Below are 288,358 nucleotides of genomic sequence, written 5' to 3' on the forward strand. Positions count from 1 at the left end.
GCTTATCCCTCATTTCATGGAGATGGTGAAACACAAGGGACTGAGTAACGGCATCAAAGCAACACAATCTAGAGGCACAAACACCAAAATGAAGTTCTTCTATTTCACGTCACTTCTCTGAATGTTTCTCCTTCATGTCTCTCCCTCTGGGTTTACATCTGTGATACAAACTAAACTCTTCTGCTCCAGTCAAAGAGCTTCATTGTGCTGCCTGCCAGAGTCCACACACACACACTAAGCTCACTGTGCCCGCTGCTAGTTTACTCTGCCCGTAATGAGAAATCTGAGCATGGACACACATTAACCCACCCCCAAACCCCCACTTCCCAAACACACACTTTTCCAATTATAAGAATTCAAAGATACATAGATAACACAGATGCACTATATGTACTTTATTATGCCTGTAATGAGAAATCCAAGTATGGAGAAACACATATATACACACACACACACCTACCAGGGAGTTCAGTCTCAGTAATTTATGGCAGGATATAAAAGATGGTATGAGTGGCTGGTTGCAGCCACCTATAGCAGTGAAACCGCTGTGCTTTTTCTTGGCCCTGCCCAACGTTCCCTCCTCAAGTCCAAACCCATTCCAGCCCGTGGTCCTCTCTAATTTCACCCATAGCAGCAGAAGCTTGAGCTGAAAAAGAGGAATCTGGCCCCCAAGTCCAGCAAACTATTCCCTTTTCCTGTCTCCCTCCTCTTCCAGCGACCACAGATCGACAGCTCTACGGCCAGCACTGGCCCAAAACTATGAGGGGTATTTTCAGCACTGTAATTTGAAGCACACATGGTATACACAGAGACACACACTCATACACAGAAACACACACTCAGCAAATACACTGACATTGGGGATAGATCAAAAGATACAATAAGACAGGAGAGAGGAGAGGAGACACAAATGCCCACAAAGGCACGTGTCCTCACATCCATAAAACATCTCGGCCCACCGGGACCAGGTCAGTAAATGTGCCTCCTCTCCTTGTGTGCTGGGTCTGAGGAGTCGTATAGCACAGTGCAGGAAAGCAGGGTGGAGGCCCAACTACATAGAGATGTGAAAGGAACTCATCTGAAAACAAGAGGCCAGTGTAGGGATGTTATGGCAGGGAGGGCAGAGCCCAGTATAGCAAAGAGAGGGGGAAAAAACAGCTTTAATGCTACGTATGATGTTTATCTTTGGTACTGGATGGTTCACCATTTTGTTATCCTTACACAGTGTGTAATTTATATCTGGAAAAAAAATCCAAGGTTTTAATTATTTAAAGACAGCTTAATAACACTATATTAACTACAGTTTCACTCACTGGGCCTTTAATGAGTGCTTTTTCACTTTTCATTTTTTCAGTCACAGAAGCGGCCGTGTCCTTCAGAGTGATTGATTTAATATCTATTTGTAACAAGCCGTAAACTTAGGTAATACTTAAGTTAGATTCTTAGATGTGGAGTGGGGAGCAAACAGAGAATCGGGCCAAATAGAGACAACAACAAAAAAAAATTCAAATCTGAAATTCACCCCGCTCTTCAGCGTTGGGACAGGAAGCAAAAAGATGCCACATGTACGGACACGCACTCTCCCCAAATGTGCCAACTACCTAAATACAACCGTCTCTGTGCTTGTGCGCACGCACACATACACACACACACACACACACATACACACAGTGATTACAGATGCAGTATATACTGCGCCTCCTGTCCAAGACCTTAATTACCCTGCACAGTCTTATTTCCCATAAATACAGCAAAAGCAGGGCTGTAATTAGGGCCTATATTTACCCCACCTGGCTAGAGGAGAACCCAGTTCACTGCTGGCCACAGGGATGAGCCAGCCCCACTCGACTACGCTGCCATGGGTGGAAGCAGGATACCAGTAGAACACAGGAGCCGTGGGATGGGGGGCATATAGGTACACCTCCTCCCCACATAAGATTAGTAAAAAAAAATGTTATCAACAGGTAGCTGTTCTAAAACATTCAACAAACTCTAAATGCCTGTGGTAGAATGGGACAGAACTCATAATAACCAATTGAAAGTACAAGTTCTGATGTTTCATTCCAATGAATAATGAGGTACTGGCAAACTAATTTTTACTTTATCTGGTATTGAATGACAAAACGTCCACTGTTCAAATGCAATATCTACCAGTGATTGATAACCAGCTAAATGCAAATACGTGATAAATAGAATGTGGTTACATGGTACTTCCAGGCTTCAAGGGTGAAAGAGCTCCGCCACAACAACCAGACAACTGATTTTGATTAGGGCAACAAATGATACACTAGTTGTGTTCCGCAAGGTCGGACATAAGAGAGCCGCTGTCTTGACTGCATCCAACTACTTTTGTAACTTTCCAAAACTTACAATCCGATGTTCGCACAATCACGCGGTCATTGGTCAGCTCCTCTTGAGCTTGCCTTTTTTTTTTTTTTTTTTTAATATTTGTCACGCAACTATTTGAGGCACTTTTCATGTGTTCAGCTGACAGCAACACTATGATTGTCTTGCTGTGGAGAAAATATGCGCCATAATCACCATTTGTAAACAACATCACGTCACTCCCCTCTCTATGACAGCCGACTTTTCACTCCACCTTCCAGTGTGGCCGTCTGCATCACTCATAAACACTTTTGATGTCCAACATGACAGAGTTGGCAGAACTAGTTCCTACTACAGGCTGTCTGACCAATGACTAACAAAAGCGGATGTGTGCCTGTGTCCTGAGAGACCATTTGTAGAGTTGGGTAGCAGCAAAAAATAAACCGATTAAAAAACTGGTGATACTAAATCATTACCTTTTGTCTTAGATTTTTTTTTTCTTTACGATGTACACATTTGTCTCTGTTACTGTACTACAAGTCAAACTCTTCCCACCTCAGCATAAGAGAAAATTATGCTTCACTCTGACGCTCCACAGCGTTCGTGAGATACCGTTCCCCAGAAATCTTTTCAGAGAAGAGCTGTGGTTTCTCTTGATGAGGACAACTGACTGGCTCTCATGCAAGACGCCAAACAGACCTCCCAGTGAGGTTACAAATTCAAATAGTTGGGACACTTCTCTGTTTACTTTGTGGCCACACTGGCCTTTCCCTGGCATCACATCACATCTACAACAACAAACTGATCACAATGAAAAGGGGAGAAAGTGCTTGAATATGCCCTCACGTCGGGCACAAACAATGTGGAATCTGCTTTAAACCACTGACACAATGTGAAATGTTCTGTTATGTTACGTTTTATGGTGATGAATATTGCTTTGCGGGTCTATGTAGAAATCAGAGCTTCACATTCTACTATGCATCCAAATTACTGCCCTCATCACGTTTGAGTGTGTTTAAGATTCATCGCCCGCATGTAAGCCCTGCTTACAGCAGATGGGGTGTTAATAGGAGTGGTGGTGGCTCTCCCATTCTCCAGAGAGAGAGAGAGAGCCACACATCTGAAAGCTGTCAGGGTGAGGCTCTGCCCACTCTGCTCTCCAAACTGAAGCCTCCCACAGCAGAACCGAGTGTATTTGAGAGAGATAGGAAGGGAGAACAAGAAAGAAAGGCAACACAAACCCAAAAAGGGAAGAGCAACCCTCTAATAACTTTGATCTGGGTCCTAACTCTTCTTTAGTTTGAGGTGGTGAAGCCATGTGGGGAGGGCAGTGTGCTGACTCAGGCTTTTGGTTCTCCTCTCCGTGGCACTGAGGATTAATGAGAGAGTGGGGAAGTAAGAGAAAGAGAGGAAAAGAAAAACACTCAGAGAGCCAAGAGACTAGTAGACTTGATCCCTGAGTGTCCTGGTGGCCCAGAAGTCGGAGGCAACCTTTTTTTACACCGCAGACCATTTATAAATTTGTAATTTCGTTGCAGAGCAGCCACGGGGGACAGAGAGGTCTCCCATTCTTACAGGCTTTTTCTTGATACTGAGTTTACAAATCGCACAGAAAGAGAAACGAGACAGAGAAAGCCAAGGAAAGACAAAGAAATGAGAGTCCGCAAAAGGGATAGTGGGCGAGCATAAAACCCAAACTAAACAAAAACTGGAACAACTTTATTTGGCCTGTCTTTCATTGTGGCTACTTGCTAAATTTAAAAAAAAAAAAAAGTACAGAGATCTGTCAGTGAGACACTCAGGTAGTGGTCACACAGATTTCACGTACAGCTGAATGCTGAAAAGTGGTGATGACGGACTGGTTACCTCTTGTACCAGTGACCTGCTTTAATTAAAAATCTGTCAAGTGTTGATGGAGGAGTGATGAGGAAAAATGCAGCACATATGAAACTTGTTTATAGAACTTATATGTTGGTCAAATCTTATCATTGCCTGTAGTGGTGGAACAACTATTCAGATCATTTACTTTAGTAAAAATAGCAATAAAACTGTGTAAAAATACAAGTCCAACTTCTGCATTAACCAAGGCCATGTAACAGCACAATGTACTTTGAGTATCAGAATCATAAAATCCTAAAATTACTCATTACACAAACACATTACACTCTAATTCTTTTATTATTAAAACAGTATTATATTATATTATAATTCAGCTGTACTTTAATTTTGTAACCGGTAAATGTACTGCTATTATTAGCTACTTCATATACTATTGGATGGTTTAATCTATACCAATGCACGATATATCATAAACTAATCACATGTTTTCTATGTAAAGTTGGAGTTTGCAAAGTAACTATAGCTGCCAAATAAATGTAGTGGAGAGAAAAGTGCAATATTTCCCACTGAAATGTAGTTAAGTGAAAGTATAAAGTATAAAGTTGCAGTACAAGTACAAGTACCTTGTGGCCCCAGGGATTAGGAACCACTGCTGTAAAGCACAAACCAAAAAAGCTAAAATCTAAAACACATTCCTGGTTTCAATTCTGCCTTAAGACCTTTCACATCTATTTTCCCCTTTTTCCCACATAAGGCCTGCTGCACACCACCGTCAACTATCTAATGAAGTCAATAATAACATAGACTTGGCTGGTATCTCCCAGCAGCAGTACATCCCCGCCACCAGTAACCACTGGGCTCTTACTGGAGACGCCGTTTCAGACATAGAGATAACCAAATACTGATTCAGTATAAACTAATGAGTCCTTCTGGCTGCACAAAGTGATTTAACTGCAATTTTATTTGAATTACTTCAAGTCATTTGTTACACAGAGCGCACGCAGCGACCCTGGACCTGGAATAGTATTTATTCAGGCAATCTGGGGCACTGTTGAAAAGCGCTGCTTGATGTCTGTATTGCGTGAGCAGTGAGAAAGAGACGGAGAGATTCCTTGCACTGCAGAAAAATATAACAGGCTGCTGAAAAGCGGTGCGTTAAAACGACTTCAACACTGATACACCTGATGTAAACATCCGCGTTCAAACACTGAAGAGGAGCCAGCCGACTCGGCTCATGTTACTAAAGCAAACACAGAGGCACATGCACTGTACTCACACACTGTTTAGTAAAAGGCGTACAGTTGTACGTGTGCCGCAAAGAAAATAATCCACATGTACCTGTTTCACTGTTGGCTCCCTGCCTGTCAGAGTCAATGACATCACATCACCTCTGAAACAGTGCGCCGTTCACGAAGGTGTCAAAAGTTTAAAAGCACACACGGAACGACACATGGGGGAACATACACGCAGACATAGCGCATGTACACAGATATTTCCATACAGATGTGCCTTCCAGGTATTTCTGCGGTCTAATGTGTAATCTGCTCCAGCATGTAGTGTTTTTGCAGGATTCCTTGTATTTACAAATGAGAGAGCCTGAGGCAGTGCCAAGCATCTCAGTAATTAAAACACCCTGGGAGGTCCGCCGTTGAAATGTGTGAGAATATTTGCTCTACACTGACCAGTCTCTCACAACACTCACCCTCCCTTCTTCATTTTAATCTTCACTCAACTCACAAACGCTCTACCTCTCTACTTTCTCATCGCTGCTGGTTGTGACCGAGGCCGTCGCGGCTCTGGCCTGGTTGTCGTTGATGAAAGATTTCAAATGAGGGAAAAAAAGAAAAAAGAAAAAAGAAGAAGAGTGGTGTGAGTGGAGAGGTTTGGTGCGGGATGGGCACCCGTGGGAAGAGGAGAGCAGCAACTTCATCCATAAATCAACAGTAGATGAATCACAAAGTGGCCCGTGGCGAGCTCTCTGGGTTGACATCAACATGTTTACCACTAGATGTAGTGTGGAGAAAAAAAAAAAAAAAAACTGCCTACAGTAAGTGGCAGTGGAGTGACAGGGACCAAACCTATTTCATTCTACCTTTTGTGTTTTGTTTAAATAGATCTACATCAAATTCTCAAAGGATTTTCTAAAGCTTTATAAGAGGACTTACCTGAACAGGTGTCAACTGGGCCCTGGGGTCAAACACTCGCAACATCTTGTCCTACACAGACGAGGAGAGAGAAGAAACTTTACTGAACTGAAGGAAGCTGGAAATGATTCATATTATGAATTAGGATAAATGATACAGTGTTATAAATCAGCTCAGCGCTGTCTGAGCTCAAAAACCTTTGGTTTTAAATCACATTTATGGCGGTTAGTTGGCAACTTGGTTCCCTCTCATTCTCAATGCTTCACTATATGGGCAGAAAGTGAAGTAAAGTAATAATAACATGTGAGGGCTGTGAGGCTAGTCTGTGGTTTACTGTGAATTCTGCCTTTGTGAGGAGTGTGAATGTGATGTGCAAGGGAGGTCCAACAGCAAATACGAGCTCAGGATTTAAGGTTCCAGCAAAGACAGGGGGGAAAGAATTGGGCCTCCTCAATCAGCTGTAATTATTTCATAGAAACTGAAATATGAAAGCTAAATATTGAAAACATTAGCCGTCTCTCCACCTCAGTGTAATTCGGAAAAAGAACAACACAAGCTCTCTGAAGTTTCCTCGTATATCAGTGTGATCTCACTGATTCATCGTGACCCCTCCACGGCCTTGTGCGCCTTGACCCCGACCAGCCTGAGCACGCATTCGGCATCAATCACAGCAGCCAATCAGAGAAGTTCCTTCATGATTGAGAGGAAATGGGGCCTAATGGGATCAGGCTGTGACCGGGACATGCGTGTCTGCAGCCGTGTCACTCAATACCACTGTGTGACTGTGATCACAGCAGCAGACTGACATATGGAGCTGATAGCAGGTAATAAGTAAAAGGGCTTAGACTAAACCACGCACACACTTAACAAACATATGTCAAAGGGAATCAGGAGGCACACAGTGACACAGTCAAGTACACACACTCACACACAGGGGGGCACTATGCACCATTCGGCCATACACAACATAAATACAGCATTTTATTCCATTATAGTTGAAGTGTTGAAGCCGATGATCAGTGTGGGTTTCAGCTTCTCTTTGATCTACTCCTCTCAGCAATCCAAAGGGGCATTTATTTGCTGTTTGTTAGCTTGAATAGCAAACATGGCTTTTATCTGGTGTGCCGTTTCTTTCTCTGCCTCTCTCTATCTGTGTATGTGTATGTCTATGTGTGTGTGTGTGTGTGTGTGTGTAGCCCACCCACGAATACGATGCCCCAAGGCTATGTCTTCAGGCCGCTGTGACCCGGGCCTAAGCCAAAGACTCGGAGAACAGTGTGGGAACACGCACACAAATCGGTTTTCCCAGCACATGACCTATGCATAAGATCCCACCTGTTGTAAAAATGCCAAATTCTGGCTAAATCCACCTCTGACCTATCAGCATTCTCTAAGTGTGCCAACACAGGACAACCACACGCACGGGTTCTGGTAAATGTTGGTTGATAAACTACGGTTGCTGCTAACAATTATTTTCATTATCAATTAATCACTCGTCTATAAAAAAAATCAGAAAATAGGTCAAAATGACCATCGTAATTTCCCATAGTCCAAGCTGACGTCGTCAAATGCCTTGTTTTGTACTAGCAGCAGTTTCAAACACAAAGATATTCAGTTTACTATCATACATAACAAAGAAGAAATTCTCACATTACAGCAGCTGGAACCAGCACATTTTTGCCATGTCTGGTTAAAATTACTCAAACTATTTGATTTATTTGATTTGATCATCAAAATAGTTGCAGATTAGTTTTCTGTTGATAGATGAGTTGATTAATCTACTAATTGTTGCTGCTCTATAGCAACCACACAAACACACTCAAACAAGCAAACACACTCTCCAAAGCCTATGACAATAATGCATATAATCTCATACACACACCACCTAACTACACTCATAAATGACAGAGGGCCAGGAGAGCAGTGTGTGCATTTGTGTTTGTGTGTCTGTGCTGAGACAGCAGCTGTTTAATCAAAGCGGCGGAGCCTCATTCTCAAGCTGCTGTTAATGAGTTTTCACTGCTGGTCTGCTGCACACAACTTTCTCATGTATTTAAACACACGGTCGCTGAAATCTTCAGCCAGGGGTGCTCTCCTCACTCATCAAACACATGGCGCTGCCATCCTACCGTTCCTAATCTCCCATGGTTACCAGTGTCAAAGCCTGCTGTGACTGTCGATTTGAGAATGCAGGACGTCTTCATCAATAAATGTGCCTCACTCTTCACTGAGAAATATTGTGCGGAGCCCAGTTTGAATGTGACTTTTAAAATTCAAGGTGAACCGTGGACCATAAATCTAGTGACACCTCATTTCCAAACTGCACACCGCCCAGGCCTGTCCATCATTCGGATAAACACAGACTTTCCTCCATCCCTGCTCACACTACCTGTGGATTTCCCTTTCCAAAACTGAATGGCGCCTTTCTCCCTCCAAGTGCGTCATAAATATACATCTCTCTAAGTCCAAACGAAGCCTGTCATGATTCCTGCTCTTTGGGGTGGTGGTCTCCCCTTCATCTTCCCCGACCTCAGCCCTGTGCCCCAATGTTTACCCTATGGGAGGGCCGGGGGATTGGACCCACATGTTGGCAGGCCTTATTTGCTTTAATAAGCTGGATTGGAGAGATTGAAAGGGGTCTTTTGGGTTAAATGACACCAGAGCCCAACAGGAGGCCCCCAGCTCTGATCTTGGCTCACATTTCCCCAAGCTCCCTTTCTTTTCAGGTGCCTTGTTCTTTCAGACTGCACTGAGGCCGATGGTAGCTCTGCTCAGGATGATTATCCTGTCAAAGTAAATGCCATCATTTGGATGTAGCCCGTGATGGGTGGAGTAATTTGTTACTTGTCAGAGCAAAGATAAACAAGGGGGATTGGCCTGACAATCATACCTGTTCAGTATGCACATGTTGTAGATTATTGTGTCAAAGTTTATTTGGTCTCTAACACAAGTTAGTTCATCATGCATTGTCTAAAGTATACACCAGGGGCTTCTGGCTCATTTTCACATCAATCAGTCAATGCCTGGTTTCAAAAAGGATGCAAATGCATACAGACATTCACTCTAGTGCACAATCTGAGAGTTAAGAAAATGCCACTGGCTTTTCCCATAAACCAAATATATTCATGAAACAATCCCACCTAAACTCATAAATCCCTTCTTTCTCTGCCCCCTACTCTTAAACCCATACCACCCCCTCCTTCCTCCTCCGACACAAAAATATTAACAACCTAATGGAAAGCCCCTCAAGCTCTGTGATTGTTTCCTGATGACAAAGATGAGAACGGTGCCATATGGATGCATAAAAATCCATAGACTTTCTCTTTTTTCTTAGCTTCCCCCTGTGCCACATAACTACTGTACATGTCAAAGGAATTACAGTCTTCAGTTCCTGATTAGACTTAAACTTGCATCAGGGGACGATGGGGTTCGAAGGGGCTTACAGGGCTGTGCTCTGGGGATAGGAGGTTAGGGGTCAGTTTGGGTCAAGACAAAACAAAAGCCATGATAGATTTATCCTTCACATGCAGGCGTGTGCCCTTATTAGTGCCTTAATTGCCAAGTTACTACAGTTTCCAATCTGATGAGGAAAATTTCCACAGGCCCATTATCATCTGTGGCCAAGATTTCTTTAACTGCTTTGTCATCACTACTACCATACTAAGACAAATTGGCTATTATGTCTTTTACGTCATAGGGCTCTCCAAGTTTATTCTTTTTTTCCTGTAAAGAACTGCTCTTTAATTCCTAATCCAATGTGTGATGTGATCCCCACCCTTTTTATGAGCATCACCCCTGTTGACATTTTGATGAAATAAACCCCATATAAGCAGATAAGGAGCTGCGGTGTCCAATGTGAGGCACGCTGCACTGAATGTGAGCCACTGGCTGCATCTAGTGGTCACACAATGCAACTACAGCAAACCAACCCCCGAACCATACACAGACAAAGTTGGTGAGGGAATAAAACAAAATACAACTTTTACTTTACAAAAGGTGAAGTGATGAAGGTCATTGCAATATATCTGGAGCAGCGTGAGCCATCCTCACCTTGCAGGAGGAAGCCAGCAGGGAGCCGTCCTGTTTCCAGCTCAGACTCTGCAGCTGGTCGCTGTGCTGCTCCAGAACTGCAGACACACATATCAACATAGAGAGAGATGAGAGGAGGAAAGGACTAGAGACACAATGTTGATGTGAGACATGGACAAAAATGATAAAAAAAAAAAAAAAACATCGTTGATAATGCAAACAGTGAACACAGAATGACTGCACACACACAAACAAGACAAAGAACATGGATATCTAACATCTGAGAGGTCACTGCAGGAAAAACGCAGGGAAGACATGAAGCCATAAATCAAGCACACAAAATTCAGAAAACACACAATTACACACCAAAATGGGGATGATTTACACCAAAGATCATATGTCCTTACAGTTTAGACATATGAGAGAAATTATGAGCATGACACATGTATTAGCTTGCGGTGCCATAAGTGAGCACAGCGCAGCTTGTGTGAATTGTTCAGTTTCACCATGACAACAAACAGATGAAAAGAGATGAGAAGTGCACTTGTTAAGACAGCTACACACAAAGTGCGACATGAACTTAGATAGTCGAGGAAAAAAAAATAGAACTCAAACACACACTCATTCAAATATAGATTTCTATCGCTCAGAACTTGTTCCTCAGCTACATGTGAATGAGGAATGACGGTGATGAAAGAGAGTGTGGGGGGGTACAGCTCATGAAAAGTTGGATCAGCAGTGAGCAGCAGCAGCCAGGCCAGCTGTCAGGGGATGGAATGGGGGGGAGGGGGCAGTGTTTGTAGGGGTGGGGTGAGGCCAGAGGATAGTGACAATATCCTGAGGCCAGTCTGGGGAGACTGGGACCAGGACTGCAAAACCAAAAAAAAATTACCTCTGCTGCTCCAGCACTTAGACAGAGCCACAGGGCTGTAAAACGTAGGCAGTCAGTCAGACAGTCCCCAACGAAAGAAAAGAAAGCAACCACTTCACTCCACTTCAGATATATATTTATGTTACACACAGAAACAAAACAGACCACAACAAAACTTGAAGACTAACTGACAGAGACTGAAATGTTAAATGTAACAGACAGTGCAGGATGTACGACAAAGACTTTGACAAAGTCATTTTCTCGTGATGTGTGCTCTTTAATTCAAATAAAACTGTGCGCACAAACAATTGTTTGTACATGCACACCTCATGAGTCCAGCTGTAGCTACCTGCTAATGGTGCATCCTGGCGACTGGTGTCCCAAATCAGGGGAGACTTAACAGTGCCGACAGCCAGCAACCCAGAGGAGGTGGGGTGGAAGTGCACCAGCTCCAGCCTGCCCTGAGCTGGACGCAGGGTCAGCTCTGGACTGCTGGGCTGCTCCAGCTCTGGATCACACAAACGCCACAGCTTCACCTGCACACACAGAGAGGGGAATCAATAAAATAATATAAAATGATGGATCTATTTTGATGGATGTAGTCTTCACACCTCAGTGAATTCCTGCTGTTTTGAACACGAAATTAAATGCTCATGATTGTATGCTGAGACCGGTGTCTTTAAAGCAACATCAGACAAAACAGACTTATATAACCAACTGTATGACCATCTGCTGATTGTGGTAATTTCTGCTGAAGTTATTAAGTCTTCCAGATGGAGCAGGCCGGGGTTGGAGAGGATCGCTACAGAAAGCAGCTAAAATTTCAGGATGCAGCATCGCAGCCAGAGATCAGGAGATCCTTCAAGGAAAACATAGTTTTTACATAGATCCTCCCAAACTCTTGTTTCTGAGTCTGCATATGGATCTTATGAAGTGAAACTGCTTGATAATGAGTTTAAGTTAGCAAAATACACCCCTGAGATGTAATTCACAAGGGGATACTCTCTCAGTTTCACTCTAATTTCACCTGCTCAGCACCTGGTGAAGCAATACGCCCTGTTGGCAAAAGATAAGCAGAGTGAAAGTGAGCTGCAGATGCTGGGCACTGCAGACCACTCCATTTATATGTATGTGTGTGTGTGTGTGTGTGTGTGTGTGTGCTATAGGTCTATGTGTGGCAATAGTTGTGTGTGTTTACACAGGGCTCTGAGGTAAACCAAGCTGCTGCGTCTGAAGATGCAGGACCACACTCAGCAGATTCCAGTAAGCCAGGGCACCTGTGGCTGAGGATAATGTGCTGAGAGGAGAGAGCCTTCAAAAGGTTTAAATAACAAAAACCGAAGCGGTTCATATTGCAGTCAAAGTCCAGCCAGGAACAACAAAGCCTGAGAGGATGGAAAATGCACTTCAGTGTAAGTATACCTCAGCAAAATAAAGCAAGATCAATACAGAGAAAGAAAGTGAGAAACAAATAAAAGACAAAAAGAAAGACAGCACTGAAGAGCTCACCGTCTCATCTCCAGAGCATGTTGCCAGGAGACTCTCATCAAAAGGAGAAAAGTCCATATCAGTCACTAGATCTGGCAGAGAGGAGGGAAAACAAATGTAAAATAAAAATTAGATCTGGGTCACAGCTGTCTAGATTGATTTCATTTCTGAGCCAATACATTTGCATTTCTCATGTGATTTGAAAAAGAGAAAAAAAAAGTGTCCTCTAGGGTTGGAGTGATGATATTTATGCAGACAGAACATAGAAGAGACAGCAAAGGACTGCAAGAAAATATTGTGCTGATAAAAGTATGAAGAAAAACTACCAGAATGGCAAGAGATCTGGGTGACTGTCCATTGTCCATCTGAGCCTGGTTTGACTGAAGACAGGCCCAGCATACCTCCACCTGTAGACACAGGAAACATCACACACACACAGACAATGACATCCATCATACTTTAACCAAGCACTCCCCGGTTTATGGTGCCAACTACTGCCTCAAAATCCCAAATTTCCTCCCAGCTCTCTGTGGATTATTGCTCACTGTAACTAAATAATATATATTTTATATTTTTCTTCAATAAAGAAAATGTTCTGTCTCTCTTCTTGGGAAATCTTCTGTTTTTGGCTGTGCTTTGTGTTTGATTTTAATTTGATTCAGCCTTCTCCACATTCTCATCTGATAAAATGTGGACATTTGATGAAACAAAAGCAAATGTGTGTTTAAACTGTAGACAGTGAATCCTTCTGTTTCCATGAAGCAAACTGATGACCACACTTTTATAGCCTTACCAGCCTGCTCGGTGTTGAAGGCCACCAGCTTGGAGCTCGCTTTGATGTGGTTCCCCTGGCAGGAGAAGGAACCAGCACGGAGGTTGTTGATCCATCCCTGGATTTAAAGACACAGAGAGCACAAGTAAGAGTTCATAGTAGATGAAACAAGGGTAACATAATGCACATCAATAACTGGGATCACACAACATAACAGAGAAAAGTATCATTCCGACTAAGTGTTTCATCAGACCACAGTGTAATGGAATTTGAAAATTAAGAGAATCATAAGTGTTCACTTGACATGTGCAAACAAGAGCATACCAGCAAGCTGCACTGAAGAATCCAATAGAAAAACACTGCTCATGTGTTTCATTATTCTAAAAAGCACACGCAACTGAGTTGCTTTCACAACCAGACTAAGAGAAAGACATAAACAGGAAGAATCTGGCTGAGAGCACGCACGCACACACACACACACACACACACACAAGTGCCTCTGAATGAGCAAAGTGTTGAGGAAGTGGAAGGGCTCCCTGCATTGCACAGCACAAAAAACTCTTAAAACCTCTTTCATAACATTAACAAGGCAAGAGCGCCAAGAGGACAGAGTGTCTGCACAACACTCTCCAACAACTACTGCTTCATTGCTCCTCCGAAAATTGTTAGACCAACCATGACAGGCATTTGGCCCACAGAGGGCACTTAATAGCTGAAACAGCTTGGTGAGGAAAGATGTATTACTGCTCTGTTTATGTACACATGCGTTTAAAAGCCCAATTGTGAGTGAAGTGTGCATCTATTTTAACTTGATTACATAATTTTGTATGCGTGTCTGTCGAATGACAAGTAAACAATGAATACAAATATTGCTGATGTATCACAAGCTTACACTCACACTGTGCAGTAGCAGTTTCATTTGGAAGAAAGATTCAATAAATGAATTGTGATCTAGCCATACATGAAGTGCTTATTATTATTCTCATGATTATTACTCAATTCCTCTGCCACTGGCTACCTGCATAAGAGTTTCGTCAATGTAATTTTATTTTCTCCCAAAACAAATCTTGGTTAGATTTCAAGCAGGTACAATTATTCCACTCTATCACCTGCGTTTTAAGCCTCTAGCTACAGAGATAGAAGGGCTGTATCAGGAGCATCCTAACCTGCATGGATAATATCAAGGACACATGTATAATATATATGCTATGCATTTTCTGCATTTAAGAGTTGAACTGAACACCTTCTGTTGTGAATCCATCTGCAGGCCTTTGATTAGAATGAACTAAGGCACCAGAGACTGTGTTCAGTGAGTTCAAATGAGTTACCAAAGTTCATTCTTAGACTACGTTTTGACTACTCTCTCTCTCTTATTATGTAGAAAATTCAAGCTGTTCTGGATCATCTGAAGAGAAAATGCCCTACTTATCTTTGCTTGCATGTCTCCCAATCCCCCCAATCCCTCCAACCTGCGTCTCTCCTCACTTGCCCCATTTTCTTTCTTGTACAGTGTTTAACGTGACAGCTCCTGTCACATGACTTCATGATTGGAATAGCCACACATATTCACTTGTCTGCTGTATAAAGGGGTAGTTGAACATTCACAGCTACAAAGCACCACCTGCTGTCTCAGATCCTGTGCAGAGATTGGAGAGATACCAAGAACATCCTCTGCCTCTGTACATACCAAGCATTTCACTGCCTCAGTAAAAACAAGGCAGGGGATTACATAATACACCTGAGCCAGGAAAGCTGCAGGGGTTGCAACTTGACAAAAATGGGTCCACAGGGTCTCAAAGAATGGCAATGTGCATATTTGTATGTAAGGCACTCCAGTCCAGTCCAGACAAGCCGCCTCTTGCAGCCTCCAGGACAGCCATCATTGAAAGAGAGGCATCTTGATAGCAATATCACTTATCACATTTGCCTTTCAAATGTATATCTTTCCCTTTGGCTGAAACAGAAAATCTGTGCAGACAGAAAGAACTCCAAGTGTGTAATCAAAAACTGTTGATTACTGAAAATCAATGAGAAAACTCAGTTAGCTATAGTATAATGGCATTATAATGGACGTCACTGCAACATCAGATGTAGGCTAGCAGCTCTATGCAACCACATGGCTCGTAGTTTTCACTAGTTGCCTTTAATTTGTATGAATACAAGTGTGTGGATTCAAATTTTCGTGTACTTCTCTCAGTACTATGCAGCCTTCCAGATGCAGGAAGTTCAATATCCCTAGCAGGCAGGCAGGCGTTCCCCAAAACACCACTTAAGTAGCACGGCTATTAACCAGTGCTAATGTTAGCTAGGAAATTTGGCTCTACCCAGACGCTCGCGAGCTACTCACATCTTTCTTGGCAATTTTCGGAGTGGTGTTTTTGAATTTGGAGGTCTTAAAGCGATTCATGCTGCCCCTCTCAAATTGACTTTCGTGCCTTCCGGGTGTCTCTGTCGAGCTGGTTGGTACTCTGCAGAGGGCTTCTGCTACAGCTGACAGCTCAGATTCTCCGAGCGGTGTATGCTCGCTTTGCTCCTCAGAGTTGTCCGATTGGGCGGACTTTTCCTTTTCACACACAAGAGAACACCCCCCCCACCCGAGCTGCCACGTGCTACCCTGGGTCTTAAAACATGTGCATCCTTTTTTTTTAACTTGACACTTGTGATGCTCACTTGCAAAATGAAACTGGTAATGTTTGAATAATTTTGGTCAGTCGTAACTTATACCTGCTGTAGCCTTTCACGTGGAGTTTATAAAAAGGAGGAGTACAATTTAACAAAAACTATTACAACTCGTTTTTCTTGAGAGAGCATCATCTTGAATCATACTGAATATCTTTGCGCTGTCAGTGACGCCCACTCCGTCCCGGACATGCGCAGTGTGTTCGCAGCGGCGACTAGTGAAAGAATGATGGCGTCCTCGGCTGCTCGCTGCTCCTCACGCTGGATTACAGTCATCGCGTCCTCTGGACATCGCCGGGCCGCCGGAGCTGTTGTCTGCACCAGCCATGGAGGGGTCCGCAGTATTTCTACAGTGGGAGCGGAAAAACTGTGGCGAGGAGGGAGCCTTGTGTGCGGAGGGGCAGGGAAGGCGTTGACATTGAGAGGGCTGTCAGGTGAGTGCTGTATTAGCCATATGGTATTGGCCTGGGCTAGGCTAGGCTAATTTTTTGGAGTAATTTCTGGTGTTCTCGTGTGACGCAGGGTCAGACAAATGACTTAACATAGCCAGATAACGGCTCAAGCGAACGTTTAAGATAAGATGCGCTTATAACACAAACGCATTTGCTTGCATACGCGAGGAGATAGTTGATCTAACGTGATGTGATCAGTCTTGCTAACTTTGGTTTACAGTCATCAAGTTGAAGATGCAAGGTGATGCCGGTGGCACATTGTATTCTATGACCGGTTAGACTCTGTGACCTGTTTAGTCAGTTGTTTCTTAAATTTGTCTTTGTTATTGCTAATGGCGGAGTCACTAGCATACTGTTTACCCGCAAATAAATCATCTCCGGCTTTACAAGCGTTTGTGTTTCTAGAATGTTCTTACTATAGAGCTGATTAACGTAACCTGTCCAACTTTTGCAAATAAGTGTTTACTACATTTATTAACTTCACCAACGGTGATTAGCTATGATAACATGCAAAACAAGCTAATTCAACTGTCACGCAGTGACAAATCTGTATAGTCAATTACCAATTGACACCTGCAACCTGCATGTAGCTATAATGCTGCTCTTCTAAACGGAATTATTTACCCTTTTACCCTGTTTTGACACATGCACAGGTCTCAAATCGCCCCATGTTGTCTGCACACTGTCATTTCATACAAGTGCCCCTGCTAGCAGCAAGCAGGACTTCTACCAGGTCCTTGGGGTACCTCGCACCGCAACCCAGAAAGAGATCAAGAAAGCCTACTACCAGGTCTGTTCCTCCCTGACACATGTTTACAGTTTGTATTGGTTCTCAGCCAATCATCACAGTAGTTGACAGTGTGTTTGTTCTCCCTCAGATGGCCAAAAAGTACCACCCTGACACCAACAAAGATGACCCACAAGCCAAGGAAAAATTTGCTCAACTGGCTGAAGCTTACGAGGTTTGGTGTCTCGTCTTTCTTCAAGCTTTCACTTGACATATCTACTCTATATTTGTTCCCACAGTTATGGTGTATTTGCTTTGAAATCTATGAATAATCATTTCTTCCACCTCAAACTATCACATCAGAAATACAAATTAACCTTGCTCGATGTCTCTCTCAGGTCCTCAGTGATGAAACCAAGAGGAAACAGTATGACACGTATGGCTCAGCGGGCTTCGACGCTGGTCAGGCTGGTGGAGGGCAGCACTACTGGACTGGACAGGCCAGCAGCGTGGACCCAGAGGAGCTCTTCCGCAAGATCTTTGGGGAATTCTCAGGAGGACGTGGGTTTGGAGACTTCAACGCCATGTTTGAACAGCCACAGGAGGTTGGTGGGATAGAGTGCCCTTGATTATGCTTTTGGTTTGATTTGGTCATTTTTATCGGTGCATATTCAGAGTGATGAGTTTCTGGCTCCCTCTTTTTGTGGCACAGTACATCCTGGAGCTGACGTTCACCCAGGCAGCAAAGGGGGTCAACAAAGAGATTTCTGTTCAAATAGACGCATCCTGCCAGCGCTGCGATGGTAAGGGCCATGAGCCAGGCACTAAGGTCCAGCACTGTCACTACTGCAACGGCTCTGGCATGGTAAGGGCTCTGACACCCTCTTCTATTGTTCTTTTAAAGTGTGTGTATTGTATCACTAAACAAATGTATCATCCCCACCTGTAGGAGACAGTGAATACGGGGCCATTTGTGATGCGCTCCACATGCCGTCGCTGTGGCGGCAAAGGCACAGTCATTTCCACCCCCTGTCACTCCTGCCGTGGGACAGGACAGACCAAGCAGAGGCAGACTGTGATGGTTCCTGTGCCAGCAGGTCGGTCACACTCAACTCCCTGTCCCACTCAATACTGTTAACATACTATAAGTACTTCAGGGTTGTTTTTTTACTTATCACTATTAATGAACATGAAAAGTCACCCAGCAGTCACGAGCAACTTCTGTTTGCTTTCCTGCAGATTTTCCTAACCTCCTAGATGTTGCAGGCTTTTATTGTTTTAAAAACCGCATACACTGCATGATAATACCATGATAGAATAAATGAAATAGTTTGAGCCTTGACTGAAATTAAATCTGTAGGTTAATGCTGTTCGTCACAAATCATAATGAAAATTAAAGTATAACTTATCCTTTAAGTTAAAGTCCAACAGAGCCCGACCATGATTCTATCCACCTTTCAAGCCTAATTTGAGGCTTTTCATACCCAAAACAGATTTCTACATTTAACTGTAATATAGATGATGTAACCATCTAAATGGATTGTTTTTGCTTTAAGGAGTGGAGGATGGTCAGACAGTCAGAATGCCAGTTGGTAAGAAGGAGATCTTCATCACATTCAGGGTGAGTATCTGTATCATCATCATCATCATCATCACCACAACAACAGTGTAACAAACCCAGGCCAAAAATAAATGAGCTCTCCAGGAAGTGCTTGTTCACCTCCTTAATGAGATTGTCTCGTATGTCTGTGTGTGGACGAGTGAGAGGCACTGAGCTGTCTGAGCTCTTTGATTTCAAATTAACATACCACAGATAAACTGAGGTGCACTGTTTTTTAATACCGTGTGTGATTGATTGAGATGTGTTCGGGTTCTGGATCCAGGTCCAGAAAAGTCCATTGTTCAGGAGGGACGGCGCAGACATCCACTCTGACCTTCATGTCTCCGTGGCACAAGCCATTTTGGGCGGCACGGCCAGAGCACAGGGCCTTTATGAAGCACTCAACTTATCAGTAAGTAGACACGGACATTCTCAGGGGAAACATTTCAAACACATAATAACACACTAATAGAATATAAAGAGGCAGCTTGATAGTTTTTATTTCATTGGTGGGTTTTTTTTTTCCCCCGTCTTCAGATCCCTGCAGGCATCCAGACAGACCAGAGGATCCGACTTGCGGGGAAGGGAATCGCTCGTGTCACTGGCTATGGCTTTGGAGACCACTACGTCCATGTCAAAATAAAAGTACCCAAGTAAGACTCCACAGACAAACACACATATTGTTCATTTTGCTCTTTTTATTCCCTGGAGACACAAAAGGACCTTGTGATTAAAAGAAATAAATAGCAAAATAGCAAATAAAAGCAAAACAGCACACAAAAAAAATCCAAATCACAAGGAATATGAATAAGATGTTTAGATGACAGAAGTCGTTTTCCTCTGCAGGACACTGACAGACAGACAGAGAGCTCTGCTAATGAGCTATGCTGAGGACGAGACGGAGGTGGAGGGGACGGTGAACGGTGTCACTGCCACCACCACAGGTAAGAGAAAAACTCTCCATGTTCCTACTTTCCTTTACTGACATGGGGTTGTTAGGGAAAGGACGGTGCAGTTTCAATCTCTATCCAGGTGGGGGCAGCAGAGGCAAGCAGTCTGAGGCAGGGCAAAGCAAGACAAGGCATGACGAGCGGGAAGCAGAGTTGAAACGGGGGGGGGGTTAAGTGATACACCACAAAGAGTCCTTCCTACAACCATTTTGTTTTTACTTCTTCTTTAAGGTAAAAGATCCTGGAACTGAGAGGCTCCATCAGCGTCAGAGGGCAGAGAGGTGGACAGCGTACAGCAAAAACGGCCCCATTATAGAGAACAAGACAGAGGTGTGAGAAGTACTTGGTGGTGGTTGAGGACCTACAAGGGACCTTGATGGATCAGTACAGGTCTACCTACCATTCCCTGCAGTGGATAAAGAAGAGGATTACCTGCTCTGTTCCTCTGCCCAAGTGGATCCACACACAAGAGGATGTTCCAGTGCACCAATCACCTCTCTGTAAAAGGTCCATGGAAACATGATGATAACAAAATCCATGCGAACAAAATAAATTATTGTATTGACAAGGACTACAAATACAGTCAAAACTTTTATTCAGGATTAAATGACCCTCCTGTATTTAATCCTTTTGTTCTGTTCTCTTTGGTTTTGTTTTCACAAATGCTTGAATTTCTCCTAAAACTCTCTCAGCACTGTCAGTCCTTACAGGTTGAACATTGTCAGACTACATGTTTACTTTTGAGTTTTAATTGTTGGACAGTGTAGAAATGTGTCTCCAGTGGTTATTTTGCGCTTCTCTCTCTGATGGAGGATTACACTGTGAAAGTTTTAGGCTTTCCTGAACTATGAACCCTGATAAACATGATACGTCCCTCTTTTAACCCTTTGCATTGTGAGAGAGAAATCACTTGGGAGTTCTGAACCATAATTACATTTGTACATAGACAGTGGTAGATTATACATGCAACAATGTGTCATAGAAGAAATATACTGTACAGCTATAATAAAGCTATGGTCTGGGAAAAGCCTCTGTTTTATATAAATTAGAAAGGAAGTATAAAAAAACAACTGATTGCTTGGATATAAAAATTTGCACATATGCAGTTCACCCCATTTAGATACAATAAAATGCATTACAAAACACTACTAAACTGCCCCCAACACAGTCTTAACATTATGAACACCACATAGAACTGTTTTTTGCAGGGTTATTGTATTAGAGTACATTGAATTGCACAGGTGTACCTAATAAACTATCCTGTATTTTCACTAATGAATAAATCTAGTAGCATCATTCTCAGTGATCCTGTGTGGACATTCTTTCTACAACAATTTTAAGATAATGAGCTGACTTCCAATATGATGATATTGTCTTTTTATATAATATGCTCCATAATGTCAGAATAACTGGCCACTTACCACTCAGAAGTCAAAAGCAGCAACCTAAAGTGACGGGTACATGTAACTTGATTCTGTTGATATTTCTGTACAATTACTGAGCAAAGCACTCATTACAATAATAGTCTAAAGCCACGTTAGCAGTCCTGAGAGCAAAGAGGTGCTTTGAGTTGCATTAGTTGTGTTATTCTTTTTTTTGTCATGAAAGAAGTTACTGGACAAACTGAAATTTCATACTTATGACACTAGATGAAAAGTCAGGGATCACCACTTATTACAATTTACCCTAGGATGAGCATGAATGTCTGTAACAGTCTATGGTCTGTACAGCAATCCATCCAGTAGACGTCTACATATTTCTTCCAAACCCTACATATGTTAACCTCACAGTGATGACAGAGGAAAAGTTAGGGGCTCACCAAAGCCAGCATGACTCATGTCTGAGTACCATTAATGTCTGCAGATAATGTCATACTAATCAGTCTAACAGCTGAAATATTTTCAGTCGATTTCATGTCAACCAGTGAATGATATTGTTATTAATATTAATCGGTGATGTACATATGTCTTGGCAAATGTGTGGAGGCTTTATGAGTGAATCTGAAATCTTTTTGTTTGAACAATTTTCAAGACTCCCTCTGCCAGAGGCTTTGTGCCAAGCAACTAATGAAGTATGCATTGAAAATGATTTTAATGTGATTAAAAACACCAGTCCAAATAAATCAGCTTCATTTCAGCATGAACAGGATAACATTTTATTTCACTATAGACAGCACAACATACTCCTGGGTTTTCATTCTCATTCAATGAGAGTACTCTAGTCACTGATAAAGCTTTGTTCAGATAGATACACAAACGGATCAAGAGCAGGGGTTAAATGAAAATACAAGAGAATTCAAAATCAACGTGAATTAGTCAAGCATTCCTCTTCACGTTAATCTATAGTGTAATCAATGGCCAGAACTACCTGTGCTCCTGAGATTCAGTATGTCTAAAAATACTGACACATCACACTGTCATCATAAAAATGAAATAAAACATGGACACTACAGGGGTGTATCAGGCAGTCTGTGTGTTATTCCTCCATATGCAACGTATTGTATTGCCATCTTACCGCAACATGAACCTGAGACTCTCAAATACAAAACATATCATCACTTAGGTTGTCATCATGGCTGTGATCAAACAGCTGCACGACAGCTGTTGTCCTGAATGAGCTTCGCTAATAAAGGAATACTGCAAATTCCTATACAGTATGTGTGAATGTGTTGTGCAATACACAGCACAGGAACCTGGTTGAAATGTCATTATCAGCAGGTTTCCTTTGGTACTCCAACAAGTCCAAGGAAAAAAAAAAAAAAAAGACACCACTTGGATAAAGCAAAGTTAATAAAATGTAATTACTGCGTCAAGATAAATATTAAACTTAAATTGCAAAACAGTGCAATTAGACTGCATACACACAGCACAAAGTATTTCTTCATATCGATGTTGAAAAAACAGAGTTTGCACTACTGGGAGAAAATTTTCCAGCATACTGTATGAGCAACATACGGTATGGATAATGAGTACACAGCTTTAGTGATGGTGCATAATGTTATATCCACAATAAATGGATACATAAACAAGAGCTGAGCTGCTGAAGGACCTGCCTATCACATATTTTGCCTTCTTATAGATGAACTACATTTGTCTAGTACAAAGAATGTAGATAAACCATAAATCTTATTAAAAAAACAGACAATTTCCTTTTAAAACAGCTGCAAATCACCTCTGTCCTCATATAGGCTCCTGTGGCAGGTAAAACTGAATCATCAATGAGTCATTCATCATGGATAGTTGAGCTATGCATGTAAATTGACAACAGGTATTTTCTAAGCAGTGCAAGATGCCCAACCGCATAATTTTGAAACAGAGAAATAATACATTTCAACATGCATCAGCAGACATTCAAATATCTGAAATATGCTTTTTTATATTAATCATACACTTGTCAAAGTGTAGGTGTGCTATATCTTGGAAAAAAGCTTTTGATTCCAATCACCTGTCTCAGAGTACAAATGTACAAACTTTCTTGAGGCCATGTATGAATCATGAAATGTGATAATGGATTTAAAAAAATAACATAACCGCAGTGTACTGTCTTTTCACATTATGTTTGGAACTGCAATCAATGTGTACAGGAAAAAATACAGTATATGGGGACGCTTTCTAAGTTTACAGTTTCAGTGTTGTATTATTAACTCATACCAAACTTTCACTCCCTGATCAAATTCAGATCTTTCAATTCAAAAACAGAAAGGCCTCATTAAAAATCAACACAGCAGTCTGCTCAGCAAAAAACCTGCTGTGCTCTTCTATTCATGCACAGCCTCTGCATAGTGTGTTTTAACATGTTTTTACTAAACTAACCATTAATAAACTTTGATAGTACATGTATCATTATTAACTAATGTGTCACTGTAAAGCCAATTACAGTTTACAGATAGGCTGCATTGTTGTGCTGCTGTGTTGCTGTGTCAATCTCCCAGTTTCATTTCAAGTTGGGAGAAAATGTCATTTCACACATTGTTGAGGTATGACCAAACATACTGGAGGGACAGAGAATGGAGGGATACTGCAAAGGAGGTAGAGAAATAAAACAAACTGGAGGAGAAATTGTAACAAGGTGTACCTTGATGAATGGATGGTTGACATGGTAATGGTTCCATAGATCACCTTGTTGGATTTCCATTGATAAAATCCAGGTTTATTTCCTGTCTGTTTCCATCATTACCAAATGAGCAACATTAAATAAAATTAGACCCATAAAGAAAGCTTGTATGAAACTATGAAATGGTCTTCATCTTGTGGAAATTTTCTAGTCTCCTTACTGTCCTTCCGTCTTAATTTTTCCTCCCTCACTCCGACAGCAGCAAAGTGAAAGGCTGAGGGCTGGCTCACATCAGATACCATGCAGCCAATCCAGCCAGAGCAGCAAACCAAGTCGCAAACAGAACCTGTCCTGTTGGGTGTCGGAGTATGGCCATGGCGAGTTGACAGGCGTATGCTGTTCCACCCGATGCCGCTGGGGGCACAGAGAAAACAAACTTACACAACATCCTCAGAACAATGCCATTTACATGTTATTTACAATCAAATATAACAACATACCCATTTTGGCAGCATAGTAGGGACATTTGCTGATATCGCCACCCATTGCTCCATGGACAGGCATGCCAGCATCTAAAACATCCTCCTGGATGGTTTTACCGATCTCTTCCAACTCCTCAAACACCTGCCAGCACAAATATATGTAAGGTTACATATACGCTACATTCTAGAAATTGTTCATGGCTAAAATAATCAGACAAGAATGGCTGCTGTTGGCTAATCCAGCAAAGTAACATCATCATCAAAGTATCATAATCATTTATCACACTGATATAAAAATCCATTACTGCCACAAAACAGTTGTGCTAAATGATGTACAACACTTGCCTTAAGTTCTCAAGTTCTGAACAAGATATAATAGATATTAGAGATATTAGTTACCACGGTATTAGAGGTATAGACAATTTCAGTAAATGATCAAAACAGGCACACCAGGCACAAAAGACACACAGAATGAAAATCCCCATTTAACCTCCTCATCATCACCACCTGGGAACAGATCGCCCCCTAGTGTTTCCAAAACATAGCTTCTATTTCTTATTTTCTCAACCTCTCTACCTTCCTGTCTGCCTCCAATGCTTCTCACCTCCATGTTGAACTGGAAGGCCTTGACAGCCTCATCCACCAGCCTCTTCTTTGTTTCCATGTCTAGATCCAGTTCGTTCATCCGACTGCGGTACAGCTGCTTGAAAGCTTTGGCACTATGGATGGCATCAAACTGATAGAACTCCAGGCCCTCTCCTGTGGGAGGAAGCTTCAAGGCTCTCTGCGCCACCTTCTTCAGCACCTGGCCCCCAGACAGGTCCCCCATGTAACGGGTGTAGGCGTGGGCCACTAGCAGCACTGGGTCGTCCTGCCCTACTTGGTGGATACGGTCCACATATTGCTGGGTGGCCTGGGAGCAGCTGACCTGGCTCTGCCAATCTGGACCATAAAAATACTCGAGGTCACGGGCCAGAGCTTCGTGACGGTGCAGCTCTGCGGGAAAATAAAGAGGGGCAAAGTGGGGATGGTCCTTGTTCCTTTCAATCTCCTCCTCCATGGCTGTGTAAGTGTAGTAGAGTGCCACAGCACCCAGCTGGAGAAGCAAGAAAGAAAAGTTAGAAATTTTGCTTGTCTCGTTTTCCAGATTTCTTTGCTTCTTTTTTACCCACATGTATATTTCATTTATCTACTCACCTTATTTGTTTAGCAAAGCACTCTATAACGTTAAATTGTGAAAATTCTCTCCCTGAGATTCTCCAGACTGACCTTGAAGAGCTCTTTGCGGATGCGTCCCCTGAGGAAATCCTTAACAAACTGGGTGCTCTCAGCCTTTTCATGAACCTCTTTGGTCCCTGCTGCCAGCATCTCGGACAGATCCTCAGGACTGTGGAAAGAAAAGAGGAAAACAGGATGTATAAAATGTGTTTGACAGAACCACAGCGACATGATTATTTTGTAATGTTCTTCCACATTGTCCACTGTTTGACGGTAACATGGGATTTACCTGAGGTTGTCCTCTTTTTTGTCTTCATACACAGGCCCCGCTCCATTGGACACACTTGTTGTCTCCATCTTCTCTCCTGACATTTGTGGAGTGTTCCTGTCTGCCAATTAATTCACCGTAAAAATCAGACAGCAAAGTATTATATCACATTAAATCATATGGCATCAGTCATATTTAAGTTTATTTAAGTTAAGTTTTATTGCACATATGCTACTGAATCTTTAAAAAAAATATGGATTACATTGGCATAGTTTGGCTCAAGGTATATACAACAGTATCTTGTGTAAGATTGTATAATGTATCCTGGCTGTTACCTATATTGGTTTCCTTTGGTTTACATCTGTCTAAAATTGTCAACCTACCACAACTGTGTAACTGTTTTTCAGAATACACAATGGAACAGCCTGCAATGTTCCCTGTGGTTCTAGAGGTATGTACAAGTGCATAGGAGTTGTACATCAAAACATCATACAGGAGCAACTGATACAGTACGCTTTACATCACATTGCTATATGAACCTTGTCCAGAGCCATGGAGAAAGTACACTCAAGAACATAATGTAGATCAAACACAATAACATTAAATTGCCCATTAGGTCCTTAATATTTAAATTCAAGGCTGTTGACAATGTTCCACTTACTTTCCCTGCATAATTACTCAAAGAAAACACCAGAATCCTTCAAAATTCCCTTCTGATTGTCAGATAACTTAATGCTTATAGCCACAAGTAACAGACAGACAAAAAGCTATTATTCAATTACAGTATGTATTAAATCTCACCCAAGTTGCAGCAGTGACCTAATGAGGAAAAGGGGGAGCTGAGACAACCCCACTCCTATTCAATGAAGATGTCCCGGAGATGGTGGTGATGGAAGTGATGATGATGATGATGATGATGATGATGATGATGATGGTCAAAGGAAAAATGCCTTCTGCCAGTTGATTCAGCTGTTTTAAGACGTTGACCTTATTTACTCTGAAAGGGAGATAAGGCAATGCGAGAGTGACAGCTGATACAGTCTGGCAGGGGCTGGCATGGTTTACATAGGCTGTAAACAACATCCAGGCTTGAACTACAGGAACACAGCCAAACAAAAGACATCTAACACAACACAACACAGGCCCTCTGGTGTTTACCAGGAGTCTTACAGAATAACACAGCTAGTTAAACATATAGCTAGCTAAAGATGTATGATGTATGATTATTTAAGTGACTAAATTCAGGTCAGCTCCATGCTCACGTTCCCTTTTATCGAGATACGAAATAAACGTCTTGCTTTTTTCACCGGACGCTAACGTCCTCTAACTTGCTAGGAGCATCATTTTGACAACAGCTAACTTTACTAGCTAAGTTAGCTAATGGCTACCTAGCATTTCAACAAGCTAACAAACTCGTTTAAGAGTTGACGAGCAGCGTTACAGTGCATTACAGCGTCGACTCGTTTATTCACCTATCAAATTTGGTTTAATATTGCTGGATTAAAAGGCTTTGGTATTGTATTGATATTACGCACAACCAACCTTCACCCCACCACTCTGGTGTGCGCTTCGTGGAACTACAACTCAAGCTGAAGGTCCAGGACGGAACTGCACGTCCAACTCCGCCCCCAGCCGGCTGCTCGCGGTCAGGTGCTTCTCTACAGAAAGTGCTGAGGACACAAATTCACAACACAAAAGTTTGTACTTCTCACGACACAAGGAACAATATGGAAGCACGTTGCATTTACAAACGCAACTGCATCAAAATTTCACTATTTCACAGTGATTTTACAGAAATATGCAGACAAATCTCATCCTACTTCTATATACAGTTAATATTTTTAAACGAATTATTTTTACACAGTGTAAAAGTACAGTAAACCTACATTTGGAGAAATGTTTATTAATGCATTGGATTTTTTAAAAATACCGATTACTTTTGCTTTGGTGTTTTATGTGTGAATGGTCTTAGATTTATGATATTACAATAGAAGGCTAACTATCGGTATAAGCTTATCATTTTGGAAAGATTTGCTAATTATTCAGTTTTTTTAAAAAGAGGAGTACGACTATTCTAACAGTCAAACATCAAATGTTTAAAGTAAGATATATCATGGAATTATAAGGAGACGCATTAAATTTTAGTAATAGATGTTTAGCATTATAAAGATAATTACGGTAGTGTAATTTTTAATTGTCATATACTCAGCAAGATATTGAGACAATATGGAGATAATCCTCTAGAGTAAAAAGAATTTTCCTCTGGAATAATATTTTAATAATAATATAATGAATTTGAAGTAAAAATTACATAAAATGGAAACACTCAAGTAGCTACCTCCAAAAATGTACTTGAGTAAATGTACTTTGTTATATTCCACCACTGGCCAGTTTAATTTTTTGTTTTTTTGTGGAAAATCCACATGGTAATGAATAGGCTACCAAGCATATAGTTTACTGGTAATAATCCATCAGGGCACTGTTGTATCTTATTGCATCATATGTCACACAACAAGTAAGAAACTACAAAATTATCCCAAGACAAAGAAATAAGACCATACCAACAGGTTAGAAGAGAATAACCACCAGATGGCATTCGCACCAAGCAAATGTAATGGTCTGGCAGATTTCACATTTTACTTACAAGTTGAATACAGATGAAAAAGCCCAATCAAATCTTTTTTGATCTTATTTATAGCCTTGTTCGTAGTTTAACTAATGTTTTACTCAACTATGTTCTTGTTTATAATATGCATGAGCATTTTCTATTCATTCCAAATTGGTGGATGCATAATTTTTTGGCTTTATAACTGGTATTATTACTACAGTTAAGTTAAGTAGTTAAGTATTACTACTAGTCAATATCAGTTGTACCCAGTTGTACCCAGCATTCCTAATGTCTTCCCCATGATATGCATCTTAATCTTTGTTATCCAACAAATTACTTTTTGGCAACACCCTCTATTGCTCTCTAAGGCCATATACTGAAATGATTACAAAGTTGCAGTTCCTACATAACCACAGCATCAGTGTTATCATGCAATTATCTCTATTATCATAGTATCCATTGTTGTGTAGTTAAATCAGCTCATCTGTTCTTATTTAATAAAGCGTCAATACAACGCAACCATTTTTTGTACTCTTTCCTTCTTTTCAAAGTAATATCTGAGCACAACATTAACAAAAAGGAGACTGGAACAGATTAATTGTCTTGTGTCAACACAAGACTTACACCTGGATTTTTCTGAATAAAAGACTGGCTCCCTATACACTCACAAGATATTTATACAGTTCTTCAGAAACTGTAGGAGACACCACTACGGAGCCAACATGTAAGGCTCAGTCTCAGTCATACTGTATGTTCGCCTACATATATTAGGCTTGAACACTTGCATTTTCTACATGAGTGCTTTACCAGACTTATTATTTATTACAGAGGAATAAGATAAGATAAAGATCAGGAAAGGATCAATTTATCTAATCCTAAGAATTGGAGCATTAAACTGAGGAGTTTGGCATTTTAGGCCTACAGCAAAACTCAATCACAAATGTTCATTGTTCAGTAAAACACATGTGAAGAATTAAAGAAACAAGTAAATTATAGGTGTGAGATTTAAAGAGATGAAAGGGAGCGGAGCTGGAGCAGGGCACATAATTGTAATGAATAGTCCACTATCTTCACAGAGTGTGCCATGAACACAATGCACAATGTACTGTGAACATAATGCACAGAATGCATGCACTGTGTAATTACAAAGAATGCTTCCAGATTAACAGGTGTTTGTCCAGAGTGAGCCCCAAACACAGAGGCAACCACAATCTTACCTTTCTCTCCACAGTTGAACCGTAACATGTTGGTGTGGCCCTCGTGGACAATCAAAACAAGTTTCCCTCATGTTGTCTTGTTTACAACATGCTGTTGGAGCTCTCTGCCAATCACAGATCATAGTTTAATAATCATTTTGCAGGTGGTTTTGTGTACATATGATTCATACATGCTGTTCATGAATTATGTATACATAATTTAGGTTAATTGTTTGTGTTGCTGAGTAAATTTTTCCATTAGTGTATGACTGAATGTAATGTGTGTTTTATATATGAGTATATTGATTGTGCCGAAGTGTGTGTGTGTGTGTGTGTGTGTGTGTGTGTGTGTGTGTGTGTGTGTGTGTGTGTCCGATATTAGTCTGGCAGCAGGCAGCAGTGTCAGATGCCTGGTTGGCGGGGCAGCTGAGTGCCCTCCCTACCCCCAACCGCCATCACTCTGCTACTAAGGCCAGGAGGCTGGTGGGGGGGGGGTGAGCTAACAAGATGATTCACTGCCATCCAATGGGGATGGCAAGCTGTTGCAATTACATTAAATTGCTTTGGGAAGTGCCACTGTGCAACTGATGCAGTTCAATAAGGGAGGAGGGGGATTTTGGTCTAAAGACTCTCATGGGGGAAGGATTGAAAAAATTCATAGCCTCTTAGATGGTAATTTGTCCAAGACAATTTATTTATTGCCCATTTATACATGAGAGCCATAAAACAAACCATGTTCACTCTCATGAATGATTTTTTTACTTCTTTTTTTTTTTTATGCCACTTTGTCTGGTCTGCTGAGGACTCCACACATGGTTTCAGTGTGCTGATGACTTTCAAATGCTACATCAAAAACACATAACATATCTCATAGGAAATGCAGGTGATCGCTCATTGACATAGCAACAGGGATCTAGATCTTTGGCTCTTTTTATAATGTTAATTAAAGCAGCAAATCAACAACAGATTGGCCAAAAGTTAGTCATATCCTGTCTCTGTTTCCTCTTGCAAAATTTTAATAACTGTCACTATAGGGGCAACAGTTTTACAAAACTATAAATGTAAAAAGGCTACTTGGGAACGTAATTATAAATTTAATGAACCTTGTTGTTGAAATAATAAACAGCACTCATTAAAGTCATCATTTGCAGTTGGTAATTGAGATAATTTAGGGCCTACTATTACACATTTATGAGTCAAGTTAATGAGGAGGATTTGAAAATGGGTGCAAGTAGAGTCTTCACAGTGGTTTCTTTTTTCTCATCCTTCTCTCTGATGGTAGGTCACTGAATTTGAACATGCAATGTTTATTAAGCCTAAAAAGTGAAATAAATAAAGTCTCTCTTTAAAGCCTTGTTGTGGCAACATGAAGGAACAACGTCCTCGTATCTTCGTAGCTATGCCATTTCTCGCGAGAACTGACAACTTCGTTGTGGCGACTAAGCCATAAAGTTTTAACTGTCTTTGTTATTGTACGTAGCAAGTTGAAAACAAATACGTCATTTAATTTGTTCGCACAAGTTAGATGGGTGTTATTGTGATAATTAGCTTCTTGAACATTTGCACACTGCTTTACGTTGACTCTGCTGGCACTAAGAAAGAAATGTGACTTCCGCATCCGTTAAATTCGATTTCGCGGGTCAGCACGAAATAGCTCGCGTTAAACTGTTCGTATGGAAATACATGAAACAATGATATATTCCACACACTTTTGAGCGATTTGGTGTTAATTCAGTGTTTCAATCGATAGTTTAACAGTTAATCATTTCTTGCGTGTTTTCACGGCAGACAAATAAAGTCAAAGTAGAGACAATCCAGACACAAGCATGTCAGTGCTGTCCGTGGTTGAGCAAGCTATCAAGTCATGTAAAGCTGAACAAGAGAAGATCAATGACAGTATTCAGCTCTACAGAGAAATATTACAGACCTTGTAAGTACTGTACATCTCATTAACCCCTCCGTTTTATCACAGCTTTCACTCGTGAAACTAGTGTCTCTTTTGCGTAGGAACATAAACTCATTTTAACTTTACAATTACCAAACAATGTTCTTATCAAAGAAGACTTATTCATGTAAGTTAATGTATTTATATGTGCATGCAAAATATGTAATCGGTGTTGATATTTGATCTTATGTCTTCTTAGACCCAGTCTGTGCCTCTTGTACCTTTCATGCAAACTGGGGCTAATATACTCTGAAACAGGCACTGAAGTCAAGGCGATCAAAAGTAATGTTGATCGTATGCGGGTCCTTGTCAAATCATTGAAAGTATTCGTAACTCTCACCAAGAAAATAATAACTTGAACATCTGCGTGTAAGGGCACCCATCCGGCGCTGTGGCTTAGTTGGTTAAAGCGCCTGTCTAGTAAACAGGAGATCCTGGGTTCGAATCCCAGCAGTGCCTTTTCCACCACTAACTCGTTTCACTTTCGTCACTGAAAACCACAGGGACAAATGCAGTGATAGCTGTGGACATGTGCAAGATGAATAAACAAAAAGACAAATTTGTCTAGAACCACATCTAAAATGAAGTTTTTGGCAAGGCCCATTGTACTGTCCAATATTTTTCTGCAGTACTGTGCAAAAGTTTTAGGCACTAAAAGTAAACTAGGGTGCTTTCAAAAATGATTCCATTCTGATTATTATTATCAGCAAATTTGCCAGTTATTTTCTCAATTAATAGATTAATTGTTTGGTCTATAAAACATCAGAAAACTCAAAAAATATCATGTTGTCCTGGAGTACTTTATGATTTGATTTGAAATATCTTGTTTTGTCTGACCAACAGTCCTCAGCCCAAAAATATTCGATTTACTATATTGTAAGATTGAGAAAAGCAGCAAGCCTGGAACCACCATATTTTGGGCATTTCTGTTGACAAAAGACTTTTAACAATTTATCAATTATCAAAATAGCTGCTGATGTTTCCAATGACTAACCAATAAATCATTGTAGCTCTAAGTTTGTGTCACCATCAAGTAGCTATATCCACCAGAGATCGCTGATAAGATTATTTTGTCAACTTAATTTTTAATTTTTCATCTTTTTTGTTTATATTAAAAAATATGTATCAATTTATATATTGTAACATTGGATTTTTAAGCTCTCACATATTGATATCAGTATTGGCATCAAAAACCCACAATGAACACCTAGGCTGTGCATATGTTACTTTCTATTATACATTATATACTGCTGTTGCTCAAAGTTGCTTAATTATGCTCCTCTTGGTTAATTTGAGTCTGTAGTCACATGGAGGTTTTTTTTTCCACAGAACACCACAACCCAAGAAGGACTCTGAGGAATCTGAAGGTGCAGATGCTGCTGCTACAGGTAATTTTTAAAAAAAAAAAAGAAAAAATAACATGTATCAAGAAAAATCATTTTCACATCTTTGGTTAATGTAGTCAATTAGAGGGAGATGAGAGCAGTCATGTATAATGTTATGACTGTACCTGTTTTAAATAGTAACACTTCTCTCTTTCATGCCTTGGGTCCTATTTAATAGTTCTATTCATGAAGGTTATAAATTAACAATGCATGTTCTTAAATTACTATATATTAACTATCCATCCTTCCAATTATGGCCAGGTCTCTCTTGTAAAAGAGATAATAAATATAAAGATACTTTCTGGTTAAACATAGGTTAAATAACTAAACTGTAACCACTTGTTTCTATGCTGCTATCTTCAGACACAAATACCTTACCAGGGGAGAAGGAAGATATAGAATTGCTGGAGCGAGTACTGGAGAAAGCCCTGTGGGTCCGCACTGGCTCGGGAGCATCTAAAAAAGACCCAGACAGAAACAAGCAATCTGGACCTCGAAAGGAACCAGGCACTTCAGTTGTCACATCAAAAGGTGTAACACAGTCATCTGCACCATCTAAAGGAAGTGATTTGACCATCAGATCAACCTCTAAATCTGCCAGTCTTGACAGAAAAGAGCACAAAAAACCTGGATCTTCACTATCCTCCTCACTAGGCGCAAGACCTTCAACTAGCAACAATCCTAGACAGTCCAAAACCACAAATAATAGAGGCACAATCCAGAAACATCCTGTCTCATCAGCTGCGGCTGTGCATCACCAGGCAACTAGGAAATTGCAGCAGGCTGGTTCAGCATCTGGCTCTCCTGATCGCTCTAAAAAAAAGACTGTTAAGAGCAGCATGCTGAGTGTTGAAAACCTGGGAGAGGCTGCAGCTATCCCAACACCTTCTTCAAATAACGCAGTGCCTTTCTCACACACAGATGAGTCTGGAGCTTATAGTTTGCTTCAACACACCAGGTATGTTTTTACATAAGTGGACAACCATGCTTTGTCGGTCTCAGTTGGAAGAGGTGAGTTAATTCAGTTTGCCTTTGTTTTATGGCAGGATACCTTCAGAGCAGACAACAAAGTGGAGATCTGTAAGAAACAAACAAAACAGGTAACCAAAATCAGTCTGTTCATTTTGTGAAAATACTACACTTTAATCCACTGTTTTGCTTTTGTACTAAGTTTCTTTCTCCACATTTTCTTTAGGTTGTGGGACAAAGTTATGGCTCTGCAAAGGAAACCTGTGGCAGGGAGGAGTCACTTCATGGAGAGAATGAGAGCAACGGTATCCTTCCTTTTCCTAGTGGAGCCCATGAAAATGGGCTGGAAAGCCTCAGACATGTTTTCCATGCTGTAATGTTGAGCTTGAGAATATAATTGGTTTGAATTCCATGCTTAGTGATACCCAGCTATAGCAATTTAGCATGTCTCTGAACAAATCTGAGTGATATACTTTTATTTCTCTAAACGGCTTGGGTATCCAGTTTTTTGTCCTTGACCATGTCCCTCTGATCCCTCTAGTTCCCCAAGGATTGGCCGTGTGGCAGCCCAGATCAGACCAGGGCTCTGGTCGACAGGCTGACTCACCAAGGGTATGACCTCATCCAGCACTGTCAGACAATGGAGCTTCTGGCCAAGGTGACTCCAGAAACAGCCACAGAGCAGGGTGAATAACACATGCAAACACACACAGTTGGGAGCAGAGGAATGTGGAGAAATTAAATAGATCGATGACACAATTGTGTGGGTGAGAAGATGATAATTTGGGAAGAAACTGCACAGGGAGTTGGCAGGAAGTGACTGTGAGACCCCCCCACTGAGCATTTGAAGATTTTCTCTAATTGTAAAAATAACAGTTACTGCAAACATGAAACTAATTAACATAGTGAAATTAAAGAAAAGAAATCCAGTTGCCTCTGCTGTAACAGTGCTTGTTAGTTTAACTGAAGGTTTTGTTTTTTTTTTAAATGATCATTTCTGTCTATGCAGGTGGTAAGAAAAACAAGCATGACTCCTACCCGACACTTGAAAGGTTGCAAATGACTGCAGCAGAGCTCCAGAACTTTGCAGACCAAGTGAAACAAGGTAGGAATCCCGTTTCACCATCACATAATCTACCTTTTCAAACTATGCATTTCCTCCTAAACAAATTACATGTCAGCGTGTCTTCATGAGCAGGAAAAAAAACATTACTTAAAAGATTTATTCCACCTCACAGAATTGCATAATAAAGAGGACATTGGTGGAGATATCATGACCCTGTGTTTGAATGACCATGTCTGGGTGTCAGGGTATCACTCACTCAGTACCTACAGTACGTTAGAATGTTAGAATTCCCATCACCTCCAATGATACAATTATAATGAAGCTGAATGCCCAGAGAATTTCCATTTGCATTACTCAAATGACCGTGTCACCTTCAGCAGGGAGTTTTGTTTATGTTTACCAGTCATAGCTCCAGTGCAGCAAAAGTATGTTGCTAAAGCCAGTGTGAGAGACATTTTCCAGTCATTTGTAACTCCTTGCTTAGTCCACACACCTCTGATGTTTTGACTATATGCATCCAATCTAGCATCTCACATCCAATATTCAGTAAGTATTTTATTTCCGAGCGCTTTATTTTCCAGAGAGGGATTTATCGTTTATTGAATTTTAACAGCATTTGAAAAATGATTGAGATGAACGTAGCGTGCTAACGAGCTAATGCGGCCTCTCCATCTTGGCATATGGAAAATGAAAACAGAGCTGCAGTGAAACCTCAGTGCCAGATCAGTACTTTCCTTGGCCTCGACAGATCCCCTTCCCTGTGACGGTGGGGTTTTAAAGCTGTCTATCCTGACGTGGCTAGGCAAGGGCCTAGCTATTTAAAGCTGAAGCAGCGGAGCAGAAAAACGTTTTAGGGTACGGTTGCTCACGCTCACAGTCTAAAAATAACTGTATTTTCCGTTAGAGTGGGAAGCATGGGATCGATGGAGGCCAGAGGGAGGTTGTCTTTGCCCAACTGGGGCAAATGGTGTGTGGGAAGATGGGATGATCGCACCCCTGCCCCTCACTGTAACCTACACAACAGAGGCAGACCTCCGAGAGCTGGAGAGGCTGAGGATGCAGGTGGCACTGCTGCACCAGGAGATTAACCTCGAGCAGGTACGGGCTATATTCTTCAACCAGCTGATAAATTATAAGTACATCACACACTTGATGGTGCAAATCTGTGGAGTAGTACTCATTAACTACTAAGAAATAATGTGCTGACAGTCTTTTCTTCTATGTGACAGGCTCTGTTGGACACTCTGTCCCCTCAGCTCTCATCTATAGCACCTGGGCCTGGACATCCCAACGCCAGTGTGCTGAGAGACATGTACTCTCTGCTGGGTGAAGGAGGGGAGCGTTTCCCTGCCATTGTCCAGGACTCTGAGCCTGATTGAACACAGAACATACAGTATTACACTGAATTACCAGTTTATGAGGTACTCCATCCTACACCATTTGCATACATAAGAGAAATGAAACACCTCTCAGTATAATCCAGTCCAGTGCAATACCAGTTGGATCATACCACTCTGACACTATCAATTAAAGAAGAAGAAGTTCACAAAAATAATATTAATTGCAGGACCATTACATTGGATTGCTTAAGACTAAAGAGGTGTTCTTAATAAAGTGGTAACTCAAGATTATATTGTCCGTGAATCAAAATCCCAGTCATTATTGTGAAGAATCCGTTTTTTGTGTGCTGTGATAGTAATAACTTGAAAGTCTGACTGAAAGAAACCTAAGATTGTGATTGTTTATCATCTTTGTTAATGTTGTTTCTGACTGTGAAGTGCTGTACTTACAATTTTGTCACTGTCCTATGAAAATGTTTTCAGGTTTGTGACAAAGCATTTTTCAGACAATCTAGTGGGTTTTAAAATGGTTTATTTATCTTTGTGAGCAAGAAAATTTCAACTCGTAAAGAAACACGTAACCCTTCTATTTATCTGAAATATTCAAAGTCGCCAATGTTGGAGAGACGTGGTTTTCATCGGAGAGCATCGAATTAAAAATGTTGACATAAATCTGTATGGCAACACATTTGCATGTGTTTTACGGTCTGTAATTTCAGTTGGTCTTCTCATAAATATTTTAAACATCATAGGTTTTTTTCTAATGCTATTATTATGTTTTAATGATATTTCATTTTATATTTCTACTACATAACAAGTAATACTTAGAGTAATATGTAATGGAAAAGCTTGCCCAGGAGTCACTAATGGAGTCTTCCAGCAGGTGGCACCCAACTCACAAAAGAAGTGACGACAGAACTCACTAGCAGATGACTAATTCTTAACCACTTGTTGAGTTATTACTATTGCATCAAAATGAGTCAGTTTTTTTATTTTTCTCACTATAGTATTTCTCCATATGATGTGTTTGTATCTATGCTGGGCTTTTATAATCTGGCATACAGTGAATGATAGATAACACATATGGGGCCAATACTGCGTCTCCGTGATCTGTGAAAATTGGTAATCACGTTTTTGCGCATCCCAAATGTAATGTGAGGGTGTATGTGAGATGCAGGAGGGCTTGGAGAGGCCAAAAAGGTTCGTGCCCACAGATGACGTGTGGATGGCACGGCCTGTGCCAGACTGGGCGACAGGTGGCGCTGGGTTCACACAGCAGGACGTGGGTGTTTGAGCCCTGCTGCACCAACCCTCATGTACACACAAACCACGGGGACTTGCACACCCAAAGCTGGCTGAGTCACAGAGACAATGCACTTGGGGGCCCGGCTCCCTGTATGCTGCAAGCTGGAAATGGATTGGTTCCCTGAATAGAAGAAGAATAAAAAGAAGAGTATAAAAGGGAGAGGACTATTTCAACCTCAGATTGTCTGTTACCTGTATCTCAAACAACAGGAGCGCATTCATTCAAACCACTGCTCCTGACTTAACTGAGACATATGAAAGCATGTTCACAAAGCTTCCTCTGTTCCAACACCATCAGTTTCTCACCACTCATGGACTTAAGCCAAGTCATCTGTATGGGACTGTAGCAACGTGCTGCAGGCTTCTGGTCTGCCCATACAGTCTTGGATCAGTCTGTGTGAAAGGAGTAAAGGAGGAGGCAAGGATGCATCTTTGAGATAACGTCAACACTACACAAAGGGCCCAGTGGGAGTGGCGCCTACGCAACTCAGCCTTCCTCTGACCTGCATACATCAGCTGCTGCCTGGTTCTGGCTGTCACCAATGGACCTTTTCCACTCCCACCAGCATGGCCCGGCCCTGCCCAGGTTACCCATGTCTCACGCCTTTGTCCCATATTTCTCACGCCTCTTTTTGTCACATAATGGAAGATCCAAAGAAATTTTACTTTCCACGGAAGAAGCTTCATTCTCTTTCCCATGTCAGCACTGCTGTATGTCACACACACATTCTCACACAGAGAGCGACAGTGTTGAATAGCCTCTTCTTTGTCATACACATTCCTTCCTACTTGTTCACTTTTTTCACCCTTTTCATTTACACTCTTTGTCTTTAGCCTTAGTTCACTCGAACACTGGAGTCCAAGTACAAATCCACAGAAACCGAACAGTGCTACCAAGAATCCACTTCTCTCCTTCAAATGCTTATTGCTCTTGAGCATCTCTTTTCTCTTGCACCCAAGCCCTCGCAAACACATTCCTCCCTTTCCCTCTTTCACTCCTCTTTTATTCATCTACAGTTCTGTTACCGATTGAGCTACAGCAGAGATTCTTAAATCAGTATGATCATCAGTTAGGCTACAGTAGGGTTTATTGTTTGATTTTTCTCCACCATTCATCCGGTCTAAAGACAACTCCCTCTATCCAGTTGTCTTTTCTGTAAAGGCAAAGAATACAGTTGTCCTCTGCAGACAGAGGCATGTTAAGCATTTATATGAGAGCATTAGTTATCTCATAATCTGATAATGTGTGCCTTGTGGGCTTTAAAGAGCAACAGTCCTTTCATTTAATTATGAGGGAAAAACCTGTTGCTAAGCTGAAGTCATGCAGGTGTTTTATAAATACATAGAAATGCTTTTAAAACCCATAATCAAAACTTACTGGTTGCTGTGTTGTCCATCACCTACATCTTTGCTCTTTTGACACCCAATATGTCATGGACCATGGTCTAAATCTTTTCAGGGGCTAAAACTTTCATGTGTATCAAAGAGGCCTGTTGTCTCATTACACATGTTCAACCTTAAATACGCTTGTAACCTCAGTTTGCTTTCCCTACAATTGTACGTAATGTCACATTGAAACTCCAAAATTTCTACTATAAATATTAAGTTCACAGCTTTCAATTTTCAAAAAAGCGTGGAAAGAAGAAAAAGAAAATAATATGTTGCCATAGTAAATTCAGTAATGCCTGAAAATAAAAAAACATAGACATTCAGCTGTGCACACACTTTTATCCTTCCTAACATGGCTTTTCCGATCTGGGGGAGTAAGATTAGCGAGCTTAGGAGAGAGAGCTTTCTTGATTGATTTTCTTCGATCATACAGGGGGATTAATTACTACTAGGTTGCTTTTCATTCAGAAAGGACTGGCAGCAGCAGTGTATGTGGGTGGGAAATGAGTGGGGGCTGTTTGAGTGTCACATGTGGACATGCTCATTAGTGTACTTACACTTTCATTATAGAATGAATGTCGTCCTACAAATCAGTGTCTTCAGGTGTCTACATGCGCTGTGTGGGTGGCCGTAGGGTCTCTGTTTTATGTTGATGTCCACGCAATATCTGTTGAGATGCAATGGTAGCACTATTACTGTGTAATAGCCGTATGGAGGCAACACATCTGCTGTTGCCGTGTGGGATGAGTATGGAGAAAGAAGCTTTCCAATCTGATATACTGAGGGATTCCCTTCTCTCCTCTGATTTCTAGACAGCAGCAGGTTCGTTGATTATCCAGGGGGGGGCTTTTATATTGCAGGAAAACAAAAAAACAACAGCAACCATGACAAAAAAGACTGCAATTGGGAGGCAGTGATGGGGAGATGAAGGCAAGAGGGAGCAGTTAACTCTGCTCCCCTCCCCCTTCCTGTGCTACATCAACCCCTATTCTCCCAGTTTCAATGTTTGACGTCACACAAAATGAGACCAATCAGAGCACTTGGACTTCCCCATTTTTCCTCCCTTGCTCCTCCCCTTCTGGTCCTTTATATATCCCCCATCACTACGTTCAGCAGAGTGTACAATGTGCTGCCAGAGAGCCAGCAGACAGTGTACAGAGAAACAGCCAGAGAGGGAGGGAGAGAAGGGGAAAGTGTGAGTGGATTTCAGCGCTGACTTAGAAGCCTTCATCTGACACACTCCAGCCATTCCTGCTCCAGTCATTTCTCCGGTCTCATATAGACCTCCTTCTCCTTTCTCTCTTTCTCTGCCTTTGTCTGTCTCTCTCTGTTTCTCTAGGCCAGAGCTGACTACGAACGTGATCCAAGAGGCCAGCGGTGCAGCCTGGGTTCGGGATCCATCAGCCCACACCATCAGGATGGGCTGCACAACAGGCCACCTGGCATGCCAACCTCAGCCCCAGACCAGCTCGGGGCAGGAGGGTCAGGCCCTGGAGGCTGGTGGCCCCAAAGTCCCTGACGTGCTCTCCTCTCTGGAGCGTCTGTCCCAGGCCACTGGAGGCATGGAGAAGTCCTGGTACCGCTGCATTTTTCCCTTTGGAATCATCTCTTTGGTCATTGGTGTAGCAGGAACGGGGGTGACATACACCTACAATGACCTGCCTCAGACTAAAGTGGTGTCAGTGGTGTTACTTGTCATGGGTCTTTTGCTGTTGCTGATGGCCACTGCCTGTTGGACTGTCCATAAGAAGAAGAGAAGGAAAAAGAAAGAGGGAGGTTCATTTACCTCTGAGCAGTGTCCCCTGTGAAGCACATGGGGAAAACAGTTAACTCGAAAGTAGAGACATACCCAGGGCCGGGAGCTCAAGGGTTGGCTAAAGAAGCCACCACTTCTCCTCCTCCCTGTGCCAAATCCCCTCTATTCTTTATCACAAACTTTGGCTCAGCTCATACTGAAGAGGGCTGAGAAATCGTAGAGAATGGAAGGACAGATAGACAGGACGCTGAGGATCTGTTTAGTCTGTAAGGTTTGGACCATTTTGGATTGGCACGGAGGGATCACCAATGCCTCACACGCTCTTTTATCATCAGACAGCAGGTGTCCAGTGTCAAAACAACCTCAGAGGAGACACACACAAATATGCACTGCACACTGCATGCATATTTACACGCACGGATACATAGCCCCTTGCAATCCTCACTCACATATGCACAAGCAGTCCCAGTGTGAGCTTGCGCAGACACCTAACACGCTATGCAGAGCTGCTGCTGGAGTCAATGCTGGCGTCACTAGGCACGTCAGTCACAGCATTCCTTCTGCCAGGACAGGTGACTCTCCAAGAGGCCAGAAGTGGGCCAAAGATGGCAACCCGATACCCAGCCGAAAGAGCAGCGCACTCGCGTCAGCGGCCAGCGTCATTCACTCGTCCTGTGACACCGCAGCAATGTGTTGGGGGCTTTTTTTACGCAATGGGAGAGTGGAACTTGAGTCCAGCAGGATCTTACTGGCATCTGTGTGGACGGTGAGCTGGAGAGGGCAGAGGACCTGCAGGGGAAGTGGAAGTTTTTTGTCTGTGCTGAAATAAAGATTCTGGTGAACTACAAAGGAAACAAAGATTTGCACATATGGCCATGTCCATGCCAAGAAAGAGAATCTTTTATTTACGTAACATACTCTTCAGGGCCTTTTGTAGCTTCAGTTCCATGTTACAAAGGAGTGTGGCATTGACTTTCTGACTGACTGATTGCCCCCCTGTCAATGTGCGAGCATTTACGCCCCGGCCTTGTGTCTACGTGGGGCACCCCAACTCCACACAGGGCAGGCCAGGATTATTGAAGGACACTGCCCGAGGGGACATGCCACTGCAGGGGACACTTTGACTGATCCTGCTCCCCTGTGGCCCCTCCCGCTTAGTGCCTTGAGCAAGCACTCATGGAAAAAGGCTCTGTCGCATTCCCCCGTTTCCATCTGAACTCCTGACAATTCCCCCCCCTGCTCTCTTTTTCTTTCTCTCTTTATCCCAACAACACTCTCCTCATCCATCCCATATTCCATCCTACATCCCTGGGTTTTGACTTAATCCACCTCATTTCCCCCCTGTGATATAGCCCAGGAGTTAGCGTCTACAGCCACTCTTAAACTTAAATGTAACCCCACTCCACAGACATTTAATTTGCTCTCTGTACCAAAGAAAGTGGATCATTCTTAATAGTAGAAAGCATATTTACTGAGAGTGAGTGTGTCAGTCTGAAAATATGGTACAAGGCTGTGCTCTTTTGAATACTGATTACTGTTTTTGCTCTAAGTGACGCTGGGGTTTCCCTTTCATATGCTTTTTCTTTCTGAGAGAGCTGGTGAATGTAGCTGCACTCCGCTCCACAGCTGTGAATAGGTGCTTTCTGTGGGCGTGTGGTCTCACAGGATGAGATACACAATGGCATTTTATTCTTGTCTTAAACATTCTTTTTTCCGTCACTGAATGTAATGTGAGATGGAAAACCATGGAAGGAGAAAGCGCAATGTATAGAATGTATAGAAACTGAAAGGAGTCTAGACTGGTAGTCTCAATGTGAAGGACTGTGGACTAGCACTCCTTCCTGGCTACCAGACTAGTGACGCTTGTTGCAGAGTAAAATGTGTCTATGCATTCAGAGGTAGCAGTTAACACACAATGCCAAAGACTGTCCTGAAGGCCAGCTTGCCAATTACAAGGCTGCAATTGCCTGCCTGTTTCAATAGACATCCAGCGGATCAGTCCATTCTCCCACCTTTTTGCAGCTCAGTGTGCACTTAGATGTTCTGTTGCATACTGATTGTCAGCCAATCTCTGTTAGTTTAAAGGGGAAGGAAGGGAAGACGGATGAAATAAGGAGGTAATGGTGGAAGACAAGAGCAGAACCCGCAAAGTCATTCCTTTCACTTTTATGTAGAAGGAGGGAGCCATCCCTGTGGTTAGATTGGAGTCAACCATCATGAACAGAGCAGTACTATTCTTAGGGGATATGATGCATTACTGGCAATAGCAGTGAAAATGCAGAGTTGATGTGGAGGCTTTTGTGAGCCTTTTTCTACTGTCAAAACAGACATAACATACAGTAGATCTGTCTGGATTTGTAAACACTTGCATACTGTATGGCCACATCAGTTTGTTTCAAAGTAGACATCAAAGAAAATACTCATAAAGAGTATTCATGAGCATGTTTTTGTTTTTTTAGCTCAGTGCAGTGGTATCCTCTGAATGGTGAGATGAGAAAGAAGCCCTAGGATTATGTTACATTACATTATTGCAATGAAAACATAGCAGGCTGTCTCAATTCTCTATCCGTCTATCTATCTAACTGTCCGTCTGTCTCTGCTATCTTCAGACCTGTTCACTTGGGTTATCTTTTGCTGTAGTCAGAGGGCTGTACATGGTTGTAGATGTAGATGGAACATTGACAAGATCATCAAGTGGGCAGTGTTTAAGAATCTATGACAGAAAAGCTGTTGATGCAAATAATCTTCTGTCTGTGGTTGATATTTCCTCTGTTAGTGCTGCCTAGCCACATATGTGATGTTTTTTTTCTCAGAGAAAGGTTTTGTGGCACAGTCATCCAAAGGCCGAGAGAAAGAAAGAGAGTAGGAGGGTGAGAAACAGAGTGAGCAAAAAAGCTCATGAAGTGAAGTACACACACTTTTACTCTGCCCTGAACTTTGGCTTGTGTATCAATGCAATTTTCACATGTATAGTACACATTTTACTATGTAGTACATTGTAGTTGCATAGTTGTACTTGCTAATTTTCAAACTATATTGTGTCAGTGTATTGTCACTCAAAAATTGATGGCAGGTGACCAGAATAAGTTTGTTAGAGATGTGAAGTGATTTCCCTTCTGCCTTCTCAAAAATAAAAGGGAAAATCTACCTCTCTGCTGTGGGGGAAATATGTCCCTCACCCAGTAGACAGCCACACTGTCTGCCAATGCTGTTCGTCACTCCAGTGAGTGACACAAATTATGTTTGTTTGCGTGCCCTCTAATATTTGGTGCTGTATATATGACTATTTTATATTTGTACTGTATATTTCTACGTATATGTAAATTTTAAATTCTGTATTAAATAAATGTAATGTAAACACCTTGGTCTGTGATTTTCTAGTTTATAACTTGGGGAGAAACTTTGTATTAAACTACTTTACTCACTTACTAGATTATTCAGAATGGTGTATGAGCAGTATGCTTTATCCTGATAGACCTGGATGAACCTCCAGACAGGGCTGAAAATACAGAAGATAGATGGGAAGTGGATAGTGAGAAGACAATAGACTGACACAGTTGTGACTCTTTTGAATGGTGTGCACATTAGATTATAATTGTCACTGCACCACCATTAACTTTGAACATAAAAAACCCATTTGCTTGACGAGAGCACCTGAGCTTCCCCTGTGCTTGAAATTTTGATGCTGTATATAGACCCATTGCCATGTGCTGCCCTGCCAGCTTGGATAACTTGGTCAGGTACCCAGTGACATGCGGGATGCTTTGGTTGTTATGAAAACAGACTGTCCAGTACCGAGCAGAATGAATGACACCCCCTACTGGCAAAATTATAAAAGAGGCAAACTACCCTCATAATGACAAAAGATATTCTGTGTGTTATTAACCTAAAAGACTGTGAGTAAGACGGGTAAAACCGCTCAGTTCACTGGGAGCTTATTTTTTTTATTTGTTAAGCATGAAAACATTTTATCATTCACTGGTAACTATGCTGGGAATCGGCTGTGGGTGTGGAGGGAACTGTGTTTATGTCTGGATAAAGGGTGGGGAGGCCAGCAGGGGCAAAGTGCAGATGGGGTGGAAGTGGTCAGTTGGATTTCTAGGGTCAGCAGAGATTACAGGAAACCAGATGGGAGCAACTCATCCGCCTCCCAATCTCCAGGACTTGGCTTCAGGCCCAAGAGCTATTTGGCGTTTATCATACTTTGCATTATACAAAACTGACATCAGTTTAATTTGCAGCAGCCAGCAAAACATGACACTATGAAATCTGGATTTGAGCCATACTGGGGCCTGATGACTCTATTTATGTTTTATTCAAATTCCTGACTAACAGCATCTGCGTATCTAATGAGTCGCTGCCTGCTGTTGGCTCCAAATCATACCTTTGTAGTAGGATGGAGTTACATTTCAATTCCTCCTTAACTACTAAAACAGCTGGAGACAGGTGTAAATGGAAATCACACATGCTTGGCTAGACAGTCAAATTAAATCACAAACAAAATTAAATTAAAATGCAGTCTGAATGTAGGTATTGTAATAAAATCAAATGTGATGAGAAGCTATTGGATATCTGGATGAGTAAGAATAGGAGACATTGCAAACTGCCAATGGACAAAAAATAATTGCAAAGTTTGCTCTATTCCCACATGAATCACCTCTTTTATTTCCAATCTCCTCTTAATTTGTCATCTGCTGTGTCACTCTGTCTCTCTCTATCTTAAATGTCAGTGTGTCAGTCCGCAAAAGCTTTTTCAAAAAACTATTTTCTGCTGTGTGTTTCATTAATTAATACCTTACTGCATGAGGGGCAGCTCTTATGAATAAACTGCTCAGGCGTAAAGTTGTCACTCTTGCATCTACTTCTCAGATCAAACTCAATGACTTCCTGTGGGAGGCAGCATCTTTATAACAACACATCTTTTCAGTGAAATTATGCTGAGAAATAATGGATGCATGGGGAAAAAAATTATAGACTTGGACTTCATAATTTTGTGAGCGCATGGAGTATGGTTTTATTGCTATAATTATTTTCAATTTAGGTTAAACGCACCAAGCAATTTCTTTTCCCTATAGACATTGCTGGTCACTTTGTGTTTTACTGAGAAACTGGTTGTGATGGGTCGGAGTTTCTATGGAAACAGTGACTGCATCCAATCGAGGATGTCACAGCCTCTGCCCTGTTTGAGGTCACCCTGTTACGAGATAATTTGATCATACAACACTTCCAGGATCTCATGCTTCAACTGCCACAGAGAAAAATAGCTGAATTGTATTTTCTTAATCTCATTCACACATCTAAGTTCATATTTATAGAAGAAGAAGCCAAGAAGTTCTCAATTGACTTGCCTTATTGTAATAAGTTTTGGGTATTTAAAAATTATATTAGATGTTTTTAGATTCACCCTTAAAAAATTTTCTTCTATTCTTCTCAAGGGCAACTATTGTGTGGTAGAGGTAATGTTGAACACTAGCACGTATAGGTGATAATGAGATCGGATGAGCTGGTGATCAATAAACAGTCTGAAAGGAACAAATGATTACTTGTGGTAGTGTACTCTCTTTCTTTATGACCCTCCTGTAAAGACCAGCAATTAAGTGGACACTATTCAGCCAAGGGAGCAGTCTACTTATTCCCAATGGGGATCCAACACAATGGCCTTAATCATCATGTAATTTCCTCAAAGGCAGCTGCGTCACAGGTTGAAACCAATTTGTTGCTTTATTCGTTTACATCTCTGCGTGGTCACACAAATATTGATGAATTAAACTGCTTTATGTGTGTGTGTGTGTGTGTGTGTGTGTGTTTCTGTGTGAGAGAGAGAGAGAGAGAGAGAGCGAGAGAAAGAGAGGGAGAGAGGTGGGCAAAAGGACACAGCCCCCAACATAATGATTTCTTATTCTTCTCCTTTACATGGAACACATCAATAATCTTGTTTGCTGAACCAGGGTTTTCATTCTTTTTGCATAACCTTTGTTCATACTTACTTAGGTTTACTTTGGGCTTCTCTTTATTCCCCTATAACCCTTCCAGGACCTTTGCAATGTAATGTGTGCTTCCTTGCTTTTATATCTTGTGTCTGTGGCACAGTCTGCAAAAATGTTAATGTGCCTTCAGGCCTTTAGCAGAATATTTCAATTTTCTTTCCTACTCTTCATCATACTTTGGTACATTGGTACAATTTCTCTACCTGAGAGGTTGATGTGTTACAAATGTGGGTGACATACATTTTAAAATGTAGCCTACATTTGTTTTGTCAGATTTTAGAGACACAACACAATAATGTGGGCCGAGTGGGCAATTAGTGGGGGTTTCATTGACAAGATTTTATACAGATGATTAACCAAAGAATCGTTGAGGCAGCAGTTTCAATCTCACATAGAGCTAATGAAATAAGATTAGGGCTAGATAAGCCAAATTGTTTATTTGTTTATTTGTATGACTATCTGGTATAAATGTTAAAGTGTAAATAAATAAACAAACACAAAACATCTTAAAATTAGCTCTTTAGGCCTGAACAGAGAAAAATCCATTGATACATGCTTTAAGAGCAAACAGTTTATTGCTTTTTCAGCCAACATTTGCTCTGTCTGTGTGTGCTAAGGACAGACACAAGCTAGATCACTTTTAATCATATTGTGGCACAAGGACCCAGTGTTCAAAGCACTTTCTCAGCTAGTTGAGTGGGAGTTCAACTGGTGGAATCTGACTGTGCGCCTGTCTCTTTAAACAGGGTACCTTTAAACTTTATTTTCTGTTCAACTACATGTCCCACAATCCACAGTAAATAGGTGGTTCTGTGGACGTGCTTCATAATCAGGTCAACCAATCATAAACATTCACTGGCGAGCGCGTACTTCGAAATTGCGTTACGTTGTCCAATGATCTTCTGATGTTTTGCAGTTTATAAACTGTGACCAATCAGTGCCACCGATGCTCACGCTGACCAATCAAAAGACCATTATGGGATAGATGGGCGTCAACATGCGTAACCAATAAGATTGAATGTGGAGTTTAAACGGTGAGCGCGGGCGGTCCTAGAGTAGCTGTGGGGCGGGTCGACCAAGTGGGGACGCGTGCTTGAATTTGAATTCAAGTTAGAACTAACAACTTGTTAAGTTATTAGTCAACTACTACAGCACAACACAGGCAGTGGGCTATATTGTAACACTATCTATCTTGATACCTGGTGAAATAGTACGCAAGTTTGTATGCGTGTAATAGTATCGTTAGTATCGCCTCAACGTTTAAATCACTGCTCGCTGTTGTAGCTAACGTAACAGGCATCGCTGGTTGAGGAGAGATCCCTTCACTTGCAATGAAAGCGGGCGGTAAGTAACTTAAACTGACCTTTTTTCTACCATAAATATAGTAATCATATAATGTAAAACGAGTGTTTGTGAGCCTGAATTACTTTTTTGCAATTTGACAGAGTTAGCACTGGTAACTAGCTACTAGCCAGCAGAAACGTTAACCGGGGTAGCCATGGATTCCTCCTGTAAGTTACTGTAGTTTCAAATGGGTTAATGTTGGCAGTATTTATATAAAACGTGTCTCATTTAGGCATTTTAAGCGTTTGTGGTGATTAAAGACTAAAGAATAATGTTAAACTTCATGAAACCTGGTCGTAACGTAACGTTAGTTGTATTTGAACCACAGGAGGGAAATTTGGGCGCTCACTTGGTTTGACTTCCCAGTCAGATATGCTCAGCTCACCGTCGTTAGAAAGCTGTCAGTGCTTACAAGAATTTATTATACGATGTTGTATGCTTATTTTTATACGTCTGGGGTAATCATCTCTCCATGAAATTAGATATTTTCGAATTCAAACAGAGGTTTGTCTAGACCACACGGAGATAACTTAATGTACGTTAGTCGTTTTGAATGTGGAGCCATAATCTTCATCTTGGTGTGGTTTACTATCAGCTAACATACTAACAGGCTACTGGCCTGCTTTAAATGAACTGCAAATATTGGTTTGACATTAATGTGAGAATTAGTTTGCCAGCTTTGCACAAAGATGTGAAATGCTTTTGTGTGTGTCTGTAGGTCTGTATCTGCTGTTTCCTGCTCTGAATGTGAGAATAATGCTGAAGGATGGAAAACTGCTTGTTGAAAATATATGAATTGTCTAACTTTTAATTCCATCTTCTTTCAGTAGTCCACTGCCGTTGTTCAAAATGCTACTCGGTTCCAGTACGGAAACGGGTCCGTAAGCGATCTCCAGCCCTAACTTTGCTATCTCTACCTGAGGAGGTCCTCCTCTGTGTGATCCAGTGCCTCTCTGCTGAGGACCTGCTGTCAGTCAGAGCAGTGAGTTAACATACTGTACACACTGTCATACTCCTCCACAACCTCTAGCATGTATGTGCCATGCCATCCCAGATTTCTTCTGGTTCGACATCTTATGACCACTTGATGCAATGGATCAGATGGCTCCTTTGTTTTAGGACTAATTGTCTTAATGTCTGTTACAGGTTCACTCCCAGCTGCGGGACATTGTTGACAACCACTCCAGTGTATGGGCCAGGGTCAGTTTCAGGGACACATGGCCATCCCCCAACACCTTATGGCTATTTGAGAGGTATGGCCATTTCTGTCATTCAAAACAAACAAAAAAATTGTCTATTGTTTTTCTTCTGTATGGGTTTTTTTACTTGAAATCTCTCTCCTCCTTCAGAGCTGCGGAAAAAGGGAATTTTGAAGCTGCTGTGAAGCTCGGCATTGCTTATTTGTACAATGAAGGACGTAAGTTAAACATTCCACAACTTCCTAATTCAACCATTTACCCCCTTTAATTATGTGGGTTGATTTTCTTTTAGTACATTTAACATCTATTTTACAAAATGATTCTGGTTAAATTAAGGTCAAATAAAAATAGGAGACATAAAACAGTCTTGATGAATGCTGTAAGTGATTACAGCTCTTGACTTGTACCTTCTTTCTCTCCATTAGCGTTGTTGAGTGATGAGGGACGAGCAGATGTATGTGGTCGTAAAGCCTCCCATTTCTTCAGCCTGGCAGAGAGCCTGCGCTCTCCCACAGCAGATCCCTTCATCTGGGTGTTCATCCGTCCACCGTGGTCACCCACTGGCAGCTGCTGCAAGGCCGTGGTGTTTGACCGTCTCAAGGCTGAATGTGACAGCAACATGGTATGTTTTGCTACTGCCAGTTTAGAGGACAGGCAGATGTCCTTTTTTTTTTTTTCTTTTTTGAAGCAACCTTGATGGAACATTGAGCATTTAATTTTAGCTTGTGTCAACAATTGATAAGCTCCAATAATATTCCTGAAGCTTTCCTTTTCTGTTTTTGTTAATGCAAGTTTGAGGTCAATGGCAGTGAGTATATAATAAATATAAATGCTTTAGGAAAATTAAGCAGATTACTACTTTTCTCTGACCATTGAATATTTCAAGTGTTCATCAGTGTTTTTTTCTTTTCTTGCTTCTATAGGAGAAGAGGGGGCCCCTATTGCACTGTTTGGCCAGAGTTTTGCATCTGTTTGAAGTGAGTATGAAAAGGACACTGAATCTGACTGTCTGGGTGTGGTTAGCTCAGTTTTTATTTGCCTGTAATCAAAAGTGTACAGCTTTATGCTGCTGTCACAGAGGGCCATCCGACTAGTCATGAGGAGCACAGATTCTTCTGTCTTCATATAACACAGCTGTGGTTTTACGTTCCCTGTTGAATGTCCTCATTCACAGCTCTGTTGTGCTTTATTATTTAATAGTATGACAAATGATTTAATGCAGCTTAAACAGATTTGGTTTCCAGGATCTTGACACACAAGCCTTTATGTATAGATGAGGAAATGTGAGACAATGACAGTTTTCCTAGTGTGCAGGGAAAAAATATTTTGTCAGTTTATTGTGTAAGATCTGTCTTTCACATCTGTAATCCTGTTACCTTTTTCCAGGAGGATGAAAGACGCTCAGATGCCATATCTATGCTGGAAGAGTCTTCGAAGGCTGGCTGTCTACAGAGCTCCTACCTGTTGTGGGAACACAACCGTAAAACAGCTGTGAGTCTGAATTTCCCATTTTGTGTCCTTCTCAGAGATACTCCTGGAAACATTGACTGTAATGATGAAGACCACTGTCCTCATTTCAAAATCAAACGCACACACATTTGTCTATGGTATTTGAAACTAAAATTGATTAATGTTTTATTGAATGTGTAAAAAGCTTTTATGAGAATGTCAATTGACAAATGAGCCCAAACAAGATTTTCTTTTTTTTGTATTTGAATTTCAGATGGCCGATCCAGGCAGGTACCTCCAGTGTGTCCGAACCCTCAGGGACTATGCTGGTAAAGGATGCTGGGAGGCACAGGTGTGTGACTGAAGACAAATTATCATCTTGATGTGTTCTTGTGCATATTCAGTCTTGAGATGGCCCTCTGTGTCAGTCTGCAGCTTTATTCTCCCTTGGTTATTCACAAACAAATTTTATAATAATACAAAAGACAGAAGTGTTTGTCTTTTGACAGCTTTTCATGTGTTTGTTTCATTTCTTTTTTTTTAATTTCCCACTCCTCCATTTGTCCACAGTTGGAAGTTGTTCTTAATGAGGCGTTATGAGACAGTGCCAAGAGGTCTTGACAGTTGTTGACACCCTTTTTTTCCCCTCCTCATTGACTTTTAAAGCCCAAGATGCACCACAGAATCACAAAAAATATGACTCATCTGAGTCACACGATCTGTAATTACAGCAGCAACTCATGCAAAACTCAACCGTATTGTTGTTATTTTGTGTGTGTGTGTGATTCAATTCAACAAGCTGTCAAACCATTTTAAGCTTTTTTGAAACACTTATTTAACAGTTTGTCTTTTTCTTTCCCCAGCTCTCTTTGGCCAAAGTGTGCAGCAGTGGGAATCCACTGGGTTTAGAGGCAAAGGCCTGCTCTGACTTAGTGGCCCAACTCTTCAATTCCTCTAACCCGGCATCACGACACTGCTCTCAGGGCATCCTCAGACGAGGCATCAAGGACACCATGAGGTAGACAGGAACAGAAACTCTACCATGATTAGTCTGTTGGTGCATAATATCTTTGTAGACAATTCAATGTTGTAATTAGAGTCATTGTGATGACTCACTGTGTTTTGATCATCTTAGCTTTCTTTAATGACATTACTAAAGAGGGGATGAAACAGAACAGAGAAAGTGTGCCAGTCACAGGTTTCTCAGAGAATAAAATTAAACCTTTTCTCTGTTAAGCAGGGAACATACCACGTAGCCTTCAGGCTGATTTCAAGTAATGATTTGGCCAGCATGAATGATTTTTAAGATCAGATACTGTCTTGCTTGTCCAAGGTGGTTGCAGTTAACTTTTACCCTAGATAAACTTAAACATGAGTGCTGAGGACTTAAATGTTTTGGCTCTTATTTCAGTGTAATTAACCACATTTATATTACTTCAAAAATATTTTTTCAGCATTTTTTAGACTACAATCTTGTCAAATACCAATTTCAATGCACCTGATCTTTGATTTCAACTTGTCTCCCTCTCTTTCTGCCGCTGTAGGTACATCTTGGTGGACTGGCTTGTGGAGGTGACCACCATGAAGGACTTCTCCAGCCTGACGCTCCATGTGACAGTGGGTTGCGTGGACCGCTACCTGTCTCTTCGCTCTGTTCCAAAGGCTCGCCTTCAGTTATTGGGCATCGCCTGCATGGTAGTTTGCACACGGTGAGAATGTGTATTCTCTGAAATGTCCATGTCATAATATGGTTGAATACTGATTTAGGGATTATGCAAGGACACCAACTTTGATGCAGGAGGAAGTTGAGGCTTTTGGGACGGATAACTAAGTTAATAAACGAAAAAGATGCCAATTGAAATGATTTCTATATGTGCTTTATGACAATGTTTCGTTCTGTTCTTTTTTTTTTCAGATATATTAGTAAAGAAATCCTGACCATACGGGAAGCTGTTTGGCTCACTGACAACACCTACAAATATGAAGACCTGGTTCGAATGATGGGAGAGGTCGTCTCTGTGCTGGAGGGAAAGATCAGGGTGAGTAGAGCAAATTTCCCTCTTATTTCCCTCCATTCTCTTGAATGTATGTGCTTAAAGGTATATTTCCCTGCCAAATCTTTTTGGGAATTCAAGCACTGAATTTGAACATTGCAAATGTGAAGAAATGATAATTTCATGCTCTTCCCTTTTAGAGCCCCACACTGCTGGACTATGGGGAGGTGCTACTATCTCTGCTCCCTCTAGAGAGGCGGACCACTCACCTATTTAGTTACATCTGTGAGCTGTCACTGCTCTACTCTGCTCTCTCTACGCCACCACCTGCCAAACTGGCCTGTGCTGCACTACTCCTTACACGAGCACTACATCACTATGGTAATAACACACTGACACACACACGTACGATGTACGACACGTCCGTTGAAAGGACACCTCATGTCCTCCTTTTAACATTGACATAACACAAATCTTTTCAAACACATAGAATTTTCACCTTAAGTTGAGTGGAAAGTTTATGTTCACTTTGACTTATGTCTGTGGTCTCCCTTTCTGCAGCCCCCATATGGCCCAGCCAGTTAGCTGACTACACAGGCTTCTCCAAGCAAGACCTTGTCTCCCTTTCTGTGCTGCTCTATGTCAAGTGGTAAGTTTCTCACAGTGTGTTTTGACTGGATTGGTAGCCAAGCAATTTATTTTCCCCATCCTCCTCATCAGCCAGTCTGTAGGGTCAAGGTCGTGGATCTACACAGAGAGAGCATTCAAACCTTTTTCATTGATTCACTTCAAGTGAAGTGATCAGCCATGATGAGATCAGTTATAATGAGATGATTATGTGTTACCATGACCTATTGACTTGTGTTTATTCTGTAAATTAAAGGTCCATTAGCTGCATTTTGAGGAAGTATAATTTGTACTGAAGTGGAGATTATTGTAAAACACTGGAAGATTAAAAGTTGGCTCTAATTATCATCCATACAGTCCACACAAAAGCTAGTAGCCATTTTTGCCAAGGGAAGTTGTATTGATTCCTATATGTAATTTCTTCCTTTCACAGTAGGAAAAGGAGGGTGATTTTCAACTACAAGTATTTAACAAAACAACTGAATAAGCGTCCTTATGACTGCACATGTTGTAAACTTGGTTAAATACTTTGTTTTTAGTCAACTCACAACCCTTCACCAAAGGCTACATATTTCATATATCTGTGGTGTCCACTGTGGAAACAATATAAGAACAGAAACAAATACTCAGACTTGTTTAAATAAGTACGGAGTATTAGTTTCATTTATTCAACCAATACAAATGTATTGTTACTCTAAGCTACAGAAAATGCCACTGAAAATATTGGACTCCACTGATTTGTAACTCTACCTTTGCTCAAAAAGTACCTTTGCTCACACAGTACTTCACGGTGCTTTCCTCCATGAAAAGAGATGGCACGAATTGACTGATGTGTCTGGCTGTTTTCAGCATGCTCATATTAGATATAAGATTGTTTATAATGTCTGATGACCAAGAAAATGGATGGCCATTAAGGTTTTAAAGTCCAGAGAGCTACAGGGTCATAAAAGACAGTAAGAGGCATTTGTGTGTGTAACCATCAGTGAATCACCAACTGACTCACAGAAACGTGCCTCAGGTTAAGTCACTTTGATAGGTGAGCGTCGTATTGACAAACTGTAATTCTCAAATGGACAAGTAACAAGATTTGTCCCCAAGAGGTGATTATAGCGATGCAGCAAGCAAAGTGGATCAAACTCAGTAATTTTTTCTTCCCAACCCCCCCCCCCCCCACTGCCCCACCCCTGCACCCACTCCCTCCCTTCTCTTTCTCTCTTCAGTTTCAGTCAAGATGTTCCCAAAGATTACAGGCACGTGTCTCTGACTGGAGTTAAGCAACGGTTTGAAGATGACGTCTACCAGAACATCAGTAAAGAAAAGGTACTTGATTTTTTTTTTTTTTTGGTTCCATTGCAGGTAATAGGAAAGGTCTTCTCTCATTGTGGACATTGATTTAAAAAAAAAAAAAAAACATTTCTAAATTGTAGCACAGAAAGTCTCAGATTGGTTATGTGAATCTAACTGGTCACTGATTTTATTTCATGGCATCCACAAGGTGATGGATTTTAAAGAACTGTGTCAGATCTTGGAGATTCCTGAGGTGGAACCTCAGATGGAGCCTCCCAGCCCCACTGGACAACCAGCAGACATCCACACCTTCCTCGCCTCTCCATCCAGCACCAACAAGAGGTAAGCCAGTTACTACACAGGTTCCATATTACGACACATTAGAGCTAGGTCGTATTAAAAAAAAAAATACAGTAATGGCTTTTAAACATAAACCAAATGTTGCTGTGAAGAACTAGCTATACTATGAGCTATGAACACTGTGCATAATTGAACACAAGCTGCTGGCCCCTAAAAAACTTTACCGGTCCCATTAAATATTTAATCATCATTATTATTTTTTAATTATGTAGTTCGCTGTGAGCTCTCAAGCTTACTTGGGCCATTGAATAGCTGCTACTTTCTAATATGGTGTAGTATTAAACATTATGTTCATTATTTTTTAATTTAGCCATAGTTTGCTAATTCTTTTGCAATAAGGGCCTGGACAAGTTGGAGGGATGCAATATTAACATTTATTTATTGTGGGGTTAATGTGCATGGATTGAGTTTGATTTTACAAATGTTAATATTTTGTGTCCACCCCATGTAATACCAATGTAACCATATTTTTGTGTCACTTGATAATGTGAGTGTGATAAAGTCGCGTTATATCCATGGAGGTCAATATTGTGATGTTTATTTTTCATTTGAATTACTCTTCAGAATTCAATCTAACTTAGATGCTTGTGACACAGTTTGACAAAAAAATCAGTAAGAATTGGCCAAGCAGACATTCACTGCTTATTGCACCTACCACCAAAGGTCAAATGATATGGAAACTGTATCAGTTGACTATTAGGCAGCATGTAAGACCAGAAAAGGATATCCCAGTTGAAAAAATTTTATTTATTATATTCATATACTATAGCTTCCAGCTTTGCAAAATGTACTGTGCATAAAATCGATAGAACCTTAGTATTTAAGACGGGACTTGAAAGACATGGAAAGAATTCAGTTATGAGAAACAATTAATTAACAGCAAAGTGACCCCTCCCCCCACTGCTACTCTTGCACATTTAGCAGTTCTTATCCTTGCCCAGTCTCCTGTGCTCCATGACAAACATATTTGTGAACTGTGTTGTCCAGAAGGAGTTTTTGTTTGTGCCATCTGTGAGATGCTCCAATGACTCACTGTCACCCACTGCTTGTCCACTTTCTCCCAAGGAGACGTGATGACAGTATGCAGGCCCACAGAGCCAGCTTTGTGGCAACTCCCACAGCAGAGCTGTCCAATCAGGAGGAGACACTGGTAGGCGACATCCTGGATTGGAGCTTGGACACTTCCTGTTCAGGTTATGAGGGAGACCAGGAGGAAGAGAGCGAGGGAGAGAAAGATGGTGATTGTGAGTGGCTGACCACATTTTTTTCCAGTATGACTACTAGCATATAAATTAGCTAATCCATATATGGATCAAATGCATGTATCAGTCTTCCAGTAGGACATTATGTGATTAGAGATGACTCGGCAGTTGCAATGTCCAGCATAGTAAAAGCGCACATAAATTTAGGCCTTATTATTATGCAGGCATTGTCATGGACAAATGTGGATGGATGAAAGCAGCTGTACAGACTGTTACAGCCTGTAGTTTGTATAAAATTTGATCACTGACTCTCTAACATCTCTTGTCTTTCAATAGCATCGATGATATCTGTCAAACTGCAACCGCTGACTGATGCAGACAGAACACTGGAGCACTGCAGAGCCCTGTCCAGTGATGAAGACAGCTTCTGTGAAGCGGAAAGGGAGGTGAACAAGGATTGCCAAGGCCAGGAACCCCTTTCCTTCTCCACAGACCTTCACAGCTCAGGATACTCCTCTGTCCTCTGTGTTAGCCCCTCATCTACATGCTCTTCATCCTCCCTCATGCCTTGCACGTTCAAGACCTTTACCACTTCTTTGGGTGCGGCTTCTGCTGATGCCCAGCCAGGCTTCCGCCTTTTGGTGCCCATGCAGAGGCCCCGGGGCACCTCCAGCAAACAAGTGAAGAGGAAGAACTCAGCGGCTCATAGTGGAGGTGAGGTGGAAAGGGAAAAAGAAGATGACGGGGAAGAGGACAAGTATTCTACCAATGTGGGGTTTCTGAGCCTATAGACAGTGGTTATTTTAACGGCCCCAGGCTGTTCACAGGCCACCTGCTCAGTCATTATCCTCCAGCACTTTCCTTTAGTTCTCGACGCCGTTCCTCACCCCTGTCAGTCTGGATTGGTCCGTCAATTGACAGAAGATCAAGATGCTTTGAGGTTTCAGACAAGTAAGGGAAAATAAATACCTAAAGATGAAATATCTAGAAACTTGCCTTTCTATTACATTGCATTTCATTTACATGTTTACAGATATGGCGCAATAAAATACCTCCCATGAACCTAGACTCACAGTCAGCTCTCAAACCACTGGAACATAACTTGACTTTCCTCAGGACCCTGGTACAATGGGTGCCATTTCTGTTGTTTTACAGGCTTCTACAACAACCTATCTCAGATCATGTTAGATAGTTGGGAAAGAACCTCACGGACTTGTTTGGGGGGCAAAAAGTTCATTGTTATGACCATATTTTGAAAAACATAGCTACCATGTTATTGTGACCATGTTATTGTGATTGTTTTGGTTATCTTAGTCTCTGATATGCACTGTCTATACAAGGATCTATATTGTATTTGGTGAATGTCATTAATAAGCGACTACTCTGTCATAGTTGATGAAAATGTGTATCTGAAGCCTAAAAAAATGTATGATTTCTTGTTCAGTTTTGTCCTAAGTTCTACATGTGTTTGCCAAAGGTACTGTGGTGTCATTTGTGTTTTCAGGGCATCTACTTCAAAAGAAACAGAGCTGTGAAATGAGTCTTTTAGTAGTCTGCATCTTCTGCAGTCTTGTACATATACACCACTTGTGCTGTTAAGTATTCTAATCCCATCAGGAACACCAGCTGGATATTAAGATGTTACCTGTTGAGATATTGACACTATTTTCAGTAAGGTGTGCTTCTAATGGGACTAGTCAAGAATCACCAGCAGGTTGACTATTGTACCAACCTCAGCTTTATCATCCAAGTGTTTGGTGCTTCACACTCATTAAATTATGAGCTCAGAAGCAATGAGCCACCTGATGCAACAGGAAATTCTTAACATGCTGACAAGTTGTACCCAGTTTTCTTCCCATCTGAATTAGGTCTAGCACTTTTATCGTCACAGGAGGAGCACAATTCAATGAAATGTGACCATTTTTATGCTTGAACAATCAATACTAAAGTATTTTTGAATGGATTTGTTTTGCCTCCTTGGAGAGAAGTGGAAGCTCAGACACTAAAGGAAAATTATTACTTGATGGGATTTTGAAAGTACTTTATTCCTACTCCAGGACACAGAGTATACAATATCTAAATGCTTGTGACTGACTGTAAATACATTTTTAAACTGTTACTTCAGACTGGTTATCGCCTGTGTTTTATAAATGTACATAGTACTATATGTATAAATGGAAAAAAGAAAAAGAACATGCCACTACTACTTGAAATTGTATTTGCTTCATTCCAAAAAGGCAGTGTTTGTTGTGAAATGTCTGTTTTTATACAGTACAGTGTTTCCTCATTAGACATGTGATGTGAATATGTAATTTTTGTATTGAGTTCAAATAAAACAAGCCATCATGCACATTTCCTTGTGATGTTACTTTTCATGCCACCACTCACATGGAGTTTAATTTGTAATAGATTTACACCAAATTATTCCCTGGTTAGTTTCAAGCAAGACTGAGTTTAGAGATAAGAATCTCATGAACTTATTTCATTATTTTTTTTTATCTCTCTCCTTGCAGTGTGGAAAGGGCTTTAAAACAGCATTTAGACTTTGAAAAACTAGGACTCTTTTTTTCCTACAGAATTTATACTGAATCCTGGTTGACAAGCACTTTGTCTAAAAGTAGTAAAATAGGCCTTAAATATATGCAAGAGTAGTGAGACTTCAAATTTATTACAGTTTAGTAATTAATTTAAAACAGAAAGGCTTTGTTACAAACTGGAGCTGTGGAATTTGAAAGATGTTGGTGTTCTGTTTCAGTGGTAGAGGAAGTAAAACTTGTACTTAGGTACAGTACTTGAGTAAATGTACAGTTACATTCCACCACTGCACTACTGGGATGCATTATGGGGATTGTAGGACCCAGCCAATTTGAAGCGTCAGTCAGTTAAGTCACAAGAGTACTCATTCGATGAATAACCTAAGTAGTGTAGAAAGGGAGCATTTTCAAGCGTTAACCTGTTACTTCAACGTAGAAAAAAGGTAAATATTCATGAGAGCAAAAATAAAAAAGTGAACAATCTACAAGGACCACAATACTACTAGTAGAAATTACAATAATAAATAAATACGTTAAAATAATAAATAAATATGAGGCACAACGTGTAAATAATGCAATATATATTGTAGTTTTCATGTACATGTGGTCATAACGTCCAGGTGTTGAGATCACGTGACACTCTAGTTCCAGTGAGATCACGTGACGTGTTTGTTGACGGTTGTCCCTACATTTTGCGATGAATTCACGGGCTTATCCCGCAGCTGGTGCAATGTCATCTCGCTAGCAGGCACCAAACTGGACTGTAGGAGAAAAACCAGGACCGGGCTACAGACGTCCTTGCCTTGACTAATGCCTAGCTGAGCATCGGTGGTGTTGGTAAAGGAAGAAGCCCCGCAGTGATGGTTTTCTTATCGGTTTAAGACAAAAAGGAGGAACTGTTTTCACCTCGACAGGAAAAAGGGATCGCAGCTTGTGAAATTCATGTGCCGAAAACAGCTTTTTTGAGGTAATTTGACATAGTTATGTGACAAAACATTATTGGGTCGCTTCGTTGAAGACATTTGAAGATTAGACTGTGAGTCAGCATATTATATTTCGGGAAAAAAAACCTAGCTTTGTCCTGCAGCTCCATTATTAGCATTCATCAGAATCCATAGGGATTGACGAGCAGATTGATTGTCCAATCAGGAGGGCCAGAAGCCTGCGTTGGCCCAATTAAAGATGAGAAAGGCGGGTTCGAGTTTATAAGGAAAACATTCACGTCTATTACGGCATATTTTTTAATGTATTTTGTTTGCAACAACGGGCTAATAGAGAAGTGGTGGCTTTAAATATGTAGCCAGTGGCCTTTTGAATTCAATTACACTGATAATATTAACATAAAATGACCCCTGATATATCATGAACGGGACGTAGCCACTTAGAGATGAATGACGCTAGTGTGAAATTAAGACAGACTCAACATAACCAGTTTCGTTGCATTCATGAACCTGTGTGCTTTTCTGTGAAACAGTCCACTGAGGCCGAAGTGTTGGTGCTATGACTCTCCCATGAGGTAAATCTGGTTGCTGTAGCTTTAAAAGTTTCTATGCATTGATTGCCCTCTGTGCTCTGTATCTATGTGACTATCAGTATTAGCAAAAGTTCAATATTCTGTCAGCATGTGTTTATTAGCTGTTGTAAATAGTTCTTTGTTTTTCTCTGTGACCATCATATAGCCCTGTTTCAACTAAAAAGATAATATCCTTTTGCTTGTCGAACTGGTTCAGCATGAAGATGTCAAAGGCCTGTTTTTATCTTTGGCTAATTTGCCTTTGTTTCCTTTTTTCTATCTGAACTCATTTCCAGGTTGATATCACCTCTTTGTTTTTATGGTAGTTGTTAGACATCTCTTCTGTCTCTGGTTTTGAAAATAACTGGAACATTTTTCTAATTGTGATGCTGCTGATTGCTCAATATCACTTCTCTTTTTTTCTCTTTTGCTTTCTTGATGTTTATTTTTGTTAAATGGAAACTGAGATCAGAAACCTTTACAACCAGCGCAGTTGGTCAGAGCTTTTTTTTTTTTCGAAAACTCAACACTAACATTTAAGAAACCTTCATAAACATTGCAAAGGATGTATATTAGGGGCTTTACCTGAAACTGAAAATGTCATTCTCGTTCTGTCTCCAGCCACTGTAGAAGGCTGACTGGACTGTGTCCTGTGTACTGATCAAAATGGCTATCATGAGACAATTTGGGCTGTTGGTGTGGAAAAACTATCTTCAGCAGGTAAGTTTCAAGAAGGTGACCCTACACTCAGCCTGTATATGTCTTTATTGGGTGGTGACATTGTTTGCAACTGTGAATTATCAGGCATAGCTGTGTTTGCAGAGCAGAGGCCCTTATTGCAGTGTTTATTTAGTTATTAGCTCATGTGACATCATAGATACAGTAAACTGATTAACACTTTGTTTTTCTACAACTTTATGATGTTATCCAGCCACTTGGAGACTGTTTGACTGTGTGCCTGCACTTTGTTGTTGTATCACAGACTCTAGCTTGGTCATTGCAGTGGTGGCTGTCACATGCTTTTCCTAGCCTTATATGGCTGTCTTTTCTGGAAATCAGTATTTATAACTTCAGAAATTCGGTTGCTTTAAATTTTGTTGCGACATACTGTATATCATGAGACTTGATCATGAGACAGGTATCATCATAACAAACAGATTTTTCTATTGCGCAACTATAGATTCATGTGTCTATATTGTGTGTTTAGCTTTTCATTTGTTGGCTAACATGTTAGGCAGGTTACACACACCAGATCACATCTCAAATCTCCAAGTTAGACCAGGTGTCCTGCAGTAACAGATTACTTGCTGCTTGCATAAGATATGTATTTCATGGAACATAATATCATCAGACTCAGACTCTGTCCTCAGTTTACAGAAGATAGGAAAAAAAATGTTACACTAAAAAGTGTCTGATTTCCACTAGCATAGCATATTGGCACATTTCTGGCTGTGCATTGCTCTGAATGGCTGCCTGCATAGTATTAATATCAGTTAATGGTTTCACAATGCTGCAACTATTCAGAAATGGAATTGGCCATTTGCTGCATAGCATGCTGGTGTGAGGCTGTTGCTCCATCACTCTTTGTCCACCCACTGCTGCTCCTGTTGTGGTTATCTAGAGACTACAGACTCCATTAGGTCCAGGCAGGAAAGAAACATAGGCTGCAGAGCACAGACACAGAGTACATAATCGCATAATCTGTATTAAAAAATATAATGGGTCATCATATTTTACCTCACAAGGAAATTGTGAACATTGTAAATGATTGTTTATAAAGCAAAGACTGGCAAAGACCTTATCTTCCCGGGCTATCTTGTTTTCTGGTGGTGTCCTGCCACATTTAGAAAACTTTGACTTTGACATATTTCCAGCTCATCTACAGCTACTCTACTTATGAATGGTATCATTGAGCTTGTTCTTTGTTCTGCAACATTTAGCCTAACATGAGAAAAAAGAATGCGTGTGAATTAATAAAAGTAACTATATTGTATATTACCCACCCCCAAAATAAGAGCCTATCACTGGAATTCATACATGATCTATTTTAAACCTGTTTCCTCAATAAAAGCAGCCACGTCCAAGAAACTGATGAGATTAATGATTTCTTGGCTGTTTATACTTGAGACAATTACCCCAGTGTTATTTTGTTCCTCATTCAAGTTTTGTATTTACGTGCCAGTGCACCATTACCTGTATGTCAGAGTCCACATGGACACTGTCCCACTGGCACCCGCAGCACCATGACTGCCCTTAGTCTCCTGGATATCAAGTCTGCAACAAAACACACACACACGCACACGCACACACACACACACACACACACACACACACACACACACACACACACACACACACACACACACATTCGTTTTTACTATGTAAAAATTGGAAAAAAAAACTCTTAAATACATCAGTGATCAGTGTTGGTTGAACTCAAACAGCTATTCAAAAGCTTCAACTACATTGTCTGCATTAAATAAAGCATTAATCTAACAACACTGTTATTCAAATCAGTTAATACATGATGAAGTAAAGTATACTGACCATGCATTCATAACCAACTTCACAGGTTTTGACATGGAGTGCTACGCACATAATTTGGTCAGTAACTGAAAAGGTTAAAGAGGAAACCTTGCATAAAAACAGTATTGCTCAAATGTGTATACTATAATATGAAATATATTTATTCCTTAAAACACTTTTTATTATCAATGTGCACAAGCAGGGAACGTGTACGTTCTTGGGTTTTATATATTCCTCTAAGTAATAACTGATTTAGTGCTGAAAGTGGAAGGTCTCTCTCTCTCTGAGATTGACTGTGTAATGTCCTGAAACTGTCCAAATCACTTTGTAGTCCCATCATTCAACAGGAAGAAGTTGTCATATAAATTATGCTTCAATTAAACTCTCTGTGAAATTGTCTAGGTTTAATTCTGAAGAGTGTGAAAAGAATATATTGATGCCCAGTCTCCACCTTGCATGAATTTATTTGTAGTTAGCACTTTCAGAGAACATGTTTACTTTTGACATATCACCGTGTTTTGCCTTTTACCATTTTTATTCTCACTTTATACATCCCCACCAAACGGATGACTGATAATCTCTCTTATTTCTGCGCTCCAGAAACGTCAGATCCTGGTAACACTGGTGGAGATACTCCTGCCCTTGCTCTTCTCATGCATCCTCATCGTGCTGCGTCAGAAGGTGCCTTTTAAGGACTACCCGAATGCCACGATCTATGAGAGCTACGCTGTCGACATACTACCGAAGAGGTTCTTGCAGCACTTACAGCTGGCCTATGTGCCCGGTAACTCCAGTGTTGTGCGTCAGGTGGCAGAGGATGTGCGAGGCAGCCTGTCCCTCTCCTCAGGTGGGTGATAGTTTGGCAGGAAGTGGGTTGCAGGTTCAGTAAAATGCTGTTAGCTGTCAGTCCACATACCAATCTTTGAAAAGCAGGGCATCTGTTGCATAAAATAATTTGTATCTTCCATTGACCAGTCAACAGCTGACACTGACTGGCACCAAAGATTAGTCAGTGGCAGATTGCCAATAACATACTTTGAACTGTCAAGTGTTTCACTGTATGTTTTGTTAAAGGGATAGTTTGATGTTTTTGTTTTCCTGTTGAGAGTGAAACGAGCAGATCAATACCTCTCTCATATCTGTGTGGTAAACATAAAGCCACAGCCGGAAGCCTGTTAGCCTAGGCTTGCATAAAGACTGGAAGCTGGGCAACAGCTAGCCTGGCGTCATCCAAAGATATCAAAGTCTGCCTAATGACACATCTAAGGCTCACAAATGAACACGTTATATCTTGTTCCTTTAATCTGTTCAAAAACTGAAATGTAGAAATGAAAAGTTGTGGTTTTGTGTGGGGTTATTTGCTGGACTATTTCCCCCTGTCTTTATGCTAAGATAAGCCAACAGGCTGTAGCCTTATATTTACAGGATAAGTCATGGGAGTGATATTGATCTTCTCTTCTAACTTTCAGCATTAAAGCAAATAATGTAAAAATGTCAAACTATTCCTTTAATATGACAATTCTCTGAATGTAACACTAAATGAAAATGTTTGAAATTCAATGTCAGTTTTATTCCCTAAATTCTAAAGTAATGCGGAACTGTAAAGTGTAACAGTATTGATCCTTCAAAGGCAATGATTTGCTTCTGTTGGTTCAATATACATATTTTTGAACAATAATATCAACAGCCTTAGAGATCAGAAAGGTATTATAGAGTAGTAAACCATAACAACATTTAAATAGTCACACGTATAAAATAGTTTATCACCAATTGCGTTTACTGTCGATAGAGTTTACTGTCAGTTTGCTGGTTATTATTGAGAGGAAGTGTCACATCATGTTCTGCAAACATTTCAGAAAACAGTCAAATATTGAATTGTTGCTTTAAAAAAATTCATGGTTCTGTTGCAGCAAAACCTAAGTGTTGCATAACCAACTCGAGCTGTTAGGACCACCATTATAAGCAGTGAAACAAACACCTCAGCCTTAACACCGCTTGTAATTCAGGGCAGACCTGGGAATACTGGTTCCTCTAGAAACAATCCTCAGGAGAGCAAGTATACACACCCTTCTCTTGTGTCAGACTGTATCAGATGGTTTAGACAGGGAAAGACAGGAAGCTCACATACTGTAGCATGTTCCTCTCCTCCCTCAGTGACACCTACACTCCATCTCTCTCTCTAATTGACAGAATCACACACACCTTCTCTGCATGACCAGCTGCCCAGATAAATAAATGCAGACGGTCTGACTGACAGTTGTGCAAACTGGCTGTTTACATATTTCTTGCCACATTGTCAGACAACGAGAAAGATGGATATATATAGGTGCAGTGTGAGGTGAAGTAGACTGATATTAGGCAGCTGGTGGATGGATCTGCGTGACTGCAGGTTGTCCCATACATAGCTGTGTGAGATCCCAGCTCAGCCATTAATGAATAATTTAGCTGGTCTCAGCCTTCAGAGGGAAAGGTGGAATGGAATTAAGGCTGAGTTTTAGTTTGCACACACAGAGGACCACTAAAATATGTCCACAGTTGTCTGACTAAAATAAGGGCTTCTCTAGAATACATTACGATAGTTAAAACAGGCCTATGATGTTTCAAATGCCGGAGTTTTACATAGTTTTGCAATAGTGAAATAATTATTGAAGTGGGAGCACTGAAAAAGGGAACAGTTTTTTGTTGTTGTTGTTGTAAAAATATTAGGTATTGAAATGGTTTGTTAATGTTTTCATGGTGTATTGTGAAATAGTGAATTGTGAAATGAGATCCTGTATTGTGTAATGTCTAATTTTTGATGTTAAAAAGGTGGATTGACATCTCTTGTTGAGGTTTCTTGTACCATCATGAATACGGCTGCAGCTAACATTTTTTCATTGTCCATATATCTATTTTTTTTAAATATTATATTATTATATAAAAAAGATGTACAAATTCCCATCATAGGTCACTAGACCTTAACGAGAAAGTCTGAAAATGAAATTAGTTTGACCTCAGTTTTGAAGAGCTTTAACCAGTCAATTTTTATTCATAAATGATCAAACTCTTATCAGTTAAACTAGTGGTTCCCAAAAATTTTGTTCAGGTGAGCTCAAGTGCTCCTTCCTCAAAACCACCTAAAATACATGTGTAGATGCCACATCCGGCTTGTGAGATGCAGTTGTAACTGTGACAGTAAATTTACTAAAGACCAGCATCACACTAATTTGTAATTCTGTTTGGGTGTCATGCCTTTTTCAAAACCCAAACACATGGATATATATTCCTTTTGAGCAAATGAAATTTAAAATTTTTAAAAAATAAGCTGAACTACTCCACAGTCTTTCCATTGAGCCCTGCTTAAAACTGCAAGGTACAGCTGCTGAGTTATACTACAAACTACTCAATTCAGCAGTATTCATGAAGAGCAACTGAAGTTAAGAGCAGTGTGTTGAGGGCATGTTTGAATTGGTGTGTTTGACTGCTGTTTGTTCTTGACCTGTTTCCCTCTGAGCACCTTATGTGTCTCCATGCAAGTGTTTATTTTATGAGACTGACCTAGATTTAACCCTGAGACCAATGTGTAACACTGCCGTGCTTTGCTAAACTCAGAATACCTTCATGTTTGCTTGATAAGTGGAATAGAAAAAATGCCATTGAGAAATCCAGTTCTGTAAAATAAAGACATTGTGAAAAGGGAAAGTGAAAAGGATATCAAATCGGTTTTTATCTTTTATTGTCCTGCTCTCTGTTTTCATTCAGTCTTGTTTGGACTGTTCAGGGACTTTTCAAGCTGTTCATGGTATTGGTGATGTTATGATGTCTTCTTCACTTTAGTGGTATCTCTTCCCTTTTTGTGTGATCTAGCATCTGTGTCAAAGAAAGCATGTATGTGGGCATATTCTAGAGCACTTTTCTCTTCAACATTTGACCTGTTGTATTGATAATATTGGCCATAGAATTCAGTATGCTGACTGCGTCTTGACCGACTCCCTGGCTGTTGGTGAGAACAGTGCACCAAGGTCATGCAATGAGATGCGATTGAAAACAGACATACGTGAGATAAATACCATATAACAATTTATTTTTTTTTCCATCTGTGTGTGTGTGTGTTTCTTTCCAGTGCGTGGTTTTGAAACAGAGGAGCAGTTTGAGGAATATGTGAGAAATGACCCTCTTTCAGGAAAACTGTTGGCTGCTGTGGTGTTTGAGCACCCTTTCAGCCATGATGATGAACCTCTGCCCCTAAAGGTAACAGGCAGGACACACACACACACACACACACACACACAACTTAAAGACAGAAGCTACGTCAGGTTTATTTCAAAGCACAGCAGTGCATGCTAACTATGCGACATAATTATAACTATCAGATTGTTGTCTGCACTGAATGAATGTGAAGTAGAATAAAAGTAGAATTGAAACCTATCCTCCTGTGTGTCAAGAAACCCTGACAGAGGATAGATGAATTCACAGGTTCATGCAGTGTGATCCCATATGGGAAAAGCTTTATCTCGGTGTGATGGAAAAATCTGACAGACTTAATAGGATTGAAGGCTACAGACAGCGAAAGCTCACAGCAGCACCGGGGAGACAGAGGTACTCCCACATTTAAGGGTGAATCATCCTCCCATATTTATAGTCGGTCTCATCCTGTGTGCCTCGCTTCCTCTGTTGCTTTCATATCGGTTCAATTCAGCTTTATCGCCCTTGTTGAGCTGAAGCTGAGGGATTGCATACAGCTAGACAACATGGATACACAAATGGTGATAAAACAAAGCGTAATACAAAAACAAATCTTTATTCCAGCTTTTTATGTTTTTATTTCTTCCCTCTGCTTGTCTCAGTCCTATAGATCAGTCTTTCTCAGCCTTTTTGGCACATGACGTGTTAGAATACAGGTGTCCAAAGTCTTCCACCACACCAATATCATATCAATCATTCCATCAGCCTTCTGTGTAGTTCAAAACAGTAACAGTTATACACGTCTAGTAAATTTGGATGTACATAAACAACAGAGAAATTATGTAAACTCTCCTATTTAATTGTTTATCCTATTGTTCCTGTCTTATTGTTTTTGTTGTGCTCATCTTTTCAGCTTATCTTTTCATGAACTCTAACTGGATTGTGTATGAATTTTTACTTTGAACAATGGAAAACAATAAACAAAGGAACATTAATACACAAATGAAAATACTGGAGGTTTTGTCTAAATAACAGGAACATATATTGTGGTATATACTGTACATGGATCAACTGTGAACAGAATCAAAAGAGGCCTATGATATTTAATATGGATTGCTTAAAATGGACAATGATGTATTTGTTTTTCCAAAAACACACTCTAATTCTTTTCATTCACTGCATAGTGTTGGCTTATTTATTGCTTAGTTGATTTATTCACTCTACAAAAAAACTGACTAAGTGAGAGGCACGAAGCCAAGATGATTGCGAGACCTGATGTGTCTTAAACTCACACTTCTCCTCTCCTCTCATCTTTGTTGGAGTCTCCTAACTCTGTTCTCTTTTTGCTCTCATGCACACAGGTGAGCTCAAGTGCTTCTTCCTCAAAACCACCTAAAATACATGTGTAGATGCCACATCCGGCTTGTGAGATGCAGTTGTAACTGTGACAGTAAATTTACTAAAGACCAGCATCACACTAATTTGTAATTCTGTTTGGGTGTCATGCCTTTTTTAAAACCCAAACACATGGATATATATTCCTTTTGAGCAAATGAAATTTAAAATTTTTAAAAAATAAGCTGAACTACTCCACAGTCTTTCCATTGAGCCCCGCTTACAACTGCAAGGTACAGCTGCTGAGTTATACTACAAACTACTCAATTCAGCAGTATTCATGAAGAGCAACTGAAGTTAAGAGCAGTGTGTTGAGGGCATGTTTACTATTCTCTTTTTGCTCTCATGCACACAGGTGAGCTACCACCTGCGATTCTCCTTCACCCCGCGCAACGCCCCACCCAAGGAGAAGTTGGAGCTGAACCCGAACAGTGACCTGGACTGGCACACGCTCAGTCTCTATCCCCTTTTTCAACTGCCAGGGCCAAGAGAGCAGTATGACAAGGAGGGGGGCACTCCAGGTGAGACCGCCCCCCCTTCCCCATCTCCTTCTGTTAGACCTTCCTTGTCTTCGTTTCTCTTTATCTGTGTCTCTCACTTTATCTTTCTTCCTTTTCTTTCTCCTTTTTTGTCTTGTAAGGCAAACCATCGTGTCTGCTTTGATGATACCTGAAACCTACCAAATTGAATATTTTTAAAAACCTCACATTTCTTTGAGGCGTGATTCAAATAAGCATCAGTCCCTCCACAAAACAATGCCAAATAGGTCTTTACTTAGGGATTATTGTTGATGAAAAGGCTCTTAATTTCTATAGCAAGCTCTCTTCAGGCTGTGTTTCCATGGCAACCATGTCTCTGCACATCTTCGGCACGATTGGTTTTATCCACTTTTGGCACTATCAGGATACAGTGCGCCCTTGCATCGTTGGGACATTTGTTAGGTGTCGGGCACCGTTCAGGAGGCATCAGATGCTCTTAACGTAATCTTCACATTTGTCCCTCAGGTTGTTTGATTTGTTGGGTTTAAATGATTTGATTAAGGTGAATTGAGGGTTGGAGGAGACACTGTTCTGCTGTCACCTCATCAGGCCCAGACCTTTTTTCATAATGAAGTTCCACAGTTGAATGTTACTATAATGGGATGAAGAGGCATACTCCAAAAGATGAAGTCATCCTAACAGCATAATTTACGCTGACAAGCTTTCAGAATCTCATGAATATGGATTTCCAACCTCCATATGCATAATAACTCACTTTTGTTCCTCATGGCCTTTTGCCCATTTTCATGTTAACTTCTGCAGAGAAGCTAGGACTTTGCCTTTCAGAACCAGTCACTTTGAAAGCGTGGTTGCGCCATGAGAAAATCCTTGGACCCAGATTAACTCATTAATTAAGATTAATTAACCCAGATACAATGGTGGCATTAATATATTTTCTTCATTATTAATATTTATTTTCGATTTTAAGGTTATTACCGAGAGGGCTTTCTGGCGGTGCAGCATGCAGTGGACCGAGCCATCATGCACTCTCACAACAGAACAGCTGCTGCCTCCCTGCTGCGACAGATCAGAGTGGTCCTGTCACGGTTTCCTTATCCTCCCTTTATATATGATGTCTTCATCCTGGCCATTCAGAACCAACTGCCCCTAGTTCTGGTGCTCAGCTTCACTTACACTTCCCTCAACATAGTACGAGCCGTGGTGCAGGAAAAGGAAAGGAAGCTCAAGGTGTGTTTGTGTGTCTCTAAACAGGCTCTTATTCTGTTGCTTTAAATAGGTAATAAAACTGTCAGACTGATCCTTTACCTCTGCCTTTTCTTAGGAGTACATGAGGATGATGGGTCTCAGCAATTGGCTCCACTGGAGCGCCTGGTTCCTCATGTTCTTCCTCTTCCTCTCCATTTCAGTCTTTTTTGTTACTCTGCTGCTCTGTATCCAGGTGAGTTTGTGTTACACATCATTGTGTATCATTACTTAATCCACATTCCAACACTTATTACCTTTGCAACATGTTTAAGCAAGGAAAAGCTAATACAATATTATTATCAATAGTACAGTATGTGCAATATGTACTTGCACAAATGTTCAACCAAGCAGTAGCAATATTTCATACAATATATCCTGAGAGGCTGGGCTGGTTTTGAAAAAGCTAAAACCAAGTGAAAAAGAGGGAACGAGAAAATTGTCTTAAACCAAATCTTCAGATATGAAGTAACACTCCTATTTTATCATATTGGCCAGTTCATGATAATCATATATTTGTTTCAAGCAGTGTAGTTATTGAGAAATGATGATTGAAACATTAGGTGCAGGATTTTTTTGTACAGAGTTGTACATGCTTCAGCAAGACATAACTGGGCACTGGAACTGAATGTGTTGTTTCAGGTGAGCCCTAACGGAGCAGTGCTGACCTACAGTGACCCCACGCTGGTCTTTATCTTCCTGCTCCTCTTCACTGTGGCCACCATCAACTTCAGCTTCATGATCAGTGCCTTCTTCTCACGAGGTGTGTGTGTCTCCTGTGTCTGTCCACTCTTTTCTGGAAGATAATTATGTCTGTTTTTGACCACCAGTCTCTTTCTTTGTACTGCATGGGTGGTCAAATGCCTTTTTTTTTTTTTTTTTTAACTACACTCTCCTGCTTCATTTTGCTGAAAAGTACAGTGTGTGCAACAGTGTGTGGTCCCTCAGATGTAGGTCAAAGTGTTTGCTGTTTTCTTTTCTCCCTCCTCAAAGCATAAAAGCAGCAATAAAAGGCTCTGGAGCTATAAAAAAAACTTTAAACCACACAAAGATCTGAACAGAGAGGAGTTATGCTCCAACTTGCACACTATAATTACACGTATTGATCATCTGTGGAAGTGTAAATATTATTGTTAACTAATCCCTAATATAGTTATCATATTTTGTATGGTGCCATTTCTTGGTGGAAAGAAATGTTTGGTTCACTTTAAAATTTAGCTAGCTACTTGTTGATCTGAGCTTTTTCCATCTTCAGCCACCGGGAATTAAAACCGTCTGTCTGGCCCTGAACAGCATTGGCAATAAAGAAAACCATTTACATCTTATCTCCCTCCTTTGTCACATCTCTCTTCCCTCTCCCTCTTTGCACTTTCCCCCATTCAGAGCTTCTCATTCAAACCCGCATCCATCCCCTTCCAACTTTCTCAGCAGAGCAGCTCAGATTGCGAGTGCTTGTCAGCCTCCGTTTTACTTTGCCTTTTGCAAAGCAGTCGCACACATGTCCTTATTTAGCAGCCATATGTGCAAGTTTATTTTGTTGTTGGCTTCTACAATTATGATCAAGAAACCCAAACTTGATTATGATGAAGCTTTAAAAGCCTTTCGTCCACAGGGGCGCAGGAGAAAAGAGACTGGAAAAGCTTCAGTTTTGTTGGTTCACAATGAGGTGTTGAATTTCTCTCTCCATTAATAATATTGTATTTCTGCACTCTGAGCAATGTAATGTGCTCTGTCACCTGCCCAGACAGTTTTCCTTTATTGCTTTGACATAATGAGACTCTCTACCTTAGGTGTAATTTTTTAATCTTGACCTGCTCTTCCTCTCTTCCTCCTGCTGTCTCTGCCCAGCTGCATTCTTTTAGGTCCATGAATAATTGTCCAACTGTAATATTTGACAGCCTGAAATAAAATAGTGCTGCTTAACGTAGTGGACAAAATAATTCAAAGAAACCACATAATCATGTTGTTTTCCCTGTGACACTGTAATCCCTGAAATCCCAACTGACCAAGCGTTTTCCTTCTAAATCATGATTTTTGGACAGAAGAAGAAAGAGGATGAAATGAGGGGCTTTTACTGAAAATAGGCCAGGCCAACAGAAAGGATCCTTCAGTGCCCTTCTTGGCCGTTTTTGAACAAAGAGGGACTTCTTTTTTCTTCTCCTGGCTGTGTGCAGCTGTCTGGATACTTCTCCCGACCCACCATGCTTTTTATGCCTCTAGGCTGGTGACAGCCACAGCCTGAGGCATTATGTTTTTTGGGTTCTCCATACATCCATACATCCATACGTCCATACATCTATACGTTCATACATCCGTACGTCCGTACGTCCTGTGCTTGTGAATGCAATATCTCAGGTACACCTTGAGGGAATTTCTTCACATATGGTACAAACATTCACTTGCACTCAAGGATGAACTGATTAGATTTTGATGGTCACAGGTTAAAGGTCAAGGTCACTGTGACTTCACAAAACATGCTTTTGGCCATAACTCACAAATTAATTTGTAACCAGATAAAATGATAAAGTGATGACATTTTGTATCCAAATGGTCAAAGGTCAACTTCATTGTGACATCATAATGTTCTACAAAAACACTTCTGGACATTATTCAGTGCTGTAACTTTGGAACAGAGGGGAAGATTGTGACCATATTTCCTGGCACTTGGCTGGTTAGCAGAGGCATACAACTGCGAGGCAGTAATTCTAGTTAGGAATAGATAATGGCACTTAATCAATGCATGTTCCTCACAGGCTCCAAATGTCACGCTGTCTGCCACAAGTGCTCTTTTGAGAGATCTTGTCAGGCTGTTCGGGAATGGAAATAAAAACGGCTGTGAAAGTGTTTCATTCTCCTCATCCAGAGTACTCAACTACAATGCGAAACGGAAATGTTCTACATCTGTAGTTGTAACAACAAACAAGAGTGACAAGAGCTTCAGTTGCTCTGTTCAGTTTAGTTTTTTCTTTGTCAAACCTTATATTGTTTAAGGCTACATGAATATTGCTATCATTCAGCATCCCGTCAACCACTGATTCTTTCTTTCATGTCTTGCTACAGCGAATGTGGCGGCAGCAGCGGGAGGCTTTATTTATTTCCTGAGTTACCTGCCTTATTTGTTCCTGTGGCCACGCTACGACTTACTCAGCCATGTCCAGAAGGTGTCAGCCTGCCTTATCTCCAACGTGGCCATGGCCATGGGTGCTCAGCTCATAGGAATGTTTGAAGGCAAAGGTGAGACCTGATGTTGTGTTCAAAGTAAATTATGTCAAACTGCAGTCCATGAATGTGGTACTATTCTTTGTTTCTGTATGTCATTTAAAACATTGTTTTTTTTTTGTTTTGTTTTTTTTGTCCGTTTTTCTCTGTAGGTACGGGAATCCAATGGTCTAACATATTTGACTCTGTGACGGTGGATGATGACTTCTCCCTGGCCCAGGTTCTGGCCTTGCTGCTGTTTGACTCTGTGCTTTATGGGCTGGTGGCCTGGTACATGGAGGCAGTTTTTCCTGGGGAATACGGAGTGCCTCTACCATCATACTTCTTTGTTCTGGTATGATGCACAATAAGCCGCTCACACATGCATGCAAATATACATTCACTAAGGATGTAACCAAATACAGATACATTAGTGGGACGAACAGATAATTCAGTTAAAACAGATATTGATGTTTCAGATAATTGCAAGCAGCAAACAATTAAACTGAAGTTGCATTTAGCTCTTTTTGTCCCTCCTCACTGTGGCTTTAGTCTCTACAGCAGCATCAGTTACTAATTCAAACATGACAGAAGTGTACCAAAAAAGGGGAAGTCATGCATAAGCAAAAAAGCACCTAATCATTTACATGGTTATTGTAATTGCCTTTCTCAGTAACAGTGTAATGTGGTTTCTGTGATAATCTACAGTAACATATATTGTCAAAGTTCAACATATTTTTTGATGAATTTGTATTTATTGATTACTTCATATTGTTTTAAGTGCATAAACTAGAAATATACTCTCATTTAGTTGAAAAGCGGTTTACTTTTGGCTTCCCAATGAGTTCTCACAGGCATTTATATTCATGTTGTAATCAAACAATGAAATTGGAAATCAGATAAAATCATTCATGGATTTTTTTTTTGTGTTAACATTTGTCCAACTGTCCACAATCTGTTTGAAAAACTACTAAAGGTTCATACAAAGTGTGTGGCAATAGCAAATAATTCGATTTTTTTTAATTTAATAGATAAGGATACGAAATGAGACAATAACTTTGAAAAGCTAGAAAAAAGGTAGACAACCGAAATTCACTCATTCAAGGGATATGAAACTTGTGTTACCAGTGCAGCAATATTCGTGCACATTGTGCTCAAATGCTGCAAATGGGTGGTGTTCAGCATTCAGAACATCATCGGGTTGTTGCAGGGTCAAGGTAGAGATCTCTCCTGAGAGAAATTGTCTTAAGATTAAAGAAATTCCTGCACTCAGTGAAAGTGGGTCAGATATAGTGACAGCGGAGGGGATTGAAAACGAGAGGTCACAACATATCGGCCAGAGGAAGTCTTTGTGTTCAACTAGCTAGAATAACAGGAAATGTCTGAGTCTGTTCAGCCAACACAAATAAGGTTTATCTTTCTAACAACTGTGGACAATAAAGAAATGACGTGCCTTTACACATAAAAATAAACTCATGCTAGCCCATTTCCCAGTAATCAGGAATTCAAGAGACTGCCAGCAGGGTGTGGATTAGATGTTGACGCACTTTATTCTATGTCCATTGTGTGCGTGGGTGTGAGATGCTGCCTCTACAGTGTAGAGTGGAGGCTTAACTCTGGATTTTAGGAAGGGAGGTTTGCTTGGGGAAACGATCCCCTCTAATGTGGAGTGCCCATTAGCCCATTATCTCTTTCTCGTGTCTTTATGAATGATTGTGTTCCTCAACCTACCTTGTTGCATCCTGTAATTACCTTACTTCATTGATAAAAGTTGTGAGAAATATATAGAGGAGATATGTTAGAAATGAATACTGAAATTGTAAAGTACTATTTTATACAGGTTTTCTTGTTAACTAAGGCCATTTTCATCTCACTCATCTTACTCTCAATATCCACATCTGCAGCCTTCATACTGGTGCAGCAGCCCTCGCATGGCTTTGGTGAATGAGAAGGAGGAAGAGGAGGATGCAGAAAAGGCTCTGAAAGGAGAGTTTATTGAGGAGGAGCCAGCTGGTCTAGTCTCTGGGATCAAGATCAAACATCTTGTTAAGGTGAGTATGATGACCCAGAGGGTCAGCATGTCCCCTTACAGTAAATTAGTGCAGATGGTACAGACAGTCATTAAACATCTACTGCAGTAGTCAGATGGTAGATAAGTAACTTTTTTTCCTAAGGTAGTGCACATAAATGTTTTGGATTGAACCCCTCAACAGGAATTCAGAGTGGGAAACAAGACACGGAAGGCAGTGCGAGATCTTACACTGAACATGTTTGAAGGACAGATCACAGTGCTGCTGGGACACAATGGTGCTGGGAAGACCACAACGCTGTCCATGCTGACAGGTGAACAGGACACAGACCAAGAAAATACTCCCACACACAATCATAGATGCCACCTAAATGATATTAACCCAGTTGCCCTCATCCTTGTGCTTGCAGGTCTCTTTCCTCCCACCAGTGGCAGGGCTTATATCAATGGTAATGACATCTGTCAGGACATGGCTCTGATTCGCCGCAGCCTGGGTCTCTGTCCCCAGCATGACGTACTGTTTGACAACCTTACAGTCAGAGAGCACCTGCTCTTCTACGCACAGGTACTCGCACTATCACGCTCATATGTACAAAAACTCAAACATGCGCACCATATATATATATATACACACATTCTCTTCAGCTGAATCTTTCTACTTATTGTCATGCACTCACTCAATGTTATTGTGTCATGGTTACATTGTTTCCATATTGTACATTTATTTAATGTTTAATTATGAAAATAAAATAAATAGACAATAAATAGAAACTAGAACACAAGAAAATACACACAAAACGGCAAAAAACACTTTTTCATAATTATTACAATACATTTCCATAACTATTGTCAGTTTTCCTTTACCAGTAAATGCAGCTTTAGTTTAGCATTTATTTGTCCACGAGTGTCATTACGAGCAATCTTTTCCTTGGCTTTCCTTTTCCGTGTCCTTCCACAAAAGCACTTTATGATACCAGTTTCTTTCCCAGTTCCTATAAACACTAAATGTGAAATAGATGCTGGTAGTTTAGTCTCTTTGTAATCTGTATCATTTTCTGCCTCATATCCAGTTGAAAGGCTACTCCAAAGAAAAGATTCCAGATGAGGTGGACAGAATCATCCGTATCCTGAGCCTTGAGGACAAGCGGCAGGCTCGCTCCAAGACCCTCTCTGGTGGCATGAAGAGAAAACTCTCTATTGGCATCGCTCTCATTGGAGACTCCAAGGTAAAGTAGTTCACAACCATTATTCACCCTCATTCCTTTTGTCCTATCTTTCCAGCTCCTTAACGTGTCTTTTTCTTTTCCTCACTCTACCCATCTCCAGGTTGTAATGTTGGATGAGCCCACATCGGGTATGGACCCATCAGCTCGACGCGCCACCTGGGACCTCCTGCAAGGGGAGAAACGTGGTCGCACCATTCTGCTCACCACACATTTTATGGACGAGGCCGACCTGCTCGGTGACCGTATCGCCATCATGGCAGGAGGAGAGCTGCAGTGCTGTGGGTCACCACTATTCCTTAAGAACAAATACGGTAGGTGAAGGGTGGAGTGGGAATGGCTTCTGCAGGCTCAGAAAATGGCGCTAACCAGATGTCGTCTTTTTCTAGAACTGCACAGATATAGTAATGTTTTTGTCTTTGTGTAAAAATAAACACAAAGCGCATTTATACTTTACAACTTTTCATATAAATTATATTATAAATTATAAATTTCAGAGAGAATATTTCTGTTCTATTATACTTTGGTAGAAACGCTTTTCTCTTGAGAACTCAGGCTTACACACTGCACATTATTAGATATAGATGGCCATTCATAATAGAAGTACTTTGTACAACATACCTAGACATTCAGAAGAATTGAAAATCTAGTAATTGAGCTCCATCATTATTAAGTGGGAACGCACTTGATTGCTCCCATTTATTATAAAGGCCTATTCCTTTTTCTTTGCTCACCAGGTGCTGGCTACCACATGGTGATAGTTAAGGATGCTCTTTGTAACGTGTCCGAGATCACCCGCCTTGTCCACATGTACGTTCCTAATGCCACAATGGAGAGCAGCGCCGGAGCCGAGCTCTCCTACATTTTGCCCAAGGAAAGTACGAGCAGGTGAGTCAGTCTGATCTTTGTTCATACGTAGAATACTTACAGTAGCACAGTGGACAGCGTGAAAGTGGCCTAATGGTTAGAAATTACCTCTGCTGAACTGAATGACTAAATGATAATGACTCTGGCCTCTTTGAAAGGAGGCAGCGGACTGGACACAATGTCCCAGAATAGATCAGAAAATTCATAAAAGAATTCAAACTCACATCTTTACATTGTCTAACCTACACTGGATTTGCATCAAACCTTTTCTCCTGTTTGTTAGTTTGGTAATATATAATTTAATTCCAAAACACAGTGATACACAGTGAAATTTGGCAGCTTTACATTCATGAAGAGCTCATACTGAATGAGTGCATTTATCCCACTGAAGTTGTGCGTAATGTTTTTCCCTGAATTACGCTATTTGTGGTTCCTTTTAGGTTTGAGCTGCTGTTTGCTGAGCTGGAGATGAACAGAGAGGAACTGGGCATCGCCAGCTATGGTGCTTCTGTGACCACTATGGAAGAGGTTTTCCTCAGGTAGGAAAAACATCACATGTTAGAACATGATGGTTTTTTTAATTTCCTATATCAGCAGGATCTGACTCTTGCAGTAACTCTCCTGCTGCTAGGCACATTTTCAATTAAACAGCAATTTCACCTCTGGACTGATAGAGATCAGTGTAATGTACAAAGGAAGACATTTTATAGCATATTAGGCAATAGAAAGTGGGTTAAATATATATGAAATTTAAAAACCCATGTTATCATAAATCTGCAATCATACATCTATTTTTGAAGCTTAATAACCCTCTGGAGTCCATGTTGATTTTGGTTCTTTAAAACGTTCTTATCCCACATTCATGAAATCCTTTTTTTCTGAGCACAAACTCGGCTATGAGTCTGATTTCACATTTCGTCAATATGACAAAGTAATAAACATGAATCCAAAATCTGAGAAAAACAATACAGGCACTAACATGAAATATTCTTTCCCTATTTGCACACACAAATACTGCAACTGCACCACAACTTGGTCCAAAAAGAAACAATTTTAAGTTTTTTTTTTATGCAGCTGATAAGTTTGTCTTCTCTCCTTTGCTCACACATCTCAGTCCCAGCCGCCTGCTGCTTACTGAGCAGTTATTTTTTGCTTCCCTGTGGACTTGATCTGTGTATCTGTGGCAACGAGCACTAGAGCACTGCCACAGCGAAGCTAACACTGCACGCTTCTTCATCTAGCACGAGTGAATGGCATTGTAATTGGCGTTACCGAGAATGTTTGTTTCACAGCAGGCATCCGTATTTACAGATCATACCGAGGGTCCACCCTCGTGTTGTGGCCATATATGCTACACACCAAGCATCAAACACGTCACTAAGAAAAGCTGCTGTTTGAACATTTGGCCAGCTTCCTTCTGGCGTCCATTATTTTTGAAGCCAAGTAAAATGACTTGTTAGTGTCTGTTAGATGGTAACACTGCTACTGTTAAGGCTGTTTTATTTCATTCTTGATTACATTCTTGTAATCATTAATACCAAATTAAATACTTAAATAACAACATCTGATGACCAACAGTATTATACTAAATGATGTTGCAAATTCTGATGTCATTAGTTCAGACATATTTTTTTTTTGATTTTATTTTCTTAGTTTTGTTCATATTTTTGTCATTTAATTCCACAGAAAAAAAGGTTTAGAACAGACTTGTAGGTATATGAAACTAGGCTAGGATCATTGCATTGGATTATTTCTCTAGTTTGTTGCTGTCAAAACTTTTGATGCTGTGGTCAGTACATCGGTGGATAATCACGGTATAAATTTTGTGTTTTCAGAGTGGGTAAGTTGGTAGATTCTAGTTTGGACATCCAGGCTATCCAGCTACCCGCTCTGCAGTACCAACATGAGAGACGGTCCCATGACTGGACCACAGATGATGCCAGCAGCATCAGCGGCATGACTGATATCACCGACTTCACAGACAGTGGCACACTCATCTCTGAGGACTGCTCCAACATCAAACTGAACACGGGGGTGAGATAAGAGGAAGGAAACTGATGCTTCTCATGTATTTTGCATATCATTCATACTGCTCACATTTCAGTTCCCCTTTCTTCCTCCTACAGGTCAGACTGCACCTGCAACAATTCTATGCCATGTTCCTGAAGAGGGCGTTGTACAGCTGGAGAAACTGGAAGGTAATGGTGGCGCAGTTCCTGGTTCCTTTGGTCTTCACTGTCGTGGCCTTAGTTGTGGCACGCACCTTTCCCAATCACCAGGATGCTCCTCAGCTGAGGCTGGCGCTCAGTCGCTACGGCCCCACCAGGGTCCCTTTGGCTCTGCAGCCTGGGGCAGGTCCCCTGGCCTCTGCCCTAGCAAATGCATACAGTTCACAGCTCTCTGCCCAGCTAGGCCAACTCATCAACATCACTGGTAAGCACAGTGAGACAGGGACTTGGTTTGACTGCTTAGCTGAGTATTTACTGACCATAGGTCCTCTTCCTCTTGCTCCCCTCAGACTTTACTGATTACATCCTGACTCAGGCAGAGGAAGAGGGCGGCAGCTTTAATGAGCGCTGTGTCGTGGGTGCTGCTTTCCGTGGCAGCCAGTATGCTGAAGCAACAGCCTACTTCAACAATGAGGGCTACCATACACCTGCTACAGCTCTCACGATGGTGGACAATGCTCTGTTCAAACTTCTAGCGGGGCCGAATGCTTCCATCCAGACGGGCAATTACCCCATGCCACGCAACCTGTCTGAGGTCGCCCAGAGCCAGCTCACAGAGTGAGTAAAGGGGGTGAAGAGCTATTTGTTTCATATCAAGAACTTAAAACATGGTAAATTAAGTGATTTGAAAAGAGCAGGGAGAGATATGTGAAGAGAGATGAGTTCTAACATGATTTACAAACAAACTCACTTCCATCATGTAAAAATGATGTAGATTTCCAAGGGATGACTGTCCATGTGATATGACAAGAAAGGTTAGATCCACTTTATGAATATGAGTCATTCTGATGCACTGGTTTAAGCATGAATTTGAAATTCATCCATTAAAAGAAACTTCCAAAAGGACTTTGATAGATTTAACCTCCAAGTAATTTTGTGTAGCCATCATACTGACAAAAACAAGTCCAACTGATTTATTAAAGTGGTTACAATCAAAATTTTTCTAAATAACAGATGACGATGTCTAATGTGAAAGGGGTCACTGGTAGTGATGAACCTACAGAGAGTTATCACCTGAATCTGCAGCTCCCCTCAGCTTGATGGAGCTTTATAGTTTCAGCTCACTGTTCACTCTCACTGCTCCCATTGTTAGTCCGCTTTCATCAAAAAAACTCTAAGAATTGACCTTACACTTTCTCCTCAGCAGCAAAGAACAATTCTACCAGACACAGTTAGTGACTAGCTGGTGAATATAGGAGAACATTTAGAAGCAAAGGAGTGAGAGATTTCCTCCAACAGGTGGTAGACACCAAAAACGGAGCAAAAATAACTGTGAATGTTGGACTATGTTGCCAGACACACAACCCCAAATGAACTCAGTCATTCTTTCCTAGGGGTAAGATGGGTTTTGCCATCGCCATCAACCTGATGTATGGTATGGCCTCCCTGTCCAGCACCTTTGCCCTGCTGCTCGTTACAGAGTCGTCCATTAAGTCCAAGCATGTGCAGCAGGTCAGCGGCGTCTACCTTTCAAACTTCTGGTTCTCAGCCCTGCTGTGGGACCTGGTCAACTTCCTGCTGCCCTGTCTCCTCATGTTGGTGAGTATGACATCTGATATTACTTATGGGGATTAGGATACTGACATGACAAGAGTGGTCAGGATAAAAATATAGTATGCATGGAAGTGATGTAAATGGTACACTCTCATGTCTTAATGTGTGTTTTGGTCTCAGGTGGTATTCCAGGCGTTTGGAGTCAAGGCTTTCGTAGAGGATAACCACCTGGTAGATGTGTTGCTCTTACTGCTGCTCTATGGCTGGGCTGTTGTTCCTCTTATGTACCTACTCAGCTTTTTCTTCTCCACTGCTGCTACCGCCTACACTCGTCTCACCATCTTCAACATGATCTCTGGCACGGCCACCTTTCTGGCTGTCACCATCATGACCATCCCAGGTGAGAGGAGACACTGGCTTCCAGCTCTGGTAAACATCGGTAAAGTGTCTCAAATTACCATGCTGGGCAGAATATAAGGTGTTGCTGATTATAAGACAACCCTACCTTTTCTTCACACAGCCGACTAATCCTGTTGAGCATGTTTCCCTGAGATACTGATCAACATGTAGCTTGTCCAAATATCTTTGCTGGTTCAGCTAGTTCTTCTGTTCTTCTATCTGTCAGTCCCATACTCACTCAGTCAAACACCTGAAGTAGTCTGAATGAATTTCTTTGGCTGGTACCATTTTCTAGACTTCCTATTTGAGTGCCTCATTATGAGATTCTGTGATACCGGTAATCTCTGGCTGTTTGAAAGATTATTTTGCCCCTAGTCCTTTTCTGCAGTGAAGACATTGGGAGATGCTTTCAAGTTATTTTTAGTCATCAGGAATTTATTTCCTTTGTGGCCGCAAAACATGTTACATGGATCATCAGAAACTTTAGTTAAACCAGGCTGACTAAGCACTTTTTGGGCTGAATAGGTGACTAGCTCAAAAAGTAAAAAGACACTCACTCTAGAAGACACACTATAAACAGACTTGGACTAACAAGCTAGCCTAGCAACTATAGACAACCAGTAACAAAATATGGGTCAAATGCATAAAAAGAAAAGAAAAAAAATGTTTCCTTATCATTCCTTTTGACTGCTTCCTTTCTCCAGAGTTGAACCTGCAGGACATGTCGCATTTACTCGATAAGGTGTTCCTGATCTTCCCAAACTACTGCCTTGGCATGTCCTTCAGCCAGTTCTACCAGAACTACGAATTAATCTCGTTTTGTACCTCCACTCCTATCAGCCAGGCAGTCTGCAAAATCCTAAGTAAGTACTAACAAAATGTAGCCTCAGAGAATAATTAAGTCATTGCTTTTGCCATAGAGATGGTACAGTGTATGCTTTTAGTTACAATACAATGAAGATGTGATGTACTAGCAGTGTGATATACAGTATGCGATATAGAAGACATAATTATAATGATGAGTCATAATGTGGGTGGCAGTATTACACATGTATTAAAATGGCGATGTTGGTTCATTTTTATAGTGGCAGTGATTATATGAATAATGATATACCCTTTAAATAAGGAATATTGCTTTTGCTTTTTACCGGTTTTCAGCAAAGAACACACAGTAACACATTTTTCACTTGGATTTGATTTCACCACTCAAAATATATTGTGTGGTCCGCTGCAGGTTCTCTGTCGTTTATAGTAAACAATGTGTTTTGACCCTGACTACAAAAAAAAAAAAAAAAAAAATTTCTCTGGTTTCAGACATCACATACCAGTCAAACTACTTCTCAATGTCGGAGCCTGGTGTTGGGCGCTTCCTTGTGGCCTTTTCAGTTCAGGGAGTGGTCTTCATTATTCTGCTGTTTGTCATCGAGCTGCAGTGCGTCCGCACTCTCTGGCGACTCCTCTCCTCCCTGGGCAGAAGACGTAAACAGGTAGATGCATTATGGGAGCAGTAAACAGTTTTTGTCTTTGTCTGTGAGTTTTTTGTTTCTCTTTTCTAATGTCCTAGCAACCACAGCTCACACTGCTTAGGAGGTCTCTCGAGGAAACTCTTCAAAGCATGCTTAAATATATTCAAACTGAGCAAAGCAAAAACCCTGAAGACAACTTGAGTAGTGGTTGTAGAAGCACAAAGATAATGGTCTGGTCTGATTATGTAGATTTGTTTAAATGTGCTGGGAATAGACAAAACACTTCATGAAAAAGAAACTTTCACTCTTAAGTAATTTGGCCACAGGTATAAACACTGCTACTAGGGTGGTTCATATTAGGTTGATTGCCAGTTGGCAACATTTGTCAGTCATGAAAGAAGTCTGGCAATTAAAACTTTGATTTGAGTTTTCAAATCAGCATGAGACTAATACCAAAACTGAAAAGAAGCCTAATTATCTGCCCCTTCAGTGCAAGTGCATTTGTCAATAAACCTGCAAACTGGTTTATTATGTCAATTGAATATTGGTAAATATGTTCATCTGTTTTTCCAAGATGGATACAGCATTTCATATATCATCATTTATATGCACTATAATCCTTTGTTAAATATTAGGAGACCTGTGGTTATGGGGTAGGTTACTTGTGGTATGTTAATGCTGCTATGAGATGTGACATCATCTGAAAGCCCTTTTTACCATGAGGTGGGGGCAATGTCTTATTTTTTTATGTTTTTTAATGTACATTTTCACTGGTGTGTGTGTGTGTGTGTGTGTGTGTGTGTGTGTGTGTGTGTGTGTGTGTGTGTGTGTGTGTGTGTGTGTGTGTGTGTGTGTGTGTGTGTGTGTGTGTGTGTCAGTTACCTCTAATAGAGGATGCAGCACTCCTTCCAGAGGACAGAGACGTGGCTGAAGAGAGGAAGAGGGTCCTGGAGTGCCAGCCGATAGTAGAGTCTATGATTGGTAGCCCCCTCATACTGCAGGAGATCAGCAAGGTATGTAGCATGGGAGATTGTATATTTATTGTATGCACAGGTCTAAATGTCTTTTGAAAAGGTGAGACAGGGTGCCTCAGTGTTGAAATAAGGGTGTTTCTAGAGGTGTGTGTCTCGGTGAGATATTACAAGGTGATACAGACTCACTGTTATCTCTCCTTCCCAGGTGTACAGCAGTGGAGCGAATCTTCTAGCTGTGGACAGGCTGTCTCTAGCTGTTGGAAAAGGGGAGTGTTTTGGCCTCCTGGGCTTCAATGGAGCAGGGAAGACCACCACCTTTAAGATGCTGACAGGTGATGAGAGTGTGACCTCCGGGGATGCTTACATTGATGGATACAGCATCTTGAGGGACATTAAGAAGGTAGGAGGAGAGGGGTAGAAATTCAAAGAAAAATTGTCTTCAGTAATACAGCGTTTTGATTTAAATGGACTAAATCTTCAGTGTAGCATCACACTGCTTTCAAAACACAGAAATTTGAAAGGGAACTTGTATCTCTGCATTGCAGGTGCAGCAGCGCATTGGTTACTGTCCTCAGTTTGACGCCGTATTGGATCATATGACAGGAAGAGAAACTCTGAGTATGTATGCCAGGCTCAGAGGAATACCAGAGAAATATGTGTCCGGCTGCGTGGAGAATGTCCTGAGGTCACTGCTGCTCGAGCCTCATGCCGATAAACTGGTCCGCAGCTACAGGTAGGTAAACAGAGAGAAAGATCTGAGCCATTTTTCTCATCTGTTTAGTACATATATTAGCCTGGATAAAGCAAGTGTGTGCAAATAATATGTCACCATCAACATATACAGCGGTGGTAACAAGCGGAAGCTGAGTGCAGGCATGGCTCTGATTGGTGGGCCTCCGGTCATCTTCCTGGATGAACCTTCCACTGGGATGGACCCTGTGGCCAGGAGGCTGCTGTGGGATGCTGTTACACGCACACGGGAGTCTGGCAAGGCCATAATCATCACTTCTCATAGGTGAGACTTGTAGTGTGTATTGGGTATCAGCAGTGGTAGAATGTAACTAAATACATGTAGTCAAGTACTGCGTTTAAGTACAAATTTGATGTACTTGTATGTTGATTTTCTTCATTTTTTTACTTCCACTTCCTATAAAATTGTTTTTCTAACCCCATTCCATTTAGCTAGTTACTAGTTACTGTATGAATTAATATTTTACATACAGAACATATGATGAGCTTACAAAATATGATGGATTATTATAGATGGAACTACCCAACAGTATATAAAGTAAAATGCTATTTGCAAAAGAATGCACCGTTATTAATAATCCAGTAATATAATATGACATTATAATTTCTCATCCACCTCTGGATATAAGTTAAAAGAACATCATCATGTTGTCATGTTGCTACATCTTGATATATGAAAACTAAAAGAAGTGAAGATGCTTACACCTGTACCTGTGCCCTTGATCTGTTCCCTTACCAGTATGGAGGAGTGTGAGGCCCTGTGCACCAGGCTGGCAGTGATGGTCAACGGTCAGTTCAAATGCCTCGGGAGTCCCCAACACCTGAAGAGCAAGTTTGGCAGCGGCTACACCCTGCTGGCTAAAGTACACATAGAGACTGAGTTGGAGGACAGTGACCTGCAGCTATTTAAAGACTTTATTGAAAGCACTTTTCCAGGTCAGAGGCACAGAGTTAATGTTCATTTTAATATTTACATATATGATAAAGATAACTAATTCAGTCAGAGTAAGTGTGTGTTTATTACCACAATAACTATTAAAAAATAAATTTTATAGCTTATGTTTTAGGTGTCAGAGTGCTGCATTATGGCAAACAATAGAATCAAATGTAATGGCATCAAAATTTCAAATGTAAAGTCATCATTCTGTACTTAAAATGTCAAATAACCATTCAAATTGCTTGTATTTCTTAGTGGGATTTGGTATTTTTCTTGCACTACATTAACCAGTTGAAGGTCTTCTGCTGCTGAATTGATCTGTCACTGTGAAAGAATAGCAAAGTGGATCTAACCATGTGAAATTCCTCCCTCCACAGGAAGTCAGCTAAAGGATGAACACCAGGGAATGGTGCACTATCATTTGACTGACAAAACACTGACCTGGGCTCAGGTACTGTAACAGATCTGCACATTTAAAACGTTTAGAAGATTAGAATCAGATAAATCCATCCCTGCACACTGCTGTGTTCGAGCTCCCTCTAGTGGATAAAATAATACGCAGCAACTTTCAAGTGCCTGAGTTATTATTTTTAAAGCTTCAACAAAAAGTTACTTAGCCAGGAAGTGCTCTTTAGTCTCCTTCTCCTGCTTATTTAGTCATGTTTCCACCTCAGCATGTTTTTTTTTTTTTTTTATCTTGATGAGCTCAGAGTGAGGATTTGTAAAACTACTACAGATGTTTAACATGAATGGCAAATCTCGAAATGTTGTGAATCAGTGTTGTTCATTTGACATGCTGTGACAGTACTGGTATGGTAGTATAATCATGTCATGTACTCCAAAATGCCCCAAACAACACCGAATAGGTAGAAATGTTCATGGAATAAAAGATATACCGTTGTTATTTGCACACAGGGGCAGGTGTAAGTATTTGTATTTTCATTGTTCAGAAGATGCTTATTGTAGCTTGAAATTGTGATCTTGGCAGAAAGCCATGGGTAACACGCATTCTCACTCCCTGTTCTCCACTCCCACCCAGGTGTTTGGTACTTTGGAGGCAGCCAAAGAGAAATACCGCATTGAAGACTACTGTGTGAGCCAGATATCACTGGAGCAGGTGTTCCTCAGCTTTGCCCAGTTCCAGCACTGCACAGAGAGCGGTAGGAAATAGGTGGCGTGACGAGTCCGTCCATCCCTTGTCCATTAACTACAGTGCGTGTGTGTTTGTGTATAGGACCTGTGTACATGGACCTGTCTCGGTTACACAGCAGTTGCGTACACAGGCTGGAGCAGAGCGCCGTTTATCTCCAGGTCCATTTTTACCGTGACCAACAACACACACACACACACACACACACACACACACACACGCACACACACGCACACACTCACGCACACACACACAGAAACACACACATTGGGCCAGTCCCCAAACATCAACTTCAGCATTTCTACTACTGTATCCTGTTGATGTGTCTTTGTCGGGTCATTCATGCCGTCATTATTGTTGTTGTGTAATGAGAAAGTAGGAAAATTGGGATAATGACATGAGGGTATGTCATTTATACCAAGTAATGAACTCTGCACCTTTTTAGTGAGGTCAAAGACAATGACACCAATCATTAGATACTACCACTACTCTGAATTGTATGTGACAGGGTCATTTGTGTGTGTGCACTTAGCTGTGTACAGTTTGTCTTTTTGTTATTTATGATTTTATTTTATGACTTGATTTTGGTTCCAGGAATTTGAGCTTTGTTTTGGTGATCATCAATCATCACAAGAGAATGAACCACTCTGTTTGATACATTATGAAATTGTTGCACACCTTTGCGCCTTATCTAACCAATGAGGGTTATTTTTTTTCTTTATATTACCCTATACAAAATGTTGTTGCCAGATGTAAATAATGTGGCGTGTTCATGACGCTAAAACCACTTACTCATTCAGACCAGAGCAGAGCTTTTACTCTTTTTAAAGGCTGTATTTGGCTCATTAATCGATGCATGCAGAAAATACGACTTACCAATTAAGCGCATGATTCTGGGAACGCTGGAAGACCGTCCTTTCTGCTGAGGATTAACCCTCAGAGTACATTTAGTCCAGTCTGAGTAAATTTAATATACCTCCATTGTTGAGCTCTTATGAACAAATGATTCTTTTTTTTCTTTTTTCTTTTTTTTGCTGCCAAACAAGTTACGGCAACAGATCAAAATCCGGCCATTACAGTTTACGTGGAAGCTATTTAGAAAGAGTCATTGTGTGATACAGAAGATTATTTTCAAATGGTGCTGTTGCAGTAAAAACAGGAGGTCTTGACTTCAAATAGTATCAGACTGCATGTGATTGATTTAGACCTAGAATAGCAAGACTACAGTGACTTTTGAGGTGTTTTTGAACAAATGTTTTCTTTTTTTCCTGCAGCTATGCACCTCATATGGTACATCTGTGTGTGTGTGTGTGTGTGTGTGTGTGTGTGTGTGTGTGAGAGAGAGAGAGAGGATGACAACACATTATTCCTGAATCCATCCAGACTATACAAAAACAGTGCTATGATAGTTCTTAAACAAATGAAAACCAATAGATTGTCATTTTGTAATGGGTGAACATTAACATCTTTAACGTAGAGCTGCTCCTGCTTTAGGGAACGTCAGGAAGTGCAATAAAAAGGCCCAGCAGTGGTACAGATGATAAAACTAAACACAGTCCTCTGCACACAAATAGATGCCTTGTTTTGAGGAAGAATGATCAGCGCAGTGTTTGTTCCTCTTTCATTGAACTCAGAACGTGCCCATTTATCACATTCCCAAAGCCTTTTTTTTTTGTACTTTAAAGAACATGTAAAAAGATGTGTGTATTCTGTAGGAATATTATGAGTGACATGAAGTTTCCCCTCCAAAAATATCCTACACATATTGATGAGAAATAAATTCTCATTTCCTGCCTGTCGTCTGTGTTAAAGATCAATGTTATAACCTGGGATGAATAAGCAATCAGACTTAACTCTTGTGATCAGACTCCTACTCTCGAGAAATCACTCTGGCTTCACAGAAGTGAGATGAATGTATTTAATGTCTTACACAAAAGCAAAAAGCACTCACTTTAATCAACTTTGTTAACAGCTTGATATGATTTACAGCGTTTTCTTCATGTCACCTGATGTTTGTGGAAAAAAAAAAAAATGTAGAGACTGACATTCCATGAAGACACTGATATGTGGCCTATTGGTCTTTAGGTGATTTAACCTCTTAATTTTGACTTTTGTTATGTTTTTTTGTGTAGTTGCACAATTAATGTCTCATTACATGTTATGACTTGAATCAAATGCAATGTTGGATATGTAGTTAGAGAAAAATGTAAAGGTTTGCACTGCTGATATTGAAGGATTGAGTTATGCTGAAATACAGTGTATCATATTTAAAAAGGGAATTTACATCATTGTAACTGTGTACTGTACTGTACCATGGAAATGAACTTGTCAACTGTATATGTATCGCTATTCTTTTTAAATTAAATAATGCTCTATGCAAATGGAAGCAAACACCAGCTTCAGGTCTCATTTTTCCAGTAACAAAGACTTCACACTTTTCCTGCCCATGTTTCCATGCAGAGATGCCACCAGGGGTAAGTGGAAAAACTTGTTTGTTTGTTTGTTTGTTTGGTGAGCCCACAATTTTACATACACTATGAATAACAACAGTTTATGTTAAGCATATGTTTTGATAGTCTTAGCTATCAAAATCTTTGATAGGTAAGATTATCAAAACATTTTGCAGCCACAAATGCGCCACACTGAGCTATTTCTACAGCACTGGCACAAACATTGAGAAATGCTTTTTTTCTCTAAACTTGATGCCTGGTTCAACTACAAGATGCCATGTTTGCTGTAATTTAAACCTGTGGACTGTAGCACCGTGGAGCCAACTATCCCTGGGAACAAAATAAAATAAAAATAATTAATAACTGAACACTACAGGATCTACAACAAATATATTCTGCAACTTGCATAACCGACTTGTGTGTCAAACTAAATGATGAAATTAAGCATTTTTGAAAAATCTTTTCACTCCATGTTTTAAAAAAGCCAGTCTGGTCGTGGAGTGTTTGCCCTGGTGCAGCCGCAATGCAGTGTATTGATGGTATTTGCAGTGTACATTACTGAGTTGTCTAGACCAATAGCTATCAAGCTGAATGTTGAAACTCCCTCAGGGAGCTCACAAGATCAATACTAGGTGTAGGAAAAAAGCAAAAACTAAATTCTTCCACACAAAATCAGACTTACTTGTTTTAGTTGAATTTCTCACAGCTCACAAACACAAAGGTTGCAAGCAGATATTCATTGTATTACCAAGCCAAAAAGGTTAGACACTGTCAGGTCTACATATGTGCAGCCTTGAAGATACCTAAAACACTGTGCACCAGTCCGCAGCAGAACTGTCATAAAATCTGTAACCTACAATACAGTTCACCCACATTTTAATCTGTGATTAGATGTACCTGGAATCAGAGATGCCATGATGTAATTACCCTGCTCTTCTATGAACCTGCCTACCTGCCAAAATGTTGCATTAAAACCCTGGCCAAACTGCCCTTGTGTTTTAGCTGTCATATTTGCCGCTCTTTTGAGATGTGTGTCTCAGTTGTGTGCAAACAGAGCCCAGAGGGGCGGGGAGTAACACTACACCTGACCGGACATTCCAGTTGTTCGCGTGATCTTAAAGGGCGGTGTGTTAAATGTAGGTCAGTCAGAGGAGAAGATCAACAACAGCACAACAAATGGCTCTTTTGGATGATTTAGTTTTCTTCCTCTTCTCCAGTCCCACCACCCTGTTGGGGGCCGTTGCTGTCCTGCTTGTCCTTTACCTTGTGTCCTGTAGCTTCACCTCGGAGAAAATGGGAAAAGAGCCTCCAGGGCCGCCGCCTCTGCCTCTGCTTGGTAACCTGCTACAGCTTGATCTCAAGAGACCGTACAAAACCCTCTGTGAAGTAAGTTTAGCACTCCTAATCCAAAACAAAGCCATTTTGTGTAACACGTCACAACTTATTTAAATCTCCTTTAATTTACACATTTTTACAAGAGTAAATGTTTTTACAAGATTTCTGACTTATGTGACTGCATTTTCCGTTTTTTTGCAGCTTTCAAAGAAATATGGGTCTGTATTTACGGTTTACTTTGGTACCAATAAAGTGGTGGTCCTGGCTGGATACAAGGCGGTCAAAGAGGCTCTGGTCAGCTATGCAGAAGAGTTTGGAGACCGAAACATTTCCCCTATATTTTATGAAACCAATCAAGGTCATGGTATGACTTTCCTTTACTTTGCCTTTATATTTTTATCTATACAAAAGCAAAATCACTTAGGTCACTGTATTTGTCATTTTTTAATTTGTCTCACTGTTCAGTCTATTAATTTATGGTTTGTTTAGTATAGGAGAGTCACTGATGAGTAGTGCATGTCGTAATATATACATGATATAGTACAGATTTCTTTTAACTTGCATGTTTAATAGGAATTCTGTTTGCAAATGGAGAATCGTGGAAAGAGCTGAGACGTTTCGCCCTCACCACCCTCAGAGATTTTGGGATGGGTAAAAGAGTGGCTGAGGAGAAGATCCTGGAGGAATGTCGGTATCTGATCCAAATGTTTGAGGAGCACAAAGGTATGGGGTTAATGCACAAAAAATAACAAATCAGGTGGGTGTAAGGAACTTGTAATCAGTGACCAGGAAGTGTTGACCATAACTGAGCTGTCAAGAGCAGCCATGTATCCTTTTGATATAACTCTCAACATTTTTCCTGTGGTACTTCAGCTTGATCAATTTAATTGTTTCTTGTGTCTTTTAAAGGGAAACCATTTGACACAACTTGTCCGGTGAATTACGCAACATCCAATATCATCTCCTCTATCGTGTACGGAAGCAGATTTGAATACGATGACCCTCGATTCAAAAACTTGGTGAGAAGAGCAAACGAGACAATACGCATTGTAGGTTCTGCATCAATCCAGGTAAGCCTTGTGTTTGCTGTTTCAAGGGGGTGGCATGAAAACTGACTTAACTAAGCAATGATAGCTGGCAAATTTGATCTACTTCATGCAGACTCAAATACAGAAATATTTATAATAAGGTAAACTAGGACATAATTACATATTTTGTCTTTGGGGCAAATTTCAAATGACAAAACAATACAGGATACAATCAAAAAATATATATGTCATAATAAAAATGGATGGAAACTGTATAGATTTGGTGATGGAAAATATTATTTAACTGGAAAATAACTGATGGAAAGTGCTGGATATATGTGAGCATATATACTGCATGGAATGAGCTCTCTCTATCTCTCTCCTTCATGTAATATGAGCTTTTACACTCCCATGGCACATAGAACAAGTCTCAATGTTTAATTAGTTAAAAAAGACAAACAAAAAACAAACACACTTTTTTCCTATAATCCTTGGAAATCTATCTACGTGGGTTGTTGTTTGGTTCACACCGTAAATAATATCTGCTCTTTCCATTGTTGTGTCACAGCTTTACAACATGTTTCCCAGGCTGGTCAGTTGGATAAAAAACCGGCAGCTGATATTAAAAAATTTGGAAATGAGTGTCAGAGACGTCAAAGATTTGATCAAGCAACTGAAAGAGACACTGAACCCTGACACATGCAGGGGGCTCGTGGACTGTTTTCTCATTCGGAAGCAGAAAGAAGAGGTGAGACAACATCAAAGTCACGTTCTTCATCTGACACAAAGAATAGCAATGTTGCACACGGCTATTTTGTAATGATATGTGGGTTCTTTCTCTTAGGACTCCTGTGTTATGGACACGCATTACAATGAGAAAAACTTAATATTCACAGTCACAAACTTGTTTGCTGCTGGTACTGACACCACAGCCACTACACTGAGATGGGGTTTGCTGCTTATGGCCAAATATCCACATATACAAGGTAAGGTCAGAGATGAGGCTTGTGAGTCTTTCCTCGTAGGTTTTCACCCCTGGGTGCCTTTTAACACTTGACAAAGAAAAAGGATAAAAGAAACTTTTGGTGCAGCTTTCCATTTGTAAAGTAAACATAAGAATTCAAGGTTTTCAGATCTGTCCTTGTAATCTTGTTCTAATTTGATCTGAATTAAGCTTTTGATTATGTGTTAAGAGCAGATAGTAAGGGGAAAAAAATGACATGACACAGTATAAATAAATAAATGCTGAAATAATAATTAAATACATAAATAAATGCAAAATAAATTAAATGCTATTTCTGTATTTGTACATCATTTCTACATGTACAAATGTAGAAATACAAAAATAAATGTAGAAACAAATAAATAAATGTAGACATACAGGAATAAATCTTGGAATGCATAAATGAATAAATGGATGAATGAATGAATGAATATAAATACACATAGAAAAGCATAAATAAATACATGTAAAAATACAGAAATAGCATTTATTTATGTATTCATTTATTTATTTATGTATTCATTTATTTATAGTACTTTATAGTATTTATATACTTAAGTTACATACAGCTCGTTGATAACATTTCATAACTGCAGACAAAAAATATGAATTTCTTATTTTGTGGCCCTAGACCAGGTCCAGGATGAGCTGAGCAGGGTGCTAGGAAGCCGTCAGGTCCAGGTAGAAGACCGGAAAAACATGCCCTACACTGATGCTGTCATCCATGAGACACAGAGACTGGCCAACATTGTCCCCATGTCTATTCCTCACAAAACCAGCCGAGACGTCACCTTCCAGGGCTACTTCATCAAAGAGGTCAGTTCTTCACATCTGTGTCAATGCTCATCACAAATTTGTTTTTGTTGGTTCTACCACCTCTGAAAATGTGACAGTGCTCTTATTCTGAGACTTGATACTCTTCTCTTTTGCCTCCAGGGAACTACTGTGTTTCCTCTCCTTACTTCTGTCCTGTATGATGAGAGTGAGTGGGAGAGCCCACACACTTTCAACCCTTCCCACTTCCTGGATGGGGAGGGTAACTTTATCAGGAGAGATGCCTTCATGCCCTTTTCTGCAGGTATGACAAACTTGTTGTTTGTTCTTTGGAGATTACAGATATTTTATGGTTCAGCAGGGTTAACAGCTTGGTCAGGTTTTTGTACTTCACAGATAAGAGCTAATTTACACTTGAACAGACATCATACTTGCTACTCTTGCTTCTTGCAGGTCGCAGGGTGTGTCTCGGAGAGGGTCTGGCAAAGATGGAGCTCTTCCTCTTCTTCACCTCCCTCCTCCAGCGCTTTCGCTTCACTCCTCCACCCGGAGTTACAGAGGATGAACTGGATCTGACAGCGGCTGTGGGCTTCACTCTCCCTCCTTCCCCTCATAAGCTGTGTGCTGTGAGCCGCCAGTGAGGAAGACAGCCAGAGCATGGCATTACACCCGCCTGTGTCAATGGCACGAATATTGCAGTACTCACTCTCGCTCTCCTTTACAATGCACCACTGCGTTGTGTGCTGAGCGGCCACCAGATGTCCCCATCCTCAGGACCATGATTGGTGAAAAATAAGGGAGTATATCATCAGGAGACAGAAGAGCCATGTGACAGTTCAAGTGTCTGAAGAGAGCACCTTGCCTGAGATGGTAATGGAAAAAAGAAAATGATGGTGGCAACACTAGACTACACGCTGTTTGTAAATCTGTAGACATTAGTTTACTCAGACTGATACAATTTGGATGTATGTACATTTTTATAGTAAGAGATGCTGTTATAGTAAATTCCTGCTTCTCAGCCACTGTGGATTTTTTTTGTTCACAAACTGATGAGCTTTGGTTTTGTCAAAGACAGTTTGCCAGCAAATGACATTTTAAAATCATGGCAGATCATGACATTTATTTACTGTAAAGTACATGTGATCTTTTATTTTCATCCCTGTATGTTTTTTCTTCTGGATAATTTATTAAAAAATACTGTATACATTCTTCTCAACCTTTTCTGTTGAAAACAGACAAAAAGTTAAAGTAATACAAAGGATTTCATGAAGGGAAAGGGAATATTTAAACTGTTTTTACATTTTTTCTCAACAGCTGAATGCTCCTTTATTCATGGTACTCAGCTGCATAACAGTGGAGTGAATAAGTAACATTAAACCTGCGTCTGACCTGGTCTGGCTTAAAACCTAATGTAGCAGAGCTGTAAAAGAGTAGATTCAAGAGATGACGTTTAGCTGATAAACTAGCAGTGGCTAACTGAAACTTTCTACAATCATAGCTGCAGTTTAATACCAACAGCCTCCAGGTTAGTGTTCAATCATTGCAGGTTGCAGCTCTTGCCAAGAAATGAAGGAACAACCATTCTATTTACATTAACAAGAGACGTGTTGGTACTTGTCAGTGAGCGAGGGAGTAGGGTATGGAATTTAATCTGATATAGAAAAGCTGCTTGGCCAGTTTCTTTGATATATCTCTTCACCTAAATGCAGGCAAGGCAGATTAAAAGTTTCTGTTGTCATGCTGTTGAGAAGGCGGCGACAAGGGGAGTGGCTGTTAATCGAGAACTCTAGGTCTTTAACTTCCACACAGGCCCTCAGCACAGATTCAGCTCTCATCGTTCAAGCTCTAAGCGTCAAAATCTGGAGGTGGCTCTCTGCCTAAAAGGTGGATTAGGAAATAAAAACCCTGTGGGTTCAGTTTGAAAGATTCTCAGAAGAAACTACCATTACAACTTGCAACAATACAAAAAGAAAACAATGAAACAACACCTTCAAACAGCAGTGAAGGTTTTCTATTCTCCCACAATTAAAGACACACGATGCAAGTTCCAGTGTGAGAGGACTAGTGACACGACAAGACACATTTGAAAGACCTACTATGATGTTTGTCTGATCCAGGTCTCGAGTGGCATAAAGCTAGTCATTGAAAAACAAACCTCATAAACCTTCATAAGAATGATTTGAGGAATGATGGGTGCAACACTCTGCTTATTGTGACCACATAATAATAATAATGGTAACAACAACAACAATAATAATAATAATAATAATAATAATAATAGTGATATAAACTGGCGATATATATTTATGTGATACTTTTTTTAAGTATGTATTCATTTTAAACAGAGCTTATCTTTGTCTTATGTTCTCATGTTTGATTAGGCTACTGTGCTGCTTTCTTCTGTGGACAGAGCAGTAAAACAGGTGTGCTCATGTAAAATGCACTGTATCCCCTCACTTCTCAAAGACATTTACATGTTCACTGTTTAATTCTCACGCTCTCCTTGGAACTTCATGCCTGTAATTTTCCAGATTTTGTGTTTTACCTGCTTAATCCTGATTGACTGTTTAAGTAGACGTTTGACTGACTGGTTGATCTGCTCCTTCACACGCACTGAGGAGGTGACAATTGGTGGTATTGGATTCACGGTGCGTTCATGTTGAGGCCTTTAGGAAAGGAGGAGGGAACCCTTGGTTTGTAGTTCCACCCAGATAGGTGGGGGCTAAGGGCTTGGTCATATTAGGTTTCTCTTATAAAAAACAATACTCGATGCGTCTCCTGTTCGCTTCTGTGGAAGCCTTTAACTGCTGCTCCGGAATATTTACAGGTCAGAGTTCAGCTTGGATGTGCTTCTTTGAGCTACAGAGACACTGCCGCGCTTTTTTTTGGAAATGGACAAGTTATTATTCTAGCATGTTTCATCACCACATGGTTAGGCCTGCGGGAGCCCTATTCCAAATTTCACATTGTTTAGAGCGCCATTACTCCGCGAGCGTTTGAGCGAGAGACACCTCTGAAGAATCTGAGCTTTCTAACGAGCCCATGTTCGTCTGACCTCGATCGATACACTAACATGACAAGTTAGGAAAGATCTAGAGTTGTCTTGCCTTCTGTCTGCCGCACTGCTGCTTTCTCCGGTTCTCTCCTTTGCCAGTGAGGTCTAGAGTAACATCACTCAATTTGACATTATTATTGGCTTCAGTTCTGTCACAGCCAATCATAGCGTCTGATTCAGAGTCTTGGCCTACAGACAGAGGGATGTGACCAGTCAGATATTTAGTACAGCAGAAGCTTTGGAGTGGATTTTTTATTGGAGCAGACAAAAGACGCCCACAAATACTGCTCCAAAGAATCAGCATAACTCATGAAACTTCAAATCACCTTTAGCACAAATCAAATTAATGTGTGCTACTTTCTGTATTGGAATTATCTTTCTTTATTATGGTTCACAATGTTTTTATCTATAAAATAAAGGAAAATTCAAGGTCAGTTTTTTTTGTTTTGTTTTATGGGTTATTAATCCCTGTTATACTGTAAAAAGTCTTTTTGAGTGAAATATATAATTACTTGATGTTGCGCAGATTCTGAACATGTGTAGCACTTGGTTAAACTCTTAAAAATGACAACTTTATTAGAAATAACAAAAAAAATCTTGTGGGTGGGCTCAGATGGTTAAAACACTTCCCGACATCAAACTGTAGCTCTCATGCTTAATTTTTAGTTTGTCATTTCTCTGAGTGACCAGTTTTTATTTACTTTTTCATTGAACAGAGATGTAATGTGACCGAGCCGGAATTCAGTTTCAAACAGAACACAACAAGCTAGTAGTGACAACCCAGTTTCTTTTGTCCCCTATCCCTTCAGTCCACAGAGGAACACTTTGAACTCTTTGTGAGGACATTACAAGGTCTGTGTTGGAGGAGTCAGGGAATTTTCCAGTTGACTATAGAATCATGTTGGACAGTCTTCTTCAGTCCTCCACTTCAGTCTCCCTGCTGGGGGCCACTGTGGTCCTGCTGGTCCTCCACCTTCTTTACTCCACCTTCAGCTCCCAGGAAAATGGGACTGAGCCTCCAGGACCTAAACGTCTTCCCCTGCTTGGTAACCTGCTTCAGGTGGATCTGAAGAGACTCGACAGCGCTCTTTTTGATGTGAGAAATGTCTTGTGTATCTGAAACAATGTAATTTACTCCATTGCTATGATAGGAGACTGATTTGCATTCATAAATATGTTTTCTTTAAAAGTCAGTAAATTCAATTTCTTCTTATTATTGTGAGTCTCACTTTTACTTGTGTTGATGTTTTTAGCTGTCCAAAAAATATGGACCGGTGTTCACAGTCTACTTTGGACTTAAGAAGGTGGTGGTCCTGGCAGGATACAGGACAGTCAAACAGGCTCTGGTCAACCATGCTGAGGAGTTTGGAGACAGAGAGGTCACTCCCATATTCTACGATTTCAACAAAGGACACGGTAAGAAAATGTTTTGAGAGGTTTTTTTTGCTACTTGTTTGTGTTGGTGTTAAAACTAGTCAACCATTTGTTTTCAGGCATACTATTTTCCAATGGCGACTCGTGGAAAGAAATGAGACGTTTTGCTCTGACTACACTGAGAGATTTTGGGATGGGCAAGAGGATTAGTGAAGGAAAAATCATTGAGGAATGTAATTACCTGACTGAAGAATTTGAACAACATGAGGGTAACAGTATCTCCTCTAAAGCACTGCATGGATTTATATACACACTGAAAAAATCACTGTGTCCCACTGTACCTGTTGGGTAGAAACCAGTCACGAAGGGAATGTTTTAATCCAGTGTTAATGTTGTTGTTTTTTTTTAATATTTCTGTTGGGTTGTTTTTTACCCAAATTAAACAGTATATGGTAAAATAATGATAAAGAATCTATTCTAGCTCTTTTTAATTTATATGCAACTATTCATTACTGATGGTTGATAATATGCGTAGCATTTATCATTACCTCCACCAAGGATATTATGTTTCACCCGTGTCTGTTTGTTGGTTGGTTTGTTTGTTTGTCAGCAAAAACTACCAAAGTGATTTGCACCAAACTTGGTGGAGGGATGGGGCATGGGCCAGGGAAGAACACATTAACTTTTGGTGCTGATCTGGTTAAAGGGGTGGATCCAGCAATTTTTTTAATCACTTTCCTTAATATTGTGAGATAGAGCATTTTGGCGACAGTTTCATCAATTCCTCACAGGAAGTAATGTATAATAATGGCTCTTGATGTAAAAAAAAAATCAGACATATTTATGGTGTTAAGATCTATGACCATGTACAGTTTGTTGCTCATCCAGATAAGCTGTACCTGACAGACATGTAGGATTGTTTGGCCTTGGCAGAGGTATGTGCTGAACTGTGCCATTCTAGTTTTGAATATCATATGCACTTTTTGTACAACTAACAATACATTTGTGAAAGTTTTAAGTCCAACACTGGGTCAAAAATAATCATAGTTTTACCAATGGTATTAGGTGAAGTTAGACTTGTATTGTGTCAGTCATGTATTTTCCCTTGAATAATTTACATGTTCTTTCTGACTCTCATCTGTGACCTTTTTTCTCTCAGGTAAAGCCTTCAACAACACCCGGGCAATTAATTATGCATCTTCAAATATTATATCAGCTCTCATGTTTGGGAAGAGGTTTGAATACAAAGACCCTGACCTCCAGACTATGGTGGAAAGAGATCATGAGACCATCCATCTGACGGGATCAGTTTCCATCCTGGTACTGCAGAGTGACTTAATGATCACTGCTTTTTTATGTATATGTATATATTTATATATGTACTGTATATAAAACTGCATATAGACTTCTTAAACAAAATGAAGTGGAATTTGTGACCTGTAAAACACCACCAAATCTTTTCCAAATCCATATAAAAACCAAATGAAAAACCAAACAAAGACATTGATTAAATGAGACCAGTAGAGGTTTAAGATCATTTAAGAGTTTAATCTTACAATAATTAGATTGTTTTTATCGTTCACTTTTAAAGATCTACAACATATTCCCTTGGCTGGGCCCTTGTCTTAAAAACTGGAGGGATTTGATGAGGAATGTGGAAGACGGTATTGCGGACGCAAAAAGGATTATAGCAGATCTGAAGGAGACTCTGAACCCTGAGATGTGCAGATGCTTTGTTGATGCTTTCCTGACCCGTAAGCAAAGTCTGGAGGTGAGGCGTCCGACTCCACTGAATCCACTCCTAGACTGATAATACTGATCAAATACTGGTCGTCCGTACATCCCATTCTCGTGAACACGATATATCAGGAACGCCCAGAGGGAATTTCATTACATCTGGCACAGACATTCACTTGGGCTCAAGGATGAATGATAAGAATTTGGTAGTTAAAGGTCAAAGTTCAAGGTCTCTGTGACATCACAAAACATGTTTTTGGCAAAAACCCAGGAATTCATGTGCTAATGTGGAGGATATATTGATGAAGTGATGACATTTTATATCCAAATGGTGAAAGGTTAACTTCACTGTGACATCATAACGTTCTACAAAAATATTTCTGGCCATTATTCAATGCTGTAACTCATAAAGGGGAGATTGTGACTATATTTCCTGCAACTTGACTGGTTGGCAGAGGCATTCAACCATGAGGCATTAATTCTAGTGTAATTATTTTTTATGCTAGGAGTCTGGAATTAAGGATTCACACTACCATGATGACAACCTGATGTACAGTGTGATGAATTTGTTTGCAGCTGGGACGGACACCACAGGAAATTCTCTTCAGTGGTGTCTACTTTTCATGGCCAAGTACCCTCATATTCAAGGTGCAAAAATACATCCACAGGCTTCTCTCAGTTTACAGTGCTCACATAAGATTAGGGTTAAAGTGTCATTATATATTTCTCAGATTTCATCTCAGTTTCATGTCCTTCCAGACCAGGTTCAAGAGGAGCTGAGCAGGGTGGTTGGAAGCCGTCAGGTCCGAGTAGAAGACAGGAAGAATTTGCCGTACACAGACGCTGTCATCCATGAGTCACAGAGACTGGCCAACATTGTTCCCATGGCCATTCCTCACAAAACCAGCCAGGACATCACCTTCCAGGGCTACTTCATCAAAGAGGTCACCTTCTCCCATCAGTTCAAATCCACACTAATTTGGATTTGTTGGATAATTTCTTCCATCTGTGAAAACTCTGAAAATGGTGCTTTTTTTCTTTTGCCTCCAGGGAACTACCGTGTTTCCTCTTCTTACTTCTGTCCTGTATGATGAGAGCGAGTGGGAGAGTCCACACACTTTCAACCCTTCCCACTTCCTGGATGGGGAGGGTAACTTTATCAGGAGAGATGCCTTCATGCCCTTTTCTGCAGGTATGACAAACTTGTTGGCTTTTGTTCCTCTGAGATTACAGATATTTTATGGTTGCACACATGTGATCACATTCAACTCATCTGCTACTCTTTTTTCTCGCAGGTCGCAGGGCGTGCCCTGGAGAGAGTCTGGCCAGAATGGAGCTCTTTCTCTTCTTCACCTCCCTCCTCCAGCGCTTTCGCTTCACTCCTCCACCCGGAGTTACAGAGGATGAACTGGATCTTACACCAGTTGTGGGCTTCAGCCTGACCCCTTCACCTCATGAGCTGTGCGCTGTCAGTTGCCAGTGAAGAAGATGGCTGGAACTTCTTGATTATTGTGTTATTTTATGCCATCACAGGATGGGAACTGTTGCTGTGGTAATTGTCTTCACCCATGATGTGAGAGGGGACGTTTTGTGAGAATTTTGTGTAGAGATCTAAGTCAGCAACTGATAAAAATTAAAATGCATATTGATGGTAACAAGTGGGAGAAGATTTGTCCTATCAAATAAAGTGACAAGAATGCATCTATGAAAGAAGGTCCTGTAAATATGACTTCTCCCAAAAAAGTGTTACTGTGGTTTAACTTGCCCCAGGTTAGGGATAAGTTGATCTGAGTTTATAGACAAGTTGAGCCATCTCAGAGTAAATTAACCACTTGACTATTTATGTTTAAACCTGGGCATCATTTTGTAAACAAACAGTTTCACAGTTTTGAACTTGTGAGAGCAAACCCCCGGTTAGAGTTTCAAGACCCCTGAACAATCAAAAAGGATTGTTCAACAATCCATTCATCAAGGTTGTTGTAGGGAAATATCAATTGTTGCTCCCTCCTTGTAGTTCCTCCAATCTTTTGAGGTTGAGGTATCTTCTACAGAACATCAGTCAGCGGGAAAGGTGCCTTGTCATTATCCTTGAATGAAAAGGCAGGTTTCTCACTGCCAGTGATCCCCAGGCGTCTTCTGGAAACGCTTGCACCCGCTTTGTTGTCCTCAAGGTCCTAAACCAAGCCAATGTAACGGTAGCTCCTGCATTTGGATGTAGTTTTTTCTTAGATATTCCGTGGTGTCATTGCTGCCTTGAAGGCGCCATTCACAAATCCAGTGATTTTGCGTATGTTGGCTGTTTTGCCTGGATTGGATCTCATCCAACCATCACAAGCTCTGTTGTAATAGAACTTAAATGTATTGTAAACACATGTCCAGAAGCGTCAGGTGATTTGACGTATGGGGTGGAATTGTGAGCATAACAATACCTTTCCTTTTTGCTATATCCAATAACATTAGTGAAACGTGGGACTTGTGGTTATTGAGGATTAGCAGCATGGGCTGGTCAGAGAAGATAAACATGGGAGGGACTAAATTCTGAGTAGCATTGACTGCATAGACCACAGTCACAGGCTTGATGATGCCCACTTGCTCCTTTCCATTTTCTGCCAATACCTGCTTTACTGTGCCAATAATATAAATCATATTTGGAGCAAATTTATGCCTGTAAAACACAGACTAGGTACAAAAGAGCAATGGTGAGAATCAGAATAATTTAAGTTTATAAGCCCTTATAATCAGAAAAAAAGCAATACAAAACAAAAAAAAACCCAGAATTTGAAAATACATCCACCTTCCTGCAGCTCTCCCCTCACAGGCAAATGCACATGCTTCATACACGCATGCAACACAAGCAACACAGGTACAAGTTCTCTCCATGAAATGCTTGACATGCTTCACCAGTACTGACACATATCCATCTAAAGGGAAGTGCAGACGCATTTTCAACATTTGTAGAACAGCCAATGGGAATGCTCTCTCACTCTGAAAATACCATAGTCTCCTGTCACAGGCTAGATTTTCTAAAGTCTGAAAACAGAGTCAAGGGGAGGTGCGGATGTCTAGTTTACTCTCAGAGCAATTACCATTACAATATGCTGAAGTGTCATTATGGAATTTTTGCCCATTGATAACAAACATTGAAAACACTATTGCCTACCCCAGCTTTAAGAGATACCTTGTTAATGTAGTTGTTTTTTAAACCTGTGCCAGTTTGTTGTAAATGTACTTAACAAATGTAGCTGTCATAGATATTTATTAATGTAGTCAAACACATAACTAATGTCACCTGTTCATCACTTTAATTAGAGTGCCAAATTTATTACTAATCTTACTACTACTACTGCTAATATATTAAGGAATGATCATTTAGAAAAGAAATTAAGTATCAGTTGCAACTAGTAGAAAGCTTTTGGCTCTTTAAAAGAAGGCGGGACCCTGCAGTCCCACCCAGAAAGTCTTTGAAAAGATGTTAACACACCAGGAAGTTGAACTTATCAGCTATCCTTTCAGTTGACTGAGGAACACTTTGAACTCTCTGTGAGGACATTACAAGATTTTTGCACCTAAAAAGAGTCAAAGGAAAGCTTCCAGGTGACTATAGGATCATGTTGGACGGTCTTCTTCAGTCCTCCACTTCAGTCTCCCTGCTGGGGGCCACTGTGGTCCTGCTGGTCCTCCACCTTCTTTACTCCACCTTCAGCTCCCAGGAAAATCGGACTCAGCCTCCAGGACCTAAACATCTTCCCCTGCTTGGTAACCTGCTTCAGGTGGATCTGAAGAGACTCGACAGCGCTCTTTTTGATGTGAGAAATGTCTTGTGTATCTGAAACAATGTAATTTACTCCATTGCTATGATAGGAGACTGATTTGCATTCATAAATATGTTTTCTTTAAAAGTCAGTAAATTCAATTTCTTCTTATTATTGTGAGTCTCACTTTTACTTGTGTTGATGTTTTTAGCTGTCCAAAAAATATGGACCGGTGTTCACAGTCTACTTTGGACTTAAGAAGGTGGTGGTCCTGGCAGGATACAGGACAGTCAAACAGGCTCTGGTCAACCATGCTGAGGAGTTTGGAGACAGAGAGGTCACTCCCATATTTTACGATTTCAACAAAGGACACGGTAAGAAAATGTTTTGAGAGGTTTTTTTTGCTACTTGTTTGTGTTGGTGTTAAAACTAGTCAACCATTTGTTTTCAGGCATACTATTTTCCAATGGCGACTCGTGGAAAGAAATGAGACGTTTTGCTCTGACTACACTGAGAGATTTTGGGATGGGCAAGAGGATTAGTGAAGGAAAAATCATTGAGGAATGTAATTACCTGACTGAAGAATTTGAACAACATGAAGGTAACAGTATCTCCTCTAAAGCACTGCATGGATTTATATACACACTGAAAAAATCACTGTGTCCCACTGTACCTGTTGGGTAGAAACCAGTCACGAAGGGAATGTTTTAATCCAGTGTTAATGTTGTTGTTTTTTTTTAATATTTCTGTTGGGTTGTTTTTTACCCAAATTAAACAGTATATGGTAAAATAATGATAAAGAATCTATTCTAGCTCTTTTTAATTTATATGCAACTATTCATTACTGATGGTTGATAATATGCGTAGCATTTATCATTACCTCCACCAAGGATATTATGTTTCACCCGTGTCTGTTTGTTGGTTGGTTTGTTTGTTTGTCAGCAAAAACTACCAAAGTGATTTGCACCAAACTTGGTGGAGGGATGGGGCATGGGCCAGGGAAGAACACATTAACTTTTGGTGCTGATCTGGTTAAAGGGGTGGATCCAGCAATTTTTTTAATCACTTTCCTTAATATTGTGAGATAGAGCATTTTGGCGACAGTTTCATCAATTCCTCACAGGAAGTAATGTATAATAATGGCTCTTGATGTAAAAAAAAAATCAGACATATTTATGGTGTTAAGATCTATGACCATGTACAGTTTGTTGCTCATCCAGATAAGCTGTACCTGACAGACATGTAGGATTGTTTGGCCTTGGCAGAGGTATGTGCTGAACTGTGCCATTCTAGTTTTGAATATCATATGCACTTCATTTTGTACAACTAACAATACATTTGTGAAAGTTTTAAGTCCAACACTGGGTCAAAAATAATCATAGTTTTACCAATGGTATTAGGTGAAGTTAGACTTGTATTGTGTCAGTCATGTATTTTCCCTTGAATAATTTACATGTTCTTTCTGACTCTCATCTGTGACCTTTTTTCTCTCAGGTAAAGCCTTCAACAACACCCGGGCAATTAATTATGCATCTTCAAATATTATATCAGCTCTCATGTTTGGGAAGAGGTTTGAATACAAAGACCCTGACCTCCAGACTATGGTGGAAAGAGATCATGAGACCATCCATCTGACGGGATCAGTTTCCATCCTGGTACTGCAGAGTGACTTAATGATCACTGCTTTTTTATGTATATGTATATATTTATATATGTACTGTATATAAAACTGCATATAGACTTCTTAAACAAAATGAAGTGGAATTTGTGACCTGTAAAACACCACCAAATCTTTTCCAAATCCATATAAAAACCAAATGAAAAACCAAACAAAGACATTGATTAAATGAGACCAGTAGAGGTTTAAGATCATTTAAGAGTTTAATCTTACAATAATTAGATTGTTTTTATCGTTCACTTTTAAAGATCTACAACATATTCCCTTGGCTGGGCCCTTGTCTTAAAAACTGGAGGGATTTGATGAGGAATGTGGAAGACGGTATTGCGGACGCAAAAAGGATTATAGCAGATCTGAAGGAGACTCTGAACCCTGAGATGTGCAGATGCTTTGTTGATGCTTTCCTGACCCGTAAGCAAAGTCTGGAGGTGAGGCGTCTGACTCCACTGAATCCACTCCTAGACTGATAATACTGATCAAATACTGGTCGTCCGTACATCCCATTCTCGTGAACACGATATATCAGGAACGCCCAGAGGGAATTTCATTACATCTGGCACAGACATTCACTTGGGCTCAAGGATGAATGATAAGAATTTGGTAGTTAAAGGTCAAAGTTCAAGGTCTCTGTGACATCACAAAACATGTTTTTGGCAAAAACCCAGGAATTCATGTGCTAATGTGGAGGATATATTGATGAAGTGATGACATTTTATATCCAAATGGTGAAAGGTTAACTTCACTGTGACATCATAACGTTCTACAAAAATATTTCTGGCCATTATTCAATGCTGTAACTCATAAAGGGGAGATTGTGACTATATTTCCTGCAACTTGACTGGTTGGCAGAGGCATTCAACCATGAGGCATTAATTCTAGTGTAATTATTTTTTATGCTAGGAGTCTGGAATTAAGGATTCACACTACCATGATGACAACCTGATGTACAGTGTGATGAATTTGTTTGCAGCTGGGACGGACACCACAGGAAATTCTCTTCAGTGGTGTCTACTTTTCATGGCCAAGTACCCTCATATTCAAGGTGCAAAAATACATCCACAGGCTTCTCTCAGTTTACAGTGCTCACATAAGATTAGGGTTAAAGTGTCATTATATATTTCTCAGATTTCATCTCAGTTTCATGTCCTTCCAGACCAGGTTCAAGAGGAGCTGAGCAGGGTGGTTGGAAGCCGTCAGGTCCGAGTAGAAGACAGGAAGAATTTGCCGTACACAGACGCTGTCATCCATGAGTCACAGAGACTGGCCAACATTGTTCCCATGGCCATTCCTCACAAAACCAGCCAGGACATCACCTTCCAGGGCTACTTCATCAAAGAGGTCACCTTCTCCCATCAGTTCAAATCCACACTAATTTGGATTTGTTGGATAATTTCTTCCATCTGTGAAAACTCTGAAAATGGTGCTTTTTTTCTTTTGCCTCCAGGGAACTACCGTGTTTCCTCTTCTTACTTCTGTCCTGTATGATGAGAGCGAGTGGGAGAGTCCACACACTTTCAACCCTTCCCACTTCCTGGATGGGGAGGGTAACTTTATCAGGAGAGATGCCTTCATGCCCTTTTCTGCAGGTATGACAAACTTGTTGGCTTTTGTTCCTCTGAGATTACAGATATTTTATGGTTGCACACATGTGATCACATTCAACTCATCTGCTACTCTTTTTTCTCGCAGGTCGCAGGGCGTGCCCCGGAGAGAGTCTGGCCAGAATGGAGCTCTTTCTCTTCTTCACCTCCCTCCTCCAGCGCTTTCGCTTCACTCCTCCACCCGGAGTTACAGAGGATGAACTGGATCTTACACCAGTTGTGGGCTTCACCCTGACCCCTTCACCTCATGAGCTGTGTGCTGTCAGTCGCCAGTGAAGAAGAATTGCCTATGGAAAGGAAAGCAACAGTGTTGACATCACTTTTGCCAAATTGTTCATATATATACATATATATGTATTGTTTCTATATATATATTCACTTCTAATCTCTGCTGTGGACTGATTATTACTTGTATGATTCAGCTGCAGCATCTGAATCTCTACAGTTCTTAATTTACTATAGTACTACGTCAGTGGTAGTAGTTTTGAAATGTTTTCTTATAAAGATGAAAAATGCATCTTTTTTGTGTGAGTGTACACTCTTCTGTTAAACAGCACTACAGGACCTCTGTTCCCGATGGACCCAAATGCACCACAGGTTTTCATTACACCAGGGTCAGCCTCTTTCAGTTGCCCAAGAACTATTTCTGGTTCTATCTCACTATTGGTTTTATCTGGGCACAACCCAAACCCCCTGAAATAACTTCACACGCACGCACGCACGCACGCACGCACACACGCACGCACGAACACACACACCACAATCTTTTCATCTGAATGTATCACCCAACCAGTGACATCAATATTTAATAAATTTCAATTGTATAAGCTTAAGCCACTTTCGATCGAAGCATGCCATAGTTGACTTGATTTCTCCTGGTTCACTTCAGACTTTTTAACAATTTTGGTTGACCTGCCGTACTCACAGCACTGCTGACTTTCCACAGTCACTGATCCCTCAGTTCTAAGCCTTAGATGTTCACAGCCAATTTGCAGGACTTTCACACCGTTTCTTTGTGATCTTGCTAAACACGGACATGGTAAGGCCAAAGCAAAGAAAAGCTTTAAATGTGCACTTACCATATTCTTTTGTTGAGATCTTATTCATGAGGCCAATTCATGGTGGAAATTCTTGTGAGCTAAGGGAAGGTGATCACCAGATTTCAGATGTCAGATATTGTTGGCATAAATATTTATTGAAAGCTTGACAGGCCAAACAATGAGCAGTACAATGTCAGCAAGCGAACCAAAGTCATGTCCTTTCCAACAAGGCGTATGTAACCCAGGTTAAATCACATTTTGTACCATACCCAAAAAATGTGTGTCTGAATGTTTTTATTTGCTTGTAAATGCATGTCCTTGTGTGTCTTGAAAGTCTTGAAACCAGTATTTGGAACTGGAACTGTCTGGATCTGGCAGTCCTGTGTAAGTTAGTGATTTACCCTACATCCTTGTCTATCCTTGTCAGTTACTGAGGATAGGAATGGGGCCTTCTGGACAGAATTGGTCATAATAGAAGTTAAATAGTGAACCATTGTCTAGCAATATGAGATCTTTGTGACCTGCATTTCTCAGACTGTGAGTGAGAGCCCCAGACTAAACAAGAACACAGAGAGCAGTAGTTGACATGATTACAAAACAGTTATTGCACATTATCACTGCATCTCCAATGTTTTTATTTGTCTTTCACTCATGTTGACACATGAGCTGTGCAAACAATGGTCACAGACTTACAGAAGTGTATGCTTGCCACAGTCATTAACCAACATACACCAGTCTATGATCTTTGAAACCACTCTTCAGAAACCTATGGGTGACATCATAGAGGCCACGTCCATCCTTACATATAGCCTATGGTGCTAAAGGGCTATCTATCAGACCTGACATTAACGTAACATTAGGAGAAAGGAGCTGTTCTAGCCAATGTACACGTCTCTCAAACACAAGCCATCATAATAGTATAGTGCCTACAGACAAAAGTCAATATCAGTTGAAATGTATGTTATATATATATATATATATATGTGTGTGTGTGTGTGTGTCTATATATATATATATATTTCTATACATACACACATAGGCTATATACATATAAATGAATGTTAAATGAACAAGTAAAACTGTTTGTGCATTTTTACAATTAAATGAAGAGGAGGGAGAAAGGTAGAAGTTAAACAACAACAAAAAAATAGTCCAAAGTCCAAGGTCTGAAGTCGTAGTTCAAGTTGTACATCATCCACAATATTCATTTGGTGCACAGACACAAAGGAGTAAGACCTCGGCCAAGACTTGTTCCAGACTAGTGTATCACAAGTAAAAGAATGGCTGCTGTGGAAGATATTTTGCTGCAGTCCACCAATACAACCATTCTACTTGGCACATTTGCGATCCTGTTTATTCTCTATCTATTCTCCCCCAGCTTTGGCCCTCAGAGAAAGGAGCCTCCAGGACCCTGGCCATTGCCTCTGCTGGGTAATTTGCTACAGTTGGATCCTAAGTCACCTCACAGCACGCTGTATGAGGTAAGTAAAAGGCATATAAAGTGTGGTTGCCCAAGAAAACTAAGAAACTATGAAGACCTATAATGGAAGGACATTATATGAATATTCTGGCAAAGTTTACAAACAAAATCCAGCGACAGCTGCAGAATACATTTACAGTAAAAAAGACACACTTTTGACTTTGTATAATTTTGAAAGGTTGTATATATATATATAACGCTATATATCTATATAATGATATGTGCGTGTTGTGTGTGGGTGCTGTGTCGTGTGTGTGTGTGTGTGTGCTTTTAAGCTCTACAAGAAGTACGGACCAGTATTCACCGTCCACCTTGGAGCCAAAAAAGTGGTGATGCTGGCTGGACACAGGACGATCAAGCAGGCTCTGGTCAACAATGACGCATTTACTGACAAAGAAAATTTACCAATTATCAATGACCTGAAATTAGAACATGGTTAGGAACAACAAAATTCATACTATATCATTTTATACTTAAATAAAAAAAAATTTATATGTTTTTTTTATTTCATTGTATATTTATTTTTCTTAAATTTTCTTAAATATATTTTTCTTAAAAATATTTATTGTCTTGTGCTACTTGAAAACCCTACTCCTCCACCAACAATATATTCAAAGGTAAAACCCTGTCATCTCCAGGAATTGTTTTTGCCAGTGGAGACTCATGGAAAGAGATGAGGCAGTTTGCATTGACTAACCTAAAACAATCTGGAATGGGAAAGAGAGAAAATGAAGAGAGAATTATAGAGGAGAGTCAATACCTGATTGATGTGTTGAGACAAAAAGACGGTAATAATGCATTGATACAAAGACAAAAATAAAAGTTCTTTTTATGACAAAACCCTGAATTAACAAGTTTTGAATTAAGTATATTGTATATTCAAATCTTATCTTATGATATTTTTAAATATGGGGTAATTATTTCAAAACATAACAAACAAACTTTTTTTCAGGTAAGGCCTTTGACACCACCCAGCCAGTGAGCTACGCTGTCTCCAATATTATCTGCTCATTTGTCTATGGGAACAGATTTGATTATGATGACCAGAACTTCAGATCTGCTGTGGACCAAGCTAAAAAGAACACCCAACTCATGGGCTCCCCTTCATTACACGTATTGCAATGCTCTATATTGTAATAATCTGTACAATTATCTCTCTTGCATGTGTGTGTGTGTGTGTGTGTGTGTGTGTCTGCTCATCTCTTTTGCTGTCTGTTTAGATATAACTGACAAATATGTGAAAAAAGTAGTAACTTAACTTGTGTGACATCATGTATGAAACTGCCAATCAGACTTCTTTACTTCACAGGGGTTGCATCAATTAACCACTTTAACCCCTGTGTAAAACTATTTGGAAAGAGTCCCATCCCACTTATTTTCTTCCTTACACTGTGATGGGAGAAATTAGTTATAGCATAACATAACCCTTATATTATAGTTACATATGTACATGATATGTTATTTATAGGTTTCGCCTCTGCCATCTGTTTATGTACCAGTCTAGAAAAACATTTCCTCACTCGCCAAGAGCTGTTTCCAGAAGTGGAAAGTAACTCCAATGTTAACTCTTGCCTCTATTGCCTCTTTTCTTCTACTGAAGTTGTATTATAATGACAACAATGGTCGAAGCACTAGTCAAGGAAATAGATTACTTCCTAGACTGAAGGGAAGCTTTTCAACTATGGGACGAACACCTCTTGGAGGGTACGTAAGAATTATCCTGACTTATCTGCTTCTATTTCCACTTAGAATACAAAATTTACAATTCACCTTGACTAGTTTTACCTGCTGAGACACAGCTGAAGCACAGCTGCAGAAGTCACAGAAATAGAAGCAAAACAAAAGGGTTACACTGCTGGACACAGCTCTTGGCAAGTAAAGGAATGACGGTTGATGCTGAACTCACAATGTTTCTTTTAGACTCGTAAGTAAACAGCAGTTAATTCTTATGTTGGCTATATAGCAATAGCAAAACTTACAAATACCTCTTTAAAGTAAGCAGATAGTGTGATTTGTTTCTTTTGTTTGTTTGTTTAACAGTTATACAACATCTTTCCAAGGCTGTTCAGATGGCTTGGAGCCCGAAAGCAACTGATGAAGGGTTCATTTGCAAATAGGAAAAAGATGACAGAGTTGATCAAGGGTTTACAGGAGACCCTTAATCCACAAATGTGCAGAGGTTTTGTGGATTGTTTTCTCGTCCGCAAGACACAGCTTGAGGTATGAATTTAATTGTTTCCTGGAATATGGGAAAATAACTATTTGTACTGTGTTGCCCATTGATTTATTTGTCTCTTTTTAGATTTCTTCTTGTATTAAAGTGTCATGTATGTAAATCGGGGAACAACAGATGTAAACACTGCCTGAAATAAACAAATCAGTTGTAGTTTTCTTTTAGGATACCAAGGCAGGTTTGAAAGGAGAGGAAAGATTGTACATACAGTTATTATCATTGACTATAATGACTGACTCTCTAATAACTAACCTAAAAGGGCTATGAGATTAAAATATTACATACATCGTGTTACAGATTTTAAAGATTATGATGATGAGGAAATTGTTGAATGAACCAAGAGAACGTGGAGCTGCCTTTTTAGTGGCTCACACAACGTTAACAGTGCTGTCTATGGTTGTTGAATATAAAACTACTCCTTTCAAAAGTAATTTTATCACTGACACTTATTTTCAATACTTGTAAGGCATCTGGGAATATGAATTCTCATTATTACGAAGACAACCTTTTGGTGTCTGTTGTCAACCTGTTTACTGCTGGCACTGACACTACATCATCTACTCTAAGATATGGCTTACTGCTCATGGCCAAGTACCCAGAAATACAAGGTAAGAAATGACACATGCTTAATAACTGAGGGCTATGTAATGGAGGGCTTACCATATGAAAGTCTTGTTTGAATAGGCTTGGTGTGACTCCATCTCTCACCCTTCATTAGGTTTAGGCCCAACAGTTCACAGTAAGGTAGCCATCCCCACAAACCTACACCAACCAAAATTTTCAGTTCACTGCTTTAAGCTATAGCAGTGGCGTGCGGTGACTTTAACAAATAGGCAGCAGAGCGGAGGCCCCCCCTGACTGGCACATACCTTTTCATGACAGTAGTAGTAGCAAATCTCTCTTAAATTCAGGGGCTTTCCTTTCACATGATTTTGTGCTGCCTGTCTTTCCTGTGCTGAAAGTCTCTCTCCTGCATCTTGCTGCTCTGCCCAGACATCTTCATATTTCACCTTCCTGGCTGAACAAATGTCAGGATTATTCTTCTGAATTGACACTAAACATATCAAATGTGCAGTATGGAGGAAAAATATCAAAAAATCACTTCTATCAAAAATATTTACCATTAATTGACAATGACACACTCCAGCAACAATGCAGAACCCTGCATTTTCCAGCCTCACTCTTGTTAATCTTTCTTGGCTCATAGTCTGGACTATAGGAAGCACAAGGGAGAGGCGGGAACTTCGGTCTTGAGGAGTTGTAGCTGTTGTTGTAGTTGTAGCAGAAACAGGTTAAAGTGCACATATATCCTACTGTACGTTCACAGCTATACTCTTAACTGCTAACTAACTAGCTAACTCTCTGCTTCAGTCACCAGCCTCACCGCGCGATCTCTCTCTCTCTCTCTCTCTCTCTCTCACTACATACACACACACACTGAGCTATTCCTGAAAGGAGCTGCACTACTTGTGTAAAAATATTGTGTCTCAAACTTACTGCAGATCTTACACAGAGATGATATGTCAGTGTAACTACCCTCACTGCATTGTGATAATTTGCTATTATTACATAACAATTTGCTATTAGCTCAACCAGTGCAATGTTGTGCAAAAGACACAGGGAGACAGCAGACAAATAGATATTTATGTCCCTGATGGCAGGGCACTGAGATATAGAGTATATGCAGTGTGCAACTACTTTATTTTAAAATGTTAAGATATTTTCTTTGATCACAGAAAAACCTAGCCTCACAGATTTATCCTTCTTTAATGAAGTCAGAAGATTCAAAACAAGAGGATACATATTTCACTGGTGTTCCACTGTAATCAGCCACCACTGTTGTCTCATTTAACAATTTTAATCAACCTTTACTTAATGTTCATCTCCCAGATCAGGTCCAGGTGGAGTTGGCCAGCGTGGTAGGAAGCCGTCAGGTCAGAGTAGAGGACAGAAAGAACCTGCCGTACACTGATGCTGTCATCCATGAAATACAGAGATTTGCAAATGTTACGCCTGTACTTGTACATTGTGCCTCCCGAGATGTCACCTTCCAGGGCTACTTCATCAAGAAGGTAGCTGTTAATAGATTCTCTCCATTTCTTTCTGATGGATTGCCATAAACTTTGGTGCACATTCATGTTCCTCAGTGGTTGAATTGTCACTTTGTTAATCTGGACTTTTCAGCTAGCGCTAATATCATGTCATTTTCAATGTATATTGTCAGTTGCATATGCTAGTGCTGATATACTGTTTATATATAAATATATATATATTGTTTTCATTTTATTATTCAAAGTTGCTTGGACAAACCAGTTGAACATGAACTAAAAATGTATTGACTGAATTTAAAAATGATATAAATTTCAATGTTAGGTATTGGTTTGATATGTTTTAAGTTATTCTGGAACCATGACAAACATTTTACAATAAAACCTAAAATGTGCCACCATCCCCTACATATTTTAGGGGACTCCAGTGGCTATTCTCCTGTCATCTGCTCTTCAGGATGAAGATGAGTGGGAAAAGGCTTACACTTTTAACCCAGGCCATTTTCTGGATAAGGAAGGGAATTTTAGAAAGAGGGATGCTTTCCTACCATTCTCTACAGGTATCTATGAGTTTGTTTATTATCACCAAGAAATCTGACAAATAAAAGGTACTCGAAAATATGACACTCCTTTATTTGTTTCAGGTTCAAGGTCTTGTGTTGGAGAGGGTCTGGCCAAGATGGAACTTTTCCTCTTCTTCACCTCTCTCCTCCAGCACTTTTGTTTCACTCCACCACCTGGAGTTACAGAGGATGAACTGGACCTGACAGCAGTTGTGGGATTTGCCCTCAGTCCTTCACCTCATGAGCTCTGTGCTATCAGCAGGTCTGACAAAGATTAACAATGTTGAACAGACACTGCTATCTCCCACTGAGATGTTTGACAGTGATTGGTCACGAAAAAGGAAGCAGGAAATAAGATGAACTGCATGTTTAGTAAGCTTCAGCTGTAGACTGTCAATATGTTAATCTCACTGTTTAAGTTAAATACACAACTTTATCGCATTTAAATCAAAACTATGACAAGGTATCATGGAACATGTTTTAGTGGAAAACTTCTCAATATGTTAACTTCTCCCTCACCACCATACACATTGAAATGGGAATGTGCATAACCAACTCTTTATTATTATTTTTTCAGTTAGCATAGAGGTATGAAAAGTAACAGTTCGTAATGCCAGTCCTAGTGATACAAAATAGGTTGATACAAAATAAACAAGAACGGTTTTCACAAAAAAAATGACAAAGTACCTGCACATAATTTATCATTTTATCTAAGATCACTGCCAAATCATGACATTTTTACCAAAGTCTTGTAATCCCTTTATGCTATTGCTGTTTGTATTCTCTTAAAATGTAATTTGGAAATAAATTAATTTAAAAAATGCTACAGCATATGTTAATTGTAAAAACACGAGTCTTAAATAAGTATACTACTGAGGCTCTAAAAAAAGAATATCCAAGCCCTTATAGTCCCAAAACACTGAAGTCCTCTATGGTGCTTCCACTTTGATAATATTAATCTGTTGATCCTGGTCAGAATTGGAGTTCATCAGCAGTTCAGAGGAAACACTGCAGTCCTGGAGAGTCCTTGCTGAACAGCTGCTTGGGAAATCAGATGATTTGCTCTCTGATATTCTGAAACTCTGAGAATGTGACTGGCTGTATGTAGAATTGTAGGATTGTGTGTAAGGTGGCATGAGTGTTTGATTGCTCTGCTGTGTGTATGCAGCTGCATATGGCTGTGTTTGAGGGGGAGTGTGAGTAAGTGGGAGGTTCTCAGCATTGCTACATGGTGGAAACCCATTCATGCTTGTAGGGCTCAGTCCCGGCAGTTTAAAGGCCTCTACATTTTCTAAACTCTCTAAAGAGTTGTAGCTTGGTTGGGTTTGGCTGCACTGCGTGTATGTGCCTTGACTAAAGCTGAAGGTGTCTTGGCTGAAGGAGGTAGATGCAGAAGGTGTTGGCAAAGCAGAGGGGGATGGAGTTTTGTTTTGCTGCTGTTGAGAACTGCTACAGTGTCCAAGTTTGGAGGCGAAGCTCTGTAGAGTGCTGAGGATCTGCTTCTGAATGTGTGTCTGCTGCGACTGCTCCCTCTCCAGGCGGCACTGCTGCTCCACCAGCATCTTCACTGCCAGGCCCAAGCTGCGCACCTCAGAACCCAAGGTGTAAATCTGCTCCTGCAGGCCACTTCTCCCTCCGGCGTCCTGGACTCCCAGCTGAGGGCTTGGGTTCCCCTCACTACGAGTAGCCGCCTGACCTCCAGGAGTCTGAAGGCGAATGACGGCACCCCCAGGAGCTGAGGCTGTTAAAGGAGCTGGTGGCCGATTAGGAAGACGAATGCCAACCCGAGGAGGAGGGTGAGGGGAATGGACAGACAGACCTGGTCTCTGTGTCAGAAAACGCCTGGGGGCACTGCCTCCTCCTGGCTGACCGTCCAAAACAGTCTGCACAACATTCAGAAGATGTCATGAGAGTTATAATGCAATTTTACATAAACACAAAACTTGGATTGAATGTTAAATTGATAAGGCTCCCATTGTCAGGTGAAGACATACACTATGGAAGACCTGTGCTGGAATACAACCTGGAACCAGTTACTGGTGTAAACGCAGTAAGACACATATAAATGTAACCCAACACCTAAGTATTGTGAGCTGGTCTAAAGAAGTGACAGTCTATCTTTAATAAAGTGCTGCAACACACTTTAGTCAATCCTGAGATCAGTTATGACATTTAAGGTTTGCTCTTTTCTCACCTTTTCAGTGGTCAGATCATAAGTTTCAGGCTGCTGAGGCATTACACTTCTCAAATCAGAACCCTGGACACTTGGGTGATCTCTCCTCAACAACGACGCCATTTGATGGTATGACTGTTAAAAAACAATGTATGGAAGTTAAGACTGAAAAAACAATTTGATGCTTATAGTATTTGGCATGGCTTTTGTGCAACTGTTTACAATAATGACAAATATAACAATTAAGATCATGGCAGGAGGGAATGTAAGGTAGGTACCTTCACCCTGTGTGACAGCGCTTTATCCAAAAGTCTCTTCCGAGCTGCCAACATTGAATTGGTGGCTGGAGAAGGTGTGACTCTCCTCCTCATGAAGGCTCCAGTACCTGTTAGTGTGGAAGACACAGCGCCTGTCTCTGCCCTTGTTACAGTGGATTGGGGACCTCTTTGTTGACTGTTTTGTGCAAGGGAGGTGACGCTAACAATCTGGATGTCATTTTCTTCCTTATCTCCCTCGTGTTGCTGTTCTGGCCTGCTGCCTCCACTGGTCTCCCCATACCCAGATGGCTTCACACTAGCCTCTGGATTTGTGGACGCTTGCTTGGCAAAGTCTGCAGCAGCTGTAAAGCCAGCATGGTGAGATGCCTCCCGTATTAGGTTTTGGAGATGAATGTTACTCCAGTTCTCTTGTATTGCCCCGCCTCGAGCTTGCACCTGTGCTGTTGTTTTGCTGCTTCCAGCCTCCACAGGTCTGACCCTCCCTGGCGGCCTCCCTTGGAACTCCCTCAGGAACAGGTAGATGGCTTGTGCAGACACCTTGATGTTCTCCAGCTCCAGCACAGCTTTGATCTTGCGGAAACTCAGACCAGCTTTCCGCAGCTCCACCACTTTGTGTTTGGCGGCATCATCCAGCCGGCCCATGGCCTCTCAAACCACAGCAGCTCTGTGAGTTAGGCTGTTAATCTCTAGAAGATTCATACAAAAAAAAAATGCAACTGACACTTGTTGTATGTTTACTAATGATAGATAAAAAGAGATGACTAATTTTTATTCTTGTATGTGAAAATACCAGCAATACATTGCTGGAATCATTAACAAAATCTGCTTAGTTTCTTAAGAGACCCTTTTAAGGTTTTAACATTTTTTCCATGATACAAGGATGGATTTTATTTTATTTTATTTTATTTTTCTGGCGCCTAGTTTAAATTTCCTGTCATCATTTGAGGCTTTTATGGTTGGGATGAGACAGGTATTATAATATAAGAATAAAATCTAGAGACCCACACATGAAAAAAAAAAAAGATATCAACGACTTCTTGTTTTATCTGTCACAGCACATTTTACTTTATAAATCAGTAACAAAGCGAGGTAGTTATTATAAATATATTTGTTGTAGAATAAAAACTAGTTTTAGATTTACGTGGACCAACCAGGAGTACCCAGCGTCTTTAAATAAATCCATATGTAAATATGCCATAAACTAACGTTAGTCTGTCCTAGCTATAGATTAAAGTACATTGGAAATTGCTGCAAATACTTTTCATTGAAGTGGCAAGAATACATCGGTATTAAGTTCACCTATCGTAAAGTCAGAGATGTTGCTGGCTAACGACAACAGCTAGCACTAGAACCATTAATAAAGTGAAGGGCTCACCTTGTCAAACCTCGTCGACAAGAGGGATGATAGATTATTGTTTCCTATTCAGTTAAATCAATTAACGTACCATGATGATGCATTTCGTCTTTGCATAGCTACGATCTAATCATATGCACACAAACACGCATTTCTTTTTTTATTATCGACAACGAAAACAAACAAATGAGTTGTAAGTGGCGCTCAGGTTCATACGTAACATCCGCTTTGTCGTCATCACCAAGGGACTTTTTGTCAGGCCGCAAGTGTTCGAAGCGAAATCACCTCGTTTGAAAGAAATGTAAGTTTAGCCCTTTATTGGACCACTCTTAAGCTCGTTTCAATTGCATTATGAGGGTTATCACATACGAAAAAATGCGTCACGTTTTTTGACCGTGTATGCACTTCACAAAGAGAGCATTTATCGATAAACAGTTGCCCCATTTAACGGCTTGTTTAGATTGAAAATCAATGGCGGCGGATTTCTGCTGTTGGCCGTAAAGTTAAGAGGGTTGAGATATTTCAATGATAACAGCATTTGGTCAGTATCGTTTCGTATTACGGTCTGTTTCCACCTTAAACACGAACTTTACACTTTCTTCGGCCGCTTACTCTTCATGCGTTGAAGAAACAGTTGTACTTAGTTAAGATCTGAAACAGTACTTGCATGGTTGACAGAAAATTGATGGCTGACCACTTTTTAATCGATTAATCTTTTCAGTCACTCATCAGCCAAAAATTCCATTTATTGTTGGTTCTCAAAGTTTGAATTTGCTTGATACGTATCACTGTAGTTTTAATATCTTTGGGTTTTGGAAAGTTTGTCAGACAAAATGGCAATTTGAAGATATGTTTGTCACTGCTTTCTGATTTTACAGACTAACCAAATAGTCAGAAAAGTCATAATCTTGTAAATGGTCTCAAAGTAACAGCACTTTGCCTCCGACTGTAGGGCACCATCACCCACAAAGCGGAAGGAGGAAGAAAAAACAAAAGATAGAGGCAAAGAAAAAAGTGGTACTAAGGATGGAGACAAGGAAAGAGGACGAGAGAAAGTAAGGAAACGCCGCAGTGCTTCCACTGGCAGCAGCAGCAGCAGGTTTGTTACACTAAATCACCTCTTTATTTGTATTTATTTTAGAAACCTTATCATTCTTAATGTTATACATTTCGTAATAAAACATGTTTTTCTTTGTTTTTGAAAATTACCAGATCCAGATCTAGCTCTACCTCAAGCAGCAGCTCTGGTTCCAGCTCCGGGTCATCAAGTGGATCCAGCTCATCCGGTTCCAGTCGCTCTGGTTCCTCCAGCTCGCGTTCCTCCTCCTCTTCCAGCTCCTCGGGTTCCCCAAGCCCCAGCCGCCGACGCCATGACAACCGCCGCCGCTCACGCTCAGCGTAAATCACTTTTTCTAATGCATTGACATTTTTGCCTGTTTAAATCAGGATGAAGTTAATCTATGTTTTGTTTGTGACTCTATAGGTCCAAAACACAGAAGAGGGGAGATGATAAGGAACGAAGGAAAAGAAGTCCAAGCCCCAAGCCAACTAAAGTTCACCTGGGGCGGCTGACCAGGAATGTCACCAAGGTCAGCAGTGAAATGGTTACACATTTTATAGCTGAGGAAAGATAAGAGTCCACTCAGCTGCCTTCAAGCTGCTAGTCTTGATTTGAAGGTTCACAGGTGTAATCATAATTTAATATAATGACACTACAACAGAAACACCATGCTAGGTAGAAAATAACATTTGGCATTGTAGAATCAGAATGATAAAATATATAAAAGTAGAACAATAAGATAATTTTTGACATGTTGCCATTGTGATCTAATAAATGGATTTTGATGGCCACAGATAATCATGGATTTTGTTTCCACATTTCTCAAAAGTGTACTCTGTCTTATTTGCACAGGACCACATCCAGGAGATCTTTTCCACTTATGGGAAAATAAAAATGGTTGAAATGCCAATGGACAGGCTCCACCCACACATGTCCAGAGGTTACGCTTACGTAGAGTTTGAGACTCCAGAGGAGGCCCAGAAGGCCCTCAAACACATGGATGGAGGTAGGCCCGAGTGTATGTTTCAGTGTCTCTGTCTCACAGGATTACTCTGGGCATTCGTGTTTATTAACTTTCTGTGACACCTTTATTAATAGGTCAGATTGACGGACAGGAAATTTCTGCATCTGCTGTGCTGACTCAGCGAGTCCGTCCTCCACCTCGTAGACCTTCTCCACCTCGCCGAATGCCCCCACCACCACCTATGTGGCGTCGCAGCCCACCGCGCATGAGGAGAAGGTCAGTCTTGCAACTTAATTTTCCAAATATATTTGACTTTGAATGACTTTGAGTCAGGGACAATGTCTATCTATACCTGATTTTTACTATTGTGGTGTGAATATATCTTTTATGATCTTTTGTTAAGACCTTTAAGGCTGTCCCAAACGATTATTCTTTAAACGATTAATCTAGCAATTATTTTTTCGATTATTCGACTAATCTAGCCATTATTATTTTTTATTAACCTAACAGTAATTTGCGAGTAGTGTGCGAGCCTTTTTTGCCGCGTGTTGCTCCACATGCTCCGTCGTACTGCTGGTAGACGCCGCAATGTTGTTCAAATAGATTACACAGACGCAAATCATTCACGTAGTCAATGACTTCAATTATGTCACCGCGTTGTCCCAGCCCTTGCGCTGCGCTTGTATCCATGTAAACCAAAGACGATGTAATATAAACGGTCCCATTAGAAAGTTCCGGTTTTGTTCTATGAACATTTACCCTGTGTGGTTTTACACGACGTGTCGACACTAAAATTCCACGTCGAATAATTTTTATAATCGACAACGTCGATTACGTCGGATAATCGTCCCAGCCCTAAAGACCTTTAAGTATGCTCAGTCTTTCTGCTTCCAAACCACAAGTGTTTTCTTTTCATGTCCTCGCAGGTCCCGCTCCCCAAGGAGACGGTCCCCAGCACGGCGCCGCTCTCGCTCCAGATCTCCTGGTCGCAGGCGTCACCGCTCTCGTTCCAGCTCCAACTCCTCCAGATAGATGGGTTTCCTGCCTCCGGATGCCAAGTGATCATTTAGGTTCTCTGACACCAGATCACCCGGATACCTGCTCTGACAGACCTTATGGACTCACCAGAAATAAAATCATCTGATTTGTAGCCAACATAAACATCTGCCTGCATGTAGGAAGTGGACATGTTTTTTTTTTTTGTTTGTTTTTGGCAAGTGTGAGTTTCTTTTTATATTTTGTGTTAATCCTACAAAGCTGGGTCAGTTTTGTTTTAGGCTGAGTTTAGGTTCTACTGAGATCTACAAATATTTCTTTTTAAGTGTATCTTCTTTTTACCATGTACTGAATTTTTAGACATTTTGACAAATAAATGTGCTGAAACATCAGAGTTCAGTTTGTAAAAGTCATGTTGAGAATCTGAAGGGTCTTTGCTGTTAACCTTCTTGGCACAGTGCCTGCCTGATCTGTTTTCTTAACATAACCTTACACAATACTTGGATAACATGTTAATGTTCATTCTTTCTGCCATATGTTCAAATGAATATGGAGAGCCAAAAATAAACAGCAGTGTGCCCACAGCTCAGCAACAACCCCTGGTACATTTACTCATTAGGCTTTTGATGTGCATTAATGTGTGTGCTTTTATAGAGAGTAACACTAGAGTGCTGCAGATTGCTGCCTCGCTGCAGCTCTAACAGCACATTCCTCATCCTAAGCCTCATTTACTGGGAATAGAAATAGATTCAGAGAAATGGTATAAATCATTATTTTTTTAACTAACTTCTAGGAACATGTTTTGGACAGGCAGGACTATATGAACATTTAGCGCAAAATATAAGGGAGCTGGAAAGCTATAATTACTGAAGATACATGGTTATAAATTCGCTGAAGAAACGCACTGTAAATGATGTTCATACTGACAGGAACACAACATAGAAAATAATTCTCAAACCCTTTAAATAATAAGGATTGTTAGACTCAGCTGTGGTTATTTACACACAGACGTGTTCACCCCTGAGCCACACAGATACATCTTAGTTCTCCGGGGTCATGTCCTCTGTAGTATTGATGAAAATCATTTTGACTGATTAGAGAGCTTCTTACGGTTTGTGTGGGCATGGTCTCCCGTACTCCCCTGTTGTCTTTGTTGCACCTGTTAGGACGGGGCAAATTCTGCCCTTCTAAATGGCTGCAGCCTAGTAACCTCGGTAACCTCACGTAAATGACAACATAGCCTCGCCAACCTTCAACCTGAGCACGGGGGCTAATCAACCACAACTGAAAACACCTGTGTGAAATTTCTGTCTTTCTTTTTTGTTTAAGTGAATTGGATTACTGTTTCAGGCAAAAATGAATGGAATTTAGTAACAATGTTCACCACAGTTACTTAACCGGCACCAGACCACAAAGGATAGAGTTATAATTATTATTTTTTAATTTAAGATTTTTCGGGGGTTTGGTTTGTGGCTCGTTGAATTTCATAGGTCGCACTATTTGTAAATTTTCGACTAGGGCTCAGAGTATGTCAAGGGAAAAGTATACATGATATAAGTAGGCCTATACTTTGCTGTAAACAGGGCTTGCCTTATAGCTTATAATATATATTTTATATATCTATTCCAGCCGCGTCTAATTCTATATTTCCAGACACAGAATTGGTGAAAGAGGGCATATGTTTGGGTGTATTCGCTGTCTGGGAGTGTCGTGAGCGCGTTTTCATTCCACCATAATGACCGCTGGGGGTCTCACTCCAGAGGAAGACGGAGAGACGAGTTACATGCATTTATGTTTGTGTAGCATCAACATTAAGCTGACCATGCCTCACTGTTCAGTCACCCTCCATCTAAAATTACAGCCCTCTCATTAGTAGTTTAGGCTCGTTACGACGCACTTTTCTACACCCAGAATCCAGTGTGTCCGACGGCAATTTTTACTTTCGATGGGATGAGAGTTTGAGGTTTACAGCCGCTGAGAAGGCATCCGAGCAGATTCACCATTGACATTATGGCTTCGGATCAAGAAAAGAACAGGCGGCTTATGAAACAGCTTTCGGGGAAACCTGGAAATGGAAACTGTGCCGACTGTGGGGCTGCAGGTAGGCTGGAGGGGAGTCACTGACAGATGCTGGACACGTTTTAGTGACCTCACTTCTTACAACTTATATCAGTTTGTTTATATATTATATGACTAACCTACTCTACTATTTGTTATTCCTGCAAGTAATTAACCATACACTACTTTGCAATTTCACAGTGTGCCCCAAGTTCTTTTTGCGCAAGTCGTTTAGTTTCTCTTCTCAGACAGTCACGATGTGGTCTAGGCATGGTCATGAAATATAACGGTTGACATAATGAAGATCCTTAGACAGGAGGAGTCAGTATTTTTTTTTATAAAAGAGCAACTAAGTAATGAATAAGCCCCTTTAAACCAGCTGTATTTCCAGGCTTCTATCACTTGTCACTTAAATAAGCAACATTTGTAGACCTAGTGTTTATTTCAACTTCGAACTCAGTTGTAGTTAAAAAAAAAAAAAGCTTTACAAAATGATGCCAAAGATGATTCATCTTGTGGTTGATTTCATTCAACATACACATACCCTATGTATGCTCACACACCCTCCTTGTCACACCTAGTTGGTTTGCACTTATCAAATCTGCAGTTCAGTACAGGGCCATGTGCAAACAGGTGTGGTTTGTAAAATAAGGCTCATCTATCCTGAGTGAAGGTCAGAGAGGTCTAGAATAAGGTGTTGAATGTATTTTGCCTTATTTGGCATATGTGCAAGGTTTTCTTAATATTCAAGAAGAATTGGGGTTCCAGTGTGAAATATGATGAGCCCATAAATACATGAGTTTCCTATCAAATGCCAATAAAATAAACATCAGCTCTCAGTTCCATTCATTCAGGTCTTTCAAAGGATTCCCGTACACATATCTTGATGAGAAATGCTGACCCTGTTCAATTTGTCCTCCTTGTTAAATGTGTATTCACCCTCTATCTGCTTGGCTGTCTGTTTATTTGGATCCTACATTCAACACTGGCTTCATAATACAGAGGGAATGGGAGTGGTTAACTACACATCATACTCTTGTCTCTTTTGTACAGATGCACAGTGTTACTTGTGTGCAGCTTTTAGATTATGTACAAGGAAGTAATTTTTTTTTCTCCTAATGCTATTTTTACTTTGTGTTTGTGTGAGGAGGGACCATTTTCCCCTTAGTTGTTATTAGCAGTGGTTGAAGGACTGAAGCTCACTAATACAGTCTACTTCACTCTGCTCTAGTTCTTTGGTTCACCTACAAAATAACCACCATATCAGCTGTGATCTCACCATGCATCAGAGTAATGATTCTGAAAATGAGATTTTTAATTTTGTGTGTGTGTGTGTGTGTGTGTGTGTGCGCGCCTGTGCCTGCACAGCTATTCACACCATTGCTGTTCTGTGTTTTTTCACAGACCTGAATTTGAATGGATTAGTTTACAGTATCTTGTCATGACAAATTTTTTTTTTATTTACTCCTTGGCTTTAAAAAAAGAAACAAAATTGTGAAATTCTATGAAATTGATACTCTTTCCATGCTTGTCTCCTTCAAAGTAATGTTTCAACTTTAATGTTCTGAGCTTGTCACAGCAAAAGGTCATGAGCACTGAAACACTAACTGGGTGATGCATAACGAAAGTGGGGTTTTTTTCAGTTTATGGTCTTGAACATGTGTTTTGTTGGAGCACAGAGGTGTTGGAAGTAGTAGTAACTCTTGTTGAATGCAAAAAAAATGCTACTCAGGCTGTTAACTGTACAGACACATAATATGCAGCAGATGTATGTGTGAATTTACAATATTAATAGAAATGTTCATTCAAAACCTAAATGTAATTGTATGTACTTACAATATAGGTACAATAATGTGTCTGCCTCTGATAAAAGATAAAACTCGACCTTTATTCAACCCAAAATGAATTTGAAGACAGTTCACTATTTCTTAATCTTTATTGCAGTAAGTAAGTTAAATAAATGTGGCCTGTTTTGTAAATGAGCAGCACTACTCTGCTGTGGGTGATTCAAGGTGAGCCATCTGTGCTGCCGAGTCTAGTCCCTCACTACTGCCACCCCACTGAGACACCCAGGTCATGCTCACAAGAACATAAATTCATTGCTAGGGTTTTATTATCATTCTTTTTGGACTGTTTTTAAATATAGATCCTGGAGATGAGTTCACTGCACCTACTTCCTGTGTGCATTAATGTGAGCATACATGTGACGTGAAACTCATTTCCCCAGTGCAATGGCTGTCTGCTCCTCACTCTGGTCAATCTGCTTCAAATACAGCTGAGCCCTCAGTGTCTGTTGCAAGGAAGTTGAGAAATGTTACAGTGTGTTCAGTTATTTAGACCATAAAGTGGTTTTTGTGTGTATTTGTATATGTGTTGCGATATCTATACATGAGTCTGTTTGTTGCATTGCAGACCCGGAGTGGGCATCCTATACCCTGGGTGTGTTTGTGTGTCACAGCTGCTCTGGCCTCCATAGAAACATTGCACAGATCAGCAAGGTGAAGTCTGTCCTGCTGGATCCCTGGAGCTCCTCTGAAGTGGAGGTGAGAACTACTGTCTGAAGGATTTTATTCATACACACCCTGAACAGAAAGCCCTGTCTTTTGTAAGAGAAGATCATTGATTATGATCTAAGACTTGGCTTGAAGTAATGTCTGCAGCCTCTGGCCTCACCCAGCCCACCCTGCTCCACTGTGAGCATCACTATCTGCCTGTCGCTGAGCCCCTGCCTCCCTGCTTGGAAGAATAAGACAAGTCATCAGTCTCAATTCACCATGGCCTGAAAGACATGAGCCAGCAGCTGGCAGATACAAACAATATCTTTGTATATGTGTGTATGTGTGTTTGTGGGTGCTTGCTGAATCCTGGGGCATTCAGACTTTCACAGTGCAAAATGAAATGTTTTCACACATCCATATCAGTCAATGTATGTCCGCTTTGGTTTGCTTGTGTTAATATGCACAACAAAATGGTTTGTGGTGGGTGTCTTGCATCGCCTTTTTTTTCTTTTTCTTTCTTTGCGTGTCTGCATGTGTGATCTATAGTTTCTCAGTTATATGTTGATGCATGCTCAGTAGTATCCTCTGCGTTAAATACAGAAACCCAAAAGAAGCAGCTTTCTGTGGCAGCAGTATTGTCTCCCTCTGGGCAAGGAATCAGCCCCATAAACACTGAGCTGCAAGCACTTCATTTTATTTAAGCGTGTATGTCAAGCCAATACATTCATGCACTCATAGCCATTAAGCTACTGGTTGCACATAGATATCACTTACAAACATCAAATGTGTTTCTTTTTTACCTTTGCAGTTTATGGATTCTGTAGGTAATTATGCTGCCAAGGCCAAATACGAACAGATAGTTCCTACCTTCTATTACCATCCCACATACAAAGACTGCACGTAAGTATTGTTGTCCTCCACCCTTACTAATATCTGATCAAGGTGTTAGTGCCTCTTTTGTTCAGGTGTACACCTCTAAATGTAAGATGGATGGGTGAGTGCAAATGTGTAGCACAGATGGATACTGTAGAAAATTTTTCTGTCATGTTGTTTTTGTCTTGATTTTGAACAGGCATGGAAATGAAGGTTATCATACTAATGGGTAGTTCAGGATGAAATAATGAGAACCAGATTTGTTCAAATGGTAAAGGTGTCAGTGTTAGGTGACTTAATTGCCTGTTAGTTCATTTATGAAGTAGTTACTTCATACATTTCAAAGAAAATTCACTCCGCATCAGTACTGCAGTTTGTATGTCATCAAGCAACATTGCCAACCTCAACGGATGTTTTGTGGTTATTTCTTTGCAAAAAGATAACATAATACTGATAGCATCTTTAAAATTGAAATTATTGTTCCATAAATGGATGTATTAACAAGAGGCAACAACAGGTTTTGGTAGTCATGCTGGCATGTGGAAACTCCTCTGTTATGAGATTGCCAAGTTCCTGTAGTTCGAACAGGAAGCAACAGTTCAGTAGGAGGGGTTCTCCTTAACCGTCTGGCAACATAAATAACAGGCAATGACAAAACACTAAGCTGTGAAGTTATTCTTCAAATGGACCTGCATTGTGTTTATAAGGGGTGATTTGTCAAGAGGGAAAATAAAGAGAGAAAAAGACAAATCCATTAAGCATGAAGGGCTTGGCGCACTTGGAAGAGATGTGCAAAGCGATGACTTTAAGGACTGCTGCTGATTTGTTGAAAGTGACATTTGAAAAAGCATGTTGAAATGAGCCACCTTGGTGGGAATCACGCTGAAGATGCACAAACATGCAAGGCGCAAGTTTATGAGCAATGCTTTGTGAATGTTAAGGATAATTATCAAGCGAACAGGGAGAGTCCAGCGAAATTTACTTGATAAAGATGGATGAGAGATAAAACGGCAGCATGAGCTGTATAATCAGTATCATGAACATGAAAGATGGAGGATAAGGGAGACACAAGTGATAATTATGAGATGATGAGCCAAGTAATATTTGATTGCTTCTGTTCAGAGTTTGCATGAAAAGTAGCCCGCAGTCTGTAAGTTAATGAGAGGTTTTCCAACAAATCAGCTCAAGCATGAAGTAAACATCAAACCCAGGCAAATCTAACTCCGACTGTTCTGCAGGCTCCTGCGGGAACAATGGATCCGAGCCAAGTATGAGAGGGAGGAGTTTCTGTGTGTGGAGAAGCAGGAGCCCTACTCGGCAGGTAAGAATTAAATGTGTCTCTATACAGTTACATAACACATTATACTTCTTACTTACTTGGGGAAACAAGTAATTGTCTGTGTCTTACACAGCACCTCCTGTGCAGCATTGAATGAACAGTCAGCAGGAAAACAGAATCATCCATTTATCATTACCAGCATTCTTGAGTGAAGCAGCTGACCACATCCAAGATAGGGAGTCATAGAGGAAGGTTAAGGAGGCCTCATCTCACAGTCTACTTTGCAGCCTCCAAGGAATAGTTCCAACATTTTGGGAAATAAGCAAATAGAGCATTTAACTACTCCTACATTTCTGTTTATGTTTGAGCTAAACAACAGCACCATTACTATTGACATTACCACCACCATTGTCCAGCCCAATTATCCAGCAAGTCAGATTGTACGACTCCTCATTAGGTAGCTTGGCAGATAGATGGTATGTCAGAATAGCTGTTCATCAAGGGAGGAAAACTGTCCTTTGCTGTCGTCCTTCAGCTCCTTGTGTGTCCTCATTTCTTTCTGCCCTACCGTCGGACTTTTGTCATAATGTACGCCTACCTCTGTTTCTGCCTAACTACAGTATGTGTCACTCTTTTGTTATGGTTGACTGTGTGAAATCATTTTGTCATTGGCCGAAGTTCACTTCCTCTCTAAGTGTATATTACATAACCCATATTTGTCTTTTGTGCTGAATAATGTGCCTGTGAATATGTGTGTCACAAATGTTTCCTGGCCAACTGCCCGTTGCAGTCGCAACTTGACCGCTAATCAGGCTCAGCTAATCAATAATGAGAGCCCCCAAAATGAGTGGCAATGAGCGCACAGATGTTAAGATGGGACTATTATGTCTTAAGATTGTAGAATAATTTCTATTATGCATAGATGCCAAGATTGGGCCATTACAGTTTATGATTTTAATAGAACTGGAACTGTATCCAGAGTGAAGGCAAGACATTGATCACTGACTTCAATCCATGTAAATTAAGTTAAAGTAGTTGATATATTACCCAGCTGAAAGAAACCATTACTTTTTTTTCTCTTTTCTGTAAAAATCCTCCTCCAGTGGTTTGACCACTAGTGCAAAACAGGTTTACACTTTACTAACAAACATTTTGAACAATTGACAACACTTTACTTTAACCCCTGTCTATTTAGCATTTATAAGAAAATATGAACATTTAATAAATGCTTACTCACTGGCATGGCTTACTGCGACAACCAAATTTGAAGGAGCCATGAATAAAAGGATGGGCCCACTGTTTTTCAACCTACACCTTTTTAACATATAATACCTTATTTTTCGGTTATTTTTCGGTCTACAGACCACAACTTCACAGATTTAGTTTTGAGTTAATTCATTTGCAATTCATTGTTCAGCTGCAACTTATGAGACTTAAGTACAGTTAGGGGAAATGGGAAGCTGTCAGTATAGTCAGACATGTCATGTTCCATATGTTCAGCTGATAAAACATTATGGTCACCAACTATGCTTTCTATCAGGTTTCATTGACAGTTTCCTTTGGTAACATCTGTGCCAGAAACAGGAAGTTGTGCAAAAATAAAGTCAGTTTAACCTGATAGAAAACATAGTTTGTGACCATTTTTGGTAGAATGTCTTACTCCACATCACTCTTGTGTAAGTAATGGGTGGGACTCTCTTGCTAAATTTGTAGTAAAGTGATGTCATTGCTTGAACCACTGGCAGGCTCACATACTATGCAGTATTACATGATGAGTAAAGGGATTGTGACATCTGAAATCAACACTGTTTACTAAATTCTTACAACAAACTTTTGTATTTGCTGTTTAAAACATTATTAGTGACATTGAGAAGTGTATTTAAGGCTAAACTTTCAAACACATTAGATGCTGTTTGATAGAATAGTAAGCTATTTTTTTTTTTTTTCAAATTTTACATAAAAATGAACTGGATTTTAAAAGTTTAAAACAACAGCATGACAAATGGGAAAGTTGGAATCAAATACTTTCATCTTTTTCAGAGAAAAAGAAAGCATCTGTGTTTCTCTGCAGGGACTGAATGTGTCAAAAAGGTAAAATGCAGAATTGCTTTTTGGACTAAAAACATGGAATAAATGAGTGCATGCAAAAAGAAAAACAAGTAAAATCTCACTTTAGGTAGAGAAGATAAAGCACTATTATCCGAGTCTCATGACTGTAAACTCTTCCTCTGTGTCTCTATTCCTCTCTGTCAATGGCCTCTTGTGTTGTACTGTGCAGAGGTTTACGAGCATGTGGCTGTGTGTCTCTGCTGTGGCGGAAGAATGGCCTCCTTTGTGTACAAATATTCTATATAACATTGCTCATAGACTTCAGTCCAGGAGGAAAAAAAGATGGATGCTGTGGTCCAAAACATGCTTTGCTTTCCCAAGTGTTTGCAAATATTTGACACCCTGTTGTTACAGTGAATGACTCCTCTTCTTCTCCTCTGCTGTGTCATGTTGTTGTGGACGGTCTGGTCTGACCTCCTCCTTCCCAGTGGTGGAACAAAACATCCTGACTGATGAATAATTGATGAAGCCATTGCGCAACCAAAAGTTTACTGTGGTCTGTGTCCCACAGCATGATAACTTTATTACTATACAAAGAAGCAGGAAACTATAGAAAAAGGAGGGACAAAGGTAAAGGTGGACAAGCAGACAGAAATTTAAGTATCTAATTTCAGCTCCATTTCCTTGACGAAAGTGGCAGCTGAAATGTCATTTGCCGTTTTCTCCCTTCTCTGTTTTTTATGACATTGCACCTAAGCTTTTACTATACCAGCATTTGACAGAGATACTGAAATGTGTGTGATGTACAGTTACTTGGAGGGGAAGTGGTTTATTGGTTGTTTCTAATGTAGTCTATTTGCAGATTCTTAGACTAAAGATTAAAACTAATTGCAACAGTTGCAATTTGTGGATTTTGCAGTGTCAAAGTGCTGCTGGAATGGTAACAGCTAAGGAAACCGAAAAGAAGACGAGTGTTCTCACTTAGGGTTAGGTCAATTTTGGACCTCAAACTGAAGATGGATTCAATCTCAGATATTTGGAAAATTATAAGGTGTGTGTGTGTGTGTGTGTGTGTGTGTGTGTGTGTGTTCGTGCTCACACTGAAAATAGGCAAAGAGGTGTGTGTGTGTGACAGAGAGGAGGCCAGAAGGGGTGGGTAAGTGAAAGGTATTTTTGATAACACACATTAAACATTAAAATAGAAGATATTAAAAATGACCAGACTTATTCATCTGCACTAATTACATTGTTGGAAAAATACAAGTTATGAAGTGAAGATTCTTTGCTGGTTGTTGACTGTTGTTGATTCATATGTTTGTGTTAGAAAATGAGAGAATGTACTTCAATGATATTCAAGCTTGTACAGGAAGCCATCAGTTGAAGGTGAATTATTTATATATAGTAAAGCGGAGGTGCTTCCTTCCACCGCTGCTGAGCTGCCTAAAATGGTGACCACATAAGCTAAAAGTGTGCACGTACACTTATACTTACACACAGACACAAACATTTCAGTGGCCTCTAACACCACCTTTTCTGGGTACCTTTGGTTAGCTTTAAGATCTCTTAGACTCTTGGTAACCACTGTTGCACAATGTAAGATTGCTGTTGCAGTGCACTCACAATATACTGGCATTAGGTTTGGTCTCAACATTAAAGAGGACCTTTTATGGCCATTTTAAGTGTTAATCATTTCATTCTTGGTGTCGACTAAAAAAGATTTACATGCTTTAATGTTCTGAAAAGACATTAGTTTTCTTCTGCTGTACATTTTATACTGTACTCTCTTCACCTTAGGCAGGAGATTTAACCACTGTGCCACAATGACTTAACCCCTGTTGATGTGGTGTAGGACAAAAAGCAAAAAAAACATCATAGTATAGTAAGGCATAAAAATGTAAAAAAAATGTCATAATGAGGCATAAAAAATGGCAAAAAACGTCATAGTAAAGTAAGGCATAAAAATGGCAATGGTCACTAACGGGAGTTTGAACCTGTGATCTGCTGAGTGTAAGACAGGAGATTTATCCACTGCGCCACCATGACTTAACCCCTGTTGATGTGGAATAGGACAAAAACAAGCAAAGTATGGTAAACGATATAAAACCCATAGAAGACGTCATAGTATAATAATGCATAAAACATCATACTATAATAAGGCATAAAAATGTCAAAAATCTTCATAGGAAAGCAAGACATGAAACATCATACTACAATAATGCATAAAACTTCACAGTATAGTAAGGCATAACAATTCCAAAAAAACTTCACCATATAGTAAAGCATAAAAACGCCAAAAAACGTTATAGTATAGTAAGGCATAGAAATGTCAAAAAAACGCCATAGTATAGTAAGGCATAAAAAAGTTAAAAAATGTCATCATATACTAAGGCATAAAAATGCCAAAAAACGTCATAGGATAGTAAGGCATGAAACGTCAGCATATACTAAGGCATAAAAACTCCATAAAACGTCATAATATAATAAGGCATGAAAATGTCAAATGGCATAAGTGTCATAAGGCAAAAACAAGATCAAGATTCCACAGAAAGGTCACTAACTGGGGCTTGAACCTGTGATCTTCTGAGTTCAAGGCAGGAGATTTTACCACTGCGCCACCATGAATTAGCCATGCTTGATGTGGAGTAGGACAAAAATGATCAAAGTATGGTAAACGATATAAAACCCCTAGAAGACGTCATAGTATAATAAGGCATAAAACATCATACTATAATAAGGCATAAAAATGTGAAAAAACTTCATAGTATAGTAAGGCATAAAAACTTTAAAAAATGTCATAGGATATTAAGGCATGAAACATCATACTACAATAAGGCATAAAACTTCACAGTATAGTAAGGCATATAAATTCCAAGAAACGTCACCCTATAGAAAAGCATAAAAATGTCAAAAAATGTCATAGTATAATAAGGCATAAAAATGTCAAAAAACGTCATAGTATAGTAAAGCACAAAATGCCAAAAAACGTCATAGGATAGTAAGGCATGAAACGTCACCATATACTAAGGCATAAAAACTCCATAAAACGTCATAATATATTAAGGCATAAAAATGTCAAATGGAATAAGTCATAAACAAATTACACAGAAAGGTCACTAACTGGGGCTTGAACCTATGATCTTCTGAGTTTAAAGCAGGAGATTTTACCACTGCGCCACCATGAATTAGCCATGCTTGATGTGGAGTAGGACAAAAATGAGCAAAGTATGGTAAACGATATAAAACCCCTAGAAGACGTCATAGTATAATAAGGCATAAAACATCAAACTATAATAAGGCATAAAAATGTGAAAAAACTTCATAGTATAGTAAGGCATAAAAACTTTAAAAAAATGTCATAGGATATTAAGGCATGAAACATCATACTACAATAAGGCATAATATAGTAAAGCATGAAAACGTCAAAAAACGTCATAGTATAATAAGGCATAAAACATTATACTATAATAAGGCATAAAAATGTCAAAAAACGTCATAGGATAGCAAGGCATGAAACGTCATACTACAATAAGGCATAAAACTTCACAGTATAGTAAGGCATAAAAATGTCAAAAAATGTCACAGTATAGTAAGGCATAAAAATGTCAAAAAACGTCATACTATACTCAAGTATAAAATCGTCAAAAAACATCACAGTACAGTAAGGCATAAAAAGTCAAAATAAGGCATAAACTTATAAGGATTAAAAATGTCCCAGCATAATGAGGCATAAAAAGTCATAGTATATTGATGCATAACAATGTCATAGTATAGTAAGGCATAAAAAAGTTAAAAAAAAAAAAAAGTTATAGTAAGGCATGAAAATGCCAAAAAATGTCATAGTATATATAGTAAGGCATAAAAATGCCAAAAAACGTCGCAGTATAGTAAGGCATAAAAATGTCAAAAAACGTCATAGTATATATAATAAGGCATAAAAATGTCAAAAAACATAATACTATAATAAGGCATAAAAATGTGAAAAAACGTCATAGTATAGTAAGGCATAAAAACTTAAAAAAATGTCATAGGATATTAAGGCATGAAACATCATACTACAATAAGGCATAAAACTTCACAGTATAGTAAGGCATATAAATTCCAAAAAACGTCACCATATAGTAAAGCATAAAAATGTCAAAAAACGTCATAATATAGTAAGGCATAAAAATGCCAAAAAACATCACAATATAGTAAAGCACAAAATGCCAAAAAACATCATAGGATAGTAAGGCATGAAACGTCACCATATACTAAGGCATAAAAACTCCATAAAACGTCATAATATATTAAGGCATAAAAATGTCAAATGGCATAAGTCATAAACAAATTCCACAGGAGAGTCATTAACTGGGGCTTGAACATGTGACCTTCTGAGTGTAAGGCAAGATATTTTACCACTGTGCCACTATGACTTAATCCCTGTCAATGTTGCGTAGGACAAACATCAGCAAAGTATGGTAAACGATATAAAACCCATAGAAGACGTCATAGTATAATAAGGCATAAGACACTACACTATAATAAGGCATAAAAATGTCAAAAAACGTCATAGGATAGCAAGGCATGAAACGTCATACTACAATAAGGCATAAAACTTCACAGTATAGTAAAGCATAAAAATGTCAAAAAACGTCACAGTATAGTAAGGCATAAAAATGTTAAAAAACGTCATAATATACTCAAGTATAAAATCATCAAAAAACATCACAGTACAGTAAGGCATGAAAATGTCAAAGTAAGTCATAAAATAATAAGGATTAAAAATGTCCCAACATAATAAGGCATAAAAAGTCATAGTATATTTATGCATAAAAATGTTATAGTATAGTAAGGCATAATAACGTCAAAAAACGTCACAATATAGTAAAGCATAAAAATGTCAAAAAACGTCATAGGATAGTAAGGCATGAAACGTCATCATATACTAAGGCATAAAAACTCCATAAAACGTCATAATATAATAAGGCATGAAAATGTCAAATGGCATAAGTCATAAACAAATTCCACAGGAGAGTCACTAACTGAGGCTTGAACATGTGACCTTCTGAGTGTAAGGCAGGAGATTTAACCACTGTGCCACCATGACTTAATCCCTGTTGATGTGGCATAGGACAAAAATCAGCAAAGTATGGTAAACGATCTAAAACCCATAGAAGTCGTCATAGTATAATAAGGCATAAAACATTATACTTTAATAAGGCATAAAAATGTCAAAAAACATCATAGGATAGCAAGGCATGAAACGTCATACTACAATAAGGCATAAAACTTCATAGTATAGTAAGGCATAATAACGTAAAAAAATGTCACAATATAGTAAAGCATAAAAACGTCAAAAAACGTCATAGGATAGTAAGGCATGAAAATGCCAAAAAATGTCATAGTATACATAGTAAGGCATAAAAATGCCAAAAAATGTCATAGGATAGTAAGGCATGAAACGTCATCATATACTAAGGCATAAAAACTCCATAAAACGTCATAATATATTAGGGCATAAAAATGTCAAATGGCATAAGTCATAAACAAATTCCACAGGAGAGTCAGTAACTGGGGCTTGAACATGTGATCTTCTGAGTGTAAGGCAGGAGATTTAACCACTGTGCCACCATGACTTAATCCCTGTTGATGTGGTGTAGGACAAACATCAGCAAAGTATGGTAAACGATATAAAACCCATAGAAGACGTCATAGTATAATAAGGCATAAAACATTATAGTATAATAAGGCATAAAAATGTCAAAAAACGTCATAGGATAGCAAGGCATGAAACGTCATACTACAATAAGGCATAAAACTTCACAATATAGTAAGGCATAAAAATGTCAAAAAACGTCACAGTATAGTAAGGCATAAAAATGTCAAAAAACGTCATAGTATATATAATAAGGCATAAAAATGCCAAAAAACATCATAGTATAATAAGGCATAAAAATGTCAAAAAACGCCATAGCATATTAAGGCATGAAACGTCATCATATACTAAGGCATAAAAACTCCATAAAACGTCATAATATAATAAGGCATAAAAACGTGAAATGGCATAAGTGTCATAAGGCATAAACAAGTTCAAAATTCCACAGAAAGGTCCCTAATTGGGGCTTGAACCTGTGACCTTCGGAGTGCTAGTTAGGGGATTTAACCACTGCTGATGTGGAGTAGGAGAAAGTTTAGCAAAATATGGTAAACGATCTAAAACCCATAGAAGGCGTCATAGTATAATAAGGCATAAAACATTATACTATAATAAGGCATAAAAATGTCAAAAAACATCATAGGATAGCAAGGCATGAAACGTCATACTACAATAAGGCATAAAACTTCATAGTATAGTAAGGCATAATAACGTAAAAAAATGTCACAATATAGTAAAGCATAAAAACGTCAAAAAACGTCATAGGATAGTAAGGCATGAAAATGCCAAAAAATGTCATAGTATACATAGTAAGGCATAAAAATGCCAAAAAATGTCATAGGATAGTAAGGCATGAAACGTCATCATATACTAAGGCATAAAAACTCCATAAAACGTCATAATATATTAGGGCATAAAAATGTCAAATGGCATAAGTCATAAACAAATTCCACAGGAGAGTCATGCCAAAAAACATCATAGGATAGTAAGGCATGAAACGTCATCATATACTAAGGCATAAAAACTCCATAAAACGTCATAATATATTAAGGCATAAAAATGTCAAAAAACGCCATAGCATATTAAGGCATGAAACGTCATCATATACTAAGGCATAAAAACTCCATAAAACGTCATAATATAATAAGGCATAAAAACGTGAAATGGCATAAGTGTCATAAGGCATAAACAAGTTCAAAATTCCACAGAAAGGTCCCTAATTGGGGCTTGAACCTGTGACCTTCGGAGTGCTAGTTAGGGGATTTAACCACTGCTGATGTGGAGTAGGACAAAGTTTAGCAAAATATGGTAAACGATCTAAAACCCATAGAAGGCGTCATAGTATAATAAGGCATAAAACTTCATAGTATAGTAAGGCATAATAACGTAAAAAAATGTCACAATATAGTAAAGCATAAAAACGTCAAAAAACGTCATAGTATAATAAGGCATAAAAATGTCAAAAAACGTCATAGGATAGCAAGGCATGAAACGTCATACTACAATAAGGCATAAAACTTCACAATATAGTAAGGCATAAAAATGTCAAAAAACGTCACAGTATAGTAAGGCATAAAAATGTCAAAAAACGTCATAGTATATATAATAAGGCATAAAAATGCCAAAAAACATCATAGTATAATAAGGCATAAAAATGTCAAAAAACGCCATAGCATATTAAGGCATGAAACGTCATCATATACTAAGGCATAAAAACTCCATAAAACGTCATAATATAATAAGGCATAAAAACGTGAAATGGCATAAGTGTCATAAGGCATAAACAAGTTCAAAATTCCACAGAAAGGTCCCTAATTGGGGCTTGAACCTGTGACCTTCGGAGTGCTAGTTAGGGGATTTAACCACTGCTGATGTGGAGTAGGACAAAGTTTAGCAAAATATGGTAAACGATCTAAAACCCATAGAAGGCGTCATAGTATAATTAGGCATAAAACTTCATAGTATAGTAAGGCATAATAACGTTAAAAAAATGTCACAATATAGTAAAGCATAAAAATGTCAAAAAACGTCATAGTATAATAAGGCATAAAAATGTCAAAAAACGTCATAGTATAGTAAGGCATGAAACGTCATCATATACTAAGGCATAAAAACTCCATAAAACGTCATAATATATTAAGGCATAAAAATATCAAATGGCATAAGTCATAAACAAATTCCACAGGAGAGTCATTAACTGGGACTTGAACATGTGACCTTCTGAGTGTAAGGCAGGAGATTTAACCACTGTGCCACCATGACTTAATCCCCGTTGATGTTGCGTAGGACAAACATCAGCAAAGTATGGTAAACGATATAAAACCCATAGAAGACGTCATAGTATAATAAGGCATAAAAATGTCAAAAAACGTCATAGGATAGCAAGGCATGAAACGTCATACTACAATAAGGCATAAAACTTCACAATATAGTAAGGCATAAAAATGTCAAAAAACGTCACAGTATAGTAAGGCATAAAAATGTCAAAAAACGTCATAGTATATATAATAAGGCATAAAAATGCCAAAAAACATCATAGTATAATAAGGCATAAAAATGTCAAAAAACGCCATAGCATAGTAAGGCATGAAACGTCATCATATACTAAGGCATAAAAACTCCATAAAACGTCATAATATAATAAGGCATAAAAACGTGAAATGGCATAAGTGTCATAAGGCATAAACAAGTTCAAAATTCCACAGAAAGGTCCCTAATTGGGGCTTGAACCTGTGACCTTCGGAGTGCTAGTTAGGGGATTTAACCACTGCTGATGTGGAGTAGGACAAAGTTTAGCAAAATATGGTAAACGATCTAAAACCCATAGAAGGCGTCATAGTATAATAAGGCATAAAACTTCATAGTATAGTAAGGCATAATAACGTAAAAAAATGTCACAATATAGTAAAGCATAAAAACGTCAAAAAACGTCATAGTATAGTAAGGCATGAAACGTCATCATATACTAAGGCATAAAAACTCCATAAAACGTCATAATATATTAAGGCATAAAAATATCAAATGGCATAAGTCTTAAAGAAAATCCACAGGAGAGTCACTAACTGGGACTTGAACATGTGACCTTCTGAGTGTAAGGCAGGAGATTTAACCACTGTGCCACCATGACTTAATCCCCGTTGATGTTGCGTAGGACAAACATCAGCAAAGTATGGTAAACGATATAAAACCCATAGAAGACGTCATAGTATAATAAGGCATAAAACATTATACTATAATAAGGCATAAAAATGTCAAAAAACGTCATAGGATATCAAGGCATGAAACGTCATACTACAATAAGGCATAAAACTTCACAGTATAGTAAGGAATAAAAATGTCAAAAAATGTCACAGTATAGTAAGGTAAAAAAATGTCAAAAAACGTCATAGTATAGTAAGGCATAAAAATGCTAAAAAACATCACAATATAGTAAAGCACAAAATGCCAAAAAACATCATAGGATAGTAAGGCATGAAACGTCATCATATACTAAGGCATAAAAACTCCATAAAACGTCATAATATATTAAGGCATAAAAATGTCAAATGGCATAAGTCATAATCAAATTCCACAGGAGAGTCATTAACTGGGACTTGAACATGTGACCTTCTGAGTGTAAGGCAGGAGATTTAACCACTGTGCCACCATGACTTAATCCCCGTTGATGTTGCGTAGGACAAACATCAGCAAAGTATGGTAAACGATATAAAACCCATAGAAGACGTCATAGTATAATAAGGCATAAAAATGTCAAAAAACGTCATAGGATAGCAAGGCATGAAACGTCATACTACAATAAGGCATAAAACTTCACAATATAGTAAGGCATAAAAATGTCAAAAAACGTCACAGTATAGTAAGGCATAAAAATGTCAAAAAACGTCATAGTATATATAATAAGGCATAAAAATGCCAAAAAACATCATAGTATAATAAGGCATAAAAATGTCAAAAAACGCCATAGCATATTAAGGCATGAAACGTCATCATATACTAAGGCATAAAAACTCCATAAAACGTCATAATATAATAAGGCATAAAAACGTGAAATGGCATAAGTGTCATAAGGCATAAACAAGTTCAAAATTCCACAGAAAGGTCCCTAATTGGGGCTTGAACCTGTGACCTTCGGAGTGCTAGTTAGGGGATTTAACCACTGCTGATGTGGAGTAGGACAAAGTTTAGCAAAATATGGTAAACGATCTAAAACCCATAGAAGGCGTCATAGTATAATAAGGCATAAAACTTCATAGTATAGTAAGGCATAATAACGTAAAAAAATGTCACAATATAGTAAAGCATAAAAACGTCAAAAAACGTCATAGTATAATAAGGCATAAAAATGTCAAAAAACGTCATAGTATAGTAAGGCATGAAACGTCATCATATACTAAGGCATAAAAACTCCATAAAACGTCATAATATATTAAGGCATAAAAATATCAAATGGCATAAGTCTTAAAGAAAATCCACAGGAGAGTCACTAACTGGGACTTGAACATGTGACCTTCTGAGTGTAAGGCAGGAGATTTAACCACTGTGCCACCATGACTTAATCCCCGTTGATGTTGCGTAGGACAAACATCAGCAAAGTATGGTAAACGATATAAAACCCATAGAAGACGTCATAGTATAATAAGGCATAAAACATTATACTATAATAAGGCATAAAAATGTCAAAAAACGTCATAGGATATCAAGGCATGAAACGTCATACTACAATAAGGCATAAAACTTCACAGTATAGTAAGGAATAAAAATGTCAAAAAATGTCACAGTATAGTAAGGTATAAAAATGTCAAAAAACGTCATAGTATAGTAAGGCATAAAAATGCTAAAAAACATCACAATATAGTAAAGCACAAAATGCCAAAAAACATCATAGGATAGTAAGGCATGAAACGTCATCATATACTAAGGCATAAAAACTCCATAAAACGTCATAATATATTAAGGCATAAAAATGTCAAATGGCATAAGTCATAATCAAATTCCACAGGAGAGTCATTAACTGGGACTTGAACATGTGACCTTCTGAGTGTAAGGCAGGAGATTTAACCACTGTGCCACCATGACTTAATCCCCGTTGATGTTGCGTAGGACAAACATCAGCAAAGTATGGTAAACGATATAAAACCCATAGAAGACGTCATAGTATAATAAGGCATAAAAATGTCAAAAAACGTCATAGGATAGCAAGGCATGAAACGTCATACTACAATAAGGCATAAAACTTCACAATATAGTAAGGCATAAAAATGTCAAAAAACGTCACAGTATAGTAAGGCATAAAAATGTCAAAAAACGTCATAGTATATATAATAAGGCATAAAAATGCCAAAAAACATCATAGTATAATAAGGCATAAAAATGTCAAAAAACGCCATAGCATATTAAGGCATGAAACGTCATCATATACTAAGGCATAAAAACTCCATAAAACGTCATAATATAATAAGGCATAAAAACGTGAAATGGCATAAGTGTCATAAGGCATAAACAAGTTCAAAATTCCACAGAAAGGTCCCTAATTGGGGCTTGAACCTGTGACCTTCGGAGTGCTAGTTAGGGGATTTAACCACTGCTGATGTGGAGTAGGACAAAGTTTAGCAAAATATGGTAAACGATCTAAAACCCATAGAAGGCGTCATAGTATAATAAGGCATAAAACTTCATAGTATAGTAAGGCATAATAACGTAAAAAAATGTCACAATATAGTAAAGCATAAAAACGTCAAAAAACGTCATAGTATAATAAGGCATAAAAATGTCAAAAAACGTCATAGTATAGTAAGGCATGAAACGTCATCATATACTAAGGCATAAAAACTCCATAAAACGTCATAATATATTAAGGCATAAAAATATCAAATGGCATAAGTCTTAAAGAAAATCCACAGGAGAGTCACTAACTGGGACTTGAACATGTGACCTTCTGAGTGTAAGGCAGGAGATTTAACCACTGTGCCACCATGACTTAATCCCCGTTGATGTTGCGTAGGACAAACATCAGCAAAGTATGGTAAACGATATAAAACCCATAGAAGACGTCATAGTATAATAAGGCATAAAACATTATACTATAATAAGGCATAAAAATGTCAAAAAACGTCATAGGATATCAAGGCATGAAACGTCATACTACAATAAGGCATAAAACTTCACAGTATAGTAAGGAATAAAAATGTCAAAAAATGTCACAGTATAGTAAGGTATAAAAATGTCAAAAAACGTCATAGTATAGTAAGGCATAAAAATGCTAAAAAACATCACAATATAGTAAAGCACAAAATGCCAAAAAACATCATAGGATAGTAAGGCATGAAACGTCATCATATACTAAGGCATAAAAACTCCATAAAACGTCATAATATATTAAGGCATAAAAATGTCAAATGGCATAAGTCATAATCAAATTCCACAGGAGAGTCATTAACTGGGACTTGAACATGTGACCTTCTGAGTGTAAGGCAGGAGATTTAACCACTGTGCCACCATGACTTAACCCCCGTTGATGTTGCGTAGGACAAACATCAGCAAAGTATGGTAAACGATATAAAACCCATAGAAGACGTCATAGTATAATAAGGCATAAAACATTATACTATAATAAGGCATAAAAATGTCAAAAAACGTCATAGGATAGCAAGGCATGAAACGTCATACTACAATAAGGCATAAAACTTCACAATATAGTAAGGCATAAAAATGTCAAAAAACGTCACAGTATAGTAAGGCATAAAAATGTCAAAAAACGTCATAGTATATATAATAAGGCATAAAAATGCCAAAAAACATCATAGTATAATAAGGCATAAAAATGTCAAAAAACGCCATAGCATATTAAGGCATGAAACGTCATCATATACTAAGGCATAAAAACTCCATAAAACGTCATAATATAATAAGGCATAAAAACGTGAAATGGCATAAGTGTCATAAGGCATAAACAAGTTCAAAATTCCACAGAAAGGTCCCTAATTGGGGCTTGAACCTGTGACCTTCGGAGTGCTAGTTAGGGGATTTAACCACTGCTGATGTGGAGTAGGACAAAGTTTAGCAAAATATGGTAAACGATATAAAACCCATAGAAGATGTCATAGGCATAAAATGTATAATATAGTAGGGCATAAAATGTGAAAAAATGTAATAGTACAGTAAGACATAAAATTTTAAAAAATGTCATGGTCTAGTAAGGCATAGAAATAACAAAAAACTTCTTCATATAGTAAGGCATAAAACTGTAAAAAACTTCATAGTCTAGTAAGTCATAAAAATATAAAAAAACGTCATAGTATAGTGTAACATAAAAATGTCAAAGTAAGTCATAAAATTATACGGATTAAAAATGTCCCAGCATAATAAGGCATAAAAAGAAATAGTATATTGATGCATAAAAATGTCATAGTATAATAGTAAAGCATAATAATTCATAGTATTCATGGTTACATTTTAATCGGATTTGTCAACAGAAATTAAACACTACTTTGATATATCCACCACATTATGCTGCTAGAAACCTGACTGCAAGCCCACAGAAGACAGAATTAACACTATCCTAAATGGTTAAATAACATCAGTTAACATTTTTCTGGTGACATTAGGCCTCACTGTGATATTCTCCCATGATGTCAGCTTTCAGATAGCCCCTTCAGGTTGGTGGATGGGTAAAAAAGCAACTGTTACACCACATTAATTTTTATAAGGTGAGAATATGTCAGTGTTGTGTTTAGATTGCTCTGCTGGATCCAAATGGCCCAAAAACCATTTGCGCCATTACATCCACATAAATTGTCTTAACATAATAATCAAGTTCTTCAGTTAGGGTTAGGGTTAGGGTTAGGGTTGGTCATTTGTGACTTTTTACTCTGTATTAATGTTTGCCTTATGTTTTGAGGTATTATAGTTTTGGCAAATGTCTGCTCTGTCTTCTCTGTATTCTCGCTCCATGTTAATGGAACGGGACCATTGTGGCTCCCTTTCTGGCAGGCTACAGAGAGGGGTTTCTATGGAAACGAGGCAGAGACAATGGACAGTACCTTAGCCGAAAATTTATTCTGTCCGAACGGGAGGGTGTTCTGAAGTACTTCAATAAGCATGACGTGAGTGCTTTCTTTCTCTTTCTGCTTCTCATCTGTATTTCAGCTACTGTTAAACTGCCTTTGTTAAATATTGCTCTGTCTAGAAATGTTTAGATTTCCTTTTTTTTTCTTGAGACCAACTCCCGTTTCAAATTGTTATTCATTACTCTCTGCTTAAATACAAGCTTTACATATTTTTCCAAATGCGGCTTTCTCCCATTTAAACACCATAAAGGGAAGGAGGACATTAGGAGATAAGACTTTATCATTCACTATTTTGCTTCTCTTTCTGCAGGCCAGAGAGCCCAAAGCGATAATGAAGATCAATAGTGTGAATGCCACTTTCCAGCCAACTAAAATTGGCACTGCCCATGGCCTGCAGATAACCTATCTGAAGGACAACAGCACTAGGAATATCTTTGTTTACCATGAGGATGGAAAGGTGAGGTACAGTGCCTCTCTTGTCTGGTGGTTTAAGTGGGAGAAGTGAGTCTGAGGAGGCAGCAGAAGGCATGTGTTTCCATCTGGTGGAAATGGTTTGTTGTTACAAGTCAGTTTGTAACTGATGTCTATTTGTACAGAGGCTTAACAAAACCCATGACAATCATCCCATGGCTTATGATATAATGGTAAATGACATGTAGAAAATCCACTTTGACTCATAATGAGTGTTGTGTGTAGTGCTGGGACTGATGATGCGTATGAGTCAGTCATTGTACTTCCTGATGTCCTGTCCTGAAGGAAATGGTGGACTGGTTCAATGCCATCAGAGCGGCCAGGTTTCACTACCTGCAGGTGGCTTTTCCTGGGGCTTCCAACTCTGATGTGAGTACTTACACAAATACATGCATACACATACACGCTGTAGCTACCACTGAGGACACCAACGTCACATTCTGCAAAAAATATATCAAGTGGTTGTTTAATTTGCTCTGTCAATTGTTTGAACAGTAAAAAAATAATCTAATTTAGCATAATTTAGCATTCTGCATACATGTGTACTTACATACAGAGTTTAATTCAGAGTTTATCAGTGAGGTATTTGTTCTTTGTTTGCTTAGTTGTTGCCAAAGCTAACCAGGAACTACATAAAGGAGGGTTACATGGAGAAGACTGGTCCAAAGGTGAGGGATTTTTCTGTTTATATATATACATATATATATATAATTTTATTTTAGTTTTACTTGAGTAGACTGAATACCACCACAACATGGTCCATTAAGGTAGAGAAATATGCAGAGCTCATAACGATGTCTAACGGCTTAAGCATGAAAGCCAAGGAATTTATACTTGTAAGTCGCTGAACTGAGCCTCTGTTTCTGTCCCACAGCACACAGAGGGCTTCAAGAAGAGGTGGTTTACGATGGATGACAGGAGGCTCATGTACTTCAAAGATCCACTGGTATTAAAACTGCACGTCATGACGACACTGCTGTAGTTACACACTGTGACCAGCAGATGCCGCTGTGCCTTTTTGTCTGTATTAATCTCTGTTTATTTTTGGAGGCAGTTCACCCAAAAACTCAACAAAAATATGCAATTTATGCAACTTTAGAAATATTAAATATGACTACACAGTGCAGTAAAGCGGTTTGCGGTGCACAACATGCCAAAACTATTTCACTCAATAACACAGCGTGGTTTATATCAAGAGGATTAACTGTTTCTCCTTCTGCTTTTAGGATGCCTATGCACGAGGTGAGGTGTTCATTGGTGGTAAGGAAAACAGCTACACCGTGCTTGCTGGCCTCCCTCCCAACATTCAGGGCTACCACTGGCAGTTTGGAATTACCATAGTGACACCAGACAGGAAGTTTCTTTTTGCATGTGAGACAGAAGAGGATCAGAAAAATTGGATGGCTGCATTTCAGACTGTTGTCAACAGACCAATGCTGCCTCAGGAGTATGCAGGTAAATTGAGCACCCAACTAAATCTAGTCATTATTTAGCCTTTTCTTCTTAATTGTTAAGTCTGATATCTATATTTTTTCATTCTCTCTGCAGTGGAGGCCTATTTTAAGCATAAACCATGACCGGCTTAGTGTTTGAAGAACTATTAGTACAGGATGAGGGGAATGAAGTGGAGGTAGAAGAAGAAAAGGATGCGAGATATGTACTTTACATTACATAACTGAAGCTCTTGTAAAATGAAGGGTAACAGAGAAAAGGACCTAAAGGTGAGACAGCTTTGACTGCAATTAACATTCTCACAATTACTTATTTTACTCTACCTGCTGTCCTGCTCAACTTCACTTACATTATGTCCCAGACCCATTTTTCAGAATTACTTCTGTGCTCATGAATGTTAGCCTTAATGCACTCATCTGTCATGTGATGTGACTTACATACTTGAAGAGTTATGTATGTGTGCCTTTTTGTGTAGAAATCAGAACTGTTGCTGCTCTCACATGAAGACATTTAAATGTGGTTTTCTCTGTTCTCAAAGTATTTTCCTTCAATTTCAAGTGTACAAACTGTGGTCAGTTTTAGGTAAACTGAAAACATAATCTGATGCAGGACTGTCATATGTCAGTAAGACATAATACACAGTCTACAGATTTATTTTCATTGACTAAAAAAATATTTATTTCTTGATTTATTTATTTATTTTTAAACTGTCTCTAATTTGCTATCTGCAGCTTTCAATATTACGCTGCCAAGCACTGCAGGTACAATAAGCAACTTTTGCTTTTTGTACATACTCAAACAGCTGAATGTTAACTGCTTTGTGTGCGTTATTATCAGCATGCATTCCTGTCTCATTTTTGGAAAACTATACTAAAAACTATATAAATTGGATCAAAATTAGCATTTGTTTCATGTCATATGATTACTTATCCACTAGAGGGAGACAAAGGAAAGGTTTCAAACTTGTTATGACACCCCCGCCCCCATTTGTCAACCTCATTTACCAGTGACTTAAGATGTACATATTAAATAATTTGTGCAAGTGCATCAGAGAAGGGCATGGAGATGTTCTTGAGCAGTATTGAGTAGCCATTAATTCATTCAAATGTAAAGAGCTGGGTTCAAGCAAACAATGTGAGCATGCGTCCGTCCCACTAAAGTGTCACCTGAGATACAAGACATTAAATCTCCACTTGACACATTGTTTTGTAACTCATGCTCTGGGAGGAGAATTTGTGTAAGTGAATCTGAAATGAGCCAATATGCCATGTTTCCTTCTGTTTTTTATTGTGGTTAACTTTCACTTACAAGAAAGAAGTTGCACATTGAAAAGTAGTAAAACCAAAAACTAATACATTACTGAGTACATCAAGATTGGAGACTGTACAGTAAATTTTATACAGATAGATATTCAGTTTTCATGGTTTTTATGTGTAGGATGGAATCTACCAAAGCAACTGTCATATAAAAAGACGCCTATGCTTCTTTTTTGAAGAATAGGTTAAATACTGTTAACAGACTATAAGAAACATACTGGTCAAATGTTTTTAAAAGACCATGGCACTATATACCCCATTTATATATTCATGAATGGAAAACAAAAGCAGGAATCAAAGCAGTCTAGTCAAGTTTGCACTGGCTTCAAATAAAACAGTAAAATAAAAACAGAAATATACATACATTTTTTTCGTATACAATACTTTAGGTAACATTGTGAACATACTGTAGGTCTTAATTCCTGAAACCCCACCCACACTCATTTACCATCTAAAGTGCTATTCTCCTCTATTGAAACTTTTTTACATGCAGAAAAGAAATTGTTAAGTATTTACACTATCAAAACCCCAATGTATATAGATTATACAGTATGATTGACCATCTGTTTGTAAATCATTTCAAAACAAATGAATATATGTTATCAAGAAGAGAGGTTGCATTAATACTCTCCAAAACTCAAAACTGATCCTCTATAATAGAAAAAAGCCGAATAATGTGTCTGAAAACAAGGTTCTGTAACCCATGCACTGTCATGTTTCTGTAGATTTGTTTAAACTACTATTTTTGCATTTAGCATGAATTCAAATCTAAAACAATGTTTTAATGTTGTTAATGATGCTGTTCTGTACTCAATATTTTTGTATACAAAAGAGCAACATTCATTTACTTTTACATTATGTTGAACTAATACGCATTACCAAATATCCACAGCTGAATCATGGAAATGCTTAGATTGAGTTTATGCTGGTGAGCTAAATTGGCTCCAGGGAGCCTGAATTACTGATGTGAACACTGAACCATGGAGAGAAGACACATCACTATACATCTAGTATATGAACATTCATCCGTACGTTGAACAAGGAGAGAACATTCAAACAAATTTCATTGACATTTTAAGTGGATGCAAGAAATAAATGGCTTTAAAAGATGTGTGCCTTGTCTCTGCAAAAAAGATTAAATCCCCTCACAATAAAATCACCACACAATGTAATACAAAGGTATTTGCTTGGTGTCACATTCTACGCCCGGGGTCCAAAAGATAATCGTGCAGATAAATGGAAGAAAATGTGCATTAATAGGTTAATAACTGAGGTGTGCAGCACCTACGTTTGTGTCTTACAAACCATAACCTAGGGCTACAATCACAGCTGCAGAGGGAGGCGGGTGAGGAAAAGCAGGACACACAAGATAGAGGAGGGCAGAGAGATGGGTGCATGGCAACAGACTGAGGTTGTGAGGACTGAGACAAAGCGGTGGAGAAAAAGAAAGACAAAAGGGTTTATACCTCGCTGGAGCTGACTCCTCATCTCTGATCAGACCAGATATGAACACACGCTGTATGATAATGAATGAGACGTGCGCGTGCGCATGCGCACACACACACACACACACACAGACACACACAGATCCAGAGAGTGACTGGAGCAGGCTTTAAGACCGGCAGCATCCAGTGCCCTTCATCTCCTTGTTTACATACTCCTGCAGCTTAAACTTCTCACTGGGATCCTTCATGGACCTGTGCTTCAGCTCCCTGACACAAAGGAAGAGAATAAGATGAGGTCACATATAATGGAGTCACTCACCATAAACAAAACCAATGATCAGTTTATGGCTTAAGTTGCTCCAAAAACAAAGACTGATTATTGGTTATCAGAAATGTATATAATTCAAGTCTAGTTCCCCTCCACTCATTATTGTTACTTCACCTGGATGTTTGACCTTCACTGACGAATGAAGTTAGTGCAGAGTTTGACACTAGAAGGCTGTTTTTCACATTCATCTGCTGGTGGAGGAACGTTTCTGTGTGCTCACCTTGAATATCAGTTTACGATGTGTATGCATGAGTAGCACTTTTTTGACATCGCAACTAGTTTGGAGGCCATCCTTGAAGTGTGATGTGGAATCTGAAGGCCTCCAGTGCACATATACTCAAAAATCACCCTGAAGTGGGAGACATCTTGTGCCAGGGAAGTGAACAACAAAGATATCTTTTTTCTTTTGTAAATTTAAGATTGAAATGCAACTGATATTTTTGTTTTTCCAATGTCAAAAATGAACTTTGACGTTTAAAGATTTTTAAATTAAGTTAATTTAAAATGACAAAACTAATCTTAATTACACCATCCCGCAACACTTGCAGAAAGAACGATACTTACTTGGCCACAGCAGTGAAAGCCAGCTCAACATTGAGACCTGACCTGGCGCTGGTCTCCATGAATGGAACTCCAAACTCCTGCAGTGTGAAATCAATGACAGTTTTTGTTGGAGATCTTTACCATTTCACCCAAAGCACACACAAACATATGAGAATGTAACACTTCATAAGACGGTTTACAGCTAAATCAAAGATAAAATCAGGTATGATTATCGGGTAAAAATTCTACAAAGGCTTACTGCAGAATTTCACAGCGCAGTAGTTGTGCTCAGAACTTGTTTATGTTGGATAACTTCAGCTCTGAAGTGATAAATTTGTCTCGCAGCGTTTTCTCCGCAGAGGAATTAATCTCAGCCCTCAGTGATAGTAACTGATGTGCTTTTTTTTCCCCTCACAGCCTGAGCCTCAAGTTACTTAGTGGCACTTTATTGCTCCCACTTCAGGAGAGAGTCGCTTGGATGTTTGCTTTATGTGCCATGCTGTGAAGCAACAGTCAGGGAAATTGATAAGAAATAAATGTTTTCTCCCGTTTAGTGTTTGTATTTGTAGCTGTGGAGTTTATCACCAAACCAAGGTTTTGAAACTGATTCTAACTGACATGATGCTTTGCAGCAGCTAGTAAAACTTTTAATAGATGATGACCCATAAGGCAAGAACTTATAAAATAAATATTCATGATCAAATGTTCACTATCTGCACAATACATCTGATGTATGTGACATTTCTTTGTCTTGTCTATCTTTTTGGTTTGCAGGTATTATATTTTCCCCAGAGCTGGAAAATCTGAGATTAAGAGCAAGAGTGAAAATGAAAATTGATCCCTAGATAATCCAAACCATTAAAATATTTATAATCTTCTCATCTGCCTTAGAAATCCAATCAGTTACTAGTCCCATACAGACGTCTTGATTTCACTACAATTAAAAGATATGCTGAAAAATATCTGGGTGCAGATTCTCATCGTAACAGCGGTGGTATCAAGGCAGGGAAAACTGTATTTGCTCCTTTCAAATCTTCACCTTAGCAAGCCTCTCTCCGTCCTCTCTCTTCACCACTCTGTCATGAGTGGCATCAGCCTGGTGAGACAGGAAGAAGGGGGTCACAAACAACAGTGCTAAAACCACAATATACATAAATCAACTGTGGAGATCTGGTTGCTATTTGTCCACGGTTTGCATACAAGCCTCTCTTGGTGTTCAGGTCTGATGGCAGCTAATGAGTAAAGATTGACTCTCATGTTGCTAATCAAGGGCTTGTATGGAGTGTGGGGGACTGAATCTAGACAGAGCTCTGAGCCAGAGACATCTGTTCTCTGTGCAGAGGGAGGGATGTGAATGGCAGTTACAGAAAAAAAAAGTGACGTTTGCAAATTTGATTGACGATTAAAGTCAGATGTTATATATATATATATATATATATATATATATATATATGTATTTTCAATATTTTCGACTGGTAATATCCCACTTTTTTTGTTATGGGCAACAGATCCAGTGAAAACCAAAAGACTGTTAGTCTATTTCTGAGTACTTTACAACCCAACCTTATCTGTGGCTCTCCCAGGCCCATTCGTTCTTACTGAAAATGTAAATCTTTCACAATGTCTGTGTGTGTATGTGTATCATATATCATATATGTGTAGATCAGTTTTAGTGTAAATTTAGAGTTAATTTTGCATTTGTCAGGGACAATTTTTAGCCATGGATTTAGTGTGGAAGTGAATATTTACTCTAGCAAGATAAAATAATGAAGCAACATGTCACTTAGTGCAACTGTGTGAGTCAAGTTTTAGCTACATAGGCAATACATCAATCAGTCAAATGATCAATTCATTGTTAGTTTCATGGTATTTGCTAACAATGAGAAAAACATAGTATAGTGCAAGACTATCCTCTGAATTCATCACTGTTTAATTTGTTACTACTGCAAATTTGGAAATGTCATGGAATGTAAAACAGGAAATATCAATCAATAAATGAACAGGACTTTGCTAATGAAAGTTTTTTGATACTCCACAGAAGTGACAAATTGCAGTTGGTACAAAAAGTTTGATATCCAGCCCTAGTGTGTATGTATCTAAAGTATTGATTCTTTCTATTGTGTCTTTACCTACAGTCACAAATATTTCCCTTAATGCCTTGCCTTGTTTCCAAGCAGCATGAGCACCACATCCTGTTGGGCGTATTCGTGGATCTCAGTCAGCCATGCCTGGTAACGACACAGGACAGAGATAAAAGAGAGGGAAGACATATAGCTGTTAGACAAGCATAAAGACATGAGCATGCAAAACCTATAAATGAATAAATAAATAACAACCTGAAGACAAGAAACAAGAAAGTAGAAGTGTGTAGTACACACAAAAAGGGCTTCAGGAAAAGAAACCCTTGTCTGGTCCTTGACAAGGACAAGTCTGAGCATTAAATCTAACGACATGAATAAAGAGGAGGAGGAAAGTGAGAGCAAACAGCATTTAGAAGATGAATATGGCAAAAGGATGTAAAAAATGTCAGACATAAGACAGAGAAAAAAACTGCGGCAAGGACAAAGAGATAAAAGAACCAAAAGCAAGACAGAGTATGTGAGAAAGAGAAATACTGTGAGAAAGAATGTTAAATTAATGAGAACTGATCACCATCAGTTTAATCAACACTGTTGGCTCCATCCTGTTTTAACTACAGTGTGTACACAGGGGAAAGATAAAGCGTTCAGAGGGAACAAACAGCACTTCTGACTGTATGAGCTCCAACAGCACCTGAACTAACCGTTCGCTGTTAATGAACAATTAATCAGCACAGACAGACACCTGCAAACTCTCCTGCTGAAATAATATGCCTCATCTCAGCACAAAGCTTAATTGTGCCCACAGTGAATTACCCCACATTGGATTTCTGACTCGCTGGTCATCAATCCGCCTTTTCCTTAGTAGTCCAGCTCAACAGATGTTTCCCCTCTGACAGCTCCCTTTTAATTAATACTGCTGATGACTCTGCCTTTGTAAAAGGATTTCACCGGGGTCACCTCCAGCCAAAGGTCATGATAAATAACAGATGAGATAGGAAATGAGTTGAAACTGCTGCCTGACGATAGTGAAAAAATGTGGTTAAGGAAGACATGTCAGCTGGAGTTGTGTAAACAGCAGTTATGTGCTGACATGAAAATTTCTTGGTATGCTAACCCTGGTATATAAATATATTACGTATACATTATTATGATAAATACTGAAATAAGATGGTCATTTTAAGCGTCATGTCTCTGGTGAAGGCAATGTCAGCCGGGCTGTCCACCACTTTGGTCCAGACTGAAATATCTCAACAACTATTGGATGGACAGCCATAACATTTTTCTACTGGCATTCATGGTGCCCATGAAGCTCCGATACAAGGTTAACATTTGTGGTTCTGAGCGAAACAGTGAAATGTCTTGACAACTATTTCATGGATTGCCATGAAATGTGGTACAGACATTCAAGTTCCCCTCAGGATGAATTTGAGTCACTTGGTGATTCCCTGACTTTTCACCTAGTGCCATGCAGAAGTTCAAATTCAAATTTGTCCAATGCTTTGATTTATGACCAAATAACTCAATATAAATGAGCATGTTAGCATAGTTCCTTTGAGCATGTTAGCATGCTGATGTTAGCATTTAGTTTAAAGCACTGTTGTGCCTTAATACAGCCAACATCTGCCACTAGCAAAGCTGTAGAGTCTTAGTCTTGTTTAATCAATTAGTGGATCAAAAAATGGCAAAAATCCCATAAATTCACTGATTCCAACCTCTCAAATTTGCTTGTTTTCCTGGTCTCTTTCCTGATAGTACACTGAATACCTTTGGGCTTTGGACTGTTGGTTGGAGAAAACAAGCAATTTAAATGTGGTAACTTGGGCTCTGGGGAACTTGTCAGTTGGCATCTTCCAATTTCCTCTATGAACACATTTGAAAATGGAAGAAAAATATATTTAAAAAAAATGCAGAATGCTTTCCAGAGCAGTAACTTTCACTTTATTTCCATTGCCCTCTTTTCTGTGCTTGCTGACACAATCATAAAGGTGTACAAGAGCTCCATGTCAACACTTCTCATGAAGCAGTCTAGAACTCATCCACATCTTACACTAATTCACTATCTTTAAAACTTTCTCTCTGCTACGTGGTTGGGATGCTAATTTCAGTGGAAGAAAAGATGTGATAGAAATAGAAACAAAACATGAGATAACATTGACTTTGCTTTCCACTGCTGGAGACATCTCTTGACGAGTAAAGGAATGAAGTTTGATGTTGGTAAGTAAACAACTGTTAATTCTGACATCGGCTTTGTAGCAACTCACAAATAGCTCCTTAAATTGAGGTAATTGAGATAATTTAAACTGAATGTTTTATTAATACAGGTTTTAATTTAATGTGCACAATAGTGCTGTGATTGAATTCACTATCATTTTGTATCTTTGTTAAATTATGACTGGTATTGTGTGTGAGAAGGGTAGACTGAGTAATGATAGTGGCAGTTTTATACAGAACCTATTTACTATTCTGTCACTGTTTGTTCACCTGTATACCAATCCTCTAGTTTTATGGTGTTTCTCTTTAAGTCAATGCTGATCATGTTATGTGCTTTGGAGTTAATGAGGTCATTGAGGATCAGGTGATCTGAGAAGTCGGACGGTTGCTCTGAGGTTCTTTAATCAGGCAATAAGCTCCAACAGTGGGGAGTGAGGGACAACTTTAGAGGAACGTTTGGATAAAGGTCTGGCTGAGCCCTGGGCTATTCTGAGAAAGCTGGGAAAAAAAAGATTGGGTTGCATAGACGAAATGTTACAGAGGAACATTATGCATCTGGCTAATTACTTGCTTCATACATAATTCAATTTTTTGTAAGTGTTTCCATCATTCACATGTTGCTTAGCTAGGCTGACTGCCATTGTTGCTTCTCATTAAATTCTGGGCATCTTTTAAAAAAACAGTCTGTTTATGAGGAAACGAATCAAACAAACTTACTGACATATTGGCATATATGGCCTTTGTAATGGAAGGTTATTGTTCAACTATCTCCAACCTTTCATCCTCCCAACAACGAGTCCAAGGAAACCTCCACACAATAAAATATCCACCTTAACTGACAGCTTGCCTTTGAGTGATTGTCTCCATATGCTGCGATTACCGCTGATGAACCATAGCTTGTAATTAGATCATTCAGCTGTTTATACCGCACCCCCTTCCCCATGGGTCATTTCACAGATGACACAACTTGTCACCTCTATCCTAGAGAATTGCAGTCTCCCGTTATCTTTTCATCACAGGAGAGGGATGATATGTGCAGTGACTCAACAGACAGCAAAATGGACCAAGGCATGCAGGAACTTTGATTATCATTTGAATGAGAGAGTGAATATGTTCAAGTGAGTGCATTTATACTTGCTGACTGAGGAGTTTGGTCATTTTTTTCAATAACACTTGATAGAGCCACAGCCACAAAGTCTACCCGACTTTGCCATGGGAGACCGTTGTTTGCTACTTGCTTCAGTTTTTTTTTTTTTAAACCATTACCACAATGACTCCCTAACCTTGTGCTTAAGCCCGCTTGTTCACAAAATGCAACATGTAAATAAGATCATTGTGGAGATGAAAGCAGGCTGGCCGGGCAAAAACGTTGGGCTATTTCTGTCTACATGTTCTTGCGTGAAGTTGCTGCAGCCAAGAGCTGGACATCTCTCATACAGGTCATTTCCATCAACGCTGTGTAGAATTACTTATTATACTTTCTTATATAACAAAGCCTTGTCCTGCAATAAAAACTACCATTGTGAATATTTTGTCCACCTACATATACATAATAAGAAATGTACAGAAAATTAGGAACACTGCTGTTTCTTTCAACAGTTTTGAGAGTTTTTGTATGTCAACATGGTATTGTGTCAACCCTCACCCAAGAGGCATTGTCAAGTATTTAGAATGATTTTTTTCAAAATAAATAAATAAAACAAATCTATTTATTAATCTGACAATTTAGGACAACAGGGCTTTAAGCAGATAAATACCAGGCTCTGAGCAAATCTAATATCCTCTGTTGGCATTGCTGTAGGAACTGGGCTGGGTTCATCTTTTATTCAAGACTAAAACCAAAGTCTCTGGTCAAATGCTCAGGGAGCCAAATGTCAATGACAATGTGGCACATGGCGGAGGAGGTAATAAATTTCTCTGCTCATTGCCCTGGCATTAAATTCCCCAAATAGTGTGGCAAATCAGATTCAGCTTCAAGTTTGTTTTGTTTGTAAGGACCAAAAAACCTTTAGTCAAGCAAACCCAGTGGAATTCAGCCACTCTATGCATATTTTAACGAATAGCACCTCTGATTCTTGTTCTCTAGAGCACTGATGAATTAAAATGTCAGTTTAAAGGTTTAAAACAATTCCCAGTCAAGCTTCCAGTAAATATTAACACAGTGAAAAATACCCAGTTGCTGTTTGCTCTCAAATATTGAATTTAATAAAGGTAAAATGCCAAATGCAGTGCTGAAATTCCGGCTGCCTGTTCCACTGTAGAGACGTTAACAGTGGCAGAGAGACTGATGTGACAGAGGGAGAGACAGAGGGAGAGATGTGACAGAGAGACAGAGAGGGTGCCAAAAGGCAGCAAGATGGAGAGACAGACAGTGACAGAGAAAGACAAGACAAAGACCGAAGGATCTGTATCAGAGACGAAGGAAGATAAAAGCCCGCCAGACAGCTGCTGGCGGCTGCATCGTGACATTGGCGAGACAAGTTGTCACTGGCAGAGGTATGTGAGGGTACTTCTGATGTTGCCTTGTTTTCCTTTTGTTGTCACAGAGAAGGGAAAGCAGGGCCGTGCACTACTACCATGACATTACACAAGCCAGGTCAGCCGTTGGCGTGGGAATTATTTTTGTTGAAAGAAAAACTGTCGTTTTGTTTAGGGCTTGTAGAAACCGGTAACGTATGAGTGGTAATTAAGCGCAAAAGTGATTCATCGGTAAATTTTTTGTTCGCATTTCATCTTCGTGCTACAGAAAGGACAAACACACCCACAAAGTGAGGCACCCACAGTTGTTGGCAGCAGGGCCAGGCATTGTAACCAACACAACTAGCGCTGCTGGGAGGTGGGAAGGGGCTAGGCCAGTTATTACATTATCAGTTTCTACAGGGTTGGGTATCAATTTTCAATACTTGCATTTATATACTGGTACAAATCAAAATCTGTCTGTGTATAGCTACAAATATCAAAAACTTTGGTGTTCCAAAAATCATCAAATTAAATCAGATTTGTGTCTTTTTTACTCACTCTTTGATCACATAGTTCCTGATTTAAACGAACATTCAACACATATAAACTTATGCTTCTTTTGTTAAAACGGTTTCGTAGAAAAACACATTTATATTTCTCAAAGAATGGTATAAAAAAAAAAATATTATTTTGGTACATACACAGCTTGTTGTGTATCATCATCATTAAAAAAAACCCTTGATAACTTTGTAGTCCTGTTTCCCAAAAAGAAAATACATAGAAACAAACATATTCAACTAATTTCTCCTCCTGTCTCCTCTGCTTTTTTTCTTTTAAATAGGTGTAGTGCACAGAAAATGTATTGTTCACTGCGCATGGATGTTTTCGGGGGAGATCTTCTTTATCATGCTTAATATGCGACACCAGACCTCACGGAGGATGCAGCAGTACATAAGCAAAAGGAAATAAACAATAATTATAACACATACTATGAATTCTAAATCAATGAATCAATGAAAAATCAACCATCAATATAAAAAAATCATCATCTAAACATTTGACATGAGAATATAGAAAAATCCAAAAGGCCTCTCTCTGAAGTAATTATTTCTCTGTGTTCCACCATGTGTGGTTATAGGCATGTACCATCTCTCAGTCGCCTTAGATGCATTTGCCCTTCAATTCCCCCATGTGTTCTGGACACTAAACAAATTGTGCATTCCTCACTCTACACAGAATCTCCCCTGCATCCTGTAATAACTCAGGTCATACTTTGCTGACTTCAATAATGAACATGAATTCCTCAAGGAGACTCAGAGTCTTTCCACATGACCCAACTTTCCCTCTGTTGCACAATTGTCTAAGCAGATTAGCTATGGGTGACAATGCTATTCTTGCCAAACTTTGATCAGAGTATTACACCAACAGACAGAGTGGAAAAAGTCTGCTCCCAACAACAGGCAGAGTCAGACTGAGCCAACCCAGAGGAGCGCGGGGAGAAAGTAGGACTTCTCCCCCGAGAGGAGGTTTAAGCTCTGCGAGGCAGCTGAGCTAAACGGAGTCACACTGTGACGCTGTCTGACACAAGAGGCAGACGCAGAAAAATCCTGTCACATTTGCGGCTGTTTGTATTCACACATTCCTGCAGGTACACGACCAGGCATGCCGAAACAAACCGCTAAGCCCTATTTGATCTATTCAAAACAAAGGTTTTTGATACTTGCAGTAGCATTTTAAAATGTGTTTGTTGACATTTGTGGGATTTATTTTTGCGGGTTTCCATCTGTAGATTTTATAGGTACACAAACACAATATCTCCAATAAAAGACAGGTCAGTAAACAACTTCTGCGCTACAGAACTTCACATCATAAAAAAACAAAAAATAGAATAGCAGAGAAAACAACAGCCTTGTAAGCTGATTTCTGTGGCCTCACAGGGAAGAGAAAGGCTTTTATGTTTATAAAAGAGCAGCTGACGCGTCTATCTGCCAGCATACATGGGTGTGAGATATGTCTAGATGACTGATGTGCTTTGAAAAGCTAAGGTCACGGTGAATATGAGCATGAGTGAGATGTGTGTAGAGGAGACCATCCTCACTTCTCTCAGCACTCTCCTCCAATTTGTTTTTGTGCTGCAGCAGTTGAGCACAAGTGCTGGCCCCAAACCCCATGTGTCTCTTTGAGTCAGTGACAAGTTTACATAGTGTTGAATAAGCCTGACAAAAGGCTGTAACATGTGCGTTCTTTGCTAAGTGGAAACTGGTAGGGACTGTTGTCAGTAAAAAGAATATTCAGATGAAACAGAACCTCACCTTTCAGGTGAACACTTAAAAAGTGATCGATTTGCCTCAAGGAAAACTTCCTTATCTTATCTATTCAAATTCCGGCTTTACAGATATTACTGTGATTCACTTTGGGCACAGAGACAGAGAAACGCATTGCCAAAGGAAGAAAAATTACTCATGAGCTGAGGATGAAACAAGGTCACCTCACAGCATTTGCAGATGAAGGTGTTTTCTTTGGAGAAAAACCAAACCAACAGAAAAAATATTGAAACTATGCCCGGGCTTCCAAGTTGATCTGAAACTACAAGTAAGCATATGAGCATATGTGACTCTTCTTTTTCAAGTTACCAAAGTGTTAGTTAACCAGCTAAACGTATCGCCATGCACATGGATGACAACATTTTTTTTTAAATTTTACTATACCAACACTGTAACAACCGAGAACTTTGAATGGCATGATGTCGAGTTTAAGTGCACAACTACACTTTCAATAAAGCATGACTCATTTTTTGCATGATATGATTTTATTTGCAGTTTCTCATTTCTTTAAGTGAATATTTAGGTATTTCAACGATGTAAGCATCACCCCATTCTAGAGCAATCAATTTATTATTATGCAGACTTGGACATATATAGCTGGTATCTTAAACATTCTTAATATTTGGTCTTCTAGACTTTTAGTGGCTGCATTTGTGCAAAAATTAAACAGATTTTCTGCACTGAATATGTCCCCTCCATTTTTCTTTGTCATTTCTGACCTGATTGAGAAGCCAACTTTTTCATTGGCCCTTTTTTTTGCATACCAAAATGAAACTTAGATTGTCTACTGTACTTACTTCATTTGATATCTAGATTTAATATAAAGGGAGCAGCTTTTATCTTTTTTGTAAGTAGATCTTATGTGTGGAAATAACATGTGGTACAGTCCATTATGACAGGGAGGAAAGCACAGGACAAATAATTATATGATGCATTAGTAGAAATTGGTCAAATCAAGGCGTAAATGAATTCACTTCACAAACACTGGCAGTGCAAGCCACGATGTCAACATTGTAAATGGATTTCTATTTCTCCGAATTATGAATGTATGAATATAAAAAGGGAAATCAATAATTTAGGGTTTTCAATATATTATGAAGGGAAAGATATAGAGTGTGCAAAATGTCAAGTGCTAGCAAAATGCAGATTAGTCGTGAGGGGGCTGAAGGGTCTCAAAGCTGCAGAGAAAAGGAACAAAAGCCATTAACCTGAAAATGTGCCACTTAGCAACATTTTAATTATCATAAATTGATTCACAAACCATCTAACTTCATGGCAGGAATGTAGATGCAGAGGCTCCGCTGTTACATGTGGGTCACACACACACACACACACACACACACACACACTCCTCATTATCGTGATATCCTCGGTGACATGTGTGCCAACTGTTTCCAGAGACGTGCACTGCGTGTCAGAGGGGCGTGTGGGGCTGTGTGCCTCCCTGTCAGTCAAGCTGATATCCTGTCAGTCCTCATGTCAGTCCTTGTAAACACACTTCCTCTCTTTGAGATGTTTTTTGGTCTAAAAAGAGCTTCTACTCTTGCAAAGAAAAAAATATCCTCATCTCTGCATCTCATGTTGCGTTCATCGTCTTTAGACGAGTGTTATTTTAAATTTCAAATTAGAAAACAAGTGTGGGAAAGCTCCGAAAACACCTAAAGCCATATATAGAGTTTACTGACTTTGAGACACTGATACAGAGCCAGTCTGTGTGGGAGGAGTGTGACCTTTGCTGAGATACCTCTACTTTGATCCAGAGCTGCTTCTTTTGCTGTTATGGACCCAAGAGCATCTCAGATCCAGTGCTAATGTCTTGACATGCTGCAGGCTTATTAACACTAAAGAAATAGATCCTGGTACAAGAAGTTGTTTGGTGCAAACACAAAGACTCCACACTTTTACTGGCTTACAGTAATGCATTTCATTTTCCTTGTTCTATCAAGAAAACCTTCAACAGGTCCTGTATTTACTCACTTGCTGATGTGCAGTTTCAATACATTATTTATGTACATTCTATTGCCAGAGGCAATTTCTGTAGAGCATAAGCTCAATCTAGGTTCAGTCTAAATGAGACACAAAATCTCTGTATTCATCTATTACCTTTTAGAGGAGACGTTGTAATAAAGTTGTTTTATTGTCTGTTTTACTTCTTCCTAATTAACTTTTATGATACTCATGTTATTGAAGAAACCGTTAAGTGATAATGTGTGTAAACAGGCTTTATCACAATACAGGTTTCATCGGGTAAGGGATTGTTTTAACTATTGCACAAGGTGGTGAATTCAGTGCAGCAAAGCAAAAAATATCCTTAATTTATCCCAGAGTCTCCGAGCTCAAGCTGAGATAACCCCTGACTAAATTATCAGTACTATATTTTTATCACTGCACCTGTAAAATCATTTGTGGCAATGCTTCTAATCTCAATTTCATTGTACCACTTTCATCCAGAGGTTTTGAGGTATCAGCTGCCGAGACTTCTGCACCAGAACAAAACAAAACAGAGAAGCCTGCTGTTCCACAAACAATATCAAAATTGCTCTGGATAATCCATCATTATTGCTTTGAGATAACAGATTTGGGTTGCTGCTACTGTAGTTTTAAATTATATATTAATATAGTTCATTTTGTTCCGAATTTTCCCTTCATCATGAGTTCACATAAAAGCCACCTACACTTTTTTTTTTTTTTAAGAGGGCACTTAGAATTTTGTTTGTACATACTGTATAATTGAAATCCATTTTCACACTTTTTCTATCTCAAACAAAACCTATAAGGTCCTCCTTCTGTCTGGATGATGAAAAGACAGCAGGGTTGTGATAAAAAGCCAGAGTAACCACAACAAAAATAATGACGCCTCTGCATTTTTTCACGCCAGTTAGAGATAAAACACTCCAAAAAGACAAAAGAGGCAGAGTGTGGCAGTGAAAAAGAGAGTTTTTGTGTATGTGCTATAGTTGAGTGTTTCTGTGAAATTTTAATAATATTTCTATTTGACAAAAAAATGGCAGTGAAGAAAAGTCTGACTGGGAATAAGCCTAGAGGCATCACATTTCCTGCAACTGTAGTGTCAGTAGTTACTGTGAGCGTGACTGATGAGAGAAATGATATAGAAACAGACAAACAACATAGAGGATGAACCGATGACTCATCTTGTGCAAACCTATCTGACACAAAACAAGACCTCCGGCTCTCATGAATCTGCATCACATTACAAATGTTTTCTGGAAAAATTTAAAAGTGACTTAGTGCATAAAAAAAAAAAAATACACAGAAAAACAGAGGTTTTGGGAAACTAAAAAAAAAACCGAAAAACTTGTGTTTACAACCCTGCATTTAAGATTGCAAATGTTTTTCCTGAAGCAGAAAAGACTCTTCACAGACTTCACAATCTTTTTGGCGTTGTTGCCGTTTCAGAACAGCTTTTTTATGCAGCATGTTTCTTTTTATGGACTATAGATCCAAAACTCTGTACCCAAGGCTTTTCCAAAAGAACATTTTTCTCCAAACTGGCCTTGTCAATGGATTTCAAACTGTCCAACCTTGAATATTTCTTCCTTTTATATCCCTCTAACAGAGTAATGGCAGAGCAAACAATAGAACTAATACATGCCTGTCGTTCTGGGATACTCTTTGATATAATAAAGTACTTGCAATCCAAATAAATGAAGGGCCAGCTAAGCACTTCGATTTCTGACAAAGCTGTCTTTGATTTTTCTATTAAATATAATAGTTCATGGAGCTTTGCAGTTAAAGAAGAGACAGTCGACAAATCATATTTTGGTTCTGAGCGTCTGAACAGCTCTGACCTTCGTCAGCCCCCTCAAAGGTAAAGAGCTTCCTTCTGCAGAGTTTCAACAAACTCAGAGGAACATAAAAGGCACTTTTCTGGTGAGCAGGCAGAGATGATGTGTTATGTAACAAAGAGCAGTGAGATGTTGGAGAGGAGATGGCCATACTTTTTCCAAGCTCTCCACAACAAAGAGCTATGAAAGTGAAATAAAAACATGAAACGAGGACAAAGAATGAGGTAATTCAACCTCTTTCCACCTATTTTGAAGTTATTTCCATAGAGGCAATCTAACACCTCTACAAACAGCAAAAAGCAAGCAACTAATAGGACAATCTCAATTCATCCCGCTTGGGCTTGAGTGCATGTTTGTGCGCACATGAGCGTCCCATCCGTTTTGTCACTTTGCAGCTGACATCAAAGTAAATGGAAATGTCCACAGAAAGCAGCTGCCTGAACCGTGTGAATCATTTTTCCTCCAATACTTTGCCTCTGCAGAGATACGCCCCACTGGCTGCATCATGTATGACTACAGTCAAGGACGGGCAGTAATCTACCGAAGGTATCGGGCTGACATACTAATAATGTTCCACGCACGGGGGCAAATCACAGGTGATGTATGAGTGACAAGATAATGAAGGAGAATTACTGCGTATCATGACCTCACTTTGTTTATAGAACCCGATGATGCAGAAAAGTCCAAGAAATGTTTCTTCATACAACACCTGCAAGCGAGTTGCTTCTAAAATGCCAGAGTCTCCACTGTTTATAAATGAATGGTATTTGAATTCATATCACTACATTATTTACTGACAGTTTCTCTCGTCACCATCTGGTGTGGTGGTGCCATGACATTCAAGTAACAGCTACGTGGTAGGCAGGCGGCCGCTTCATTTGAAGCCAGTCCACGCCCCGAGGACAGACTGAAACTGAGAGAGATGAATGAAGGCACACAGATGAAGGCTTCATGTCTCTCATTTCTTTCATTGGGTTTGTGCAACACAGACATGCAAGCATGATCAAGCACATGCAGACACACACACACACACACACACACACACACACTGATGTAAGTGCAAGTGCAGCTACAAAGTAATACATCATCAAGGCCAGACTGTTCAATAAGAAACATTTTGTAACATTAATAGAGAATGTATTCTAATCCAGGTTAGAGCTATTGATCTGCACAGGCAGTATGGAACAGAGAGTTTGTGTCTTATCTGACTGCTTCACCTGGATCACTGCCAGAGCACTGATCAATTCTAATATGATGAAAATGCTGAAAGGATTTTTTTTTTTTTTTGCATGCAGTCAAAATTGCAGGTTCAGCTACAAGCACAGCTGGAGCTGGTGTCTTGCTCAAAGACCCATCAGCAGATCAACAAGCCCTACAAACTATTATGTAGCTTTTTTATTTCCTTTAAAATGGTTATAATGATTAACATTCTTTTTTTTGATCTGCCACGACTATGATTAAAGCTGTTCTTATAAATATTTTTATAATAAAATGACTGTGTAATTTTAAGGTAAATGGTTTGCACTTACGTAGCGTGTTTCTCGTCTTATTGATCACTCAAAGTGCTTTACACTACAAGCCATAGCCACCAATTCACACACACATTCATACTGTGCCTTTCTATCACACACACACACACACACACACACACACACATCACATACGTCGGGGGCCAATTTGAGGTTCAGCATCTTGACATGCAGACTGGAGGAGCTGGAAATCGAACCACCGACCTTCAGGTTAGTGGACAACCCGCTCTATCTCTTGAGCCACAGCCGAGGATCACTCATGATTATGCTCATGCATCGCTTAGTTTCCCTTCAGGTCTATGGAGCAATTTGTTGTGTTTGAACTTATTGTTTTGGTTATATGCAATTCTACCTTTTTGGTTCACTAATCTCATCAGCGTTGTTTCCAGCCACAGCAGAAAAAATGTTTTCAACAAAAAAAGCACTGCCTGCCAAGCACCAAACAGACTGAGAAAATGAGCAAACTATAGCTGCTGAACATAGTGGAGCATTTAGCAGCTATAGTCAGACATTTCCCTCAGGTGTCGGTGGAGACCAAAAACAGAGCTTCAAGCAGAGTGAATATTGGACATCGAATCGTCAGTTGGCCAAATGAATGATAATGTTGCTGCATATCTGTTGGATGCGGAAACTGCTTTGCTGACATGTGTGCTACAACAACTAGGTGATAATATGATAGTTGTGTGGTTTAAGGTTTGTTCAGGTTCAGGCACAACGTCTACTTGGTAAAGAGTTAACTAACAGCGGTCTCCTGTGTAAAAGTGTCACGTTTTGCAGTGGTATAACGCTACTTCTGTCTTTGCTTCTGACGGACCTCATTCATAAACAGTCGTCTTTTGCATGGTCACGTAAACGTAAACACAAGTTGTTTATGTATTTAAACAAATGACCAAAGCTGATGGGTTTTTTTGTTTTTTTTTGGCGAGGACAGTCTCTAAGTCGCTTAGAATCTCTCTAATCACCTGACCAATCTTCTGCCTTTTTTAAAAGCAGTTCGTTTCGGGACCTGCAGGTTAATTGACAGATAGCGAGCACTGAATCGTCCTGATTTGACAATCTGCTCGATTTCCATCCGCGGCAAATGATTGTTGCTCTGAGTGATAGTGCCACAGAGGCCCGGCTGCTTTTTGAAGAGAGTAACCCAGACAAATGATTTGCAGCTGAGACCTAAATGGACTCCTACAGTCTCCCTGAAGCATTACATCTGACAAGAAGACATTCATCACACTACTAAATGGTTTGTGTATTTCTGCTTCAATGGCTTACACCAACAAAATACATGCCATTGTGTATTACATAAACAAAAGATTGATGATGATCATGAAACACCTCAATAAATCTCTGACCCAGACTGGGGTGTATATAAGTATATTGACAAGAAAAAATGAAAAGTCATTTGAGGATTTAAAGAAATGATACTGTCATCTTCAAACCACTTAAAACACTATTATAGTGTCCAAATGAAAGCAGCTGATATTTCACATGTAGCATGTTAGAGTAAAGGATGAATTGTTTTGACTGAGCCCCTTCTTGCCTGTTAAGTCTCTCTCCCCATTAACGTCATCTGACAGCTCAGATGACGTTAATGCTCTGCTTGCCTAAATGTCTCCTGCCGGGGGAAACAACAATACACCGCAGAGAGGAGCGGGTCTGAGGGCGGAAGAGGAGAGAATGATTTGCCCCTCTCATTTCTTCATCTCCTTCAGAGCGGCATTCATCACCATTAGTGTTCATTAACATGAGTTAGTGATTGTTAGGCAGCAGTGTGCCAGCAGGCATCTGTAGCCTGCCGCCAGCATATCTCCTCGCTGTAATAGACACTGACTGAATGTGAGAGTGGTGGAGGGATGTGGAGATGATGGCGGAAGGAGGGATGGTTAAGCAGGGTAAGGAGGGACTTGTCAAATTGTGCCTCATAAGATTACTCTTAATTTCAAAACGGTTTTAAGTAATAAAAAATAAAACCTCAACTGTCTCAGTGGTGAACTTGCACCAGTGCAGCAGTGAAAGGTAACAGAACACAGCAAAGAATAAAGAACAGAAATGAGCTGTTATGACAAGTCTTTTGGTATATTAGGGCACGTTTAGAAAAGGTCTTTATCATTACAGACATTTTGACTTGTCATAGAAAAAACACAGGTCACTAATAATTCTATGAGTGTTAATGAGTGTTATGCTTAGTCAGGAACAACGCCAGGACCATGAAACTAAGGCTATGTACACTCATATGAAAGCGATCTCCATCCAGAGGTGCGTTGTAGCTCTGTATCAGAAATAATCTCCATCCATACTAACGCATATCACTTTTTTTTTTTTTTTTTTTTACACAGGAGGACAGTCTCTATCACATTGGGAGCATATATTTGGGTATAATGTTTTTTACTGTCTGGCTTTCCTTTTGCAACTTACAGTATACACTTATAAACAGTCACCAGAGAAAGCTCATACATTGAATAATTCAGGGCACAACAGTGTGAAAGACAGTTTGTTGAGACAATGCAAGCACTCTGCATCAGTGTCGTCCCAGTTGGCCGAGGTAGAGGCTATTGTACAGAAAAGACTTGAAGCCTGAATCGCTGGACCATGAAGAAATAAGACCTAGGCTAAAAGGTCTTCTGTAGCGACACCATGTCACCATGGAGAGGGTAAAAAAACCTTGTTTCAGACGGTTGAGAGTTTGTTTGTTATTCATCCTCCCTTCTGTTATTGCCTGTCAACATATCCGTGTCCTTCTCCTGCGCTCACACACATCCATTCTTCCTCCCTCTCTCCTTGAGCCACTGTTCACACCTGCAGCTAAAGTAGCACCTTCTCCTGCTTTAATTATCTCTCAGGGCAGGTGGGCACATCATATTTCTCTTGCAAAGACTGGTGGCAAATAACCTCTCCCTCCCTTAACAGCCACTTTGCTGCTCTGAAAGAGCCATTTTGTCTGATGACCTGTATCAATTAAAGCAGTTGAAAATTGCCACCCCTCCTGATGCAGGGCGCACTTTCTACACAGAGCGAAACAGCAGGTATGATGACATAGTGACACCAGCTGGCACCACTTCAATCCCTCTGGCAGCAGTGGCACTATGAAGGACGGTAATGGAGGAGATAGATGTTTCTGAAAAGCTGCCATTTTATGGTCCTAACTGCTCTATTTGACTTATACAGGAGGCAAAATATGAGATGTTTTATATTCATAAAACGGAACAAGTGGTGCTGTTCTGCCCGTTTCTCCCAACATCAAGGAAGATAGAAGAGTTTTGTTCAGTTCTGTACAGTGAGACAGCGAATACGTATTATTTTAATCATTGATGAAAATATGAATTATTAATTTGATTGATTGGAAGAGTGTACTCACAGTTTGACTTCTCCTTTGTAGCTTTTCAAATCCTCCATCCTCCAAATCCATGTGATGCTGATTTTTTGGCTGGACCACAACAGTGGGGGCCAGCACTATCAACACAAATATCCATGACTGACTGAGTGATGAGGTTAAACCATTGGTTGGTTTTTCCCCATTGGTTATTACATGACGCTATTATTATCATCAAGGGGGTATTTACAAGCAATGTTGCCAGCTTAGCGCCTTAGTTGCTAGGTTTACCTGCTTTTTAGACCTTTCCTTTAATTTTTCTCAAAATAACCTTTTGGACAAACCTTTATCTATTTTCTGTAGAAGAGAGTCTATTGGTTGGGCATTTATATTATGAGAAGTGTAAATATATTTTGGGTCCAATATGGAAGTAGTTACTGTTCTGGATTTACCAGATAGTAAGAGAGAATACTTTTCTGCAGTGCCTCATTTATGTCCAAGAGACATCGATGATACAATGTTGTGCAACACACAACATGCCACAAAGAACGCTCCGACCTTCTGAGGCTCTATTGTAATGTTCCACCTGACAATCATCTGAAGCACATTTTCAGCACACTCTGCTTGTGCGTAACAGGCAAAGAGTACACGTGTTGTGCACCTGCCTATGTAGGCACACATTACTCTCTTGATAATGCGTCCTTAAAATAACAGTGAAATACTGCACCAGTGACTTCAGACCAGTTTTTCGTTGGTCCGTCACAACAATCGGTTTCTGCTGCCTCAAGATAGCAATGCTCCAACAATGCGCCTGACCATACCTCATTTGAAGACCAACCATGGGTGCTCAGGTGGGCGCAAGTGTATTTGCTATTTAAACAACGTGGGCACTGGATAGGAAGATGACAACTGCATGTGTCTGATACTAGCAAAGACACTTGGGTTTCACTTTGCGCTGCTTTTCACAGGGTGTAAGATAGGACCCTTTGTCTTTATGTCTATGGTGAATTTGTCAGATGATGTCAGAGTTATAAAATCTGAATGTTAGCAGTGCAGAGCAGCAGCTTGGAAATGGCCTGGGAGTTAACATGTACTATAAATGGGCTCACTGTGTCATACTTGTTCCATTGTCTGACAACAGAAACAGAAAACATGTGAATGAGAACAGCTTTAATGGGGATTCGGCTGTGTACGTGAGCACAGAGAGTAGGATGGAAGCAAATGGATAAAAGGGCTGAAACCGGCTGAAACTACATCAAATGAGGTCAAATGAGACATGATGACGTCATGAATGTGCCAATTAGCTTATTATTTTTATACATATTTTATATTATAACTTTTCCAGCAGGCTTTAGCTACTTTCCACTGAAAGTTGTTGTGAAAGCTATTATAAATTCCAACGCTACAAAGTTGTTAATTTCTAATTATTTTCTTTTAATTAGCTGAATCATTACAGGGAATATGTCTGGGCAGCCAAGATGTAAACTGCTGTGTTCTGGAGGATGGACTGCATTGAAAACCTTTTTTTTTTTTTTTATTTATTTTTTAATAAAGCTATATGTTCTCAGCACACAGTTTCTGTTCAAGGATCTCTAATGTAAAGTCTCACTTTATGAAGCTTTGTATCCAGTCTATCCGGTCATGTAATGTAGGTAATAAAATTCTCTGCTATAATGAATGGTTTCCTTTCCAGGAGTGCTCAGGTGATTCTCATCAGTTTCATCCTTCATCGTCTAATCTGTTTCCAGTCTTCCTGTTGTCAGAGGGCATAAAGCACAAACATTTCAAAGTCCGTGCCGACGAGGAGAATAGGCGCTGCAGTGTCTCAGTGGTCAGCACTGTACAACACTTTCTGTGTTGAGTTAGCATGTTCGCTCCATGACAACTTTCCGCACCCCAAAATAATGCATTTTAAGTAATTAAGCCTTTGGAGAATACTGCTGCTATTGACCAAGACACTGGCCTCAGAACTGTTCAGACATAATTAGGATGGGTCAAATGCAGAACAAAATTTCCCCACAGGAACTCATAAAATATCACTTAACTCAACTAAATTGCATAATAAAAGCCATTACATTTCAGTTTAATAAGTTTGGAGGTACACGACCCTATGGGGAAAAAGACGAGGAGAGGACATACAGTTTCAGAGAGGTTTAGGATTTCTAACACTATCTAAATGCTAAATACTGAACAAGTCATGATGATATGTGTTGCTGGTTCTGACTGCCAATATTTGAGTCTAAGAATGAGAGCAGCCATGCTAAGTCACATTTAACACCATCGTTCTTCCCCTCTTTGAAGGCGTTAGAGTTCAGTGGAGGGAGAAGGAGAGGGCTGAAGAAAGGGACTGGAGGTCTGCCAGATGAATGGACAGTTGAATAGTCCCTCCAGTCCATAGAAAGAACATAAAGTTTGGACTAAAAGCTGACTGTGCTATCTCACAGTAAATCACATTCAATCCTGCTCCTATTTGTTCTTTTGTGTTTCTCTTCCCCTTTTTCTTTGGTACCCAACAAAATAAGGGGAGACATTCAGATCTGGCTCTCTTCCTGTTCAATCATCTGTCACGTGGATGGATTGCGATGAAAATGTGGGTTCATAATGACACTGACACTGACTGAATAAAACTCAGCAATTTGGTATTACAAAGCTGTATCATTCAGTCATTCATTCATCAATAATGCATGTTACATCAGACATTACTCAGCCTTTTGTGGCAGTATGTGTGGTCAGGATCTAGCCTGAGCCTTTCAATTTATAAAATGAATCTGAAGGGGCCATGGTAAAGTTAATTTAAATTAATAATTAATAATAATTAACACATCAGAGTTGGCATTTGTTGCACATGGTTATGAAAGAATGACAATATCTGTTCATAGAAAAGTAGGAAAATGTAGTGAGGGAATGAAACTGATAGATGTTGCCAGCTTTAACACAAAAACATTCACGCAGAAATACAAAAAAACAGCAACAACAAAGAGCAACAAAAAGTGACTCACCTGTATGTTGTCAAAGGATGTTTTGTTGGTGACATCATACAGCAGAAGGAGAGCTGAAAGAAACAGAGAAAGTGTATCATTTCAAAATTCATATCTATAAAGCATTTTATCGTGTAAAACAGTTTGATGGAAAAAAATAATTCTCGCCAAATATTTAATTTAGTCTTTATTCTTGATGATTTCAGATTAAATTATGAAATAGTTTATTTTCACTCTGAGCACAAGGCTGATTAATTCTGTAGTCTCTCTTGTCCTGTGACACATTTAGAACTCAGACAGACCAGAGGTCAGACTTTAGCTGGTAAACTGACAAAGCCTTTTATTCAGCATCTGACCTGTTGATGCAAAACATGCCGATGACATTGGTTAAACCTCATTGAGGATACATTTGAGTGCTGGTTTGAATTTGCCCCATCTATGGCACTACTGTCAACATGGCTGCACTAACAGGACTCCAGTTTTCACACTGTGAATCAGACTCTTCCTTCATTTATACAAACCTGTTTTAAACCCTGTGGAAATCACTGTGAAAAAGATTAGTTTTCATGCTGTGTTTTTTTAATTAATCAAAAACAGATAAATAAGACCAATTAAAGCACTACTCCACTGAGTTAGCACTGCACCCCTATACCATTTAGAAATTTGGACAGTTTAGGAAAAAAAAGTATCAAAATAGATGCAGCTCAACCAGAGATATCCACACATTCTTCTTCCTTGTCAAAACCTGGTGTCTACATTACCCACAATGCAAACTGATCACCGGCAGTTCAGTGAAAGAGATTTCGGAACATCCACTTGCCCGCTATATAGCGACACCATGGTCAATCAGCCATTTTGTAGTGCTGTTCGAATTTTCAGCTGTAACTTTCATCCCCTATATAGTGCACTACTGAATTGTCACGAGCCCAACAAAATGCAGTGTACAGAAGCTGTACACTATAACAACAATGGGCCAACCACTGCTTTAAAAACTATGTAATTAAAAAAATAAATAAAAAAAGATAAATTACATTTTATTGTTCCTGAGGGGAAATTTGTCTTGGGAAATAGTGCGATTCATACAGTCTGAACCACTTAAAACAACAGAAAGTGACAAAACGTACTGATAGCATATATTTCAATGTCTTTTGGCTCACACACGTGATGCAGATGCTCTGCCATTTGTTTACGCAATAGAGATAATAATTATGAATATCCAGTGCTTATTATGATCATAATTAATGTAAAATAACACATTTAAGGTGCTTATATAACCGATGCGATCACCTGAGCACCATCTTAATCTGGCGAGTAGATATACTGTAGTATTAAACAGTTGTGTGTATTCTGTAGGTGTTCCACTTTACAGAGTGAGTAAGGATGAAATTGAGTAGATGAGAGTGAAAGGACCTTTTGAACAGACGCCTCAGTCCATGCCCCTTTATCTATGAGCAGTTCACCTGGGGAGTGCAGGTATTCGAGAGGCAGTGAGGGGCTGTGCAGCTGAGAAACAGGCGGCCCAGGAGGGATGAGCATGATACAGACTGACAGCTGTGTAATAAAGCTGAGCTCTAGACTAGACTTGTCCTGGAGGTGCTTCTCAGTCCTCTGCTATCTGTTATCACTCAATGGTTGAAGTCAGGACATGGAAAAATCATAAACTGCTATGACTGTTGCTGTGTGTGTGTGTGTGTGTGTGTGTGTGTGTGTGTGTGTGTGTGTGTGTGTGTGTGTGTGTGTGTGTGTGTGCGTACTTGCAGATTCTGTGAGGTCTATTAAACATCCTCTCAAAAAGCTGTTTTTTATTAATAACGTTCCTGTATCTGTAAAAGGTCAGCCTCTTTTGTTATTTGTGAAAAATTAGATAACCAAATCACTCATTTGTAATGTGTGTAAAATATACGGGCCAACCATTTTCTTTTGAGCACCGGAAACAATGGATTCAATTCACGAAGTCTCATTATACTTGAGATTTACTGGCAAATGGAACAGTGAAATTGAGGTTTGGATGAGGAGGTGAGCAGAGACAGCGATTGCAGAAGAGAGAAAGACTTGATGTGAAAAGGAAGAGCAGTAGCAGGAATAAAAAGCAATACAACAGAGGAGAAAGAGCTAAATTGGTGAGACACTTTAAAGGTGAAAAGGAGGACAGCCATGAAGAGAAAAGATAAAACACAACACAGATGGAAGTAAGGCTAAAGCGAATTGAAGAAAACTTTATGATGAGTACATTCTCTCTTCTTCACATTTTAACTCTCTCTTTCCTCTCACACAAACACTTAATTTCCAACCTCACAGCTTTACATCATATGGTCTAATTTTTTTATTTTCCCTGGTGCAGCATACATTGCATGAATCTTTTCATAATTCAATTTTCAATTTGAACTTCACCGTTTTTCATTAAAATATCAAATGCATTATGAAGCCTACAGGAATTACAATGTTAGAACATCAAACATTACAGCCTTTTTTAGACAGTTTATGACAAGCAAACACTCAGGCAAACAATAGTTTTTGTTAATAACCTTCTATGAAACACAAATGCGCTACTCGTTGAAAAAACAGATCGTTCAGTATTCCTTTTAAAGCACTGAAATATTTATGATTTTCCATTTCCAAAAGTACAATCTGTTTGCAGCAAGGAAACACCAATACAATCTGTTGTTTTAGTGGGCATGGAGCTCATTCATATGTCACTTGAAGATGTTAAATTTAGCATAATGTTAATAAATGTACTAATTTTACTGGATTTGATCATTTGTAGTGCAGAAGCATGTGAACTGGATTAACTTGTAACTAGATTTATAGATCAGCCCTGGTTTCCCCAGATTTAATCAGGTACTCTTGCATCCAGGTCACTGGCTGAGTCATGCGTCAAATGATTAGTTTAAAAGAATGTGAAAACAAAAACAAGTCAAAGACCAAGTGAAAGGAAAAGATTGCACAGGGTGCATTTTAATTTCACTTATTTTGAGCGGGAAGCAAATCTGCGTTTTCCATAGAGATCAACAATAGAGCTCAGGTCCTTCTTTCTAACCAGAGGCTTTCGTCAATCTCCAATGGGTCAAACGAACAGTTGTGTAAAATCACTTTGTGAAAGGAGACTTTCGAATAATATTGCAGATTCACTGTTGTTTCATCCATGACACTGCATGCTTTTTTTTGTTGGGATTAAATGTTTTGCAAAATTTTATTTTTAAATCCAAACTGCATTTCTTCTTTGTGTTTTTTGCCTGTTTCATTTTCTTCTTGTAAACCAAGATAAGCCTCCTGAAAACTGAGAAAAATAATAAACAACAAAAAAAAAAAGATTGACTGTCTACACTTTTTCTCCCACACAGCAGATACACGGACTATCCACCACCATCTATAATAATCCTCTCTACATGCCTCTCTCACTGTGTCCTCTTCCAGAGCCTCTCCTAACTCACAGTCCCTCCGCCCTCCCACATTCATCCTCTCTGTGGATGCACTGGCACTTTAGCTCTGGACTCTCTCTGCCTGCAGCTCTGCTTTGGCCCCAAAAAAGTTATGGCGACGGCAATTAGCTCCATTTATCATTCTCCACCTCGGCCTTGTGGATGAGTGAGCGCTTGCAAGTTGTGTGTAAATGGGTTTAAGGTCATGAAAGTTGGGCTGTCAGGCTTCTCTAAACTGAGCGGCCTGCAAATCCTTTACTGCACCATAATCTCACTGTCAGCGGCTGAAACATCAATCTTGTTGCATATAAATATAACAGTGGTAAACCATAAAACTGTTACACTGACCCACGGCTGGTCCAAGTCCTTTTGCGACCCTAAGCATAATTTGAATTGTGCCTTGTAGAATTAAACATAGTGGCCTCAAATTATCATCATTTATTATCAACAGCTTGAGGCATTGTCAGACTTGGCAATTATTTTCTTGCCAAAATCACAGCACTGTACACTGGTGTTGCTAACCATAGCTGTAAAATGTTGCTGGACACTGGTTTAGCTCTCATCCAGGAGTCACTAGCATAGTTTCCATCTAAATTTAGCACAAATTGAAAATGAATTTCCAGATATTTGGCAAAATAAAATGCTATTTGTTGCTTATCTGTGTCTACAACCATTATGTAACATTAGCAGTTGGGAGCATTGAGTTAAGTAGTTGGTTCAGTTAATTCATAAGTTGTGTGCCATTGAACTATTTCAGGTTTTTCCACTTAAGTTTGCTTAGCTTAGGCACAAATTAAAAGTGCATAAAAAAAAACAGACCTATTCATCTTGGTATTAAATTACTCTTTAAAGGGACCCTGTGGAGTTTGGACAATTAGTAGTGTTTTGGAGCAATGTTTTTAGGGTGGGTCCCTGTTTTTTTTTTTGTATGTGGATTTGGGCATCAACATTCACATCCTGTCATTGGTTTCACGCTGTTTCGCTGATCGACAGTTGATGGCAGTAAACGCACCAATGAACTCACCAATGTGGCATGAAAGGCAGTGGAGGGAAAGACTTAAAACTGATGTAAACAATGCAGGATTTTAAATATCTAAAAAAAACTGGAAAAAACAGCACATAACATGTCTCTTAGACCTCAAGCAGTGCACGATGCATTTTGGTGAGAAACATTGAATGTAAACATAATTCATGTTTGTTTATAAGAAAACTCCACAGGACAACTTTGGGTAATTAGAATCGATCAATGACCTTATCACATCATTGTAATTAGATTATGATCATTAAGAATGAATGTGCTACAGGACATAAAAATGTTACTTATAGCACCTTTAATCTTCCTGCATACAGCTTGGGTGTATCATCATTAAATTCTACATTAAAATAAGCAGCATTACCGCTGACAATTATTTTTTTAACCCTCTGCCACACAAAGCATTTAAAGATTCATACACAATTCATTCCATGGCTTTGCCCAGGGTCAGCTGATGTAAAAAGATGTACAGTGCAGCTTTAAGCAGGGAAGAAAGCCACGAGGCTTACTCTGAAACCTGCAACGGCTGTTTGATAAGCAGTGACATGATAAGCTCACTGCTGAGAAACAAGGAAGGAAAAAAAAAATAGGCTTTTTGTTTGTTTTTAGAGGTTTTGGAAGGCTCACAGAGACCGACAGTCCAGGGTGAACACGGTATGCAGGCAGATCAAAATGTACTGTGCTTCCGTTTGAACAAAATACTGAAAGCTGAACAAACCACCGTAGCTCTAGTACAGGGCTTGAGAGACTTCAAAAGCTCACTGACTGTCTGTTGCTTCAACAGGGGTTTGTTCAGGTTAGACTAAGTCGCAGTGAATCACAGTCAGCAACATTTATAGGCTTGGTATCTACATGGGTGTTCAAGTGATGACTCAGCTGTTACTGTGATACTGCAATTAGGCATGGAACTGTATATATGAAACTGTCAAACTTCTTACACGGGCTGTAAAAAAAAGTTGCATGTTCTGTCCCATGTTAAATATTTGTCTCCAGTAATGCCAGAGACCCAGAGGCTATTTCTAATTTCTAATTCATTTCTCACTCCAGCTCTTATGACAGAAAAGTGAGGAGGTGATCAACATTTTAAAAAGGTCACATCTCTGATAATTAGGATGCGTGGACCTCCTTGATGTAGCACTGTGCTCTGTGGTATAGATAGTGCAACTGGCTGGACTCATCCTCTGACAGGCTTTGCGGTAATAATGGAAAAGTGATTGAAAATCCTGACACAGAGGTAGGTATAAGTGTGTAAGGCTACACTCCAAAGTTGTGAGGTGTGGTTTTTCAGAGGATGATATGCTCCCTAGGCGTCTTGCCTGAAACTGGCTCTGCTAAAAGTCCTCCAGGGTCCCTTTCCTCCAGGAGATGGACACAAATAAATCCTGCTGTAATTATGCAGGCTGATCGCCAAACCATGACATGCATAATGAGGATAATACACAGACACAGATCATTTACACTCACTAAATCATGTATGCATGTAGTCGCTGACACACACAGAGAAAAACTTCCACTGCTTAAGTTAAAAAAATAAATGGATTATACAGACACACAGTCCAGATGGTAAAACTTCCCTTTGATCACACAGGGATTCCTGACTGCACAGAGATTAAAAGACCACTTCAAGTTATGCATTCTCAATACATTTTGGGGGTGGGGGGTGGCAAAATGACAAATACACACTGCAACATCGTCTGAATATCAAGTGCCAAAGACGAACCAGAGCCACCATTTTCACAAAAGCTGTACTGCTCTGTTGGGTACAAAAAGCAATTCATATAAAGCAGTGAAGTGTGTGTGTGTGTGATATGGGAACATGATACTACCGTGAGAAAACTGCATGTACACTCTGTAGTGCACCTGGTCCTGTATAATAGCTTCACCGTCCTTGACGCTGTATATGTGTAATACTTGGCTTTCTCACACACAAACTCATCTGGATGGTGGAAAAACAAAGATAAAAGCTGAGTTACCAGATCACAATATGCTTTTTTACTGCTCAAGATTTTTGGGCCCTTACACACCATCTTATGTGCATTTGATTCATTTCCAAAAAGCACTTCTGCCTCGATTATCAGCTTTGTAAGAAACCGATGGAGTGTTACCACTTGCGAACTTGCGTGGCTAATAAGGATATCATGATGAATAAAAAGCAGGTATACACACAAGCAGGCTCATATGCAAACACGAACCCATCGGTGATGACTGATTACAGATCATCAAAGGGTGCCTTGAATCCCGAACGTGTTGTCCTTCCATCTCGGGAGAAGAGTCGTAAAAACCTCAGCGCTTGATAATACTGCACAGTGGAAGAAAAACAATCTCATCTGCACCTCGACACTAACACGGCTGTGAATTATAACTGGAATAAAACTTTATTTTCACGGCAAAGCAATGGGTCAAAACAAACTTCCCTAAAACAGATTTTCACCGTACCTTTATGCACACAAAAAGAACACATGGTACACACTCTACTCAAACACTGATGTAATATGCACATTGTAAATGATGGATTGGCTGAATCCACACACACACACACACACACACACACACACACACACACACACACACACACACACACACACACACACAACATCAGCATGTCGAATGTGAAAGTGTGAACTAAAAACAATAACTTTTCAGCTAAGAAAAGGCTGAATCTGCATTACAACTATCACAAAAGTGTATTCTAGTGTGTGTGTGTGTGTGTGTGTGTGTGTGTGTGTATGTGCAAGGGTCTCACCATGGGCGTCACGGTAGTAGGCATGAGTGACACTGCGGAACCGCTCCTGTCCAGCTGTGTCCCAGATCTGCAGAGAATGAGAGAGGAAGGTAATCACTGACAAGAGAGACGTTTCTATCTTTCTAATAAGTATTCTGCTTGCTCTGTCACTTTGCTGAAGCTCATTGTCAAACCATCCATTCAATTTACTCCTGTGATAGGTAAGGATATAGGATAGGATAAGTCTGGAAAATGGAAAACGAAATGGGAGACAGGACTATTTGAATTCAGCCCTGAAAACTATGCTGTGCTTAAAGCTGCATTCATTGATTTATTTGGTCACTTGGGGGCAGCGCAGCAAGCTACAGTATATTATCACTGTCAGGTTATTATGGCTAATGTATGAAGGCTTGTTTATGTACATATCTGGCAAACACACAGAAACATTTTACTAGCATTTATTCGGAGCAGTGAGGAATTTAAGTCCAACACTCACTCTACTTACAGCTCTCCTTTAGTCTCTACTGAATCCTGATGGAAAGTTTCCGACTCTTTAGCTGCTAAAAGCTCCACTGAGTTCATCAGCTAGGCGCTAACTGTGTCTGTCTGCTGTTTGGTGCTGACTGTGGAGCATGAAGTGAGTTTATCAGTACTGTTTTTTTGTTTTTTTTTGCTGAAAACAGCAAAACACGGTTGAAGAGAGTGAATCAAAACAGTGCAGTCGCAGACTGTAAAACTAAAATAATGAGCCGAAAGTTGCTAAAATGGTCTGTAGAGCTGTGGTGAACCACAGTTGATAATTCTCTGTGGGTTCTCTCCTTTCACATTACACGTTGTAATTTGATCTATTGTTAACATACAAATATGGATTACTAGAGCTTTAAGGTCACAGCTCATTCTGCATATTTATAGCATGGTTAAAAAAAACAAAAAAAGCCATTAAGTTCTGATTAACTGGTGCTTAAGCCATAATTGATAAGTTTGCTTTGTATTTGTCCTTTCTCATTTTTAGCTCAGTCTGGATCATGAATGAAAATCAGCTGTGGTCGATACCATTCCTCTCATTGTCCAACAGCAGTGGAATTGGGCTAATTAAGTGCATCTTTGTTCCCCAGCAGCCAAAACTGTTTCTCATCGCAATTTGGCTCCAATAGCAATCACATTGTCTCCTAGACCTAAAGCAGACCTGCACAAGCTGAGTCACTTAGTTTTTGCATGATCAACATTACCTTTATTTTTTTTCTAGCCTGTCACCTGTTTGGATACAGGCATTGCCATTCCCTTTGCATGCCTAACCACTTTCCTCTCTCTTCCTCTGCTCTCTGAGACTTGTCAGCTCGGATGCTGGCTCTGCCTCCTGATTTCCCCCTGGGGCAAGCGTCCCCCCAGGATCCAAGTGGCAGTAATGAAGAATGGCAATTACAGGAGGAAAAATGAACTCTCTCTCTGTGTTTGTAGGCTACAGGCTGCTCTGCAAACTGACTTTAAGCCAATTAACCCCAAATGAATACATCACAGAGCAAAGGCCCACTCCACCAGCCTCCGTCAACCCCTAATTAAGATCATTAGGGATGATTCACATAATTACTTGCAGTGTTTGACAGCAATATGAAACACACAACAATGTTGAGTTGTTCTCAGTATGGGCGCCAGTTCTTAAAAAAAAAAAAAGTGAATGAGGTGTGGAGAAGGGAAGAAAACTCAAAGCCTAATGGAAAGTATTCATGGAGATGGATAAAACCTAATTATCTTTCAGCGGCTTTTTGTCTCCAGATCATTGACTGTCCTCACAAAATAAGGCCACAGACAGGGCTTTACTTAATTATGTGCGATTAGTAAAAAAGTAAAAAAAAAACAAAAGGCACTGTTAAACCAGTGGCCCCTTGGGACAAAGTATAGTATGTACAAAAGAGAAAGCAAAGACATAAAGAGAAACAACAGAATGTCTGTTTGGAAATTTGCTCCAACATTTTTGAAGTGGTGAGGACTCGCCCGCCGTGTGAGCCCGGGGGTCATCTCAGCGGCTCACAGTTTGGTTCCTGAGGTGACTGGGTAGTCAGTGTGTGGGCGTCTTATCTCTGCAAGGCATTTGGTAATTTACCGCCTAGCTCTGTTGTCTGTATTATTTGAAATATGTTATTCAATTAATAATTAATCATTCTTTTTAAAAGGGAAATGCAGTCTCAGAGTTGAAGTGTAATATTTTTTGCTGAAAGTTTGTCTGAAGGTAAAGCTTAATACATGATACATACATGTTTTATTGAACACTTTAACAACAGCGCTGCCTCTGTGGTTCTTATATGTACAGATGTATCACCACATTTTAAATGAAAATAAATATAAAACATGAATATAAACAAAAATGAACAGAGGCAGTGTGGAAAATATTACATTTCCCTTTTATTTTCAATATATAATAATAAGTGTTTCCCCTTAGTGTCCTGGAGCACTTCTTGTGTAGCAGTTCTTGCATGTGTATTCCCTTTTTGCATGTGTTTTCATATTTGTTGCATTTCTGGATTTGTAGTGCATTTCCGTTAATGTTTGTGCTTTTACTTGTGTGTGTGTGTTTTGGGCCACCGTGAAAATGTTTTTTTTCTCAGAGAACTTGGAAGACAGGGGAGCTTGGAAACAGGATTTGACAGGCGGCCACAATGCGACAGAGGGAAGAGCCTCATTCTTATGTGGTTGGCACCTTTCTTTTGATATCTATTGAAGATATCTGTTTTTGTATGACTGTCATGATAAATTAAAGCTCTTACCTGGAGCTTCACCTTGACTCCATCGATGTTCAGGACTTTATTCTGGAAATGAAAGCAAAACATAACAAGAGACGGTGCTGAAATTTAAGCATTTTTCCAACTAGCAACAACGTTTTCAGTGTGTGGAAGGGTTAGTGTGTGTGTGTGTGTGTGTGCAAGTGTGTGTCTCTCTGTGTGTGTTTGTGGTCAGACACCTATCTGAACTGTCTCTTCCTCTCATCTTCCCGCCACACTCTTCTCCCCTCTCTCTATCAATATTGCATGTCTCCACCTCACTTTGGCCCCTTTTGATGAAGCCTCGCCTCTTCCCTCCAGGGGATTAACCCACTCTGCTCTCCTCACCTCCCGCCATCTCTTCATTTCGAGGGAGACATTCCTCTGATCTCAGCTTCGATCTGCTCCACCACACAGCAGAGTGAAGCTCAGCTAAATGGACGTGCAGTTTCCCAGGTCAGAGGTTGACTCTGTCTTGAGAGCTGAGTTCACAAAGGTTCAACAACCTGTCGTCAAATTAACTTCAGTCTAAATGATGACAGGATTTGGTTTAAGTTAAAAATATCTCGACCTGCACAGGGGAGCCATTCACGTCATTGATCGACATCAGTCATCTTCCCACGAGAGCAGTACATCTTATTGATCTACACTACACTTTTTAATGGTTCCCCTCTTTGTGGAGAGATTTAGAACAGCAGCTAATGATTTTTTTTCATTGTCAATTAATCTGCATCATTTTTCTCGATTAACTGATTCATCATTTTGTTTAGTGAGAAAATAATGAAAAATGTTCATTATATTTCCCTGAGCCCAAAGTGGCGTCTTAACAATCTGTTTTGTCAACCCAAAGAGGGTTTTTTATCATATATAGCAAAGAAAAGAAGCAAATATTCACTGCTGAGAAGCACAAATCAGAAAATGACTAGTGTCTTTGCTTGATCAAGACCTCAAGTCCAGGCTGGGGGGCCTTTGGGTATCCTTGTTTTTATCCTGTCACTTTGTCATCTGTGCTGTGACTGCTGTCTGAAGCAGCTGATCTGCCAGCTCAAACCCCTGGACAGAAAAAAGGTAAACCCCTTGAGCCTTGAATTCCACCCATTATGAATCAAAATGTGATTGGTTAATTCACCTGCCACTTTCTAAACAAACACATGTGGCTATGGGGCCTTCAGGCCTTCTGTCCTGGTTATGCAATTCTAACCAATGAGAGAGTCAGCTAACCTTTTCTCCACCTAGAGACAACAAATTAGAAAAATCTGATGGGATAACTATATTTTCATGGTTTTAGGACAGTAACTGTAAAAGGCTAAAATTCGTATTAGGAGAGAGTAATTATTAAATGAAAGAGATTACAGATAACATTTAAAATGCTGATATGTTTGACATTCACTGAAGGCCTAGAAGGCCCTGAGGGTCCCTCACTGGTGTAGAACGGCAGCTTTCCATATCCTTCTTGGACATCGACATCAAAACATCTTTCACCACATGCGTTGCCATTTTCTATGAGCCAGTGACTGCTCCACAAAAGAGCAGGTCAAGATGTTCTTCAGTGACCCACATACAGGCCTTCCCATAGAACTGCGTGGATTACTTCACCTGGTGCCACAGCAACGCTCAAAACCTCCCCTTAACATGGTCTCCTCTGAGATGCTCCTGAAAACCACCGCTGACCTTCTAATGCTGCGATCCCCGAGGAGAACCAGAGGATATTCAACTCTGACAAAATGCTAATCTCTCATCAGAGCTCTTAGAAATAGATACGGCCTTCGTTGACGTGTTGATTTACCGCTTCTTGAGTCACAAAGGAGGGATCTCATACATATTCACGGGCAAGTCGAGCTGCGAGCTAGTTTGTAATGTGCTTTGTAGTTTGTAGTGTGCTCTGATAGGAATCAGAGTCTCAACAGACTTCCTCCATGTTGTTGCTGTCACTAAAAACAACCCACAATGTGCCTGTAGGCTTCATAAATATTTAGTGACCCAGAAAAAGAGGCTCGTGATTGCATCCTGGTGAGGATTTTGGGTGGTTAGCCAGGCTTGATTACGTCGATTATTATGTTGGATTTGTTAAGGAGGAAACACTTGAAATCAGCCGGAACAGGACACAACAACTCAGATTTAATAAGCTTGGGGAGCGTGGACTGAGCAGGATAAAATGTAACTCAGCAGCTTATACACATGAGTCTACTGTGGAAGACAGGGGGAATCAAGGTACTGTAGATTAAAGACTGTCAATCACACACTTCCAACAACACTGTCTCCACTTCACTTTAAAAACTTTCTTAAGCTTCAACCTTTTTCAAGCCGACACAGCTCTTCTCTGTGTAGTCGCAATTTGCTTACAATTTACAGAGCAGAGGCTGAGAAGCTTGCACCACTTTCAGGTCAATTTCAATCCCTGAGGTGCAGCAAACACCCTCCAAACAGAAAACATCTTCAAATACAAACTGCTCTACTTACAAGCCAGACACTGGATGTTAACCATTTAATACCCTGCCTGCCCCCCCCCCCAACCCTCGAAGGTACATGAGTGAGAAGGAACAGTCGGTACAGAGTGACTCAAACATCACTTCTCAGGGATCATAAATTACAAATGTATGAGGAGCTTTCAGAGGGGCCCGTGAAGTGTGAGTCAATAAAACATTGATGGCAGAGGCGTGAGGCAAAGAACAGAAGCGTGATGGCCACGAAAAGGATGTGTATGACACGAACTCGCGGCGTTGATAATGAGAAAGAGGCTGTATCATGTTGTTCCTCAATGTCTCTCCTTTAGCTCCGAAGGCCTCGGCACACGTTAGAAATCAAAGCAGTGGGGGAAATAAACGACATAAACGAGGGCAGGGGTATACGGAGAGGCAGGGCGCGCTACTCTGCAGTCAACCCGACTCCCGGCTGTCAAGTTTCCTAAGTCATGCTGACAAAGAAGTATGCGCGCACTCTCGCGTACTGTACTAAAAAACATTCAGCCCCTTCACCCTCCCTGTGCGCTACAGAGTGGCACATGTTTTATCAGCTGCTCTTCAAAGAGGCTGGGTGATGATTATGATGACAGATCGCCCACTCCATATCAATTAAAAATTACTCCTCTTTCTCCCCTCCTTCCCTTCCTCTCTGTCTATCTTACACCCAATTCAATCTCAGGTCCAAACAATCTTATGCAAATTTAGTAACCTGCAACTGGTGCACCTTAGTATCAAGTAGACGTGTTGTAGTTGCACTTACTGCTATGGGTTTAATGCCAGTAGCTTACAGCCTGCATTCATGACGTGTATGGCTGTGTGACTATTATTGTTTTAATTTAATTTTTAAGATACTGTTGTCGTGGTTGGACACTGTGTGAAGTGGAACCTTTCTAATGTGGCATATATGCAGCAGACGCCCCCACCTATGTTATTTAAGAGGCTGATTACAGATACTCCATGGTTGTTAACTTCAGACCTCTCTCCTCTCGTCTAGTCTCGTCTCCTCTCCTCCATCCTGGATACAGCCTTGTCAGCATTTCCAAACCACAAGACACTCTTTTACAAATACTTTCAATTAAGATGCGCTGGATATTCTCCTGGTGACAGAGATAGCCCAATAAATCACATTACACCAGACCCACAGATAATGCAACCTATAGACACTATGGGATTCATTCATTGACTGGCTATACTTGCTGACCCTGTGCATGAAGCAGAGTGGCCATAGCTCATGTGGTTACCATGATTTCAGCTAGTAATCAGCTGGTAATTTCAGGAGCCTTCCTGTTAATGGGCTCCCTCGCTTGGGTGACTCGGGTGAAGTTAGATACAGACTAATTGAAAGAGCACTGGGCTTTAGGGCTTCAACAACTGCACCGCTGCAAAAAAATGCAGGTTGGATGATTCATTTCTATGAGACCACAGCACTGGTAGAGCAGGAGAGCTGCTGCAGAAGAACACAGAACAAACCAAACCAAAAAAATAAGATCAAATAAAACTGCAACATCATCTGGCACCGCAAAGCATTGCCTAATATGTACGTTATGCAAGAACACAATCCAGACACAATACCTTGTACCGTGTACTTTGTGGCATCACTTTTTCTGTGCCTCACTTAGCTGAATGGCACTCCAGAGTGTAAAGCCTTAATATTTGACATCCAGGAGTCTGCTCTAAGAAGCAGGTTTACTGATTTACCTGGGTAACTCTGTGCACTTTTTTACATCAGTCCATGTTTCAGATTAAAGCTCCTTCTTGGAAAAAGCCACTGCTTTGTATTTGATCTTTTACCTGTAACCTGTAGCAACACGTTCACACCAACGCAGACACTTGCTGGGATCCAAACATGCCTTTTGGCAGTACACACACACACACACACACACACACACACACACACACACACACACACACACACCCATGGTAGGCACCCACACACACACAGCATTTTCTGATGCCGTATCACAGATCCATTATTCAGCGGAATACTGTGAGACTAAGCCTTGACCTCTCTGAAGCTCTTCCCCAGGATCTTTTCACATGCTGGCCTGATACAAATCAAAATGGCAGCACAACAGTGTATGGTTGTGTTTGTTGTGACCATGTTTGGTGGTGAATAATGTGGCTGATTCACAGGACAGAGCAGGCTGTGGGGCAAGCTGTTGGCCGGAACTCCAACATCTCTTGCCTGTCCTTCGATTTTTATGACATTCTTTTCTTCAGCTTTCCTCCTCTGCCATTTAGACATGAAGATACAAACACACACACTGTACAGTTTGTTTTACACTGTCAAGAAAGCACGCACACACGCACGCACGCACACACACACACGTGCAGTGCATGCTAACACAGCCGCTACAAGCGTGGCCAAATTGAAAATGTCTATCTCCCCTCTGCCCTCCCTCTCATTTTTCTCCAAGAAGCCCTTTTATTTATTTCGGTCCAGTGTCATCACAGACTTCTACAATGAATATCTGCCAACACATATGCTGCTCAGATTTATTATTTTCTGAACTGTTGAGACACATTTTCTGAAATGAGGCACCACTTTCTCAAATCACAAAACTAACACGAAGCAATGAAGTCCTGCACATTCAAGGAAAAAAACTAAAACAAAACAAAAAACAGATCACAAGATTACATTGGACATCTTTCCGTCTGCTGCAGGCCACTAAGGTTCGCCTATACGTCATCTGTGAGCTCAGATCTGGTCAGACAGCAAGGGAATCCATCCCTATCCACTCTGATGTCCCCGCATGTTGATTACATCTGGAGAACTGAGTGTTACGCCTGTACCGACTGTTAAAGGTACCCAATGTATTTCTTGACCACTAGTAGTGCTATACAACAGCTTTTTGAGTGGGTGCCGGTTTTGTTTGTCTCTTGGATGCGCAAGAGGGTACAGTTAGACAAAAAGAACAAATCTGCATTATACTGCACGTGAAAATGGGTAAATTACATTAATACAGTAAAAGAGTTTGAAATGAGTTTGTGAGATGATTTTAAAATAAATGACTTGGACATAAAAGTAAAGTCAATGCAGAAAATTAGAAATTCCACCCATTGTCTGCTTCATAAGATCCACTACCTTCAGGTTAGGCTTAGTCTCTAATATAATATTTTAAAATAAAAACGGATATCCATTCCATCCACCTGTTATCCTTCTCATGTATCTTTTTGAAGAACAATGTCCATCTCCCCTTGCTTTATGTCTCTTTGCCATCTCTACTTCTCATCAGCTTCAACTTGCAATGCCCCCATATTCCAACAATCACTTCCCTCATGGTTAAATATTCATAATGCTCCTCGGGGCTCGCCACTCTAGATCCCTGTGACATTAGGGCAGCAGGTGGCAAAGCTGCTTTTCATTAATTACAAACATCTCCCTAGGCAGAAGTTAACCCCCACCCAGTGCTTGCACACTGCACACTCCTACACAAGTTCACACGTGCATGTGCGCACATACACAAACATGGCATTCAAGCGTAGCTGAATGCTTGACAACTTTTAATTCAGTAAGGGCCGGTGCTTGTATATCATCACGCCCCTAATTATAGAACTACACACAACAGGACAATTAGACACAAGCAAAATGGCTCAGTTCACATCTTCATATAGCACATGTATTGAGTTTCTGTTTTTTTTGTGTGTCCAACTCGCTCATTGTAGCTCCTATTTCATCTTAATTCAATTCATTGTTCAAGCAGAAAAAAAACATTACTGCCACTTGCTGGCATGATGACGCCTGGCACTTTAATTGCACCCACTCAGAGAAGGCAGGCGGTCAGACAGGCTGGCAGGCAGGAGAGTGGATAATGGAGAAATCAGTCAGCCATCCTTCCACTCACTATAAAAAAAAAACAAAACAAAAAAAAAAAACATATAGAAGCTGGAAACAAGTGAAAGACGGATGAATAAAGACCATTATGATTGAGGAGATGGACTGTCAGTGACTTCCACAATGACAGAGCAGCAGCTTGATTTTTGTGAGTGGGTCCGTTATCATCATCTCACATGCCAGACCTGCCTGTCTCCCTGCTGTCGCATTTTCCATCTCCTTTCATTACTTGCTCTCTAGAATGAGCATAACAGACACTTCCAGACTCATAGCATGATTTCTGTGGGTTTTAATTTTTCAAATCCTTCTTAAAAGCAAATTCAAATACTTAAAGCTGCAGTATGTAACTTTAAAAAAAAAAAAAAATCTAATATCTTTAATTGAAATATGCTCCAAAACATGGATGTAACGAGGTGCTGTCAAAGGCCTCTGTGATCTGGACTCAATGAACAGCTGTCAATCAATGAACACACTTCTGGTCTACTAGGCTTCAAGCTGGTATTAGTTTCTGAAAGACGTCACTATGGCCGACTTGCAGGTGAAGAAGCACTAGCTTGATTTCCTGATCTTGTATATTGCAATTTAAATAAAGTAGAGTCACTTTTTTCTGCTGTTCAGTCAGGGTGCTCAGTGTTAAGGGTCAGAAGTTCTGATGCAGCCTCCTGTATTAGTTTTGAAGTTATCATGCAGTGTTTACATCATGAGTTAACATGAATTATTTACTGAATTTAAGACATTCAGTTCTTTAAGCCCCTAAAATATCAGCCCTAAACCCTCTGCAACAGAAACAAAGTGATGGATCACTGGATGGGACTGGTGGGAGGGACTCAAAAAACAACTCCAGGAGCATCCTTCAACTTGTCAAATCAACAAGTTTGACCACGTTGCGTCTGTCATCAGCCTGACTCCTGCTGATCTACAATGTCAATTCAACCCTGAGTCCAGATCTGTTGGGGGTTTCTTCACTGTTAAATGGGAGTTTTCCCTCTCAATTGTTGCCAAGTGCTTGGTCATGATGGGAACTGTCGGGTTTCTTTCTATAATATTGTAAGGTCGTGACCTTACTCTCTAAAGAGCTTTGAGATGATGTATCTTATGATTTGCTGCTATACATTTACATGTGCTCATTTGGTACATTTTTTTATCCCAAGCGTCTTACATGTGAGATATGTAAACAAAATTGAATTGCATTGAATTGAATTTAAAAAAGCTGCACTACTGTGTTTTTGCAAAAGAGGAAAATCACCCACTGGGCAGCAAAATAAGAAAAAGCAAAAATAAAATCAAAAGTATGTAAATCCACTCGTACCAAAGTGCATCTACTTTTTGTCTCCAACTGAGTGGCGGTAATTGCGTGATGACTAATATCCACTTGTTGCATGAGTCACGCTCTCAGAAACACGCTGTCTGAAGAGGATGACCTCATGTTCCTCTGAACAAAGATTTTCAACCATTACACAGACCCTTCAAAATGCAGTGTATTTATGATAATGTGTTCTAAAAAGTCTCAGCTATGATGTTTGTGCACTTGGAACAGAAGTCAAAAGCAATCTACAGTGAGTGTTTGTGGGTGTATAATGTATACACTAACACACACAAATACACACATACACACACATACATACACACACATACATGTTGAATCTTTTCCAGTCAAAGATGAAAGTAAGCGGAAAATGATTCATATCACGCTTGTCCTCATTTAATTTATTTCAGAGTGCCTTCGCTGAGGATGGACTTGATCATGAGTCAATGTTGGATAGGATGATGGCTCAGCCTGCATGAGGGTGTCTGTGTATGCGTGTGTTTGAGTCATATTTGGTGAGTTCCACAACAGGGCTGCAACTAACAATTTCTTTTATTAATTCATTCTTGATGAATTGATTAATCATCTGGTCTATGGTAAATCAGAAAAGAGTGGCAGAGATCATAAAAGTAAAAGTTCTTAATATGCAGAATTCACCTCTGCCAGTGTTATATTACTATATATTATAATCTTGGATTAATCTGGGAAGTGTCATTCTAATGTTGTAGCTGGTGAGAGCAGAGCCAATTATAACCATTTTATACTGTTGGATAGTTTACTCTAACAATTTATAATATTTTCAATGAATTAATCGTTAATCGTCATGTTTTAGTGTAAAATCGTAATCAACAAAGTAACTAATAACTATGTGGTAGGTGTTTAAAAAGTACATCTGAGTTTTAACTAGTATAAAATGAAAATACTTAAGTAAAGCAAAGCTATTCAAGTACCATACTTGAGTAAATGTACTTTCCACCACTGCAATTTACTATTATGTATTTTGTGAACCTGGAACAATCAGTTGTTTTGTCATTTTCCTTGAAAAAATTACTACACAGTGAATGAAAATAGTTACAGATCTTCTCTTTATCATCTAATTGATTAATTGACTCATTGCAGCTCTATTCCACACATGAACACGTCAGTTCAGTTACCAGCAGGGGCTAGACACATACTGTAACAAGAGCTGCGGGCCCATATCTCCCCTGGTTCATTAACAGTTGTCACATCTGTTGAGCATTGTTATCAGTGTGAGATTGTATACTGTATACTGTATGTGCATGTGTGTGTGTATTTACCACTATTTGTTACCACTGAATGTGTCACTGAATGGAATTGAATGGAAACCACACCGGTATGTCACTTCATGATTTAACACAAACAAGATAGACAGGCATCCCCTATCAATAATCTAGTGATGGCGAGATTCAATTTGATAAGAGACTTTTAATGTTTAATGTCTTTACACACATACAGTATATTCACATGTTCAACAAGAAGAAATAACGTCTCTTCCTCTTCCTTGTCCCACTGTGGGCTCAGCTGAGACCCGTGAATTGACTAGCCAACATGTTTTCAGGTAATTTACCTACTAAGCTGTTATCAGTGCTATTGACCATATGATGAGGGCACAGTCTTCCAGTGCAACCGTGAAGCACTGTTTACTGGAGGTTGACCAGACCCAATAAAATACAACCTTCATGATGAATTACAGGTCCTAGGTGGGATGATTGGCTCGGCATTATGGGGGTCATAGGTCAGGAAGGAAGTCAATATTTACGGCTTCAATTTCCAGTGGTATGACAAAGGACATCAACAATCTCCGAGCAATATGGAGACATCGCAGCGAACATGGTTGTTTGTTGGCTTTTGGAACATTGAATGCATCACTTCTTTTGTAGGTTTTCTGAAGGACATTGTGTAAAAAAGAAAATGTAAACTGGGTATTAAAGCCCTGCCAACCCTGGATTTTTGAGGTTGATACCAATATTGATATTGATCAATATTGACCTATTTTATCCATACAGTAGATATAAAACACATTACATAAAAATTTTTTACTGGGCTCCTTTAAACTTGGTTATGAAAGAGTCGTGACCAAAATATGTGCAGAGCAGGAAATTTTATGACTGCTGTCTTTAACTATATAACTATAACTTTTAACGATAAACAACAACAACACAGGACTCTGAGAGAATGTGATGGAGGTTTTTCATTTTATAGACCAAGCAATTAACTGATTATGAAAATAATCAGTAGTTGCAGTCCTATTATCTAGCTGTGATGAGCTAAAATCTGGCATTAATAGCAGCCCTGCTTTTATATCGGTTGGGCTATAAATACTTTAGGTTGAATTACTAGAGTCTTATAACTGCAGAGCCACTGTTTCATGGACCAAATGCAAAATTCACAGAGACTCCAATATCATTAGACAAGGGAGTCTATTGCCTGTCTCCACTGTGGCAAAGGATCCAAGTAAATGAGATACATAGAAAAAGCCTGTTACTTTCCTTTAACGTGACTGGGTTCATCATCATAGCCTGAAATATGCAGGGATATTCTGAACCCCTTCCTCTCCTCATTATATTTTCAAAGACATGCAGCAGATGTGTTATTGTTGTAAGCATGTAATGGTCTCCGACTGTGGGTTTTTAGAATAAAAGATTCACATCTGATTGATTGGGCAGTTTAACCTAGCGACAGTTATTAGACACATACGCAATTATCATGTTTCTGTAACTGATATAATGTAGAAAAAGAAATGGAGATTTGTTTCTCATTACTATACAAAACACTAAATAAGTGAAGTCAGAGCAGATCCCTTCTTGGTTGTAAAAGCAAATCCTCTGATCAGCATCATTTGGCTTTGAACCTGGTTAATTAGGATGAGAGTGAGCATATTTCCCATGTTGTGTTACCCCAGGGTGACAGAGGGTGAAGGTCCAACATCTGTACATTTATTTTTAATCCATCTTTCAAACTGATAGCTGCAAAATTCTCCAATGCAGGAGCTGAGTGCCGACATGCATCCCCCCTTCAAGTTATCTTAAAATCAGACGCCTGAAAGGTTGAGTGAAATTTTTGCTGTTGCCTGATTCATAGCCCCCACCCCCACATACATACTAAGTACGCCCAAAAATAACATCAGAGGGAAGTGAAATCGGAATCAATGGGACTGTCTCCTCTGTGTGAAACTCGCTTCTTCTGTGCTTTAAAATTCAAACTTGATTTTACTCATAGCCCAACTTCATCAACGAGGTGTGAAACCTCTGGCCCGACTTGTGACACACATGGGTCAGAGTGTCATTGGTGTAAATGGAAACATGAAGGGTGACCTTCCTGGTGAAGAAGGGTCTTACAGAGCAAGTCTAGACAAATGAGAAGGATAAGAATAAAAAGGCCTGATTTTCTATGGACATTTCAGATTATTTTGTACTAAATCTTACCGAAATTATATTTAGAAAAAAACAAAACACCATCTCTGAGGCGCAGTTTGGCTTCAAGAGGTGCAGTATAATGTTTACCATATTCACTGTCTGAGTTTAGCATGTTGGCATGCTAATATTGGCTAATTAGCATGCTTATATGGATTTTATTAATTTGAAAGTACTTGTTCAAACACCATTTTGGAAAAGCCAGGGATCACCAAAGTTACTAGGATTCCTCCTCTGAGGACCTTAAATGTCTGTGCTAAATTCAATGGCAATCCAAGCATTGTGAAAAATAACACACCTCAACCCAGCCTGAAACTGATATCCGAAGCACAGTTGCAGGTTTTCAGGTTCTCTCCTGTCACCTATTACTCAGTGATAAACGCAAGTCCATCCATTGTAGCTGTATCTCACAACAACGCCTTCCCTGAGGTAGCACCGCAAAGGTTAATCATTAAGATAAAGGTCTTGTGTAAAATACACACTACAAACAGGGTGATATGAATTAGTATGCCAGGTGTGATCCATGTCTCTTAAACCTGTCAGGGGCATTTTATGGACCACTCTTAGACAGAGTACACTAAGTAAATCATTGGAGAAGGGAGACAGTGCTGTGATGATTCATCTCCTCTGTGCTGCAAGTTGGACCGTGGGAACTGACTTCATTCCCAGAACGTAACATACAATAATAATAATGATATCTCTATATCCTCAGGAGACTAATTGTTTGTGATTACCTCATTGGGAAATTTTAAACATTGTGCTGCACATCACATGTTAATATGAGTTAAGTTACTTAAGTCACAAATCAGGCAGAAGCAGGGGAGGAACTGTCCCTGAGGTCAAGGCTTGTCATGCATCTCAAAGGGTGTCACAACGTTCGACTAAAAAAAACCAAAAAAAAACACAAATGTCAACCTCATGGTGACGGTAGAGGAAAAATCAGGGGGATCAACAAAGTCCTCAGGATACACCCTCTGGGAACCTGAATGTCTGTTCCAAATTTTGTGCTCAAAACATCATGTAAATGCTGAGATGTTTTACAAGATAAGTGAAAACTTTGGTGTACTGGAGGCACTAGACGAAAGGTCAAGGCACCATCAGAGTCACTTGGATTCATCCTCTGGGGAGCATGGATGTCTGTAAAATAATTTCATTGCAATCCATCCAGCAGTTGTTGAGATATTTGAGTCTGGATCACAGTGGTGGATCGACCAACCAACAGACTGACACTGTCATGCCTTGAGACTAAAAAGTTTGATGTTTCATCCTCACAGGCACTAAGTCTAACGAGCAACGTTGTTTTATGGTGCAGGGAGGTGGTTGCATAAGAGGTCTGTCACTCGGGGCGCAGTAGACATAACTGACAGCTGGGTGCAGCTCCCGTGTCTCTCAGCAGAGGTGAGAAGTGCTGCCCTTCTCCCCACCACTGCATTTACGTCATCCATGGAGACTGAAGGATTACTTCTCTCTGGTGTCATGAGGTGAGGTAGATTGTGAGGAGGAAAAGATGAGGAAAGGTTGTTTTTTCACCATGTTGGAAGGGAGAGGAAGGTTGTTGGAGTAATACTGTTAATTGGCTTCCCTCTGAGCATCTTTGCTTTCCTCCTTCTCCCTGAAATGACTTCTTCCCCTTCTTTCCTTCTTTCTCTCCCTGATAATGGTTCTCTTTTTGACTCTCATGGAATTAGTTTTTTGAGCTTTAAGACATTTTGATTGCAGTGATGGAGGCAGAATCCTTCCTCAAGCTGACAGTATTGTTTTTTAGTGAGTAACATTCGGGGGACTCATCATGTTTGTAGCTAGAGATAAATTCACCCACTTCCCTGCAGGTATGTCTAACCGTGGGGTTTAGTTGAAAGCGAGAAAAATGGTTTGCCCTCGGGCTACAACATTTAAAAGAATAAACAATACAACACACATTATTTCTAGTGAGAATATGCCAAATGCAAAAGAGCATGCCAGAGGACAGAAAAATGAAGCAAATTTAAAGTATGATGGATGGGAACAATTACAGTATGGGAAACTGATACTGGGACATCAGTGTGTAATTGCAGCAGACTGAGACAGACTGGATGTCATGTCAAATATTATAAGAGTTTGGTTACAGATAGGTAGACTTGGTAGCCTCATACACTACACACACATTTTGTGGAACCCCAGTCTGGAGGACGTGTTCAGAACCAAGGACAGCTCCCACCATGGAGAGTACTGTGTTGTTTGCCCACCTGTGGAAGGTGTAGACGTGACACAGCTGTCTATAGTAAAGTATAGCACACACATAGGGCCTACAGCACATATATTCCTTAAAAAGGACAAGTGTGGCGCGATTTTGTTTCTGCCAAAAAAATGCCATCAAAAGTCCAAAACCAGCAGATCCCACCAAGTACTGCTTGTGTATCCAAAGCCTGACATAGCTTATTTCTCTGAGCCATAGAGCTTCATTCATGTCCAAAAACTATCAAGGACATATAAATGAGCCACACTGGGTGACATCTTCATTAACAATTACTATATATAATATACATATAATCAATTATTCTACATATTTTCCTTATTTTTGTGTTAGTCTCACTCACACATCCTGATGCTGTAAATACTCATTAGAGTACCAAATGTGTATTAATCCACAGCTGAAAATAGTCCACAACAAAAGCAATATTCACGCCAGTGTGAGTAATGTTTGCTAAGAACTACAATACCTCGATGTTTTCAAAAACTTATTCGCTTTTAAAAAAAATGAAATTTTTAACAATTTACAATATAAAGGATTTCTTCCCAGTATTTCTTCAGTATGAATCAGTGGGCATGGGTCACAGACAGGGTGGGGGAGTTGGAAAGTATTGAGAGAATGACTAATGCATCGTTTTGGTCAGAAGAAAAAATACTGAATAGCACCATGCTTCTTAATAATTGTCCTAGACCCAGCAAATAAGGGCATTACAGCTTCCATCTTGGTCTCAGACTAATGGGAAAAGTAATGAATGTAAAATTACTGTGTCTAACTACTGTCTGGTGGCAACACAAGACTTGAATATGTGCTCTGTATGTCTTTATTATTTCTTTATTTGACAACTGTGGAATAGTTTTGATGTTTTGATTGGTTTTTATAGATATAAATGTTTACTTCACTTTTAACTTAGACTGCTTCTCATATTTTGATGAGTTTAATGGCTAATGTGTCCAATTAAAGACAAGATTAAATTAAGCAACTAAGTCTAAGAAAAAGGGAGTAACTGTGCAGTTTGTCTCATTCTGTTTGAGTTTTATCTGAAAAATGAATCTGTGCCCTGCAGAGCCAGGCCGTGATATAAAGGACAAGCTTGTTGCTTTTAACAGGTAAATGCTGATTTCCCTTCAGAAAGTCCTGCAGAGATACTTCTGATTTATTTTATAAAAGAGACTAGAGTTTCCATAGAAATGGCGAGAAACTGTATCCCTTCGAGCATGAAGACCTACACGTGGCACAAGGTGATTAGATGTGTTAGTTTAAGTGCAAATAGAGACGGAGAAAGTAGAATAGAAAATGTCATGAGATTTGTGTGAGATGCGTGTTGCAAAACTGTATTTCAAATACACATTAAACAGCAAGCTAGAGGGTGAAGACCACATCAGAGGTCCTTTTCACTCAGAAAGCAGAAAAAAACAACATGTCTGAGCAGCAGGAGTCATTTACACCTGGCCGATGCCTATTACCTTCTGCTTATGACCTCCTGATTGAAGCAAAGAAGAAAAAACCAGCGCTCTCAGTCTTGCAAGCTCAGGACTTCATGAGCCACACAATCGCACACAAAGACAAGCCCTGCTCTCCGGTCAATCCCAGTCACCTGCCCATCAGTTAGGACCTGTATTACCATGGCAACAGATGATCTGGACATGCTGCATCATGCAACTGCACTGTATTCTCTGATTTTCTTAAGCCATACCTGGTATAAGGGAAAAACCTGAAAGGGTAGAAAGGGTATCTAATAAAATGAGAAAGGTTGTATTGCTATGTGAATTGACCTTAAAGAAGAACTCCACTGATTTTACACATCAAAGTCTGCTCACAGCTCCCAGGCTGCACTGCTGCAAGGATGTATATGAAGCCTTTTCTGGCTTCAGAGGGACTGATGTGAAATCGCTTTGAAACTATTCATTTCAGTAACATGTTCTAACAACACCTTATGCAACAAAGTTTCTGTAAACTCACTTAAATAAAAACACAACACTGCTTCATCTATTTTCATTTTCTTGCATGAATGAGCCAGAGAAGTACACATATTATTATGATAAGAAACACACATTAATTGAACAATAAGCAGCGCTTTAATGTATGCTTCACTAAAGAGTGATCAAGATGAAATCATATCCAGTTAACCTGATTTAGCCTATGTAGATTTCCCATAAACCTGTATAGAATCAGCTCTGTTTCCTATTAGTGCTTGGCAGTAATTATCTGTAAATGAAAATCAATGAAAAATATATTCTAACAAGCTACATGGAATTAATATGATTACATTCTTGTCCGTCTTTGTCTGTGAATTTAACGCACTTTACAGTGAGATTTTTATAAATGAAATGCTGTATTTTAAGCCTAACAAGGCTCCAGTGCAGCTCTGTAATCCTGAGAACATGCTGAGGTTTAAATGAGATGAGACTACAATAAACAAGAGGGGGAAGAAAACAGAGCATCTCGCTGCAGCTTTGAAGTGGGAACCGGATCAAATCCCCGTACGAAGCAAATTGCCTTTCTTTCCCACCAACTAAAAGGGATCAAAACTGTCTTTCCTAAAAATAACGATTACTCCCCGTCTATCTGTGTCTCTGTGGATCCTCCATGGGAAGACAAACACCAAGGACCTTCATGTTTTCCTACTCAACAAAGCCTGGTCTCACAACTTCTCAAACAAACATACTATTTATGCCATTTGTGCAGTTGCATAAAAAGGGTAACTTTACATGTATGTATTCATAAACTATATCAAATTTGTTCGTGAGAGTGTGATCGTGGTGATTTGGTTCCTTGTGTAGACTGTGTTGCAAGATGTAAAATAAAAAATTGAAATATTAATATGGAAAAAAAAGAGCCATTTACTCTTCTAATTAACAGATTCTACAGTATGACTCAAGAAGGATCTTCATGAATTTGGGGAGGTTTATTTCACTTGTACCAAAACTGAACCGTTTAACAAGAAACCATGCAGGAGAGAACGGGAGCCTTGAGGATGATAATGAAATTATTCATGTCACACAGCTCTGTGCCACACTGCAATTAAATAATAAGTCAATATGAGAGAAGAGCCGACTAAGCACTAAACTTTATGAGTTTTGTACTTTCGTCTCCATTAGTAGCAAATGCAGCGGACAGAGATAGCTGATGAAGGTCTCTGCTTTGGTTAGATAGGCCTAAATGTACGTCAGAGCTACAGACACTCTGTTATAAGAGATGTTACATAAGTAAATAAATCAACCGCTCATCCACCCACAAACTCTTCCAACCCACACACACACAGCTATAGAATGGTTGGATACTTTAGTTAAACACACACACACACACAGTGGCAGCTCATGCGAGTTTGTCTCTCATGGGTATAAAGGATCTAATGTTGCACTTATGCTTTATGTAATAGTGTCAACTTTGGAACTTTAAAAAGCTTTTAAAAATAAGTAAATTTATCATGATGGGTGGAGAAACAAGTCAAAGTAAACTTGCATGTAGAGTTTGTATTGCGATAATAAAGATTGGTGGAGGAGCAAGTCCGTCAACTAAAAGAAACGAGGGAGATTGAGCAGTAAAATACATCCTTTCAGTGAGTGACTGGATCTGTGCACTCCGCATCATCTCTGTTAACACAGTAGATTAAGTTTGACTACACTCATCAACATAAACTACTGAGATTTCTGAAAGTCAAACAAAACAAAAAAAAAACCCAATAAGACTTAAACACAGGATACAACAAAACCACAGAGTACCGCACAGATTTTACACATCAGAGTCTGTCTATAGGTGTTGGGAAGGGCTACTGCGTATCTGAAAAAAAAGTTGCGTAAAGTCTTTTGTGGCTCCAGAGGGAAATGTGCAAAGTCTGATACATTGCCTCAAGTGATGTCACACAAGACTTGGTTGGATCTGAAAACAACAAGTTTGAAAATGAAAAAAAAAAAAAAAAATCTGGAGGTGTGAAGCTACAAAGATGTGAGCTTGCCAGACCTCTGTAGCCCACTCCTCATGTCTGCTTGAGGCTAGCGACATTAACTGCTATGAGCTCAGCACACCTGAATCTCTGACCGAACTGTTGGCGGATGAGTTGCATTGTGGGTACTGTGGGCCCCAGGTTTTGAGAATAAATTATATATTAAAAAAAAAAAGATGATACTTTGAAACCTTTTTAAAACACAAAAGCAGAGTTTTCGGCAGGACTCTCACATTAGATCACACTGCGTATATTGTAAAATATATCTGATAAGACACATGAAAAAATACATTAACTACTGTGCAATGGTGTTTGTGTGTCTGTGTATTCTTGCATGTATATGTGCCAGTGAGTGTAAGGGGATTTAACTTATTTCAAACTGACAATGAGTAAGAGGAAACAACTGGCTACCAGATGAAACGGCACAGATAAGGCCTGAACTGACCCTGCACTTGAGGTCACTATAGAGCTGGAAGGAGGCAACTTTCTCTTTTCCCTGCCTTAGTGGTCGCCTGTGTGACCGTCTGTCTGTGTGTCTGTCTGCCTGTCTGCCTGCGTCTCATGAACAGACAGACACACGTGAGTGTGATCATTAGAGAAGATGGACATAGTTTTTTTTTTCCTGCTGCCCATGTGGAACCACAAAACTGGCACATGAGAGACACTGTGATCACCCAGGGAGCCAAAAAAACTAAAGCATGTCAAACTAATTTAAGAAATCAATATCCTATCTTGTGAAATTTCTAACACAGGAAATACTTTACAATACTTATTAGCTCTGCGAGAATAAAAAGACACGGAAGAGCCCTTTAAAGAAAAAAAATCCCACTAGTACTTACCCAGCCCGGGGGGCGCGGGAGGAGGGGGGGGGGGGGGGGTGTTCCTGTGTTTGAGCATGTTTGTTGAGCATTGATTTAAACTCACCCTAAAGTCAATGCCCACAGTGGAGATGAAGCTGCCAGCCAGGAAGGCGCCGTCTTTAAAACGGACCAGTAGACAGGTTTTCCCCACACCGGAGTCTCCAACCAGCATCACCTGTTCAGAAAACCAAGAGGGAGAAATCAGAGGTGTAAGGGTTAAATCTTCAGCCTGACTGACTGGTCGATGAGGGTAGGTGTGAAATAATTAGCAGAGAGAAAATAAATAAATAAAAGAAAGCGCATGTAGGAGCATGAAGAAGAGGTAGCTGATGTTCATGTGTTTAATTTTATATCAGTGTCTGATTGTTTGTCCTCAGAACATTTGAATCACTCAGCTAAATCAGTCCCGGTATTCTGGTTCTTGGCCAGTGAAGAGGGTGTATGTGAATGAGTGTGTGACTGCTCATTATGGCCACCGGTGGATGTCCGTAGATCCTGTCCATATGTGTGTGTCTGTGTTTGCACATCCGTGCATGTGTGTGTACAGACACACTTGTTTTGTTTCATTCCTGCTGATCAGACAGTCAGCGTATTTCTCTTGCACATGATGTGATCACCGTTATCAGGTTAGCTGAGGGACTGTGGGCCCTACACCATGGAAATCAAAAGTGCCTCTTGGGAGCAGAGAGGAAGAAGCAGAGGGGAGATGAAAGACAGAGGAGGCAGAATGAAGCGATGTATAGTAGCAGGTACAAAATTGTGGCAACGGGTAATACGTCTGCAGATCTCACCCTCTGTTTCTCTCTGCTCCCTATTTCTATATCTGTTATTCTTCCTTTGTCTTGTCGTCTCTCATGCCCTCCCCTTTACACAGCTCTGCATGATCTCAATGTTTGCAGCAGCGTGCAGGAGCAGGCACCTGGCCTTTCCCTGCCCTGAGGTTTTTCTAAATAAAATGCAATCAATTTCCTCAAATCAACAATAATGATATTACAGAGAAAACAGTATAAGATGAAATATGGCGCAATGGGCTACACATGACATGCACTACACTACACAAACAGGGATACAATACAGGTCAAATTCTGTGAAGCTGCAAAAAAAAAAAAAAAGTCTTCTGAGAGCTACAGTGGGATTTTGATCTGGGCTTGCAAGCAATTTAAATGAATTATTATTGAAATTTTGACTCAAACTGTTTGATACTTGTCAGATTGCTTAATTAAACATAAGAACAGGAGGTGCATGATAAATATTTAAGGAAAGAAAGGTCAGCGTAGACAGTGTATGGGTTGCTGAGCCCAAATGGAAACTGGAGACTGTGACTTTCTGTCTTGCAATTGTTAATGTATTGGCAGTGAGGATGGTGTGTGCTGCAGAAATGGCAGTCCTTGCATCCAAAAACAAATAATTAAACAAGAATATGTACTGCTCACAGAGTGAAGTGGCATGGACAGAACAATCAGTTCAATTGTTGTGCAAAAAAGAAAGAGCAACACAAAGCCATGAGTGCACTTGCATCAAACAGCTGCTTTAAAAAAACAACAACAAAAAAACATGGAGTAGGTGGCACGAGTCCCTTGAAGCTATGCTGGGAGTACACACAACTGAAGGATCTGTGGGCGTGAATCTGTGTTTGTGTTGTGGTGAAGTGACAGTTCTCGACTCACACAAGTGCTCACACTGTGGCTCGGCAAAGCACACTAACACACTTACTCAGTGTAAACGCAGAACCCACTGACCTGTGCCGCTGACACAAACACGCTTTCAACCAGTTGCACGGGCGCGAGCAAATGATTTGTTTGTTGGCTTGTCGCAGGGCGGCGTGCACCTTTCCAGGTTATCGATCGACCCTATTGACACAGCTGGTGTCTGGGGGCTTTGCTGTTGTTTAATGAATAAAGGTGGTTGTAAAGCGGAAGAGCAGTGGAAGGGAACGAAGTGGACCACAAACAGGTTCACTGTGTGTGTTTTGTCACCTCTACCTACTCGTCCCGCTGGGAAACAAAAGCCAAAGTGTCCATGTGATATCATCAGTCAGATTATTTACACTGTGGTTAGTTTATAGTGACCTCTATGCCCCCGTTCACTAGTTTGTACCGCACCCTTCGTGATATGTTTCCGTCTGCAATGGTCAAATAAAGCCCACCTGTACCTGAGTTGCAGTTCGTTCTCGTCTTACCTTGAATGCGATGTCATAAAACTCGCTGCTGTTGCTGATGGACGGTCTGCTGGGGTGAACCACGCCGTTCATCTGAACAATGCCCGGGCTGCTCCTCGCAGCTTTCCCGGTCCCTTTCCCGGTGGGGCTGCCTGCAGACGGGCTGCTGGTTGCGGCTTTGCCTTTGGCAGCCTTCTTACGAGACATTTCTCAAGATTTCCAAACTATCTCTTGTGAATCTCAGCTGGGGCAAACCGCAAAAAGACACACATACACACACACACACACACAAAAGAAATCACCAAAACCTGTGCGAGATAGGACTGAAAAGTTGCAGCAGCGACGAAGTTAAATTGGTAAATGTTATCACCTGCGCGTTGGACGCATGTTCCTCGACACCTCTCTGCTCAAAGTAGCCTACAAGAGAAATTGTCCCGAAATGCAAAACGCTGTTGCTTCCGCTGTGGTGAAGCCGCTTCCTGCTCCTGTCGGCTCGCTCCTGTCAGGACAACAGCCTCAGCTCTGAGCGATGTAGCGGCAGCAGTTGGTTGGATGTGATGTGGCAGAAAACTCCACCTTGAGCGCAAAAACAATCCGGACACACTTTGCGCTGCGCAAAACTCGTAGGCGCCTTTTAAGAACAGACTCAGCCTTTGTGTTCACATTATAAACTTACTGTAGTCCTCAAAGTCTGGTGTTAACGGGTTTACTGAGGGAACTTTAAGTGGCGAAACATAAGCAGCACCACGTGACCTCACGTTATCTGTTGACAATTAGCCAGCTGTATATGACCTGCATAGGCTACTGTAGTCGGACTGTCCCTGATAACTCTGAGGGCGGTGGAGGCCACAGGACGCTCTCCGTGGTGCTGAAAATTTGCTGCATCTTAACAAACACTGTTATGGTCAAATTATTGCCTTTAGAACTTAAGCTTTCTACTTAATTAAATCCTCACGGAGGCTTTACACGATTATGTCATACCTACTACTGTTCCACCCTCTCAGGATATTTTGACATTTTATTCCATGGATATTTTTTTTTGCAATAATTAGGCTAATGGGTGTAGACAGTGTGTTCCAAACCTTCAAAATAAGATGCTTATATTGCATAGCAAAAATTATGTATTTAGAGGGAGCTGTGAGGCACTTATACTTTCTGTTGTATGGCAATCTTTTGTGGTATGAATATTTTATGTTATTGTTATTTTTGTGCACACTCATGATGATACGACCTATATACAGTATAAATATATAAATTTAATTGTATTAATTAATTTATTAACACATTTTAGGAGAACACGGTAAACTTCGATTATTATATGAATAATATGTGTTGTCCATTGATTTAACCGAACGAGAAGGCAAGAAATTACCTAATTGGCTCATTTGGTTAGTGTAAGCGACATTAAGACATATTAGCTCATAATCTGGTTCTGTGAGACAGAACTTTACTCATATAATGTGGGGAAACATAGCTAAAGTGCAGGTGATAACTCATGGCCACCTGTGGAACGTACATGAGATGTGATTTCAAGTTTGCACCACAAGAGGGCGATATAGGAATATAAAACAGAAAGTCAGATAAAAAGGTTCGTCTCTGTACTTGCTGCTGCATTGAGTGTATGTTTTATTATACAATTTGTGAATTAGGAATATGGCTTGATTATATTACTGTTTAAGATGAGGGAAGGTTTCTGTAGTGTACTGTAGCCCTGAAAGAAAGTGCAACAACAACAATAACAAAAGTGCACACCAAGTTATTTTAGAGGCATGTCACAGAATTTTAATTAAAGTGATACACACATACAGTATGTCTTTGTTATTAATGGTAGGCAACTGTATAGGCTAGTTGCTTTTTTAAGCTCCCTCCATCCTCCAGGAACAAGCTGGTTGTAATCAGAACAAACCAGTCAAGGAGCTGGTCACTGGCCTTTCTGTGACACTTACCCACACCAGCAATAATTCATAACACAACTCAAACATCTCTCTATAACATGGGACAATATGCGGGGTCCGCATATTGTCTGCATTTGCAACAAAGAACAGCAGCATATTCTGATTAGTCCCTGCTCCTCTGTGGCTAGTAATGGGATGCTGTTGTTTTTTTCCCCCCTCTGTAATCTAGTTTGTTATGCAATATGAAATTTGTGTATGATACAACTGCCTTTGTGTTCATGTGCCAGGCTGTCCAGGCTCATTAGAATATGCTCAAAGATCATAGCCCAGAGACCTCATTTGCTTCCCTGAACAGGAGACTGAAATGAGCTTGCATTACCTCTGACCCTTACAATATGTAGCATTAATAACACAAGACTAAACTCTCAAGGAGGCTGCTCAATGTATACAATGTTAGCAGATTACTAATCAATGCACAACAGAAACAGAAACAACAGAGCAATTAACAGGTTGTGAGTCATGTGTGAGTCATGTGTGTGCAGTGGATTAACAGCAACGTCATGTTTGCCTCTTACTGGATTTGGCAAGGGCTTAGACATAATTTTTCAATGGACCCCTAAATGGTAAATATTCTGGTAAACGTTTGATGTAAAAATTAAATTTTAGTATAATCTAACATTAAAGTACCAAACATATGTTATTCCTCTCTTTATTTTCCAACAGCCAAATTTGAGGTTATATTACATAGACTTCTTGGGGACATCTCATAGCTGACCCCGGTTCAGAGGTACTGAGACGTTTGGTTGCAAGTTTGGTTTCTGTCCCGAAATCTGCTGTCGGTCAGCATTTTTCTACACTCCACCCAACTCCTAGAGAAGTGTAGAGTAGGAAGTGGCGCGTCATTGGTTTGAGGGAATACAAGCCCCAAAATCCACCAACCCCCGCACACAACTCCGCTCGACAGCTGAGATTCGTTCTGGCCCTAAAGCAGCTGTCTACTGTGGCAACAGCTGGGCATTTTGGAGGGAATAGGCAACATGGATAGAGAGGGTCGTTGGAATCCGTCCCTGCTTTTAGATAAATTAACAGCCTTGTCAAGATGCGTTAAACATGCCCAGTGAGCGTACTGTACATCGTGAGGCTATAAGGTGGAGTTGTGTTCCATATGCTTTTATGTGTTTGTGGGTGTCTGTGCCACATACACATGGCAGAACTAGCATAAAAATATCTGTATGAACACCAACGGTTTAGGCCCTTGAGAGAAATTTAATCAAGCAATGTTCTTTTTCTTTGCTAAAAACTAACAAGGCAAACTCTCTTTCCTGTGTCATGTACTGTAAAGCAGCTGTGTGATTCAGCTGTCAAGAATGCATCAAATCACATCATTTCACCATGTTAATTAGGAGCAAATTACGACACTCTTTCCTGGGTGCGAGCATCCTCAGAGCTGTGCCATTTCCGTGACAATAAGTCAAACAGCCTGAAAAGTGTGGGTAAGTGCACGAGCAATGTACTTGGTCAGGTGCTTAAAAAAACATTGTGATTGGGTACATAAGGCAGAGAGAGGGTGGTTATAAGGGCATGCATGTTTGTGTGTGTTTCCAGTGCTGTAAGGTCATAACACCCTTAAGGTCACATCACTCTGCAGGCGCGCCCAAAGGCCAGGCATTTGTCAGTTTACCCAGGGTCAGGTGCCCCTGAACGTGGACTGGGTGGCGTGCAGCAGCCTGGCCAGTCGCTCAACCAAAGTCACAGCAACTGTTGATCTGTTGGCCGCTCTTCCTCTCAGCTGCCTGCAGCCTGAGTGCTGTGAGAAGGGGCGGGTGGGGGTGGGGGTAGGGCTGGGGGGTAGGGAGGGGGGCGTCCTGCCAGCCGACACCCCTGTTTGTCAGGCCTTGGCGAGAGCAGCCATCAGTGGACTGGCGCTGCCTGGCACTTATTCGCTCCCTGAGGCATCTTAAATGAGAGAAACAGAGAGTGTGTGTGTGTGTGTGTGTGTGTGTGTGTGTGTGTGTGTGTGTATGTGTGTATATGTGTGTGAGAGAGAGAGGGAGAGAGAGGGAGAGAGAGGAGAATGGGTGGCATGGGTGCTGCTTGTTTATAGTGTACTAAATATGATTTGTATGCAGTTATATAGGACATGTCTTAATGAATAAGAAATCTTAGAGTGTACACCTTTACAATATAACTGGCACTGTGTTTATCATGAGCTGAAAATACTTATCCTTTATGGAGGGTAGTTATTCAGTTTGAGGTATCCCTTACTTTGACTTTAGGTCTATAATCCTGATTATTAAAAAATCCTATACTTTTAACTCCACACTCAACATATTAATAAATTACATGTAAATTATTCTAAAATATTACATTAGACATCATTGGACCATTAAATTACTTTAACCACTGAATACTTTTATTGCAATACAACAATTCCTAACCTTTTTGTCTCATGACCCCTTAAAATAAAGCATTGGGTGTACAACCTCTTGTTATTTATTTACTTATTTATTTAGATCCTCATTAGTTTTTACCAACCTAACAGCTACTCGTCCAGGGGCCCGTAGGAAAAAAAAATGACTACACCAATTTTGTGCTATTATGCAAAGTAAAAAGTAACTGAAAATAATATTACATGCATACGTAAATGCATGTATTTACATATGAAACAGCTCATAAAGTAATGTAATAAGCATAACTGTGGCAAATGCCTATTACTACCCATTTCAGAGGCTTTACGAGGTAAAACAATCCCAAATTTTACAAGAGCAAAGCAAAATTGAGAGAAAAGGCTGAAAAATAATATAAAGTTGTGTAGCAGAATTACATAATAAACATTCCTTTACCCTTTTAGCTTTATCTTGTGACATGTTGGAGAGGTCCTGATGGGTATGACTGTGGCAGTACATAAATAAATAAAAAATCCAATCACTAAATTGAGAGGACATATTAGCTTAGAGAACATGTAATTTCTTATATGTTACCGATATGAAGTTCTTTTATTTCAGTTGGATTTTTAATGCAGTTTTATTGCTGCTGCTGTAAATGCACAAACAAACAGTAACCTGAGTTTAAAATTGAATTTGATGTAATGATTTGTTAACTTTTCTCTACTTCTAAATTTCACTCTGACAAAATGTGATTTCTCACAATAAAGTTTTAACATGTCCATGCAAAAGCTTAATACGAAAACAAGTTCAAGGGAAAATGGAAAGAAATGAGCCTTTGCGAAAACAATGTGTTCTGGTGGATTGAAATTGCCTTGGCGTGATTACTTTGCTCAATCTTGCCATATTTTAATGTGCTAAACCAGTGAAGCCAAGCCCTGACTTCAAATCTGTCATCATACACAATTTTTAATTCTCTTTCCTCTGCATCGTAAAAAAGGTGACACCATTATTACCTTTCCAAAGACGTCATCACTGCATCTCAGTGTCACACTTGCAATTTCCACCTCTGTTTTAACACTGTTTTCCCAGTCACTGCAGTAATTTTTTTTTTCATTTTTAATTTCGCTGTAACCCAGCAGGGGGTCTGCATTAGTAAGACCTCAAAGAGCCATAGCAGAGTTTAATCTGAAGTGTTGAAAATAATACATGCCCAACCCTCCCCGGACCCTTTAAAAGATCCAGACGTAAGAGTCTGAGCCAGGGTACCAGGATGGAAAAACTCTACGACGGCAATAATCACTACCAGGGGCCCAATTTCCCTCAATATCTGCTCCTTATTTCAGGCTCCTTATTTATTTGGATATAGGCCCTTTAACTGAAATTTAATTTGAATCTGCTCCGTGTTTCTATGGATTTATTTAAGGTGCAAAACACTTCCATCCTAAGAAAAAGGGTACTGGGTGCACTCGCAAATGATGGGTGTGTTATCCAAGGCCTAGCCATAAATCCTTGCTAATCCAGGGTGCTTCCTGCAAGCGTCAGTGTCACCGTATTCTGTTGCTGCGGTGATGAGATTTATGACCTCACACATGGTGTTGCTGTCAAACAGGAAGCACTTGGTGTGAAGCGCACTGACACACCAAAACATGCAGAGTAAGCGCGGGGAGTGGTTTCACACAGTGATCATGAGATTCGGAGGTCGAACATTAAGCCAGATCAAGTCGGACAGTTGGAGTGAAGAGCAAAAGGGGTGTAAAGCGGAGAAAGAGCAGAGATTCACTGCAAGGCGTGCCTAAATTGCACACTGCCATTTCAATCTCCTCACTGCTCTCAGACGCAGAACAGATTGAGTTTTAGGTGGCTGTAATTTTTCACAGCTTAGAGGAGGCCAGGATAAAACGTGACTCATGGTCCACTTTCTCTCTCTCAGGCTGCAAGACCAGAGGTGGGCTCTCCACGTCTGAGCTCAGCTGGAACCATGGCAATAAAAGACGATGACACACACATAAACACACACACATACACACACACACACACACACACACACACACACACACACACACACACACACACACACACACACACACACACACACACACACACACACACACACACATTGCATACAAGCTGCGGCAGAGAGTGGGCACACAGGCACCAACTGGAGAGAGCCATGGTGAGCGGGAAAAGGTGTGAGCAGGAAAAGTGGTGTGTGTGGGTGAGTGTGAATATGTGAGAGTGTGCGCGTATATTTGTAGAGTTTTTGCAGTTGTGACAGCTGGGATGAAGGAGTGGAGGCGGCGTGTGTGATTGGAGGAGGTGCCAACAGAGCAAGTGTCTCTTTATTTTCATCACACACAAGTGTTATTTTCATCACACACAAGTGTGTCTGTGTGTGGATATATGTTCATGAACAGTATGTACATCTGTGTTTGTTCCTGTTAATATCTATATTCATGGTAATATGCTCTGTATGTACAGAACGGCCTGATCCTGTTTGATATGAGCGCAATATGGAGCACTCATACATATACATTAAACAGTATATAAATTAGCCTCATGTTTACATCACACATCTGTGTTTTGTTGTATTTGTGAGTGTTAAGGCAGCGTCTGTGTCAACACACCCAAATCACAAAGAATATTCTTACTTTTTATTTTTATTCATGTATTACAGCATTGGATTTATTTTCAGAGGTTTTATATTGGACGATTCTGCAAAACCCCAATACAAACATTTTTTAAAACTCTTGCTTTCTACAATACACTGTCTACAGTAAGGCTAAGGTTATAGGAAAAGATTGTGGTTACGGCAAATAAATTATGGCTGGGCCATAGTTAGTGTTAGGCAAGAAAAACAAAACCAAAAAGTGGTTATGGTTTAGGAAAGTGGTCATGGTTAATAAAACTGCAAACATTACTAACAGGTCTGTGATGTGAACCCCAGAAATTCATACATACTCCATGCCCATCCACCATCCCAACCTTCACACCCTCACCGTCTGCCTTTCTGCATACAGTATAGAGCACACACCACTTCCTGCACACCACCTCTGGATGTAACTCAATGGGATACTGGGCTGATTTTGAGATGCTGACCTCTGGAACTACAGCTGATACCCTGATATAGTAGAGATGAAGGGAAGTGTTTTGATCAAAGCATTGAAAAATATATTTGAAAGTTTCAAAAACAATGTGGTGCTCCACAAACAATGTCCTGCTTGCTCTGTACAATCCACAGAACACATCATGGACAGTTTGCATTGGGACTATTTTCTTTTTGTTAACACTGCCCACAATGAGGTCTGTGGATTATCCATAGTAACCGGGACAATTCTCTTGGAAAGGCACAGGTTTTCAAGTTATCATTTTTCAATACTTCAAGCATCACTACATAATTCCATTCAGCTCCATTTTCTGGCGGTGAAGGCAGAAATCTTAGCAAATGAAACTGAAACTATGTGCAAGGCCAGATACCACTGGCAGAAAGATGCCTTTTCGTAATTTGTGTGAACTGATCCTTTAAGGTTTTGCATATTTTGGACACTGCACCCGTGTATCTGCTTACTTTGCATATGATTGTGTGTGTTGTGTAGGTGAGGTCACTCTTGCTGTTGCAGTAACGAGCCATGGCAGCCGCTGCAGAGAGGCAAGCAGGCAACGATGAGGTCACTCAGCAGGCAGGATTAAAGCCGTGACAACTGGCGCTGCGGCCAGTGCCAGTGCTGACCGGGGCAGTTGTGCAGTGGGCATGGTGCTACGGTCCCAGCTCCACACCAGCATTACCCCACTGTTGTTTTTTCATTAGCTTGGTACTGGCCCAGGGTGCTGTGTGGCTTGCCAGGCCCACAGCGTGAACCCACAGTTGTTGCAGGGCTTTAGGGCCCTCTCTCTCCCTCTCTCTCTCTCCCTCTCTCTCTCTCTCTTCGTCTCTGTCTGTGGTCACACACTGTGACCGCAGTCCTCACAGGGAATAAAGGATCGGGTTACGAACCAAACACACTCGTTAACTCAATTATGCAAGCCTTTAACGCTTTGATGTGTAGCGATAACGCCAGGATTATTGAAGGGACAGATGCCATCTGACCACAGCAGAGCTTTGTTGCCACATGCCTCAGCTACGGTCGATGAGAGATGGACAAAATGGACTGGTGAGGGTCAGCAGAAGGCCCACTTATAACCTGATAGGGTTGAAAGACAGGGGCAGACATGGACAATATCAAAGTGGATGAAAGCATTTCACTGATCTTCAGATACGATCCTGACTTTTGGAGTGTGAAAAACCTCAAATAGCTTGTAATGGATGAAACAGTTCCAAATTCACTCTACCTAACATCTGTTTAATACATGAAGGAGTAACAGGATGGGCTACGTGTGCCTCTAAATTAGGTGACTTCAGTCTCCATTTTCAGTTTTTCTGCATGTTAAATTCTCCTTCTTCTCTCACAAGATGATGAAAACGCATAAAAACACAGCAGCTAGTCCTTCACTGGTTCCCTCTTATTTTTCAGCTCAGCTTGGACATAAACTGAAAACCATTAGCTGCACCACTGAGACCAATTAGCAAAACATAGCCAAACAAACCTTCCCTTGCTTTTACAACATGTTCTCTCTTTTTACCCTCCCATCCGTCCAGCCCTTCAGTTTTCTCTCTCTCCATACGTGGCAGCCTGAGACAGAGTATTAAGTATGTTTTTGGCCTCTTCTGAGCTTCTGATAAGTCATCTATTCATTATAAGTGTTCTTGATGCTTTGCAACAGTAGGGATGCTCTACTCAACCCCAACTTATGGCCTGAAGGCCTGACATATTGATGTCTATCTCCCACATAAGCTCCAGATGTGAACTCACTGGCTTGGTGTTTGGTTCTGATGTTTATTGGAGGACTGGATGGAGGAGCTCAGCTGGAAAATTTCACAGTCACAGAACAACTGTCTGCTGACAAAGAAGATGACGACGAAACACTGCTGGTTTGAACACCTTCTGGGCTCAGTTATATATTCATCTGTAGCAAAGATATGCTGCCTAGGCTTTGACAGAGCATGCAACCTCTGTTTACTGAATATACATTAATTTAAACCACAGGAGTCTGAGGACAGTAAACACCCTTTCCCACTAGGTGGCAATACAGTTGCAAACTCACATGATAGTGAAAGAAACACCTGTGGGATCACAACATCTCACTTCTCGCTCCCTCCGTGCTGTCCTCCGGCGTGTCCAAAATCTTTTGGAACGTGTTATTTTGCCATTTAGAAAACAAAGAATTGGATCAACTTTTAACAGCAGAAACCATTTGAGTTCTCCAAGAGGAGCAAGAGGCCATGTAAATCAAATTTGATATTTTTTGGCAATTTTCAAAATTAAACTGAAACTGCAAATATTATCTTTCTGTTCTCTGTTGTTTTGATCAATTGTCAGTGTGTTCAAATTAGCAACTGAAACTAGCCTCTATACACCTGCTACTTTTGAGCCAGCTTTAAAGAAATCTATTACACTAATTTATATTTTAATTTTTTTTTTTAGAAATTATAATGAATTGTGGAAATTGATAGGAGGTACTCTATCAAAACATAAATGTGTCAAGTTGTAGCTGAAATTACAGGATGCACTGTAAAAGTGACTACTCTTAATTTATCCCACTGCAATGTCAGTGCTCTATAAATCTAAAATACAAAAAGACAGTTAAGCCACTTTTGGCACAAAGTATAATTTAATATAATATAATTTAAGTTAAGTTTAAAAATATATATTTTTCAAAAACACCTACAAAACATTGAAGGCACTTAATGCAATTGCAGTATAATACCTTTAAAAAACAGTATACACACACACACACACACACACACACACACACACACACACACACACATATATGTGTATATATACTGTATATATATATATATATACACACACATACATACAGTATACATACAGTGTATATGTATGTAAAGGCTTTGGAGAGTATATATATATATATATATCTCCAAAGCCTTTTCAAATACAAAACATTATATACATATAAACCTTTTAGATTATACTTTCACTTGGAGAACAGAAATATAAAAAATGAAACTTCACTGATATAAATTGATCACATTTTCATTTTCATTTTTACTATGTGATTTGACTTTTTATGTCATATGTACTTAGTACTTAGTTAGTATGCTCAGATCTGCATCCTGTGTTAGTGCCTGCTAACACATGCAGCTGAGTTGACAGTTAAATATACAAAAACTGCAATCTGGACCATAATGTCGTCATATGTTGTGGAAGCATTGACTAGGACCAATAAACCACCTGCACTGCCTGCATCATTACATCCAATGGAGAGTGTGACCGTGTCCCTGATGTTGTATGTCCATGTTACCAAGACAGAAAACATGGATAAGCACTAAAACCCCACGGGAGGTCAAGTTTTTCTCCTCCCGCACATTGCTGTTACCCCGTTCACATCTACAAGTAACACTAGTGTAGCTGAGCAGCTAGCAAAGGCTTTTCATGACCTTCTCACCTTTTTTTTTGGTTTGAGTTCCTGTTCTTAAGCTACAGCCAGAAGAACAACAAAAACAGCGTTTGATGTTGTTAGCGAGGTCTCTTTCTCTGTCTGCCTGGAAGTCCCCTTCTCTTCCTAACTACCACCAAATGGTGTCCTGTAATTCACAATGTGCATGTACATCATTTGAGAGCAGACTAAACCCAGAAGCCCGACCTTGGGATTTCTTTGCCACATGAAATGACTGCCATATTTAATGTAAACATATGGCCAATAAAATAACAATAACACAAATAAACAAGTTAATGTCAGAAATAAATTAAATGGAGACTATAAATCAGGGGGTGTTGTTAGCCCCTCGAGTGTAATCAATTGGGGATTGAGGACATTGTGGTTTGCCAATGTCCGCAGTGTTTACTCACGTCTCACAAGTGGCAGATAATAGATTACGAGAGAAGAAAGAAATGATGTCAAAAGAGGATAAAGTGGGTGCTGAGACAAGAGAGAAGAAGATGAGAAATGGAAAAGACAAAAAGAAGAATAAAGAAAAGAGAGCACAAGGAGAGACGGGCCTGGAATCAATAATCTAGTTTCCCTAGTTAGGCTGAGGAGGGGAGAGCGAGTGTGCGGCGCCTGAGGATAAGAGACCGCATCCTTCCTTCCTGCGAGGCAACACGGGGACAAGAAGGGCCACCGGGGGGAGGTCACTTGGCTGAGGACCCACTTCCTGTCAGGGTCGTCAGGGATCAGGGTCTAAGTACATCCGGGTCGCAAGAGGAGCCACCTGTCTCTGATTGTCTCCCTATGATGTTAACCTCGATGGAAGCCAGGTGGGGAATAGATACAGTGAGGGGTGAGGTGGCATCATTCTGTCTTCTTTCTCACCAGTTGGGAGGCTTGAGTATGAAACAAATGAGACTGGGGGATGAGGTACAACGCCTGATCACAATCCAACACGTCCATTGGACAAAAACGGTATTAACAGCAGTTAATGAGGTAGGCGAGTACCTCATTAACAAAGAAAACTCAGTGGCAAAACAGCAGGCCTTTAAATGTGTGTATGTGGCGATATGTGGCTGTGTAGCTGCACAGCATGCACAGCATGGTGTTCGTTCACCCATCTTCATGCAATCTGCAGACATTCACAAATAGGCATCTTTTCCTTGAAAGGCGGATTTTCAAAAATGGACCAAGCTGTATTAGAATTACGTTCTAGAAGGTTCTTTTCTCAACAAGTCAAGGCCTGATTATTATCAAAATTATCATTCAAATATGCCTTAGAGAGCATAAACGATGTTCCCAGACTGGGAGTACATTGTTGATAGTGACAAAAAGGGAAACAGTGAAATAATGTGCAATGGATGGAAACACCCACCAAGGGATTGTGGCACATGGGGCTAGAAAAGTGGACAAACTTTGCCACTGTGACAGTGAGAAAGGGGGACTTAAGCCAGCAGAGGAGCGCACGTGTGTGTGTGTGTGTTTGTGTGTGTGTGTGTGTGTGTGTGTGCGTGTGTGCGTGCGTGTGTTTGTGCGAGAGTGTTTGAGAGTGTGCCAAGCCGACCAGAAAGAGTTGGCAATTTCCTTGAGATGCAAAGCTTCAGCGCACTCCCCAGGGGGAGTCCAAATAAACCTCAGATGTGCAGAAGGATCTGGGAAGGGGTGAGGGAGGTAGAGAGGAAAGGGGAGATTTCTGGTGTTTTTTTTTTTTTGTTGTTTTTTTTTTTTCTACTCCGTCGCTGTAAGTTGTCATCGTAGTCAGCTCTGGGGAGGTTTGCAGATGTTTATCATGTACAAGCGGGAAGAAAAAAGAAATCATAAATTGTTCCACGATGCATCCAAGGTCACAAGTTCAGACCCATAAAGTACACGAATAACCCTGCAAAGTGTAATTATGGAAGTAAACCTCCGCGTTGTGGACCAAGAGATTTAACCCCACAAACCTGTTTAAATCATTTCGAAACGACGGATGTCTGTGTGATGTATGGATATGATTGCATGTACGCACACACATTGTAAGGCCAAAACAATCATCTGGAGACTAAGTTTAAGAAGAGCACATCTTAAAGATAGCAAATTGTGCCGGGAGCTAAAACCATTTATGGAACAAGCGGCCAGAAAATCGCAGTCACATTGTAATCATGTTTGCGTAAATGACCATGTGGTCGAAGACTCACCTCTGGACCAGCCTCTAATTTGACTAACGGGAATGGATCTATGAATATTATCTGCGTAACACGTCCAATTTTAAATTAACTGATCTACAAATTATGCTGTTTTGAGCATGTAAGAGAGAGAGTGATATAATCTTTCTTAAATCTCCTGAGGCTATCAGGGAAAGGTAATCTCCCTCCTAATGAGCCTCTGTCACACCCAGTTTCTAACCACAATGTGCGCTCTTTAATAACTCTGGAAATCCACCCCAACACACACATAGACGCATACACACACCTCTGACACCCCTCCCTGTCCTGAGAGTCCCTTGACAATATCTACATGTGTCAACACATACTGAGCGGTAAACAAATACACGTGCCACCAGGGCGTTTACCTGTTTACCCACTGCCCATTACCCTGCCCCCGTCCCATGGGAGCTATCTGACTGTAATGCTTTACAGCTAAAAGTTTTTTCTTTGCTACACTGAAATGAGTGTTACTATTGGTGTAAGTAGAATAAAGCTCAAGACTAATAATGCATTCAAGAAGTAAAACTGAAACAGTGGACCATAATGAAACTATTCATTAGGAAAAGGAAATTCCTTGTGTGTAACTACACATACAGTGTATAAAACACCATGATGCAAAAAATTAAAAAAAAAAAAGTGTATTGCTTTCACATAGACAAGTCTTGCAATTGCCGTATACTGCACATAGACCTATGCAGTATATATAAGTGTTGAGGGATGTAGATGAATGCTATAAATATTGTTGCAAGATGGGGAAAGTCCTTCCAGACAGTACACAGTATGTACAGAAAAATAGCAGTGTGCAAACGCATATGGATTATCATCTGCCCACTATATTATCAGAAACTAGAACAAGAAATCTGTCATTGGTGTTGTCACATACCCCCTTTACACCTGGCTTTGAAGTGCCTTTTGGGTGATAGTGCTTGACCACATGAACAGTACAGGTGTAAATGCACCTAAGATGGATTGAGGATGGATTTTGATTATTCTGGCAGGAATTCGTAACCAAACCAAGCAAGGCAGCAGTTAGGCGGCTAGCGGCCATTAGCCAGTAAACACACAAAGCAGTCTCTCTCATTCTCCTCTGCTTTCGTCTTAGGTATTCCAATTGTCAAAGAAAACAAGAAAATGTAGTCAGGTTAAAATCATACTTAGACTTAATCTAGACATGAGACACATTTTAATGCCTGGTGTAAACTGAGTCATGTCCAGAGATAATTCAGGACAGTTTCATCTTATTCACAATCTAGGACAGATAATGATGCATCAGCTGAATTGTCACATTGCTGAAATATTCCAAGGTGTGGGCAGCAAGCCTCTAGGGGTTGAAGTGGTAAATGGAGATGCTCTGTGGCTACAGAGATTATAGCTTGCTTTCATGCTGTCAGGCCTTTAAGAATGCATCATCAATGTCCATTTTTTTTCCAAGACATCAGTTTGTAGGCTCTGCTACCACCTCCATGGTTTCCAAGCTCAGCCCATCATTTAACTGCCAATCCTTTTTGGTGAATTGATTATCCTCCTGCATTCCCAGCCTTTGGCCAACACTGTCTGATATACTGTAAAAACTGAGCTTCTTCATTATAGTTTCTTACATCCACCTAAGTCCAGTAAGCCTTTCTTATTTTTGAGGCGATTATAAAATGTCATATCATTCTCTAACCTGAGCTACAGGAGAATAAACAGACCTCCCTACAGGTCTCAAAACCAACTTACAAAACCACAGCACCACCTCAACCCCACAGGCACTACCTTTATTTTCCGTTTTGACTTTTTCTGTTTTCGCAATCATCATTTAACAAGTCTGTAAGTTGCAGCAACAGCCAGACTTGTGGCTAGATATAAGCTTGTGATGGACATGGGGTGGCCTTGCCATACCCAGACTACTGGGCTCACAGTGGGGAAGTATCCGTTTACCCTGGGTCTCCCTCGCTCATTCTGACTCTGGAAGGATGCCTGTAAAGCCAAAGGGAGGGTTGAGGGGGTGTGGAGTATATGTGTTTCCATTACGACTATTGCGCCCCTGAAACACTAGAAGTCTCATTTTGGGGATCCAATTTTATTAAATCAACTGTGTGACAACATTGGGCTGTTTCCACAACTTGAGCAGGTACGGTGGGTGTGAGGTGCGCAGACAAAGTGCTCTTTGAGTGCTGTGGTCAGGCGCTTTGCCAGACACCTTTCCACACCTAGCACTTGGGGAGCCTTATTGAGAGTATGGGCTGAGCCTTTACCATTATTGCACTCAACACATGGCCAAGAGGCTATGATAGCTGTAACACTGTTGCTACCAAGGACTCATTTTGAGTGTGTGTGTGTGTGTGTGTGTGTGGGTGTGTGTGTGTGTGTGGGTGTGTGTGTGTGTGTGGGTGTGTGTGTGTGTGTGTGTGTGTGTATGTGTTTATAAGGAGGCTGGTTGAATGTTTTTGCTTCTGTCGGTTCTGGTGATCAGGAATGGCGAACCCCGCTGTTGCATAAATGTTCTGACAATCACTTTACATTATTATAGCCCTGCTGCAATTACTTAACGATGAAATACCCAGACTGTAATATAAATAGTAAAACAGGTGACAAGTGTGTGTCTGAAAATCAGCGGTGATGTGTGTGTATATGCGTGTATCTAGGGAAAGAGAAGTGTGACAAGAGCAAGCAAATCCTCTAACCCCGACAGGATCATTGAGAGCCTGCAAATCATAACGAGAGCCTGAGTAAATAAATAAGGGAGAGATTATTTATTTGATTTCGGGGAAGCCGGAGCTATAACTCATGTCTCATTGGAGTTGGCGCTGGTGGTGCTGTGGTTTCCAACATGCTGAGAGCCTCCTCCCTACCATGCTCCGCTCTGCTCAGACTCAAGACTCAACTTACAGCAAAACATACAACTAGCTAACACCCTGTAAAGCACAGCAAGGAAAGGGCAGACATACACAGAGATAGGTCTGGTTCACAGTGTTAATGTAACCACTTGCTGGCTGGGGTCTTATAGCAGTTGGTAAAACCAAATGTGACTGTTGATGTGAGAAGTTTTTCTAACCTGTTAAGGTCTAGATACAGTATAGAGAATTTAAACTGTACAGATGGTTTTGTTCGCACATTAATGCAGAGAAATTATTCATTTCACCGAGAGGCACAATGCATCAAAGGAGGATAATGATGAGAAAGAATTGGATGGTTCAGTTAAGCCTCTTCACACTCCTCTCCTCACGTTCTTACATGCTGTCGCTCTGCAACAGGAGGTCTGTGAGAAAAATCACTCTTACTTTTGCTTGGATTCCAATCCCATCCCTCCTTCTCTGGCTGTCCATTTGCCAGCTGAACAGTGTACAGGGCGGCTGCCATTTTGGCAGGGTGAGTCTTTTCCCTTACAAACTTATTAAAGGCTGATTTTCCCTTTGGCGTAGGTCTCCTGAAACAAGGTGTGCTCACTCCCTGGATAGACCCCTTAACAATCTGGGCCCAATTTAAAAGGGAGTCAAAGAGGAATGGGTTTTCCGAGATGTATGAAGGCGATCTGGCCGGAAATCAATGTCATGTCACAGCCAGATATGATTATGGTAATCTGTATTAATTTGACCGCAAGTACATAAATACAGATTAGGACAAGACATCTCTGGTGAACGCACCCACCCGCCAACCCACACATGAATGCACTGTATACACATGCTCTGTGGGCCGGACAGACAAGCTAACGTGGAAATACCTTCAGAGGTAACAGTGATGATAAGTAATAGCAAATTGAGATGAAATCAAATTAGCTTGTGACGAGCTTCACATGCTCGTGTGGTGGTGTCACATCACATGCTACATAGAAATGAAGAACCAAAAAGAGCAGTTGCCGTGGTGACACGTCGGCGCAGACACACATTAACACATACATGCACTTGCAGACAAACACACATGTGTGCACATTCAGAGACAAACAGTCATACACGCGCACACAAGAAAACAAACTTGGCTGCAAGCATAGTCCAAATGGCGATACTTCCCCGGGTGAGACAGCACCCTCTGGCCTGCAGGGCTAACAATAGGATCCATTCTGCACTGTCCCCCCTCTGCACTGCTCACAATCCCCCCTCCCCTCCCTCCATGCTTGTGACTAATGACCTCGGGGCAGGGTTAAGTTAGGGGTGAATGTGGGGGGAGGGAGGGGATGCTGTCACTGAAGATGCCAAAACAACAACATCATCGCAGGAGTCGAACTCGGCCTCTGTCGAACCCATAAACGCAATATTTTACGACATGAGCTATAACACTCTCACTAAAACAACAAAATGAAATAATTACATTAATCATCATATTAAAACTGCCTGGCGATGGCATATGCTGTGTCAGCAAGCAATTCTTTCATCAGCCAGCTTCTAGGATGTCCCTCAACTGATGTCCGTCCGTGAAGACGTTACAAAGAAAAGTCACGTTTTGGACAGATGAGGGATCGTTTGCCCGGCGGCATTTGCTGCTTCAGTGAGCATGCCAGAAAAGCTTTGAACATGTGTCACCGTGAAAAGACATTCCACATTAGGGCCATTAGAAGTGCAGTTAGGCAGTTGCTGCATCTCCCTCTCAATCAAAAAATACGTTTCAAATAAAACCCACCATATCACATTCCCTTTAGGAATACTTTAAATAGGCTACAGGACTGTATGGCTGTCTGAGGTTAGTGCATGTATCACTCAGCTGGAGGACTGAGGGAGGGTGGCACGGGGCCAAGCCCAGTTGAGGGGAACGTGTGCGGGGTGTGGGGGCCGGAGTGAAAGGCTTGAGCTGGAGCACACAGATGTGGAAGCACTGACGGATGTATCTGGGACAGATGCATGCTTTGCTCAAGCATGTGCAGCTGTGAGGACATGCACACGTGTGTCTTTGTGTACGCAGTCGTCTGTACAGTACATTTGTAAGTGTGTGCAGAAATAATCCTTTGTGTGTTTGGTTACATCACAAATTTCTCGACTTCATACCTGAGTCACAATGAAAGGCAGGATGATTGAAGACGATCTCAGTATTCGGTTTTTGCTCCTTCATGAACATTAAATTGTAACAGAGGAGAAACTGGACCCAAATTGCAATAGTGATGCACCAGAGTTATAGAGCAGATACAAAAGGGAACTACAGTAAGTCACAGGTGTCACTGCTTTAGACTGCTTCACATGGCACAGAAGGACAACAAAGCTACAGAGTGAATCAGAGTGTGAGCTGTATTTGCACCCCACTGAGTACATGTGCGCATGTGTGATTGTTATAACTGTAATCACAGTTTGTGTGGGTTACTGCGCATACGTCTGACTGTGTCGGTGTGTGTGCGCATACGCATGTCGGAGGAGCGCTTGCATCCATGTGTGGCTGGAGATGACGAAAGCCTTGCTAGTGCAAGCTGGTGCAGTGCTTGGTTAGGCCCTAATTGGACTGCCTCCTTCAGCTGCCTGATTGCAAACAGACCCAGGTGAGTGTGTGACAGCACCCTCCTCTCTCCTTCTCCTTCATTCCAGCTAACTCACTCTAATGAGTTTCGAGACCCATGTCATGCACGTTGCTCACTACGGTGCTAATGATTACAATTTGTCCAGCCGTCTGATTAAGGAAGTGGCTATTAGAGCACCGTACCACACTTAAAATCCTCCCCCACTGGCAGAGAGTTTTATGGGCACAGGCAATGGAGTGTCACTGAGGAATAGCTCTGCACCATCAAAGCTCTAATGATCCTTAATAGCATATGCATGCATTTTACAACTGTGCAGCTCACAGAAAACCCACAATTATATGTAATATCATTCACCAAATGTGGTAAAATACATACATTTTGGAAGGAGCTCAGATTGTGGTGTTATGCACCCCAACAGGAAACAAAACTGATTTTTACAGGGCAGGGGCACCCGAAAGTAATTACTTATAACATAGGTTGAGGCCTGTAATAAACAATTACTTGGATTACACCAGCGTTGTGCCTCGTAAACACTGTGGCTCTAAACTACACCTGAGTTTTCAGCCTGTCTGCTGGCCGAGCCAAAGCACTACCTCATAGGAGAACCATGTCTGACAGCTTGGCGGTTGTCCAACCGAGAAAGCACAGGTTTTCTCAAATGCTTTCATCATATTATCCTTTATTAACATTATCGGAATAGGAATAGCTAGCCAAGGCAAGCAAAGAATAGGCTAAAGATTGTTAAAAGGAAACAGCAGCACAGACTGTTCCTGAGAATAAAGAGAAGCGACAGGTTAGGGCAAAAACAAATGCACCAGAGAAATGGTGTGACAGTCAGAGACAGAGATCTGTGACTCATGATGCTCGTTCAAAGAGTTGAAGATCATCCACAAATAAACTGCAGGCCATGTGGTTCCTTGTATCCAGCACAAATGTTCTGTTCCTCTTCCCCCAAAGGCCAATAAAACAGACGGCGTGGACTCCACAACACACCAACCCCGCCTGAGGAGAACACACTGAGCGACTGAGCGCTCTCTGTCACTCTTTTTCTCCTTCTCTCTCTCACTCCTGCATATCCCGGGACTCTCTGCTCTGCACTAAATCGTTCCTCTCTTGTCATCTCAATCCTTCTATATCTGTAAATAAACGAGAGGAGAGCAACTGCAATTGTGGATAGAACATCTTTGGCTTTGATAACAAATCAGCACCTTTGTGGTCATAAAAACCAACTCCTTCCTCGTTCTGTCCTTCCTTCCTTTCCTCTATCCTTCTGCCTTTCCTTCTCTGGCCCGTTTCCCGGCCTCTGCCAGTAGGCGTAGAGCTGGAACGCTCTGCTCCTCTCTGCGTAGTCTCTGTTTGCCTGTTAGTCCTGAGCCCAGCCCGGCAGCTACAACAAGCCAGCACCCCAAGACGGAGCCAGCCGGAGTGAGATTAACATGAGCCTGGAGTCATTATGCTGTTCATGAGCCGTGTCCAAAGCAACAACTTTTATAGCACCTGTAACACACCAGCTAATCTGTCTGACACCCCTGACCAAATAAACACAGTGAATGCCACTCCAAACACACACACACACACACACACACACACACACACACACACACACACACACACACGCGCACACACCAGACTAATGCTGGCTTTGCACATAGTCAGCCACTGCTCACTGAGGCACAGAGGGAAAGCAGATATTTGATTTAGGCGAGAAAGCAAGCTGCTCTTAGAGTTTGTTTAAAATGCAGTTGCTAAAAGTGAAGTGGAGCTTTACGACTGATTATATGTTTACTGACCTTTGACCTTCAAGATGGCTTCTTATGGGCAAATAGCAGCAACAGGATAGCATGCACACACATGATGCCAGACCCCTCTCTGTTTCCACCAACACACCACCACCTCTGTCTTACCCATCAGTCAATGCCAGCGCTAATCAGTCAAAATAAATCCAATAAACCAAAACACAGACCCCTACATTTAATTACAAGAATTGGGATCTTGGACGAGAGCGCACTCTGCCAACACACATACTGGCCCCTTTATCGACAACCATACTACACTAATTGCAGCCTCTGTGATTATATAATTTAACTGTATTTAACCCCATTAGTAAAATAGTGTGCACTACCGGGAGTGGACATAATCTTCGGGAAGAGGAGATGTATATAATTCAATAATTTTTGATTCACAGGCTGATAAGAAACGGAGTAAAGGAAGCAAACCTCTCCACGTTGGTTGCAATCCCGCACCATAGTCATCTCATTAGGCGCAGTCAAAGAAAGCCTTGTGGTGGGTTTGCCCTGTGCCGGTGACTACTGCTTTGTGAGTGAGAGGACAGGAATGATGGCGTTCCCAGGGAAGTCGTGGGTTAAAAGGTCACCAGTGAGCAAGACTCTCATGGCAGATTGTATAAATTCTTGAAAATGCATTCAGACAATTGGGGAAAAAAGTAGGCATGATACTGCGATACATTAGAGACAAACTGAAACAAGGATTTGTTCTTGCAAAGAAATCATTATGTATTTCCTTAATGTTTGTTTTGTTGAACATGAAACATGTTTATGAATGAAAAAAAAGGTATTTTGTTTTACATACAAATTCATCTCTACAGAGTAATTTCACAGATTTCCTGCAAGCAACTACATCTAAATAATAAAAGTGTTTGTAAATAAGCTGTTATGACATTGTGGAAGTGTGTTTTCTACCCCAGTGCTGCACGCACATCCTTGATTGTTTGCAAATGGGAAAGCCCCCATAAGGTGGAACAAACACAGCACTGGGTGTGCAGGAGCTGCTGATGACTCAGCGGCAGTTGAAATAATGAAGGAACAGTAAAGTCAGTAGAAGTGTTGGCAAGCTAGGCTAACTCCTGTTCACTTGTTGAATAGAAGCTAATTAGCCTAGCTTCCAAGCTTCCACTTTCAGAGTGAAAAACATACTTAACAGCACAATGAGTTATGTAAGTTTGTAAAAGGATGGTACTCAACCATCGTGGGCTTTGCTGAAAAAGGGGAAAAAACATCTTGAATCAACTTTCATTCAGGGCTACAACGTGTTCCAGTCTGTAAATCACCATGGCAACCTCCTGCCCAGAGGCCTAAAGCCTAAAACACCACAAAGGTCAAATAAAAAATGGATCCTTTTTTTTGAAAAATGGAAAATTATGCGCAATAGCTGCGGTATCATTATAGTTTATATTTCTTTACATATTAATGAGGAAAATTCAAATTTCAGTGTGACTATTGAGAGAGAAAAGAGTGAAACTACGCTTTTGCCCTGATAAATGGTAGAAATGTAGTCTGACCCACACTCAGCTGGTGCAAAGAAACCAGGGTTAAGTCAGTTTAGAAGAAAAGTATCAGTTCATCATTCTAACAAACATAAATCATTCAGACTTGACTGTGTTTTTTTTAAAATTCCTTTTAAGTAGGGAAATAATCAGGCACCAACATTTTGGCTCACAAATTCTCCAGTGTGTTCGGCTCCTGAAATTAAAAAATGGAATTAAAAAAAAGCCACATGAAAACTGCGATCATGATGAGGACGGTGGTGACGAAGAGGATAATGTTGCAACGTGACTACAGTGCTGATGAACTGGGAGGTTCCTCAGGCCCAGAGAGAGGAGCAGAGAGGCCCTGCAGGCGGAAGTGTGGGTGATCAGCTTGCAGACCAGGACATGTGGTCAGGGTCGAGGGTCATCTCACCCCCATCTCTGCTCCCCCGCACCGCTGCACACAGGAAATCCGAATTGACACACACACACACACACACACACGCAAACACAAACACACAGAAGCGAGCGTGCACACACATGTGCAGACATGCACAGGCGCACACAGCAAGGAAAAAATATTCCTGGTCGCTCCTCTAGGGCTGACCCAGTAACAGTCCCCCTGCAGCAGCCGTGTTCTTGGCACAGTGATGACCTGCTCCTGGATCTCGTAAACACAGGCCACCCAGAGAGAGAGAGAGGTAGGCGTGGGGTGGGGGGCTTGCTCTAGCCTAGAGGCTGCTCTCCACTGGCTAACTGTCATGTCCTGTGACCTGACCTACCGGACCTAGAGCTGTAAAAACACACACACACACACACACACACACACACACACACACACACACACACACACACACACACACACACCCAGCTCTCACACTAACACTGTGGGACAAAATCCAGCTCAGTCAGGAGGACATATTCTATAACTGATGCTGAAGGTGTTTTTCAGGGGACAAGTCATAGAAACACGATGTGAAGGGTTTCTTCAGGAGCACTTCTGTTAATAAAACACATAAAAGGCTCAATTTCACAGGTTATGAGGAATAGATTTAACTTCAAACATGCTACAAACTCAGCTGACTGATCATCATGACAGGTGGCACAGACCATGGTTCCTCCTTAGATGATCATGCAAATATCCTGTCAGGTGAAGGAGGAAGTGCACATATAGTGCACATATTAACTATGCTTCTGCTGGCCAAAAGGGTGCATCAAGGCTGATGATCTCACTGTTGGTTTGTTTGCTAGAACTCAGACACTTACATGATTTATTTGCATAGCTTTGCACATATCAGGACTGGGCTGGAGTTTTTTCTGCTTGAGGACAGTAAATGGCTTATATTCCAATTTGCAGCTAAACTGGGTTCAACAGCAAGCTGCACACTGAAGCACAAAATGAACAACTGCAACTGCAGGGTGGCACTTTGTTTCAGAAGTTACCAAATGAATTACAAATGTTCCTTTAGCTTACAAAAACGTCTATAAATGGCTCCTTTCAACCAAACTTTTTTGCTTGTCCAGAGTTAGAAAACAGAGGTTGCTGTGGGACAGAGCATTGATTATGTGCAGGATGTGTTTGGTACTGAAAGATGTTGGGGGGGTGGGGTGGGGGGGTGTTAGATGAAAAAACAGTGTGATGACTGTTCAGAATCCCACCCCAGACACAGACCTTCATTAATGACCAGAGGTCTGGTCATGAACTTGTGGCCTGGTTAAATAATGAATGCATTTGTGGCGCTGCAAAGAAAAAAAAAACTCTCTTAACTTCTCTCACTTCTCAAAGTAGCAACTTTGTTATGTTCCTGCTGATTGTGTTAGTGTATTCCTTTGAGGCCTATCTTAATTTAACTTATCATTGCCTCAGCAGATGTGTGTGTATGTTTGGCTGTGTGAAGCGCCAGATGTGTCGGGCACCTGTAGTGTGCTGTCAACGCTGAAGAGAGGACCCAGAGGCAAGCAGGACAGTAGAGCTTGTCTGGGTAGACACAGATGCACAGGGTCACACAGGGCGGTCATTGTGCAGACACCATTTATGCACAGACACACAGACACAGACACATACACACACACACACACACACACACACACACACACACCTGGGATGAGAGGCAGCAGCAAAGTGCCACTGTGTTGTACTGAATCAGAAAGCCAGCTGCTGTCTTGCTGTTAGTGGGATCCACCAGTAACACCAGTCTACACTGGCTGTGAGACTGCAGAGGTCAGGCAGAGGCTGACTGACTGACTGGCCACCCCACGTGACCCCACACCAGATTCTGCAAACAATAGATAATTGGCTTGTCAATATTAATAAAGGAGCATAATGTCATCCAATGAGAAAGGACTTAAACACAGACATTTACACATATAAGAGGTGTGGCACAAATGACTTGTGACTTCACTTCAACTGACTTCATGTCAAACCGAAAGATTAAAAACTATGTTAAAAAACTCACTTAATAGCGTGATAGCAGCCTATCACATTGCTTGAGCTGGAGAGGAAGACGCCAACAAGTAATGACTTGTTCAGGACTTGAAATGCAAAGTTTAGGACTTGGATATGACTTAGGAGTTAATTTGAAACTGAGTTGTAACTTGCAAAACAATGACTTTGTCCCTTTCTGACATATTATACAGTGCAGTAGTCACTGAATCTGTGTCTCTACTGGCAAACTTCATTCATAATGTTTTAATTCCCTCCTTGGGAACCAATCGTGTCTCTTAGACAGTGTGTATATAGATTACTAAATTGTTGTCCCAACTTTATTGTGGTGGTGAAGGAAATCCCTGCTTGGATCATATTTTCTTGAGAAAATGAAACATTACATTTATGTACCGCACAACCAGATGGGTGGTAGGCATGCAAAGCACAGGATTTTGACACCAGAGACCGGGTTTGCATCATGAGTCCTGCCTGTCGTCAGGTTTGGGCAACAAAAGCACTTTGGTTAAGGTCTGGGAAGGATTGCGGTTTCGGTTAGATGTTAATTAACACATTGTGTCTCAAGTCACTGTAAACTTTTTCTGTATTAAACCAGGATCATGATAACCTGAAGAAGTCGCAAACATAACCATAAAAAAATGTAATAAAGTTATTGTCACTCAGCGCAGATATTGTGTTGCATGATAATATATATTTTTTGAAAACCAATGAAATATATAGTTTTATTGATACATTCAGTATCACCATTTCCATGACTTGCCAGAAATGATAATAATTATGCTGATAGAAAATGGACAGCACTACATTCCCTTCTTAATGTATTTGCTGTTGCAAACTAGTTGTATGTAAATGCAGTTTCTAAGAAACATGGTTGCGGGCTTTGATTTTGAAAAAGAAACTCTCCTTGCCACCATGTTTATCCTTTCATCGTTTTGCAGGAAAGTCCCATTTCTGGAGATTATATTGTGGCAATTGAACGCTGATGATTATATTAGCAGGGTTTTTAAAGAATGAATCCATGTCTTGTTAGTTTTGTTCAATGAAAAGGCCATCTATTTTTGGTTGGAGCACTAATATGTAAACCAGATTTACTGTATATCCCACCTAAACCAAATTATGAAACATCAATGACAAGTGCCGTTTCAAGGAAAAATTTGAGAGCAAATCCCTGAATCAAATCAACAGAAATAGAGTCATATGTGCATCACTCCAGCTGCCTGATATGGAAGCAAAAATAGCTGTCTCAACAATCCAGGGCGCTGCACGTGACAGTTACAGACAGTTTGATGTCAGCTTAAGCCAGGTTTTAAACTAACTAATTAGATATATTTGTGTGTTTGAGGGATGATGGTGATGTGCAGAGGCAGAGAGGAGGCATAGATCTGATCAGAGGTCAGATCACGCTAATAATTCAAATGTAAAATTCCTCACCATTGTGGCAGTTGAGGATAGATGATAACAACATTCCTCCAGAGCTCAATGCCCAGTTTGAAAATGCAGATGTCAGATAGAACCCCCCCCTTCAGCCCTTCCCTTCAACCCCCTCTCCTCCACTCTTGATCTCTCCTCTTTGATTTATTCATTTTCTATGTTGGCGAGCCAGACAGGACAATGGCGTCTTTCATAACTGAGGCTGTGTTCCCACTACCAGCACCCTGCAGTCCCCCAGAGCCCCTCATCCAACAGGCCGCTCTGGTGCGACCTGGTCATGGAGGACTGGTTTTACTTGGGAACCCACACAGAGCAATTCTATAGGGTCATATATGCAGTAGATACTGTATATATTACACTATGGAAAAGTCAATTTAGTAAAAAACAAACATTGGCAGGCGAGAAGACCAGCAACCAAAGAAAGGTCCCCGTTATTGACAAAATCAAAAAACTGTTAAAATCAATCCATGCTGTGCTTGTGGCTCTCAGTGAGGCTATTCTGTTGAAGCATGTATTTCATATATATATATGAAATACTATATTATAATAATATTAATATCCAAACCTGAACCAAGTAATAAAACTAAATCCAGAAAAAACCCGACATCTATGCTGTTGTCATTTCTGTCATTTTGTTAGGATTACAGGTGAAAGGGATGCATGTACTGTGTTTAAGAACCCAGCAGGTACTTGTTGCAGTGGTATGATGGAGTTAGAAGTATGACACTGTTTCAGTACAAATTAAAAGCAATGTTAGAGCTGAGCCCCCACCCCCATGTCATATAAACAGAAGCCAGAACAAATGTTTCTTCCTCAAAGAAAAAGATGAAAAACCAAAACAGAAAAAGACTTTTTCAGATTCTACAAACACCAGAAGCACTTAAGTGTTTCCTGTAAGTTTCAGCTTGCTTCAGATGAAGCCATTGGTGTGGGAGGAAAACATGGAATGAGAAAAGAGGGACCAGAGCTGGAGGGAATGAAGGAGGAGAGAGGAGTGCAGGCAAATGAGGAGGGGGGGCGAGCAGGGGTCATGTTGCCTCCCCCTGTACTTGCTCTCTGAGGTGCAGGGAGGCTGACTGCATAGTCAAGGCTCCTGCTTAGAAAGACAGCCTTTCTTTTCTCCAGGCCCTCACTAATGCAATTGAAAGAAATTAGTATAATTGTGCTCCATATTGCAGATTGAGGAGGCAATGTGGCCCGTGGGACGAGAAGGGGGAGGGCAAGCTAGCGTGGGTATTTGCTGACGGGAATAACTAATTCATCAGCTACTTTCGCCATTTATCAGAGTACATTCTTGCATTTATGACATTATAGCTAATCAAATAAAGAGGTCCTGGAATGCTACATCTTTCTCAAAATGTGATTCTGCTAATGCAAAAATTGACTCCTCCTCCCTCCTGCCCTGCAGCCCTCCTATCAACCATGTTGCAGCTGCTTTGCCCACTCGGACCCCACCACGTATGGGCAGAAGAAACCAATCGGAACCAATTGAATCATCTCGCCTGCACCAGCCTCCCCTGATGTCAATGCCAATTCTGGTGCCATTGTCTTCCATTCAAAAACAGCTGCACATACACTGAAACACATGTGAGCGCGCTGCGGAGGACAGATCCATCAGATGATTCCCCTCTGAGACAGATGTCCCCGATTTTGACACGTTTATGGAAGAAAAATTAAAAAAGTTAAAAAGAAATGATACAAAACAAATCCATGTCAATAATGTATTTCCGTACTTGACGTTGGCTCTGGACTTCTGAGAAAAAGGCACCAGAAGGGTTCTTCCAAGCCCTAACCAGAAGTATGCATTTGTTACCGCTGTTTGTCTGAACATGGTTTCAGGGCCCTGATCCACCATTATATATGCAACTGTGACAGTAATTAAAGAGTGCTGGATCCAGGGGTCAAAATGAGGTGCAGACTGACAGGAAAAGATTGATTTGGGTACGAAAAGCGTAATTCTTAAAGAAACAGTTAAGAAAAAAAGTGAGATCAACTCAATTATCAAAGATGAATGGGAGATGTAATGATGTCCAGATGATTCACAGGAAGTGATGAGGCAGCAGCACGTATGACAATGTGACCTTGAAACACACTTGAGGGAGACCTTCTCTTCCTCAGGCCGTCCGTCCGGACCCCACCCTGTCGAGATGGAGGGAGCAGTGGGGGGTGGAAGAGCACCATTTGATCCCCGCTCCAGAGAGCACCAGGCCTACACATCATCTATATCCTGTTTGGGGAAAGCAGCCTTTTGAAACCCATCTGTTCATAACTCCCAATGGCATCATCAAAGACACGTATGAGACAAGAGCATGCAACAAGGAGAGTCCGGAAACCAGCGACTGCTTTTTAAGATCAGAGATTCAGGCATTCAGCATTTGTTATTAAGATCTTCAAGAACAAAGTTTTAGAAAGGATGAAAAGCTGCATTTTACATAAATATCTGCACCAAAAAAAGAAAATAAATAAATGAAGGGAAATTCTCAGCAGCCACAAAGCTGATGTCCACCCACTCAGATGTCCACTGATCATATATTCAGTATTTTCCTTTTGGGACTTAACAGGTCAAACACCAGATGATGCCTGGCTTTAGTCAGTTATTAAATGCTTACATCATGTGTGTTGCGTGTATGTGACAAGAGTCAACCCACGCGTGAACCAGCACACAGGGGGAAGAAGAGGACGGCATGAAATCTGTTGAAACTAACAGGCTCGAACAAGTGGTTTTAAAGTTAGCAAAATAATTAAATTCAGAAAAGCAAGATAAAAGGCCTGTGAGAGAAATAAGCGGCGAATCTGATTACGACCAGAACACAACTTCTATTGAATCTGAATGACCCAGATTTCTTTGTGAAACAAGAAACATACACAGTGCGCTAATATTTATAGGCAATACGAAAATACATCACACAAACCAATCATGACAAAGAATATTAAAATCTGATTTCATTTTTTTCTCTAGGTTCAAGAAACTTTACAAAAAGACGTCATGAAAGTGGCGTTTTGACACATTTTCTATGGATCATTGTCATTAGTTGAACATTGATTAATGTCTTAAAAGGATACAGTATTAAGTATATGAGGGAAAAGTATTTTTATTATTGAAAATATCAAATAGCCTATCTGTTACACATACTGCAAAGCTGTGAAAGATGACTAAAACAATGATGTATCAAACCATACAAGTAAGTGATTATTAAAAACACTTGAAAATTATCATTTAATCATATCAATAAACATTAATTACAACAAAAAAAGTTTCAGAGTGTTTTAACTGCTTCACAATGAAAAACTGGTTTGAGAGGAGATTTACACAGGAGATTTGTAGCAGTGCAGTGTAATAAAAGTTTTGTTACCAAAAAGGAACAAAAAAAAAAAAAAAAAAAAAAAAAAAAAAAATTGTCAAGGTTGTCGAGACACATAATGTGGGCCGTTAATCAGTCATGGAGCGGAGGGAGGCGGCTCCCTCAGGAAGCAATTAGCTGTGTTGGACCAGTTGCTAATAAAACACTTGGGTTACAAGCTACCCACAGCCCAGCTAGGCTGGGAGACCCACGGCTTGTGTGTGTGTGTGTGTGTGTGTGTGTGTATGTGTGTGTGTGTGTAGCATATGAGGCCTAACAGGTAGACAGAGAAAGCTACAGTAGCAGCGACTGGTATAGCAGCACTGTTTGTCCGCTTCAGATGCTGTTAAAGTGATACTTCATCCCAAAGTCTATCTTTGGAGTTTCAAACACAGCCTCTGCAGACTTCAAACGTGGCTGTAAAATCGTCAGCTTGACTTATGGCAGTTTTCACAGTGAAAAAAGTAGCAAAACATCTACAGAAATGTTTCAAACCAGTCCGGCATTGTAATCCCACTTCTCAGTAAGTTCAACCAGAAACAACTGTGTCTTTATGTAGAACCACTAATAGTAAGAAGCTGATTGAGAGTTTTCAGGGCCTTAAATGAAAAAATCAACACCCTAACCATCTCTTTTTGTCTTTGCCATTACAACCAATGAAAGTCTTCTCTAATTAAACAAGAAGTAAAACATATGAATATGCCCTATTTCAGGATGATTTAGACTAAAGGGCGTACTGGAAGGTGATGAACCATATTCCCATGATGGGAAGCCATTGCACTCAGTAGGGAGCCTGTAATGTCCAGAATAAAGCAGCCAGCAGCCACAAAGAGGATCCCAAAAACCACCTCTTGCGGTGTGGCGAGCGCAGAGTTTGGATTAGGTTTCAGCTCAGCATCCAGGCCCTGCCAAAGCCCAGACACTAGACACAACAAAACCAGCCCGTTTAGGAAACAAACCCCAAGAAAACGCCACTTCAAAATCTTCCCCCTTGGGAGGGGGGGGGGGCAGGGTGAGAAGAGATAGAGGGAGAAAAGACAGCGAGGAGGTGGTGGCGGTGGGTATAAGTGGAAGCACATTGACAGGCTGTAGACAGCAGACACTTCACTGCATGTTTAATGTCCAGTCCAGCTTCCAAAGTTTAGGAAGGATCTGTTGAAAAGATTGGTTACTGACTATACACTAGGGACCCGAAACTGCACTTGATGGCTTTCTGTAAGGATTAGTCCCCACAAAAGGTCCCATTTTTCAGATTTTGAGAAAAGTGTTAACTTGTGAGCATCATAAACAAAAGCCCATTTGGCGGGCAATGAATGAAAATGAAACACTACTTCTCTGTAATGGCCATGCAGCTTGTATGACAACTAAATGGTTCAACATTTATGGTGTCTAATACATTATATAAAAGAGTATTTGATGACATATCTTATGCTCATTAACACCATTTATCATTTTACCAGCTCCATTACGCTTAAAGCCCGCATGCTTTAAGAGAAAGGAGATCTGAAGTGAAAGTGTATCCGAGACACTAATCACTCTCAGATTGTGTCATGGGGACTTAATTTAAGCTGTGATTTTATGTTAAGGAATAAAAATCCAGAGATGGCCCAGCGCTTACTGCACCCGTCTTAGAAAGTTGGCTTCTTAGTTTGTCTTGAAGTACTGAAGATCTATTATTTGCCATGTAGTACAAATTAGGTCGCTTTGGCAGTCAGAGCACGCTGAAGGAAATGAACGATGTGGAAAATGTGGAGGCATTAGTGCAATGAAATCGAGGGTTTGACTTCTCAAGGAATGTCACGGTGGTCAATTCAAACGATTACTGACAAACATGAAGCATTTGGAAGCGCCGGCCAAATGCAATTAGTCATAGCAGACACACGCAAACACAAAGGGAGTTCACAAAATCAAATCTCAGCCTGACTGGCCAAACTCGATGTAATATAAATTTGAAGTCCTCTAGGAATTGACAATAAATCGAAAAAGATGTCTAACTGAAATGAACCAGGGTTCACGAGGATAAGCAAAACTCAGGTACACTTTCGACATTCACATCTGATGTTAATTGAAAACTTTCCTTTGACTTGGCAAACTGAGCAAGCGACATGCTAATGCTACTGAACTCCAGACAAATCCTCTGTTTACTTTCGTTTGTTTAGACTGCACCGCTGCTAACCATATTCACTTATTACCTGTTTCCAGAGTTATGCACAAACACAAGCAGCCCAGAGTTACTGCGCCTGCAACAGAGAGGGGATGATTGTGCATCTCTCAACTGTGGCGTGAAGTCATTTGTTGTGGGAAAACATGTACCGCATGTATGTTTTACTGCACATGGAAACTGAGGTGTGTCTGCGGGCCAGATTTTCACACACACTGTGTGGTCCCTGCCTCGAGAGGTGCAGGAGAAGAAGAACCTCACCCTTCGTCAACAGAACCGGAGAGTGTATTCTCTGGAATCTCGGTGGAGTGCTGATTTGCTTTTCCCATGAATGACTCAACATAGAGAGAGGGAGAGGGAGAGAGAAAGAGAGAGAGAGAGAGAGAGGGAGAGAGAGAGAGAGAGAGAGAGAGCAGAGAAATAGTCTCTACTCTATCAGACCTGAGGGAGCCAATGGCAGGCCAGATATTCCCAAGAAGGCGGGTTTCACAGAAGAGATGAGTCAGCAAATATGAGCAGGGATGCAATCACTCTGTCAATAGCTGGATGATTTAACAAGGAAAACAGTGCAAATGCTCTGATGTCCGAAGATGAGAGGAGTGTGAGGGGGGAAGGGGAAGACCCAAGGAGCGGCGAGAGCAGAGGGAAGGTGGGGGAATGATCTGGGGTATTCTCCATCCAAATGCTCCTTTTTTTTTTTTTTATTTAAGCAATTTAGGTCAGTCGTGCCCTCCCCACTGCTCCCCTACTCCCCTCCTCCCCTCCTGGCCTGAGGGTCTCCCCAGCACACATGTTCACTCTGCGGCCAGCTTACAGCGATTAGACAGGCCTTCCTCTCTGACAGGTGCGCCGTCACGCTCTCTGGGTGAAGCCCCCACCCCCCTCCATCCGACCCGCTCCACTACAACAGATACAGGACATGCTCGGAGCATCATCCCTCGGCCAAGTTTGTCTTTCTATGAAGACAAACCAACAACTTGGCATTCATTCATGCACACTGATAGACGTGGGCAGTCAATCAAACTATTACCAGCACTGTATGTGGAAGGATAATGAGGCAATAGACAGATGTTAGAGACTAGATATTACTGTCCATTCCATTCCAGTTGATGATATTGTGTATTAGTATTGATATGAAAACCCAATACATCTTCCACAATTTATAGTCTTTGGGTTAACCACAGTCAGTGGCATTTCCTCCAGAGGAATCACACACAGCCAATATAAATTACCAACTTGAAAGCAAAAACATTCAAATAAAACAGATATTAGACAGACCCATAACGTGTCTCGAGTTCTGCGAAAAACTAAAGAGCTCGCTGCTTCGTCTTTTTCTCCAATTTAAATGGCCAGTAATTACTTTCAGTCTCAGGGAATCAACTTTGGTTTTTACAGTTGTAAGCACTTAAGGAAAATTATATTCTTGGCACCTGAATTCCGCTGTGGCACATGCTCTGCTTCCCAGGTCCACACCAGTCTGATCGAAAAAACACCAGCAGCAACAGCAGCAGCAGCAGCAGCACTGTGGCAGCCTCAGTGTTTGGCAGGAAACACAACGAGGCAAATGCAGAGAAGCCATAAGAATTGTTTAAAAAAAAAAAAAAAAAAAAAAAAATCCATACATGCCGTCTGTCTGCTTTCCTATTTGGGTTGTAGATGATAATGTCACATTTCTTACTGGCAACGTGGGTGTAGAATATTTATGGTTAAGAAATTAAAATAGGGGGAAAAAAAGAATAATAATGATTGCAACCAGAAGGGATAATAGTGCTAAGCTGCAGATGATGACAGCAAGAGAGTGCAAAACAGAAAGTGGAGATAACATCCAAGTTTGGTGTTCAGTATGCACGCAACACACTTTCAGATGGACAGTATTAGGTATGGAGAGGTGATTTAGTTTGACAAGCAAGGACAGATTACTACATAATGCAGGTTCCTGACAATTCCAATAAAAATTTGCACAATATCAAGTAGGTCAGATATCTGGTTACCACATTTTAATGTTGCTGCATGAACACCAGTCAATAAATGCTACTCAAATTAAAACTCAGACACATCTAATTTCCTTTTTTTTTAATCTGATACTGTCGACAGCATGTTGCTCTGCTTGCTATCGTTGCTCGACTTTCAAACGTGATTGTGCTGATAATGACTTAAAACAGGAATTTTTCTGGGAATAGATTTGCTTGAGTTGATGATGGATCAGTTTTTACACACATTCCTCCACATTGCCCCGGCTCATCAGCATTGAAAACAATATGCTTACATTTGTGAGGAGAGGACACGCTAAGCTTGCTCAGAACTGCTCTGAGCTGATAGTTAAACAGGAAGCACTTCAAATGCTCATATATGTTAAATAGTGACCAGGCCTAACCTGTGATGAGCTTTTGGTGCCTCAGTTGAAACTGTACTGTAGATGCAAATGTTCACTTTTGCATCTTATTTTGCATTCAAGACTTCCCAGTTTGCTGTGGCAGCTGGAAAACGTGCTGCATGTGTATGGCGATGTAGGCTAGAGAAGAGAGAGTGGTAGCTTTGAATAACCAAATAAGTTCGGTTCAGCTCTGTGCATTTTAAATATGACCCGGGCCTCTTTTCAATGCAAAGTGGCCCACTTGGAGCGATGCCTATCGCTACACATGTTACTGCGGCTGCTGAGAAATAGGGAAATGAATGGTGCAGATATGACAGTTTAGCTGCCACTGGCCTTAATGGTTTACTTCCCTGTTCCGCTATAGAGTTCAGTTTGGTTGTTTGCATGCCCCCCCCCCCCCCCGCCCCACACACACACACACACACACAACACTTAAGGCCACAAAAAAGATGAACAAGAATTAGGTAACAGTTTCCTATAAATGTGATAGGAACATAACATTATGTACAAGGTTTTACACTTTCTGTGTGTCTCTCACGCACACACGCAAACGCATACAGAGAAATTATATTCTATCTTGTTTGTGCTGTTGTCTAAACACCCCCTCCTGGTCCTAACCCCCCCCCCCCCCCCAGCTGTGTCTCAGGGAGGTGAAACCCAAACCAGAGCGCAGAGAGCTCTCTCAACTCCTCAACCTCTCAACACATCCTCAGCACTACCCTTTGAAAATAAACCACGCCGGCAAGCCCCCGTCTCAAACTCTCGCCTCATATGTGAGCACACATGCCCCACACTCCACTGGGAGCTCTTTGGAGACTTCCCCGTCGCCGTTCCAGGAAGCAGATGTGAGAATGGCGGCATTCAGGCATGATGCTTCACTAGGCAATGTGGAGACCATTTACTCTCGCAGTGAAAGATATGGAGGAGGTGAGAGGTGGCGCATCCTCTGCAGTTGCCCAGAGTTGGTTTAAGATGACGCAGAGCTAAGCTGGAAGCATGTGATCGGTGCCATATCAACAGCATATGGTTTCATTTTGTCAAACTTCAGAAACGTTGGGTTGGACGCAGATTGCGGGGCTTGGACAAATTTGATATGACAAATGAACCAATGTAAATGAATGTAAATGACAGTGATGGGAGAGTAATTGGCCACAAGAAAAAATAGGAAAACCACTCAAACAATAACTTCCACACACCCACGAGTGAGCGCAGAGTTGATGAAATATTTTGTGATTTGATATAGACCAGTGACACGTTCTTGCAGCTTCCCACACTCTAAAACATGTGGAGAGACGGAGCTCCAGATGGCTGGAGGTCGGCATTTTCAGAGATCCACCTCCTAATGATGATCTCTCTTACACTTGCACACAAACTGAAATCTGAGCGAGCGAGGAACCCAGAATGACCCAGAATGTGTTATTTCTACCATATCACATGAACCAGGGTGACAGATAAGAAAATGAATAATAACCTGGAGCACCGCATGAAGAGTGGGAGCCGTGATTTCCCCTCTGGTGCAAGAGAGGCGGCGAGCCCGTCTGAGTGAAGCCCGCGGGGTGCGAGTGTCAGGGCTGTGATGGAACTGATATCCTGTCACTGAACCTAGTGTCTCGATAAAGCAACGACCACATGAATGGCAGAAGACTACTGACCCATGGAAAGAATTGAAGTCATTCAGCAATGATGAAAGAAATGACAAATGGATGATTCTAGTGACATATTGCCAGTGGATGTAGTTTTTTTTTTTTCTTTTTTGTTGTTGTTTTACTTTGAGAGACACTGAAGAATCAGCCAGACGGAAAATGTGTACTGGGAAAATGAACGTATAGTATGCTGTGCCATCAAGGGGCAGAAGAGTCAAGATAATGATGAAATTTGAGGCTGACCGCATAGTTTCCCTACAGCAAATATAAGATGAATCATAAATGTAAGTCACTGAGGAAAACACTGATGGTGGTTTTTGCTTTAGAAAAAGAGAAAACATAGTATGACTCAGTGATAGTAGTGATTGTCCGTCACTCTGTCTTTACTAGTGCTAGGGATGTCTGCAAGTATCCCAAGGCAGGAATACTAAGTGTGTGAGACAGTGGGCTCTTTCATGGTACAGGCCTGTAGGGCATACTATATGAAATGACATTCATGCATTTTACAGGGAGGGGACAGAAGGATTTATTATCAATGTGGCTGAATTATTACACACATGACGGGGGATGGCTGTATTGAGGTGTGGAGGAGGGAGCGATGTACGTCAAAACTCTCATTAAGGATACAGAGACTACAGTGACAGAAAGATATTTCAAAAAGCTGAGGAATAGTTCACAAAGCCCACAGCTTTCCATACGACCCGACTCCTTTGCATCCCATTTGCATATTGCTTTTATGATTATCAAAAAGCTTGTTTATGGAACATGACGGCAGAGGGAAAACATATGCAAGACTAATACCAAAAAAAAAAAAAAAAATCATCCATATTTTAGTTGGTGTTTCCAGAGAGAATGCACATGCTTGTCTGAAGCTGGAGATGATTAAGGGTGAAGATGGAGACGATAAAGCAAAGTGGGAACATTGTTTTCAACTTCAATGCTACAGTTTGTCTACAGACTCCTTTCTTCTATTTTTTTTTAATTAGAAATATATTAAAAAGCAGATCGGCATGTGTGCATTTTATGTCACCTTGGTCCAGCATCGTGTCCTCTGCACAGGAGGATGGTGTGACATGCGATCTGCCTCAACAAGAACAAGAACGCTCTCCTGCACGACTTCCTCTCCTTTCTTTCAATCCTTTCCCCTCTCCATCTCCTACCACCTCTTTCTGAGCTGCACAAAGCCGGATGAGGGTCATCTTACCAATGTCCCCGCTGTGATGCAGAAATCCAACATTTTGGCAGCACACTGACCTGTTAACATCTTAACTTCACAGAGCTGACAGGATCTTCCCCTGCTTTCTGCTGTTCTGACTGACCCTGTTATTACTGCTGTTAATGAAACCATAAAATAAGGCCACAGCTTAGGATCATCTGAAGGCCTTAGTGAGGCAGCACTTAAGGCTGTGTTTGTGTGTTGTTGTAATTATTTGTGTTGCTTTTCTAACTTTCTGCCAACAATCTCCCACCATATAAATGATTCCAGTGATGCACACTTGTTTGAGTGGGCAGTATCACCACTGAGGCAGTCGTTTGACATGTGCATATTGCTGTATTGCTGTTTTGTGGGCGTTACTGTGTTTGTATTTTGACATGGTATAATGTTTGTTTGTGTGTGCTCGGGTGGGGTAGGGCTACTAGGTGTGTGTGTGTGTGTGTGTGTGTGTGTGGGGTGGGGGAGGGAGGCACAGCTCTGCAGCCTGATATTCTGGGAACGGCAGGGTAGCGTTGTTGACCCACCTGCTCCCTTCTCTCTTCAGCTGGATCTAGTCGGATTTCAGCAGCTGCATCCCCTCACAAAGCACCTCTTTGTAATCTTCCCAAGGCGCACAAATACAACTGCAACCAGGAGAGGAGAGAGGAAGGAGGAGGGAAGATGGACAGTGGAGACAGAAAGAGGAAAAGGGCGGTGACTGTTCTGCTTGGTGTGCACCAGTTTACTGGCAGATCATACTGTATCTTTAAGGAGAGTTACATAAAGTAGCAGGAGTCATGCTTTGATACCCGCCCCACCAAACACACACCGAAACTTGCCAGAATGAATGATGCAAATCCAAACTTGTGGCACATGCATCTATGCAAGAGACTGTATGTTTTGACAGGTAAGTATTATTCATTAAGCAGTTTAAAATGTATATGCAAAGCATCCTTGCAAATGAATGCCCTAAAAAAACAAAGGAAAAGAATAAAAAAAAAAGAAAACAGAGAAAGCAACAAGCTGCCTCACAGATAGAAAGTGACAAGAGCTGAGAAGTGTGGCGCATTTGTTTCCCATTAGTGAAATTTCCCCTTGGCACTCTCACTTGCAATGGAGCTCACGCCTCTGGAATATGCCATGTCACATGCATGTCATTTTACAGTTGTACAGACTACACAGCAAAAGCAAGGCCTTGTCTAATACTAGTTTTGCAGCCACAAACCCAGATCTCTAGAATTTGCATCCACAAAACAAGACCGTGCTCCCCCCACGCTGTCTCCAGCGATCAGTCCCTGTGGCCCGAACCCAGACTCACTGGTGGCAGAGGAAGGGAGACGTCATTAAGAGATTAACTACAGCAGCCCACTTTACTGCCGTCATAAATATATATATACCTGAGTTTGAGGCCATAAATGCACCCATGGAGCAAAAATCGGGCTGTTGGGTGGGGTGGGGTGAGGTGGGGTGGGGGGTGGTCATGGGTTCTGATTAAATTTGGTACCAATTTATCCAAAAGCATGTGGAGGCTTATGCAGGCTACTTAAATGACCTATGCCGCATAAATACCAACACACATGCCTGCGCACATATACATATATAAACAATTTTTCCAGTTTTTCCAATTAAAACTAACTAAACTAAACTGTTGTTTAGCTGTTAGATGGTTTCTAGTCTGGCTTCAGAGAGTCATATCATTGTCAAACACTAGATGATGAATTAATCCCTAAAAACCAAACAGGGGAGTTGATTTTTTTAGAGCACCATAAAGCAGCAAACTTGTTAAATGAGGGACCCTATGGCTCAGTAGATTTACATTCTATGTTAAATGTAGCCAAAGCTGTCCCAGGGGCTGCCATTAGTAGACACAAGAGGCAGTTGGAGGTAAGTGGGGGAAGGTGTGTGTGTGTGTGTGTGTGTGTGTGTGTGTGTGTGTGTGTGGGGGGGTGTTCTAATGTTCCCTTAATTCAGCTAAAATAAGATGAAGAGTTGAATTCAAAATGTTTTGGTGAAAATGAAAATATATTGTTCCTTAAACTATGAAAGAAATAGCAATCTTTGAAGGTGGAGGTGACTGAAGCAAAATAAGAAAACAGAGAACGCGCACGCACACACACACACACACACACACACACACACACACACACACACACACACACACACACACACACACACACACACACACACACAAACAAACACAGTACATAAACACAGAAAGGTAACCAAACACAGAAAGGTAACCCAAGGTGATTGTGGTGAGTGGAATCAAATGTTTTTGGCCGATATGTAATTTCACCGACGCACTGACAGGCCGCAGAGCCGAACAGAGTCACCAGTCAGTGGAGGTTCAACACTCTGAACTTCACAAAATGAAATCCTGTCAGCCAAACTGACCTCAGTCTGTTTCTGCAACACCTGATTTTCTGCTAAAGTGTCAGTTAATGAGTAGAAAAGAACAATTTCCCTGAACATCACATCAGCTATACAACCGCTCAGAATTAGATTGACTACACTGCAGAAGGTGAAGGAGAGTGCTACATTTCCGAAACAAGCAACTTCTAGGAAAAGTTAAATTCCACTGTGAATGAAAATGTCAGACTTTGTGGTGCACTGAAAAGACTCTTTATATCCTCCGTGCTACACAAGTACTTCCGTGTACTCTTTTGTCCCCAGCTAGAGCCCTGCACCTCTTTAAAGGGAACAGGAAGTGACCTCGGTGACCTTGGACTCCCACACCATGTGACCTGTAGCTGCACACCACCAAATGGCCATTGCCAAAACTCCTCACAACAACCCAGTAAACTCAACACAAATACAGAGCTTTAATTTCAATGTTCATTCATGTTCGAGGGCCATAAACATTGAGTCTTTGATTTGCCTTTGTATAAAATGCCCGAAAGCTACAACACGAGACGATCTTTTCTCTTTGCTGCTTTGCATGTCTGCAACAGTCAGGCAAACAGTTGGAAATAGTGAAGTAGCAACCAGGAAACACCCTGTACCTACAACTGGTGGAAACGGTTAGCAAGTGCTTCCTTCTTTCCTTACCTGAGTCATGTGACGACTACGTGACAGTTGCTAGTAATAACAGAGCGGCCATTGGGAGAACCTGGAGTTTTCCTGATCGATGGGCCGCTAACACAAACTGGGCGGGTGGCTCAATGTGAAAAAAAAAAAAAAAAAAAGAGACAAAAAGAGAGAGTGAGAAAGAGGGAGAGAGATAGATGTGGCAGCATGTGTTGTGGTGATCGGCCCAGTGGAGCAGGCTGCACGGCTCACTCTGGTTCTATCTGGCCCTCACGTCTGTCTCCCTCTACAGCAAACTACTTACTGTTCAGTCGCCCACACGCTCACCGTCAATGAGTTGGTATCTTTATCATCATTTTAACACTGAGGCCGCCTCAGTGCTGCTGACTTGTTTTAAAGTAAAAAAAAAAAAAACAAAAAAAAACAAAACAAAGGTCTGGCAGAAAAGCTCAGAGAAAGAAATTTAAAATCCAGAGATATCCGAATAGTTTCAAATAATAGTGTATCCAACACCAGTGACTCTGCAGACAAGCAGGAGAGTTGGTCCAAGACCAAAGCAATGGAGAGTCAGAGACATAATTGTGCTTTTGAAATGTACAATAGAATGACTCAGAGCTGCATGTGGCAGTTTTAATGACAGGTAGTGTTGAGCAAGTCACTTTCCAAATGTCATCAATTACTCACACATTAGTAATTATTCCTTTACTGATCACTCAAGAATGGGATGAGTAACTGTTATGCAAATATTGAAATTCAAACTGTAATCCCTGACACTACTTGCCACTGAAAAAAGTAATGACATTATGGTTACACATTTAACACTATTAGAATTATCTGAAGGAAAAATCTCAAACAGTAGGAGTTCAAATCTTTTACCCGGCTCATTCCTCCTCTTCCTCCTCAACATCATCATCATCATCTGGGCCCTGAATCACTCAGGCAACTAAAGAAAAACATTTTTGTTTAATAATATTAATATAAGACAGAGGCGTGCTGCCCGGGTCACTTGAGAAAGTGCAATGCAAAGCTACATGATATGGTGATGACATGTCCGGCACCCTGATTCACTTGAGCCTTTTTGACAACAGATCTGCGGCTCTGTACTGTAGCTGACTGTGCATGGTGCTAATCTCTGGATAATGTTCCAATGCTGTTTTTTTTCCTGGTCAGTAATGCAGACCCTGATGGGTGTTTATAGCGGTACAATGATCCACATTGACCACAGATGCTTGCATATACAGATGCGGTATATTTCAACATTCACCCTCCTCCTTCCTACCCATAAACTAAAGTATTTAATAGTTAATCTTTAACAAAGATGCTGTAAATTTGCATATGCTATGTTTGCAATATATACAGAAGTTATGCAATATTTTTTTTTTTTTTTTTGTTTTTTTACAACCATCCTGTCGGGGGAATAACCTATGATCAAATGCTAAATCACTAACCATTTTCCAGTTATGCAGTACATTAACCCACATCAACCCATGGAAATAATTTCAGAGCAGTAACGTCATATAAAATATTACAACATGCGTTCTGATCATCACAACACACTCAGCCTCTCCGTGTGGTTAGCAGCAGGTGTGCCGATGGGTTTTTCAGTGTAGTGTTTCTGTTAGAGGTTACAGACAGGCTGGAGACAGACAGACTAAGTGCTGCTCATAAACATTGAAAGTCTTGGCTGGTACACTGAAAGTCTAATTGGAGAATTTGATCCACTTCACCAATAATCATTTTAATAGCTTATAAATTATCCTGTAATATATGAATTGTACACAGGAGATTTAGGTTTCATATTGTGCTGGTATGTGTGCACCGTACTTGCTACACACTGTGAGCACTTATATGTGTAAACATATATGAACTTTCATGGTGCCTTTACACATTGAAAAAAAAAAAAAAAGAAGGGACCTGAAACAGTGAAAATGGCGTTTTATTCTTGTTTTAATTATCTGTCAATAAAAACAATGCACCACAGTTATCTTAGCTCTGTGAGGCCAAGTCAGCACAACAACACAGCTAAAGAGGACCTCGAAATAGTCCTGCTTTTGTGGAGCAGCCTCCCATTTCCCGTAAAGTCAAGGGGTGGGCTCTCTGTTCTCTCGCCGCCCCTAAGCCCTGTCCTAAATGTCTACATGTCCCACACCATCTAATTCACAGGGAAATTAGGGAGATGATTTATGAGAATCAAGGATCAAAAAAGTAAGACAATGTGGAAGACTGAGCACACCGCAAGTTTGATTCAGAACATATGCTATGAAGATGAGAGGGAAGACAGACTGAAAGAAAGGGTTGTAGATCAGAAAGTGTAAAAAAAAAAAAAAAAAAAAAAAAAAAAAGAACCCACATACACCCACACTCCTCTTGGGACAGCCCTGTGAGAAGATACACCATGGGAAGTGTCGTCCCTGCTGAACATCTTAGCATTAATGCTGTCATGTCAGAAGAAAGTAACCAGGATTGGACATTTCCACTGCACATGGATGATTAAATGGAAATGAGTTTTTCTGCTTTCCAACGATCAACCCTGAGCTTCGCCTTTAGGGCATCTTTCGAACAGAAACTTTGTCTCAGCAGCTAAAACCATTATGCACGACACCGACGTACACACAAAGTGTTCTCGTGAGCAGATTCATGGAAGCCACTTCACAACCAAGATACCTACTGACAGCGTGAGGATCAGACATTTACAGAAAAGCCAGCAAATGAAGACCTGACTTGCCTGCTACTACACACACAGCTTCCAACACGTCCCTGTCCATAATGCCTAATTCACACGGACATACAGAACTATCACGAGCAAAACCACTGCCTCGCAAAACAGTTATGTGTCAGGGAGAAAACACAGCAAATAATGTGGGAACACTTGAGCTCTTTTTATACTCCTGGCATTAAAAATGAGCGTGGCTGACGGCCAAACACACCCTGAGACGTTTTGGGCTAATTGTTTCCTTCAGTTTCAAACACTCCCCCTTCAATCTATTCAAAACTCTCTTTCCTCCCCTCCTCACCGTGCAACCCCTCCCCGCCACCTCTCTGCGTCTTCTAATAGGTTTAAATATAACCTGCAATTGGTCCAGTAAACCCCTCATTATGGTGTTTTAATAGAATGAATTTAGGATAGCGCGGGGTCGAGGGTCAATGGGAGGTTCTAACATGCAGCAGCTGTCATGGGGGTTGGACTGTGATTAGAACCAGTAGAGTCAAACATCCCCGGGTCCTCGACCTCACTAAGTAGACAACCTGGAAAATACATTTGGCCACAGACCAAAATGGAAAACATCCACCATCCATGTTCCAGAGGGGGTGGGATGAGTGGAGATGGAACGGAGAGGAGGAGTAGGTACATCCATCACTGAGAGTTCACTTTAATGTGTGTGAACCTGACAGGAAAATCCTCTGCAACTTTTAACCTTGAGATGTTACAACACCAAGTCCCATAACTGTACCAGGACTGTAAAATACATATTTTGAATCTATGATTTTCATAGTGGGGCTTTTTTTTTTTTTTTTAATTCATACTCTAACTGTAACCTGAATCCTTACCTTCCAGTTGCATTTCCTGCAACTATAAATTTTGCACTAATTACCTTCTTTCTGAGTGTGTGAAACCAAAGATAGACGTGGTCTGGTTGATGTGGTGCGGGGGTGAAATACGGCTTGTTAGCAGCCCAGGAGCTTGTTCCACATGTGGTTAGGCAGTGGTTGGGATTGTCTGGGTGAGAGGGAGGGCATGCCAGTCTCCACAGTTCACCAAGTTTACACTGACTCAGTGTGCAATCAGTAACATTATTTAGCAGAATGAAGGCCTGCTGTTTGGGTTAGGGCGCTGTGGTGACTACAGACAAAGGTTTCCACAGTTGTTCCTCATGTGGAAAATTTTGTATAAATTCTATCAGGATTCTTGTGGTGCTGAATTCATACATCCTGCACCAAAATGTGGATTTAAATATTAAATCTATGGTTTTGCATGTCATATTTTGTTGGATGCATAGCAGACATTTACACAGCTGAAGTGATTTATGAACTTGATGACCTTTAAGAACTCCTTATCAGGTTCACATCATTCTAACACATATAAAACTCTTATCTATACTGTACAACACTGTGACAATTTATGCCAATTTAACTGCTATTGAATAACTTGGCCAGAGTGAAGAAATGTGCCTAAGTGTATTTAAACACAGAAGCGGAGACCAAAGGGGGCAAGATTCCTGTGGGTGACTGTGTAATTTAATTTTGTATGCACATTAGGAGCCAGAGAGTATAATTTACATGTGGGGTAGAAGTGACTAGGGCCCAGGAGAAAAAGGGGCTAACATGCTCTGCTAAGGCCCTGAAAAAAAAGAAAAATCTGAAAATCTTTACCCGGTTCTTTCCTTTGAGATACATCTTGCAAAAATAGGAAAATTAAAACCTTCCTTCATTCTCTGGGACACTTAAGGTTCATGCGCGGTTACCTCTCCTCTGCTGCTCCTTCCTTTTCTAATCAAGAGCCCAGAGCCCACAAATTCTGGCCAGAGTTTCTCGCCACAATACAGGGAGGTATGAAGGGGGAAGGATGGGGTCTCTTTTTTAAGTCTGTCTCCTTCTTCTCCGTCTCTTCCTCTCTACCCAGAAAACAAGGCTGTCTGACAGTCTTAGTAGGGTGAGACAACAGCTGTCACTCATGTTGGACTCGCGCAGTGTTGCTCTACCTGAGATGAGTTCTCCCAAAAAATAGTAAACAAATGAAGCATTATGAACTATAACACACTGCTTTCATTAGTATTGATGCGGTTGTTTGTCTGACTGTCTGTCGGCAGGATACCTCAACCCTGACGAAAGGATTTCCATGAAATTTGGTGGAGGAGAGCAGGATTTGGGCCAGGAACAGTTGATTCATTTTCAATAGTGATTGAGAGCAGGGATTTCCAGCATTACATGTGACACAAAGAAAGATTTAATTGCAAATCCAAAGGGGAATATTAACAGGATCAGGAAATCAATTTAATTTATATGCCAGTGACAGGAATTATGTCCTGTGTGTTACAGCAAATTGAAAAAATTAATGAAGATTTGTACTCGCTCTCTAGCCTATTATTAAGACTAACACTGGCCTCATGTCAGGACGAGCAACAGGTGGATGTAGTTATTCCCCTGAAAACCAATGAGATAGACATGTAATACGTCTAAGTAAAAGTCGACGATCTCATTTTCAAAATGTTTAGATTTGTTCAAGTAAATAAAATTCAATACAATAAGTTCACACATGTTTGGGCAGTGACCAAGTGATCTACAATTCCACACATCTGAGACTTAATATGTTGTCAACGCACACAGTGAATACTTTTCCATGTGTGTGGAGCGGGACGAGAACGAAGCCAGACTCATTCATGTTTGACAGCTCTCCGCTGTCCTGTCTGTTCACACACACACACACACACATATACACACACATACATACACACACACACACACACACTCTCTCTCTCACACACACACACACACACACACATGCACTGAACTTGACCCAATGAGCGCTTTGACAGCAGCTGCTAAGCTGCTAGGAAGGAAAACAGGATTGACCATGTGAGCACTTTCAATTCATACTTTCTGATTAATTAAAACTTAACAGCAGCAACTTATTTTGGGTTACATCATAACAAGAGACAGACACCGTCCTTTTCACAATAAAGAAAACATGGTTTGATTCAAATTCAAGCCCACTGTCTTCTTCAGCCTAGTGTTAATCAAAGAAAAAACATGCAAACATCTTACCTTACTGTGCAAACCGTTACCTCTTTTGCAGGAAATTCTGTTCTCTATGTGCAACCCACAGTTTCTATTATTTCCACATTACAAACTCTCGTCTTCCCTCAGCCACCTGCAGTGTGCATCGAGCAAAGCAAACTGCCGTCCAGCACAAACATACCTTGTCTTTTCATGGGGAGGCCAGTGATAAAAATCATCCCACAATACATGAACACAAAGACACCATTAACAAAGGCAGTGATTCAATCTACCCTCTTATCTCCTCTGCTCTTTATATCTTCAGTGTCATAAAAAAAGCCTAGTGGGGAGAAGTAACTTATGGATTACACACAGCCTGTTTTGACAAATTAACTTCCTCTTCTAAATTTGGAACATTTATAAAAAAACCCACTGTAATTGGACTCGCACACGGGCCTGTGAAAGTTGGAGTTTTTCTTATCAAAGCAAGCACAACTTTTTTATTTTTGTCAGGAGTCGGCTCAGGAGTGAAACTGTGAGTTTCACAGTCGTGATCATTTGTTTAGATTCAAATTCAACTCTTCGCAGAAATTCACAGACACACAGGAGGAAAAATTAAAATATAGGCAGCCATGCAGGGCTTTGTATCACACACTGAACTTTCCTTAAAACACTGCTACATGATTGCTGTAAGTAAAAATCATCCTGTCTCTGTGACAATGACTCTCAATCTGTCAGACCTGACGTGAATAATATATTTGTTATAATTTTCAATCCAGCTTCAAGTTAGTTCATTAATACAGAATTTGTCGTTTCAAACCTAACCAAACTGACAAAAGCATATACAGTTTTTGAGACTTAATACTTGACACTGTCCCTGTCCGTTATCTGAGAGAATAAAAACCTGTAAATCACATTTTGTGTTACTCTCCACATGCCACAACTCTACCTGTGGCCGACGTTTGTTTAGATCAACTTCACTTTAGAGCATCACATATTAAACCTCAGTCTTTATCTCAGTGAGATATAAGCACAAATGTTTTTATGCATTTTATAAAAATAAAATACTTACTACTTTTGACATTTGACATAATCATTATGTCCTGACTATTCTTTCACAGTGACATACCCTTATTATATCATGTCTATGCTATATATTTTCAATGAAATAAAACCTGTAAATGTAGAGATAAGTAAGCTACAATATACAGAAATTAAAAGGCTATACTGCAATAGTACCAAATGCTATTTTTACATTTAGAGACTGGAGATGTTTACATTTGCTGCATTGATAATAGAAGAACAATAAAACACCTACAGTGTATTTTTAAAACATGAGTAATTTCTGAACTCATTATTTTTCCTAAAGTATTAGAAATTTGGGGCTTAATGTGTGTTTGTCACATAACGTGTACAACTTTAATAAAAACAGAACTGTGTCACTAATGAAAAAAAAAGAGAAAATCATTATAATAAGAAAGCCCACATTAAAACGTGAACCAATGGGGGGAAAGTGCTGATTTGTTCCAGCCAATCCCAGGCGGAAGGTGGAGTGACGATTTTAAAACTCCAACTCAAGTTGCTGTAACGTGTAGCTCCTCAGCTCACATTGTGGACCACAACTTTCACGACCGCACCTCCCATGACAGCCTTGGAAAACAAGACAACCGAAGACAAACAAACAGGGAAGCAGAAGGAAAACAGCGGACTCTTATTGACTGAAATTGTTAAAGGAATTTACTGTGGCGCACCGTGCGTAAAAAGCGCACTGGGCACTTTGCTGCGCGCTTGAATTCATTAGTAAAGTTTGTTTTGTTTTTTTGTTTGTTTTTTTTTTGTTTTGTGTTTTTATTTGACGATTACAGCTTGTTTTTGGATTTTCACCCCCACGGGGCTGAATAGATAATGTTGAAAATGACAGAGGAGCACGACAAGTGTGTCAGCGACCAGCCCTGCAGTCCATCAGGCACGAACAGCTCCATGTCCCAGGACGAATCCGACTCCGACGCTCCGTCCTCTCCGACGGGATCCGACGGCCAAGGATCCCTGCTCACCGGTTTGGGCAAGAAACTGGACTCCGAGGATGACGACCGGTTCCCAGCTTGCATACGGGACGCCGTTTCTCAGGTGCTGAAGGGATACGACTGGTCCTTGGTGCCCATGCCCGTTAGAGGGAACGGATCCCTGAAGAGTAAACCCCACGTCAAAAGACCCATGAACGCGTTCATGGTGTGGGCGCAAGCGGCCCGCAGAAAGCTGGCGGATCAGTATCCACACCTGCATAACGCCGAGCTGAGCAAGACGCTGGGGAAACTGTGGCGGTAAGGAAACATTTCATTTATTATAAGGAGAATGCAGGGAGAGAAAGAAAGAAAAGAAAATAACTGAGATAATCAACATTTAATAAGTCAGATTTCACTTTAACAACATTGGCAATGACATAAAAATATAAAATTCACTAATTTTTAATAAATTTTGGGCTTTGAATGTAAATGATTTAGGAGGAGAAACCAAGAAAGGAAAATTGACATTTTTTTCCCTGACCCCTTGACAATAAATAAAAAGCTCCAAAGTAACTTTTTAACAGTTTTTTTTTTTTTAAACAGTTAACATTTTTATCTTTTTTATTTATGTTTAGTTTGACTGAATAACTTTTGGTATTTTACATATTCCTTTTCACCACAGTTTGCTCTCAGAGAGTGAAAAGAGGCCGTTTGTAGATGAAGCAGAGAGGCTTCGGGTTCAGCACAAGAAAGATCATCCAGACTACAAGTACCAGCCTCGGCGACGGAAGAATGTGAAACCAGGCCAGAGCGACTCAGACTCAGGAGCAGAACTGGCACACCACATGTATAAAGCTGAACCAGGAATGGGAGGACTGGCAGGGATGACTGATGGGCACCACCACCCTGAACATGCAGGTGTGTTCTCACATTTAATACCAGAAGTAATGTATCAAACACAATCTAGTTTATCAGTTTTATTTTAAAATAGTTTTAGGCCACAGTGAATTGTTTAATATGTTTAATTTAAATGTTTTGTGAACATTGTTTTTTTTCCTGATATTTTCCCTTCAGGGCAGCCCCACGGTCCCCCTACACCACCCACTACTCCCAAAACAGATCTGCACCACGGGGTGAAGCAAGATCTGAAACATGAAGGCCGTCGTCTTGTTGACAGCAGCAGGCAAAACATCGACTTCAGCAATGTAGACATCTCTGAGCTCAGTACTGATGTCATCAGCAACATGGAGACCTTTGACGTGCACGAGTTTGACCAGTACCTCCCGCTCAACGGCCACGCCTCAGGCTCCTCCACCCTGCCCTCAGACCACAGCCACGGGCAGGCTCCAGCACCCGGCGGCTCTTACCCTTCCTCATACAGCCACGCAGGTGCCAACGGGTCAGCGTGGAGTCGCAAGACCGCCATGTCCTCCTCCTCTTCCTCCGCCAGCGAGGTGGGCCAGCACCGGCTCCATATTAAAACGGAGCAACTGAGCCCCAGCCACTACAGCGAGCACTCCCACGGGTCACCCTCGCACTCCGATTACGGCTCCTACAGTAGCCAGGCCTGTGTCACTTCGGCCACGTCAGCTGCCTCGGCCGCAGCCTCTTTCTCCAGCTCCCAGTGTGACTATACTGACCTGCAGAGCTCCAACTATTACAACCCATACTCTGGCTACCCTTCTAGCCTCTACCAGTACCCTTACTTCCACTCATCCAGGCGGCCCTACAGCAGCCCGATCCTTAACAGTCTCTCCATGGCTCCTGCCCACAGCCCCACCGCCTCCAGCTGGGACCAGCCCGTCTACACCACGCTGTCTCGACCCTAAGGGGACAACAAACACTCAGTTCGTACCAGAGACTCATTCAGATTGATGCACTACTAATGAAGGACGCGAGGCGCAGGTGGAGAAGTGTGTGTAGGTGGTAGTAGGCTACCTGTGACCATTTGAACATGAAACAAAAGAAAAAGTGCCTGCTGATTTTATACAAAGTTATATTGTTGCGACGAAAACACACTTAGACTTTTTTCAAAGACAAATTGTGTTGTTGGTGAGCCAAACTCCTCCATGAGGACATGTCACCTACGCCTACATCTTGTACACCCCCCAACCCCCCACCCCCCTCCGTCTTTCCAGTTTAAGGTTGCACGTGTGTGCACACTTGAGGTAAAGCAAAGGCCTGCCTTGTGTAGGAGAGAAACGGTTTGGCCCGGGATTGTTGTGAAGCAGATGGAGAAGCAGATACTTTGGAGAATGTACACGGGACCAATTATGTGAATTTGCAGTAAAATTTACATGAATGGCCAGAGCTATATCACAGCATATTTGGCCATTTGCATTAGTGGATCAGTCTTAACTAAATGGCTCATATGAATCTTATAGTGTCATTTTGACATAAAAGTCTTATATGTATTTATGTTCATGCATTATTGGTTTCTTTTTTTCTTTTGTTCTTACGTAGATAAACACATGTAATGTGGGTTTGGTTATTTACAGTACTGTTTGGCTTTCATTGAAAACAAGGTAAATGAAGTGAAGGACAGCAGAAGCTCAGTGCATTTCATATCATTCCGTTTAAGACCAATTTCCTGTCCAATTTCCACACTTTCCTGTCTCCATTCCCAATTGCAAGAAAACAGAGCAGGACCAACAGACTCGCACAGGACAGAACAGGTGTCTGAAAGCTATGCTTGGCAAATTGCGATTAGTCATGATCTAGGGTTAAAGGAAATGGGGTAAAATAACACCACACACTCTGAGTGACATGTCAGCTGGACCTCTTGTATATGTGGATGGACAACACACGGATATGTGTACGTACATGCATCTGTGTGTGTGTGTCAGGGAGATACAGTTCATCTGTATGTGAGAGCCATTTTCTTGGGCAAGAAATACATATCCCATGACATAATACGCACCAATGATACTTAAAACATCTCTTTTACTGGAAATTATCTTTGAACTTTATCCGTTATTCAAAGAAGAGTGTTTAGGGTTTAAAGAGTAAATTCAGTGTGTGAGTATATGCCCAAATTGATCTCATCAACCATCACGTGCCAACTCACTGCTTCAGTCTTGCGCAAAATGTTTTTTTTTTTGTGCCTTCTAATGCTTATTGTCAGTATTTCAATATGAAATTGAATTTATTAACAAACTTCAGGCAGCACACAATCAGTAATCCACACCCGACACTCCTACAGTTAACCCGCTCCTGATTGTATCCTTAATTTGACGTCATTCCTCACAGCCTCGGTTTGTAATGTTCTGTGAGATGCTGTATGAGAAGCGTACAGAGCCACATGCTCCAGGTTTTGTCCACAGAACTGTATTTTGTATATTATTCTGGTGTATAATTTTGAGAAAGGCTGTGAAAATTATTGTTGTTCTATTAACTACAGTTTCATTCACACATACACAGCTAACCCATTCGCTGGCCATTTTTTAAAAATAAAAAAAGATACTTTTTCTTGATATTTGTCTTTGTCTTTCTTATTTGCACCCATATTTAGTTTCAACGGTTTCACATTTGTCCTTAAATATCTTCAGAAATAATTTGTCAAATAAGAAATAAATAGAATTAATTGAAGTGAACAGTTTGGGTTTGCCTCTGCACTGGATACCAGCTGTGCATATTGTCTAACATCTGCAGTGTGATCTCCAGCTGTGAGTGGAGACCTTCAGGGAATTATTCTCAGCTCTCATCCCTCCAAACACTTTTCCAAAGCGACAGCAATTAAACCTTCACAGTAAATTTAATCGGATGCTGCTCAAATCATGAACGTGCAAGTCTATCGAGTTTTGCAAATTACATGTTCAATTATTTGTTTGCTGTAGAGCTTATATGTTTTTCTTCAGAAAAATATACAGGTGTCGAAAAACAAAATTGCGAGATGTCATTGTAAACAGCTCATCTCCATTTCCGCTGCTTCTCTCAGAACTTAATGACCTTACCGACCCCTTATTTGACAATTCATATGTGGCTACATATCTACCAAAATAGTAAAGTTCAGATTTTTTTTTTGCCACACCACTGAAAAGAGAGGAATGAGGAGAGATCATATCTCCTCTGGTCCAGTGGGTAGAATGCTCAAGTTGGCCCTGGCATGCATGCCAAGCAGCCGTCCCTAACCAGCCCAGGGAGAAGCCAAGTGCCAGGGCCGCGCTGCTGAATTTTAATGATTCATTATGCTGTGGAGGGGCCCCATTGTGTCCCTTTATCCGGAGAGCTAGAAAGGAATTAATTGGACAGAAAATGGAAGGGCAAGGGGAACTGACAAGCCATTAAGAGGGTCCTGAATGGACGATTAGATGCACATGGGGGAGGATTTCCCCCCTCCCTTGCTGTCTCATATCACAACGCTCCACAAACAAAAAACAACAAGAACAACCATCACAATGACCACCAGACCAAACTGTAGAAATCATATCAGTGCACATAATCTGTAGATAATAAAAGAAGATAATACCACAGCAGATGGGGTGTGGGTGGCTCAAGAACGACTTGTTGTTTTTCTTCTCTCAAAGTCTTTTTTTTTTTTTCACCAGTGTTTGCCAAATACTTTCAGGAGGAACTCTTGAGAAAGAACAGGAGTGAATAAAAGTGAGGCAAAAAGGCTCTTCAGGGTGCTTGGGTCCTGTTTCCCTGGAACTTGTCCACAGTTTCTGATTGGGCCTCCTGAAAGCCCTACTGTAAATAGCTAAAAAAATGAACTGGAATGGGGGGACTTCACTGTGAGTTACATCAGCACATTATACTGAATGAAGGAATGAAAGAATGAATGAACGAAGGAAGGAAGGAGCATTTCTACAGCGCAGTTGCAACTTTGTCTGAGAAAACTGGTTCACTTATGAGCATATACTCAATTCAGGTGCAACTGTAGTGTCCTGCAGATGGTCACACACTCACATAAACCCCCTCACAACACACTCACATATATGCACAATTTGGAAATGAAAATAAAATATTATTTTCAATAATTCTGATGCACTGAGACTGTGCTACATTCCAGCTGTCACGTTTGCTGTTGATGGAGGGAAGGGCGTTACTGGACGAAGAGAGAGTCGCGGTCTTGGACGAGGAGGACATGGTGGTGGGGGGGGGGGGGATGAACTCAGTGGAACTGGTGTGTCCACCACCTGACCACATCCCATTGTCTGGAGCGGGATAACTCGCCTGGTAATAGTCTCATCCTGTCTAATGAGCCTGGCTGACTCAGGGCATGTTTCGGGGAAAAAGAGGGAGCTGGGAACTGTGAAAACTCTGAGAATGCAAGGCTGATTTGCAAGGGAAATGAAGTGGACATAAAGCACGGTTATTGCCTGTCACTGAATCTCCCCAGCCTGATCCCACTTTGATGCACTGAGTCTTCATCCTGCATGCAGCAGATGTCTCGTCATCGATGGCTGTTTTACTGTTAAGATAAATTTACACTTTACCATCAAAAAAAGGATAAAATATTTCAGAGTCAAGAAAACAAAATAAATGGAGTTTAACTGTTATTTATATGTATATTTGTATATTTTAACCTTTATGTTGCTTCCGTACCAACTGAAACTTATTCCTTCATTCATAGTCACACAATGCGTTGATACATTAAGTTTCATTTAAGCTACAGCTATTTGACTTTATTTTACTTGTTTTACTGAGTGTATGCAGATAAAATGATGACTTTGAGGTTTGTATCTGAAAGTTCAGCAATGTGCAGAACAAGTCAAATCAAAATTGCAGATTCTTTAAAAAAAAAAAAAAAAGAAAAGAAGCTGCCTTACCCTCTTGTTTGCTAGAGTATCTCACACAGTTTCCAAAGTACACATTCAACTAAATCTTAGCCGCTCCGCCCGAGTAAATGACTTCCTGAGGCTTATTTTGCCTTGTCTCCTTCTTCTTCTCACTAAATAAAGCAGTCTAATTTTATTATTGGTGTCTCCTGTGTTTGCTGGCATGACCATGCCAAGCAAAACAGGGTGGCAGACAGAACCAACATTGACTTGCCCAGTTCCTCACGGATGGGCCCCGACCAGAGAAGGAGGCAGGGATGCGGACTGCCAACACTCCGGCTTTCAAAACGCCACTAAATTGATGCTGGCTCCGAGAAGGTCACCTACGATTGGCCAGCGATACTTACATCACCCGGTTCCTGTGAGGACCCTGACGCTAACTTCAAGCAGTTTAGCTAAATGGAGATCAAAATGTTTGAGGAGAAAAACAAACTTCTTTCAAAAGTATGTAGAGGTACAAATCCAAACCAGAACGGTTTTAGTTTAACTGTCTATAAAGTTGCAGTTTGTTTATACTTTAAGGATTGAAATATTTCTCGGTAAAATCTGGAGGGATCAGTAAATAAATCTTTGTGAAAACTTTGTCATCATAACATTTAAAATTTGGTGCCTCAATCCGGCATGAAATAAAACAAACAAACAAACAAACAAACAAAAAAAAAAAAATCAAGTTTGAAATAAATCTGTCCCAGTGGAGCAACTGATTATGGTTGTTTACTGACAAGATATTCAGACCTGAGTCTAAAACTATTTGTAAATAATTCTCAGTGTCTGTTTCAACCTGCTCGGAGTGCCAGATGGGGAGGGATTACTACACCAGGGAAAGTCACAGAGTGTCAGGTTACTTTACAACTTTTCTGATTATTGAAACTTTCTGGTACTCATAATGAATTTCACATTTGGTAAAATTCACATTTCAATGCTCATAAAAGTACAAAAATAAAAGTTATATATATGATATTACTATTATTATTGAAATAATATATTTAATACAATGTAAAACGTGTTTAGTGATAGTATTGAAGACAAACAGCCACCACAGGTGGAGAGTTCCTATTTTTTTTTTTCCAAAAAGGGAGAAAAGAAATTTGAAAATTGAAAAAAATAATACAGCAACAATTTGACATCTGGTCATGTTCTGTTCTCTGAACAGTTGTCCACAGTCTTTCACTTTCTTTTTTCATTGGTTCTCTCCTTTTCACTTTTTCTTGGCACATCTCAATTGTGAATGGGGTGGCAGCGTAGCTGCTCATCTTCTTTCCACAGCTTTAAGACTTGTTGATTAGTAACTATGGCTGTGTTTTCATTGTCACAGCTTTCTGCTGTTATTGAACTGTGGCACTGTTCCATCGTCATCTACTTTCTCCATCTTTACTTGAACTTATTTCAACCTTTTTCCCTTCACACTTTCTGAGTCCATACTTATCATAGAGCCACTTTACAGTCCAGTGTTTCAGTCAGAATGGAGACTTACATTGATTAACAGCAGTTAACATAATATTTTTTGTCCCCTTTGAAATCTACAATGTAGTAGAAATAGACCTTTTCAAATGTCAAATGGTCTAGTTCAGCATATATTTAAAAATTCTCTGGTCATTGAAAATAAGAAACCATTAAGAATTTGATGAGAGAATATGAGGGAATCTCCCTTCTGGCCGATGTAATTAAGAATGATGAATTAGCATATTACTACCCCCCCCATAGACACACACTCACATTGTTACACTGCCCCCAGCACCCACACAAGTTGCACTCCTCTGTCACCAGTGAGACAGAGGAGAGAGAGACTGAGCCACCAGCATGTGGGATCCTGTAAGACCCTGGAATGTGGAGTGTGGGAGGAACATTTGCCACAAATTTTTCATGCTACTGATGCAGAGGTAGCAGAGGTAGAGACAAAGAAAGAAAATAAAAAAAATAAAAAAAATCTGATAATGAGACAGGAAATGGTCAGAAGGCTGGAGAGGCTCAGGTAGAAGGAAAAGGAGAAATCAAAATCTCTCTCCCTCATTTCTCTTGTTGTTTGTGGAGCTCCTTGGCAGAGAGCGTGGCAGGGACAGCAGGACCAGAGTTTTAAATGTAGCTCAGTGTTGGCAAAGCCGTGTGTGAGTGCACTCTGTGGGAGCACCAAATCTTGTCGCACAGCGCAAGATGGCGATTCAGACAACACAGTAGAGCCCATCAAAACCCATTTACCCTCGAGGTGCATATATACCCCATAACCTGTGGTTGGATTTTCTATACTCACTAGCTCAATTCTCACAAGCCTCTATAGCGTAGTGCCATGAGGAATGCATTTTAAAACCATGTCTGCGATGCACACTTTCTCTGGTTTCTGGGCCATACTAAAACGGACAGAACACCGCAACATATTAGGTGACCATTGCAATATTTGTTTAATACGCATATGATCAGCAACACATGTCCATCCTCTCACACTTGATATCTTTTGTGGTATGACAAAGAGCAGGGTAGAGGGGGAGAGGGGAAAAATAGGGAAGAGTTTGTTCTCCCATGTGGTTTTGGCCCGTTCTGAGGGGCTTGGAGCCACGCCAGTCTATCCCTGATCCAGCCTTTGATATGGATGGGGTTCATTATGTAACTGAATCTATTGTCAAAGAATAAAACAATATGGGGCCAGTGGGAGAGGTGTGTTCTGTGTGTGTGTTTGTGGACCACAGAGGAACTAAAATGCAAGTGGCTGAAGGGGAATTTACACAACCCTCTCTCACCTTTTCACAGTCCTGACACTGTGAAGTGCTCCTGCTCCCTACTCTGGCTTTAAAATGAGCCACACTGTATCAACGGCAACAATCTCCTAACGGGTTTCTCACTTTGCAGTTGCTGAAATTGTGTTAGAGAATTTAGCAACAAATCCTTTCATCCATTCTCTTATTTTGTGCACTCACAACTGCAAGAATAAGTTCAAAGCCTGAGCTGAATTATAGCAGAAGTTACCACCTCCCAGAAACTACAAATGGGTAGCATCAAACAGATTCTGTCTGATATATGAACCTTCTTACCTCCTCCCTGCTGCTTCCTCTTACACAACACAAAACTATTAACATTGTAGACTCAACACCAAACCCAAGAACTTGATCAGCTGCATTCAGTCACCAGATAATCATAACAGGACCGCAAACAAATACAAATAGAGGTAAAGCGAACTTGACACTGGCTTTCACCGCCATCCTCTGTCTTGCCCCTCTCCTGCTACAGCTAGACTCCCTCTTCCTGGGACTGTGTCCTCAGCGAGGCTGGGGAGCTGGGACTGAGCAGGGATAGTGAGACGAAGCCATAGCCTTTTAGTGGTCTGCTGAGTTCATTACGGCCGAGCTATGGTGGGAGCAGCAAAACCTCAGCGTGGTTGCAGAGGTCACCCGCTGCACAACGCTCTGGCGCCTACAACCCAGCACTGGGTCTCTGACCGTTGCGTGCTCTCACAGATGAGGAGACACAGCAGGGAACGTATATGCCCTGAACTGTAGCTTTAAGGCGCTGGAGCACTGTCTGATAACTGTCACTGCTGTGCTGGAGATGAGCATTGATTTGACTGCAGCAGCCAAATGCTGCTCGATGCAAATGCAGGTAGTTTTATTTGGAGCAGGAGAGGCTGAGGATGATTTGAATGAATGAAAATGAGGTCAGTGTGTTTGCTGTTTGAGGGCAAGATATTAGAGGGTCAGAGATGAAGCAAAGGCTACATAAACTTTACAGTCATACCAGCTTGTTGCCAGCATGCCACTCCAAACTTGGTGCTCTGTGATGTCTTTGACGCAAGACAGAAGGCGTGACTCGATGTAGGTAAACGGTCAGCGGTGGAGTTGGTGTCTGGGGCAGTCACTCTTGACCACTAAACATTCACTAATACAAGACTGGAGTCTGTGGTTTCCAACCCTCCTTTCGCTCCTCCCTTATTCCTTAAGGTAATGTTTGCTTTGGTTCTGCTCCATCATTTTCTCCCATGTTGAGAATCAACATGACAACAGTCAGTGCCCAGCAACAGTTACATTCATGATATTTCATAGAGAAACAACAATGATGTTTGACAGCACAGTGTTGACTTTTCAGGAAGGCCAGGAATAACCATTATGCTCGCACTCAGTAAGGACACCCACAGCCAGAACCCCAAAAATTAAACGGCCTGGTTCAGATTCAAAATCAACACAAACTGGAGATCAAATGTCTGCCTGTTTGACTAGTCATTAAGCAGCTAACTGGTTGTGTATTCATAAAAAAAAAACACTCAACAAAAAAGAATCAAAAAACCTATTTAAATCTCATATCTGATGTATTACATGTTGGATGCATCATGATTTTGTTTTTCAAATAAAAGTCCCTCATGACCAAAGATAAATGTCTCCCTCACAAGTCTCCTCTATGTTCTTCAGCCAATAGTTTAAAAGAAGGGACCTGCCCCCCCCCTCTCCCAACACTCCATTGTTCAAGTCGTCCTGCACACAGCCCACTTCCAGTTACATGTCGCAACACCGCTAGCTGCATCACTCTTCAGTCGAAGAAAACACTGCAAATTTGTCTTGATGACAGAGCCATGATGTCACATGGTTATGAAGTAATGGCAGTGTCAAATTTGAACGGCTCGACACAAACATGAAAGAGAAGGACAGACAGACGACTGAGCTGAGCCCTGCCAGGATGCAGGAAGAGTGATGTAGTAGACCCTTGCTATTCACTGTAGCAGCTAATGAGCTTGACCTTTGACCCCTTACAGGCAGGGGGCCTGGTGCTGGACTGCCCCTGCTACTGGCTAACTGTTTTTATGGTTTCATGGAGGAAGAGTGGGCATGAGGGGAAATGGTAACAAGCTCCGACAAACAAGAGAGAATATGTTGATACAGAAATGGATTTCATACTCTATTTCAGTGCATGGCATGGTGACTGAAATCATCTGAAAACAGAGCACAGTTATTTTTTCTACTCTAATCCAATGATCTGAGTAGAAACATGTCCCTTTAAGTTTGTGCTTTGGTCAAGGTCCTGTTTAACTTTGTACTCTTTAAATTGAGTTAGAAAAGCTATCATTATCCCTCTTCCCCTTAGTTAAATCATAGACCCAAGATTTTGTACAAAGCTATATGCATAGAAAATACACGTGCATGCTCTGCTAGCAAGGTAACCGGCATTTCAGTTACTGGCAGCATTAGAGAGAGGGTAGAAGGGTGCACAGGAATTATATGATCGAATGTGAAGGATGGCTTTTTTAATAAAACAGACCTTTCACTGCTTTGTGGTGTGATATCCCTGAGAAGAAGTGCTCTCAATGCCGCAGGGGAGGGAGACGGAGACGGCACAGGGCAACCAGATGGGCCGGCTAAATGGTGAAGGTTACTGGAGGTTAGAAACCCACACAATAACAGAGGAAATCACTGGAATGGGCAGAAAGACACTTATTTTTTTTCCCTCCGAAATTGTAATGGCACTTGCATTAGCTGCATTTTTCAGTAAAAAAAAAAAAAAAAAAGACATCAAGGCTGTTATAAGAATATTTCATCTACGATACTCTTTTGCAACCTCAGGTGTGGTGACGTGAATGGTTAAAATGGTTGAATCAAAATGGCTTACTTTTGCAATAGGGCCCATGGTGTTTATAAAATGATGCATGCCAAAAAAAAAAAAAAAGAAAAACTCTTATTTTGACATGTAGGACACTGTTTGAAATTTCAACTTGTCAAACACATGTGTAGCTAATAACATAAATAGTTGCAGCACTGCATTGAGAGCAAGCGGCAACCTCCGAGGCTGAAAAATGAAGCCAACACTGAGGTGCCAAAAACAAACAAAAAAAGTTCCTCAAATGGCTGCTTTAGGCTGGCTCCAAAAGTGAGTCAATCCACATAGACTCACATGTTAAAATGCATGTTAAAACTTTGTCGCAGAAATAAACATGTTCACAGCCTGGTACAAAAAAACGGTTTTGGTGTCTTTAACTAATGGGGGTGAAATTTTTATAAAACTCATCTGTTCAAATTTTGTTAAGGCTTAAATTTATGCATAATTGAGGGCGTGCCACTTAGAGTGACAGGTGGGTGAGCGTATACTTGCAACATACCGACATGCACCGTTGTCTCAGCTCCACCCCCGCCCCCATCGATTATCCATATGAGGCAGTCACACAGTGCCAAGACGGCGATGCTTCAAAGCCACTCTTCAGACACCTATGGGTGACGTCATGGAGGCTACGTCCATCTTTATTTACAGTCTATGATTGAGATGGTAGAGCCTCTGTTTGTGTTTAGTGGCACATGTAAATGAAATAAAACCATCATGTTATTAGTTACACTTTTCTCGCTATGACAAGGCAAAATCCTAACTAAAGAAGTGAACGAGCCAGGCTGTGAAGAAAGGCTAGTGTGTATCTGAAATCTTGTTAAAGTGAGCTACTGCAATCTAGATTTGATTAATTATGGGAATTTTTAAAAATAGGATTTGAAACAGTTGACCAACAAACTCTCTACACCACCCTCCACCCTTTCCCCAATTCAATGATTGAATCTAATTTTAGTCACCGTTTTCTTTCTTTTTTTAGTTGAATGCCTTCATAAACCCAATTGGAATATTAACCTCACCCACACAATCTTTTTCTAAATTAATTCATGTATTGTGTTTTATTGCCTGTATTGTTGATCCCACTACAACTGGGTAGCTGACTTTATTTATGCTGCTAGTTGTGGCTACTCAGGAATTTTATGATTCATATCTCTCATTTTCCCATCATTCTTGACACTTACCTCTCATTCTCAGCTTTGCTTTCCTTCCTTTTCGCCAATTATAGAGTTTATGTGTGTGTGTGTGTGTGTGTGTGTGTGTGTGTGTGTGTGTGTGTGTGTGTGTGTGTGTGTGTGTGTACACACTTGCCTGCCTACACACATGTAAATGTAGCTGCTCTCCCAGGATGGGCCTAATCCCGGGGTGGCAGGAGCAGAGGGGGAGCCAGCACATGTGCAGATCTTTCAACTGTGGTTTGCGATGTTTAGTCTTGCCTCGTCAGCATTTTTGAACCCAGTCCAGAAAAGCTTTCAATTGCCCATAATTCTAGACTCCCTCTGCATCCTGAAGCCCAGTCACACTCTCTGCCTTGAGGACTTCCCCATCACAAGATGAAAAAATAATAAAATGAATATAACAAAATCATCACTAAAATGTGATGTTGATTTCCTCCAAGGTAAAGAAGGAGCACGTTAAGGTTTTTGCCCTGCAGGGACTTTCCAAACATCACTCATGATCCCTCATCACTAGGCAGGTTGGCACGGCGATGACTAAGGTATCACTTGCTTTTCATCCTAAACTCTCTACTGCCCTCCCCACCTCCCTCTCTTTTGTCCCCAGTTCTCCTCTGAAATATCTCCAGGGCAGCTGATTTGACTCGCAAAACAAGCCGCATTCTGGCACGAAGGTCGAGGGGGTTTCCCTTAAATTTGTGGGCTACAATTCATCTCTGGCGTCCCTGTCAAAATACAACCCGCAGTCATGTAATATCTTAAAATGGCATCTGAAAAGATGGGAAGGTGCATGCATGTCACATGCTTGTTTAATCAAATGTTTAAAGTTAATATATTTAGTTTAGCAATACAAATCTAATTTCAGTGAAGTTGTCTGTGTGCATTGGTACAAGGTGCTGCTTGTTTGCTGCACAAACTATTTGATCACAATGAGCAAGTTTTTCTTTTCATATTATTCCTTCACGGTTTTTGTGTATGTACTGTTCATGTGAGTGAGATCATAAGGGACCTAAAGGACACAGCTCTCTGCCCTCACTTACGCTGTGTGTTCTGCACCTTCAGCTAGAATAACACTCAGTGGCCAAAGACAGGACAACTGCTCCGCACAGTAATAACTTTTGCTTTTTGGCTCTTGCAGCTGTCCGGTCACCCGGGTCCTCAGTTCATAACAACAGCTGAGGCTCAACCTCTTTACTGGCAGCGACCTCCGTGCCGTGAGTGGCAACATAACCTCAAAATACAATCCCCTCAAACCTCTCCTTAAACTGTTAAAACGTTTTTGTTCAGTCTTTTATTTTCCCTAAACAACCACTCAACTCCCTTTCCACCTAAAATGATCCCAAACATCAATTCCACAATGATTGAAAATTGACTAAAATTAGATTCACTGAGGCTTCACGTTATTCATCACAATTCCCAGATTTCTCTTCAACCCAACCCACTCAGCCCATTTACTCAAGCTATACACAGAAGTAATAGCAGAGCCTCTTGTAACAGCTAAACACACAAAACCTAGTGTATCTCTTACACCTCATGACCCATCTCCCGCACACACACTTCCTCTCTGTGGACAGGGGAAAAAGAGAATCAAACAGAAGAAACTATCAGCTTACAGCTCAAAGTGGGGAATTCGTGTGTCATCTTCACTTTCTCCTGGAAAATATAAGACCCACAGGTGGTTAAATCTGCTCTGTAGAAGGAGATTTCCCCAAAGAAGAGGCCAAGTTCCACCTGTTCTCCCAGTTACCACAGAAATCAGTCACAGCTGAGTAATATGACTCCCTTAAACATGTATATAGCAAAGCTATAAATCGTTTTGGTTCATGTAAATTTGTGGCCTAACAGTGAAAAGTATATATGTACTTACATGAGTATGTTGTATAAAATAGATGATAAATGTTCTCTATAAAGATGAGTGGAGTTATTCAGAGGGCTTGGGGATTGACTGTGGAAGCACAGTGAGGAGTTTGCCACAAGATGGCACTGCAGCACTTTGAATCAATTCATTTTCATCCTGGAGGCTGTTGCTCCACCCAGTGTTCAGAAGAACACATTACACACAATTTCCTTTCCTTCAATAAATTCAGGTCCCTTTGGAGAATGGCCCATACATCTGGTTATACAAATGCAGCAAAACAGTCCCATTGTGTTTTCATTTATGTGTCTTATATTGATGGGTCAGTACCTGAGCCCAACTACTCTCGCGCCGTGTTTCCGCACTATGCTACCAACATTACAGAAAATTATAAATGAACACCCATTTCCACGTGACTTGAAACAACAGGGATGATCACAGCAGCCAGGAGGTGAAACACAGCAGGCTAGTTCCTGCAGTGCTCAGCTCCTCTCACTGTCCTTGCACTTTTTGGTCACAGACGCTGACCAGCCCCAAAGTCAATCAATCAATCAATCAACCAAATTACCGAGCTGCCTTTCACCTTGTGACTTTAATCCTCTCATCTCTCTGCTCAGTATCTCTTGCAGTAGTTTTTACGACCAACTTTACATTAAACATTCTGCTAACTAACTGCTGGTTAACTAATAACTTAGTGGTGGTTTTGCGCATTGCAAGGAACTTAGAGGCACATTCATGTTAATAAGGATCTTCCACATTGACTGAGTTGCAGAAGAATTTGATTTTTAGGTGGAGATTATTCCATAGTGCATCAACAGCAAATGCTTCCTGAATCGGTTCTGGCACATGGTTCAGCCAGAGTTCCAGAGCAGAAATGAGTATTGTAGTTAATAATGTCAATTAATGAAATTGTAATTAGCACTGACATTGAGTACTCCACTGATTTGGCATTGCATTCCTGTAACTTTATCAGACGTATGATGAACAGTTAAAAGAAAAAAATTAAATATGCACAAGAGCCACTGCACATGTTTAAATGATTCATTTTTACTGCATAGTTTGAAAAAGCAATCAAACTTGGTTCTAGACATGACAGGAACATGTTAAATCGATTGCCTCAAGACAGAATGAAGATATCAACTATGCTACTCTGTCAGCACATTACACTGGAGAAATCCCGTCCTAATTCACAATTTAGCTCTTTATTATCCGGTAGCATTTGCTAAACAAAAATGGTATCCATTAATTTCCTGGGCTCCAATAGGTAAATGATGTCAGCGATGATAGATGATGCCTCATTAAACTTTTATGTTACCAAATTGCCTGCACATTGGAACCTGGCAACCCATCTTGTTTGCACATTGCTGCTTACCCTAGCAACATATGGAAAGTTTTGTTCCAAAAGACAATTCAGTTTTAGGACAATTCATTTGAAGGCATAGTTAGTAAACTCCTGCTAAGTGGGGGGAAACAATAACGTCCTCAACGAAGTACAATGTGATAAGTCGCCCCACTCTAATCACTACTTGGGTTAATTATTGTAAGTCGAATGATATACCCTGTAGAATGTTATTTACATGAAATCAGTAAAGGTTGCAGGGTCTTGGCCTCCAACAAAGAGGCATTTGGATTCCTCTTAATTACTTCAAAATTTTTCCACCAGTGTATCAATACGACCCAAACCTTAGAGAAGCATGTTCCACAGTGAATGTGAAAGGCGATGTGAGAGAGAATGATCACACAGTTCTACAGCCCCACTCAGCTCTATGGAGAGTTTTGCATCTTTTACCCACCATACAAGCCCAGCATCAAAGAGCAATCTGACTAAATTTACTAACGAACGGTTATGTTACTCCGTACCTGCTGGATATGTAACACAGGCAATGTTGTGTCTCAAATTGGATACTTCAGTCAGTACAATAACATGTAGTAGTCTGTGTACACAATCCTGACCAGCCTTGTGCATGAATTTCGAGAGGGTAGTGTTATCAAACAGACGTTGTCCACTCACCGGAAATGATCGTAACAGGTGTCCGTGGTTGTCGTTCACCTGGCGGCTGCTTTGCTCACTTGACTTAAAGATGAAAGTTTTAAATTTCCTGTGGATGCCTAGAACCCTTATGCACCATGGAAATTAGACCTCCATCGGCCTAATGTGTCCTTTCTCTGCCGCCGTTTTCACAAGTTTGAAAATACAATGCTGGTCCCTCCCTTTCCGTTACGTGGTCAAAATGGCGATCATTGAGGGTAAGTGTTTTTTGCTTTTTTTTTTATTTATTTATTTATTTTTTTTACCGTTTTCAGAGCAACATCCAGGTACTTATAATGCACAGCATGTTGCCATATTTATCCGTATGAACGTACTTCATGCACTTAAATAGCAAGCGTGAGTATGGAAGCATGCAAATTGAGACACAGTACAACTGTTTGCTAACATGTCCAACAAATCAACTTTACAGATTACGTTGCCATGTTGTCCAAACAAAACAAAAAAAGTTGATGTACGTTTAACTGAAATACATAAAGAGCAATAGGCTACTCGCCAGATAAAGGTGTAGTGAGGAGCTGGAGTTGAGATTTAATTTGTTTTTCTTTTTTTGTTTTTTTAAAGTGGGAACACTGTAATCACTTCATTAGCCCTGATGAAGAATACCTGTATAAGGGGTCCATGTGACCATACCAAAGAACCCAAAATCTCTGGGAATCATAGTCACAAGGTCCTGGTTATTCTGATGTAAAGAATGTGAGCATTGTTGCAGATATAGTGTTAAATCTCACACTCTTATTTTTTTTATTGTCCACCAATTTCTCTCTGACCAAACATTGCTTCAAATTGTGGAGACTAGAAATAGCTACCTGGCTGACAATTTAATTAGCTAGGGTACTTTTTTCATTTTGGCAATAAACTAACAAAAGTAAAAATCTGTTTGACCATATTGACCACACTGCTGTTTTGATATCATTTCCAAAATCCTTTTAATTTCACTTCACCCACTGCTGTTGTTAAATCAGGACATGCTGGCGATGAACCATTCTCACACCTATTCACTGGTTCTGTTTCAGAGCCCTGGCCTTAGGCTGTTTGTTAGGCAGCCACACATGCAAGGGCTCTGTTCACACTAGGTAATGTAGAATTATGATAGAAAGCCACCTTCATGAACACATGCTGCTGGCTGATGGCACATTTACTTCCTCTATCACTGTGATGCTATAACCAACTGCCAAATCAGTGGGTATGTACCAAATACACAGGAATAGTTGTATAAGAAACAGTAAAAATTTTGTTTATTGTTTAAAAAGTGGATTTACATGTAAATGAACACAAATCAGAACAAAATATATACCAGATGGAAGAACATCCAAAATAACCTTGCTGAATGTTTAACCAAAGCAAGATAGATTATAATTCACTTTTTGGATGTTGGTATGTTTTGAAAATTACGTTCCTGAACAACAGATGAAAAGTCATTTCTATGCCGCAATCGGTCCTGAAGCATGCATAAATATTGATGCATGCCAAATATAGACATGCATCCAAAGAAAACAATTAAGCATACCCATTACCGCCATAAGTAAACAGAGATTTCATTCCTGAATTCATGAGCATATTTTATTATAGGGCCATTCAGACAAGGAAATGAATGAAGCCAAATCAGTTTTCCGTTGAGAGAGGCTCGTTCATTCTTGTAAATAACAGTGAAGATAATGGCAGGCCTTATTGAGTGTGAGCTGAGTCACAAGTGCAGCCGTTAATGTGGTCGCTCCATAATGATGGGCCTGCGATGCCGAGCAGATGGCTGTTATTAGGCAGTGGGGTGAGGAGATTTGTGAAACTACAAAAGAAAAAAATCACAGAAAGAAAAGGGGAGGATAATTCACCAAATGTCTGTTCTAGATGCACACACAATGCACGCAGTGAAGTAAACGCAGGTTTATGACTTTTTTTTATTCAAAAATTGGAAAAAAAAAACTGGAGCAGCAGGTCAAGCAAGAAAACATACACACAAGAAATGACAACAAAATTTAGGAACAAGCATGCAAACATGAGGGAAACGTGGGGACAAGAGGGTTAGCAGTTTGAAGAAGGTAGCAGAACACACATTGAAAATAACTCAAAATAATATACCATACCTAAGTAACATGATGTGATGGCAAATAACACCATTTCTGTTACTTTTTATTTACTGCAAATTTATAAGTGCACTGTACTGTCCATGTCTTGCTTACAAACACAAAAATGTAGTCTGTGTTTTCAATATATATACAAAGTGAGCTTCATTACTGACCTTGTGTGTTCCCAGCTCGTACAGGAAGTGTTCTGAATCTCACTGTCAGAGAAAAGAGGAGCTCAGGACGGACGAAGGAGGAGAGGAGGAGAGGAAGCAAGGCAACAGACAGGTATAGAGCGAAGGTTTCATTCAGCACAAAGGCCACTGTATACTAAAATCAACGCTTAGCAACAGCTTCTGTATGAGTCCCTGTTGTCGTGGAGACAAGCAGAGGGTGCAGAAGTGATGAGTATTTACCAGCACTCTGAATCCAAAGTCAACATTTGCAAAGAGAAACAAGTTAGCAGTGTTTATTAAAGAAATGCAAATCTTCTTGTTTCTCAGCTACACAGATAACCTAACACCTTAAATACACACCAACAACTTTTGGGTCTATGTTGTAATGTATTATTATTTATTTTTGTTATTGAGAAAATCTCACCAACCAGGTGATTGTCTATCATCATTGTGAAAAAAAAATAATTTCTATTGAATGATTAATTTAAAATTAATTGGATTGTGTTTTTTCGGTATTATATATCACTTATGCACACATGCATACTTTGTCTTCGGCCTATATTTGTGTGTTTCTTATACATGTCATTTAGAATAGGGAAAATAAATAAATAACCAAAGGAATTACACAAAAAACAGAGGAATCTGTAGAAGAATTATTATTAATATAATTATTATTATTATTATCCTTCACTGAAAAACAGTCATCTGGCTTTAACAACACAATAATCACACTAACTGTCTTGTGGTCATATCAATATGAAAATGACAAATACGAGAGTTGTATATACCTTGAGTCTTCTTGTTCTTTTATACAACAATACATTAGAAAAACTGTGATTTTCAACTATTTTGAAATAGTGACAGAGTAACAGAAGGGACTTGTGGGTTTCACTGATGAAAGATTAATGAAGAGAACATGATGTAATATGGTCTGAGAGCCAGGGTATTGGTTTGAGGATCAATAGTGTATAATGCTGAAGACCAAAACTGAGACGTTATTTCTTGTCCTTAGGGAACTCACAGCATTTGTTTGGTGTGAGTGAGTCACAAATCATAGCCATAATACCTGGCCATACCTTCAATTTTCACTTTTAGAGTTGGGGAGATTGGGGAGTGCAGGGAAACCTGCTGACACTTATATAATAAAGCTGTTATGTCAGAGTTCCCAGTGCATCTACTCCAGGTGAGAGAAAACTGCAGCAGCTCTATGTGATGACTGGGTGTTTTTCTTAGTGGGCTCCAAGTACCTGTATGTAAGCATCCATTACACAGAGTTAACAGAGAAGTAAATACAGCGGAAGACATTCAATATTTCATGTAAAAGGCGTGCTTATCATGTTTGTTATCTAAATATGAAGGTGACGTGATTTATTTTAATAATGCGAGCTGGGCTGTCTGTCCTCAGAGTTCTTAATTCTCACATGTTGATGCTGCCTTTTGAACATCACTGGAGATGCCCAATTTGTCATCATCTGCTTTTGTCAGAGCTCCTGACTGAAGCAGAACATGAATGACCCACACATCAAGGTCAAGAGAATCCGAGAGGCTCAGAAAGTCTTAATCAACACGTGACTCCAGCCTCCTGTGGTGTGGACACATGTACATACACGCACACACTTGTAGCTGAGAGCAATGCACTCCTGGTTAAACCACAGCTGCCGTCCAAGGATGCTTAGAGGCTTTGAGAAAGTGAAGCACTGTGGTGTCATGTGGACCTGGCTGATGCACATTAAATTCTGCAAAACAGAAAAAAATGAATGTCTGTCTTGAAAGCTTCTGTAGCCACACACCTCTCTCGTTGTTTTTGTGGTCTTGAATGAGTAATACAAAAGAGGATCAGATATATGATATATATTGTTTTAATTCATCATATAAATGACTCTGCAGCAGAGTTGGGGGGCTTGAGTCACATGACTTGACTCAAGTCAGAATTAAGTCACAAATATGAGGACTTGAGACTTGCTTGACCAACACTGATAAAAGACTCGACTTTGACTTGGTATTCATGACTTGAGACTTGAAAAAGGTTGACTCGAAAGGACTTTTATTTTCTTTAGTACATCTTTGCATTTCTCTAGATATTTCTTTAAGTTACATTTTGATTATGAAACATGACTGGGTTATTTCTAGTTATTTCAAAAATACTAAAATTTGGATTGCAGGATGCAGATTCCACATCTGTTGTAATAGTAATAACTAGAATTGCACTCAGTAGAGCTCATACCTCTGCTTAGGCCAAGCAATCCTACTCATTAAGGAATATGATAAAGAGCGTCCAGGATCCGCCCCTTTAACCAGATCAGCAGCAAAATGTAATGGGTTCTTCCCTGGCCCATGCCTCATTCCTCCACCAAGTCGGTGCAAACCAGTTCAGTAGTTTTTGCTGACAAATAAACAGACACAGGTGAAAACATAACCGCCTTGGTGAAAGTAATAATAATAATAATCATGATAATAATCATGATAATCAGACTAAAAATAAAAATTTCAGCAACAGTTGGCACAGATCCGGACTCTGCATTGCCACAAAATGTCAAATATCTATAAGATTTATGAGGTGTGAGCAGGTGAAACAGTTTTCATTAATGTTAAAAGTAAAATTAAACTTCTAATGACCACTATCTTTGAACTGATTTAAGTGTGGAAACTGAAGTTGATTGTCAGAATTTTGTATAACTTGACTTGTGACTTGCTTGATCTGAGAAATGACTTGACATATCTGCCTGACTCACTTTAAAAAAGTAAATAAAGATCAGATAATTTAAACCAACCGAAAAAATTTAATTTTAGTTGTAATTTTAGTGGATAGTAAACTGTTAAATGTGATTTGCGATTACTCCCAATTCCCAATATACATATTAATCAAAGCACAAATTAACAATGTTATAGGTACTTTTCAATTAATACTGAATGTATCCATATGCTCCTATTAAAAACCAGTTTTATTGTGAATGTTATACAAGGTGATTTGAACTCAATTTTAAATACCAATTCGGAATAATTTTAGATCTAGATATTTCTTTTTTCTTTTTTTTTATCTGTGTAGATCTATTTTTATATCTCAAACATTAATTCCCTACCTATCCTTCCGATCATTCATCTAAACCTGCAACTAATGCTCACAAGGCCACTAGATGGCATTTTAATACTGCTAAGCAATTACTTTTTTTTTTCTTCTTTTTTTTTGCCTTCCAAACACTGTTACTAGGAACAAACCACAAATCCCATGGGAAACTGCAAAACTGTTTAACTTGAGGTCACAGCATGTACTTCTCTTGCACCCTTGTAAACAAACCAGCAAACAACTAGATGGTGGAGACAAGGAATTCACAAAATTACAACATCTCTGATATAAAAGCTAAATTATTTCCATCACTTTAAGAACAATAATATAAAAGCATGAGACCCTTAATTTTCACAAGCTTCCCGTCAAAATATAATAGATTCCTTAGAGATATGAAAGAATTATGGGTTATGACTACTATATTTTCAGTCAGGAGAATTTCATAGAGAGCGAAGGGGTTGCACTTTACTCAACATTATTTTGATGAGCCTGCTGTTCAGTTTTGTTTTGAGCTATGAACTAAAACTGATGCATGCATGGTATTGACAGTGGAGGTCAGCTGACAGCCAGCAAATTATTTTTGATGGGAGAGAAGGAGACAAGAGAAAAAAACAACATGGTTAGCATCCATGTTTATCCCTAATATAACCTCTATACTCTGATGCATCCTTATTGCCCTTTCTTTTTTGATTTTTTTTTTTTTCAGACAGAGGCCTATGGTAAGAGAGAAATGACGCAGCTCATACATTTTTTTCCTCTTTTCCAAGCACAGGAAGACGTTAAGAGTTCTACTTAAGTAATTTTATCTCTCTCGGCTGAGCCCAGAGCAAAGTGAGTCACAGTGATTGACAGACAGCCGATGCTCAAACAGCACCAACCAGTGAAACAAGAAGCAGCTGATGTCAAATAGTTTTTTTTTCAGTAGTTTTCTGAATAAATTAGTTCTACTGAGTGGACATGTGAGGTGTGTCAAAAACAAATTAATAACCTGTTGCACTGTTTATTGTCAACTGCACTGTCGGCAATCAGATGCTGAATAATACAAGGTTATTATTGTTGTTTACAGTTAGTTTTCATGAGTCATGGTGGTTGATCTTGATTAGCAAAGTCTGCCAACAAATAAATGAAGTTCATATCAATAGTCATGACAGCTATGAGATTCTGTGTACTTTGCTGAAATAAAGCTCTGAGACAGCACTTCAAATGATTCTCACATTTATCTAAAGAAATAATTTCAAGATCGAACTTAAATGTAAGTTCCTTTTTTTTGTGTCGCCAATCTGTGTTTACAGTTGTAGTTAATATCAGAAACTGGGTTACTGTAGCAACAACTACAAAACACAGAAATCATAAAAATAATAATCTGTGTCTATTTGTTTTTACTCTTGATAATACATGCATTCATATGACAAATAACAAATAAAGATGCACCATATTGTAGGGCTACTAGTCAAATTCAGCTGTCTTAGATTTTAATGGTATTTATACATGGAATTCACGTGTATAAAAACAACTTGATTATATACTGTATGTCTGGAGATAATGTATGTATCTGGTTCATATGCAGGAGTATGCATAGGTCCTCATACATGCTCACGAGCAGGGCATGGGTACGGCTGGCTGAGACTGAGGGTTTGTTTTCCTTCATGTGCTCCTTATCTTTTGTCACCACCACATTCCCAGTGTTGTATTCACACTCTGTAGAGTTGTTTTTTAATCAAATTACACTTCAGTCCGAAACGGCTTATAGCATTATCCATGACCCAGTGCCTGCAGCTACCATAAAGAGTGACACAAACACAATCAAAATGACCTGATAGCTCTCTGGTGCCTATTAACAATTTTTCAATTTCAACATTGAACATTAATGAATCCATCAGATGGTGTTTGGGCAAAACTGTTCCGCCTACTGAAATTAGCAGAGGAAAGATAAGTACAACAATAATTTACTAAACATATATAGAATACAATAGAATTTATTGTCCAGCTGAGGCAAGAAAATTGGATTTCATCCTCAGACTTTCTGAAGAGCAGCTTTGAAGGTCAGAGTGGGCTGCTCCACTGTCAACATCTTGGCAGTGCCTGAGTCTGTCCTAACTCTTGGCTAAACCACAAATGGGCAATGAGTCGGGGTGTGTGTGGAAAGCATTTGTTAACACAGCTGGGCATTTTGCTTGAAGGCTAACCGAAGACTAACTCATTTGCTGGCTAATTAGCTAGTTAACGGGCTAAGCTAACAAGCTAGGTGTGGTGAATGAAGACATTGATACCTGCTAATTAGTGCTAACATATAAAACAATACTAAAAATTTCACTCGCCACAAAATAAAGGAATACAGACTTCCTCACATTAGTCAGTTAACCTCACAGCAAGTCATATTATTTGTCCGATATTTCCATGAAAATCCTCTAATAGGCACCAACACCACAAACACAGCTGAGAGGTCACATTCAGTGACTTGAATTAGCTGAAGTGACAAGCAGACGGCTAGCAGACTGTGATGGCACCCACCTGTCACTCAAAGTGGGCACACCCTCAATTATGCATAACTTTAAGCCTTCATAAAATTGAAATGGGTGAGTTTATAAGAATTCACCCCGCATACAGTGACAATGAAGGAGGAAATTAGCTTCAGAGACCCAAACCATTTTTATACTAGGCTGTAAACATGTTTATTTGTACTGTAATGCTGGATATTTTAACATGGGAGTCTATGGGGTTCGACTCGCTTTTGGAGCCAGCCTCAGTTGGCCATTCAAGGCACTTTGGTGTTGGCTTCATTTAGGTTTTACCTCATATTAACTACAGAGATCTCACACATCTCTTGGAAATTGAGGGAATGAAGATTAATATGAAAGTAGAGAGACATAAATGTCTGTGGTGTGAAAGAATTGTTTTTCATTTTTTCAGAGGCTAATGGAGACCAACATATTTGTATTTGACTTTATAATGAGGGCTCGATAACTGCAACATTTCTCTGAATAAAAACCCTTACTCAATCTCATCATGTTGTTTTTGTTTTTAGTGCTGCCTCGTAAGTCGATGGCGTCTGAAAAAGAACACAGACAGCAGACAGCCGTCTCATAAATGAGACACAGTCAATACTTGCATCATAGTTGTGCACTTGACTGATCTCAAAGGAAAAAAAAAACCCTGAGTATAAAACTCCCTGAAGTACAGTTGCATGTTTTCTGCGTCAAAGAGTAATTAATTTCCTTTTAATACCTCAGCAAACAACCACAATGAGGTGTTCTGAATTAGTGGGTTCTAGTGCCAGTGGAGCAGCATTTGTAGTATGGTTTGTGTGCTCTGATGGGGCAGGAAAAAAAAAAACACTAATGGCTTCAAGTGTTTAATGGAGGGCAGGGTAAACAATGTGGCTTTATGTCTTAGCCAGGAAGGACTCTACCTGTTAACACTAAATGGAAATATATATGAAATACAAGCTTAACAGTGACCCACAAGCAGTTAAGTTTGCAACTGCTTGACTGGATAAAACTGGAACTGGAGTAACTACTTGATCCAACTAGCTGTAACTCGATGAACTCTACGCATTATTTAATGTACTTTTTAAAATGGGAAAGTTTAAGGTTTAATAAAGTCAGAAAACAACAGTGTAAAAGAGCTGCTGCAAGAGAGCTGGCAAGTTATCAAAGTAGGGACACTGGCAAATGCAGTATATTGAACATTTATGTGGATATTTCATTTGGAAGCACTAAACAAATGATTACCAAGATAATTTGTGGACATGCATGATGCATTTTGCTTGCTAAAACCACTGTGGGAGCACATTTGAGAGGAAACTTTTCTTTATTATGTAGTTCTTATCTTAGTTTAGTTAACCCAGTAATTAATTGAAACATTGACATATATTGTTTCTGTGAACAAAGTGATGATATGAAATGATATGATCCCGCTCCATTGTGTATGAAATGAAGTATCTCTTGTGTGTGTGATTTTCTTTTTATCTAGACATTACCTACTGTAAGATTACATAAGTATTGTAGCCTACATACCATGTGGTCTGTGTTTTAGATTCACATCAGAGATAGGCAATCCATCCACAAACATATTGTCGGGTTTCTTTAAATGTTAGATGGTCTCCCAGTAGTAGCAGTAGTGTTTTGGGTGTGTTAAATAAAGCTCTGACTTTGAGTCCTTTCAGCCAAACAAAACTGTTTCATCTGAATATCACAGACAGAATATCCGAATGCTTTTCCATGTGCAGTCTAATCAATTACTTCCTCTAATGTCAGTGTTCTCTGTTTGGCACGTGATGCCTTTAAAATGGTTATGCACATGTATTAACACTTTCCTTGCACGTGCAAGTCTGATTAGGACTTTCATTATTTACTCCCTCATCATTGATCTCTTTTTCTTGTGCAGTCTGGACTGCTGTAAGTTAGGCAACACTGGGACAGGCAGCTTTTGTCAATGGTCTGAAATGCAACTTCCCTCTTTACATTCCACTGATCAGCAAGTGTCAGTCTGGAAGCTTTCCATTAAAAAAAGGACCTTTACTCATTATATGAATCACTGTGTTTTTAACGAGGTTAATCTAATGTCAGGGTTTTTCCCAGACGTTTTTGAACACATCATTAGTGGTTAATGTAATATACAAATGCCCACTGTACAGAAAACATGCAGGCACATCCACCAATATGGTGCTGGTGTGACGGGGTTGCACACACACTCACAGACATAGACTAACAAGACGATGAGTGTGGCAGGGTTATGCACACACACACACACACACACACACATTTAAATATAGCACTGTACACATCCTAAGGTTCTTTAGTCCTGTGATGACCACCAGCTCTGCACGTGGCCTATCTGTTTCTTCATGTGACACAGCTGTACCTGCTGTTTAGTGACTGCCTGAGCTAGTGACTTGACCCACCTGCAGGTCCACCTACTTGCACTGCTGTGTTTGTGTGTATGTGTGTGTCAGTGTATGCAGACATGCACGTGAAAATGTGTTCTGGATGTACAGTACTTAGTCGGTGTCTTTGATCGTGTCTGATTTTTGAGTTTAGATGTATTAGTATGTCACTGAGATCAGCACACTCACGTGCCTGTGATGAATAGGACTGCTCATACTGCAGCTGTATGGTAACTGAGCACTCTGCCAACAGGTATTCAACCAAGCTCATCAAAGGATCCAATCATGACTATCGTGTATTTACAATAGGCTACCGTTTATTATTTTTAACATAATAATACAATACAATCAGGGCTGATGATATTAGACAACCATGTTTTCAAGATTCACAAATCAAATCAAATCAAGCTTTATTGTTATTTCAACCACATTGTCACACATATGGCGGAATGAAAAGAATTACAACACAAATTAAAAACTGGACAACTAACAATAAATACACTACAATAAATACTAAACGTTATGACATAATAGATATATGACGACAGAATTTACTATAAATTAAGTACCCTGTTTTAGATAAAGTAGCACAGAATCTTACAATAAATGAAAGTAACCTGTGTCAGATAATGTAATACAGGTGTGCGATACAGTGAGTGACTGGTTTGGAGTGATCTGGGTCTGTACAGATTAACCTTGTATTACTGACTTGTTCAGTATGTGTTTGCTTGTGTGTGTGTGTGTAAGTGATTACGCATGTACTGACAGGTGGTGTGTTTTGTTGTATTTGCATTCAGCAGTGTTATTGCCTGTGGGTTGAAGCTGTTGCACAGCCTGGTGGTTCCGGGCCTGATATTGTGTCACCTACTGCCTGATGACAGGGCCACAAAGAATCAGTGGAGAGGGTGGGAGGAGTCTCTGACAATGCTGTACACCCTTTGAAGGCATCTCCCCTGGCACAACTCCTGGGTGGGTGGAGAAACTCCGATGATCTTCTTGGATGTCCTTTTGAAGTCAACAATCATCTCCTTGCTTTTTTCGATGTTAAAGAACCAGGTCATTGTCCTTACACCAACCCACTAGATCAACCTCCTCGCTGTATGCTGTTTCATCATTGTTTCCGATGAGGCCCACAATGGTAGTGTCATCGGCAAACTTGATGGCCTGGTTCCTGGTGAATTTGGCTGCACAGTTGTGTGTTAGGAGCGTGAAAAGCAGGGGGCTGAGCACACACCCCTGGGGGTTCCTGTGCTTAGTGTGATGGAGCCTGAGGTTCTGCTGCCAACACAGATTGTCTGTGGTCTCTCTGTCAAGAAGTCCAGGGCAGTAGGAGAACTGGAATGGATCCAGTGAACAGCAGTTCAAAACACTTAATCATGATGGGAGTCAGCTAACTTCATACAATTGCCATGGTGATTATTATTTTATTGATGTGTTGAAACCTGCAATAACTTTTTTAGCCACTTGTGACAACAAAAAACAAATTGTAATGACAGCACTGACAAAGTATTATCACCATGTAAGCAAATGTGTTACCAGTTCCCTATCTACACATGCAGCAGATGAATTTAACTATCAGTCATTAGGAGTTGTGTTTCTGACCATCAGGTGAAAGTCCAATATTCCATCTTCTTTTAGCTCTAGCTCTTTGTAATTCTGAGGGGAAATATTTGCTTATCTTTGAAATTTCTGATGTATTTGCTATTCTTTGAATAGTTTCACTTAAAATGGCAAATTATCTAGGGAAGCAGAGAGGTAAATCAAATTGAAGAAACCATATAATTAGGTAACGGCATTATTTTCTGCGTATCTGGCCTCCCTCCAGTTAGAAAAACTGCCATAAAGTTATATCTACAGTATATAAGCTATATAAGGCCTTGTCATTGACATCTAGAAATGTCATCAACAACTCCTCAGTGCTCCCCTGCTTTTGCTTTAATTTAATTGCTCACCTTTATTTTCTGGTCTGAACCAGTGATTCAGAGCTGTTACCAACTGTTACATCACAGGTGGGAAAGTTTCCAGATATGGACTACTGCTACACCTCAGCTGTCACCTTTGACATGTGATTGAAAAGTTAATTACTCAGAGAAACAGACTTGAGAGAATGACGACTTCCTGTCAGGGCTGTAGTGTTGGACAGGAATATTTTTGTTCCACTGGCTACTGGATTTAAAGCCTGCTTTTTTTCCATAGAAGAGATTAAAATGGCCGATCATCTAGGGAGCCAGGGAATAGCGATTACAATAAACCACTACTTAATTAGGTCTTCAGGTCATCAACACAAATGCCTGGTGGGACTGTGTTTGTTTGTTATTTGGAGATTTGGGTTAGATGAGATGAGATGACCGTGTGGACATTGATGCTTTGCTCATCAAAAGGCAGACTTTTGAAGAGAAAAAATAAGGACACGTATCCTGTTTCGTGAAACGAGGTGAGACAAGAAACAAGAAGAGATGAGATGAACCAAGAAGAGACAAAATGAGATGAAACAGGATGAGACAAGATGACATCAAACGACAGGAGATGAGTTAAATGAGATGAGGAAAGATGAAATGAGACAAAATGATGAGATGAGATGAAACAAGATAAGAAGAGATGACATAAAATGGGATAAGATAAGACCAGTCAAGACAAGATAGGATGAGACTTAATGAGATGAGATGAAACAAGACGAGATGAAGCAAAACCAGAAGAGAAGAGGTTAAGTTCAGTCTTGGTTTGTGTGCTGCTGTATTAATAGCCTCAGCGGTATTTAATGAACAAAGGTGTGAATGCACTGCATGTGTAAGTGTGACTGAGGTAATTTGTTCCATGACAGCACGCTGGATTTTTGATATCTGTTTCCAGGTCCACATGGTCTCCTCATGGCCATGTGTCTAATTAGCCCTCGTCTTGAGAGGCTTCACTCTGACAGGTAGTTAGATAATGTACAGATGTTGAGTACTGCACCAGGAGAAAACACAGATGGCATCGGAGTCACTTTTAACTGAAGATTAAAGGCAAAAGGAGAATACAGTATGTAGGTATCATTCCAGGTATCATTTTTTAGAAAGGTTGTTGAAAGAAGCCTTTTATGTGAAAAAGCCATCAAGTTAGAGATGCTAGGGAGGCCAGCTCTTTCCTTCTTTCCGAAACCTTTGACAAAATGTTAGGTGTGGGCAGTTCAGTGTTTCACATCAGGACACAAGCTATATTGCACTTTTTTAGCCAGTAGCCTATACCTATGCAAAGTCCATTTCTTTAATAAGGCTGAAATGATGTGCAAGGGTTGAACCTGAAGGGATGAACATCAAAATGTTCTCAAATCCGTGTTAATGCAGCATGGTTGTGACTAAAATCAATCTAAATAGCATTAGTGTTTTGTAATTTTTTTTTGCGGCTTCAACAATACTTTGTTCCCCAAGTTGGTCCCTTAGAACAGGACCACAGTCGTGAACCCTTGAGATGATAATTACCAGTCACCAGATGTCCCATGATGCTGTTGGGACAAGTATTAAGTCTAATTATCAGGTCTCATTCCTTGAAGGGGATAATCAGCAGAGTTTCTTTTCCTCCCGGTGCTGGAGCACACAGGAGGCTTTAAAGGATAAGAAATGGACAGTAGACCATGATGATGGTTATTGACTTTGAATCAGACGGTAATGTTAGAGAATTAAAACCAACATGATATTTGGTGGGGACCATAGCTTTTGTTTAAATTGAGGTGTATGTATCCTTGCACTGTCTTCCTTTCAACAGTGAAACACCAAGTAGCTGATGTACTAAGACCAAAATCCAAACAGGTGAATTGGCCATAGGGCAAATTGATTGGTGCAGTTTGAGTATGCCTCCAGGTCCCAATGCCATGTGAGTAGCTGTGCTTTGACCTTAAGGTGCATGTTCAGATCCACACCACTGTGGTTTCACTGAATCCACTGGAAATGTAATAACTCAGTGGATGATTTTACATTTATTCCGAAATTATTATATAAAAAAAATCAGGCAGTAATGATGAGACCGTGGCTGAATATGATTTCTTTATTTGATAAATGGAGCTATTTGCGGATTGTTTTTAAATCATTAACATCACATGGAGAAAATCATACATTTTCATGTTACTACACGATGTTAGTGATGTGCAAAGCAGTTCTTTTCTGTGTCTCGAATCACTAGAATCAGTGTGTTAAAAAGATTTGTTCATTGAATTGTTCAGTGCTTGACCGGAGCTCCGACCTCACAGTCCCACTCACTGAATTGAAACATGGCCAAATGGTGTATATTCCTCATTATCCCTGGCTTCGTATTGACAAACACGCCAAACTCTATAATTGTTGAAGTTTAAGTGAATGTCACTGATGAACGCTGTTTTTCAAAATGAGGTTTACGTCTGTTTAACTGATCTGCAGTTTGGAATTACTCTTGGACTAGGGGCTAACATTCAATGTGTAATACGTTCAGTGAATGAATCACTGACAATACACTGTTCCTTTGCAGTTAAAGGAGTGACTGAGTGTATCCCTGTAAATGAATCAATGACTTGAATCACTCACTCGCTGTGCGTGCACGTTCGCTCGCAACTGACTTAAGACCTCAACCAAACTGAGAAATGATCCCTTCAGTTAATGATTCAGTTCGGTTTATTCACCCAAAAATATTTGTTATTTTGAATGAATCTGTCACAAAGGACATTACACTACTGTATGTCAGTGACTGTGCTTAAAAGTGCACGTGTGTGAATATCTGACAAGTGTGTGTCTGTGTGTCAGTGTGCCTAAGTGTATCTCCCAGTGGACATCTCCGTGTGCACCAGACACGTGTCCCTGTGTGTGAGCTGGAAAACAGGATCGACGTCAGCAGCTCAGTAGGCAGTAGGTTACAACATTACTTTGTGCTTGACAGTATGTTTTACTCTGTATAAAGCACTCACCAGGGTCTGTCTTCTGGCTGTGTATTCCTCTACCTTTCGAATGATGATGATTCACAGGCGCTACTACGATAACCACCTGTTGTAAATGCTGCAGGGTTAAGTGCACGAGTGTGGGTGTGTCAGCAGTGCTTACATTTGCTGATAGATGAATCTAGCTCCCTGTGGACAAGCTAACGTGAATGTTGCTCAGTTAAACCACAACATTTCAAGTAACAGCAACTTAAAGCAATCGAGCTTCGTTTGAATTACATTTGATCAAGCAGGGTGAACTGTCTAAACAGAGCAAGAACTCCCAGCCAACCCTCCACCAATTAAAAAAAAAAAAACCCTTTGCCTCTACATCATCAAATCACATTTGTATTTGTGCACACTAATGACAAATAGAAACATGTAGTTCTTGCAGACAGATGGCCTATCTTGAGTTATTACCAACTAAGATTATGCAAATTATGTTAAACTGAGCACATAATAGTTCAGCTGCAGCAACAACAACAACAATATTCTTTGGAACAGCAGCATGAATTTTTCAACACATGCAAAACTGATCATGAGACCTGAGCAATAAATGAGCATGGTGGCTACGCTATACTCATCATTCAGCATTCAGTAAGCCCTTGTTTTGATGACCAGTCACTCATTATGAACTCTTCATAGAAATAATTTTGCATCTCTATAAAGTATGTCAAATCATTCACAGCGCGGTGAAAATTCCTTCATGCAGAACGGACAAACAATCCTCGGGACACTGGTTTCTCAGAAGTAGCCTGAGCTCTGATGAGCATGCACTTATAGGAATATAGCTATTGTTTTTAAATCAATGTCATTTATAGATTGTCACATCACTGGGAGTTCATCTATTCAAAGAATGTGTCTTTGTATGTTTCGGAAAAATACAGAGATGAAGAAATGATGCTTGTGGGTCTCCCCAAAGCCTCATCAGTAGCTCAGCAGGAGGGTGATGTAACAGATAACATACTGTATGTCGGAGCCAAAATAAGCCGGGAAACTGAGTGAAACAAATGAGCAAGCCAAACAAGCTGTGTTTACATTTTCTGATGAGTGCTTAATCACTGGTAGTAATGCACTGCGACTATACAGTGTGCTGTGGGAATATGTAGCAATATATACCTTGTAAAAGTCAAAACCTTCTAAGTCAAATCTACATGCTGTTTTGGTTTCTTTAGTCTCTTTACTCAGTGCCTATTGAGGATAATTAGTTTCAAACTGAAGGGATCTTGGAGCCAAATATTGGTGTTGTATCCTTCCACTTATCATATTTCTCTAATTTGAACCAGCAGACTTCCACCTCTTTCTACAGTCTGTTTGAAGTATAAATCAGTGTATAAGATGTTCTGATTATCCTCTGAACAGCTCCTCTGTTCTCATCGCTCGTGTGTACAGAGAATCTGGCCACAGTTAAAGGAGCACATTGTCTTTTGTGCTGATCCTTTAATAACGGCCTCCCATCTGTGAGTCACACTTGTAAAAGAAGTTGTCATGCGTGTTGTCCTCTACTGCAAACGTCATCAACTCTGCTCTGCTAGAGGTAGAATATGATTTGGACGCACAGCTTGGCTTAATAACTCTGAGTGAACTTGATGTTAAAATTTCTAACTTTGAAAACACAAAGAGTGAGATGCAGACCAGTGTGAATGTGACTGCAAGACCCTCAAAGTGTACATGTTGCACAACTCAAACAACAAAGGTCACTATCAGAATATTTTAAAATTTCATTACCAGTTTTTAAAGGTTTTATGAGGCATGACTTAGATCTGTGTAGTAAACTGATTTGCCAGAGGAGGGAAGGAATTACCTGTTTACAAGTTCTATATTTATTTTGGAGGCTCTAAAACATGAGACTTCCAATGATCTGTTCCAGATGTATATATGGAACTCTCTGTTTCAGTGTTTCCCAACCTGTGAGCTGTGGCCCACTGGTGGGCCGTGAAGGTATTGCATGTAGGCTGACAAAACTTTTGGAAAACAGTATAAATTTGGTGAAAAAAATAATTATAAAAAAAATAAATAAATGAAAGCATAAAAAATGTTTTTCAATGTTTTAAAACGGAGCGATATTTAAAAACATTAAACATTTTTAAAAACTAGTATAAAGGGCTATCACTTGAGCTGGACCGATTCCCTGCCAGACCACATTGTATACTTGCTTTGCTGTCTCAGTGTCAATGGCAATGGGGTATCAAAGTGGATAGCTGATTAGCAAGGTTTATATTTCATCACAAATATCTGTCGGCTGCAAAAGATTAAAGACGTACCTCTGACTTCCAATATTGCTCCCACACCCCCTGCTCAGTATCTCTGAATCTCAAGTTGAACTGTGTTGAGTTTTCAACATACAAACTGTGCGTAGGTTGTAAACTTTGGAATTTAACAGGCATACTGAGATAGTAGATATCAAAAGATTGAACACGAGAGAGCACCTGGAATATTAAAATAATATTTACATGTTAAAGCATCCATCATGTCCCACTCTGGAATCAACATGATGACAAGAGAACAAAAACAGGGAACATGGTGCTATAATCGCATGTAAGAACCATAGTTCCTATGATTAAGAGGACTGAATGATGCATGAAGCCAGACAGGTGGTTATTCTGTCTGTAGGAAGATTTAATCAATGAGCACAAAAAAAATAAATATAGATATTAAATATTAAAAATGTATATATGTATAGCAAATAAAGCCCAGCAGTGAGAGGATCAAAGACTGTAGTATTTTCAGAAATGAGCTGTTCCTCTGTATGCCATGCCACCCACCAATAACTAATCTACACTTCAACAGGATTAGCCAGTGTGTCCGGCGCTGGAGCAGAGGAATAGCATGTTGTTATACATAGACATAAGGTTTTTATCGTCTGCTCAATCAAACTCTCTTACCCTGCTTAATGGGAATGACAAGAAACAACATTGTCCAAGATGTTATCTGTCCTTGCGTATTACTGATGGGGATTAAAAGAGGTCTGAGTGTTCAATCTGGGGAGGTGGGTGTCCGGAGCAGCGAGTGGGAGAGAGATCACAGTTTTCCTTTTTGTCTAAATAATGGAAAAAGGCATTTTGTCTGTGCTGAATGCAAACAAGAACAGTATGTGTATGTGCGTGTGCGTATGCGTGTGTGTGTGTGTGTGTGGTTCAGCTGTTCTGATAGGGAGACACAAGAGGGACAAAAAAACTCAGTTGGAAACAGGAATCAGTGAGGTGCCAAGACGTGCACAACACAAGAGTGCGCGCACCTACACAGCTCAGGCTGTTTGGCCTGCTGAGTCAGGCGAGAGAACAGCTTGTCCAGTGTGTGTGTGTGTGTGTGTGTGTGTGTGTGTGTGTGTGTGTGTGTGCGTGCGTGCGTGTGTTAGCCAGATCTAGGCGTCCTCTCCTCCTAACCTTTTCCACTACAGGTTCTACTTTTGGTCCAGGCCGTGCTAAGCGCCAGGGATAATGTTCTGCTCTTTTAATTATGCTTTGCCACTGATGACCTTAGCATGAAGGTCTTGTGATACTGCCACTGAGCTTATGAAAATCAGCACTTTTCTCATTTGCTCATGACTTTCTGTGCTTTCTGCCGCATCCTCTTGAAAGAACAGAATGTTATGGCTGCCATTTTCATTGTATTTTTTCTCCATTGTTTCATTTTTAGTTTAACCTTGTTACACACTGGCACAGTAAGGTTTTTGTTTATTTCATTCATTTTGTTTCTTTCTTTTCTCTCTTTTTTTTGCCATGGCTACACTGGAAAGAGTTTAATGTGTAAAGCTGTTCTTGCATAAAGTTTAATTCTTCACATTCAACTCTTCACTTTGGGTAGACATGCAATCAGTCACACAAATACACCTGAAATACTCAAGAAAAATAATCTATTGACTCGTGTACAGGGACATGAATTTTCCATTTTTTTTCTTAACTGTCAGCACGACTTTCATACTCATCTATTTCAATTTGCAATCCATTGTCACAGCAGTTTATGAAACAGTCACAAAATTTAATTTGATTCCTGTGACAGGGATTTTCCATTTTTTTCAGAACATTAAAATATACACTTGTAATGACTGCAGCAGTATTACACTCATTTATGTTTAGGCACTCATAGCACTTGGTTAAGGTTAAGGAATATTCAAAGTGACTTCAGACACAACCTGTTTATTTACAGTTAACCAAAACCACGATCTTTCCCTAATCTTAACCAAATTGCTTTTGTCGGTCTGGTGGCCATGTACATGAATCAATGGTTTAAATTTACTAATTAACTATTTCACGAACTGCTGTGACAGTGTGTTGACAGTACATTACACTGATAATCTAATGCCTCTGATCTGTTTCTGGCTGGACCGCAACAGCGGGGCCAGCCATATAAACGCAACTGTTGCTGACAGACTGACTGACGGATGAAGTTAGACGACTGGTCAGCCAAATTCTGTGTGATTGAGTGATAAGGTTTCACCCTAACCAACCGATTGCTGGAGTTTACCCATTGGTCATTGCTCTTTCAAAATGATTTGGCACGAACAAGCAGTGTGACAACTTAGCGCCTTTGATGCTAGATTAACAAGTTTTGCAGCAAATCTAGTGCCTTTTTGGACAAACGGAAAAAATGTACACAAGAACATCTCTATTTGGAATTCACCTATATTAAAATACTGTGTATGTGAGCATAGAGAGTAGGAAAGAAGCAAACAGATAAAGGGTTGAAATTGGCTGACACTCGGCCGAATGCAAAAAGCCTATGATGAGGTCCAGCCGAGGTGGTTTTGACCTAGTCTTGCTCTTGGAATAGAGGGTTCGTGTTAAATGACATGAGTAATTCCAGCCTCATTGTTAACTGGGCTAAACACTTTTTTAGCTCTTATCAAGCTTTTGTAACAGGGAGGTGAAGCATGATGCGCTTAACGTTTCTGGCTTTAATCAAGGATATGCATACAACTACTACTAATCCTTTTACACTTAAGTGAACTTCTCTATATGCAGTTGTTATGTGTCACTGGGTCCAACGACAACAAATACACCACTGGAGGTCTACATGAGGGCAGGTGTGTCCTTGTCTCTAGCTGTACTGAGTACATGTCATGGATAAAGGCCCTCCCTCGCAGCTGCTGCTGCCGGCGTTGTGGCTGAAACTCCGTGTTCAGGGCTGTCTGCTTCCTGCGTATGTCCCAGCCACTGCATTGTCCTTAGTCCTTATTAATGTTAATAACAGCACCCAAATGTTGTGTTCTTGTTCATATAAATAGCTTGGACAGTCATTATTGTTTCATGATGTAAGTGGGACAAAATGAGAACCTGCAATAGAAATAAATGGAACAAAAAAATAAACAGTAGGTGCCAGGAGTACTTATTGCTTTATCTAATAGGTGCCTGAAGGCAGACGTGTGCACATTAAACCAAATGTCTTCAGATGCAGAATATTTGAAACTTTTTTTTTTCTCAAAATGCTGACTTGTTGTTGTAATTGTCACACAAGAAACATCCAGCTTTTGAGTGTGTCTTCATTTAATTTTAACACAAATATATCAACCTCAATATTTCAGGAGAATTACTTAATATTCGAATCATCATAAAATGGTGAAAAATAGTGTACGGACATATCCATCTTTTCTTTGCCTTTGTATGTTCATTTTACTCACAGATTTTCTGCCACTTATCGCAATTCCCACAACTAATGTCATTATACCGCGGCATTAAAACATGTTTGAGAAGGATCCATTTAGTTAAATGTTCTGGTGGCATTAATTAAAGCCTCTGAAGATTTAAATGCTCACATGATCAACAGATGTGCTAAAAACACAGTTTGTGGTTGGAGAGTGATAACGCGTGTCATTACAGTGATTAACTCAAGATCTCATTGCATGTATAGTGTGTAATCATCACTCATTACAAACCCAGGCTGCTAATTGTTATGGTACATCCTGTACGCACATATAGAACACATTTTAACTTTGTCACATGTATCCATGCATCCAATACAGCAGGAGGGACGGCTGTTACAAGGGTATGTGTTGTAAGTGTTTGTACTGATGCTTGTTCTGCTCTGTACAGGAATATAATACCATGAATTCTGAGGGAAGACGGGTAGAAATAAACAACAAGTTAATGACATCTGTAAAAAATAGTAAATTATACAACATTAGTGGACTAATGACTTTTTTTAAGCAGAGCATTTTTTTTTTCAGCTCAACACCAGGAAAAGCACAGAAGTCACATTGTTATTTTGTGTCTTCTTGACTACTGCTTGTCCCGACCAGATTCTGTTTGTTGAGAGGAAAAAACAAAGGGAGAGCGATGCAGTGAAAAAAGGAACATAAACAGTGCAATGAAATGAGCAGCGTAGGATGACTAAGTTCTGTTTTTAATGGTGAATACTTAAACTATAATCTTAATTGTTATCAAAATAATTCAAAGTACCTGTTGTTTAGTGATATAAAAGATTTTTCTTGTTAATATTAATATTAAAAAGGGTCACTTTTATTATTAAGTGCCTGAGGATTAATTAGTCAGTCCCTCTAAACATCATAAACATTATTTACCAATTTTAAAATGAACTGTATTGCTGTCTGCTGTCTTGCTATTGCAATCAAAATGTATTTCCGCAAGAAAATGATAACACAACAACCAAGTCTTAATGTGACACACTTATTTGAATTAATTATTTTAGCAACATTTGGTAGATGAAAAAAACAAGACTGCACTAGTTTCAGCATTAGTTGTTTCAGCAAGTGCCAACACCAAAGTAGCAAACTTTACAGCAGAAATAAATATGTTTACAGCCTGGTTTGGTTCTCTACCTAGCTTCCCCCTTCATGGCAACAGTACGGGGGGTGAATTTTTATATAAATTACCTGTTTCAATTTTATTGATGCTTAAATTTATGCATAACTGAGGGTGTGTTGCTTTGAGTGACAGATGGGTGAGCATATGCTTGCCACAAACCGGCATGCAAAGAAATCTTGGATGCTCTACACATGCCCCAACTCTTAGCCCATTTTTGGATTAGCCGAGAGTTAGGCAGACTCAGGCACTGCCAGGATGGCAGATGTCTTTATATACAGTCTATTGTTGTCATGTGCAGAACTGGTATGACAATGATATAACAACACCACCTTGTTGGCAATCAACAGCCTGCTATAGTGAATGAGTGATAGGTGAGTGAGTGCGAGAGATGAAAGCCAGCTCTAGGTGACTTTAAAAAAAAAAAAAAAAGCCCAGGGTCGTTTTCATTTCCAGTCTGTCCGTGCTTAGCAGCGTACAGACAGTCCCTGGAAATAGTTTCCACTCATGTTCACTGCAACAAATTGTTATCACTTAGAGCTAAGCTACCAAGGACACATAGTCCTACAGTAATATACAGTACAGTATTTGGTTATACATTATGCTTACAGGATTGGGAATGTATGGGTACAGTACGTACACAAGCGTGCATACACTCAAGACACTCCTAAGACAGACATTAGTAACACACACACCATCAAAGAGTATTGACTTGTGCAGAAAAGGCTAAAAATAGAAGTGTTTTTATCATATTATCGCTGGGAACGCTATTTAATTTTGCTGTATAATATAGCATTAGGGGTGCTCTTGAATAGTTATGTAATCTTCTTTTCACTATTTCACTAATAAGCAGACAAACAAAAAGTAACACTCAGCTCCTCTTTGATCTTCAAAGTTTCCAAGAAAATCCATGAGAAATGAAAGCAGATGAGGGCATGACACAGCTGGTTTTGATTAAATATCACAGAATAGCCAAGGTAATCACATGTAAGTGTATCATCAAACACTCTCTGTCAACCTCTCTATATCGCAGCATCCGTTCATCTTATCCACAAATATGTTTTTCCCGCCATCACCAAGCAACACAAACCAACTGTTGCTGCTGTGACTCGAAAACAATGAGTGTAGCTCCTGCCACCTCTTCTCCAGTTAGATTACATAACATCTGACACATTATAAATGGAGTAACAAGTGTCGTTAAGTCATTAAATTTCTGACTGTGGGAGGCTCATTCTTTGCTGTGTAGATTTAGCCTCCACCGTTCATACATGCTGCATGTGAAAGTGTCAGCAAGGTTGCCACACTCAATGCAATGAGAGAGCACATGGTTTATTCAGATTCACCATCTGCCTTGCATCACCTGGGTATCTGTCCGCATCTGTAACCACTATTCTTGTGACAAAGGGTGCACATTGTGTAACTTCGCACAACAAATATAAAAAGGTTTGCCCTGAAAAATCTATTTTCCATGTAAGAACATCCCCATTTCAAAATAAGAGGACAAGGATCTGAAGCTCAGTGAGAGATTCTGTAAGCCATTTTTTCACAAGGAAACGAGTGAAGAGAACTACTTTCTCTCTAATATGATGTTCAACAAATTACACTGACAGAGCATTATGTAAGTAATAGAAGTCCAGCAAACTGACGTAAATGTAAATAATAGTCCTGTTCATAAGGTCACGTTAGTGCTAATTAGTAATGCTAAGTGTTTTGATTCTTTTGGATATATATCATGCACAACTGAAATGTCAATTGTAAATTGTGAAAGTAGCAAGAATACTTGTGTTTTGAGAGAAATATAAGACTACTGTGAGGCTATACTTATTATGGCTACCAATGTTTACTTTCTAAAAAATCAGGGAACATTTCACTATTGCTACATAGCCACAATAGCATTAACAGTTGTTCACTTACCAGTCTTGCCAAGAGCCATAAGAGGTTATAATATGTCCTCTGAAAAGTGCTACTCCTTCTAGATGGACTTGAGGCAGTGACGTGGTATCAGAAAATGACAAGACAGGCCAACCAGGCCAACCAGGCCAGGGTTTTTGGACAGCTGTTAATGCTAAGGTTGGCTATGTAGCAATAGCAAAGCTTGGGAAGTGATGCTTACTGCCTCTTCTCTTCTTTAAGTGTAAAAAAAGAATCAAGAATTTTTGTCTGTTTGTCCCTGCCTGCTTCTCCTTAAGACAATAAGTGAGTATCAAAATAAGATCCACCAATAAGTTTACTTTTTTCGCTCTTTTCTTACTACATTTCTTGAAGTTCTTGTTATATTTTTTTATCCCTATAGGATCATGAGAAGTTTGTAAACTAAAATTGTTGAGAGATCCCTGGAACTCTCACAGCTAAGAATTTAATTTGTGTTTTTCTAAGCAAAGCAATTAAATCCTCCCTTTGGCAGGAATATTCCCAGGTAATACAGTGTAGTCAGATACACACCAGTACACTTTGTGCTTGGTAAGGCTTAAGTAGCCATGTTCCCTGAGGTAAGAGAAACGCTTGATGCACAGTGTTGCTCATCAGGGATGTTGATCACTATCATGCTCCATAAACATGGTTGGTAGAATTAAGATATGAAGGATAGTCTGAACACAAAAGCTGCTATGACGCAGAGTGAACTCAGATGGCTCATGGGTTCGGGTGAGAGCTCAGGTAAGAGAGTGCATTGAGGTTCAGTATTTGCATGTGTGTATGAGTTCATACAGATCCGTAGGTGCATGTGTACATGTGTTATGTACACGTACATGTTATGGCCGTATATGTTTGCACCTGTTTACCCCTGCGTCCAGTCTCACATTACCGAACATCAATTCCTCCATAAGGTTCATCCCTGGAGTTATGGTGGACTCTGAGCCACTAATGCACTCAGATCCGCTAGGACCAATTATACATAATTAGCTTGTTGCAGTGGCTAGGCTAACAGGCAGCCAATATTGACCCAGTCTGTCATTTAGTCAGCACACTGTGTGCTCCCACTGTTGGTAATGGCTGTTTGGAACCCATGAACACCAGTTAGGCAGTGACACACAGATTGTAGGACATGGCCTTGTGTTCCCTTTATTTATCACATGGTCTAAGAATCTACAGACATTACCCGCCTGCCACTTTTAGCAACAGGAACATAAGAGGAAATTCTATTTTGGTCTTTTCCACATGGAATATTGGATCATTTTGATTCCCTCACCTCCAAGGACCCTCACTGCACTCCTTCCCTCTTCCTCCCAAAATATGCCCTGATGTGTGTATTTGTGCACTCATTGGTGTTTACATGGAGCTGTCCTTGCATTTATCAGCAGCTGCCAGGAGAAGGGTAGAGAGTCAGACAGGCAGAGATGACCTTGTCTTCTTATCACTTAAC

At 40.2% G+C, this 288,358-nt stretch overlaps 14 protein-coding genes, 1 long non-coding RNA gene and 1 other non-coding gene across 21 annotated transcripts in view; 11 read left to right on the forward strand and 5 right to left on the reverse strand.

Moving 5' to 3' along the window:
- Window positions 1-15,964, reverse strand: part of LOC111226991 (coronin-7-like) — a 107,478-nt gene extending 91,514 nt beyond the window's left edge. Inside the window, exons 1-7 of the mRNA XM_022752327.1 lie at window positions 15,816-15,964; window positions 13,490-13,586; window positions 13,023-13,103; window positions 12,718-12,788; window positions 11,558-11,744; window positions 10,359-10,435; window positions 6,330-6,380 (exon numbers count right to left, since the gene is read on the reverse strand). Of these exons, the coding sequence (XP_022608048.1) occupies window positions 6,330-6,380; window positions 10,359-10,435; window positions 11,558-11,744; window positions 12,718-12,788; window positions 13,023-13,103; window positions 13,490-13,586; window positions 15,816-15,875 (624 nt within the window). The 5' untranslated portion in view covers window positions 15,876-15,964. The remainder of the gene's footprint in view (window positions 1-6,329; window positions 6,381-10,358; window positions 10,436-11,557; window positions 11,745-12,717; window positions 12,789-13,022; window positions 13,104-13,489; window positions 13,587-15,815) is intronic.
- Window positions 15,965-16,371: 407 nt separating this feature from the next.
- On the forward strand, window positions 16,372-21,195 carry dnaja3 (DnaJ heat shock protein family (Hsp40) member A3). Its single transcript, XM_022752383.1, has 11 exons — window positions 16,372-16,581; window positions 17,253-17,389; window positions 17,478-17,561; window positions 17,725-17,931; window positions 18,039-18,191; window positions 18,276-18,423; window positions 18,883-18,947; window positions 19,210-19,338; window positions 19,464-19,579; window positions 19,773-19,870; window positions 20,108-21,195. Exons 1-11 carry the CDS (start codon window positions 16,374-16,376, stop codon window positions 20,125-20,127), a joined length of 1,365 nt encoding a protein of 454 aa, XP_022608104.1. The 5' UTR covers window positions 16,372-16,373; the 3' UTR covers window positions 20,128-21,195.
- Window positions 21,196-21,659: 464 nt separating this feature from the next.
- On the reverse strand, window positions 21,660-27,518 carry hmox2 (heme oxygenase 2). Of its 3 annotated transcripts, none has more exons than XM_022752384.1 (7): window positions 27,440-27,499; window positions 26,699-26,894; window positions 25,919-26,018; window positions 25,681-25,798; window positions 25,016-25,507; window positions 24,430-24,553; window positions 21,964-24,343 (listed from the first exon to the last, which is right to left on the reverse strand). In XM_022752384.1, the coding sequence occupies exons 3-7, from the start codon at window positions 25,999-26,001 to the stop codon at window positions 24,216-24,218; spliced, it is 945 nt and encodes a 314-aa protein (XP_022608105.1). In that variant the 5' UTR covers window positions 26,002-26,018; window positions 26,699-26,894; window positions 27,440-27,499; the 3' UTR covers window positions 21,964-24,215. The 3 variants fall into 3 exon arrangements, with proteins under 3 accessions (XP_022608107.1, XP_022608105.1, XP_022608106.1); XM_022752385.1 differs by having other exon boundaries at window positions 27,433-27,451; XM_022752386.1 differs by lacking the exon at window positions 26,699-26,894 and having other exon boundaries at window positions 21,660-24,343; window positions 27,440-27,518.
- A 3,775-nt stretch (window positions 27,519-31,293) lies between these two features.
- Window positions 31,294-37,125, forward strand: LOC111227203 (uncharacterized protein C16orf59 homolog). The gene is made up of 9 exons (XM_022752632.1): window positions 31,294-31,631; window positions 32,976-33,034; window positions 33,395-33,989; window positions 34,078-34,131; window positions 34,227-34,305; window positions 34,542-34,686; window positions 35,010-35,105; window positions 35,971-36,164; window positions 36,296-37,125. Exons 1-9 carry the CDS (start codon window positions 31,528-31,530, stop codon window positions 36,443-36,445), a joined length of 1,476 nt encoding a protein of 491 aa, XP_022608353.1. The 5' UTR covers window positions 31,294-31,527; the 3' UTR covers window positions 36,446-37,125.
- Window positions 32,032-32,105, forward strand: trnat-agu. Its single transcript has one exon. It is a non-coding gene; the product is annotated as a tRNA-Thr (tRNA).
- Window positions 37,126-47,955: 10,830 nt separating the features above from the next.
- ccnf (cyclin F) lies at window positions 47,956-58,641 on the forward strand. The gene is made up of 17 exons (XM_022752590.1): window positions 47,956-48,187; window positions 49,015-49,169; window positions 49,334-49,440; window positions 49,537-49,604; window positions 49,812-50,008; window positions 50,310-50,363; window positions 50,773-50,877; window positions 51,110-51,187; window positions 51,699-51,853; window positions 52,380-52,544; window positions 52,751-52,874; window positions 53,030-53,210; window positions 53,391-53,478; window positions 54,677-54,776; window positions 54,952-55,085; window positions 56,169-56,347; window positions 56,642-58,641. The coding sequence occupies exons 1-17, from the start codon at window positions 48,175-48,177 to the stop codon at window positions 57,094-57,096; spliced, it is 2,358 nt and encodes a 785-aa protein (XP_022608311.1). The 5' UTR covers window positions 47,956-48,174; the 3' UTR covers window positions 57,097-58,641.
- Window positions 55,649-66,550, reverse strand: LOC111227175. The gene is made up of 3 exons (XR_002665329.1): window positions 63,645-66,550; window positions 62,546-62,626; window positions 55,649-56,288 (listed from the first exon to the last, which is right to left on the reverse strand). It is a non-coding gene; the product is annotated as an uncharacterized LOC111227175 (long non-coding RNA).
- On the forward strand, window positions 59,550-88,926 carry abca3 (ATP binding cassette subfamily A member 3). 2 transcript variants are annotated; one of them, XM_022752588.1, is made up of 32 exons: window positions 59,550-59,806; window positions 60,314-60,355; window positions 60,974-61,072; window positions 63,479-63,725; window positions 66,981-67,108; window positions 68,793-68,958; window positions 69,905-70,164; window positions 70,259-70,375; window positions 70,822-70,942; window positions 73,240-73,413; window positions 73,551-73,732; window positions 75,282-75,428; window positions 75,591-75,720; window positions 75,817-75,971; window positions 76,477-76,632; window positions 76,733-76,943; window positions 77,367-77,517; window positions 77,937-78,035; window positions 79,332-79,530; window positions 79,623-79,929; window positions 80,015-80,282; window positions 81,059-81,263; window positions 81,399-81,618; window positions 82,322-82,480; window positions 82,932-83,104; window positions 83,962-84,096; window positions 84,263-84,457; window positions 84,603-84,790; window positions 84,902-85,072; window positions 85,547-85,743; window positions 86,122-86,195; window positions 86,784-88,926. In XM_022752588.1, the coding sequence occupies exons 3-32, from the start codon at window positions 61,019-61,021 to the stop codon at window positions 86,913-86,915; spliced, it is 5,121 nt and encodes a 1,706-aa protein (XP_022608309.1). In that variant the 5' UTR covers window positions 59,550-59,806; window positions 60,314-60,355; window positions 60,974-61,018; the 3' UTR covers window positions 86,916-88,926. The 2 variants fall into 2 exon arrangements, with proteins under 2 accessions (XP_022608309.1, XP_022608310.1); XM_022752589.1 differs by lacking the exon at window positions 60,314-60,355.
- A 1,534-nt stretch (window positions 88,927-90,460) lies between these two features.
- Window positions 90,461-101,349, forward strand: LOC111227275. Its single transcript, XM_022752708.1, is given in 18 exon segments — window positions 90,461-90,730; window positions 90,881-91,043; window positions 91,253-91,402; window positions 91,589-91,749; window positions 92,276-92,455; window positions 92,552-92,693; window positions 93,342-93,788; window positions 93,938-94,122; window positions 96,228-96,311; window positions 97,381-97,635; window positions 97,793-97,955; window positions 98,033-98,182; window positions 99,073-99,233; window positions 99,505-99,684; window positions 100,157-100,298; window positions 100,410-100,594; window positions 100,701-100,842; window positions 100,946-101,349. Coding segments are annotated over 18 exon segments (3,288 nt in total). The 5' UTR covers window positions 90,461-90,520; the 3' UTR covers window positions 101,134-101,349.
- A 1,705-nt stretch (window positions 101,350-103,054) lies between these two features.
- LOC111227173 (cytochrome P450 2K1-like) lies at window positions 103,055-107,191 on the forward strand. Of its 2 annotated transcripts, none has more exons than XM_022752595.1 (9): window positions 103,055-103,456; window positions 103,614-103,776; window positions 103,854-104,003; window positions 104,897-105,057; window positions 105,329-105,508; window positions 105,981-106,122; window positions 106,234-106,418; window positions 106,525-106,666; window positions 106,770-107,191. In XM_022752595.1, the coding sequence occupies exons 1-9, from the start codon at window positions 103,259-103,261 to the stop codon at window positions 106,955-106,957; spliced, it is 1,509 nt and encodes a 502-aa protein (XP_022608316.1). In that variant the 5' UTR covers window positions 103,055-103,258; the 3' UTR covers window positions 106,958-107,191. The 2 variants fall into 2 exon arrangements, with proteins under 2 accessions (XP_022608316.1, XP_022608317.1); XM_022752596.1 differs by having other exon boundaries at window positions 103,854-103,967.
- Window positions 107,192-108,934: 1,743 nt separating this feature from the next.
- On the forward strand, window positions 108,935-114,349 carry LOC111227172 (cytochrome P450 2K1-like). Its single transcript, XM_022752594.1, has 9 exons — window positions 108,935-109,202; window positions 109,477-109,636; window positions 109,840-109,989; window positions 110,154-110,314; window positions 111,242-111,421; window positions 111,901-112,042; window positions 113,325-113,506; window positions 113,901-114,042; window positions 114,127-114,349. The coding sequence occupies exons 1-9, from the start codon at window positions 109,002-109,004 to the stop codon at window positions 114,321-114,323; spliced, it is 1,515 nt and encodes a 504-aa protein (XP_022608315.1). The 5' UTR covers window positions 108,935-109,001; the 3' UTR covers window positions 114,324-114,349.
- Window positions 114,350-114,952: 603 nt separating this feature from the next.
- Window positions 114,953-118,041, reverse strand: LOC111227171. Of its 2 annotated transcripts, none has more exons than XM_022752593.1 (4): window positions 117,942-118,041; window positions 116,497-117,182; window positions 116,240-116,353; window positions 114,953-115,928 (listed from the first exon to the last, which is right to left on the reverse strand). In XM_022752593.1, exons 2-4 carry the CDS (start codon window positions 117,136-117,138, stop codon window positions 114,975-114,977), a joined length of 1,710 nt encoding a protein of 569 aa, XP_022608314.1. In that variant the 5' UTR covers window positions 117,139-117,182; window positions 117,942-118,041; the 3' UTR covers window positions 114,953-114,974. The 2 variants fall into 2 exon arrangements, with proteins under 2 accessions (XP_022608314.1, XP_022608312.1); XM_022752591.1 differs by having other exon boundaries at window positions 117,872-118,041.
- Window positions 118,042-118,089: 48 nt separating this feature from the next.
- On the forward strand, window positions 118,090-121,454 carry LOC111227176 (RNA-binding protein with serine-rich domain 1-like). Its single transcript, XM_022752597.1, has 7 exons — window positions 118,090-118,151; window positions 118,803-118,949; window positions 119,063-119,248; window positions 119,334-119,439; window positions 119,763-119,916; window positions 120,009-120,150; window positions 120,801-121,454. Coding segments are annotated over exons 1-7 (843 nt in total). The 5' UTR covers window positions 118,090-118,149; the 3' UTR covers window positions 120,907-121,454.
- Window positions 121,455-122,679: 1,225 nt separating this feature from the next.
- Window positions 122,680-147,676, forward strand: LOC111227072 (arf-GAP with dual PH domain-containing protein 1-like). Its single transcript, XM_022752458.1, has 11 exons — window positions 122,680-122,971; window positions 125,341-125,471; window positions 126,235-126,326; window positions 127,538-127,620; window positions 143,252-143,364; window positions 143,639-143,785; window positions 144,085-144,168; window positions 144,405-144,467; window positions 144,674-144,745; window positions 145,026-145,254; window positions 145,348-147,676. The coding sequence occupies exons 1-11, from the start codon at window positions 122,881-122,883 to the stop codon at window positions 145,374-145,376; spliced, it is 1,134 nt and encodes a 377-aa protein (XP_022608179.1). The 5' UTR covers window positions 122,680-122,880; the 3' UTR covers window positions 145,377-147,676.
- A 503-nt stretch (window positions 147,677-148,179) lies between these two features.
- Window positions 148,180-200,127, reverse strand: LOC111227073 (ras-related protein Rab-26-like). Its single transcript, XM_022752459.1, has 9 exons — window positions 199,756-200,127; window positions 197,641-197,751; window positions 179,513-179,554; window positions 176,772-176,838; window positions 169,598-169,650; window positions 151,046-151,111; window positions 149,923-149,979; window positions 148,905-148,981; window positions 148,180-148,279 (listed from the first exon to the last, which is right to left on the reverse strand). The coding sequence occupies exons 1-9, from the start codon at window positions 199,939-199,941 to the stop codon at window positions 148,180-148,182; spliced, it is 759 nt and encodes a 252-aa protein (XP_022608180.1). The 5' UTR covers window positions 199,942-200,127.
- Window positions 200,128-246,330: 46,203 nt separating this feature from the next.
- On the forward strand, window positions 246,331-250,181 carry LOC111227010 (transcription factor Sox-8). The gene is made up of 3 exons (XM_022752352.1): window positions 246,331-247,026; window positions 247,391-247,626; window positions 247,783-250,181. Exons 1-3 carry the CDS (start codon window positions 246,611-246,613, stop codon window positions 248,535-248,537), a joined length of 1,407 nt encoding a protein of 468 aa, XP_022608073.1. The 5' UTR covers window positions 246,331-246,610; the 3' UTR covers window positions 248,538-250,181.
- The last annotated feature ends 38,177 nt before the right edge of the window (window positions 250,182-288,358 follow it).

The sequence above is a fragment of the Seriola dumerili genome, unplaced genomic scaffold, assembly GCF_002260705.1.
Source record: "Seriola dumerili isolate Sdu_G_001 unplaced genomic scaffold, Sdu_1.0 BDQW01000169.1, whole genome shotgun sequence".
In the NCBI taxonomy this organism is placed as follows: Eukaryota; Metazoa; Chordata; class Actinopteri; order Carangiformes; family Carangidae; genus Seriola; species Seriola dumerili.

Excerpts from the sequence above, each read along its gene's own strand:
- LOC111227176 (XM_022752597.1), top strand. Across the intron at positions 118,950-119,062 it reads ACTGGCAGCAGCAGCAGCAG|ATCCAGATCTAGCTCTACCT; the intron begins GTTTGTTACACT and ends GAAAATTACCAG. Across the intron at positions 119,440-119,762 it reads TGACCAGGAATGTCACCAAG|GACCACATCCAGGAGATCTT; the intron begins GTCAGCAGTGAA and ends TTATTTGCACAG.
- dnaja3 (XM_022752383.1), top strand. The coding sequence starts at position 16,374 with ATGATGGCGTCCTCGGCTGCTCGCTGCTCCTCACGCTGGATTACAGTC. Across the intron at positions 17,932-18,038 it reads TGTTTGAACAGCCACAGGAG|TACATCCTGGAGCTGACGTT; the intron begins GTTGGTGGGATA and ends TTTGTGGCACAG. Across the intron at positions 19,580-19,772 it reads GTCAAAATAAAAGTACCCAA|GACACTGACAGACAGACAGA; the intron begins GTAAGACTCCAC and ends TTTCCTCTGCAG.
- LOC111227203 (XM_022752632.1), top strand. The coding sequence starts at position 31,528 with ATGTCAGTGCTGTCCGTGGTTGAGCAAGCTATCAAGTCATGTAAAGCT. Across the intron at positions 34,306-34,541 it reads TGGAGAGAATGAGAGCAACG|TTCCCCAAGGATTGGCCGTG; the intron begins GTATCCTTCCTT and ends TGATCCCTCTAG. Across the intron at positions 35,106-35,970 it reads TGCAGACCAAGTGAAACAAG|AGTGGGAAGCATGGGATCGA; the intron begins GTAGGAATCCCG and ends ATTTTCCGTTAG.
- LOC111227173 (XM_022752595.1), top strand. The coding sequence starts at position 103,259 with ATGTTGGACGGTCTTCTTCAGTCCTCCACTTCAGTCTCCCTGCTGGGG. Across the intron at positions 105,058-105,328 it reads CGGGATCAGTTTCCATCCTG|ATCTACAACATATTCCCTTG; the intron begins GTACTGCAGAGT and ends TCACTTTTAAAG. Across the intron at positions 106,667-106,769 it reads CTTCATGCCCTTTTCTGCAG|GTCGCAGGGCGTGCCCCGGA; the intron begins GTATGACAAACT and ends TTTTTCTCGCAG.
- LOC111227172 (XM_022752594.1), top strand. The coding sequence starts at position 109,002 with ATGGCTGCTGTGGAAGATATTTTGCTGCAGTCCACCAATACAACCATT. Across the intron at positions 109,637-109,839 it reads TGACCTGAAATTAGAACATG|GAATTGTTTTTGCCAGTGGA; the intron begins GTTAGGAACAAC and ends TGTCATCTCCAG. Across the intron at positions 111,422-111,900 it reads TCCGCAAGACACAGCTTGAG|GCATCTGGGAATATGAATTC; the intron begins GTATGAATTTAA and ends AATACTTGTAAG.
- ccnf (XM_022752590.1), top strand. Across the intron at positions 51,188-51,698 it reads AAGGATGCTGGGAGGCACAG|CTCTCTTTGGCCAAAGTGTG; the intron begins GTGTGTGACTGA and ends TTCTTTCCCCAG. Across the intron at positions 52,545-52,750 it reads TGCATGGTAGTTTGCACACG|ATATATTAGTAAAGAAATCC; the intron begins GTGAGAATGTGT and ends TTTTTTTTTCAG.
- LOC111227171 (XM_022752593.1), bottom strand. The coding sequence starts at position 117,138 with ATGGGCCGGCTGGATGATGCCGCCAAACACAAAGTGGTGGAGCTGCGG. Across the intron at positions 116,354-116,496 it reads CGCTGTCACACAGGGTGAAG|TCATACCATCAAATGGCGTC; the intron begins GTACCTACCTTA and ends GTTTTTTAACAG. Across the intron at positions 115,929-116,239 it reads ATGATCTGACCACTGAAAAG|ACTGTTTTGGACGGTCAGCC; the intron begins GTGAGAAAAGAG and ends AATGTTGTGCAG.
- hmox2 (XM_022752386.1), bottom strand. The coding sequence starts at position 26,001 with ATGTCAGGAGAGAAGATGGAGACAACAAGTGTGTCCAATGGAGCGGGG. Across the intron at positions 25,799-25,918 it reads AAAAAAGAGGACAACCTCAG|TCCTGAGGATCTGTCCGAGA; the intron begins GTAAATCCCATG and ends TTCTTTCCACAG. Across the intron at positions 24,554-25,015 it reads CCTTCCAGTTCAACATGGAG|GTGTTTGAGGAGTTGGAAGA; the intron begins GTGAGAAGCATT and ends TTGTGCTGGCAG.
- LOC111227072 (XM_022752458.1), top strand. The coding sequence starts at position 122,881 with ATGGCTTCGGATCAAGAAAAGAACAGGCGGCTTATGAAACAGCTTTCG. Across the intron at positions 122,972-125,340 it reads TGCCGACTGTGGGGCTGCAG|ACCCGGAGTGGGCATCCTAT; the intron begins GTAGGCTGGAGG and ends GTTGCATTGCAG. Across the intron at positions 143,786-144,084 it reads TTTACCATGAGGATGGAAAG|GAAATGGTGGACTGGTTCAA; the intron begins GTGAGGTACAGT and ends CCTGTCCTGAAG.
- abca3 (XM_022752588.1), top strand. The coding sequence starts at position 61,019 with ATGGCTATCATGAGACAATTTGGGCTGTTGGTGTGGAAAAACTATCTT. Across the intron at positions 68,959-69,904 it reads CAAGGAGGGGGGCACTCCAG|GTTATTACCGAGAGGGCTTT; the intron begins GTGAGACCGCCC and ends TTCGATTTTAAG. Across the intron at positions 70,943-73,239 it reads CAGTGCCTTCTTCTCACGAG|CGAATGTGGCGGCAGCAGCG; the intron begins GTGTGTGTGTCT and ends GTCTTGCTACAG.
- LOC111227010 (XM_022752352.1), top strand. The coding sequence starts at position 246,611 with ATGTTGAAAATGACAGAGGAGCACGACAAGTGTGTCAGCGACCAGCCC. Across the intron at positions 247,027-247,390 it reads ACGCTGGGGAAACTGTGGCG|TTTGCTCTCAGAGAGTGAAA; the intron begins GTAAGGAAACAT and ends TTTTCACCACAG. Across the intron at positions 247,627-247,782 it reads CCACCACCCTGAACATGCAG|GGCAGCCCCACGGTCCCCCT; the intron begins GTGTGTTCTCAC and ends TTTTCCCTTCAG.
- LOC111227073 (XM_022752459.1), bottom strand. The coding sequence starts at position 199,941 with ATGTCTCGTAAGAAGGCTGCCAAAGGCAAAGCCGCAACCAGCAGCCCG. Across the intron at positions 179,555-197,640 it reads CTGTGGGCATTGACTTTAGG|AATAAAGTCCTGAACATCGA; the intron begins GTGAGTTTAAAT and ends TTTCATTTCCAG. Across the intron at positions 151,112-169,597 it reads CATCCTTTGACAACATACAG|GCATGGCTGACTGAGATCCA; the intron begins GTGAGTCACTTT and ends TGTCGTTACCAG.